The sequence below is a fragment of the Neodiprion lecontei genome, chromosome 2, assembly GCF_021901455.1.
Source record: "Neodiprion lecontei isolate iyNeoLeco1 chromosome 2, iyNeoLeco1.1, whole genome shotgun sequence".
Lineage (NCBI taxonomy): Eukaryota > Metazoa > Arthropoda > Insecta > Hymenoptera > Diprionidae > Neodiprion > Neodiprion lecontei.
The window spans coordinates 36,964,722-37,215,462 of NC_060261.1; the positions used below are offsets into that span (position 1 = coordinate 36,964,722).

Here is a 250,741-nt window from a genome sequence, read left to right on the forward strand (position 1 = left end):
ATTCACTCGACGATGTTTATCGTTGAACCTGAGTGAAAAAAAGTAAAATAAAATAATTGAACGTACACCGTGAATCGAATAAATCGGGTTTCGATTCCAGGCTCTTCCGCCTCGTCCTCGTCGACGGATCGCCGGGTCCCACGAGCCGGGATCGAAATGATGCCTCCTTTTTCGGTTCGCCCAAATTAGAGGGTCGGGAGGCTTAAAACGCAACCCTTTTCCGAAACACACACTGCACCCCCACAATCCCACCCTACAGGTGCGGTTCAAACTAATGGAGGAACGGGCACTGCCCAGTCAGGCCGGAGCTCTCGAGAGTTGTAAAGATACTCTGCGGCATCATTATAAAACGTTTATTTCGGCATGAAAGTCTCAACTTGATACTTCGAAAGGCGGATCAACGATCACTTTGCCGCAGGTAGATCTGCCTCTCTTCGCGGTCCCCGAAGGTCCGTGACCGAAGGAGCATTGCTTTGAGATCTACTCCGGATGAACCGTGTTTTCAGGCGACGTGTGTTCAAGAGAGAAGGCGCGACGTCGAAGCGCGTGAAAATATGCCTGTCGAGCATGAAGCTCAAGAAAAAGTGAAGAATTGCAGGGCAAAGCGGAGCTGAAGGAAAGGGACCACCTGCGGGCAGGCTTCAACGGCACCCTGAAGATACCACCAGCAAACCGCAAGACACGGTAATTACGACCAGAGTCCAAAAGCGAGGATGCGGCGAGATGCCGAAGAGAGGCGTTGTAACCAATAAAAAAAATAATCAGCCAAACTGAAAACGTCGACAGAAAAAAAGAAGAAAGTGAGAAAGTATTGGTAGAGAGCGACAGAGAGAGAGAGAAAAAAAATTGAAATGGAACAAGGTGAAATAAAAAATCGAAACCACATAAAAAAGCACTTAAACGAAGACGACGACGACGACCCGGTTCGAGAAGAAGAGTTGCACTGACACGGGTGCACGGAGCGTGACAGTGAATGCGTGCACACCTGCTCTCCCTGCCGTCGTTTCACCGGTGGGGGGTTCAGGATGTGATTTATGGAAACAAAGGGCAGTCCCCGTGGCTTTGGAAAGGGGTTGGCGAGGCGGGCGAGGCGGGTTCGAGTCTAAGAGGACAGGTCTGAGTCTAGGATCCGAGATCCGAGGAGGTGGGTCCGAGTTATTGAGGATGTGGAAGTCATAACTCAAGATTTGAAAGGGTTGCGACGTCGGTGATGTGCCTTACCTTACCACGGGGATAAACCAGGGCTTGTATCACCTCTTATCTCACTCGCGGCGTAACGTCCAATGTCTGCCCACGTCTGATTTCCGGAGCTGCAGTTACGGTCTCCGCGTTTTCTTTCTCTGTTCTGAAGGGACTGCGCAGTCAAGACCGGCTTACGTCGTCCCGTGGTTTCCGGTGCGACCGTGTTTCCACCGGAGTAACGCGATCTTTGGCAAAGCCTCTCCCTCCCACACTCTCTCTCTCTCTCTCTTTCTTTCTCTCTTTCGCTTTCTGACTTTATGCTGCACTGTGGATGTCACGCCACTTATGGAAGAGGATAAGGAGAGGGACTGACACACATCGTCGAGATTTGTAAGGCGGTGAGAAGCCACCGCAACGGGAAACTTAAGGAATCAAAAGTACAAAGGTATCGCGGTGCAGGGTATCGGATGTCGACACCGTCGCTCACCTTACTGAAATAATCCTCCGCGAAACTAACGCGCAATGAGCACGAGTGCAAGAATCGTCCGGTATCACCATCGAGAACTTTATACACGTCCTTTCTTGGATATTAAAACGTTAATACGATCGTATTTATAGCCTCATCCGATACGGACATCTCGACCTGCCGAGTGCAAAGTGATTCGGAAAGTGGAACGGCAATTGGCGTCTCGCCCTAAAGTCGCCCGAAACTGTTGCTCCAGACACACTCTCGACCGAGATGAACAGATGCAGACGTGAGTCATCGGTAAGGATTCGCGATCCTCGGAGGACATGGTCCCACACCTCTGTACCTGTCCCGTATCACGAATGGGTCTCATCGCAGTTTCGCCTACACGGTGAAACCAACGATCGACTTTCATTGTTCGCCCAGTTAGGTGGGAAGACTGATGTACGAGTTGAATATGAAGGTTCGTGTCCGAGCACCCTGAGTGCTCGTGAAACGATGCGTGAATAACTGCGACGAAATTGCCAACGTGTATAATTTAGGTACTTACAAGTATCTCGGAATGGTCCCGAGTTTTATCTCGCAGCAATGATCCTCGGTAGGATGTTCATATTTCGCGTACTTGTTCCTTCGCGCGTTACCTTCCCGCTGCGTACGTGCTCCCATTTCAACACTGTAGTTTCCCTTAGTGCACCCAGTCAGCGCGGAAGGCTTCACGGACACCCTAGGCGAGCCAGAGCCGTTGAAGATAAGATCCACGGCTCGTAACGCCCGAGGGCCGAGCGCTGAGACGTGTCGGAGCATCATCTCGCCCCCGGGTATCGGAGCTTCACGGAGATACGAAAGTGCCCCGCAAGTACCTACTCGGCTCGCACTTACTACGCCTCTCTTTCGATCCAGTAAGTATGGTTTTATTCTGTCTGCCGAGTTGCGTGGGAGTCTTAAGCACAGCGCGAACCTCCGAGGGTATGAAGCACGGAGCTGCGCTCGTTCGTAAAAAGAAGGCAGATCCTCGACGCCGTTTTTCTACGTTTCATTTTCATTTTCGCTCCATCTTCGCCCTCGGACAAGGAGTTAACGCGGCGAGTAGGGACCGCGGGATAACTCCGAGGTATACGTGTGTTTCCCTTGCCTTTTTCTACTCAGTACTGAACATAAATTCGCCGCGGAGACGCACGCACAATATACGACTTCGTTATTGACCATAAACTACTTACTTACTTCGACAGCTTGAAACGCTCCAGAGACTTCGCACGACTGCCAAGAGACGATGATTATCGGTTTCGCAGACCGTCTTACAGTCCTTAAACTCAAATGTGAGGAGCTGTTTTATTTCTAATGACTTGCCAACAACGGTATACGGATATTCCGTAACACCACCGCACAGACTGTGAATAAGTTGCACAATTACAAAGAGTTTAATACTTTCTCTGGATTCTAACGCCGTGAAACTCACAATGAGTAAACCGCTATCAGCAGGGTGGCAATCGACCAGGTGTCAGCTATAGAAGGTTTAGGAATTTAACGATTTCTGCAACCTGTTATGTGTATAATATGCATTTTCTTTTCGTTTTATTCCCATTTTTTCCCCTCGTACCTCGGTTCGTATAGCTTGCAGACAAAGCCGTGAGTCGTTAGTCCTCACGACGTATGCCTCGAGGGGTTTTTGGGCGCTACGGAGCCCAGGGTAACCGGAGCGCGGTTTAGCGGACCACCACGCCACCTGCGCAACCCATTTTTTATTAACTATTATTACACTCGTGTTTCGAGTGCTTTGTGCGTTCTCCGCCGTTTCACAGCCTTATTTTGCTGTTTAGACATTTTTCTGACCGCACTTCTTGCCCGGCTTAGCTTGCACTCTTTCGAATAGAGTTCGTTCGTACCGCTACGTAGCCTAAACAACCTCCTTAAAACCCGTAGGTACGTCATCCACCGCATAGTCGATACCTCCGCTCGTCGGTGACCAAAAATCTTATTTCAAGTCTCGAGTCAACCGCCTCGTTCAAGACTCACGAGAATGAATTCGTGTCTTTTTCTTCAAGTTCGTTCGCATTTCACAGCACCGATTCATCGTCGGCGACATCGGCGAGCTCGTTCCAAAGCCAACATGACTCCGTATCGATTAAATATCTTGCGGCACAAAGAGAAATAATTTGTTTCCGTTATCGTGAACTGATTCCGAACAAGAATCAATATTGGCGACCCGTGCCGATGATGGAAGACTGACCGTTCTCATTTTCCCTGGTGTTCAACAGACGAGAAAGAATATCTTTCTTGCCTATCTCGGGATGCAAAAAAAAAAGGAAATCCAACGGTTTTTGCATCCTATAACTTGTAACAGACCGTCGAAATAATTAACCGAATGTATAGAGAGCTACCTATTCGATTAAATCGCGTGATCACGCGGCATATATATGTTATACAGTGAGGAACAAGTTTATTTCCTTCCGAAATTTATCACGACAACATATCGTGGATTTTATACGCGTTTATTATCATAATTTAATTAAAAACATTAACGCGCGTATATTATATTATATTATAGGCGATAAAACCGGCTTTGTGTTATAACGAAGATGCCCGTGAAGTTGGCGTTCTCCGCAGGAGCATCATCGCGTGCAGAAAGAGAGAGAGGAGCCACACACGTCTATTGTGCGAGAAAAGTTACACCCGTTCTATACAAAATTCACGACTTGTAATTTAATCGGCGTTTTATTAAAGGTAGGCTATTCGAATGCTTGCGTACTCAAAGGACAACAAACTTACACTCGTTTATGTACGACCATAAAATCGCGCGTTCCCTTTTACCACAAAAGTTGTATTATTATGCATTTACTTGGGAAACAAATACTGCAATCAAGTAGCAAAAAGACGCTAGCGTGACTTTCCTCGCGACAAAACCGGATGTAACGAAATACGAAGTAATAAATCTGGAAAAAAAGGTACCCGTAACAAACGAGGCCCTTTTCTTGAACGGGTAAGTGGCGATAAGGCGGGAGAGATTACCGCACCGGAGAATTTTCCTCGGTCTGGTAAACGCGTCCCCCGGCCAGGTACCGAACGTCAATGTCGAGCGGAAAAAGGAAACGGCAATGCGACCGGACGCGAGGACCGAGATAGAAACATCCTGAAAACACGGCTTACCCATTTACCCCGATTACTCTAATCGGCCCGGGTACTCGTTCGACGGATCCTCGTCCACGTGCAGGCGCTGTGTAATTATGCGATGCAATTATCGCCGGAAATTAAACCAAGGAATCTAAGAGTAATCCAAACCTTGAACGCCAGTGAAATTTTGAAAGCTCAAGGTTTCAATGCTGGGAACGAGTGGATGTAAGACTCGAGCGTAAATACTTATTTGCACAACCGTATCCCGAGATGTGTTTAATTATCGTTTGCATTATTTACCAGTCGAAGGAAGGCTGTTGTTTGGAAATTTTTAAGATGTGTGTAACGCCAAGGCCGTAGATTGGAAGACCCAAACAGGTGGGCGAGCATTCAGCCGGTACCGTTGGAAAAGTTGACAAGGTGAATTCCATTTCTTGTCTATTTCACGCGGCGACGAGACGTTCGACGCCTTCGTGTGCTTGTGCAAATATAGAAATTGTGCTCTCGTGTGTACAACCGAGCCTGTTATTGAAGTCATTTGTAAAAATAAACTTGTTTTGACACTTATCTAGTCGAATTCACGTGCTTGCTTAGCTCTAGCTTTCTTGGCACAACCGATATTCATGCCTCGAGTATTTACCTTGCGTCTGTGTTCCGTGCAAGCGTTAGACGGTGCTACCAACACGCCGGGAACCAGGAGATCAGGCAAGCTCGGTGCTGTTCGAGAAGATATCGGCGCTCGGGTGAGTTCGAACAATAGAACACGTAAACTTGGCCTATCTAAAATTGAATCTTAAATAAATAAGAGTTTTCGGCCAGTCTGTATCGCGGGATCGCCGGGGGAACGTCGTTATGCGTTAAGCGTTAAAATTCAATCGTGAGATTACTATCGGCAGCTCTTTGTGTGTCTTTAGTTTGAATAAAAAATCAATTATCTGTACACCGTGACGCGAGAGACGCGATTAAATTTGCCACTTGTGTATACGTATAAGTTCTCAGCTGCATTGATGGAAATTCACACAGGTGTGGATTTACCTCAATTCAAAAATTGTATTTCAACACTCGTTCCGACTCGATTTCATGATCCATTGATCTCCCAATTGTGTCAGTACCATTTGTCCAAACGTTTCTACCTCTTCTGTGAGACCTTATTATACGAGCAGCTGCTGAAACAATAGCCTTACAGACACGCGGACACACTCTTGAGTCAGGCTTTTTTTTCACCATTAATTATAGCGCTCTCGATAGGTGGTGAAGGTGGATTATAGCGTAGGTTGTACAGAGTTTTTTGTACCTTTAGGTAAGCGGTCACATCTATTGTATCGTAGCCCGTGTAAGTCTACGTGTAGGTAAATGCGTACAACACTGATCGATAAATCATGCCACTCTGAAATTATTTACTAACCTAGGCCAACAAATTAAATTCCTAGGCTCAATAAAATCCTGATATATTATTGCGGTTGTATCTACAGTGTATAGTAGGTTGGGCATAATTACAGGTACAGAGTTGATTAACTAGTCAGCGGTATCGATCTTATCCAACTTTCTATTACTACCATTTACTGCCGAGATTGACCGTAGGCCAAGGGCTCGTATAAAAATTCCCTCGGCTGTTTCATCGTCTCGGCTCGATCCCGAAGCGCGAGGTAGAAATTCCCGCGTTAAAATCACGAACGGAATACAAATGAAACCGAAGCGTGGCGCAGTTTCAGCCGGCACTCGGAGCGCGGAGTGGAGAATCGTTAATTCTCCATACTTGGCGAAGTCCTCGAGGCACGTGGCATTTTCTTTTGGGTTTCTGAGGGATATTTGCGAGCTGACCGAGGGGGAACGAGAGCGTTAACAAGAATCGCGGGGCTTGCGAAAGCGCATTGTAAAGGAGCGCGGAGGACGCGGAGAGAACGACCCCGAAAGGTAAGTAACTTTGGGCTTTGGCCCGCAGACGCTTAATTATACCGGTATTTATTGCCAGGCTGGACATGACTCGCGAAATCCCATTGTGCCCGCCTGCTGCCTGCCTGCCTGGCACGGGCTCTGGCACATTTGCATCTTTTTATGCACGACTGTCGATTGTTTTAATGGGGGAGAACCGCAGGCCTCGAGGGATACTGCGGAACGAGATACCCTCCGACGTAAAATCGGCATTGTTTTAGGCACGCGTTTTAGTGCCGGTGAATTTTTTACTTTCAATTCGACGCTACCCGCGGCCCTTCAGCGGTTGCGGAAAAACTTGACGCTTTGGAACTGCGGAAAAGTTGAGGAAAAAATGAATAAACAAATCGGTGCCTGCGGCCGGACAACCTGCGAATCACCTACTTCCATAAAAATCCCCTTTGCATCTACGCGTACGCGTACCCATGTATTTAAATGTTGTCGAACCGCACGCGGTTGTTCGAACGACTGAAACAAAACAAAATTTACACCCGAAAAAAATTACAAATCATAACTAAATTAACGCAACGTCCAATAACTAGAAACGAATTATACATTTAAAAATCGCAAATAACTCTCAGCCAATAAAGATGTTCGGCCAAACGACACGCTGAAATATTCTTCATGTCACGCGACGCTGAGCGGCGTTCGAATCTCATGTCCTCAAGCGATTGTTCGGTGCCTCGTTGCTGCTCGACCGCGAGACGGTGAATTATCACCTGAACCCTTTCTACCGGAGAATCGAGTGGCACCCAAATCAGCCTCGCCTTACACCCAACCCGCGATGTAGATAGGGCGGTTTTTGTTTTTTAGTCTCATGTAATTTCAAAATAACACCTTTGAAAACCACATCCATAAAAATATATCGTCAATGAAAAATATATTCAGTTTCAACCGTTGCATCGAATGATGAGAGATCGTGGATGACTGAGTATTCGCGAGAACTTCTTTCACCGAGATTTCAAATCGATTATGTAGCTATAGCTTGAGGTCTTCGTTTCAGAATATTGGAATATCGTTTTGCCGATCGTGAACCGGTGTGCACATTAAAAATTGACAAACAGCGATGTTAAAAATGAGAAGCTAATTCGAATAGCGGGGAAAAATGGCGTGAAAAAAATCATCCAACTATTCGATATATCAACTTTATTTTCAAAAGTCAGGAGTCGTTATAAATGTGAGGCATACGTACCTAAGTTTGTTCCGACGTGAGCTTAAACGAGAGTCAAAAGACTGTACGAAGATTGGGATGGTAATTTATTGAGGCAAGTGGGGGATCGTTTACTTGAAGAGAATATCAATGTTTTGAGAATATTGAAATCAATGTAGCGCCCGTACATTGCCATGGACCGCAGAGCACGAGTACCGACGGGTTGGAAAACAATTTATGCGAACCTGAGGAAAGATTCATGGGGATCGTAACTAAATTTACCGATCCCACAATACGTCTCGGTCTCAGATGTAATTATCTCTAAGTTTTAATCAGGCGAACCCGGGCATAATTGAAGTGATTTAGCGTAGAGGTAGCGCGGCGGGAAGCCGGCCCCCCGTCGGGCCGACCTGCGTGTCGAGGGTCCCAAAACGTATGGTGGACCCACTCGCGTCCCGAGCAATTAAGTACGAGCATTGTCTATCAGTTTCCCTGGCAAATCCTGGCCGCGTGATCACGCCGAAGATAATTACACGCATCTTCGAATTCCATTATGTTTAAATAATAATATCTGCCGCAGCGTCACCGTCGATCGGCCAAGGGAAAAAAGGGGCCCGTTTCCGCTCGTTCCTCGCGTCCGTCGCGTCGGTTTTAATCTATCCGGACCCTTCGTCTTCCTTCCTTCGCACGATTCTCTGTAACGAAAACGGAGAACCGGTCACGGATACGGCTCTATTACGGCAATTTCCCGCATTGACAAGCCGGGAGATAAGGCCCCTCTTTTCTTCTTCCGGCCCACCGCCCCCGGGAATCGGGCCCCGAGGTAGAGGCCTGGCACCCCGCCGAGCCCGGGCCTCATTACCGCACCTTTTCTTGATGAAGCATTCAACGCGTATCCCGAACGGCGAACCCGGTGATGCATTGTCTCTAGAATTAGTTACCCCGTTAGTGCGGGGCGAAGGGACGCGTGTGGGAAGCCGATGGGAGAGGGGAGGAAATGGGAGTAAAAAAATAGGGACTGCAAGCATGCGTCGGGTATATTTACGTGCAGGTATAGGCACGTCGGGAAGAATATTCACCCGCGTGATCCCGTTCGATGGGTTTTTTTCAAACGCACTTAGCAGTTCATCATTGTAATCGATTTCGTCGAGCTCGACGAGAACTTTGTATCGTACGTGTATATGTAGATTATGGATGAGCTTAATGAGTGGGTGCATTATCAATCTGTTGGCGGGTCGGAACAGGTGATGAGTGATCGTTCGGGTTATCAGATGACCACGGGCTCGTCGGCTAAACTACATTCTTTAATCCCTAACTAAACGATGTATTGTTCAAGATCAAAAGCGGCGCTGATCCGTCGGTTCGTATCCATGCCTGTATCGTATACCTACAATGTGTATACCTTGAAAACCTTCGGTCTTTATCTCTCTTTGAAACGGTGGAAGACTCCTCCTTGCTTTTTTCAAAACGAAATTTACCCCTCGCCAATCCCAGGGACAAGTAGGTATTAGAAAATTCAATCACGTTGGATTTACTCTTTTATAGATGTTTTTTCCTTCAGAGGAACCAAAAAATCCAACCAACTGGATCAACGTTCGGTCCTTGTAAAAGTAATTATTTATTTTATTTATTTTTTTTTTATCGAGACAAAATAACGAATACCTGACAATTTTTAGTCGATATCTGCACCCGGTACAAAAATTGGAAAATTATTCTGTAATCGAATTTCACGAAGCATCGGGAGTCGCATTATATCGGTCGATTCTCCATTCCCGACAAAGGTGAAACAAGGAAGACCGTGACAGGAGGATAATCGAGTATAAAATCGTTCAGAGGCCCGATAATTGCCCGTGAAAATAAGACAAAGCGAAAGCGGACGAGGCGATGTTGAAATTTTTGCAAGGAATTAAGCCGAGTGATGAAATATTGGAAGGATGGGTCGGTACCTCGTTCGGTGGAGGGAAAACAATGCTGTTCGATTTTGAAAACAAAAAGATCCCGAGAACTAAGACGATGAGTCCAGCAGGGTAAAAGCGCTGCAATGATAAATGAGTAAACTGCGAAGCAGATTGGAAATATTTTGAAAAATCGTGTAAGCGCGGGGCGGTTCCCGGTGGTTAGAAGCCGGATAGATTTGAGGGCCGAAACGATTCCATTACGGGGTAAATTGACCCTCGCCGGTTGAAGCTGCACCTTGCTCTTCCCCCTCTTTACCCCGATGCTCACACCCGTAAGTCCCGCGTCGCGGGTTAATTGCGAGAGCCGCGAAGAGTGCGCAAGAAGCTGGCGTAGGCGCGTTCGAGCGGTTCAGCTGTGGATCGCGTGGCGAAGATCACTCTCGTTTCATTTCGCCGCTTTAGTGGCATGAGAAAAGAGCGATCTAAAAACGTTTTCAATATCACACTCGTTACAGCGTACGCGTCGTGGAAGACACCGGCGGCGCCTTGCCGCAAAGCGATTCTAGATTGGTCCGAAGGGTTCCGCAAGAAAGTGAAAAATTGGATAAAAACAACGAGCGGAAAAAATTGGCCAGAAGCGAACGCCAACGTTATTCCATCGTAATTAGATGTACCGTCGCTACGCGGCGGCTCGAAACGATCACGACTCGAGTTAAAAATGAGGGTAAAACAGGCCTGGATCTCCTTCGCGTCCGGGCATGCTCGTCGTGAAACGGAAGGTGGTGTCCTTCCTTCGGCAGGACCGTGACATACGGCGTTAAGGGCTACCTAACTAGCCGCGTACACCGGGTTTCGTTGCTCGCAACGAAGTGTAAGAAGTGATAAGAAGAGGTCATAAAGCGGTTCGCTGTAATGAGAAAAACGAGGAGCGAGTCGAGGGCCAGCTTACGAAAGTCTCGCGCTCTTCGCTTCGCCGCCACGCCGCTCCAGTCTGCGAGGAGCTTAAGAAAAACCGGGTGCCCTTCCATTAAAAGTTGCAAACGATCGCCCGACTAATGAGATACCGAAAAGTTAATGGCCGGTTTAATTGGGTTGTTAATTCTCGGAGATGAATTCATAGCCCAGAAATGCAAAAGCTATAATAGCGCCGAGGATTCGGGACACTCAGGGAGGGAGGAGCTCGATATATTAAACGTCCCGTTTTGACCCATTTCATCCCCGTTTGGCGATGATACCTATCCGTTGCTCTAGGGTACGGCTGTGTGGTCCTTTAAAATCGTTCTTGCATGGTTGGTGTTTCCAAATTTCGATTTCATTTAGTTACGTAACATTTGGGGACGGTGAAAAATAAATTAAATGTTTAATACCGGTTCGATATCTTGTTTGATAGAATTTCCGGAATAAACAATCTGGTACCGTCAGGTGTGAATGGTGGTAATGTGACGGTACCCGAAGTCTCTGCGTGTAGTTTATCCGGGCGGTTGCATCCAATTCGGAATAGGTAATTCGAAATGACGCAGAACCGCCTCTAGTTGAGAAAAAACAAGCAAGTCACTGTACAGCCCCGTGAAATAATTTACTAAAAGTATGTCTCGATCCTCGGGTGTAGTGAAGGGTGTAATCGTGGTGAGTGGGGTACCTGTTGATCGGTGGCACTGTTTCTCAGGCCCAAGAAAGACCGGATGAAAAAAAAGAAATGACTGGAAGAAGAACGAAATTCCCAAGCCGCGGAAAGGTCGAGTCTTCGGGGAGGTGATTCGTGACTCGTGTTCCGGGGGACTCCCAATCTTGGAGTATAAAATTACAATTACCCCGGTGCGTTTTCAGTGCACCGCCCTGAAAAATTAGGAGAAATAAAAAATTAAGCAGCGTAAGAAAAAATATGAACGGAAAAACAAAATGAGGGTGGAAAACAAAAAGAAAAAATTCACCCGAACAATAGCTCTAAGAATGCTCGCATTGTGAGCGGATCCGCACCGCGGAACAGGCCCATTGCCAGCCCATTCCTGACCCATTGTCAACGATTATATAGACAATCCCCCGTTTTATCCATCCTGAAAAGTTCTGTTCTTTTTCTTCTATTAGTTTTTTATCTTTTCTCAACCCTCCTCTTTTTCAGGACACCGTAGAACTTTCGTTGCCAAGTGATCCTTTATAGCTTAATGGAAGTTCGCCGAAAGCCGATAGATTATTTTAATCGAAATTGAACCGCGACACAACACACCGCTTTTGTCCGCCCCATTCTCACCTTTCTAACTGCTCGAGTTAAGATTTCACACGTTTTGTTTTTATTGTATTCTTTTATCTCGTTTCATCTTGCTTGGTTTTTCGTTACCTGTCGAACAAAGTGATTCTCTTTCTTCTCCTCACACCTCGCCGTGTGTATTATAAAGAGATTATGTTCGCTCTTATGTAGGCAGTTAGCAAAACCGAGTAAATATAATCGAGGCACTAACCGGACGAGAGGCTTGAAAACTTTTGAACGAACGTCGGTACTTGGTACATTATCTTTAGCAGCCACCGCAGTCTTTCCTGTTAAAACAGAGGAACAGGGAAATCAGAAAAAATTGCGGAACGATCGAAAATAGTTAATTCGGTGACGCTACGGTCAACATATATACAGCAAAGACGTCTTTTCCTCGGAACGATGATCTTTCCTTCTCGGTGTTCCAGAAAATTGAAACTAATTAATACGCTACCATGAACCAGTGACGTAGATAGAGACAGAGGAAAAAGAGATCGCGGTTACATCGGATTCCCTGAAAATGAGTTGATAATATTCGAGATGACGGGCTGACCCAGCCTCTGCGAAACGCTTGTTAATTTGCGAACCTATACCATAGATTAATGCGATCGTAAAAGCGGCTGCCGGCAGGAACGAAAACTTTCTCCGTCGTTACCCCGTTATAGCCGCTATAATTCTCCGGGTAGAAAGAAGTTGAGGGATGACGTCAGCCCTTCGAGGCCGGGGATCCAAATGGGACACCACGGTGTGACGCCCGGGATTCCCAAGATGCATCGGAGCTGAAAAGACGGGGATGAGACGAGAGCGGACGCCCTTATATTCGCGAGGCAGAAATTCTTCGCATTAGCGGATTCTCTTTTTACGTAAGTTCTTCTTTTTCGTGCGCCAGAGCGGCGCTCGGGTCGTGGGATAAGCCCCGAGGGCCCAGAGATACGTGATTACCTCGAGCAATCGCAATCTAACGCTCGGGTCGCCACTCGAATTCAATGTGGGAACATACAGTGGCTCTAGCCAACGCCCATCTTTTTGCAGCTCCTCGTTTTCTTTCCTGAAAATTGTGCAAAATGAGCGGCTACCGAGTCGGCGAATCTCGCCCCTGCGATGATGTCCGAGGTCCGAACCCAGGAATGGCATGTGTGCGGATCGAGCATTCGGCATCGCGGTAGCCGCAGCTGTGAAAAGGGTAACGAAAGCTCGGCCGCGCATCGCTGGTGTAAATGTAGGTGCCTACAGCTCGACTCGAGTCTTGATTACCCCGGTAATAACAATAATTAACCTAGGTCGAAACGCAGGAACGTCGGGGGTTTGGTCGAGATTTGTATGCACGGCTCGCGGAGCTTCTAATGAGGGATTATACTCGAAGGATATTCGGCGGTGCGGTGCCGGTCCAACGTGTTATTACTCAGGATGTTTCACGCCTTTTGCGAGAAAAATTATAATTTTAGGGTTAAGCGGTTCTTAATGATTCCCGTTAATTACCACCGGGAGTACGCCCAGTTCTCGTTATGCCATTTTTCCCCCGCGGTTTCAAATCCACCTATACATACCTTGCCACGAACCCGAGCGGCGGCCTCCACCCCTGTTTTTCCGACGCGCGTCAAAATCGGGCATAAAAAGTCCTTCGTTGCAGGTATTACCCGCCATCGACTCTGCAGGATTGCCCAGCATCTGTTGCCGAGGTGCTAACGCGTTGGGTAATCGATACCTTATAGGTATACCTCCACGTCGCACGCGCGACCGACTACCAAGTGGGTTTACACGTACTTGGGTCGATTACGCAAGCTCCGAGCTTGCCGGATGGAAGCTTCGGCTCTGTCGAGGCTGCACCGCGTGTTTGCTCACACCTGTTTACCTCTCGCATATATTTTACCATACGCTGCCGATGGGAGATAGGTACGTAGTTCAGGAAAATTATTACCTGTTCAACGTCGGAATTTCTCGTCGTCAGCTCGGCGCAACCGACTACCAACGCATTACAGACCTATTTGGTTACTTATTTACGGAAAAAACGTTTACAGCTTATGGCTTTCGGACACGACAGCAGCCTATTGTGATGAGATGCTTTGGAGAAAGAAACGTTGGTTTATGACAGATTTTCACATTCTAAAACGTTTGATTCTTCCAATTATTTCAGATGATTTGTTTGATCGTCGCTCAGCGGTCACGGATCATTCCGTGACGCAAATTTGATACTACTCGATCGTCACAATCTTTAACTAATCGTAAGACAACATTTAACCCTCAAAATTAATTAACAAAAAGTCTGTAAAGAATTTCATCGTAAAAAACCATTTAGCAATATAGCGAATGAAACGTGGATTGACGAAAAAAAATTCCGAGGGAAACGGATCTATTCCGATTGTGAGTAGCAGTAGTTCCATGCGGTAAAATAAATATTTTATAAAGATTCTCGTCTTCTTAAATAAATTCATACGATGAAATATCTTTTCCCTAATATACATTCGTCACGATTTTTTCAGTTAATGTCCTAAATGCGGGAAAAAATATGTGCCAATGCCAACGAGGTCCGAGTCGACCTGAAACGGAATGAGACTTATTGAGCACCGCAGAAACGCTGAAACCACCAAACTAATTGAGATGCCTGAGTAACGTTTTTGTGTACCACCGTGTATTGACGGATATGCGGTTCTTCCGCGTGTGTTCTTGACGAGTATAAAGTATAATACGGTTGCCAACACAAGCATCAAGACTTTTCTTCAAACGAAATTCGACTAGTAGGTATTATATTTGACTAGTCGCGCCTTCTTAAACCGCGATACAGCCTTTCAAAGGACCGACCGAGATTTCGAGTCGGTCTTTTTACGAGCCATTTTTGACCACGCGTGACCAATCTGAGATAATATTTCTGGCCACTCCAATATTCGGCAAACAATACGAAACAAAGGGATTGACTCAACCCTTGTGAAAAGACGCCGCACAATGCACCTGGATCGTGCCTATGATCGTAGTTTAGACTCACGGCAATTCTTCTCCTTATAAATGACTCCGTGACGCCACCGACTGAATAACTCGTGCTAGGTATAGGTGTAGGCTTTTGTGTCTCGTGTGTACCCTGAAATTCCACGAGAGACGTTACGCTTTGATATAATCAGACTCGACGACGTATCCATGTTTTATGGCATTCAAAATTTTTTACTACAAGCCGTAACTCTTTCTTTCATCAGTTTACTTCTTTTCTTTTTGCTCGGAAAACAATCCTCCACCTCGTACAGTGATCTGTGAAAATTACAGCCTTAAGGGACAGGAATTCGATGGAAAAAGTCTCTGCTCCAAATTGCAACCGAAGTCGAATTCTGCGCGTGATTCATACGATCCAGACTGCGTCTTTGAGCATTCGCAATTACAATTTTCAATCACAGATTTCAGGAAAAAATGAAATCGACGTGTTCAATTTTTAGAGTTAAATTCTCGAGTCAAGGAGGGTATGAAGTTACAGACGAATGCACGATATCCTCGCAGACGGTATCGCGGTGTGACTGCAGCAGAAAAGCCGTTCTCTGGATCGTTGATCTTGCCGGTGTGCATCGGTTGCAACGCGTTGCGTTCGTAACGCTGGCTGCAATTATTTGCGGCAGATCGCGCGTTCCGGTTTATGTCACAGCGACGCCCGGTTTCGAGCTAAGAACACGCTTGAAATACGCCCTCCAAACGTCCGATGCGCTTAACGCTCGCGCCCCGCGCGCTCGATGGATACGCGGATTGCCTCCGGATGAAAATGGAACGAACCGGGACGTCCTCCTTTGCGCAACTCTCCATATCTCCCTATCTCCAAACGATGGAGGAATCTTAACGTCGGTCATCGTTAATTATTTTCTAAAACAAAACAGTTTTCTTAACTTTCCAGGTCTTAGACTGGCCGAGAGAGTCAGCGTTATCGGTAACATTCTGTAAGCTTTCTTAATGACATTTCAGCTCATTGTTCATTAGCATGATTCCTGAGAACGTATAATGGGTTGTTTTTTTTTCGTATTTTTATTTTTTTTTAACACTTTTGAAATTGTTCGACGAACATTGAAAATATCACTTGACAGAAGCTTTCGTTGGTAAGATTTGAAGCCCAAAGTCGATTTCTGGATACCCCCACGTTCTAGGAGTACGAATGGATGACCTGAAAAAGAGAGCATATATTCCACGCAAAACAGACTTAAAAGTTGGTATATAAAGTATCAATTTCGTCTCGCCAAGTCCCGACATGCGATAGGATTTACACTGAGCGATTCCGCTGATGGATCAGGAGGTAGGAGTCTCCGGTTAATTCGTGTAATCTATGTACCCACGTACAATACTTATACAAACACAAACGAAACGAGGAACCGAGGGAGCGAGCAAACGGACGAGTGGTTGCAATGGCTGCATTATCAATGGTTCCGGCTAGTGGTGCGCGGTTCCCTTCGCACCCACACTTGGTTGCCCCGCGTTTCTTGGTGCCCCCATACCGACTTTGTATTTCGTTAGCCACCACCGCTATGCGATACACGGACACACCGCGTCCTGGCACGGACGGATGGACGCGTATCCACCTATCCTATCCTATCCTATCCTATCCTATCCTATCCTATCCTATCCGGCGTGTAGGTAGAATACCTGCGGACGTAGGATACATGCGTTACACGTATGGAGTAGGTAGTAGGTACCGCGCCGAGAGCGGATGGACTCGGGAGTACAAAGCGTGCCACGTTCCGGCGGGCGTGCTTCCTCCTCCACCGGGTGTTCGCTCCACTGAGCCAAGCCAAGCCGCCATTGAAATTGCGCTTACCGCCGCGCCGCGGCGACTCTCGCTTTTTAATTGTCACGGTTTTTGGCGCTCCTAGCTTGCTCCCCCTGCTCGTCCCGATACCGATCTTTGTTTCGACGAAAATTCACCTCTCGTCAACGCGCGACCATCGAAAGCTCGACGGGTCACGAAAAGCAGCTTCTGTGGTAGACGCTAAACTTTCATCGATTACTGCTTGGTTACCGCGACCGCAATATCTGGTCTTTCAATGATCACCACTGTCATTAATCGATGGTAATCTCTTGTCCGTGAATGATTGGTACCAATGATTCCATCAGTCGATGACGATCTCTATCTATCCGTACAAGCTTTTGCATCGCAGGCGCTTTTCAGATGACGCAAGTCTTACTAGGTTTGCTCTACTCTCCTTCGGCAATTACCGATGGAATTCATGTTACATCACGTCTACTCTGTTTTGCGGCAAATGCTTGGAGCACGGTTCTTTCGTGATCCGTTGAAACATCCGATAGCCTCAACTTTCTTCGCGATCTTTTGACCCGGCGCAAAACCTTGGTAGCGTTATCGCGCTCTACCGCGCTGAGTTTGAAAAACACGAAGAGATACGGGGGCGGGCTGAAGGCGATGCCGCAACTCGACTGCGCGCTGGGGGCATCTTCTATCTACCAGGGGGGTCATCAGCCGATGTCAAACGAGAAATGCGTACCATTTATATCTCCTCCTTCTTCCACTCGAGTCACGACTCGCCGAGTTACGAAACGGCCAAAGTCTCGGCTTGTTACACTCTCCGTCGAATCTGAGTCAGTGACAATCGGCTGATTCTTATCGTGCCTGTTAAACAGCAAGTTTCGAAAAATCGACAGTAATGAATTGATTTTCGTGCGAGCGAAAAAGGTCATCGATCAGACTTGAAGTTTGGAAGAAATTACAAATGCGCAAAACGATCATATCTGCATTCGCTGGCTCGGAAAATTCCCGTTGATTCATTCACCGAGTCATATAACGTTCTAAAAATACGTCGGTAAAAATTTATTTCCGTTCCCTGTTAGCGACGTGCCTGCAAACACGTGCGTTTTAACAAAGTGGGAAAACATCTTTTACACGTTGTTGATTTCGTATTGGGTTATCGATTGAACCAGCTGACCTCAGAAAACTTGAATACATGTGCGTGCGTATAGTGCATTATATATACATCAAGCGCTTGATATTAACCCCGGGAACGGGAAGGGGGAGCGAAGGAATCGTCGAGACGTGAAGCGTGAATCGTGGGCAGGGGAAACAAGATGCGGAGTGATGCTACCCGGAGGTTATCAGCCATAGACGACGACGACGACGACGATCACGGTGGAGGCAATGTAGTTTATCTCTCTCATGGTCGAGCCGCAAGGAGTATGAAAGAGGAAAAGTTAGCGATGCGATAGCGGTATCGAGACCGCCTGCGGTCAACGCTGCTCCAGAGAAAACGAAGCCGCGACGGAAAAGGAGAGATGCTGCTGCGTATTGCGATAACGCGAGATGCGGCTCGTGATGCGGCCGTCGCGTCGCTACATGCCCCGTTTTTATATCAACGAGTCATCTCCTGCTTCGAACGTAGTCTCGTGACATTCGACAAGAAAAATTCAATGCAGTTTCCAACAAGTTCGCCTGCAGCTTTTGCACCTCGCGTATTTCATCACGATAATAGGAGAGGAGAGGGGAGAACGTTGATAAATCGCAGAATTTATCTTCCGTAGCTATTGTTTACACAATATCAGTTTGCATTCGAAATCTGGGTCTTTATACGCGATCGATTACGCTCCGTTTCGCATGTAGGCGCGAGTGTTATATCCTGATACCCTGCAGCTCGTAACTTCGCTAACCAATGTACATGTATAATTCAATTCCGCAGGGGTTATATACACGCTTTGTATAAGGATTTCGGATTAGGCCGGCGTTCGCGTGCCTGATAATCGTTGCTCCGGGTCTCTCGCGTTTACCGGCATTGGCAAACGTGGTTCGGGTAAGAGAAACTGTTTCGAAACACGCGTCGTTTCTTTGCTCGTGGAATTGGATTTCAGATGGAAATTGGATAGATGCGTATCGAGGTCCGGTTTGCCCGGGGTGCGCTGCATCCTTTCGACCTCCGAAAAGAAAGAAAGAAATAAAGAAATTCAAAAACAAGACCACAATACATAAATCAGAAAAAGAAACGGCGAGGAGAAAAAAGGAAACGGACAACACGCTTCGCGCGCATCGCCTCACGCGCTTAACTCGCGACTGAATATCATTCGGCGATGAAAATTTGATACCGATGATGCAAGTGTAAAGTTTAATTATGTAAGTTACAGATATGTGTTTCTCGTTACCGAACCGTTTCGTTATTTATTTTTTTACGCCTAATAATCAGTGTCGTTCCAATCCAAAAAAAAAAAAAAATAACGAGGTGGACGCCCCGAAACCGCAAACGACTACGGCTTGTTGGGAAAAAAGCAAAAATTTGCAAGTATAACGAACGCGCGCGGTCGGTTAATCGATCGGTCAAGTGATCGATTGGAATTTCTCTTCGCCAGAGAAGAAATCGTACTTGCCGTTTTAAAATTCAGTGACCTAGGCATTAATTACCCAGAATCCCCCGGGTAATCTGTAATCGCTCAATGTAGCAGTGGCCTCCGGTACGCCACACGACGTTGCACCTGCCCAGAATGCATTTGACGAACCTGCAGTCGCTATCCTTCAGATATCATTCGAGAACCGAACGACAACCGCCCGTAAGACGCAGTTCGAGTTTTTTGAATTGCAAATCTCGAATATTGGGAATTTAGAGTTCACCTTTAATTAAGAAAGTTTTCAATTTTCAATCAAGATTTTGCGAAGGATTACTAGGAGAACTAGCGCCAATGCCATGAGGTACGAAATAAAAAAAAATCATTTATTCCTGAATAATAAATATTTATTACTCGAGTAGTGAATAATTTGTCACGTATACTCATAGTAACAGCTGTTTGTATAATGCGCTCAAAACTTGTCATCGAAACAAGGTAGCTAAATCCTGTGACATAATTATTGATGAATTTATGTTCCGGAATAAGAATTATGATAGTGATAGGTGCAGCTTTGTTGCAGCGAGATAGGAAAAACGTAGAAATCTTGTATTTTCTCAACGGTTGGTTGTACGATTTTCTGGTCGTTTTTTGCAACTACCTGATGTCCAAAATAGTGGAACTTCAATGGCTCCTTGCTAAAAGCTCACTAGAAGTCACTATAAGCTTGGAATGCGTCTTTAACTGTAATAGCAATGATTCTCGTTGTACTACAAACAACGATGATCGTAATAAAATCAATCCGAGATAAACATGTAAATTTTTATGTATTCCGTTAGTATGACGACATCATTCTTCTGCAACAGAAGAAATTTCCAGACAATCGCAAGAGATATTCCTGTAGTTCACTGTTATAATCTTTCCCCTTCTGGAATTGAGTATAATACTTCGATTTCATCGGTCATTGTTAATAAACGCGTTGATGAGTTTTCAGAAAGAAAAGATTTAACACGACGGATACCTACATTGAACATATCTTTTCCAGAACCAGGCTTGACTGCGTAAGCAACCGTTTTCTTTTACGTCACGCGGCAGATACGCGAGAAAGAAAAAAGCGCGATAAAATCGTGACTTGTAAGATCCAGCGGCCGGTGAAATATGATTTATCACGTCTCGCGTGAACGTTGCGTAATATTGGACGAAGAGAAAGCTTATCAGCATAAAGCTAGGAAACAGTTATTGCATGTGTTGGTAAGCTCTTGGACTTGACGCTGAGACGTGATTTGCAGTCACCAAAGAATCTCATACGCATTATACAAAAAAGAGTCACCTGACAAAGTCGCGTTCCGCCACGGATTTTAAACCGCACGCATGCCTTCAGGTATTCCAAACTAATTAGGCGTCACGCTTATATCAATTAGCGGATCGCGGCTATTCGGCACAGCGTATCGTACGTATATTCAGTATATCCACTCCTGTTATTTGCTCGAAGGCGATCGTTATCTTGACGATTTTTTGAGCGAACCCGCGACAACGGTTTACGAAGCAATAATGTTGAGCCGTATTATTGCTAATTAGCTTAAACGCCTCGGTTAAGTATGAAACCTGAAGTCGTAATCGCCGGTCATGTTATGGCGACTCATCCCGATCGTTTCTCGTTTTTCTTTTTTTCTCGCTTTTTTCTCACAATTTTTTCATTCCTCACTTATGTTATAGGTATTAAACAGAAGGCAGGTATTTCCCCCGTACCATTCGAATCCACCTCATCCTTATTTTTTTTTCGGCGTCAGGGCCAATGAACATCGGATCAAATTGACCGGACATAATAACGCTTCGAGTCGTTTAGCGAGAATATCGGTCAAACCGATTCAGCGGTTTAAGTTACTGTGAAACCGATAGATAAATAACTACGAAGGGAAAAAATTAACAAAAAAAAAAAAATAAAGGAAGCGGACAAAAAATGGGGATTACAAACTTCCGGTGAACCGTTTGTCACGCCTCGATCAACTCACTCTCCTTCACAACTTCTTTCTTACACCCTGAAAACTGTTAATTCAAGGAAACATATCGTATGCGCATACATCGTCCACCCCGACGTTTCTAGCCGCGTGTACACAAGGACAGGAAGCCTCGAGTCGATCGGTTTTTCGGGTGAGGGACTGGAACATCCCTTATAATACGCATACATGCTCGGACACTTCCGGTGGCCCGGTTCGCACGCTCCGTTGATCTGACGAGACCCGGAATTCGGAATCAAGGCGACAAATTTACCGGTCCTGTGAAAAGAGCAATTTTTCCGCATTTCAATACCTGCATCTTGCGTAAAACGCGAGGTTGGAAAGGATTGTTGTTAATAATATCAATAGCTCTGCGTTGGACTGAGTCGGATGACGAGGTATGGGAATGTGGATAATTGACTGGCATGACTCGGGTCAAGCTGTGTTCGAGTTTCCTAATTTCAATGCCGCATCGCGTCGCGTCGCAGTCCGTTGCGTTCGCGTCACACCGGACGTCCGCTTTTGATTTCTGTATCAGCAAACAGGTGGCCTCTAGCCTGTGCTCGGCCACTTGTCATATCCGGCTTCTGGTTTGCTTTGATATTAGCATTTCGGCGGACGCGTCGCAGTTGTTAACCCGACCCGCGGCTGCAACGTACTGGCATAATTAACACTGTTTTAACCTGCGACGCAAATAATGCATCGTGAACGCTTCTCTCTTTTTAACTTTATTTTACAATAGCTACTACGCGTGTTTATTCGTTGCGAGTGAAATCTGCCTACTCAACGAGACAGCGTATTAAAACGCGCAATTGAAAAATGATAAATAAAGGTCAGTCGTATCTGCATTTGAAAAGTTTCAACAATTTGCATGTATAGTTCTTTTTTATTTACGTCGTTTTCTCTTCGCGGAATTTTTATTCGAGGTGAATCGATGTACGGGACGCGGCAATTATCGAGAACTCGTATACGTCCGCCGATAAATTTTAGTCGGGATGCGCCAATTGGATACGCGTCGTGCGCTTTACGTACGCTTTGCCAATTTCTCCGAAAGAAGTTCTTATTACGACATATTTAAAAACGACGGGCTGCAGGAGACGCGCGAGGAACGCACCGCGGGTTCTTAATTATAAAGTTTACTCCGAGCGGAAAGAATAACCCTTGGAAGCCCCATCGAATGTCACAGTGGCATAAGTTTCTTATACCGTTGCACCGTTTATTGAAACAGCGGACAAGTATTCGTGTATAATACGATACAAGCGCCATGTACCTGCGCAATCGCGAAAAATATTAATCAGCGGTAAAACGAACGCGGTGTGAATTGATTCGCCGAGGCGTTCGTAAATAATATGCGTAATTGTCGAAATTATTATTACGCCATGTTTGCGGCAGCTAAGCAATTAAACGCACGCCGAGACCTACGAAGGAAGCGGCAGAACGTTAAACGTTCTCTACACTTCACTGCAGTCTTCGCGTGTAACGATCGTCCACGGGGCATAGAGGCAATTATATTAAAGGTTTTTTCGGCAATCACCATGAATCAAAGGGCCTATAACACTGCCGGGGTGGCGCCGTGAACCCCCGCAGAGATTTTTAGCACGGAAAGCCAAATTGTCGAGCCTTAGAGAGCTATTACAGCTGCGCCTCGCGCTTGTCGATCGTTATCGTCTCGATTGTTCTTTCATCTTATCGCTGCAGGTCGGTTAGTTCCTTTTTATTCCCAGCGTCACTTTCTCCCCTGCGAGTAATTATAATTCGTTAATCCCCGGACTAATACGCCTTCGTCTCGTTAAACTGCCGAGTCTCGGATGGCCGTTGAAGCCGACGTCTGCGGGGCGTATATCTCGCCGTCTGGCGAAAGAGTACGTATGTCGTATTTATATCCTTGGGATCTCAGGTATTGTGTGGATCTTTGAAAGGGAGAACATGCGTTGCCTTTGACGAGATACAATTATCCCGAAAAATTAATTGGATATCATTAGCAATAGTAGTTTTTAAATATTCTCTTATACAATATTATACATGTGCCCCCCCATACGAGATGGTAATCTCAGGCCTAATCACTTTTAATCTTCTAATCTTCTAATCTCTGATCTACCACCGGCCCATCTGTGTACACGCCTGTACGCATAATGCTACGCTGTCTCCTGTCCAACCTCCTCTTCTCCTACGTGTTACAAGCCGAAGCGACGGCGCTCTTGACGAGAATTCGGATCCATTCAAGCCTCGCGGGTAGACGGGCGTTCCGGCATACATTATACAGTCATTCGCTGCCGCGTGCATTGTTTTCACGAAACTGAAATAACACCCAAAGTCTCGTCTCCTCTCGTCAGCTCTCGTCAGCTCTCGTCTCTCCTCGCGCGTTCACCTGCTCGAAAAATAAGGACGAAAAACGCGGCGTTCGCCTCAACCTATGCACTGTAGACAGGTAGGCGGGTAGACGTACACATATAACGCGAGAGATCTTCGCGGGTCGAACTGACAGGGACATTGTGAGATCCGGGCGGACGATAGGAGGGCCGCCCGTAGCCCGCGGCGGGCAATTAAATATGATTATCCTTCATTAAAGACGAATTCAAACGACGGGGTAAGGCCGTTACGTAATTGTGGGAATGCGGGAATGAATTGTTGAGATTTTTCTCGGCCGATCCCTGCAACGATTGCGTGCACCCACGCCACGCCACCGAGAAACCGAGGTGTATCCTACCTCTAACACGTATATAAAGTGTATCTTGTATACCCCGCGCGATTACCCGGCTGCCGGCGGCGTTCCCGCGTCGGAAATCAGCACCGCGAACCTGTGAGAATTCGGTACCGGGTCCGGCCTTCCGATCATGGGAATAACACGCGGCCGCGGAGCGTGCGTCGTCCACGTGGACCAGGGCATCGCATACTTGCACGGAAGGACCGTTTCTCTGCGACGATTAGCCAGTATTACTCTTTCGATGAATTTCTTTCGCCGAGCAGTCGGTCAGGCTCGCCCGATCATTTCCGGAAGGCATTTTCACCGCTGTACCCGCACGTAGGTAACCGTTGACGTAAGCGAGACTGAATTACACCGGGTTTAATGTGTTGGACTGCAGGTGATGCGATGCATCCTCGCAGCAAAGTTTCACACACTCTATCCCACGCCGATTATACGACTACTTCACGGCAGTTACATGGTGTCTAACGGTGCGTGAAGCGCGAAATATTATATTATATTCGCGAAAGCGTTCGCTGGGGTGTACGCTTGTTCTCACTTTCATTTCTGGTACAGCGAACGTTCAATTGTAATCTGCGCAGATATTCTTCAACGCAAGCGTACAGAAGAATGATGTTTTTAGCAACGTTTAACAAGTACATTGCCTTAGAATTATACGGGACGTGTAAATTCTACCAAGAAGAGCGCCAAACTTTGAAAATATGCTCCTTTCCACCGATTACAATTGTTTCCTACGTAGATCTTTCGGAAACGACGTTCGGCATTCACCCAATTCGACCACGAGAATAGTAAAATCTTCACCGGTGATTTAATTTCAGTTACCGCGAGGAGAGCTCGTTATCGTCCTCCGGGATCCGGGCTATCATTATCGCGACAGGTTGTTTGTCTTGGGCTGCTCGCAGTCTTGGCCAGGCAGGCAGCCAGGGTTAAAAGATCCCCGTGCACCATAACGCGGGTACATGCCGGGCACGGCGTTGATGCCCGTGAGTAAACATTTGGTGTTCACCGCATGGTTGTTTGCCTGTTTGACTTTCCCAAGCGACGAGAGCTGGTCCGCACGTCGGAGGCCAAACCGTAAAAGCGACCCGCGCATATATGTACCCACACAGTATATACGCGGGCTGCACTCCCGGCCCACGACAACGATTATCCGTCTACCTGTAGTTCTAGAATCCCTGAAATGTTGTCACAGGCAGGTTAGATACCGGCCTGCAAGGCTAGTTCTAGCCACAGATAACGGGTTCGCTCTTCATTCTCGTACAGGTACAACGGGGTAGATTATGCCTATACGTACGTGTGTGAAAGTTCCTTTATCTTTTGTGCCACGAATTGTAATTATGCATATTTCACGTCGGGGCTTCGGTGATTATTTATTTTATTTTAGTTGAAAATTAATTGCAGCCTCGCCACTCTTGTAGTTAATTTAAATTTCGAGTCAAGTTGAAGGAAAAGAAAACAAGAAATTGGGAATCTCAGATTTCCGAAGGAGAACTGGCATGGGTAAGAGAGTATCGCTGATGAAAATTAAAACAAAATTGATAAGTGTTCCGACTGCACACGGCGGACTTCCCACAAGGTAGATTTTTATCTATGTTTCAGTAAAGATTGAATATTCATGAAATTTTCGGTACGGGAATGCTCAGTTTCAATTTTCTTCACGACAATAATTTATCCGGCATTTTGTTTTTTATTTTCTTTCACCGAAAATTCGTCGTTGCAGCGAATTGTTATTGTACCTCTTGTCGAGAATTTTCACCCGTCAACTTCAATTACCGACCTGACGGACGGCACGCGTGCTCGTTCACCGATTTCCGAAGATTTCTTCATTGCGGAACGGGGAGAACTGAGAAGGGGAAAGGCTACGTGACGGCTGTCGGAGAGACGAGGTTGACCGGAGTTAGCAATGTCATACGTGGCGGATGAGAAAAGCTTGATAACGTCACCGCGTACGCGACCGGATGTCTCTAATTGGCTTTCTCAAGAGGCCCGCTAGCCCGCGAAATAAGGCCACGGCGGTCTCGTTGCGGAAAAAAGATACATCGCGGTGCGATCAATCTGAATCCTGCAACGCAGGACTTGTCCTCCGGCAGTCTCGCGACATGACGCACGGTCATTATGCGAGTCCTGAGCGATTGCTGCTGCAAGAAAGTATCGAGGTATGATAACCCAATGATCCGCAAAAACCGCGCACCTGATGCAGATGGTGCATCTCGCGAAGCTCTGCTCCGAGATCCGAGTCGTGCCACCACCTTGTCGTTATGGCAGCCGAGGAACGGAGCATTATAATTGGAGAAGTCGAACGCCTGCACGCGAGAGCGATGAAAAATACCCCTCCACGGTTTCTAGCCTGCTGGGATTACCGGGGTGAAACCCGTGGCGGAAAACCTCACGGGAAAATTGGGAAACATCCGAGCCTAGACTTGACTCGAACTCAAGCGGCCGTCTCGCAAGCTCTCGTCGGATCGGGTACCTACAATAAAGGGTCGTCTGGCTCACGCGTGCGGGCCATTTTAGTGTGTAAAGGCAAAAGAAACGTCGCCGGACTCGGATGGCCCTCTGACACGAAGACAAGACAAACACGTTTTCTGTTTGCCTAGAATCAGACGCACCTGGTCCTCGGTCGTTCGACGACCTGGAGCTTGCAGGCCACTCGACGATCAGCGTAGTTCCCAAGGCGGCTTGCAGCGTGTTATGCCTCGCAAAGTGATTGCGAAAACCAAACAAGGTTCGGTGCAATTGCCTCGGTGCACCTGTGACGCTTGATTCAATTTGCGAAGAAAGTTGGAATAATTTTTGATACAGGGACAATATCGTTTTCGCAGACCGTTTCTGTATTATAGGCGAGGAGGTTATTGGAAGTGGAACCAAGCGCCAGAATCACCCATCCATAAACGAACGAACGTCGTTTGAAAGTCGTGTGAACGCACAACGAGCTGATAATCGTACGAGTTTGTCTATACGCTCATATAAAACGTTTCGAAATTACTCTGCTGTAGACACTTCGATGCCACGCTGCGTCGAGCAACTTACAATTAGATCTGAACATCAGTTGACACGTACCATCGTTAATAAGGGGAATAAAAGCGCTTCCACGTGCTTCTGGTGAACCCTAAATGAAGTTAGAGCCTTCAGTGGCAACCAACGATTTGAGCTTTTATCTACTTCTAGATTAAGCTTCCACCTGCATGCTATATGACGTTGTTGTACCTGTGGATGTGTACTTTTGAAATTTTGTCGATGTTCAAATCACCCTGATAAATGTCTCCGACATTGTTCATACGGGCGAAAACTTGTGACAAATCACCTTTTCATTGTCTCGAGTATGGAAATAATTTCGAGGACATGTGAAACATGAATGCAGCGGTTTTATCCTCTGAAGGATTTTTGAAGAAACTAAACAAGGCTGTGAGACTGATGAGTCAATACTGCCTAGTCCAACGCTCTCACGACTACGAGTACGTACGATGTACATTTCGGAGTTCGGGCGATTCGTGGATTGAAATAATCTTTAACCACCTTGGCCTACTTTGTATATCATCCGCAATGAACTTCGTATGAAGCATTGAACTTATCGCTACTGCACGGCTTTGAACTCGTGTTTTTTAGCTTCAAGTACATATAATAAATGTCATTGATATTGAGCGAGAGGACGGGATTGATGGCAAATTCTAGAATTTAAAAACTGATCGAAGCTATATCGAGTACCTTGACTCTTCTGTGTCTCAAGCCCTTGGAGGCTTGAGTTCATTTTTTGCGCTCATTTTCGGTACATTTTCTGATTTTTGACTTACACGGTATCATTATGGCTAGCTGGATTCCACATCATGAAAATGGCCCTGAACTGCGGCGACGGTTCAGTGGATCTTATTTTATTTACGTACGCTTTGTCTTTCATAAGTCGAGCAGCGGCGTTCTTGAGCGTAATCAATTATTAAAAAAATTATGAGAGGGTATACAGTTCCACGTTTCAGATATCCTTTTGTACCGACTCTTTTCCGCAGAGATAAGTTTGTTTAAATATTTTTCCGAGCCACGATCTACAGTACACTGTTCTAAGAACCGTACGACACGGAGATGAAAACGAACCTTGAAAACCGGAGAACGAAACTTGTACCTACGTCAATGTATGTGGAGTAAGAAAGAAGTGACGCGACACACAGAGAAAAAACAACCCGGAAACACCTTTATCCTGATAAATGATGAAAACGCTTCCTGTGTCATTAGAATAATTATGATATTTCACAAATACGGAAAACAAGAGGGAGGAAGGAAAAACTTTACGGTAATCGTCCGAAGCCTGAAAAATTAAGCGAGAGTGTGAACTCGACAGTGGTCGTGACGCGGTGGCTTACGGCTCACCCAACGTTCGTCTGATAAATGAATGGATACTGTTTCAACAAAAAAAAGGCACCCAGAAAAACACGGGCAAGGGAATTTACTGACTATATGAAAATACTTGAGGGGTTGAAGAAACGCCTCTAATACCAAGATTTGCGCGAGTACAACCAAAAGTTGGTCAAATTTTACTCTGCAAAATAACAGTTACGAGGGCTTGAAATATTGCTGTAAAATGAAAGAATCGTTCGAAATCTATGGGGTATTTTGACTGATTAGAGTCTGTCTTAAAAAATGGCAATATGGTGAGATTTTGAAGTTTTTCAAAGAAAAATCTGAGCTAATAAATTCGATTACTGGTGTAGAATACCGTGTTCTCAATATTTGTACGTAAGCAACTCAAAACAGCCAACTAGTATAATTTCATTAACGAATACATCGTTTCTTCAACAAGCGCGGACACGACAAATTTTTTACAGCGTATCCTGAGGGCTGAAAGAACGTGGAAGCGAACGAAATAAGTATAGAAATTGAGGGTGCAAAAAACGTGAAGGAATTCGGGCGAAACTCGTAGGAAGTTTGAGTGATCGTTTAAAAACAGGAAATTCGTGAGTGCGTGTGCTAAATGGTAAAACCAGAGCTAGCGAGGGGGGAGGCAAATGGTTGTAAACGGGCGTTGGAGCGTGGCTCGGAGCTGGAGGCGTGTGTGGGATGCGTGGAGGACACAGCGGAGGGTCTGGAGTCGGAAAGCCCGAGGTAATGACTGGGAGCTTCCTGCGAGACGGGTGCGAGGACCCTCCGCAGGATATCCGACATTTAATCTGATTTCTGGATTATACGCCCGTGAGTAACGATAACAATAACGTTCTTTTAACGGATGCACACCGATTGCCGCCTTTTTTTACACACGTTACACCGTCCCTGTTTCCGATTCCGGATTTTCATTATAGGTATATTATCCTTTTGCATACCAACCTGTCGTTTCTGAAACCAGATGCGACCCTGTTATTACACGCAACGTTCAACGCGGCAGCTTCCTCGATTTCAATTCGTTCTTTCTGCAGGCTGTGAAAAAGCGAATATGACGCATTTCGTGTCGAATATTCTCTATTGTTATAGCCATTCGTTTCAATGCGAAAACATTGATGCTTTCACAACTTTGAGTGGATTCAAAGTTTGAGGAACCAAGTATTGATTATTGCAAGCAGCAAACTGCGTTGGTGGATTTGAAAATATCACGTCTTGAGGTTAATGCGGTTTTTCGGTTGAATTGTACGGATAAAATCCAGTTTTTCGCAGGGCTCGCTGTACGATGCTCGGCACACTTGTTCATACACCAGCTTCAGTATCCGTTGATACAAATTTCTTCCGGTGAGACTCTCCGAGATCTCGGGATTCCTTCGACGTCGAGGTAGATACGTGGATACCTACCCATATTGCCGTTGCGAGTACGCCTCGCTCCAGACGTGAGACGAAGACTTGACACATATCCCACACACGTCGCTGCCTCGCAGTGCGAAAACATCCGTTCACGCATACCGCAAAACAACTGTAATCGCGTCTATGTCTATAATATGTGATACAGTGTTTATCTAATACCGCGCCACCGCTTCCCTGCTCACCGTAAAATCACATCCCATTGTTTCACCGTTCAAGTAACGCGTTATTCGTCATTTTTCTCCGTAATACGCGATCCAGTCGCTGCTGTAGGTACGTACATATTTCATTACAACGATCACTATTCGTCGTAAACGGAAAATGAGTGAAAAAAAAAAGCCCAGTAGCTTGATAAAAAAGATGAGCTGTTCGTCCTCGCTGACGCCATGCTGCTAAAGCAGGCCTACATATTGCCGAATCGTGATACGATACGCGCCCTCTTCGCGCATAAAAAGCTTCAGCAACGAAAATGAACATCGTGTAATACGATAACTTCAACGACGCGAACGTCTAGTTCGTAATGATAATGATAGTAAGTCACGTGGTCCGTTGATCGTGGCGCCGCGATCGGGTTAGGGTCAGACATTAATACGCCGAGGAATTCGTGCGGGTATATCTAGATTGAATAATTTAGCTTATAGAAGCGTTATTACCGTCAGCTATCCTCCATTGTCAGGCTAAACAGCTGGTGAATTCAGCGGCTAATTATCCCTCCCTCCCGCCGTTCCCACCCTCCCGACCACCGCCAAGGGCATTGTTTACGGCCGATGTCAATCTCGACCTAGCTCTTGTGGTATGAAACGGGCTTTAACGAGGTGGCTCGGGTCGTTGCTGACGACCGTGATGACCTGCCGGGACGACGAGGGACGAGGAGTGGAGGGAGGGGAGCTGGACGGCGTGCGACAAGACGACGCGGCGGTTTCAGCGACTGCGGCGTCGCGACGCCGGGAACGGGCAACGAGTTCCGGTGGCGTCGTTGCGTTATGTAGCACTTCTGGACTGGATTATGCTCCGTTTAGGAGGCACCTTATCGCCAATTACCGCCGTGCACGCAGATCGCGGTTTTCAACGAACGTGTGTAAGGCACACGTAAGGACGTTTACAAAACCATACGTTTATTATGCGCTGTGTTAGGCGAGCGCTGCTTCTTTCTTCTGGGTTTTTCCAACGCTTATCGCCCATCGTCAGAGAGAAACAAGGAGAGAGAGAGAGAAACCGTTAACGTGGCGTGCGACAACCTCACATTACGTGTGAACTACAATGTAATATACATATGTATGTGCTGTATTTTTCTCGCGGTACACTTCCCACGGACAATCCGTGCGTACCACTCGGGTAGATGTAGGTTTAATGTATGAAAGTCGTGGAGGGTATAAAACGCGGGTGAAGACTCGAGCTAATTCGTGATTGACGTGTCCGTGCAGCATGGCGCTTCGACTTGCGTCTTACTTGTACCTGTAGGAACTACTCGCTCCCGTCATCTCGTAACGGAATCTCACTCCTTACGATTCGGTTACAAGAATTTTTGTGGAAAAATCTTAAGCTCTCGTGAGGATTTAACATTCATTTTGGAGAATGATTGATTACTATTAATTGGCTAAACATACAAGTTTTAAGTCTCATTTCATACTGACATTACGTATATGAAACCGTCTGCTAGATTGAAACCCGAGAGCAGCGTGCGTGGAACCAACTTTGACTCGCGTCTGTGTAATCGACATTGAAATATTCGGCATCAGGTATCAAGTCTGGCCGAAAAGCGCAGCCTTAGCGACAAGACATATTTGCACGAGGCAAAGGTTCAATGTGAAAATATCGGAGCTTCAGCAAATTCCGCGACGTCTGGGTCTTTGCTCGTGCCGAGTTGTTTACTATAGACGCACGCCGCTGTTTATCTATACTTAAATTTAATTTGCTGAAACCCGATCGAGTATATCGCGCGAGTTCCGTGAGAATAACAACAAGCGCATCGCGTTATACCTGTATAACGAAGCCGAGGAATGATAGGCGAGAAATACAATCTGCGACTGAATCGTCGAGGTGTCGGTGTCGGTGTCGGTTTCGGTTTCGGTATCGGCTCGTCGGCGAGAGGCACACGCCATTCTTTTCTCCGCTCCCGCACAGCTCCTGACACTGTGCGTTACGTCCCTGCGAAATACCTTCCTTCGGAAGACTCCCCATAACCTAGCCCAACGCGTAAGAGCAGCGTGTCCTGGAATGCAAGCTGCACCGCGATGTAAGCCGATAGGCGTCGAGCTCATTCCGGCAATAAGTACGAGCTTGAATTACCTTGGCGGAGCCGGAAGTGACCATAGGAGCCGCGTCCTCGAGCTCGGAAGAGGATCGTAAGGAACTATACCGGTGATTGACCCTGTCCCAATTATTGACCTTTTTGGTTGCATCTGTTCGATCCTTAGTTCTAAATTCATCAAAAAACTAATTTGCAGTGTCTGAACCTCTAGAAATTGGCTTTAGTCATCGAGAAATTTGCAATTTGCAAAATAAGAGGGTCAACAATTGGGTCTAAACGTGACAATAACTGGTACACTTACCTTACTCACCCATACGCAGACTTGATCAGTCTCGGCATTAAACGCCTCAAGTTCTGTACTTAATTGAGTATTTGAATGAATTTTTTTTTTCCATTTTTAGGGGTGCGTAATGCAGTGCAAGCCAAAATAATGAGGACGTATTTTTTGTTTTTCGTTAAACATGATAATTTTTCATGTTATAGGTGATTAAATTTCACTGATTTTGATATATATATATAGATATATCTTAACATGGGTGACGTCACAATGTTATAGTTTCCAATCTGTTATATTAATGGCAATTTTGATTCAATCGAAAAAATAAAAAATACGTCCAAAATATTTTTTCCGATCTACAAGAATATGAAATAGAAAAATTTCATTCAAATACTCAATTGGAATCTGTTCGTATTCTAGACCTTTAGGATTATCCGTTACATGCTCCAAGATCATGTTCCAAGGGTTACTGAAGGGTTTATATTATACTCTTTGAAGCAGGTTCAATGTATCACTATTAGGCCGCAGGTAGGATCTCACGAATAAACAGAAGTCACCGATATGCGCTTATGACTTGTTATGACACGGAGCTAGGGAGATTTGATAGTCGACCTAATAGAAAAAGTAAAAGGAATCGGGTGAAAAAAAGTTGTCGACCGATAAACAATTCAAACAAAGTTAACCGCTAGTAACCATTTATCGAACTTCTCATGTATACCCGGGTTATTGACACCTTCGGTAATCAGATTAAAGTGAACCATCGAATTTTTTTTTTTATTGTAATTCCAGAAAATACTGGGCTTTAATCAGTGAACATCACGGCACTTCTAAAGCTCATTTTTTTTATTAGGTTCTACTGCCGACTTGCTTGGCGATTATGAATGAAAAAGCATTGACGTACAGTTTAACCTCTGAGAGGGAAAACATCTTTTTCAAAAAGACGTACTTACGAAATAATTGTTTTATAACCACGTTTCCTCCTTGTAGCTGGTAAATACGTTTTCCTTTTCTTTAAACCTGACCACAAACTAGAAAAACAAGCATTAGTTTTTTTGAAACGACCATTTCGTGGTCTATTTCAAATCGTCTTTTAATACTATTTACTTGTGATTTTCCAACGCCGTGAATGTGCACAAAGCTTGTACATCGAATCGGCCAATTAATGCTCAGAGTACATCATCAGCTAACGCGTCAGCAAAAGCGTTTCTCATCGCGACACGCGAGTCTGATAACGGAAGACCAAACAGTTTGCACAACAGACCTCCGCGGCGGGTCAGAGTTCGTGCTTAATCGTGTCAATTTCGCATTAAATATATCTCGTTTACCATATTAAGCAAAGTGGTAAAGTGATAGAGCGTATAAGAGTGGACGGAAATCACGCGTAATGAAAAAAAAAACGTTGATTCGCTACTTCTTAAGGAACGCAATCTGTCTATGGAAGTAAATACTTTTTATTGATAAAACAGCTATTAAGAAAATACTCATTACTCAAAGCCTTAACGACGGCTTGCGTAATCTACATTCGCACGTGACGTTCCTGCTGCACGATAACAGTCGAGGATTTTGCCTGTAATCGCAACAGTATCACTGTCACAATTATTTTTCCACCATTTCACCCCCTCGAGTGCTCTCGATATGCTTCGTGATTGAGAAAAAACAAATATGTGAATAAAAAGATTGAGAATAAGAGCGGAACGACCGCACGCGAACTAAATGAAACCCGAATGAGAGGTCATTAAAGCTTAAGAGCGTCGGATGCAAATTGCGAAATCCAGTCACGCGCGCCTCCGTTTCGGAGTTTCGCACTCTGTGAGCTGATAAACGTGATTGGACGATCTTTCTTTCCCTACCTTCTCGCTCACTTCGGCATCAAAATTTATTCTTGCCGCTTATACCTAGAGGCAAATCGTTTATCAAGCTCCTGAAATGGGCGAGGATGCCGAATGATCGTGAATCGTGAAATTGGAGAGTAATCGTGCGTTCGGGTTAAGGAGAGAAGGTAAGGCAGGTAGAAGTCGCTGAATTAAAATGAAAGCCGACTGAAACTTTAGTCGAATAAGTTGCGCAACCGCTGCGCTGGTGCAGCTTGGGTACGAGACCCGACTCGATATCTAATAGACTTACGATTATTTAAGGGGAGGGTTGATAGCATTGCGATACGAAACGACATAAATAACTTAACGTTCATCCCAGATATCGTGGGAGTAGGTATAACGCATCATAGCTCCGCGTTATCTATCGCTCTCTTTGCGGACGATGGAACCTCGGTATTCCTCGACGCCCGAGTTACGACTACACATACATACATCCGTAATTCTTCGTAATGTTTGAACAAGAACGAAAATAGATTTCTCACAAAAACAGCGCGGTCAAGTGCCATCCGAACCTCCCACTCCGGTTTTCGTCACGAGTCCCGAACCGGTCCCCGAATCCAAGACTTCCACTTCCATTGCAGCTCGTCGAATAAGCTCTCTGGTTTCGTCATTCGCTGCTTTGACAGAACCTGACGGCAGCCGGATAAGACCGGTACGGTTTTTTATCCGGAACACATCTGACAGGTGAGAATACCAATTATCTCGACTGTCCCTGCGACAAGGCGCGGTTACAAAATGATAAAATGATTTCGCGACGCGTTGATGGGGCGTCGCTCGTGCACATTGATTGCGGCATAAGCTGCCGACCGTAATAATCCTTCGGCATACGTAAGATAAAACGCACGTCTCCGCTGCCGATGCGTGGAACATAATATCTCTCGCTCGTTGTTCTTCACCAATAAATGACAATTCACGACACCCCGACGGCGTACGCGCGACGTCGCTTCGCCGAGATCGGCAACCGGTAATCAACGATTCACATTCGCTGCTGTCGCGTGTCTCATAGCTGGCAAGAAATTGTCTGGAGACCGCAGGGCACTTAATCGTATTTCCGAGCATCGCGCGAGTCACGAACCTCGGGGGACCAGGAGACCTTTTTACACGCACGTAAGAATGTTACCGGACGACGCGTTTTGGACGCCACCGCGGCGCGTTCAACGCGTTTATCTAACCCGATCTAAAATCGCTAACTATTGCGACCGCATGACAACGACGACATTTCCTTCGATCATCTCCTTGATCTGTGCAGAAATTCACTCTCCAACGAATTTGATTCTTTTCTTTACGCATTCACATTTTTTTTTTTTTTTATTGTTTACCTAGAAAAATACCATCAGATGTAGACGAAATGAAACTGGGTCTCAATTTTTCTATAAGTTCTGTGCAGCTCTTGCGCTACTAATTGCTTCTTTCGTTGCATTCTTTCCTACATTCTCTGTTTAAAAGAAAAAATTGTCCGGCATCCTCTCTCTCTCGCTCTCTCTCTCTTTCTCCCTCCTTCTATTCTCGTTCAATTTTTTCGTTTTTCGTACGTTGTCTCCGCGACTGCACGAGCCCACTTTGGAATGAATATATTCTCCTTAAAGAAGGTGCGCGTTGCCCGTTCGCGTACAAACTGCACACACCACGGACGGACAAAAGACGCGACGGTTTAGCGCAGCAGCAGCAGCAGCAGCGGAATTTTTATCAGCAGTGAGAGAGAAAGAGAGGGCGCAGCGGTCCGCATATAGCAGCTATTGTGTGTTACGCTTGCGAATGTTTTTTCTCTCTTTACTCAACCTTTTTTACTCTCCGCTCGTTTTTTCGCTTTTGCTTATACACGTCCATTCTCCTTCGCTCGTATACTTTAGCTACATAATACACCCGACGCGCGTGCTCCTGCATCGCATATCGCGCTCTTTGACGGGATACGTGTAATGCACGTTACACCCATACCTGAGAACCTAAACCCCAATGCAACGCATACGCATTCGTCCCATGCGTTACACTCGCCTACGCTCAAGCGGTAGCGATATGCATATAGGTATGCGAACGGTATTATATACGGTGTCTGTATCTGTAATGTACACGTTGATGAATTTCAACTGCGTTACAACCCCGCGTCATGCACCGGCTAGGTATAACAACAGCCATGTATGTATGAATTTATCCTCGTACTCGCAACGACTCTATGCATGTACCAAATGGACTCTGATACTTCTACGCATTGTTGATTTCTAGCTTTTCCTATTTCGTTTGCTTTCGTTCTTTGTTTTTATCTCCAGTACGCAGGCGCAACGGCTTATATCTCGTGTTCCTTGCACCGTTTCGCGATAATCCCACTTCCTCCAGATGTCTTTGCCCGACTTGACCCAGTACATCAAGACAATTGTTATAAGACTGACCACCGGCACGCGGTTTTGCACCCAAGACCTTGGTTGAAAATGTAAAAAACAATGACAGACCCGCCGAGTCGGCTGCAACTAAGACAGCAGCGATAAGAGAACCGCTTCGATCTGCATCTGGAAACGCGTCAGCTGATTTGATTATGCACGATCTGCATGAGTGTTACAGCTCGTCGCAAGGATACGGGAATTCCCGCGGTCGCCAATGTTACATCATTTTCAGTGACACGTTATACGTATCGAAGCCTGCTTAACAAGAGACCTTTAACGGTATCACGTTGCTGGAGTGAATCACCTCCGAGCGACTGATCGGTGATAAAATCTATGCATTCGTTGCTAAAAAGTCACCCGTACGAGATGGATCCTCTTCGATCCGCGGAAATCGGACGTAGCGAATCGTCTCGTCTGCAGCGGGATGCAGGGGATATCATCGACTCTGATCTGATCGGCAAAAAGAGATCCCCAGGGATTTATTACACCTGATCCCGACGAGGAGTCAGTCCCGGTTGTAAGGAGTACATAAAGGAGGCTCAAACTCGGATGTGTTCTGATTCTCAGATGCCTTATCGCTCGGTCGATTCTCGACGAGGGTTTCAAGTCGTGCCGCGGGAGATCCTCGATTATTCATTCCCGAATCAATTTCGGCCAATCTGATCGAACGATGGCTGCGCAGTTGCGTTTATATATACCAAACGCGTTGAAATGACCGTAATTTTTCAATAAATCGTTCGTCAAAATCCATCGCGTTCATACGAAATGCATTATGTGTATATAAGTTGAGATTTCGAGACCCGACGAGAGATAGCTAAACAATTACGTGTGTAACGATCTACGCATAATGTTTTCAAACTTTCTCGTCTCTGCGCACAAACTGCTGCTGCTTCTGCTGCTGCTGCAGGGGATTGTCTCGGAGACGTGGAAAAAAATAACCGAGGTAAAACGGAAAACCGAGAAACGTCGAGACTGAGAAACGAGGTGCAACGATCGGGAAAAAACGTCGATGTGTCCCAGAATGTAAGCCGTTGTAAATTTTAATGAAAAAAAAATTGAATAAAGACAAAAAAAAAAACAAAGCTGATAAGCCAATCGCGGTTGGAACGCATCGTTGTCATGCTTAAATACATATACGGCACAGCCTACTATATTGCAGATGATTACCTAGTCAGACGGGCCTGTTGCCTTTTTAATACCTTTTTTCCTTCCTTTAATTTTTATTTTTCTCCTCTGAAGCCCCGACAACTCGGATGACCATCGAAATGGCGCAGTTTTGTTTTGCGCATAAAAATCCGACGTATTGGTTTTACGTCCCTTTATTTACGACACCGTAAACTCAGCCGCGCGGTGATTCGCGGTCCCCAGAGTCCAAACGACGACGACGTCCCCGGGGAAAAGACGACGCGGGTCCGCAATTTCGGGCGGGGAATTAATAAATTCTTGCCCGGCTTACGCTCGCCTGACAAAGTCGACAAATAGCTATATTTACGGTATTGGTATAACGACAGATTTTTACGAGCTTGACGATTCCCGTCCAAATTTGGCGCCAGAGCAGCCTAATCATATCACGTGCTTAAATCTCGGGCAAGTGTGGAATTTAGCACGGATTTCGTAAGATTTTATATTCGGGTACACCGGCATACGTCGAATTCGAGAATCATCGTCTTGACTGAATTCCGTGTATTGCAATCAACGAATTGAGCTTGACGTTACATCGCGTGGAAGTCAGCGTCACAGCTAATTTCTCATTGCCAACTCTTACGTTCGAAGATACCACCGCGCCTCTATCAAGTTGTTTGAAAAGTAATTATAATATCATAATCGTGCGTACACGCAAGGCCGAAGGGAGGGAAGGGGCGTGGAAAGATCGAGCCGTCGGAAGATTCGCGGCGTTTGTCAAACGAAAAATAAGATAGAAGCCTAAGCGATCTGCCGCAACTTCTCCGGTCACGAGTCGCGAGTCACGAGTCACGAGTCACGAGTCAGGAATCACGAGTCACGATAGGCAACGGCACTCGGAGCCCGCCTGCAGGGCACGCTTAACAGCTGAAAGCGCATGAGACCTCGAATCGTCGAGGACGAACGCACCGCGTGCGTCTGACGTACTCAACGCGTCAGTCCGATCAGTTCGCGTCGACGCATAAATGTATCGCACGCACGCACTTGCGCTCGCAAAGTTATTCGCGGGGATTGCGATTTCACAGGAACTCGACGTTGTTACAAGGCGGCACTGATATACGGCGACAAATTGACGCTGACGTCACCGTCACGCGGCTCTCTTATCACCGAGGGTTACTTCTTTGCTTTTACAAATTGTCGAAATAACATGGCCCAAGGAAACCGCGAAGGTCTCAGACAAAAAGACGAGTATACGTATAATTTTAATTTGAGTCAAAGAAATTGACAATTCTTGCATAAAATATAATATGCATATATGCATTATTCGAACATTTTCTACCAATTGCGTTGCATTGAAGACAACAAGTTCTTTGCAATTTTCTGTTTTCTCATTACTGATCGTTTTTTTTTCTCCCATTTGTCAAAGTACCGTACCGATGCTGTTTACTGTAAAATCTGCATCAATGGAAAAAAATATGTACTTTCTACACGGTGTACCGTGGATGCCGATAAATCTTTTTGAACAGTAAACCCGTTTCTGTTGAAGCTTTTTTTTTACGGAAGGGGAGGGGGGGATATATTATACAATTTCCGTATCTTTCTGTTAAATTGTGCGAGCCGTGTACGTAGGCCAAATGAAAGAAATAAAAATCACAAGGAAAGGTATCCGCGTGACGCGGTGATTTCTCTTCTGGTCAACTTGACGTTACCGGCGTTTAAGAAAACGGGTGCAGTATTTTCAAGCGGACGTAGGTATATAAAAGCATGGCATCCGACTATTTCTGTATAATCGAATACGCGAAGGATGCTTCGGACGCGTCTACGTGTCATGTAATAAACCGTAGTAATTAGTGCACAGAGACACGTCCAAGGAAGGGAAGGCTTGGTGTTTTCCGTGGAAGTTGAACTGCGGCGGGTAGCGAAGTGGCGAAGCGGACTCGCCACGTGAGCCCGAAACTCTCATACTATTTCGGCGAACCGCACTAAAGCCGACTTCGCAACCGCAGATTTATGCGAAGACTGACTCGGGGTCTCGGACCGAAGGCATTAGTTCGACTTCACCGGTACTTACGGATAGTTACAGAGGAGTCGTAAATTATCCTCCACGCCCCGATGTTTTAGTACTACTTTTCAGTCTTAGACTACATCTCGAGGGGATGCGAAACGCGGTCGGTGGCGCGGAGCTGAAGAAGAAGGGGCTGCGGGCTTCGGTGAAAGCGGTTTATCCGTGATCGAGAAATTGGTTCGAGGTTCCGGGAAACGATCAGGCGAATTTTTCCGAACGATATTCAATTTCGCGTACCTAACGCGCTTGCAAACTTTTATTTTAATTTTATTTCTTTTCTCCCTCATTCTTCACGCCGCGGTTTTAATTAATCAACGGGATCAGGCGGCGGCTCTCGCCATTAATTAAAAACGATTACAGCGGACCTTGGAAATCAATCACCGTTGCCGATCGATCGCCATACCTCGATCATATTATACAGGATCGACCACTGTGTGCACCTGGTGACGCGTCTTACCCAGGAGAAAATTGCCGCTTTGTAGGTAAATCTCCGCACGGCGACAGCGCGGGAGGAAATCGAAGAGGTATTTCAGACGTATAGAAAACGCGGATCGCTGATCTCGGATCCCCGACGCAACGTGAGCTGAACCGGCGTGAGAAGGTTTAAGTTCCCACAGACGCTAGATGGACCACGCGGCATCCTTCGGGCGTCGGAACTTCCTCTCCGAGGAGACCAGGACGAGAACGAAGGTTAAACTACGGAGGGAACGTGGCGGTGCGATTGTCGTTAACTTTTCGTAATCGGTAACGACGCCGAAATCGTGACATAATTAACAGAATTTCGAGTATCGTTAATCACGTTCCAGACGGTCTGTTACTGCGAATTTTTAAACACTGCGCGCAACCGATTGCGAGTAAGCGGATGTCGCAAGAACCGCAAATAAAAAAGTCGAAAGTCCAGATGCTGATACCAATCCGCGGAATGTAAAGTCGAGAATACTTCCGATAAGTGACTCAACCACGTTGATTACCGCACGTATGATCTTTGAGCGACGATGGCGTTTGCTACCGCAGGTCCAAGTTCACCGGAAGAAATGCTCAAAACCCAACGAGCAATGAACACGAATTCCGGGAGTTTGGTTGAGTGCAAACCACATGAGCCGGTAGTCAACGTCGTTTGCGGAAGGGAAATTCTTGACAAGTTTCGCTCGTGAAACAGCTCAGCTATGATTTTACCTACAAATGGGATGTGAACGAGCTTTCTCGTCCGCGCTGTCAGACCTTTGGGAAATAATGTTCAAAGAACATAGCAACGTATCATAACATCCGACTAGTACCCTACTTTCCCCTGCGTCGTCGTATACTCGAAGAAATGTGCGAATCATAACTCCGCGCGGCTAATGGAACAACAATCGAAACGGAAGCTTGTACATATAATGCGAAGAACCATACGCCTGCTGCTCTATTCGTGAGAATTAAGCCCGAGTCGAGAGACTGTGAGTAAAGTTCCTACCTGTACACTTATAAGGAGAGAGAGAGAGAGAGGAGAGACGGGAAGAGGAGTATACTGCACAGACGACTATCTGTAATGCGATCGGTTTGGCACTGCGCGGCGATAGCATCATAACCCCTCCCCCTTCCCTCTTTCCTCGTAGCGAAACACCGACCGAGATCTTGTACAGCGATAAGGAGGCATATATTCCGGAGTGGCGTTCGGTCCCGATGCACAATACTGGCTAATTAAACGAGCGTCGAACGCCACCGTGGGCTGCAGATACCACGTGGTGATAGCTTTGTTTTCGCGTACTCGCAAGGGACATGCGGCGGCCATGATCGAGACGAAATTAATTTAACCCGCTACCAAAAAATCCCGACACGGGACCAAGTTTGTTTCGTAATTCCGCCACGATGCAGTTCAGTCGGGCTTAAGCCGACGTCGTTCCACGTTGTGGAATTCTGAAAACCGTCGAGACGGACGACGTCCGGCGAGTCGTTATCGCCTGGCCATTTTCACCGCTCTGGATGCGGTCACTCGTTTCGCGTTTTGTTCTTTTCGAGCGATGCAAACCGTGCATCGGCCAGCTTCGACGTCGTAGCTACGAATCTAGGAAGCTACGGGACTGATATAATGGTTAAAAATACGCCGGGGCATCGGCTATTTCTATGCTATCGACGCTCAAACCTGTTTAAGAATCTCGTCACAACCGTGGCGCGGGTTTCGAAGGAGCGCGAGCATAGGAAGAAGATGGACACATCGGGACCCCGCGACCGAGATACGAGCGCCCGAAAACAGGTGTCTAATTCAATATACATCATCTCTAATGACTCTCACGCGCTCCTGTCATTAGATCTATTCGAAATAACGCGCGAGCCGTGCCCATGTTTTGGCGCCCGAGCGTCTGGTGCCGGTAAAGGTCATTCGAATACACGGTGTAGAAATATTCTATACGGATTATCTTTTTCCCGCCGATCAGGCGAGTTATGATCGGTCTTTCTCTACACACTGCAGCTTGTTCGATTGGCGCATTAATATTTATACGCATCGGGAGAAATGTAAAAGAAGTTGTTCAAAACAGTCATGTGCAATAGAAATGTCGAAGCTTCGATTACCTCACCGTCTTGGCGACGTGTGGATATTTTTTTTTTTCTTTCTTTTCATTCCGGTTCAAAACGTCTTACTGATTTTTCGAAATACTAAACGTCTATAACGCATACAAACGTGGGCATTATACCGAGTTTTGAGCAACAGCAACATTCATCTCGTCTGCGTTGTAAGATTTTATCACTATCTTCGATGTTTACGTATAAATATTCCCCATTATCGCACGTCTATAATTATACATACGGCCTTGACGTCAGAATTTTAGGCCGTTTATACTCGGTTCGAAAATCGTATACAATACGATTACAGACCGGTTCCTGATCCAGCAGTGACGTCCGTAAACCAAATCGGTGAAACCGAACACAGCCTAGATACGATTCAACAACGGTGAAGAATATTTCTATACTCAGTAACAATCCAACTTTCAAAACAGCTGATCGTGAGTCATAAGCGCGAGTGAAAGACGGGACCGATATTAAGAACAACGTCGAATACATACCGCGGTGTTCGCCACACTTATCGTGTGCCGTATTCGTCGTGCACATCCACATTCGTATGTGCCTCGCGCACGCGTGATCGGAATACCTGTCTAGTCGAGATGCAGGGACCTTTCGCCACGCGCCCGTGTTTCCATCAACGTAGAACGCAGCGTCGAAGGTAAGGAAGAAGAGAAGAAAAAAAAGGAAAGGAAACAAAAGAATTCGCAAGCACACGGAGACAGAGTACAGAATTTCCGCCTGCAGATGCAGCGATGCATTCGCATTCATCCCGCGCGGATGCAGAGCTGATCCCGCAGCACGTCGCCGGATCGCCAAAGAGGGGGACCAGAGATCTGCTAAAGCTGCAGGTTGCGAGTGAGGTCAGCTCGGAGTCAGCGAGGCTTCGAGTGGTGCAGAGCTGTTCCCACACTCCGCTATGGGGCCTCGAGCGGAAGACCCGCGGGTCAGACCACTGTGCGCCTCGAGCACCGATCATCCGCGAATCCGTGTTACCCGACTACGATTTGCTTGTTAAGGATGCGAAATTGCTCGTTTTTTAACGGTTGTATCAGGCATTTTGACGCGAATTTACGACTGTTACGAGGCGTGTACGGATCAAGTATGATTCGGAAAATATGGGGAGGTAATCGTGCCACGATTCGGACCGAATGAATCAGCGAATAAACGAATAGGTTTTGAGATGTTGATTGGAACATCCATCGCCGGAACTTGTTTGTAACTCAGGGATTATTGGGAGATTTTGTAAATGATGAGATTATGTTGGTATAAGTAATTTCCGAAAGAGTTTAGATTTTAGCGAGAAACGATTAACCAATATTTCAATATTACAAGGAAATTGGCTAGCCAATTTCAAACCTTCTTATTCTGGTACACTCGCCAGTGAGGAAGAAAAAGCTGTTCAATTTTCGAATTCGATACCTTTCGTGATTTCACGTGAAAAGTAAAAACTCAGACTACACAGAAACTCACCCAAGCTTATCTAAAATTCGGTATTTGTGAAACTGAATTGATATTTTAAAAGAACTACTTGCGAAAAGAAAACGTTACGATTAAAAAGACAAGACAGTTTTTGCAGTTCGGCTGATATTTGAACCTTCAGGAGGTGACCCAAAATTTTGAGAATAAAATGTTAGAAGTTGGAAAAACAGTCATCGACCGACAAGATATTATAATCTGAGAAAAATTCGCGATCGGTTAACGTGTCTTTTCAATTAATCTGAAAGGGAGGACAAACCGCGCCATCTTCCGCCGGAGTGCAGCGGCCAATAAATAGCGTCTAGAATCCGCCTCGTGTAGCCGAGGCTGAACGTGGCGAAGAACGCGGCGCGTGCAGGACGTGATTGTGTCGTGACCCTTCCTCCGCGTCCCGAAGCCCCCTGGCGCGTTCGCGTTCGCCAGCCTCGGTGAAGACGACGGGCTCCCACCGCCTCCGCGAGTCGCGCTACTTTTGTTGCTCCTAGCTTGCCGGCCTCCCACTGGCGCGGATATCGAACAAATTCACTCAGAATTGTTGTATTTCTTCATTGGCATCCGCATTTTCACCGTAGATAACTCTAATTGGTCGCTGGGGGTCAATTTCGCACCAAACGTCTTTCAAACTTCTCGTAGAGCCACTTACCAACCGATTTTTCCCTAGTGGTGAATTTCACTCCAAACATTTTTCAAAACTACTCGTATAGTCCCTTAGTCGTGGTAATTTTAGGTAGGAAAACTCAGAGAGCTTTTTCTGCGATCCTTAAACAATACCTAGATATTTTTTTTTTAGATTTTTAGAAGTCATCGTTGAAGCAGGATATCACTTTTTTGGAACTCGGGTGAATTTCACCCTGTGTAACCGTTATGCGATTTTACTGTGATGTTACCAATTATAATTAAAAAAGAACAAGATTCGGTTCGAGATTGAGAATCTTGTAAGTACCTACGTATGGTCGAAAAACTGAGAATGCAAAGTTCAACGTAGGTCCAGCTTAAGATCAGAGTTTGGAATTCGAAAGGTGGTTCGATAATTTAGAAAATAACATCAGAAATTTGGTTAAATCTGAAATAAACATAGTTGTGGAGAATGAGATCGTGAATTGTAGAGTTTTCATTCCTTTTCTTTAGTTTTTCCTCTCTTCTCCATTGAAGTTCCGGAAATCCACGCCAATTTGTTTGTTCTAATTCTGATATTGCCACTTTTATACGCCATTGAAAATCTGTGAAAAAAGGCCTGGATTTAACTTGCCTAAAATACTGCGAAAACCTTCTTTCGCGGTGCTATTTAACGGGCTAATCCTATCCCATAAAACACCTCCGGCGACTTTTCTGCGCGACAAAAAGTATAAGGTATACTTAAGAACACGTTTGGAATCGCCGCCTAACTCAAGATTCTATTTTATTACTACAAGTCTCCATATATATAAACAACTATCGCGAATGATGTAGCAGAAGCCAGAATGCTTCTGTATATATTTGCCTGCAGATAACCATCGGTGAATTAAAATATCAGCACATGCGGTATAATTCCTATCTTCACCTATTTGTGTAATTTTTATCTGAAACCGTACAATTTTCGAGTCTCTTAAACTTTCGTGTAACTTTCAGTTGAGCTTTCCGAGTTACTTCTGACAATTAGAATTTTGCTCATCATGCTCATGCGGCAAACTTGTAGTAACTGTTGCAACATTTTTTTATTATCGCGTAACAGGGACTGGTATATACATACATATACATATATGTATATCAAATCGTCAGCGGTTATTAGTTAAAAGTTTTCTTTTACATAACGATAGATAATTACTACACGGGGTTGTAAGCATCGCTGATTCTAACTCCGTCCCCTCGAAATTCTCACCCCTTCACACCGTCCCCATATCCGGCTGACTCTGGTCGCTGAGAATCCGCATAGAAGCAGTGAAACTATTAAAATTCGAAAGAAACCCGCGAAATGGAATATCGCAGATACGCCACTGGGAATAGGCGAGCTAAGGCGCGTGGCTGGAATGCGGTACGAGTTGAAGCGGCCGGTGCAAGGAGGGGGAATCGCAGAGTCGTGCGAATGCGGATAATGCGGGCGGGAGTAAGACGGAGAATTCTAGAGGCTAGGGCCCGCTCTGGGCCCTTCGATCAGGCATCGTCATACACCCTCGTACGGGGAATGAGAAATACGGACTTAATTACCGCGGGTGGGGGGGGAGGGGGTTTATTATTGCTCCGCAGCGAGTGGTGCGGGTACGTTGAACGTGCGAGGCACCCGCACCGAAGGTACCTCTACACATATCGGGTGTAATTTACGGGAACACAAACGTACCGAAGCGGCGTACGTGCCTCGCTGAGAGCGGCAAAGAGATACGCGAGAAGCCGGCAGCGATCCTGATTTGCATCCCAAGTAGGACGCCGGCTTCTTCTTTGCTTCGGTAAATAACTTTTATAAATTGTCGAAAAAAATCACTAGTTCGAAGAGGGTACCTACTCGCGCCAAAATATAAAGGGGGGAATAATAATTTTAATCGGGTGATAAATCGGCACGATGCGTATTTAGGTACGTATCCGTGTCTACGTGTGTATATGCTGAGATGACCGCGACGAAAACGACCGCTGCTGGGATGCCTGATAACAAAAACGAAACTCAAGAGACGGAATCCCATTTCGTTATACCGTGGCCAAGGACTTTTCTTCTTCTTCTTCTTCTTCTTATTCTTATTCCGTCCTCCTGCGCGATTCTCTCACCGCGGTCCGAAGCTGTTTGAAGTTGCAAAAATAATAAAATAAACGTTCGCAAAATTTGTCCATGAATGAGCCTCGTCGGCAACAAACAACCTGAGAAACTTGATAGCCGCATGCCTCGGGGCACCAAATTTCCTGTGCCTTTTTTACTTTTGTCGTCTCCTGCAGCTCCTGCACCGTCCTTTGCTATTAATCTACCTGCATCACCTAATAATCTGGCTAAATACCCGTAAGAATCACGTCAGCCAGCGTTTAGACGACTTGGAACGATCCTTGACCGGGTCTGCTTTTTGCTCAAGTGCGTAAATTGCCACTTCCACATTATAACCGCCGCGATTGTTGACTGTAAATGAGCTCGGACAATCCAGAGCCATCGTTAGTGTGACAAAATTCAGTCCCTCAGAAGACGGCTACGTACAATTAATTTCCCCCCTGTACTCGTTATACAAGTTACCTTATTCTGGTCCCTTTCGCATGAATTCAGTATGATAAATAGAATTCATAATAAATTGTTGTGAAAGCTGCGATGGATTAATTATAGCAACAGGAAAATCCATCCGGATGTTTATCCTGCGCGTTCCGTATATCTTCGTCACGAGAAATGTTCGCCATTCTAATGCTGAATTTCAGAAAAGATTGTTTCACAATAAGCTATACTTAGAACGGTTGACACGTGGCAAATTTTTCCTTGACCGAACCATGCAGCCTTGAATGACGAATCTTCAATTAACACCCGATACCGAAGCAATTCAGTCGCGTGTCGCGTACGTTTAGAAAGCACGCTTACCGACACGTGGTGGATGAAAAGAAGAGGATAAGTAATTCGGAGCGTGCCGCGTGCAACGTCAATCATCCCATTATCCGTGGAAAAGTGCCGTCGCATGTCGGTGGAAAACGGATAATCGCAGTCCGGTTGGGCCTCAAGTCCCAGCGCCGAGGCCCGGAGGCAGGTATCATTGTTGCCCACACAATGGCTCTAAATGCAATACTTGCTCGTATTATCGGGTGCTGCCGCGCTCTCGCATAATGTGTCATAAATAGGCGCGCACACACGCCGCGTGCGCATTCCCCGCGCTGAGACAATAACCATTGTGGCAACGGGCCCAGCTCGGTTTATAAGACCCCGCAGTCGAGTAGGCTTTTATTATAAGTCCGGCCCTCGGAGTCTTAACTACGCGCCTCGTGCCTTCGCCTCGGGCTCTTCGACCTGCAGCCCCATCGTCGCAGGACCAATGCGAGCACCGAGCCGAGCCCGAGATTGCGAAGGGAGATTTTTATCTACCGTATATAGGAGTGGGTACCTTGGATCGCGGTGGAGCGCAGGTGGTCTTATCAGACCCACCCTGTTAGCTTGTCTCGGGATTTACCTTTCTTGTTCGTGTATCGGTGTATGCATTTTTTTATTCCTTTTCTTCTTCTTCTTCCGATCCTGCTCCCAAGTCTTTTTCTTGCTCTTATTCTTCGGCTAGAAATTCGAGAACCAGGACCTTACTCGATTCCCACGTTACAGTTATTCTCCGCCCTGAACCCTTATCTGATTTGTTTCAACATGAAGATGTCACATTTTGCAGCCCAGAAAACAGTCGACTCTTTCACCTTTCATTTCGATAGCGATATTGCTCGGAGCTACGAAATATACTCATTGTTTTTAACAAAAGTTGAGCGGTACTACTCAGATTTAAGTATAATACGATCAAGTCCGTTTTAACCGTAAAGTTAAAAAGGCTGTAGCCTTAGGCCATCGAAATTTTTGGCCGTTCAATTTTCATAATCAAATTTGTGCTCTTAAGCTTTAGCAATAAATATAACTGTACTTTTTGGTTACGATTAAAATTAATAACAGTTAAGGACTGTGCACTAACCTCAAATAAAAATTTATTTCCGTGTGTCATGTGATCGCGTGTTTTATTCGTTTCTTGACCCTGTAAGCCGATAAATTTTACCGGCAATCGAATTTTCCTTGATTCGCACATTCGTTAGAAAACTGATTATCCTTTAAAAACCACCGTTATATTTAACGTATGTCCTGTACTTTTGCGAATTCTATGTCTTCCCGGTGCCTGATAAGGAAAACGTGGGCCATGTAGGTAAACTTAATTTCTGCGTAATAAAACGGTGGTATGTCGTTTGAAAAAAAATGCTACACTATGTAGTTGTTTGTAACTAATTAATGGTTAACCTATGTGGTTACTACAATTTACGCATGTGACTTGTCGGATAAACAGTTGTAAAATCGGTTCGATAAAAAAGCTGTACGTGCAGCGAGCAGCATGCTAGTTTCATCTAGATAAGATATCGCCAACTTCCTTATGAGTTGCCAATAAGATTTACACACGTGCGAGATGACGTGGAAAACAGCAAAAGACGCAAGTTAAGCCAGTGTTGGTCTTACGTATAGGAGGCGGAAAGTTGGGGAATCGCCTGCAGGGCTCGGTTTAAACTCAGAGATTCTGATCTCTGCTACCGCGATTAGTGCGTCTCGATCGTTAGGCACAAGTAATCACCTCCTCGTGAATGCAGCCAGCGGCTTTTCGTATAGCCACGTCCTGCGATTGAGAAGACTTATGAATGAGGAATAGATGGATGTACATTACGCCTATTTTGTAACTGCCTGACGTACGTCGATCACTACGAAAACGTAATTAAGTGGAAACTCTTAATTGCATTTACAAATCCGGCAAACACTGACGCGGCGACGTGTTGTCATTGTTTTCTGATAGAGCCAGGTTTTAGGTGTTGCAACCCATCATCAATTATTGACCATCGCTAAACAGAAAGAATTCAACGAAGCCTGCTGATACTCATTAGTAGATACCACTAATTTTGCGGTTGTACGTTGTGTCGGAATCTTTGTTTTTACCTTTAAGTAAACTCAACTCAAATGAGACGGACAAAATAATGAAATTCACGTTGTCGAGAAGAAACGTGCCTGCGTGAAACACAACTTCGCTAGATTCTCCCATATTCCACTTTCAAATTGAATCCGAAACGAGTCGTCAATTTCAGTACGTAGAATCGTAAAAATAGTTCGTACGGCGGTTTTTTTTCGATACAAAACTTATTCCTTTCTGCTGAATATTTTCGTACAGCTACTGAACGATCGCTTCTTCAAATTCATCGAGTTCGGTATCGCCGAAAGCAAGAAAAAAGAATCATCCACATTTGTCAATAAGTGTCCGAGTAATTTAACCTTGAGAGTACGTAACTGTTTCGAGTAACAAACACAGAATAGGGACGATTCAAGTATTAGCTAAGGCTAAAACATGGGCAGGCTGTTCAGAGAAACGTTGTCAAATGTTACCCTATAGTAGTAGGCATTTCAGGCAATTGATCAGAATCTGATTATTATTGGCATTTCCGCCATTCCTAGGTAATGGAATCGATTTGCCAATAAACTTTTCAAAAATCGTTAGCTAACTTACAAAAAACAGTAGTGGGCTAAGCAAGCAAACGTTACCATTCGTTGTCACTACGGATAAAATTAAAAAAATTTCAAAAAAATCTAACCGTTAACTAACACTTGAATCGCCCCATCAGATATGCATCAGCAGTACATGATTGAAAATAGAATCTGAAAATTTCGTTGAAAAGCAGAGGAATTTTTTTCGTTTGTCAAGGAGCCTCGGACTATCTTGTGGGTGTATCTTGGCGCTGACCGGAAACGGATCCCAAAGCTTCGTGGGCGTCTCGGAGTTTCGCACGAACTTTGAATTCCGAGTATTCCGAGACCCCGTCGTCCCCTGCGCTCCAGGAGTAGGTAGTTAAGTACGTGTGGCTAAAAGTCGAGACTGACGCACTCTCACCTGAATGAAATTAGACGGAAGAAACAAGAAAAGAAAGAATGGGCGCCGCTCTGACTCACTTTGCGTCAATGAAAGTCACGGGAGTCGCAGGTTACTCGCTTGTCTGACTGTGTATGTGTGTGTGTGTGTGTGGGGGGGGGGTTGGGGGGGGGGGGTTACGTGCGATTGGCCGGATTACTATGCGAGCTACGTGGACTCGGCCTCGATCAAGCTTTCCGACAACGTCCGATCCACGTACGTTACACAATTATCGCTGGCAGTGCCTGCCGGGTGATCGTTTGCGGATTTCCGGCAAACAGTACAACCGGATGTTAAATGTCAACCATATCAACAATATTCGACACACGTGCTGACCTACCACAATATCGGAGTATATGGAAAAGATTAATTGTCAATAATTTTTTCCTCGTCTTGCTTACATAGTGACATACTTACAGAAATATATGTAACGTATACATTATACGACCGACGGAGCATTTATGAAATACGTAATAACCACTCCCCTGGATTCCCACGGAAATATCGATTTTCCGATTTCATAAGTCGAATGGCGTGACTCACGGGACGTTGGAATTTTTTTTAAACTTAAGAAAGTATAGAAATATGGGGTAAAGGTAAGTAGGAGCGAAAAGATAATCAAAATGACGGCTTATAATAATATCAAATATCAATAATAAATAATAATAATAAATCAAATATCTTTAAAACACTAAAATGGCAAATTAGATAAAATAGACAGATAAATAAATAAATAAAATGAATAAAATAGTTAGAAACAGATCGAACTAGATAAAATAGATGAAATAGATTTAATGAAATAAATAAATACAATAAAAGTAAAATAAAATAAATAGATTACGTGAATAAATAAATGAGATAGGTAATATACACATTAGACCTGTTCTTAAGGAGAATGAATTCGAACTTCGATGCTCGTACCACTCAAAGTGTTTCGACATGATTCAAAAAAAAAAAATAATATTCCCCTACCCCGGGAAATCCTTACTTTTTCTCATAAGAAAATCATTGATTTTTCAAGATACTATAAGATAAGATGAGATAAGAAGGAAGATGAGATGACTGAAATTTTTAACTTCCTATTTATTACTTTTAGCAAACAATTTCTTTTTTTTTTAAGACCAATCCCATCGAGTTCCTTGACCGCTCAAAAGGTTGGAAATTTCTTACTGCACTAAAAGTTAGATAGCGGAGTCAAGAATAGAGGTAGTCAAATTTCCTAAGCAGTGTTTTAAAGGGGACAAATTCACCTTCATTTTTCTTTTTTAGAAAAATCTTTACGATTTTTATTTCGGACCCGATACGCACTTTAGATTAAAAACCTCGAAAAATCAATGCTTTTATTATGAGAAAAAGTAAGGCTTTCTAGAGGTGAGTAAATATGGAGGCAAAAAAAAAAATGTTATACATTTTCTTAATTATTTCGAACCAATTTAAGGGATGCGACTATCGAAATTCGATTTTACTCTTCGTAAGGTCTAATACACATAGATAAAATAAATAAGACAAACGATGCACTTAAGACGCAACTTTTGTGTAAAATTGTACATTTTACTCAAGCCATACTTCGCCGACCTGCGCTTAAAACTCTGAGAAAATTATCACATTAACCAATATATTGCGTCATACTCGCCACGTTACGTTGGGATTTTACGGCTTACAACATTCATAATATTATTGTGGTATACTCGTTACGCCTAAGGAACGTTGTGCAAATTTTTAACCACCATGCGGCTTCTTTCTCTGATCCAAATCCAGATAATGTGCTTTTAAAACGACCGAGTAGATAGGGAAAAGCAAATTTGATTATTAAATAATACAATTTATCAAAGTTTAATGGCTTTTTTATAGCCGTTTTGAGGACAGCATTGCTGTGGTATCTTCTGTGACAGCCGAATTGTGCCACCGGATTCAGATCCGTCGAAAAAAGGTTGTCGAAATAACTTACCCACTTGTTTAACAATAAAGCATAAGCTATTAAACACTTTTAATTATCTTGCAGGGACGTCCGATTCAATAGTTTTGAACTAGAATATTCCTGACAATTTCCTGCTAATGGCTGAAACTTGTCTGGTCAATATATTGTCTTATCACTGAATCCTGACTCTGTGCAGAATTATCCTATATCTCAACTGGCTGTTTTACGTACACCATAACTAGTTGAGTTATTGTTATTCGACAGGACGAAACAGTCCGATTCCGTAAAATGAAGTAAGAAATCGTAAGTAACGTACCTCCACGAACCTGTTACGTCCGTTACGTATTATTGATCTTATTCGGGTTCTTTCCCGCTTAAAGTAGTCATACTTAAAGAGTTGTTGTAACTCGATATGATCTTGATCCGGATGTTAGTAGGATATTGCTTGATAATTAATGTTCGTTGAAACGTGGTCTGTTTAAGAATGTTTAATTGAACATTATATTGTAAACGAAATTGAACGCAAAATCCGTACGTGTGCCTGGAGAACGAGTTCGTTTAAGGATTGTTTAAAAGTGAGTAGTGTGTCAAAGAAGACATGTTCAGAGAAAGTCTGAACGAAATAGGAGGTCGCACAAAGCTGAGTAGGCACATTTCAGTTATGTGCGAGTTCGACGAGACGTGGAAGATCCAGATGAAGTTACACTTAAAAGATAAAAATAGCAAGTCCGGGACACCGCCGAACGTAACAAACCCTAGCCGGATTTTCTCACCGGCATGCGGCAGGATGGAAACCCTTGGGATCGAGGTGTCCCGTAATCCAGGTAAACCAGTAAAACGCGCCCGTATGCCTGGTCGAGATTCGCGTCACGGTGAGTCACGTCGCGAATTTTACCACCCATATAGATCTCGGAGTGCAACTCAGGCAGGCAGTCGAGCAGTCAGGGAAGGCGTCATCTCGCACTACGCGTGACTCACGAGGAAGCGTGGGCTCGGAATGTCTCGTGCGTGAATGCGTGAGCACCCATATGCGTGCCTGTTCACTTAACCGAGGGACACGTAGAGGCGGCGTTTATCGTGACACTTTTGGCTTCACGTGCCAGGCGCATAAATAAAATAAATCCGAATCATTTACACTCGGTTAGATTACGCTGACGCCGGTTGGGCACGAGGGCACACCGTGACTTCCCGCAGGACCCCCGTTCCGTTATTCCGATCCCCGAGTGCATAGCTTATCGGTCAATTCTTATTTCTCACCTCTTGTTTTGGCTAGGGCAGAATTATTTTGCACGGTAGTGAGGCTGGTAAACTTTCGACAATCAACCGTATAACGGCGCAAGAATCTTGATTGGTAGTCGAATCACGCCTCCGAGCGACGCCGTGGAGAGCCACTTGTTTAAACGCTGATTACGTGCCCCTCGCCGTGTGCTCGAGCGACAAAACACACGTGATTGGCACCGTCTAATCGCAACAAGTACAAATCAGCCAGCTTTTATAACGGCAAACCTGCTTCCATGGCAGCCCAGGGCCAACATAGCCGGTGTTTCTTCACAATTTCACGTGCGTGTCATTGCGGCAATTCCACCCAGAGCTTGGCGGTATAAGGTACACGTGCTGTTAGGGAAGAAAAAAAACATCGCTCAACATGTTTTGTAGGAGCTAATTAAGATTCATCCAGCGGTAATTCAGAGTCGTCTTTTTTTGCACCAGGCGTACACGTGAATGAAGAAAAATAGTTCAAATACTCGGTGTAGATTGAATATGTAACAGCAGCGTTTCCTCAAAAGAGTTACTCAACCTGTAATACTGATATCTGCGAATCTGTTCAAATTTTGCAACGCTTTACAGAAGCTTCTGGGACTACCGCCTGTCTTCGGTTGCGAAGCGGCAGGAGCAGTTGACTGTGCTCGAAACGGGATGATCGGAGTGTTTCTAAATATAAATACAAGCGAAACGATTTGAGTAATCGAATTCCAATGCCTCGTTCAATGCAATTAGCCTCCGAGTGATTTCTCATTTTCCACGAATCCAACGCTCGGCCATTGACGTCATATTTCTCAGATCCATGACCAACAGACCAAGCCCTGAGTAATACTGTGCCGCATATTATTCACCTGACGAGATCACGCTGTTTTGGCGACCTTTCCAATGGGACTGCATGCAATCACGACTCGCTTAAGCACTTGACGTGCGATTGAGTGAACAAACCGCGACATAAGACGCTCGTTTTCTTCAGCTCGGTTTCCACAGAGCAGACTCTGAAGAGTCCAACTTCTATGCGGCTAACGAGACGGGGATGGAATGGGATGGGATGGGATCGGATCGAACCACCCGATGGAATCTGCGTCCAGGATTGGTACCCCGAGCACGTTCCGAGGCCAGCGTGCCAAACGCGAGCCTCCAACGACGGACGTCTCCTCGTGAGTTCTCGTGTCCGAGCAGAGCACGTCCTAGTAATTGCATAACTCGAAAGGTCACCGGGTCGCCTAGGATCAGGAGGTTCGTAATTCTTATCTGATGAGGTTCTCGCCTCGAGCCTCGAGGCCTCGGGGTCGAGTACGTATCCGTCGTACAAATGCGAATCGGAAAATACACCTTTTTCTCACTCGTCCTTTCTGCAGCCCGCGTTGCGATATCGGCACTCGTGTACCACGGGTAGGAATATCGCCGTGTGCCTGGGCTCGATAAGTTTCACACGCCATTCCACACCGTGGCTCTAGGTAACGGGATATAATAACAGAGTGTTAATCATGAGTCATTTCATCCCGACCCGTTAATCTGAACGCGGGGTGAGTTTATTGACGAGTATGGAAATTCCGAGGGTACCAGCTTCTCGCGGCACTGCATAATTGCGGATAATTATCGAACGCGACAAAAATCGCCCAACTTTTATCATTGCTCTGCGCCAAGGAAATTTTACGAAATCATGCGGAAGATTGGTTATAAATCAGACCACGCGGATCGGGCTTATGAAGCTTAAAACTCGCGCTGCAGCTCCTCGTACGCGAAATTACTCGAGCGATCAAGTGCTCAAGCTACAACCGTCATTTGTCATAGGGTGGATACCGCAGGATCGTGTTCCGCGAAGGAGCGAATAATATTTCACGTCCGGGTACCATATTTTTCCAAACGTCCATCTCTATTTGGGACATTGTATTATCGAGGAGTGAATTTCCGTTGATCTATGTGATTGAGAAAATGTTTGGACCACGTAATGAATGCTCACCGTTCGATAATTGAACAGCTGTCCACGCGATTCGTACAATCCAAACAAATGTATCGATTCGAATCAAAGGTTAGATCGCTTGATATTTTTTTTGTTTTGTTCCGCTCGGGGTTACGGAAGGTTTCTAGCGCTCGGGTTGTTAGCCCTTGGTACGGCCCTGGGCTGGTACGTCTGGTTCTGATAATTGTGGGCTGGCCTGTGATTATCCGGTGGTTGAATCTAATTTAGATGCCTGAACGCGTAGTAATCGTTGGAGAGTCTTGATTTACTAAAAAATGATCCCAATTTTACACGTACAACTGAAGCATACATCGCATCGCGTTCGTTCAGTGCCAACTAATTTATTATCCTCCACTTGACGTGGGCACTTTGCGGGTCCGGATTTACTAGCGCTCGAAGAATAATTTCCCCGGGGCGATAAGCGCGAGCAGCCATATCTGAATTTTCTCTCACGCTCGCGGAGACACCGAAAGATATCATAATTGCCCTGGTTCTTTTTCCTCCTTCATCCCGCGTGCGAAGCGTTTCGGATTCGGTCGAAAAAAGATCACCACTCGCCCGGGTTTCCTCTCTTGCTCTCTCTCTCTATAACCGCTCCTAATGACCGAGGACAAAGGGAAAACGGACAAGAGAGGCAAACGAGCGACCCGATGCGAAAGCGATAAGTTGATAAACCAGCGCGTCTGCTCGCTGATGAGGTGCCGAGGAGCTGCCGTTAAGTCGTCTCCGACCCTAATTAGCTTCCGTTCACGGACCGGGCTCCCAGCCATTTTCTTAGTGATAAATAAGACGCGAGGGTGTTCAATTAACAGCACATATGTAGCAGGTACTCCATTCATACCGTGGTAGTCTCAAATGTGATTTCGAAAATCCTGTTTTTCAGCTGTTGGTTCCTCGCCGTATACATCAGGACTTTGTATATTTGCGCCGACAATGCTAATCTCAAACTCAGAACCCCACAGTAATGGCATTTTGGAGATAAACGTTTCGTTCCACTTCCTATCTAATCACTGTACCTTATACCTGTTCGGAAAGAAGAGATCGCTTTTATGCTACTATGCAGATACCGCATCAGCTCACCTTCGGCCGGTTTCCTTTGCGGTCTGTGCCGGTAACTGTTGGAGTCTCAATTATTCGTTCGCCACCCGGTATTTCAGGGACACATTCTTTGGCAGTGATTTCGAAACATTCCGCCATCTAAATTTGTTACCAATTTCGAAGAAAGGTGCGGTAAACCAAAGCTAAGATGATAGCCGTTGGAAGATAAAAACCGTGACAAAATGAATCAAGTTCCATATGAACCTGATGAATCAATCTTGTGCATTCTGTTCGTTACAGACAACATCGAAAATGGACGCAACCAAACCTGATGGTGGGACGAAATTATTGTACCTCAGCGGCTGGAGTTTCGTACCGGATCGAGTGACAATGTCAAACGGTATCGGATGGTCATGGTCAGGTATCTTAATTATACTTGGGGTAATAATTAGGCGAGTTGTATCTTGAAAGTCAGAGATCAGGAACAACGGTCGGTCGCCTTATAGTGGGTATAAATGGTACCCACGGAATTGAGGGGCTTTACTCCAGAAATGTCTTAATTATCGAATTACCATGGAAACGGTCTTCGAGTCGTCGTTCCGTCGCGCAAGCTTCCACATCCAAGCGCTGCGTGCACGCTGAGTATGGTAGGTACAAAAAAAAGTCGAAACTAACCAACGGAGGATCAACAGGCACAAAATAGAACAGGAATTTCCAAAGGATAACGTGTACTCCTGCCTCAATGGTAAATGGAGTGATTTAGTTGATTAAAAGAGAGATTTTACGGGAACCTGCACTGTGTCAGCTGTTCCTCGTGATCGGGGACACCGGAAAACTCTTCGTATTCTATTTCATATCGTGTTGCCCTTGCTACCGTATACACCGTGGTCATCGGATAGCTCTAAAGTGCAGAAATCTCGCCTCGACCGCGATCCCCGTTTCGTCCGCGTCTTTTTTTCCTCCCAGTCTGGGATCAAATTTGACGCTTCTTATAACGCATGACCGACGATTACAAGCCGAAACGTCCATCTTCTCTCGTTCCATTCCCTGTTCTTTTTGTACCGACTATCTCTCGGCTTTCCGCCCTCCCCTCGTCTCGGCCTAGCTCCTTCACCGAACCGCGGCAATAAGCCGGGGATCTTGCCACTAGTTGCCAACCTTTTTTCGTTATCCATCGAGAATCAGGAGCACCCGGGCGGCGGCGATGGGCGCTGACCCCCGTCCATCCGCCCGCCTCACCCCGAGGATAAACTTCATCGGTCGACCAAAAGAAATAAGATACGTGAAGGCAGGAGGAGGAGAGAAGGAAAAAAATCGACCGTGGGGAGGAAAAAAGGATGAAAACAAACTCTCAACTACCGAGCAGCTACCGCGGCGCGATAGTGGGCCAACATGAGGCCCAATTAAGGGGCCCGAGGGGCCCAAGTCCCCCGGGGACCAGTCGAGCCTCTATCCCCTATCTATCCGCACGGGGAACCACCGGCGTCCTGCTCAACGTCGCGTCGTCACCGGCGTCGTTACGTCCCGCAGCCATTACTCGAGCAGCTTTGGAGGAAGAGCAGAGAGCTGCGGCAGGACGAAACTGTCATTGAGACAGACTGCCTCGCTTAGGAGTCACCGATCGTTAAAATGCCGGGAAGATACACGCCAGCGAACGAGATCTCGTAAAAGCAAGTAGCTTAATCTGGCGCGGTTCGGCTAAATATGCTATTAGCTCGGCGGGTCCTCAAACGAACTTCGTCTCGGATATTTTAAGGCTCGGACTTTCAATTGGGACTCGGATCGAATCCGATTTTTCGCCCCGCCTCATCCGTAACGACGATTTAACCCGACCAATTGGACTCTGGCTATCTCTCAGGGCTCATCTAACGCGTCGAGAATTTATAACAGCGCCAACCACTCGCTTATCCCGAATTACACGCCGCTGTTCCGCGACTCGGCGCGCGTAATTCGCGACATTGTGTACGAAAAAAGCCCCGTTTCCCGTGTCCCAGGAGCTATTAGAGGGTAATGAGCCGCGCCATCGGTTCGTATCTACACCCACGGAGTACAGTAGTGTTTCCTTCTTATCTCAACGGGGATCCCTGCCTCGGGCCACTCCTTCACTCAACCAGGACTCGCAGCTCTCGAGGCAACTCTGGGACCTACATGGACCCAGCAGCCGTTGGACGCACCGGGCCAACAAATTAAAGGACTACGGCTCGCTGTTTGGCCTCTGGGTTGGCCCGACATGACGGATTTAAATTTAAATAAGGCAGATGTCGTGTTCCAGGCAACCTCCCGCGGGTGCGACTGACTTCCTTCCACACGTCGTTTCGTCGTGGCGACGTTAGAGTCGGCGATACTTGTGAAAATCGGATTCGAACGGTCACCTGACGCTCCGGCAAGGTGCGCACTCGCCCTTCGAGAAACCGTCAGGATTTCAAGCACGATCGTTCGGAGACTGCAACGAGACACGTGCAAAAAGGCACAGGTGTCCGAGTCAACGTCATCCTTCGAACAAGACGCGAACCGAGCTGGATATAGCAGTATCTGCCAGTTTTTTGACCGACTGTCGATACCAAATCGGTATATGCATGAATTTCCAACTTCTTACCTTCGCCCCGAATGCTCTATATGTATAAGATTGACGAGGACTCCGCCGTCCCTTTCTTCACAGGCGACATATCCTCTTGCGCAAAATACCTAATTCGTTTCCCCTTCTAGCCGTTCGATCAGGATAAAAAAAAGTTTACTACAACTGCCTGCAGTTGGTACTTTGAAAAAAAAATTTCAAAAAGGGGATGGAATCGAACTAGGGGTACCTCTCGAGAAAAAATCGTATTATGAAGGTTTTTCTCAAGGACTGGCGTTTTATTTTATGACACAAGTTTATTACAATCCCTTCAAAGAAATCGTTTCAAATTTGGCATCTGCGGCGGTCGTCGTCCTTCCCAAGTCATTTATGAATTTCAACAGGACCATTTTAGATCACTGCAACATTCTGAAAAGAAACATTCGATTTGTCAGGGCTGTGGCATCACGTGTTTGCAGAATTCATTTTTGCGTGTATTAAAATAATGTAAAACTAAGAACCAAAAACGTAGTTGAACCATCTTAAACGGAATAAGAATAATGGTTTTCGTTGAGCATGTCAACCGTTTCTTTTCGAAATATTCGTACCAAAATACTTCTGAAACAAGTCATAGTTCTCAAGAACATTTCACCTACTAAAAGTAATCAATAGTTCTTGAAATTTCTCAATATTCTGTTATTTGGGAGACCGTAAAGAGAACAGAAAAAACGAAGACCTGAAGTAAAAAAAAAGGCAAGGTTTTGAACCCGCAGGCGATTGTCGATATGCTTGCTGCAGCGGTTTGAGTGGCGTGAAAAAAATTAGTTTCCCTATCTGATTGTTGGTTGCTAGACAATGTGAATTGCCTCTAACGTCTCGCCCTCGACAATAGCGGTTGTTAATTCAAATTCCGTTGGCCTGAACGTAATCAACAGATATCGTCGAGGCGTGGCTTGAAATTACTTTCAAGTGATCAAGACTTGCTACTTTTAACTCCGTCCACCTTCTACTCGGTCTTCAAAACGGTTAGTAAATGGATACGGTAAATTGTATCCAACACCATCGAACCGGGTTAAGGAGCAGTGGTTGTTTGGCTCCATCTCTCTTTCTCTGTGGCAAATACGCATCTAAATTCGAACGAAACTCGAGGCGAGGTCGGTGGATAAAGTTTCGTTGACACTCCGGTCAATTATCGGTCTTTCGTTTCACGTGAAGTAAAACGTTTGGGGGTCCTCGGGGGATCGTAAGGACCTTGGAAGCACCTCCACTCTCCTTCAGTGGCCGGGTAGCACCGTATCGTAAAGATCCTGAGAAGTGGAGCGCACGACGACGTTCTCGACACCTCCAGTTCTCATTAACACCGAAAGTGTTAATTATGTTCCGGTGGGACTGCCTAATTGCCGACGATCCTGCGTGAGCCTCCTGCAAGCCGCGGGAAGCGCCCGACTGGATCTGCGGCAACCAGCCAGAATCCTCGATCTCTACCGAACCGCGTGGTTTTAAATGAGAGCGTTGTACGCATACCAAGTAGATCGACGGAGCCAAAGCCAAAGCCAAAGCCTAACCCAGATGCAGGAGGCAGTTGCCCGCCTTCCATCAAGATCGAACGAAACCAGCTTCTTTTTTCCCCCCTTTCTTTCACGTCTATTTACGTCGATAGGATTCCTTCACTCTTCAAGCTTGCCAGCGTGCACGCTCCTCTGGCCCAGGATTAAGGAGACCAGAATGGATTAACTGTCGAAAATAGGGGGAACAAACAGAGATCAGCGGTGCGAACGGAGACCGAAGCTCTCTATAAATTGTCATAACTTATCCATCATCGGCATAGTAATTCGTGACAGCTGTACAGAAGATTAGAAATTCTCATATTCACTTCAAAATATTCACCAAAATCCGCTTTCTTAGTCGCTGATCAAGAGTAGTAACTCATAGCACTGATCCCATCAACCCGTCGGGCGATCCCGTAGCTCAAAAATGTTCAAGTACTACTTTGTGCGGCAGTAATCGAGGACGGATGAGATTGTGAATTGAAATTCGGGAAGGATCTGCCGCATCTGGGCACGTCCGGCGGTCGCCTGCGAGTGAAATCTTTAATTCATAGGTGTGCGTGATGCGTTGGATGCGCGTGTGCGTGCCTGAAGGTAGAAACAGCGAATGTGTTGCGAATTCGCGTGGCGTACGTCAAATCATCGATAACAATCGCAACAAAAGAATACCCCGTCGAGAATTTAACGACCAGTTGCGCTGAATGTTTTGCGGTTTTTTGCACGCTTGTAATTTGTACTCGTGGATATACGCAAAAAGCACGTGCATGGTTCGGACCTTGATCAATTCATTCCTGCCCCTGCATCGGTCTCAAGTGCGAGGCGTTCTCAGTTTGCCGACAATGGGGTACCAATTTGATGCTCTAAAGTTCCATTTGCGCGAGCCACGCATTCGTACCTGTGCTCAAGTGCAACACTGCAGTACGTTTTGAGCGAATGAATAAACGGTCGTAACAGTTCACACCGCGAGCTCAAATTATCATCATTATGCCCGCGTAAATATAAGCCTTGGTAAATTCATACGACGATAAAAATAGCGATAAACTTTCCCGCTTGATTCACCTCCGCGTTGCATGTCATAATTCTCTTTACCCTTTGGGTTGAAAGACGGCTTTCAAACTGGACTACGCAATATTATTGTAACGCAGGAGCACGTGATCGATCCTCTATAAAGAAAAAAGAGAATTAAAAAAAATAACAGAATAGATGCCAAAGAGGTTAGATGCACCCGTAAGTATCTTTACCCGTTTTTATTAGACTGCCGCTGCTGCTGTTGCTGCTGTTGCTGCTCGCTTCCCTCGGTCGGGTTGGCTGGTAATACGAGCGACCGTCGTAAACTTTGCATAACTGCTTCTAAACGCTTCAACTTTTACGACAATCGGAGAAGACAGCACCTGCACCGAATCCAGCTCTGTGAAACGGGGAACGGGGAGCGAGTTCAGCGATCGGTTGGAGCTGAGCTTCGGCTTGAAAACCACCGACACCTCCGAGATCGCCCCTTTTGCTTACAGACTGCAGGCCCGGTTTCCGGGGATTTCGATTACGGTTTCGATTTGGATGCGCGCCCGGGCCCATGGCTTTGAAAAAGTCACGACGTGCAGCGTACGCGTTATATGACGTCGTAAATTTTACAGTAGTTCAAGTTCGAGGATAAAACGATAGAGCCCCAAACATCTCCTTCGGGCGAGCGGAACGGATGCTGGCGTTGAGAGCAAAGAACTTGTCAGCATTATCGCCTCTTTCGATCTGATTCGAAATATTCCGGCTGACAGAACGACCACTTTACCTACCCGTAATACAGAATGCAATAAAAACCACAAGTGAGGACTGGCGACAAAAGTGTCTACTAATTTTAACTTGTCATCTGCTCTGCGCTCATGTTCAATATACTTGTACTTTCACTTTCACGCAGATGAAAGACTTGTAACATCGTAATTTGTAGTGAAGATGCAGATGCACCGAGACTTTTTCCTTACTTGTACGAACCGATAAAAGGATCCTCGGACTTCTGTCGAGCCTCCAATAAACACGAGGAAGTCGAAGGAATGTGTTTATGTGCCTGCGCAGAATGGCCCGCGTGGCTAGATTAATTAATTGGTTCTCAGAGCGGCCACTTCTTCTCGCGTAGATATGTAATAATACTTTATAGTGATAACGGTGTGACGAAGGATGCTTGATTACCCTATCTCCGAGATTTATTGTCTTCAATTAATTCCACCATAGGCTCGTGATCTCCGAATACTCTGAACGGCACAGAAGCTTCTTTATTCTTCGGTATTTTTTATCCGTAGCTATATATTTCAGACCCGAACGATAGAACAACCCCCAATCGGTGTGATCAACTTTTTAAGCTACCGCATAGGTATCCCCGATCCGTTATCGTTAACCGGAATGAAATATGAATTCGAGACGCTTTAAAATCCCATTAAACTCGTATGACGAACGTTCATTTTGTGAAAAAATTCCGTCTTGACACCTAGAATTTTTGATGGAATAATCGTTATGACAATGCCCGCTCCGTCGAACCGTCTGACTAATTAGTGAAAACTGTCTGCAGTTAATCACACGTAGTAACATAAGTCATGGTCGTACCGGGTTTCGAGTACCGTAGAACGCATAAATAAAGAGACCACGACGTCCAGCTGGCTACCGCGTTTCCGTGCAGCTATGTATAATATTGTATAAACTGCCGTAGCTTGAGAAAGGAAATAAGAAGAAAATCAGATAATTACACGAATTCCAGCGTGATGTCTATCGCGCCTAAACTCCGTAGAAAATATAGACATTCATAACTGGCTGATATAACTCCGCCGATGCAAGGCCGCGTAGCTGTATGTAGGTAGACAATTAAAGGGAACCATTCTCTTTGGGGCAGGGATTATTCGGGGGACCATTACGAATACAGTCCTCGTTTACGGACGATCCTGGGTACCCGGCGTCACGGGGGTATTTTAATTCAGCCCAAATGTCTTCATTTTAGATAAGCGCTTTTCACGGAACCCCTTTAGGGGCCCTTTGAGAGCGGTCCGGTGCTCGATTCCCATTACCGGGTATCGCTGAATCTGTCATTGTAATTCTCGTTGCCGTGAAGGGGCGGCAGCTGAACTTTTTAAATCCTTATTCGGATCTTTGCGTGAGGTAAGAATCCTGTCTACGTATACATCTTGAGGTTATCCGAGATAGACCCGAGCTGGCTTCGTTATAAAATGCGTTAATCTTCTAATTAAAAGACGTCGTAGCGGGTATCGCGGATGTCAAGATGGCAGATACCCCCGAGCTCCGGGGTGCGGTTTATGTACACTTGCCAAGCGGGGAATCTGCAGCCATCGATCGATGAGAGATCGATTCTCATCTAGGCTTAATCACCGGGAGGTGACCACCGAGTTTTAATTAATCATCAGCCGCAAGACGTCGTGAAAATTTTCACCCAATCCCCGGGGAATTTCATTGATAATAACGCGTTCCCCTCGTTCACCGCAACGAACGAACCTCCGTAATACTGCGTAATTTGCTTTTATACCTGAACGACGCCTCGCCCGTTACGTGACTTGAGCACGCGACGCCTGCGGATCGGCGTCATTACGCTCAGGGTACGAGAATAAAAAATAAATAATTCAAACCTCCTCCAGCCCCTTTTTGTGCCGGAAACTACAGACTCCCGAGCCGCATCAGGTGGTTCGGCCGTATTCCTAAATTCGAGCCACGCGACCCAAGGACCAAAATGACGCCCTGACCGCAGGGGAAATTATTTTGTCTGTAATTTGGCCGCGGAATCAGTTTCGTGATCATCGGGTTAAACACGCACGTTTCGGACACCTCGGCAACTATACATGTACAGATATGTGTACAATTTTGTGTTGCACGTTTCATAACAAGCTAAACTCGTGGCTTTCTGTACGATCGCTCCGTCGTTTTTGCCCTCAATCGATCGTCGGATCTCCGATCGCCAACAGCTGCCAATCAATTCGACGCTATCGATTCATCTCTCCAGATCGCAATACCGCAAAATGCCATGCCGTGCCGCATCATCCGACACTCCGCCATATAAGCTTGGGTAGTGGGTACATTGCTGCTGAACGAAGATTTTCCCATGCCGATTAACGGTGATATATTATACATTGGCCGATGCACGGGGGCTGTGATTTATCGATCGTATTCGCGGGCCGATTATTAAAGTAATATCACCAGCACACGTCGCGGATAAACGCAACCGTGATCGGCCCAATTACTCCCCGTGACAACTGCGCGGAAGCCGAAGCCTCGACACTCGTGCGAAAGCCCCGGAGCACCTCGTCTCGATGTTAGTATTCCATTGATTATGCAAATCGCCAAATTAATAACGAACGATGAAGTGCGATAGGTTCGCGAACACGGAATTTCGAATCGAAACTCGGCACTGCGCGCGAAGGGAAAAACACTGTTTTCGCACTTCGCTTCACTTATGCAGCAACGTCGAGACCGGTGAGCAGCTGGTGAAAATTAAATGAGCTTGAACGAAAAGAAAAAAACCAAGGAAAAGACCACATCTGAAGGATCCGTCGCGTTTCTCTCGCGCACCTTCTTCACCGCTTATACTCGCTTTCTACCGATAATCTTTCGCAGATTTTCATACCGTCCAAGAGTTGTAAATCATTCGCGGTGTACGTGCAATCGCAAAGTTATGCTGCTCCTGGATACCAGGATGCCGGTTGCCTCGGTACACTTGCAATTAGACCTTTTGGTGCACAACTGCGGAACACTGTACGCAGACTCTGAACAGCTGGCAAACTCTCCGAATCACCAGCATGACGCAGCCCTGTACTTATACCGGCTTGTGCAGTTTATGCTCCTCATTTCCATTCTGCGTTACACGTTCTATCCGCAGCTCGTCATTCGGCACGGTATTGTAACAACCGTGCTTGGATGTTTAACGACGCGTGGAGGTTGCTCAATCGAAAGATGAAAATGGAACGGAGAAATTGCGAAAACGAGAGAGCTGGTCCTGGGAAATCAACTGTATTCAGAGGACAGTGGGACGGTTCCAGGGTAATAAATTTTACGTCATTGGAGGATCGTTTGGGCTGCAACCCCGTCGGTGAGACGCGATGCGATCATTTCGAGGTGCTAAGGCTGTGTGATTTGCACATTTGTAAGTCCCACTATGGGATAGTGTTAAAATTACAGGGGGGCCATATCCGAGTCGCTCTTGATCTTACATCGCGAAAAGATTGCAGGTGCTAAAATGTAGTCTGGGGTATTCTGAGGTGAGATGTGCCCGCGGAGCGATCTTGGAGGGAACGAAATCGCAAAATTACGCGTCATTAGCTGCTGCCTAGATGCCACTTACCGCCTGATTGTTCCAAATCTCGGACTAGTCAGTGTTTTACGAATCCCAACTTGTTATCAGACTTTCTCTCGGAATTTCGATCGGCGAGTCGATCCCGCGTTCGCCGTCAAACTTATCGATCGGCTCAGCTGCTCTGACGAAACGTTCTCGCGGCTTCTACAGGGATTCTCGAAGGTCATTTTCTAACCCTCCAACGTGTCAAAAATTCACGGAGAAAAATGATTTTCCATTTCGTAAAAGATCGCCTCGCGCATTTTTCGCATCGCTGTCCATCGGCTAATGATCCCATTCATTCCGAGAGACTTTTAGGCTGAAGTAAAATAACAGATCCCATTCAACACTCTTTCAAAATCCTCGGTCCCAGCAGGTTCCATTGTCCTTAAGCACACTTCCACCGCGTCCTCTTTGTCCCTGGACCAACGCGGGAAGAAGAGAAATGAGAAAACCTCCCGAAGTCTCTCTCTTCTCTCTCTCTCTCTCTCTCTCTCTCTTTCATTCTTCCATTCTCTTTCGCAATTTGCACGGATCCCCTAATCTGCACAGTCGTGATTTCTCCGAAAGTTGCTTTCGCGCCTAATTCTGACTCAAAGACTTAAACAAATCACCTCGTCGATTGCCTACAGTTTACAGACTAGATGCGCATAAAATGAAAGTTTCGGCATATTTTCGTGGCTGGAGCGAGATTGGTAAAATGAGATATTCTTCACCGTATAAATAGTGTAAACAGCCGTTCATTAACACCGATTAACGTGCCTCGCGCCTTTCCAGACGTTTGTTGGCATCGCCTGGCCTGCAGCTCTTGGGTCAAAGTGATACAGTGCTGGATAGTTCAGTGGCATTCGGCCCTCGACACACCTGCATCGGTTCGAACTTTCGACTTGGTCAAGGATTTACCGATCCCACCGCGTCAAGATACCGAGATACGTGTTACACCGGAGCTAAGCGCTCCTCCGAATGCGTACACCAACCGGTCAATCTTGATGACCCCATCGGTTACCATCGGAGCTCTTTAATTAACCAAATTTTACGATTTAACGTTGATGGTTTTACGATTAGACGCGGCTGTTAATCAACCGCGACCGATAGATACCCCGTTGCACGCCTCACAGGTCTCAATTTACCGCCTCCCGATCGAATTCCGTAGATGCGGGGAAAAAAATCACGGCCCAATCGGTGGGACCGACGTGTTGTGGATACCTAAAAAATATTCGGACAGCTGTTTTGAACAATTTAACAAGCTGTGTTTATGACCGAGACTCCGAGGAGCGCGGAGCGGCCGTTTCGGAGCATTTATTACACGCGTCGCGGGAGCCGCGCGTTATTTTCGCACCTTGCTCGCTAACCTCGCTTGCGGTGTGATATTTCGGCAACGAGGCCGGCGCTTGCCGGGTCCGCCCGTCCAATAAGTCGATAATAACAGTAATGGCAGCGATAAGCGTCCGCTAAACGGTCTAAACGAGGTGTAATTGTACTCCTTTTGAACGTCCTTCGGTCGCGGTGCGCAAGTCACGCCAGGCGAAGATTGAGCTGCAGCAAGGAGGGAGAAGGCGAGAGGGAAAAAATTAAGTGATAAAAGTAAAAAGGATGATGCGAGCCAAAGCGGGAGAGAACCCGATGCATGCACGGCGAAATTCAAATTTATTTCAGTCTCCCGTCGCCTGAATATTGATCTCCTCGTAAATTTGCCGCCCGGCTGCTGCCCGGAGAAACGAATTTCGAGAATCCAATCTCCTAACCGACCTCCCTGATAGTTTATAACTGCTTTCAATTTTCCCTCCGATAGCCAAACTCGTCTGGTTGACAAAAATTACCGGTGTAGGAATTATTCCAAATTCTGGAGTAATCGTTGCACATCTGAACTATTATATTATTTGACTTCTCTACAGAATCACAAGATACGAGGTTAAGAATTGGGAAGTAAAAACGAATCAAGACTACGGAAAATGTGTCATCGTCTCGAAAATTAAGACGAAACAGTTTTTGCCAAAATTCTAGAAGCCCAGATCGCTGGATCTAGGCAAATTAGAAGCTCGGTTTAACTTTCGGAGTAAACACCTAATTTTGGGTCTGTGGGACCCTGTGCTTTTCCACGGTCTACCATTTCAGAACAACTCATCCCATCAACTTGAAATTTTTCTTATACATTCCTCAAATATTATAGAATCAATCCCCGTAGTTCAAACGCCTCTTTAAAAATATTAAATCATTTAAATTTTTCACATTTCGGGTGAAAATTTGAAAAAATCCGTTTCAAATAGTGGTAAAATCAAAACTTGAGAACAGGGTCTGAGAGCTGTGTCGTCCGAGGGTTAACCGTCCTTTTCAACCCATTGTCAGCAAAATTTGGCGCCACACTCGGCCTCATTATCGCCGATTACTGGGTATTACTCGAATATTTAGGGCTTAAACAGTTTTGTGGCGGTCGGCGTGCGCCGCATGCGAAAAGCGGAGAGCTGAACTGGACGACGGTCACCCTGCCCTTTGGATAATATATTCGGTGTACGTATATCAGCGGCGGACCGCAGCGCGTCCTCGTCGCCACCTTAAATACCGAAAGACCCATGGATTAGAATAACGCTTACGAGGACGGGCAAATTGATTCTGAATTGGCCTTTCTCTCTCCGAAATGAGGTGAGGGCTGGCCGTAATTTGACGCGAGGATCCCATGCGACGCCGGTTAGTTGTCCAGGCGAGGACCTCGAGGGTGCCAATTTCACGCGGCGTAATCTCTTACAACAAATTCATGGCTTCTTTTCATTCCTGCCTTTTTTCGTACACGTTCAACGCGCGTCACGAACCCCGCTTAGCATAATGTAAAATTATTTTTCACCATCGCGTCGCGTCGCCTGCAAGTGACGAGTATTTCCACTCTTGGCGAAAATTGGAGGTTTCTCGGTGTTTCGTTGTTTCTTTTTTTCATTTTCCTTTTCCTTCTTCACTTGTCACTTTTTTCGTAAACTTTCGGACTTCCTGAAACAGCGAAGATGAAAAATTAACCGGTCAATGCAGTGAGTAGCAACAATTTGTCAGGATGATCCCAGCGGGAAAGCTGCATCCGCAAGGATATTTTGAAAAAGAGGATTCGATTTTCTGGGAATTCTCTGCGCGCTTCGGCGCCCTCTTGCATATACCTGTATCCTTCTTACGGCAGCTTCGTCTGTCCCGAGATCCATCAAGTCAAAAACGCGTCATTATAGTTGGCGTCCGTCCCTAAGATTTTCGAGCAGCAGGAATACACGCTTATTTATGACATGTCGACAATATTATCTCCGATATTTTAAAACCTTTCCGATTACAATCTCGTCTCGACTTTACCGACGTTTTTGGGCGTGTCCTTTTCCTCCGAGGTTTTCCGGCTCACGGTCCGTCGACTTCGACCATCCATCCTGCTGGGAGTCCGCGTAAGATCCTTGCAGGCCTCACCTGCCCCATATTGTGAAGCCTTCTCACGGACTCTGATGATAAAAACGAGTTTACAGGGTAAATAAATAAAAATTATACCGAGTAAAATTTAGCTTTACGAGACCGGACTTTCGTGTCCTTTTGTCCAGCTTCAGGGCAATAAACTTGCCGCTCTAGGATACGCTTCGGGTGTGGCAAACCGGCAAGGTGCTATTGTGGCTCCCATTGTCTCACCGAGACCAATGTAGACCTGCGGCACCGTTCGCGTGCAAGGAATGATCCTGGGAACCCTGGAGACCCGATGCAGGTGACAGATTTTAGCGGCAGGATCACCCGAGTCCGATAAGGCGCGTTTCCCGAAAAGGGGGAAGATGACGGAAAATAACGCTGCATCCGATCACGCGTGGCAGGCGTTCATTAATCGAGAATGTTACAGACCTTTGACGCACGTCAGCTCCGGATCTTCTACGTTGCAGCCGCCTGTTCAGCCGTAGGTACTGAACATCAGGACAAGTGGCTATTACCTAGATCCAATTGCGGTGATGCCGACGGCGCGGATTCCGTCACGCGAACCGCCACGGTCACGCGTACGCGGCCACGCCGCCCTCTCCTATCCTTCGGCCTGAAGGAAGACGAGGAAGAAGTAAGAAGAGAACTCGACGCAAACGAGAGCGCGAGGAATGCTCGGAACGATTTGTGAGGTAGGTTCGTCAAAAACGACGCGGCGGTCGCGTTCCGGATTTATTCGTTTAACAAAACGTGTTTCCGATCGCAATGGGTAGGTATCTGACAGTGGGACGGGTACACCGGCGATAAAGCGTTAAGTGGCGTTCTAATTCAAAATGCCGAATGCCGAGACTACCGTACGTACATATATACACCTTATACTGCGGAGGGCTGCCGGTCTTATTTCTCAACGTCGATGCGGCCAATAGTTCGGCGAGATGAAACATTCCGGCACGGGATATGTCAAAGAGGTAATATATACGAGCGTCGGTTGAATGCGATCTCTGTAATTAAACTCTCTAAGGGCTCTAACGACTCTCCGTCCCGTATGCAGCACGAGGCTGGTTATAAGATAGAGCATCGGCAGCATCGTCTGCTCCGTATTAAGCCGGATGACTCGAGGATCTTTGATACAAGGGCCCCCTACGGTAGTCCGGTAATTAATATCTAATTATTTCGGCGATCGGCGAAGCCGCCGAGTTCTTCATCCTCGAAAGCGAAACGGACCGTGCATTCGGCAAGGCGAGGTCCGCGGTGTCTAACTTTTCTTCCCCCTTGTTTCCCGATGATCGTACGGAATTTCCACGCACCTGCACCCCGCGCGAACGATGCATCCTCGATTCTTTATCACCCCCACGATTTAACCGACAATTTCAAACGCACCGCCCTCGAGGGAATCGAGTCAGAGATTCAAGATCAAGGGTGGCCCTTGGACCCCGCCGGTGACGAGTTTGGGTAAATTGTACAGCTCGATCGATTTATCAACATTTAGATTCCACCTGATCCCAAGTCAGGCTCCTCGATGGATCGATTAACAATCAATCAGGTGGTTACGATGCAGATTCCTCGGCAAGCCCTGTAGTATTGTATATATGTATACATAGCCGAGGCATTCTTTTCACGCAGATGTCTGCGGCTTTAAGCTGAACTACAAACGATATCGTGATACGAGACAGAAATCGATTGCGCAATGTAGGGCACGGATCGGTAAAAATTTCCGCCTTGGAAACAAGACTGTCCTAATCTGATCTCGCGATCCTGAAAGAATCTTTCGAATTGTACGTACGAACTTTGTCGCAGAAATAGGGCGTATATATTTTTATTTCATGCGCGGAACAATTCGAGTAATTTTTGAAAAGTTTGGGATTGAATTACACCTTGACCCTAAAATTTTTCTCATGGTAACATAACTTTTTGCTGTCAAAATTATAAAAAAAAATCTGACAACAAGTGTACGGAGGTGTCAACTTGACCGAAGTAACAATGATATGTTCTATCTCTCTCCCGCTTCCTTCCTTTCGTATACACAAGCAGAAGACTTATTGTTAATTTAAGACCTCAGCTGCTCATAATCCTAGAAAGAAGAAGCGACCTCTCGTCGAAAAAGGTCCTTATCCATGGGCGATCTACGATCGTCCGTGCGATATTTCTAACAGGGCCTCAGGACCCGGTCCTGGACCATAGATCTTCTCGGATAAGGTCTGCGGTGTTCGCGAAGCCCACCGAGTCCCACAAGACCCTACGGGGGGCCTCGGCAGAGCCATTGTGCCATCCGTGCCTCTCTTGTTTGCTCTTGATGGCTTTGCGAACCTGCCGAGATCTGGTGTCGAGCTCTCAACGTTTTCCTCAGAGTCGATGACGCTTTTAAACCGATTTCTCCTCGCTGTCACTGACATATTATTCTTGGATTCTTGCTCTGCTCCACTTTTTCACTCCCGTTCCCGGATGACGAATTGCGCAAACCCTGGCATGAGTCGTCCGCCACCATATAGCGGAAAATTTATGCGACACTTGCGCGGTTTTTGCGGATGAAATAAATGTGAAGGAGAGTACACGTGTTATAGGTATGATGCTACCGATCCAGAGCTTTCGCAAATATCACTGAGCACGTCAATATGTTTCCCCGCGTGACGGAGGTGGATGAAGTGCGCGATGTCGAATACGCAAAAACAACTTAACTGCGCACTACTGCGGCCGCGGACAAAATTCCCAAAGTTTCTGTGCCCTCTCTGTGGCATATTGACGCAGGGTTCCGAGAGTTCGCGTCGATATCTCAAATCCTCGAGTAAACTTATCTCGAATGAGCTATCTCGGTGCAAAAATAACGAAATCTCCGGTATACAGCCGGAGTGTCAAGAGCAATGTTTAACGATATATCCTTAAGCTTTGCTGCGGCGTCCTATCCGAGATGTTTATCCCGGCAGGAGCGTGGGCTTTCAATGACACTGCCGGTCGTGTGGACAGACGATCAGATAGCTCATAAGAACCTCGGACAGGCTCTGCGTGACACTTTGTTTGCGAAATTTGTCGCCTGTAAGATCCTCGTGCATCCGGGTATAAGTAAGGTACCTGTGCGAGACAAACGAGCCTTGAAGTGTGGTGGGTATTAGTTTAACGCACTCGATCAAGATATCGAATCTCGATCGGACTGACGAGCCTCCGTCGAGTTGCGTGCACTAAGCTAGCTGGAGATCTCTTTCGTCTGGAGGTTGCGAAAGCTCACCGACTTCGTGGACGCAGACATTATTTTTCTCGGAATTCACAGGCGCCGGGGTCTCACAGACCAGCGAATATTGGTTTTCAATAATTATTCCTTATTTCGTCTTACACTCCGCGCAATGAGTTTCACAGTTGCAATTTTGTCAGATAAGGAACGATCCTGGCTTGATAATTTGCGCTTGATTACTTGCAGAAGCGGATAACTCTCGGGAGCTGCCCTGTCTTATGCAATTACGTTATTTACGAACGACCGCGGACATCGAATTCTCATACAATTGAACCAATCTCAAAACTCGTTCACCCGCGTCCGCGATCCATTCACGGATAATTTGATCCAGTTGACGATAACGCAGCACCGCACGAATACGAGCAATTATAAGCTGGGTTGAATAGGATTTTTTTAAATAGATAAGTAAGTAATGACTACCTTCAATAACTAATTACTGATAATGGAGCGTGTCTAGCGCCGATAAAAGCGACGGGACGGCGCAGACATGATTCTGCGAATCGACTTTGCAAGAGCGAAGATCGAAAGTCTTCTCACCGACGCAGAAGTGAAACGAGCCGAAAGGATGTGAAAACGAATTTATTGTTAGATAACGACTACCGCGCTGTTATTTATAAACTGATTTCCAATCATCAATTTCTTCTAAATAGTCATAAATATCTGCAAATTTCAAATGAAAGGATCCCCGTATACATATTGCCTTCAACTAATATCACTGCCTCCTCGATGGCCATCTAATTAACATCCCAAGCGCTTAGGATAGTCAATTTGCATAAGTTTTCCATGAATAAGTATCCATCTGTTTTGTTCACGCTTCGTTTTAGGCTTAGAATTGAATAGTAATCCACATTGTATTACATTATATTTTCTGAAATTGTAAAATGTCACTTGTTCCGCATGTATCATTGACATCGATCTAACCTCACATGTACCTGAAACGCATGTATCGCACCTCGAAATAACGGTTGCCCAATTCATCAAATTTATGTGTATTTTCGAAATATTTTTATTCTGTTTGTGTCCAGCCGAAACGTCGCAAAACTGCAGTACAATAATGTTTCAAGTTGTCATTCAATGACCTTCCCCGAAGAACTTCTTCCTCATGTGCATATTGTAGCGATAAAATCGTGATTTAGTATCGCTTTCAGGTAACGGCGAATTTCAGAAATATATTTCTACCGGCCGCATCATTCCGCTATCATGTTAGATCGCTCGAAGCATTCCGTCTCATCTTTATCGTGCAATTTCCATGATATACTGTATACCAAAAGTAGAACGTCAAGGAGGTGAAATAGTGATTATTTATTTTGCGAAAGTGGTGAATCGGCTTGACAGGACGAATCTGTCGCTTCTTTCCGAACTTCCAAGTTTCAGGTCATAAATCGACCGAATCCATTTGCGTAAGTATGTAAAAAAAAATTATTACCAGCATGGAAAAAATAAAATAAACACTCGTAGAGAGATCTTTTCTCGCCTCCTCTGATCGTTGCATAAATATTTTAGACACATCGACAGTCAATCTAACGACTTCGCCAAATTTTTCGTCTGCCTCTTCTTGTTAAATCTAAAAAGCTCATCGTATCGATTAAACTTGTCAACGTAAATGATGTGTATGGTGGTTTACCTAACGTTTGCTTTCACATACCTAAACATACAATTCGTGTTAATTGGACAGCTTATATGTCCGCATCAACTTTCATATCTCATGTTATCAATTCATTTGACAGTTTGTCAATGTCCGCGATTTCTCCAACTTTCAGGGTTCGACATGGTCATAATTTATCGAAGCGTCGAGTCAACTTTGTACTACTTTTCAGATGATATTCGCGTTACACTCAAGCTTTCGTGTGCAGTCAAGAGTTCGCGAATCGAATGAGACCGTATAATAACAAATTTCGTTTAATGCTCATAGGAAATTTTGCATGTAATATAATTCCAATTCTCTTTTCCCGTTGGCGATAAGTACAGAAATAGAGATTCTTCTGAGTGACTTCGCTTGTTCGGTTGTGGAAGCCGCACGATATCGGTCTCCACGATCGCGGCGGATTTTAAACATCTGGCCAATTACTCGGGAAGGGTTGAGATTCCAATCTCTAAATACAAAGTCATTTTTTGCCACATCGATCGCAGCGATAAACCCTCGGCAGATCTCGTCTCGATATCATCGTCTCCGAGTAGCGCTGCAGGAAATTCTCTGAGACTCCTCAAACCGACAATTTCCAATTTCCAAATCATTACTCCGTCTCGGCTCTCCGTTCTTCGATCATATCGATTTTATTCTCCGATCAAATCTCTGGCGACCCTGATTATTTTGGAATGAATTCATCAATTCCTATAATATTGTTCAGCGTGATATCAGATTCAATAAACACGGAGCCACTTAGCCGCTTGATACTGAAAAAATTCCGTTTTCGCTCATGGATTTCGGGAGAAGCGTGTGATAGATGCGAAGAACATACTGCCGGGTTCGATAGAGGCACCAATTAGTTCCTTTTCCACAAGCAGGAAGCCTAAATCTTGTATCGGAACGGTCCACGCCCCCCTTTCCGTCGTCTGGCTATCTGGCTCTCTTTTTATTGGCCATAAAAGTTGCCGACATATACGCAGAGACGGAAGTGCCTTGTAGGGTCGTTCGCAGCAAGACCTAAATTTGTAGGCTCGAGCATTGATTGATTCGTCCCATCCGTTCGGGGCTGAAGGGAAGAAACGATCAGCCGGTTCGTGCAATTTGCACTCGTGCACGAGAGCAGGCAAAATTTTGCGTGAAGGAATCAAGCCTTCCTAGAGTCGAAAGCGAAACATCCTTAGGACGAAATGAAAATCCAGCTATAAGACGACAGAAGCGTCCATCGGGTCAAGAGAAGAGGACTGTGAAGTACGGAACCCGCTTTTAGGTTGCCTGTCCTACTTCGTAGCGCAAAAAGAACTCTAACATTCAAGATCTAAATATTTTAGCCTGAACGACATCGTTGACAAGGCCAACAATGCGCGCACCGCTACAATGGTCAACTTTCAACGTGGCCATTCTCTGGTGTTGGCATACAAGCATAATCCATAAGGTACTGATCGTATCTACGAGATCCTAAGGGACCAGATTGCAGATAAGCCCTCCTTACATCTGCCGCCTTGCTGCAGCAAGGCTCCTCGATGCGCTGCAAACTCCGAAAGTTTCCCTCTCTTATTCGCTCCCTTCAGCCTTGTGTCTCGTCTCTTCGAGTCTGGTACTTTTCTTTCATCCTTCAGACTACGACTGGTGAAATTTTCTAACATGGATATTTCAGCCGTTTCTCATTTTAAGTTGGTCTAATACTTATTCCAGCCTTTTTTTTTTATGCTGTTGCAGATAGATTCCTGCAGCCTGTGGACTGATTCCAAGCACGAAGGAACGCAGACTCGTTTTGTCGAGGCCAGTCTTCGCCTTAGCCTCAAATCGCCTTCGCCAACGGCGATTCATTTGGCGAACAAAGCTACGAGTGCCTAACTACGGGGGCAGACGACGACGCGATACAAGAGAGGCAGGACGCGACGAGCGTATGCGTAGCTCATTACTTGAGATTTAAGGTTGCTGTTAGCCATTGACAGCCTTCCAGAACTGAACAATGACTCTCCATTGTTCACCCATCTCGTGTCAGTGTCGTATAAGCTTCGAAGATTTCAGCCTAAACAGTGACGAACTCCGGTGCAGGGCGAATTTTTACCTCGCGGAATTCTCAACATCGAACAATGTACGAGGTAATCTTTCCGTCCGCGGAAAACTGCCTTACGTCCGAATTCTGCGCATCGGGTTACTATTTTTGACAAAATTGGCATATCTTGACCACGTGACGAACGGAGATGAAGCTCTTGGAGACAGAGAAGGTTCCCGTACTCAAATACGGGAACACGTGACCTGACAGGATACAGAAGACCGTGCAGATGATTTTCGGATAAACAAACAGAGCTTTTCTGGGTCACGTTCGAATTTGCATTCAAGTGTCGCGTGCATGCGACGCGTGACGTCTTCTGGCGAACAAAGCGTAGTCGCGATTCGAAGTGAACCTTCTAATTTTAACGCCAAGGTCAGAGTGCGCAGTAAATTTTCCTCGGTTTGTATATCGCGGTCATCCTTTTCTCGAAATACTCGTGTAACCTTCCTCCCGTACGACTGATAAAATAACCGGCAAACTGTGGAGTAGGTAAGCGTGTAACGCGAAAAAATGAGCCTCGAGATTGTTCCGGCGGGAAAACCTTTGGTCTCGACCTGGAAATTCGTCGCGAGTCTCGCTGCAGCCAGGTTATAACGCTTCACGCAAAACCCGCAAAAACTGGATGCGCAGATTAAGATACCCGGCTCTTCGCTCAACCTCCTAACTTTTACCCTCGGCCAAAACCTTTAACCGGCATCGCTGTAAGCTGTTTAGTATTCCATCCCCGACAAAGAAGCCCGGCTATCGCTCGCCATCTCAGTAAAATATTGCGCGTCCTCATCCTGGCTTAGACGACTTAATCCGATGCCGAAACTAATAGCCGAATGTGTCGTTGATTTTCCCATCACGGAGGTTTTTAATGCCCCGCTGCATGCCAGAGACCTATACATTTTATGCTGTTTTAAAACTTTATCCAACTGCTTGGAATTTGCACAGATGCGGATCGTGGGGTGTTGGATAACTTAGACATCAGGCCTTTATCTGTTTTACAAATCAGCAAATCATCACAGAGTTCAGTGATTCGACGATTATTCAATGGGCACGCCAAGATACAGAATTTCCGGATACCGGACTCCATTTTGGAGTCGGCACTTGAAGCAATGCAGATCACACTGGTATATTATTCGTATTTCCATTCTGCAACCCCGCGATATATTACGAGATGCCTATAAAAAGCCTGGCAACTGCAAGCAACGTGAACATATTAACCAAATTCGAAATCACGGTTGTAAATTTTTCTTGTGAAAATTTTGCGGCCTACTTTTCATGACTATAAATTTCGAATTTAATTGGATCGGATTATTATAATACAGCGTTATTTATGAACGATGGTGCTTGGGCTGGGTGCAGAAAGTCCTTCGGAGCTGCAAGAGCTGCCGGATTGACCGCGTGGTCTTCTACCGGAGAAAGGGATTTCTTTTCGTTTTTATTTCGCAGGTGGTTAGTTTACCCACTGTCCGGATCTTACCAATTCAAAATCTCCAAGATTTATCGAGCGCAAAGACCAAAGGTGCGCCCTAATCCAATTTGAGAAATTCCCCGCGGCACGCAGCGAACGCACGGCGTCCTTTTACCCCACCGCAAGTTATTAATCCGTGTAACCCCTTGCAGGATACGAGCAGGGATCCCAATTTGCCTGAACTTTACTGGCCAAACGGCGTCTCTGCGTTTAATTACGCAACGCGCGCGAGTTTCTTTACTATTCACATTCGGTACAACCGGGCGCAATGAACATTACGGGTGCAGGTATACATATAATTCTAAGCCTTTCTACGGGACCCCGCATATTCTGCATGACTAAACAACCGTGGATATAAAATAGACAGCGAATCGGACGAGGTACGGCAGTCGCATCTAGTCTATGGGTACCCCTTTACAAGCCATCAATCAATGCGCGGCATGGGTTGCCGATTTTATAGTAACTAAGTAACGCCGGTCTTGTCGGTTCGATGAATCTCCGATGAGGTTCTTTTTTTCTTCGTTGTTTAGTCCGTTTTTTTTTCTCCACCATTATTTCTCGTATTTCTTCGTGTGTAAATTTTTCTCTTCCTTTTTTTTTTTTTCTTTTTTTTTTTTAACTTTTCCTGCCAACCCTACGTCGTCGTGACTTGCAGCGACGGTCGAGCTCGCGTGAAAAATAGCGAGGAAATTTTAATGACTGTAGGACGTTGCGAACCGTTTAGGCACAATAAACGTCAACAGAATGGGTTGCGCCCTTCTTAATTTTTATTTTTTGCCCTCTCTTTTTTTTATTTACGCAAGTCACTTTCATTCGGTTGCACGCCGTATAGTCGACGGGTTTTAGAAGCATCTACTTATATTTGCAGAGTAATTTCGGGTCCATTACTAATATTCAACGATGCACGCCCGAGGTTATTTTTCAACGCGCATGTTTCTTTTCTCTTTCTTTTTCTTTTATTTGATTTTATTTTTATTTTTATTTATTTATTTATTTTTTTCTTTTCTCGTTGCATGATTATTATTTTGCAACCGCTTTCATATTTTCGTAGGGATATTAAAATGCATGAGGATACATCGGTAACGGTGTATATTATATATTCAAAAAATGACGCTTGCAGTTTCTATTTTTACTCTTTCCCGTTTTCCTCTTTCTTCTCGTGTGAGCGTGATATTCAAATCGCATTGAACCCCGTCCCCCCTCGGTCGTTGAGTAAAGGCCCGCGATATATGGAACGAGCGAACTCGACGCTTTGTGGACAATATTAAAATGCATGAAGCAATGAGAATTAAAATGTTCGAAAACATAACGCGGAGTCATCTTACTTTGAGATTTCATTCAAATCAACCGTTCGTGTTATACGTTGCAAGAGAACGCCGTACGAGGTTCGTAACACGAGTATAATCCGAGAACCCTTTAGAATTCACGAAAAAAACCGTATGCCTTGTTACATACACGCGTGTGACAAACACAAGACGATGAAATCGTACCGATTGTGAAACTTATTCATCGATCAAAATTACGCTATCGATCGACGCGCACGCAGCTGCGGTTTTCCATGTAATACCTACATTTTTCAAACGGAAACTGAAGCGCAACGCTAGCTTCTCGTACTTCATTTTCATCCGAACCAACCTGCAGCCACTCTTCTTCCAAAATTCTAAGCAGAAGAGCGACGCTCATAGCCGATTAATCACGGCTGCCACTGTTCGGTCATAATCTCGGTTATACAGCTCGGCTAGAACTTTCGATGCAGTGGCCACTGGTATCGCAGAGCTCTCTCCCTCTCTCTCCCTCTCTCTCTCTCTCTCCCTCTCTATACATACAACCGAGAGAAATATGCCGCGTGTATGCCGCAGTCAGCATCTGACCAACGACCTGAGCTGACAAAATATTTACCTTCGGTAAGTAGAAACTCCTCATGTTACGAGAGGAAGGTTAACATAATCCGACAGTGGCAACATCGGGTCCCCAAAGCTCGAAACCTGCATCGTATTGCGGCATTATACGCGGACACGAATTCCAGCCGTAAATATAGCCCCTAATTCTAGAAAATATTGACGTCAAGCAATTCCGGATAAAAGTCACAACAGGATCCCCTTCTCGCCGATAAGCCTCCGCGTGAAAAGAAATCCGGTGAAACTCCGATCTCGGTAGCCGCTACGCGTATTCCGTTTACATCGTAACGGCAGCTCCTTCGTATGGTTCGTCGTGTAAACACGCAATCATCGCGGACAATGGGATTACCTAATCGAAACCGACGTTCATTCGGGGGATTAAATCCGGCTAAGTATTCCAATCTGTTGGTTTGTCAACGAGTGATTGAACGGCGGTTCTTCAACCCGATCAAAGCCGACCAACGCCTCCGGACGTTTTACCTGCACCGAGCTTACATTTTTTATTTACATTTTAGTTTTGCTTCCTCGTGCTATTAGTGACTCCGAATCAGACAGCCGCATTTTCACTACCTCAAGTCGTACGTCAATTCTTTTTATAATGTTTAATTTTGAAAATTTCGAGTGCCGTGAAGGTTTGAAAATTTTCGGGCCACAGCTAATTCGTTCAACAATTCCAGAAGTAATTTTTCCTGCAGGATATCGGACCAAACATCGTCAAAAGAGCCTGCCGAGTCTCTTTGTAGAAAAAATCGCAACTATCGAGACCTTAGCGATGCCAAATATGTAAAAATATTCATTTGCACAATATTGCGTGCGTGAATAAAATGGTCGATCGGTAGGTGCGCGCATTGCGATATTGCATAATATCGTTAACTGAGATCCGGGACTCCGAACCGGCTCGGGTTCGAGGCGACGAACTTCTCCGGCATGCATCTAGTCGCGTTCTTATAGCCCTGCAGTATGGTTACGAGCACGTAGAGTACCGCAAACGCTTTACACGGGTCGGTGCATCGATTAACCCGCATTACAAGTATTACTAGATGCGGAGCAGCGCGCAGGCCCGCGCGTTCGTACATGGCTATGAGGCCCCTCGGTGTGGGCCCAACGTCCATGCGCGTGTGAGCATGCGCCCCGTTGCACCGAGTCACGCTTGTTCCATTAGTTACTCGCGTACCCGTTCTCCGCCGCATGTAACCACCTAGCTATACCTACCACGCATACACCTGAGTAGGTATGCGTACCGATACCTAGGGAAGAGTGTAATGATGCGAAGAAAGTACGAGATAGAGACCCACGGTATTTTCGTCGCGGGTATGTTACATGTATTAGGGTGATTCGGGAAAAATAATTTACCATTTCCCATCGTGGCACCACCGAAAAAGTTTGTTTGAGTTGAATGAAAGATTATGTGGAAAATTGTGCTCGTTTGATTTGTCACTTTTTTCACATTTTTTATACATGGATTTTTTTTTTTTTTTGAATTTGTGAACAAACGCGCTGTAGCACTTCAATTATTATTTCTTTCTTGACAATTACATTCATCCCAAACATCACGATCCATAATCCAACGATACATCATCCGGGAATCTTGTTCTCATAAATTAAAAGTTCGTATTGAATTATAACTAATTTATGAGATTGAATTAATAATGTAAAAGTCGTCAGATACACTTCTCAAGCATCAACTGGAGACTTTATATTACGAGTATGAGTCTTCTTTGTGACGCAAAGTGACGTTATGATTGATGTAAGCAAATCAACTGTGTGCGATCTTCCACCTAACGTAGAACGCTCTTCTTTTGACCAACTTTCTGGGGGGTGCCATGATGGAGGATCTCAAATAATTTTCTTCAAAAACACTCTAGTATGTATACTTGATATTATCAACCCGGGCCCCATTTGTGTAAGAAAAAACTCTTAATCCGGATTATTATTTTTCAAATATAAATATTGCTCTAAGGATGAGGTATGCAGTCTCTACTTAATCAGGAGTACTTAATTACGAACGATCTGCAACTGGGATCGCCCAGGTGTTTGACATACATTATAGCATACTAAGCAGCGAGTTGTTTGTTGGAAAAACAATTTTACGACTATTGTGAAGTGGTATTTGTTTTTAAATAAATTGGGTACGATATTGATGTTGAGATTACGTACAGCGTCGATAGTATCCGGTAGCTAATAGAGAATCCGGCAGGTAATAATTGGGATCGATTTGTCGGAACACCCCGTGTGAAGTAATCAGTGCATACCGCGGCTCGCTAGGCGCGTCGTCTAACTACTAGGTACTCATCTAAGTCGGGCCGAAACGCGGCTCCTTATAAATCATAAAAATACCGCCTATATCCCGGACTGATCGGGTGTATAATTATTGGCTGAATATCGGGCGAGGGACGAGGTCGGTATCGAAGCGCCGATTGAAAAGCTCGGGACAATTTCACCGCCACATTTATAATCGACGAGTTTGATCCAACGAGTGAAGTTTCTTGTTCGATTCCTCATCGCGCCCGGTTCCTTGTTCCACCTGTTCTGACTCAGCTGAATCTCTTTCATCTCGATTCTCGGTACGCTTACGCGTATGCCTTCCATCCTCGCGTGCATTGTACGTACCTGAAGCGGTACCCACGTGTAACGCGTTACATAGCTTTCGTAATCTCGACCTCGTTGCGTTTAAATACCCGATGCGGTGTAAAATTCCGGTCAACAGCCCCGACGGCTTGCAGGATTCCTCCGGTAAAGCACGATTCGAAGGAAAAGAAATTATTCTACGCGTGAACGAGGGTAGTAGATTCGTCGAAGAGATGAGCGGACTCCTTCGCCAATTTTTGTACGCAAGGTTCTTAAAAAAACCCGCGGACCTCTTTGGCTCCGACCTTTTCCCGTCCGGGTTCCCGGACCACATACATATTAATTTTCGTGTCGTTTCGTGGTCACGAGACTTCCGAGAAGTCTGATCGGTATAAACGGGTCCGCGGGGAGAGCTTCGAGATTCGCTCCTCCTCGATCAACTATTTGGGTGTTCTAGTCCGCCCGGCTAGACAACCCGCCCGACCTTTTTACATCGTCTCCGATGCTAATAGCCATTCCGCTCCGGAATCACCTTTTGGCGAAGTAAAAAAGCCGAGATAGACGCCCGAATGGTCTCGGATCGTTGTGCTGAAAATACCGGGAAGGCAGATGCCAGATTTAAATTTCTGCTTCGGATCTGCATTTTGTTTATATTTAAGTGCCGGCTGCCTTTTCGAGATTAGACAGAATTGTGCGCGGCTTAACGTCGACGGGATAAAGTATCGGCCGATTTTCAGAATTGGGAACCGCGGTCGGTTTCATAAATGTTGAGAGATGATCGGCTCGTTAAATGTATTCTCAATATTGTGACGTGGCTAAAAATCGGTGTCTGATTTGCCTGCGCATACATAAGCGGTTCCTTGCTCATTTCCATCGCCCCGTCTGCTCGTTGCAGGGATAATTTTAGCACCGGATTGTTGCAGGGCTAACTGACTGTGACGGTATAAGGTATTCTTATTCAAATACGGCTTGATACGTACGAACCGAGAGTGTGTTATAATCGTGCGTATACCTGCCTATACACACACGCGGGATGGTATTAATGGGTGGCAATCAATAATCTATCGATGATCGATCGTGTATTAATGACGGAATGAATATTGATTCAGATCGGATTCTAGATATATACTATATTCATATTTAAATTAATTTGGACCGTGTCGAAGCGCGGCGCGCGGTGCTAACCGATTATAAGGCTGCGGTATTAATTTAGGTTGTGACTGAACAAGCTCCGTCCGAGATAACCATCTCCGTAATCCATATTAATAGTTAATCATCCGTCGGAACTAGGATAAAAATAGAACCAAAATGAAATGAAATTAATCGACGTCCTATTTGTTCTAACAACCTTCGAGCCAACAGCCTTTAATTACTTCACTGTTTCGAACGCCTTCTCCGGCTGCCCTACAATTCGACAAGCAGCGGATTCGTGCCCCAGAGGCAAATCCAGCGGATGATAATTATAAAATGTACCGTAAAACCGAGCAAGTGTTGAAAACAAATATGCGTATCTCTTCACGAGCAAAAAATTTCGTATCCTATGCAGCATATCTATAAAGTTATAAAATGTAAATGAAATCGCGGTGCGCGATATTGGTGTCTCCGTTATGAACCTACCGTTTGCAGGGATGTGCGTGACAATGAGGTTTGCACAATGTCAACATATTAGCCATACAATTAAACAAATTTAATATTCACCTTGGGGGGAATCAGATTATTGAATAGTGGCGTGGCGGAAGGGAGGAAAAAGGTGAGACGAAGGAAAAAAAAACAGGACAGGTGAGCCAACGAATTTGCAGACAAAAAATGCATCCCTTGCTCGTGTGAACGACACGTGTGACGTGACGGGAGATTTTTTTTTACAAACGATGCCAACTTTTTCCCCCTCTTATAAAGCTATGCTGGAAACGTACGAGGAACGATTTGCATACCCACCTTGTCGCTTTGTATAAATCGAAAGTATGATCGTGCAGTTAGCTCTGCTGAAGAAGGACTGAATTTTGACTGATTGAAAAAAAAAATTATCCCGCTCCTTTTCCCAATTTCTCGAGTTAAATGATTTGTTGTTTTTTTAGTTCGTAGCTTGCGAAGCAGTCGACGTGGCTGCTGGAAAAGACGTCGGCTGGGCACCTGACTGAACAGAAACCTGCAGCCCGCTGGTCAGCATGTTTGACTGCTGGCCCGACAACAGGAGCAAACTCTCGTGAGTATCGACTTGAATTTACACATTTTCTACGTAGTCGTGAATAATTTTTTGTCGATGAAAAAGAAAAATCTGCACCTTGCCGAAATATGAATCATTGACATTCTATGGTCTCGGGTAATAATTTCAATGTAAAAAAAGTCCTTCTTTGATTTATTTTCTTTAAAATGATTTACCTAGAGTCACATCTACGAGAGGCCAATTTCATTTACTTTATTTTTCTTATATCTCACCAATATTTCCTGGTGTGCCTCATCGTGATTTTTCGAAGAAGGCCTATAATGTGCTGCTTCTGACAAAATCTGCAAAACGTGACTTTTTTATTGCTAAAACTCTATCGAAATGTTCCGTTCGTCTGTTTAAAATTACCGCTATTGGTCAGAAGACGAAAAAGAACGGACACTGAGACTCTGCCAACCTGACGTATTCGCCGGAACAAATTCAACAGGCTAACGAGAACCAGTCAAATACTCAGAGGTAATTAGCAAGTGGTCCGCAGTCGCGTAATATACCTTTGCTGGCGGTTAAGATTGGCCACCTGCGAGTGACTCCATTTTTGTTAATCCGAAGACGCGGCCAAGAGGATTAAATCCAAACTCTTCGTAGCCAACGATTATATTGCGGGTCATTCAGTTTATGCGGTGGAAGAGGGACGGAGCGATCGGTTAGTAAGATCTGAAAGTAGGTCGTTATCGAAATTGTCGGTTAAAACAGGCTGTTACAAAGAATGATTTTTATTTTTCACGTGGATCACCATCATGGGGTAAAATAATTCTAGGTTTCGGGAATAAATTTGGCTTGTAAAAAGGTTTTTAGCCCGTTAATGAGGCATTGATGTATTCTCATTTTCATAATTTCTTCTTCTTTCTTTGGACCACTTTTTTTCTTTTAATCCTTTTTTCTAATTCCTTCATGAAATTGAGGTTAAAGAGGTTCCAAGAACGTGCCGAATATTACGCCACGTTCCGTAACATCGTGCAGCGACCTTTGAGTCCCAGGTCGCAACGTGCGCCTCGTCTCGATCTAAATTCCTTTTATTTTAATCGAGGGAAAAATTGCAGCAAAATTACTTAGCGAAACTCCTCCGGACCCCGACACTCACAACCGTCTCGTTATTTTTCAATAACATATCATTAGCCAGGTACGCTTTCCCATCCCCTGGCCATCCCTTCGAAAATGTAGTAATTTAACGTTCAGTCAAAATTGTGGCTTCTATCGTAATTTGTAAGCAGACCTGCATTTTTCCCGGCTAATGTCGGTACCAAGACTGACACGGGCGGGCTGGAAGTTTCAAAAATGGAAACTGCACGTTTCTTGCATTTTCTACCCCATTGAATGAAAGGATATTCCGTTTCTTGAGAGATTTCTCTACATATTATACCCAACTTATCGTTCAAAGAGATCGTTATCTCACATGTGCAGAGCTCACCACTTGCTGATTATATGCTAAATCAATCCCTATCAAGTGAATCGCAGATACCAAGGGTCTTATGCACGGGAAATTTGCGGCGACGCTTCACCTCATCGCGGTTATTTTTGCTACCATCGCATCGATCCAAACGCAACCGGGAGAAGTGACGTATTACATCGTCTAACGAGAAGCTCATGGGACAATTATAAACCAGACTTCCTGTCACGGGATTAAGTGTGAAAGAGACCTGTGAGATAGGCAAGACTGATGCAATAAGTACTTTGACACTGCAAGTGTTGCTGCATTGCGGTTGAACGACTCGCCGGTTGATCATAAGCACGTCCTTCTTCAGTGCGAAGAAAAACTTGAGCATTTCCCTTTCTGTGGGCAGGTAATTCCAGAAATTAATTCTCGGTTTCCTCGAGTGATCGACCGACTCCTCGTGCGTGACTAGCTATTTTTGACACACTGCAGCTCAAGCTCAACCACACGAAGCAAAAAAAAACAAAGGTCAAGATGGAATGGAGTTATTTTCATTGCAACAATCAAATATTTTTTTCTTCTTCTTTCTTAGCGCAGCTCTGACAAAGTTGCAATCAGCAGGAAAAATTTGTTAATTGTTTTCGACGTTTAAGTTGTTCGAGCAGTATAATTCGAATCGACATTCCCACGCTAATACAGCTATATTGAAACGGCGAGACATTAATCCGTAAAGTTTCTTCCGCCCCCACAGAGGCGAGACGAAAGCCGCCTCCGTGGAAGCAGACAAACGGCAACATCGTCCCAGATTACAGAGCGTAGAAGCCCGTCCTCCCCTTCTCGGAGTCCCAAAATGGCTGTTGCAGGGCTGTTAGAAACCTTTTTGGTAAACCGTAATTACCAGCAAGGTGCAAACTTTTCGAAATTTTTCTCTGCTTTCGGTGTTTTCGGTTAATTTTAGGGTAGCACTACCTGACCTACACTCGCTTATACAACCTGCCGCGCAGCATCCAGTCTTTCGAGTATGAGAAAATCCGGAGATACGGCTGCGCTGAGCCAGATAAAAATCCAAAACGATTGGCTACCTGTTGATGTCGCAGGCGTTTCCCGGTTGCGCACACGCATCGCCGTCCTTAGGAATTAGACGAGTAGCCGATCGGACCGAGGGACGCGATGACCAGGGACCGTTTACCACGGACAGCGGAGAAAAAGCCGCGGGTAAAACTGAACCCGATACCGGAAAGATATTCATCTGTCTGGTCTGCGGTCATCCGTCCGAGTGACTGACCACTTAAAGAAAGTGTCAATCGACTTTGATGCCGGCCAGAAGGAGGATTTTTTCTTCATTGTTCGTCCACCCGGAAGAAGCGCGATTCACGATTCGCATGCCGCAACAAGTCCAGGGAAATTTTCGTGACTTGGATATTTCCGTCTCGAAAGGGGAAAAGAATCGAGACCCCGGTTGACCGAGCCACGTTCCCGACGCCAGTCGTCAAGGTTATCTAATCGATCCCGCAGCGGGTCAACGCAGCATCATTCCTTAACCCCTGTATCGGTGTGGCGGACTGGCTGCGCCGATAATGGGTTATTTATGCCTAACAAGAGCGGAGCAAATGAGGGCGATTTCTCAGACTCGATAATATGCGCAGGGTATACTCCGTATCACGGAACGTTCAAAAATTCTTGTTACCAGATAGTCGTTATCGGATGGAGATATTTATGCGTATACATAAGAGCCAAGGAAGGAAGGACGGAAGGAAGGAACGAAGCGGAGCCGAGAAGAGAGGAGAGGAGAGGGGACAAAGTGAAGAGAAAAAAACACACTCGAGAAGAAATATTATGGTACACCCATTATACGAAGGTATTTCAATGGCTCGGCTGTTCGTTAAAATTATTATAAATTCCACAACGCTCGGGAATTTTACGCGTGAATGAAAACCCGCCAATTCTTTGTTCGACAAGTATATAGACGTATATGACGATTTCGCGGCTATTCCTTTCAGTTGTACCTTGTATTCCCCAAAAGTGTTTATCGAGGCTCTTAACACCGGTATTAACATGCTGTTTGAAGATGCCTCGTAATTCAGAGGTTATATTTGACTAATCGGAAATTCTAATCTCGCCCCGGAACAAAACGTCCATTCATTCGCTCTCTTCAGAGTTTCATTCACGGCGTGTATTCAAGGATGTGAACAATACCATTTATTCACGACGCGAAGTGACCAACTCGTCGGTATTTTTAAAAACATTATCGTCTTTCAACAGGTATACGTATACGTGGTACAGGCAATCCCCAACTTTGTTTCGTGCTGCATGATTTTATCTCCTTCTTCGTTTTTATCTCTCTTTCTCTTCTCGGGAGTTTATATACCTATACGGGGGAGGACAAATTGGCCAAAGTTTCCTGCTTCGCCAGACGAGTTCCATTTAGAGTGGCGTCTGCGGAGACGCGAACGGGGAAAACTAAGGCTAGACCGTCGGTTTCCCCGCCCTGGTTATTTTTTTAACCTGTAATTTTTTTCCTTCACTGAAAAAGCATTTTTGAAAATAGCACATTTTATATAACCACTGCTTACCGACAGCGGAGTTATAGCTATTACAGCCAGCATTAATACCAAGGACTTTTTAACAGCTGTTGTATAAATTAACGCGAGTTTCGGAAAAGCACTGCGTCGTACGCCTTTTCCTATCGTGTTGAAAGAAAGAAAAAAACAAAAAACCGTTATTCAATCCCCTCCACCGCTTAAGGTCGACCAAAGAAGGAATTTCATCTCCCCTGTCTTCTTTCACTCTCTCTTTCGCCCTCTCCCTCTCTCTTTTCTCTTCTCATTGTCAGTCGTACAGCCACCGCGACGTAGTCGCACGTACGGGGTATATTTCACTCTTTATTAACTCGCTCTCGGGCATAAAGACAGTGAAACTCGCTGCCCGATCGAAGGCTAACTTCTGGGTAGTTGCGCATCGGGACCCGGGACTCGTGGGCGGAGAACTCCAGGAACGCATAAACTTTCCCACCTCTCGAGCCTCGTTGTTCCCCGGAGAACAAGCCGGTCACGGTTCGCCTTTTTCACCCGCAAATCCCATAGTGGGAGGAGCAGCTGCGGTCGTTGCAAGGAGGCCCGAAAAATTGCCGGTAAATTTCGCCTCACGGAGCTTTTCCCGGATTTCCACCGTCTCGCAAACTTCACCCTGTACACGCACACGCGTTTCGTTCGCTAAAATCGAGGCTGATTTTTCTTCTCGCCGAGCTGCAACCGAGACGCGTGTCGTTGGGTTACTCATTCCTTCTTCCTGCCCTAAGCGTGGGCCGCATCGGGCGCCAGGAAGAGGCCGTCACGCGAGGCTCGTGAATCACGGAAACAGGAAACTCTGGCCCTCGTGACGCCAATTGGAATTAGCCAGCTGAGACTCACCGCGACTGGTGATCGAGGCGCACGAGTGCCGTTTCCTCATGTTTACTCAATGAAATTTACCCGCGTGATAAAACTTCCTCCCTGGCTCAAGGCCCCCTGAGATTTCCTTGTGGCCGCGCAGCGGGTTGGTCTCCAATCGGCTGTTCGATTTCCCCGAATAACCGCGACTAGGATGCAGCAATATTATCCAGGGGCCGCTGGTTGCAGGGAATCCGAACCTCGATGAATTCCGCGCTCGATCGAACCCGAAACACGCGTCCTCTGAAAAATCGCTCGAGACCGATGATCGGAGACCCGAAACTTCGACAGACGTGCCCAGCCGAGCTGCAGAAGATCTTAATTAAGGATCTGAAGAAGCTAGTCGAGGGTGCAGCCTCGCTGCTGTTGGTCCACCTCGGATTCCCCGCGGAGCCAACGCGGGAGTCAATCCGGCACACGTCAAAGGATATATTATAGGTACGTGTAACGTTAGAGTTTGGTGTAGAATTCCGACTCGACATCCACTACCGGGTGGCGATGGAAAAATAAGAATCCGAAAAGAAAATAAAAAAGGAAAGAAAAACTACCCACGCTCTCCCTGTCGCCGCTACGCGGACAATGGAAACTGGACCCTTTCTGCTCCGGCTATAACTCGATTCCGCCGACCTTCACCCTCCGCTAATACGAGGTGGCAAGTCTGAGAAACCGGGTGGGCGGCTCTCAAACTGAATTTCACTCTCTCGTGTCATTCAGAATTCCAAAATTTTTTTTCAGACAATTTTCAAGCATTTTCAATCGAGGGAAGACACCGTAGAAGTTTAGAAGTCAGCGTTAGTAATCGTGCAATGAATAATTAGTCTACTTATTCTCGAATTAAATACACTAAAAGGGGAAAGGAATTAAGAAAGTATACCGAGAACTGCCAAGTCTTTTGCCCAACTACGAAACTGCACTTGTAATGAAATAGGAAAAATAGTGTATCCGTAATTGAAGGTACTGTAATATATTTTCCTCTGTGCCGGCACGAATTCCGCCGGAGGATAACAGAGGCGAGTGCACGGTTACACCGCACCGCAGTGCGGAGTTTTTGGGAGGAAGGCAACTCCCTCGATTCCTTGTTCGCGGGCGTTACACGCCATTTACCCGCCGCTTACTCGCTGTAAATTGCCGAGTGCAACGGAGAGGATATGCGGAGGCCGTGCGGAGCCGAGTCGGCGAAAGACCGGGTCGAGCTGCCCGCGGGTGCCGGTGTCATTCTTGATATACAACGCGGTAAGAGCGCGATAAGTAGAGCCCATAAATTGAGCCAATCAGACGCGCCGCTCGAAACGCGCCGTACCGTTCTCCAGCGTACAACGCGGTGCCGTTCTGCCGCATCTCTCTCCCTCTCTCTATCTCTCTCTCTCTCTCTCTCACTCTCTCGCTCTCTCCCTCTCTGGAGAGAGAGCGAGGAAGGAGCGAAGACGAAGTGCCGGAGAGGAGAAGAGTCGAGATCCCGGAGGCTGCGGTCCCCGCTGATCCGTAGGCGGACACCGGGCGTCACGACCGCCAAAGTGTCGCGTGCAGTACGTGAAGACATCTGGGCGTTATTTTCTCCGAGCTCGATTACATCGGAATATTACCAAGCCGTACGGGAATTTACCCAATTAGCGAGTCTCCCGCCTGCCGTGCCTCTTCCCGCATAGCTGTCGATGAGTTATTACCGCTATTTTTCTTAGAACTTCACTTTTATATTTATATTATTTGCATGTATATTTCAAGTACATACACCGCGCCCGTGTTAATGTTCGCGCGCGTTTGCCGATCTCGGTACATTTATTCTACCGGTCGGAATATCATCCTCCGGAATTTACTCTATTTTTATATCCTGCTTCGATGCGTTTTACAATGGTGTGCGTTTAATTCATTAATTTTCGTCCCCGCGGTGCTGCCTGGTTTGTAAATCATCCAGGATGCAATTTCCGAAAGGAGATTGATTAACCCGGAGCGCGTGCAGGAAATGGGTTTTTTTTTTCCTTCGATCGAACTGAAAAATTGTTCCCTGACTCTGTAATCATTTGGTGTAGAATTGACGCGGCGATAGAATTGTCTTTTATTTCTAATTTTCAAAATACTCACGCCGAGGACAGCTGTCGTGAATTTTCGGAACACTTTATAAAATTTCGGATCTAATAACTCCGGAGCTTTTGAAGGTTCAGAAACAATCGACGTTATATAAATTTGTATATTCTTACAATATTCCTAACAGTCCATAATCTCGACGTAATTTCCTAGTGTGTATTCCATTTTTATATCAAATAATTAGGAAAAAATATTCGATGAATTTTCCTGCAGTACGAAGTGCACGATAAAACTGAGAAAAATTCGTTGGAATAAAATATGCCTAATCAGGGTAAATGAACCGCGCAATTAACACCCACGCAACAAATTGAGAATTGTTTTGAAAATGGCAAATCGTGGCTGGAAGAGGTTAATAAAAAAAAAAAAATAGGCTTGTTACTCCCCGATGGCAGATCTGTAAAGGTATCTTCGGTGTGCAGTCGTGCCTAACGAGAACGCGGTGCGGTACAGGCGTTAAACCTGGCCTGATTGGGGGCGAGCATGCCTACATACGCATAGGCAATTACTCTCTGTCGGGGATTACTTAATTGCAATTAATGCGAAAGCCTGTTCGTCGAGTGCTCGTGCTTATACGCGCGTGTGAAATTTCACGGTTCGCCTTCACGAAGACCCGGGAGATTAACGATCCTCGATTACTTCTTTTATCGCCAGCTCGTGTGCGCGAAAGAATTTGCATTCTAGCTTTGTCCTCGTGGAAAAACCTCGTGACTTCCTCTTCGATCCTCGCGTTTCGCAACGACCTTTGTAACCACGCGGGCAATGCGGAAAATGTTTACGCTTGTTTATTCCCTTTTGTTTAACTTGCCGCCCATAAAGAGATTTCATTTCCCGGATACGATTAGCCTATCTCAATTCTTACGAAAAGCCAAGGATAATATCCTGTACTCGTGCACCAGGATATCCTGAGCTAAATAGAGAAAACCGCTAAGCTATTGGTTTATAACCTGCGGTCGGACGGCAGGTTTGCTCAGAATTATCGTCGGCCGCAGATTAGTTACTGGAGAAGTTTATTTGCCGCAGTTTGGTATTAGGCAGAATATTATATGGCCACGGCGGCGGCAGCTGCCGTTATGCGATTCTACCAGAAACGAAATAGAGACGCTGCATCCTGCAGTCGAACAATATTCCGCCAAACCAATCTTGCGGACCGTTTCAAGGGTCTAATAGCCATCCCCGGGGCGATTCTCATCTGGCATCGTCGGCAATCATTTCCAAACATTTACATTACAATATATGTAGGATCAATCATCCTGCGGTAATTGTACGATACATATATATACGTACGGATTGTAAGCTGTACAAAAAGCACTCGGTGCGGTTGTGCAACTCAGCGATAAGATCTGCGTTGTGCAGCTTGAGCGGGAAAAAACGCATTTACTACAATCCTCCAGCTTCCGAGAAATAATTATGTATGTACTGTATACGGACTCTGTATTTATGTCATTTCTATTCTCGCGCCGCACAACCAAACGGAAAGACTAGTAATTTCGAGACGAAACAGCAATTTTCAAGCGAATGATAAAAAAATGCTGAAAACGTGGTTTTTTCTCCAGTCCGCGTGTCACAAACGTCTCATTTCGGGTCCACCGCATCCGTACTGCGGCTACGCGAGGCAGAGGATTACGGGCTGTGAAAACACGCCTCGATAGTCTCCAAGACGAAGAACAGAAGTTCCGTGTGCACGAACAATAAAGCACAAGCCATTAGACGCGTCTTTCGACAGAGCACGCGACCGCGGCTCTCGAGGTGTCCAATGTCTTCGACCCGATCGAGTCACACGAGACACTGCCTTTTTTTTCACACCACCTTTTGCCACGCTCGAGTGCCACGCACTCGTATTGCAGCTGCGACTCCGGCACGTAAGACGCGCACGTGTCCGTATAACCTCGGAAAAAACATGAAATTAAAAATTGAAGAAACGTTAAAACGAGACGACGAAAACGATGAAACCGATCGGCAATTACATGCCGGAAAAATGTACAAGAAACACCCGTTATATTTGCGAAACTCAAAACAGGGGACAATGTTGAGTCCGCCAATTTAGCTGAAAATCTATGATAATCCGTTGCAACTTTCAGTAACGCCGAATCAACGGCACCGGATTTCATCCAGACTTGTCTACGCGAATACGGAGGTTATTAATAATTTTTTTCTCAAGATCTCGAAACGTGAATTATTTTCACTGTCCTTCGAGAAAGGATTCAGAAACGGAAGAGTATGTATGATTAATGCGTAGTGTGACCAATTTTCCAACCAGCTGTCTATAAATTCTGCAACGTGCGGATTTGTGAAGTTGCCTCCGGATACAAACGGTTGGAGAGAATTGAGAGGGGATAGAAAAAAAGGGAAGATTAGAAATAATTTCGAACCGACGATGTGTCGATGAGTTGTATATGTACGGTATTTTTCGCCTTTACGATTTATCGCCGTAAGATTCCACGCTGCCAGGCAGTCATCGATATTCGGTCGTAAATTCGGGTTCGAGCACACGCGTTGGCATAAGTGCGTGGGCGATAGAGATCCGAACGTATATTCATAACATGCGTATAGATGTATTTTTCTCCGGCGCCTTATCTCCGGGATTGCCCGTCGATCAGCTCGGACGTATCAAACGCTATCAGGGGGCGCGTCGATTCGGGTTAATCCACTTTTATTCCCTCCGCCTCGGGATGTCGAAGCACGGTCCTCAGCTGGCGCTGAGAGCTGGCGCTGACAATTACCCCAGGATCGATGCCCGTTGCCGCAGGTCACCGATGATCCCGAAGCGTGGCGAACAAGAGGCGAGGCGAGGCGGCGTGAGGCATCGTCGACGGACCCAAGCGTCGGGCCTTACGCTCTACTCGTATAAGGCAAATTGCTGGTAATTGGCGGGCATTTATTTGCAAGAGCACACACAGTACTGCTCTTCATACGCCCACGAAATTGCGACCCTCCGGGCGTTATCGATCGCACCACGTCTTGTATCCCCGCGGACGCGGTTTAACGCCGCTCAAAAAATATCCGCCGTGTCGTCGAGAGAGCCACAATTTAATAAATAAGCACTCTCGAGAGAGAGCATCTCATACTTCGGTTAGCTCCGGGTCGGAATTGGTTACACATGCAATCCCTGATAGATATTATACCAGAAGTCGACGCACTCCTGCAGTGAACTTATTTCATCACGTTCCAACTTCAAGTTCGTTGGGATATATCGAGTGATTGGAAAATGTGTGGATTGGAATTTTGACAAATTTTTCGCATGGGACCAGGTGTTTCTTCTTATTCGGGAAATTTGGCGTCTTCGTCGCCGCCGAACTGAGCACCACATTTACAATTGATGTTCGAGTTCGGCTGCAAGCTCTGCCAGTATGATGTATACATAAATATTGGATAAATTCCCACTGGCGGTAGTATTGAGATGCCGTCGACGGAGCCCAAGTGAGCCAATTAGGCTGCAACAGAATCAAATTCATAAACATAATACCGTAGCTCGAGGAAAGCCTGTGCAGGCAGAATTCATGGAGCACAAGCCACGGACTCGATTTCCTTTTTTCCTCCAGATAAATTACGCGAAGTGGGAGGTGAATCGGGAATTCCACCCTGATCTCGTATTGCGTGACGCGCGGATTTTCAGAGGCGGGCGATGATCGGAGGCAGCATAAAAGCTCTCACGTTTACAGCGCATAACCCGCGACCATTGACCAGCCCTGACCACTCGAAGCTGGCTATGGCTTTCTTCCTCTGTCGCCTTACTCGGGTCGAGCATGATAAACCGAGCAATGTGCACCGCACCGCCACCCACGTGTCCCTGGACGCGGGGTTGACGGCAAGACAATAACGCCGGGTGCCTCGCAGCTGGTGCGACTCGAGCGTCCCGTATCTCGGCCCGTTTTCTGCGACCAGTTCTTCTCGGCTTCTCTTAAATCTTGGGCAAAACTACGCCCGTGAAGGGAACCCGGTCCCGCAGCAGCGATATTGCTTTATATCACTCGTTACTCGTTTATATTACCGGCACGGGCGGACGCGTATTGCCGAACCCATACCGTAAAGTCGTGAGACGTGTGTATACCATCGGATTTATCGTAAACGCGCCTATCCCACGTATCGCGAATGAGTACGTGTATACGGATACGTAATACCTGCCCATTACCTACCCTCGACACTCCGGATTTATCTCGCCGAACCAAATGACCGATAAAGAGATCAGCTCTTACGAGCATCGATTTCAACTCTCGGACGTTCACATCTCAAGTAATCTTCTTACACGCGGTATCATTTTTACCGAATGAACGTTCGTGGGATATAACCGGGCAACTTTAAGATATTTGCGGATTTCAATTTTCAAACCGACTGCTAGAGTCTGAGAAATGAATGGAAACGACTTTCACTCGAGTGACCCTGCGATCCCTCCGGCTCACAGAAGAACCTGAGGCGCGTCCGATCGGCGATCTGTCCAAAGTAGGTACTCAATGAATCGCTCCCGGGTCAACGAAGTCACTGCAAAGAGACTCCGAGTATACGTTTCATAAAGAGTGGATATAAGGTAGGTAAATGGAGTATCCGAACAAACTTATTTCAAATACCCACCAACACCGTTGACAATGACCCGCAGGCTCGGGATGAATGGGCCTTCCTTCGACTTACCGCTGAAACTTCATCCCCGGTGCCGCAGAAGGCTGCTGGGCTACCAGGCTATTCTACGATATTCAACGCGGTTCAACCACGGTTACGGATTACAATGAGACGGTAAAGTGAGAAATGTTTTTCACGGACGGGTGAAAAAAGCCGCCACCTTCGACGGCTCGTGTACGAAATACGCAAAATCCTGCAGCATGAAACTTTGTAGAGACTTAGTTTCTTTAATGCATTTCGAAACACATCCGTGGTCCGTGACCTGATCCAACATCGAGCTACGAAGATCGAGAGGCGTCTGCCTCGACTGGGCTACGCCGTTGAAACCACATCTATGGCCAGAGTTTCTAGACATCCAACACTCGTGTTCCGAACGACCCTTGAAAGACGAGGACCAGAGAAGAAACGAGGCGAGGTGAGACGCGGGAGGTATGGGAATTTCCTGAAAAAGCCACACCGAGGGCAAAAGGCCAATTTCCCAATTCGGAAACGAACAATTACTTAGCCAATATAATGGTAGTCGAGTCAATTGTAGACGTGGACACCCCGCGCTGTATTTGTCACGGCTACCGCCGTCTTCCCTCTGAGAACTCTTGCTTGTGTAGAAATGAACCGGCTTCTATAAGTGCAGCGTACTTTTAGCCTCACGACAACGGCTTGGCAACAAAGTGGCAGCAGACTGCAGATGGGCGATTCGTCAAACGTCCTGCTCAGCCTCAAGCATCAATGAACTTGAAAACGGAAGGCAGGAATTTCGCGATGAATGACTTTTATTGAGCTCGCTTCCCACTGCACTCGGCACCATCGGTTCTCAATTTGGGATCCAAGGTGAGAAAAACCCGCTCGCTTCTGCTTTTCTTCAAATATCAAGGACGTTTTTGTATAAAATTATTGATGTGAATATTTCAATCGGTGTATTTAATTAGTCAAGTCTCACTTTGATGTCGGTTTACTGTTCCAAGACAAGTAGAAATTGGATGAATGTGGATTGAGCGCCACTGTTTAGGCGCAGAGAGTGAGGTGAGAATCGGTCCAGGCGCATGACGCGCTGGTCTATACTCCAGGCGACAATCCGAATTTGAAAATGGTACACAAAGGTGGGACCGTAACGCCTTCCTGGGTTCGACGAAATTCGAGTGCACTCAAGTTTAAATTTTGTGACAATAATAAGCCAATATGTCCCTGGTAAAATTGTCATTTATTAGCAGCTGAATACCGGTTTTCCGTGCAGCCGGTTGGGCAAAGTACATTGATATAATAACAAACGTTCGGGAAAATGATTCTGGACTTTCGTGAGCAGGAAAATAAGGGAAAATCAAATGAAAGCGATACACAACGTGTAAGCCGGATGTGTTGACACCGAATACCGACACGAAACGTATATAATGTGTAATAAATTGATAATATTATAATTAATTAACTGTAATGAATTAATGTTGAGAATTTTTTTTATCCTCTTTCGTCTCTCGGTTATTTTTTTCCATTCGTTTCCCTTCAAGGTTCATTGCCTCGCGATGTGCGCGTACAGCGTTTGAATTTTCATCGAACTGCAGTTACGCAATTACTGTACCCGCGGAACAAATTGATCTGACAAAAGTAATTAACTCAAGGATATCAGTGAACGTGTTCCGTCTGTACGGGCAAAGATATACCCGTATACCGTACGAATTTTTACACTGATTTCACATTCCAATCGGCTTTATCTCCGAAAGAGAGAACGTTCCTTGTTCCTTGTTGTAATTAAGACGGATCACTTGCAATTATCTGAAATCGCACGGAATATCCACAATTCGCCATTCACCGGCTACAGCCTGTGCGATGTGCATTCGCATTAATCTCTATTAACCAATCGACGAGTAAACAATTCTTGCTCCCAATTCCCCCTTCGCACTTATCGCCAAGCGCTTGGACGGTCGGTGAATCGAAAGTAACCGAAGATGGCGAAGAAACGTAAAACGAGCAAAGAGGAATGCTAAACTGCTGCTTTGGTCGAAGCGAAGGAGGTAGAGACGTAAAAACAAAGACCAAATAAAAGACTGATCAAATTCATCTAGACTTTTACTGTTTTCAGACTTGGGGATGAATCAAGGGGCTGGATGGAAAAGAAAATGCGTCGAAAAATATAGTGTTTTGTTGTGAATACTTGGGGAAAATTTCTGACAGAATTTCCAGAACTAGTAAAAGTCGATAATTTCATTTAAAACCCAGTCAGACGAGGGACAGAGTCATGCAATTTTTTCAGAATAAATCAAGTTTTGGCTCGCAGAGATTATATTGTAGAAATGAGTTTATTCACTATGCTTATTCGCCTAATACATAGAAGCGAAAACGACGAGTTCGTTGCTACGTTAAACTTTTTTTTGTCAATTCAATCACGAGAAACGTAAGTCACGCACGTTAGTATAACATGCTATAAACTAAAGTCATCTTGAAACAGATCTGTGGAACAAGGAACCAAAACAATTTGCTCCCCTTCTTTGAACACGCGAATTCCATATTCATTCGTTTCCATCCCGTCTTAATCTACTTCTGAAAATTCATAAACATCCGACGAACAATGAAATTATTCACAAACGCCACCTCGGTTGCGTTTAAAAGCTCGGGCCTCTTCTTCTGGGAGCGGCAAAAGAGGGCTACCGGGGATATTTCACACATTTGTCACAACCGAGTAATGCCTGGTTTGGCGGCGCGGCAGCCAGCCCTGCAATCCCTTGCAATCCAGCTCGATCCCCCTGCTGGACTCTCTGCACCTGCCGCTCGGCGAACCTGAGGTAGAAAACGCGGAGACCACAGCCATTCTTATTTGTTTGTTTCGGTCGCGTATCTTCCGCTCTAATCGCCTAAGCTAAAAACTCGCCGAATTGCGGAGGAATTTTCAGGCCAGAAGCACGAGAGTGGATCTTGATAAAATCCCGCCGCCCCCCGAGAAGCCTATTTCCTCTCTCCGCTCTCTCTCTCTCTCTCTCTCTCTCCTGTTTCGCTATTATTTTTATCTTCCTCCTCCGAGAAAGAAGGGAAAAGACAGTTAGAGACAGCGGAACGGGCGGAACGCGTCTCAGATGAAAACTCTCGATTGTGGCTTGCAGCGCGTCCAGAGAAAAGCAACCCTCTTGCCATCGCTTAGCTGCATAATGCACCGCTCAGAGTCGACGGTTTCGACTACCGGAATTTCAGGGCGGGTAAAATTCGACCGCAGTTTCAAGCGCGAAGACCCGCTTGTACAACGCTCGAATCGTTCCTGCGATATTTTTCGCGATTCGTAAGCGACTTGGTATAATAAAAGTGCAACCTTCCCAATTCGGCGTACAACAAAGTTGAACGAGGGTTCCTTTTATCCCTGGGAATATCTCGGCGGACATCTCGTAGAGCATCTTCTCGTCTGAAGAATGCCGAATAATTTGCTCCGGTTGTTTCTGTCGTCCGTCCCGCCGTTCGCCCCCTGTGGAAAGATAAGGGGGAACCGCAGCGGGTATTCGGCCTCTGGAATCCGACGGATTTGTTGCGATAAAGACGTGGAATTTCACGAACACATGACGCATCGGTCACACGCTAATTATTTCAGAGTAGGTGCTTGAATCCGCGGTGTTTCATCGAGACGAATTAGATTAATTGGAGGAAGTTTTTTTTTCACTTCTAGATTTTGTTATAAGCACGTTGTTGAGTTGTTCTTTCTTTATTTTTTTTTTTTTTGCCAATTCTCAGTCTCTCGAAACTTGATGAAGTAGAAGAAGAAAGTGAAATAAATTGGTTCGGGGTGAACGGGAAACGTATGCTGCGGTCTGGATACAGCTGATGGAATGTTTTTTTCCACCTATCGACGGACAAAACAGGGTGCGTGATTGAAAACTCTATCTGAATAAAATATCAGCCGCATCACGTCCCGCGAGCTTGTACCAATAAAGAAACGAGGCTAAATGGGAAAATAAACAATGGAACCTCGTTAACCAACTCGGATTTAAACTTTTCGAGGATACGGTAGATTGCCGCGTGAAATCTACTCTAAGAGATGAAAAGGACCCTCAGATTTGGGCCCGTTTACCTTACCGCACCGTGCCCCTTCTAGTTCTTCTCCGCTTTCTTTTTCGCCTGGGCCTTAGTTTCATCATATCCTTGATAAATGGTTGGGCAACTTACGAACCTCTTCGAGAGGAGATGAAGAACCTGGTTTTATGTTTTCACGGTGAAACTATCTTCTTACACCGTCGAGAAAGTGAGAGAGAGAAAAACTCGGTTTGAACAAAGTGTTATAACCTCAGGAATAATCAGGTCTATTTTTGAAGGGCCATCAATGGGTTCGAGCCTCGAATGGATCACGAAAGAAAAAAGCTTTCTTTTTAATTAGCGTCGAGACGTTGAGGCAGCTGCATTTTTCCTGATTCGCGGCCATCATCCCCATCCCGCAAAATCAGTACAGCGTGGAAAACTCGCGGAGACAGTCCGTCTCTTTGCTGGAACACCCCTAACACGACCAACGCTCAATCACAGTCTCGTCATCCGACGGTGTGGACCGCAACCGAGGGGCAAAAGATTCATCAAAGTCTCACTCCCACGCAGAGCTCAGTGTCACGGATCGTCTGCGTAGAAACATTGCGCGAAGCCTAAGGTCGCAGCTGGTTTTTATCCCCAAGATTGATCGGCGCCCCTGATTGTTTCAGACGGCAGACGCTTCGCGGGAAGGAATTGAGAAAGACAAAAATGCGCTGCTGGACACTGCAGGGTGTTTAACCGGCGAGGGGAGGTTGAGGGGGATGGAGAAGGAAGACAGAGAGGAACTTTCTCTGTAAATTTTAATGAATTTTAATGCGCAGGGGGGTTATTCGAAGAACCCTGCAACGGTGGGTTCGTATACCGACTCCATTACTTCCCCACTGTTCTCACCTTGCAGGTTGGTCAGTTTTGTTGTACGGTACGCAATGTATGGACTGTCGCATAACTTGTAATAACAGAGTTGTACAAAAGCTGCGGTGAAATGACGCTGCTGTTCTCGGTGTGAAGTTTTATTATTTACTTTTTCGTCGTACCCCCAGCAGGAGCGCGTGATCGAAAGCGGTCGATCCTGTATTATAAGAGAGCAATTCGTATACAAATGCGATACTCGAGTGACTGCAGTCCATAACAAAGCCATTCCGACCCGGACCAGTTCCTAAATCGTTATACCCACTCGTACCGTCGTCGTTTTTCCCCCCTACGAAGCAATCCCCAACGACGCGAGCCCGCAGGGGTGAAAGTCTCCCCCTGCGATCGGCCTCAGACAAGGTGCTCGACTCCCATTTGGAAATCATCTTTTTCCGACTTGTATGCGCCGCGTCAAGTGTAACGGACTCGAGAGCGGGGGGGGGGGAGAGAGAAGAATGTTTCGATGAGGGAACAATCGGGGGAAAGGCAAATGCAGCCGACAATCGGACGGAGATCTATTTGTCTAGTTCTTTCGCTGTGTTATAACAATTGTCCGGTTGATAATGCCGAGGGAAATATCATAATAATTGATGATTCAGCATGCATGGCGTTTATGCGGCACGCAGACCGGGGAACGAGTTTGGTTCTTTAAGAGCCACAAGACGCAGAACCGTGGGGTAATATCAGCCTGACAAACGAGGTGTTTATTCAAATAATTTCAACCCCAATTGAGCGCGATGTATGCCGACTCCCGGTTACCCACGTCACCCGTTTGCTGTTTGTTTTCTTTTTTCTTTTTTTGTGACAAGTGTAACGAACGCCGAAGCCGCTCCGCGATCCCTGAGTTTCCACGCTTTTAGCCACTTGATGGATGTTCTATTTATGATGATCGAATGAAGCATCTCAACCCCTCGATCGTTTCCGGAGCTAGAACAGATCGGCATTAGCATGTTAAGTTCATTATCGCATACTCCGTTCTCTTTTTTCCTGTAAGTCAAACCTCGGTATGTAAAAAAAATTGCACTACGACGATGTGGGTATCAAGGTATTCATGGTTGTACACACTTCGTATGTAAATTTATAATGGCAAGCCACGCACATGATGAGATCGATGTAAAAAATAACGATCAGTTGGTACACATTTGTGAAAAATTTGTCGACATAAGCAGTCAGCAGTGAAACACGATATTATATCTACCAGGACCGACGTAAAAGCCTCGCCCATGTAGAGTTAAGAGGTAATGACTTTTGGTCGAGAGTTCACCTCATACCGAAGTAATTTATTGAGGTCTGGAGCCATTCTCGAGTCCGGTATATGTATGTATGAGCTTTAGTTATTCAAACAATAGCGCGGCCTGAGCTCGTTTGCGTCACATAAACTTCGGCGTTTGAAGACCGTGCAGCGGGGATTAACTTCGGAATGTCTAATTTTTATTCTGAATTTTTTTGAATTCCTAATCGCGGTGCGGTGACCACCTAGCGAGTGTGCGGAGGTACTCTACTGGTCGTGTATCTTTACATACAATGAAACAATCCTGCATATTTAACCAGAAATCGACGCGTGTTGTATTTCAAATATCCGTTATTACGTGAGTTGGACTCTGAGAAATTGCCTTCCCTAATTGACTGGTTTCGATTCAATTATAATTATTTTTCCCCGTAGTCTTGCACCGCGTACCCTTTACCCGGCATCAACGGCAGCGGTGACAGAAAATTCTCTTATATGCTGCCGGATCGTCACCGATTCTTGCATATTTAATTAGCCGGTAGTATAGTAGCATGTCTTTAAGTACCTTTTTTTCTCACATTTTATAATACCTCGACTCCTGCCTAATTAAGATGCCACTCAATTAAGCCGGGAATCATCCGCGGAGTGTCCGCCAGTCAAATTAACCATAATTAACGATTCAATTATTTCCTAAATGGCTGGATATTATTAATGGCGCGAATATATCACTCGGGACTGCTGCGCAAGTCCGTCTTGTACATACCTATGGGAAAAAGAGAAGAAACTATCAAATTTAATAAAACCACCGCGGTGACTTTGACGCGTAAAGTTGCGTGTCGCAACTAGGCGTTACCGGGGATGCAAAATCGGTGCGCCCATTGCCGTTGGTTGGGAGTTGGGGAAAAAATCCTGGCCCCCCGTCCGCCGTCATTAAGCCTCATTTAGTATCCACACCTCATTACAATATTGCGGCATGCAACCGCGCCGGCACACCGCGGATTCGGATTAATCAACAAAAAGCTGCTAACGACGACGCGTGATACTTACGCGACACGAAAAAACCGCAGCCTCTAACCCGAGGCACTCGTTCATGAACTCAACGCTTTTTGCTCGTCAATTCAAATGCCTTTTCCCCCCGTAGAATCGGCTACCTGTACAAGCCGGAGGTCCACGAAGCACGAGAGAAGAGATGCTCAAACGGAAGCAGCCGTATCGGTCAAAGGGGTCTTTCAGACCTTTTTTTCCGTCCAAGCTTTACGCCGTTTGTTGCTGGCTGCTAGACAAAAGTCCGCGACGTTCTCCTGCGGCACGGAAAAGTTTTAATCCGAGTAAATGAAGATCGCACCTTTACAAGCTCTTTGCTGACGTTTACGAATGACCTCAATTAAACGGGTTTATCCGCGCCACCAGGGGGTCCCCGACGTCGAGAAGGAGCCATTCCTACATGACAACGTAAGATCCCCACGGGGTGACTCCACGCACCTAAACCCGGGGCCCCGTCGGCCAACCGCAGAGAATGCACAAAGCGGTCCTTCGGGCAGGGAAGGGTTGTGGTCAGTTGTTCCAGCCCAGAAACTGGGAACTGGCCGGTACTCTTCTCTCTAACACCGAGCTTAATTTATTCATCAAATAAAACGCAAGTGAACCGTTGGAAACGGTTCAAATTGACGACGGAACTCGGATAATATTTTAAGGTCCACGGTTATTTTTCCCAACAAGTTTACATTGCGATTGACTTTTCTGAGCATCAGACCAACGATGAAAAATTGTCATTTATTCGTTTTCACGCACCTAATATCAAGTGCAGATGGCCTGCAGTAGACCAAAATGTGATTTATTAAGCCTAAAGCTCCTTTCACGTCACTACCGGATAATTATTCTGAACAAACCAATTTTTTCAGAATGTAATTCCAATCTCCATTTGTTCAAGTCGGTTGATACCAGTACCTTTGACCAGCTGAGAAAAAGAGATTGTTTCAAATCCCTCTTCCACGACTGTTGTTGCCTTGTAAGTGGAGGTATGTAGGCTGTACTGTTTAATACAAGCATATCCTGATGGATCTATAATACAGTAACTCTCCATTTGGCTGGCTAGCTTTGGGTTTGTAGCCGGTGGTGAGGAGCGAGAGGCTGCATATGCTATTGATGGAATGGTCACGGTGTTGATAATATGCAACGTTCATCAAGACTGGTATTGATCGAGTGAACCCAGCCCCGACGTAATAAGGCCCTTTGTGATCGACGAACGTATTTTAATAACACCGACAGGGTCGAAGATACTCGGCTTCCTAAGTCTGACGTGAGTATAAACTGATCTGAGTTGGAGTAGGCTAGAAATAAAAAAAATTGTTCTTCGAGCAAATGGTTCAGACTGGTTTTAAATTCGGTGAGGTTGAAATATGTCTCATCATTTTTCTGCAGGTTGTAATAATATTCGAGGTGTTAATATCTAGTGATCTTTGCAGAGGACCGTCTTGTTTTTCCCTTTTATTTTTCATTCTTCTTGTTTTTCTCCTCAAACACCTATTACCTGCTTCAAACGAGAAGGGGGGGGGGGGGGGGGGGGGGATTAAGTGGGAAACGCGGCCCTCTATATAATTCCTCGAATAGCATGTCAAAATGGCGCCCACGCGCCTCCGTATATTGTTAGCTTTTCATTATCGTCTCGTTTTTATTTCAACCGTCTTAGAAGAACCTTATTAAAGCGAGGGACTTGTTTGCATTGTCTAACATTATAACAACCAGCCAGCTGCTACGCGAGGAAATCAGAATTTCACATAGATACAGACATTGGTTGGGTAGAGGTTCTTCGCTTGCTCACAATTTCACTTGGGTGAAATAACCAACGCACACACGTACGCACACATACAATGGTCGATGATACGTAACGGTAAAACGATATCGTGAGCAACTATTTTTTACTTCACTGCACTATTGTTTTTTCTATATACTATATTCGTTTTCATACAGTCGTGGCTCTTTTGGAGATAAAAAATAGGCCGCTACGTGCCGCACAAAGAAGAATATTCCGGTTCATCATTCACGTCATACCTACTCTCCTTACACGTGCTCGATGTTTGCGATAGCGTCGTTAATGCAAACGATGATGGATAAAAGGCCGAGTCGTCTATATCCGTCCTCCGCAATACGTGCACATCCATCGATCCGTGCAACGCGACCCGCGTCTGTATTTCAGACAATTAAGTGTCCAGACACAGGATATCCTCCCACCTCGAACGCGCCCTGCATGTTTTTAGGCACAGAAATAGAATTTCCGCTTCTCCTCCGCCGCGGTCTGCACTTGGCCCAGCGAAAATGCAAGATTCGCGCGCACTTGTCGCAGATTGTATAATTTTTCGTACCCAGAGACAGGCGTTATCAACAACTGCAGATTGAACCCTCCGACTGGAAATCACTTCCTCCTCAGTCGACCCCTGGAATCGAGGTTGACAGGGCGAAGGGGAAATTGGCGCAAATCCTTCCTGTCGCAAACTGATGGGATATAATGCACGTACAGTGGACGGATGGACAAACGGACCGACGTTGATTGGAGGCGTTGCGCGTGTCAGGTTTGTCTAGACGCTGTCTCGTCAATATTATAATAGTAGTTCACAGTCTACGCGTCACTACAGGGACAATAATAATCGTGGTGCGTTTGACGTGATTTTAAGCCGCGATGAAACGATCCTGCGGATGCTGGATGATCGATTAATTTTCCAAAACGATATCGCGGGACGGACGTAATCACAACGAGAAAGAATAGAAGGTCCGAACGATCTCCGGACCGCTGAAGCATATATATACCTATAGGTAGGTAAATTCGAGACCATCAACTCTTTAGTGGTGTTTCAAGGAACTATGAAACGAGTATCTCGAAGGTGCGTTTAGTGTCTATAAAAGCCGCGGAATTCCGTGATCAAATTGAATAACTTGGCCACAAACTTGTCGCCCGGTTTACGGCCCCTCGTTGTATATAACGTCATAACGTTTATGGTAGCCAGTGTGTCAGTCTCCACGCTCGTTGCTCGTGTACGGGTTGTGGGACTCGTCTAATACACTCGGTTTCACACGTGCGGTCAGTCTTCGGCTGCGCAGCTCGGCCGCTAGGTATAGAAACGTCACAATCGCGTATATGGGCACCGAGCAATAAAACTTCTTTCTCGGACCGTTTGCGTACATACCTACTAGCTGTCGCATCGAAGTATCGCTGTTTTTCTCAGCGACCACTATTCCTCGATCCGCGATCCCTGCCGAGATTCCCATGCGCTATCGCTTTGCCTGCACCGGCTCTTGCAGCTTCTACGAAAACGCAAAGCGCAACTCTTCGCTGCTTCGACGGATTCGCCGCACGCTGCACGCGTCCCGGTAGAATAAAAATCTAGGTTCACATTGCTTGCGACAAAAGTGGGAGAGAATCGTCCCAAGTACGTTCAAGGTATCGGACAGCCGTATTCGGCGGTCTTGAAACCCCCCTAAAGCTCCGGGTGTCGACGTTCTCGTGACTCGCCGTTGCCGTCATTTTTTGAACCCCGAGATCGGACGATTGTGAATGTGCAGTGGGAGCACAGAGATTGGAAAACCCGTGCATCAGTGCGAGGCAACTTTTATGAACATAGCATAGCCGCTAAACGAGTCAGGCCCAACAATAGACATGAGCAAAGACTCGGACGTATCGGGCTGCGAGTATAACTTATGAGATCAAACTCACGAGAGGAGAGGAATAAAAAAAAACGTGGCTAGTAGGTAGTACGTGTCCTGTATATTGGTCGTCGCGGTGAGCTGCGGAGAACGCTGCAGAGATCGATTAATCAGAAAAAGATCGATCCACATGGGATCCGTGAAGGCATTTCAACGCTCTCGAGACAAGAACGCGTGCTGCTCTTGGTTCTCTGTTTCGATTGCGCGAGTCGGTACATACGTGAGAGTATAAAAGGAGCGGGAGAGAGAGAGAGACCAAGATGAAAGGGGAAGAGAGAAGGAGAGGGGGAGGAGGATGCATCGAGGGGCAAATAGAAGAGCAATATCTCTTCTGGAGAAGTCGGATGAAAGGCGCTGGCGGAGGAGGCGAAGAAGGCGAAGAAGGCGCAGAAGGCGAAGGAAGCTGCGGAGGCTCGAGAAAGACGGAGACGTGTACACAAGAGGAGAGGAGAGGAGAGGAAGAGAGAGGAGAGAGGATACACGACGGGTAATCTATGCTGCTATCTCGTAGCGCGCGCGTGTCCAGCGAGATTCCCATCCGCCGCGTCGCTCGCGAGTCGAGGCCACCTGCCGTCTCCCATTCGATAGTGGGGGTCGGGATTCAGAATTCAGAATTCGGGGGCCCGCGGGTTCGGGACACCGCATCCTGGATGAAACCACCTTCCATCTCCGCCGACGAGTGCGGATCTTTGAGAATCGCGGGAAGAAACTCGAAGGACCCTTAGGCGGCGCGACGGATCCTGGAATTGCGCGAATCGACCCAGGGTCTGAAAACCATTGTCAGATCTGTAAGGCAAAATTGCGCAGGGGTCTGAACCGATCGTGATGCGAAGTAGTGTAATAAGAACCGACTCGCTCGGACGCGTTTCGTGAAACTATTCGGCTTACTTGCAATAGCGATTTTTTCAGAAAGTCTGCCACGGAGAAGAGCGTAACCATGATTATTCGGCATGTCGTATGTCCTTGAATAATTTATTGAGTAATGGCCTGCGGCTGTTATTCCAATTGAAGAACAGAAGGACGGAGATTTCAGTGGTCCATTCACTGACCGGCTTTGCTATTCAAAGTGGCTCTTATACCACCACGGGACGCTTATTTCTCCCGAGGAGAGATACCTACTCAACTTGCAAATTGGCAGCAAACGCCGCGGGTAAACAGGCGTCCATGAGTGTACACATTTCCGCGGGACAAACTCGATTGAATTGTATAATAACCTATAAAATATACATTGCGAAATAGCGATCGCGCTATATTCGTTCCTTCGTTCCTTCGTTCGCTCAGCAGATTATATTATACCTCCGCGTATACCCGCGACATACGTTTTACGCGATTCAATTCCATTAACCGCCGATTTCTCATGCGGCAAAGACGCATGTATCGCAGATGCGGCACCTCCGCCGCATTCCCGTCCCGTCGGAGACGTGAATGAAGCGCGGATGTAATATTCGTTGTAAATATTTATAAAACGTCGCGACGCAACGGATGCGCTGCGAGGTGGTTGTTTTGCCGGGGACGCAACGTTTATGATCTGATTACGGCATGCGAGTCGTCGAGGCCTTGCCGCTGAGCTTAATATAACTTTTCGCGCTCAGCGACGACGCCGGACGCGTTGAATTTCGGAAAACAACCGGACGTCGCCGGATCGCCGCTCGCCAGTCTGGGCAACTCCCAACTCCTCCGACATCTTTTTTCCCATTTGTAGCACGAGCTCGTGTGACACGGTCGCTTGAGCTCATTACATTTTTCTCCGCGGCTGATCGTCTCGTGCCTCCCCAACGAATCCTCGACGTAACGTCCCTGCAGCCTCGCGACATCGCGATTACACGGACTACTGGCCGAGGAGAGAATCGTCCGGCGATATCTCAGGGCGCGTGCAGGACTCCGCTGGCAAGAACATCGTCGAGGCGGTCGATCTTCCGCCCGGTTCCCACAGGCTCCAGTCGACCGCGTCTTCGTCTCGTCCCCGATCGGATGTGCACTGCGGTTTTGTGGTGCTCCAAATGAGTCGTCGCCGATTCGTGGACGAACGATTCTACCATTTTTCATTCGCACGAACTTTGGTGCTATTTTACTTCTCGTGATTTTCTTGCTCCTCTCTTTTTGCCCCCAGACTTTTTTGGCTTCAGCACCTTCCACTGCCAGATGGCCGAGGCTACGCGGGAAAATGCGATACTCCGTGCCCGTGCAGTGTGTTATGTTAATCTTCAGCCGCATGAAAAAGGAAAGCGTCTCGAACCCTTCAACGCTGACTGATTGGCGTATGTAAATTTTTTAATGACGGATCAGCCCGGGCTGTTGGCAGACGTGTGACGTCATGCTGGGCCCGAATATCGAAGCAGTTTTGATGAATACGAGAAGGTTAGCTCTTCTCCCCGAGGGCATTAGGCCCACTGCAGGTCCCTGCGACGGGGCCCCGAAGCAGTGAAAGAAGCGCTCATCTATCAATATTATACCCACTCGCCGTGAGACGAACAGAGTGCGGAGGGAGCTGTTTTTATTAATAATTTTCATGAATTTCAATGGTATCTAACGCGAAAAAGTCGAGACGATCCCTTCGTGGCCGTTCAAGTTTGGCCAAAGCTGGCACCGATGCTCCGGCCTGTCGGATTCGGCCCTGCGGAGGAAAGAGAAAAGAGCTTCGGATCGTAACACGGGGAATGAAGTAAGATAATAAGATAATTATTATTTTCAGTTTACGAGACAACGAGCCGTGTAGACAACACTACGGTCCCCGTCCGCAGTAACGCGCTATCGCGAGATCAGGGCCATTGTGATGCCCCATGGCCATCTTTTATTCCGAACATGAGAGTTATCAGGTCTCATACAACGGCGCTCCTCCTCTGCCGACTTGTGAATATATATCATCTCCGATAAAATCGAGTTGCGCGGGTCAAGAATCTCATACCCGGATACTCGTGAGCGATCCAACAGAGAGACTTCTTCAACCGACTAGACGAAGTATCCGCCCTGCGCTAATTCGGTCAATTATTCACACCAATTACTCCATACAAGTCTCGATTAAACCGATGTAAGTCGTAAATAGACGCGCCTGTCCTCGTACCGAGTCTGTCAACTCGACGCTGACTGCGGCAGGTGAGATCTGCTCCCCTTATCGTGTCCGTCTTTGTCATTGGGTTATACACACGCGATGATCGTTGCTTCTCGTCGACTCGAACTTTACATAAATACATATTTCTGTGTCACACGCTTCTATCTTATACCTACGCATAATAGGCTAGAATGGGATGAGGATATTTTTACGCAGCAAAATACAAGAATTTTATCCATTCAGATGACAGCGGTCGCATACCTAAAACTCTTACATGCGAAGCGGCTGGTCTCACGCCATACAGCTGGATGCGGCTGATTGTGGTTATTTTGACTCTTGAGTACAAATATTTATCTTCATCCCTCCGCGCATTCACACACCACATGTGGTATTAAAACCCCCCGATCATTTTATTGGTAAAGGCATTAATCTTGATCAGGAAAGTTTGAACGCATAAATTTATTCATGGCGCATACCTACGTACGCCGGCCTGGGGTTGAGTCAATATTTAAATTATTACTATTGACCATTCTTTGATTAATGGCCGGCTTGCGCGAAGCGTCGATATACCTTTCTGCGGCCTACGCCACGTTCCTTTCAATCTTAAGATGTCCTAAAAATAACGAGGCGAGAAAAGAAGCTCGTCGCGAATTTACCCCGTCACGCTCGGCTTGTGTGCAATAAAATTTTTAACGGTGATAAAGATGTGGCTCGGCCGTACGCGCGTATTAGTGATTCCGCAGTCGCGGCTGAACAATGCCGAGTGAATGATACGATGAACTTGGTACGTACATATATACGTATAATGCAGCTGCAGAAGAGTATTTATCGCCGACGGTTAAAGCTCTTGGAGACAAAAACGTATCGACGACGAATCCGGCTCCGAAACTGTCAGCCGTAACAAATTGTGACTCCGGTTGTTGGACGCCCGCCGTTGTTCCGTGATTAATTGTAACGACGTTCGTATGCTAAAAGAGATTTTTCTGTTTTTCTTTTTCCTCGCTTTTTCATTCATTCCTCCTTACCTTTTTTTCCCCACCCCCTCCCGTCGGAATATTTGCATGTCAAGGTGGATTGATGCCCGGGCATTCGGTATATCGAGAAGAAATGCATCTGAATACTCTATCGTGGTCACGAAAACGAGTCCAGAAGCGGACTCGGCGCTACTTTAACTTTCAAATACCGTCTGCCGTGCCGGTCCGATTCCGATTAAACGTCACCTGAATATCGAGTCCGCGGCACGTCGGATGCAGGAATCGATCCTGCGGCGTATAATAAACGTGCATTCATGAAAATCAAACGCGCCCGTGAACAGCGCGAATCCCCCTTTTCCTCCCATTCGTCCTTCTTCTGCTTATATTTTTTTAACCTCGGTCTCTTATCCGATATCGAGAATAGATTGTAATGCATTCGAATTCCGTAGAAAGATATTCCGGAAGTAGATTGCGCCGCGCGTCTCGAAGCTGCTCTCAGATTTTTCCATCGGCGCTCCGTAATGCGGGAGCCGTCGAACGTCGCTGCAGCCATCCTCGGTAGACAAGACAACGATACGGACAATAGTAAGATATAATTTAATCGCTCCTTTTCTTCCTCCTTTTCCCCGCTTCTCGTTCCTTCTGTGAAATGTCAGAGATACATGGCGTGGCGGTCGCGTTTGCCCGCGTCAACGTAACTCGGAAAGAAGAATTGAACGAACGGTTATATGCGGGGAGTCTTCGAGGTCTGGAACGAAGGACGTGCCTGTCCGACTGCCCGACCATGGCACGGTGAGACTGAAGAGGCTGGTATCCACCATGCGGCAAGAACCCGGAGGGATATTTCATCACGACGAACATCTGCATATTGCTATATCAACTCGAAGAAACGTCGAATGGTCCACGGGGGCATAAAGCATCCAAGGAAACATCGTAAACCATGTGATATCATCTTCCAACTTCGGCTTTGTCTCCGTATCCAGCATTCGCTTCCTCGGGCTAGCCGGGTACCTCATACATCGTATCCTATCGTTCCTCACGGCCCTCCCGAATACCTGTAACGAAAATGTTTTTCAGGAGCAGAAACTACGACTCTCCCGATGCGACTCAACCGATTATCAATTGGCCAGACACTCGCGAGGTATTTTCAAAATCGACCGCAAAAACAGCCTCTGTTCTTTTTCACTTCCCTGGATTCGTCTCGCGGATCGAAACGAGGGCGCGCAATCGGCTGTCTCCGCAAGTCAGGTCGCGCAGTGTTTCAGCCTAGCTTCCTGCAGTTAAGAACGAATGTATACGGTGCGCCAGAATTCGAGGGAACGAGCACCGTTTCACAACCATTACACCTACTGGAGCGGAACCGTGATGTTTGCAGAGGGACCTTGTGAAGTCTTCCGGCGTAACTCCATCCAGGCACTCTCTCGATGATGCGTGTACTGGCGGAACCTCGTAAAACACCGTGAGTAATTTTTCAATGAATGCTTCGTTTTCCATGGGCTTAGACGAGAGGGATAGGATGTGTGTATACGGTATACGTACGTGTAGGAAGGTACCTACCGTTTTCGTTGTTAACCCCGCGTCTGCGGAGGCGCCACAATATTCTTACGAACGTTCCTCGGTCCCCTCGAACGAAAGCATCTTTGTCTGCCCCCCAGCAATAACGAGTTTCGTGGCGGCTTGACACGACTGGGTTTCGACTCGGGTTGTGCCGAAGATAGCCGGGCCCATAGTGGTTTTTGGGCGTGTGTACCGTCTACCCACCTACCTATTTTGAGAGAGAGAATGGAAGGGAGAGCGAGAGAGAGAGCAGCGCGTTACACGGCCATACACCTGCCTACGCGCGAGGGGGCAGTTTCGGTAATAACGTATGAAAATAAATACACAAACCCGCGGTGTAACTGCAGAGGTAACATTATACGGACGTAACGTCTAGCTGAAAAGTGACTTTTTGTCGCTGGGTTATTACGCCCCAGGTTAGCCGGTGCCTAGGCAGCCTGCAGCGGGATGCGATCCGGGTAGTAGGCGAGATACCCGGCTCGAGCTATCATCGAAGCGTAACTTTTTAATGCGGGGAAAGATTCTAGAACGTAATACACGCACGCGGCCAGCTATTAACAAATGCCTTGCGTCTAAGTGCGCCGCGCGGTGCCCCGCGGGCGAATCAATTTAGAATCAATCTTGTAACCGCGGTCGAAAACTCTCCGCAGCTCCGAACCATGACTCGGAGAATCCCCTGCCCGCGTATACGATCAAGGATCGAGGATGACCGCTCCGGGCACAACAAATTAGTTTATTCCTATTCTATCCTTTCCCCCGAGTAGCTCGGACTGCTGCCTGCGCTCCGGGCTCGTCATCCTGCAGAATGCTAGATCGTCTCGAGGTTCGCTCTTTTTTCCGAATCTTTGAAAATCCAGGTCGGATTAGAAACTGGAAAAACTCGGACCTTCCCAAATCCAATATTCATTTGAGTCCGATGCGGTTTAACAAATCTAACCATGAACCCACCCCTTTCACATCTCGTTCGCTAAGGAAGGGTGTAAAATACCGCCGCAATGGGGTGGAGGATCGAACGGCGTGCAAGGGGCAGGACGAAAAGGATCGGGACGCAGCGCTTCATTGAATGAATAAAGGGCGATATCTTGGTCCCTTCGGAGTGTTTTACTATACTGGTCCCCGATCCCCGGAGAGTTTAATTATTCCCGGCATATTTACACCTATTTCTCTTTAGCGTTGACACGGGCTTGAATTTTTCCGGCGATTGAATTGCCGATAAGACGTTGTACCGGTCGACACCGCGCGAACTTAAAATTACTTATATTTCTTTGAAGGATTCCGAACGACGTGAGCAGCCCGCTGGTCAAACGGAACATCGGAAACCAATTAAAGAAAACAAATAAGCTTAGGTCTGGACGGCCAAGCTATTCGGTGCCTGCATCGGATGCTCCTTATATGCGCGGAGGATGAGAGGGGGGGGGGGTTGTTAAATTTGGTTCGTGGAACACCACGGTATCCTCTTCGGTCTAACGATATCCAGCTCTTCAATTAAAACTCGGAATTTAAACGCTCTTCTCGGTTCTGGTATTGATTTTCGATGTATCGGATTCAACGCCGACTTCTTTCATCCCAGGATCCAAATCCCGACGACTGAAAAGATCTTTTCCTTCGGCGATGTCGATGCCTTTCCCGATCTCTGGTGGCCTGGAAGTAAGAATACGAGAATGCACTTGACTGCACCGATATCTTACACCGTCCGGTAGACGTAACACGAACTTGAGATGACATTTATATGTCCGTTAAAGATTTCCGTCACACCGCGAAACTGAATGAATAGCGTGAAGAATCGAACGAGAAGCATTGCGGAGAGCCTGAATCATCATCTCCTTGACAATGAAATTCCTGGGTAACATTATCTTGTGGGAAATACGGCGGGTACGTGCATGCAATACGGCAGGAGGATCGCGGAGATGTCGAACGTCCTTTCGAGGCTGTCGGCTATTGTGTGTTGTCCAGACGTTCGCGCGAGACAAAGTGGTGGGAACGGGAATCGTGCTGGAATCCACTGCAACGTCCATTGTTTCAATCGGCTGCATATTACAATACGTATGGGTACGAAGACGGTGATGAGGTGACGAAATATGCCCGAACAATCAACAACCTATACAGTGCTGCACGTCCACCATCGCGAGATTGCCTAAGAGCTTAAGCGGCGTTCATACCGCGTCTCAATATTAAGAATACGTACGAGGAAGGTTGCCGATCAACTGTTAATTCCAAGGTTCGTTCGATCCAATCTTGTCTTAAAAATAAAACAAATTGAAAACTTTCAGGCGTAACGTTATATTCAAGCAATCCGAGTGACGATTGGAGGATTAGACAGGTTGCGGAATGAAGCGTAAAAGATTTTAACACCCGCGGTGCATCGAATATAGAGCTTGTGCTGTTATTTCTTGACACAATGCTTCGAATTATTTTCATTTGCATTCCGCTCAGCACGTAAGCGACACTCCCTGAAACGTGAATTCGATTTCTTTTCCGCCTGAGATATTCCGATCGCTGACTCATTTGATAAGTAACTACTTGTAAGCTCTGAATCGAGTTGACGTAACGGGCCGTAAGATTGACAGAATATCTTATCGTGAGAGTAACTCAAGGTTTGTTACCTGCGCAACAAGCCGTTCGATTGGTATTATATAATCACGCGTTGGCCAGTATTTGTTCATTACGCGGATTAAACCGGTGCGGAAGATCCGAAGGACAAGGGAAGGAAACGGGTCGCTTCGACAAGATTCCGCGGAATATAACCAGGAACGAGGAAATAAAAACAAGTCGCACCACTTTGGCTCTTCAGTTCTCGCGTTGGCTGGAATAGGCGCGTGGTGCGGGCGGCGTTCGTCTTCCGAAAGGATTCTAATTCGAAAGTCACACGTGGCGAGCGGCATGGCACACGTGAACATCCGACCTCGGAGTCGCCCTCCGCCTACATCTTTACCCTAATATTCTCCAAGTTTCTGGGAATCCTACCAGACCCCAAGAACCTCCCACCCAGTATGCGCAGGCCTAACGTTTTCCCGCCGCGGGTTTCCCTCGGGACTTAATTAGCCCTAATTTACAGCGGAACGTTGCCCTCCGGCCCCGGAGACCAGGGCCTCTTCGGCGTGCGTTAACGCGAGTGTCTATCCACGTGGTGAGCTGCGAGGAGGCGAGTGAAGATGTCTAATAATCCCGAACCGGAGCGACGAATAAAAGTCTACGTAGGTGCTTGAAGCGGAGACGGAGAAAACAAGACCGAACGATCGCTACGCGCCGAGACGAGAGACATTCTATCACTTTTCACTCCCTGAAGAACAATCCCCGGCTCGGGCAGGCAAAAGACGAAGGCCGAGTGGCGGACCCGGAGAGAGCACTCAAATGCGAGGACAACAATGGACCCTCAACGTCCTCTCGTGATTCAATATGCATCTGATGGACGTGAAGAGAGATACCCCAAGCCCTTCTACTACGGTAACCTCCGCCGAACTACCGCGAAGACGTGGAAGGTCGGTTTTACGTCTTCTCTCAATAAGCGATCACCTGCCTCGATGTGCTGGCGTATCGTGAGACATTGAGAAATCACTCCCTGCTTTCTCCTTCTCTCTCCCTCTCTTTCTCCCTCTCTATATTTCTTCCTCTTATTCCATCGTGGAAAAGGTCACAGGCTAACCACGTCCGGGCATCACTTCATCGGGAGAAACTCGCGTCTACGGTTTTAGGATGACCATATTTGAACCTCGATATTTAGTCGCCTGACGATATGTCTCAGGTCCACTGCTAACCCTTTAACGGCCAAGCCTCTTTCCCGTTGAAAAAAATCATTTCTCTGAACCGCGTCAAATTTTTCTCAATCAGAAGGTTTGAAAAATTACACCTTTCAAAAATGGTGTTTTCGAAGCGAAGTTATTCAGTGAAAACTTTCTTTAGAATGCGTTACTATTTTTCAAATTATTTCAGAACTTTCAGATCGAAATTAAGGAAGATATTTTAAGAAACAACTGTTTCGCACGTGTAGATGATATGCTACAATAGCCGTTGAAGGGTTAATGTCTAAAACTTTATTTCACGCTCACGGGTTTCAGTTGATCTCGGTGACCTGCTTTTCAATAATGCATGCTTCAAGTCTCGTCGAAACAACCTCATCTCTCAAACTGAAGTCACGTATTTTCGAAACGAAATGTCGTAAGCGTTACGTCGAAATCCATTTTGTTCGCCTATTTCCTGCAGAATGAGGCGATAAGCCAAAAATTGGTGACAACAAAACGACGAATGGCAGTAAGCCAGCACTGCGGTTTATTTCTAATTCTATAAAAGTAGTCGGCTCATAGAGTAAAGATGCAACATCGGACACGAGACAGCGAACGCGGTTATAATTCGCAAGCTAGTTGTGCTGTCTAGTAATGTCAACGACTCCGGACACGCATTCGCCGAGGATACAGGATGCCATGTCGCACCTTGGAGCGCGTGATCCGCTCATTAGAACCGAGGCTTGTCGCAGTTGCCCACGTGTGTTAAGAGTTAATACAGAAGCCGCGAGTAAGCGGAGAGCCGTGATCCGCCCACGCGGATAAAACGCTTACACACGGCTATGCGTGTGCGTGTGTATATTTAATTCAAATCCATCGTAGCGGGTCCGAGGATCCGCTCGAAGGTACGGACACGGACCTGCGCCAGCTTCCCTCCCACAACCCGGCTACCAATAAATTCCTGCCGGCTAGAACTACCAGCCCGCGCCTTTTTCACGGGATCTTAATCCTTATCTACGGTAGCGCGGGGCCCACGGATGCGAGCTTTCGGTTTATAGGACCCAATAAAAGTCCCCGTACCAGTTGCCAGAAACTAATTCCAATCTCACCATTGTACACCGCGGACGGCGGCGCTAAGTACGAAGGGACAACGCGAACGCGGTGGACCTTTGACGGGGGTACGTGAGTTGGCGTAAGGGGGACGGGGGAGGGAAGGAATTATAAATGCACGGTTCGTTGATAGAAAGGTTGATATAACCACAACGCAGCCATTGTCGCTCGGCGTCTCGGTCGCCTGTCCGTCCAGACGTCTCGCTCTCGCGGAGGAGGCAACTGAGATACGAACCCAAAGAACCGTGCTCGATGCATACAGATAAAAGAGCCAGCCGTCAATTGACGCGGAGTGTCCTTTTGTCCGAGAAACGCTGCCGAGCAGACTGGTGCCATCCTCGAAGTCAATGTCAACCGCGCCCGTCCCGGGCGTGTCAGAATGTCAATTATCAGTTTGTGTACCTCGTTCGAGAATGTCCTACCTGTGTAGGATACGTCCGTCTACCTATGTATGTACTCGTATATGCCACTGCACGTAATGCGGTAGCGGCCAAAAATGGAGTCGACGAACGCCGTGAGAGCAATTGTGTAATTTTAACTCGTTTTTTCAACTTACCCAAAGGTTTCTGCACCTCGTTTCTTCGACGAGGCGGACACGTTTTGCGGCATTTCGCTCACGCTGCTGCGAGATCTACACTTGATAAAAGAATACTCTTCAAGTTGAGATGCGTTGGGCCAGAAGATTTAGTGAGTGCAGCCTCAAGAGGGCGATATTCGTGTATACCAAATCCGTAGTTCAGGAAACGCTCTCAAAATATTTGACAAAAAACCCACTCAGCTGCAAGGGTAAATTATAGGTAGGTACTATTGCTGTTTATCCACCCGGTCTGCAGTTAATTATTATTAATAGTAAGCAAACGAAGAGCAGCAGCAGCAGCAGCCACTTGAGTGGGAGCATAATTAGGCGTGTGGTACAGTTCGATAGGTTAAAACAAGCCGGTACAGTCGCCGAAAGAGCATAAATCCCCATTTACAATGCAGTCAGAAGCCCCGGGGGCACACGTGTCCGCGGGTGACTGAAGTTCGCCGCAAGCCTCGTCCCTGCCGATGAATGGAACTCTTTGACTGACGAACGGAGGCCGCGTTATGCTCCGTCTGCCAGGCTGAAGTCTGTTTCCTGTTTTTGGCTGTGCCTCTTTTTTTTTTATCGAGCTGGCACAGAAAGCCAATACGAAGTGTTATTAACGAGGTTCGGTCGTGCCACCAGCAGCGGCCAGAATGCATCGCCGGTCGAGAGTTTATATAACTATATGTATTTTTTCTCCTAGTCCCAGCTCACATCCCTCGACTCGACGTTTTTCTTCTCCTATTTTTTTTTTCTTTTTTTTTTTTGTACTCTTCTTCTTCTTCTTCGTGCCTTTTATTTTCTTCCTCCTCTCCTTTTCTTTACCAGTCGCAACAGTTGATATCCTCGATGACGCGATTCTCACATCCACTGAACTGTACTCGGACATCTTTTATTCATCTCACGAGAGTCTCTCATTGACTTTGGTTTCTCGCTTCCCACTCTGGCTTCTGTTCTACGCCCGCGCTCGCCCACGTTAAACTTCCGGTACTTGGAATCCTCAAAAGTTGCAAGATCCGTTTATTTATCGCAATTTCCTGTCTGCGATCTGCTTCCACTTTTTTCCACCTGCGTGACATCCTCGCGACCAACTCTAAATCTCGCAGCTCGTCGATGTCGAAGTTACGTCAATCAGCATGATGTCCTATGTGGAAGCTCAACTACAGGCACCGAACAAACTGCTCCTGGTTTCAACAAGGATGGAGTAATTGGACGGTCACATTCTCCGCTCATGGTAGTATCCCATAAACAAGAAAAATAGACAAGATCAGAACACTTTTGGCCCTAAATCCGAAGATATTATTTTCACAAGACAGGGAACAACTAGTAATTTTTCGTGCCGTGAACAAAGTGAAGGGGCGATGTCAAAGAGCCAGTCCGTATTGTTCGACTGTCGAGACGTGCAGCGGTAATTACAATCTTCGAAAAAAACGAAAAGCCAACAGGCGATTAAAGAATGGCAAGCAGACTCGGAGCCGCAGTCGCTGGCGTTGACGTACACGCGGCATTTAGTGAAAGAAGCATCTAATCGAAGGGGTGGTCCAATTCTCAAGCGACACGGGGTCGGCACGGTGCGAGGAGAAGCGGCATCATCTGGGATTAACGAGGCGTTGACGAACAAAAGTTAATGGGGGAAGAGTGACAAGGGAAAGCCTCGACAAGTACGAAGACGCGGCATACGGAGAACTCGATCGCGGAGTTTACACGAATGCGTTCCGGTTTCTCTTGCAGAGTATAACAAGGAATGCCGTCGAAGACGTCTCCACGGCGCAGAGGGCGAGATCACCGCCAGGTGCTGCCGCGGCGCTCGCGTCTCGACGGCCGAACGATTTTGGCAAAATCGGTTTCTTTTGCCTCGAGAGCGGCGATCGGATTGATGCGACTGGCCGCCGACTACCGAGGACAAAAACATGGCGGCACGCCGGCAATTAGCACCGGACACGACCCGCGCATTCCATCAGTCTCCGGTGGCCTCAGCGAAGGTCCAGGTCTGGTCAGGAAACCGCGACTTTAATGGCGGCCCGACGACCGGTAGGTGCAACAGATCGACGAATCGCGTTTCTCAATTGACAAACCGAACGCGGGGCTTAAGCGCTTCGACCAAAGCTCCTTCGCTCCGTCGCCGATTTCGTTCCAGTTGACCGCGGAAGCGGAACAGCTGTTGGCAGTTTTTTTTAACATTTACCTTCGTTATTATCCCACGGCTGGAGGACCCAGTTCGCTATTCTCTCGCCGCCCTCGAAGGACTATCGCGTGGGTGAAGCAAAGTACCGAATTTTTCGCGTCCACAAAGAAAGGCTGAAGAATCCTTATTATACTCCGTACGTGAAATCCAAAGCGCAAGAAGCCTTTGTGCACCACGGAAATTTTACCCCATTCCGTTCGTCCGCCAGTTATATAGTCAGGGGGTGATTCTCGAAAGCCCTTATACCGTGTTATACCGATTTTTTCGTCAAACCTCGGAAATCGGAATGAAAAACCCGAACGCACCCATTGTACGGAATGCCTCTCACCGTTGTGCAACCTAGTCTTCCAATCCCACCGTCCCTCCCGAAAAAAAAACATCCCCCTATCCCCCGCAGGTGCTACCTAGCCAACATATCAACAGGTAGATTTCACTCCGAGGTCTAAATTCTCTCAGGTATAGATATATAGATATATTCAACAGATGCTTAGCTTTAATACTTCAGTGAAAGGCTAAAATAATTTCAGAAACGTAGCTCCACCATTATATTCACATTCGCGTTTACGTAATAATTAAGTTGGTCAGAATTGATTTCTGAAAGAAAAACGTGTACATGTCACGAAAGAACATTTCTATATAAAATCGATTAACCGCGCATTCTGCACTTTCATAACTCTACGATTGCACGTTCATTCTATCCTGTATCCGCTTTAAATTGAAGGTAAAATTTCACACCGTCCCCGATTACTTTCACGCGGAGAGAGAGAATTATACGCGAATGCCCGTATCCTGTGTGTTTTGGCTGTCTTGTATACCATTATTATATCCTCTTCCAGTTTCGTCAATATAATACAACGTGAGCAAACAGCACGCGGGTAATGATAAAACGATTACCTAACACTATCGTTTTAATCCCACCGGGCACCTACCAACATATCGGCTTGACTTTGTCCACGTGGAATATGGAGAATGATCCAGGAAACTTGGGCGTCTGGTTCCCACGTAATCAAGTGGGTAAGCTGGACCGTGAAACAATCGTAGAGACGAGTATTGGCTGGTTTGTTTGTGGCATATTGTTTTTGCGTCGGTGGAATGCCTAGGTGGCCGTGGAATCAATGCGCCACAGTGATGGGATTACGAATCGTTTGAAGGGCGGATACGCGTGGCCGGCGACGATCTCAAACGGCGGCATCCACTTAGACAACGCAGCCGTGCATAATTCGGGTAATCGAATATACAGGGTTAGTTGGAATGAATCGGGTTAGACACACTCGATATTATAAAATTAACCATCCTTCGAACGCCTGCGAGCGATATCCATTCGCGGCTTTGCCAGAAGCCGCGCTACAGGGTTGTTTGGTGTATATATGTAATATATAATTCATAAATTCATCCCCACGGATATGTGGTATAATTAATTGAACGGAGCACGCCTTTTTAACCTAGGATAAAAAAGCAAGGTAATAAACAAACAAAACTAAACAAAATTTAGCTGATGTGCACGGTGGATCGTTAACTTCGTTACAGCTCGTCAGGAACCAGGAACGCGCGTCCTGCCATCCGAATTACTCGGTTTTTGGACACCGAAGCGCTAAACTCCGAGCTCTGAAGCACAATTTGAACAATTGTTCCGCGGAAGGAAGTTAACCGTGAATCAATATTTGGACCGAACGAGATCGAAGGGCTGATAAATATTTTCAAACACGTATGCCGGGTGAACAAACGAATGAGTGAAAGTCCCTTTGAAAGGATTCCCCTATCGCGAACGGAGGAAACTCGTTCGGCGCACAACAAAAGCCTTTTTCTGCCTCGTGTCATTGCAGGCACAAGGCCGACAATAATAAGGCCCCGCGTCGATCGACGCCTGCGTCCACGTAGAGGTATATTGAATTTCCAAAAATCTGAAATTCCCTTGGCAGAGATTAAAATCGACAGCCAAGATTCCACAAGGGTTTTATAAGGTTCGTTGCTTTTCTGGGTTATACACCCTGATTCGAAAGGGGCGAAACGCGCCGGACTCCCTCTGTCCCACCTATACAAAATCCTGCCGACGCACATGGCTGTTGTTTTTTTTTTTTATTTTTTTTCCTTTCCATTTTTTCCTCTAATTCTTAACCCAGTGGGATCAGAGAATTCAATCGTGTACCGACTGCACGAGATTCTCACGCTGGCCCATTTCGAGAACGAGAAATTCCGTCCACATTGAAGATTGTGTAGAAAAAGCTGAAGAAAAAGTTGCGAAGTGATTGAGAAATCAAGAAGCGCGGTATGACCTCGAGCTCTGCAGCACGGAGAGTTGTTACAGCTATTGAAGAATTATTCTATTCCAGCAATAAAATCATTAATTCACAGAAATTCCATTTTAGAATGATATTGCAAGGTTCGTGCGCGGTATGTAGTAGACTTAAGGTACCGCTTTATAAAATCATACATAGTATCAAAGTGACAAACCAAAGTTTGGATGTTCGGATGTTCAGAAAGTGACGTCACCCAAATTTTTTTTTTTCTTGACGTCTTCGATCTATATAGACGAAAATCAGCTAGCCGAATTCCTCAGTCTGGAATCAACCGCGCAGTAGAGCGGACGTATGAGAATCGCGCTCCGCAGATTTCGAGTACCGGGTTCTCTATCCCCGTGGTTCCTGCACTCCGGGTCCACTACCTGGTGAAACTCGACTTCCAGGACAAGCGCTCCGTAGTTTCTGCGCTCCAGGTCCGCTACCTGGTGAAACTCGACTTCCAGGACAAGCGCTCCGTAGTTTCTGCGCTCCAGGTCCGCTACCTGGTGAAACTCGACTTCCAGGACAAGCGCTCCGTAGTTTCTGCGCTCCAGGTCCGCTACCTGGTGAAACTCGACTTCCAGGACAAGCGCTCCGTAGTTTCTGCGCTCCAGGTCCGCTACCTGGTGAAACTCGACTTCCAGGACAAGCGCTCCGTAGTTTCTGCGCTCCAGGTCCGCTACCTGGTGAAACTCGACTTCCAGGACAAGCGCTCCGTAGTTTCTGCGCTCCAGGTCCGCTACCTGGTGAAACTCGACTTCCAGGACAAGCGCTCCGTAGTTTCTGCGCTCCAGGTCCGCTACCTGGTGAAACTCGACTTCCAGGACAAGCGCTCCGTAGTTTCTGCGCTCCAGGTCCGCTACCTGGTGAAACTCGACTTCCAGGACAAGCGCTCCGTAGTTTCTGCGCTCCAGGTCCGCTACCTGGTGAAACTCGACTTCCAGGACAAGCGCTCCGTAGTTTCTGCGCTCCAGGTCCGCTACCTGGTGAAACTCGACTTCCAGGACAAGCGCTCCGTGATTTTGGCTGTCCAGGTCCTTGACCTGGTGACTTTTGACCTTGAGGACTAATTTTACGTAGTTCTGGCTGTTCAGGTCCTGCTGTGGCGAGCGAGGATTTTAAAGTTAGTTTGGAATAAAGTGGCAAAACATCGTTGAGGAATTTCACCCCGAGGTACGCAGGAGCGGCAACAGCATCTCGTCTCATTCCGCGACGCCCCATAAAAATTAATCCCGATCGTTAAACTCGCATCGTAACTGTCAAAATATACGGCCCAGATCCTGCGCGAGAAATCTTTCCTAGTACGGTGCGCGTGCACCGCCATAAAATAATTGTTCCTCACGAGCACACAACTGTCAACCGTGCACAGCGATGACGAACCGATCCACCCCTGGAATACCGATTCTAGTTCACTTTTTACAACATTATATAATATGGCGGGTGAAAAGTAGTTTTTTTTCCTTCTACATTGCTGAGTGTTCTCCATTCTCGGCAGCCTCGGATATTTGTAAAGCTTTCAGCGGGACTCGGAGGAGGAATAACTAGCTAATCATTAACGGGGGAAACCGGGATTAATCAATCATTTTGAACTGAAGTTTGGATGGACAGTAGCGAGTCGTTGAAGGGAGAGACACCCCGTATGTGCGTGGAGATACAAGGTATGCAGGGATCCGCCAACCTTCCACGACTTGTCGGGGCTTTGTCTATGGCACAATTTAAAGGTAACATATACGCACCACTATCGTAAAGGGGGATAATGGCCCTGAGGGAGCATTAAACCGAGGTATAAAGGAGCTCTCAGCCATACGCCATAAACTACCCTGCGTGCAACGAATTTGTAACATTTTATTTGCGAGGTACGAAAGAGCTTGAGCCAAGTAGGGAATGAGGTTATAGGCCATAGGGTACCCGGAACACGTGAGAGAGCAGATTTGCTACTTTGTACGTCTGTTTGACGACTGACATTTTTTATACTTATTTTCATTTTTATATTTATTTTTATTCCTTTTCGGACCGCTTCAGCCGAACCCGGGTGCTGTTTGGCAGCGGTGAAAAGCCGGCTGCCACAGCACAGATTTATGCCCGATACCCGTATGAGACACGAGGGCAGTTTTATGATCGGTTCCGTTACAAAGTTTACTCTTTGAAAAGCATCGTACCTGCAACTCGCAAGCCACCGGCTTAAGTCTGACAAAAGCATCGCGAAGTCGTTAAAGGTGCAACTCTCGTGCGATAATACCACCGAAATGCATAACACCTATGCCGTTTAATTTGTCGGCTTCACCAAATCGCCTTTTCTTCTCGGCCGTAAATTCAACTCTTTTCGCGATCAAATTCGAGCCAGCTTCTTCCTGGTGGAAATAAATAAACTTGAACACCCCGTTTCGTCGTGATTGTACCGACGGGCATTCGCACCTTCGTTAACCCGTTTTACACACGGCTGAAGCAGCAGTCCTCCTTAAATGCGCGCCGATTTTTACGGACAACCGTCTCTCCTTCTCTGACAATAAGGGTCTTATCTCATTAACGGTTGGGTCTCATCTAAAGTACCCGCAGACCCTTTTCTTGCCAGCTAAATGGCCATAGAGTCAGAGGGTAAAGGGCTGCAGCCGTAGAGATACGAACAAATTATGCTATCGGCGCGATGCACATGTGCACTTCGAGTCGTTGGAGGAAGAAAGTGGAGATTCGGATTGAGGATTCCCGGTAAGAGGAAACAGATTTAAAGGAATTGATTACTTTACAGACTCGTTTCACAATTTACGGTGCTCCCATTCCTCGAAATTTTTCATTCCTTTCGTTTCAAAAATTCACTTCTTGTTAACTCGTTTTTAATTAGGGTTATCGGAAAATTTTCACAATTACCAGTTAATACGGCGCTGATTTCAATTGATACGCCAATAACAGGTGAAAAAATAAATGACAGAAAATATGTTTTTTTTTTTATCATTCGCTTCGTTCGACGTATTGGATAAGAAGAATGTCAACCTTAACAAAGATCTTGATATTTGTAAATACAAATTAGTCGCGAAGCTGGAGACGACGATTCTTTTTCTCGGTGCATTCCGTAAAGCCGGGTTGGAATATTTTTTCGCTTGGTAAAAATCCAGTAGATAGAATCGACAAAGGCGCGATTGGAAGCCGGACATTATCGTATGCTTATGCGTGTATAAGATACACGTGCGGTGTAAGAGAACGCATCGCGTCGCCAATCGCGATTCGCTAATCGTTAACCCCTGGCCGAAGAGCGAATATATCGAGCCTAAAGATACCGGGGTTTTATTTATGTAGCGTCAGCGTTGGTTGGCCAATTAGGCGAGGGGTTGGAGTAATAATTGGCGTCGCTAATTACGGTTCGGATGCACTCCTCCAGCCGATTTATAATAGAACCCCGGCTGGGTGGAAACCGCAGCGATGATCGGAGCGTTAAGATCTAGGCGAAGAACGTAGCGATCATTTGACTCGGCTGGACCAATAAATACATATAAGGATGGTATGATCAACACCGATGAGCCGGCGCAGCGCGTTTTATGCAGACATTCGCACCTTCCTCTGTAATTATATCAACCTAAAATCAAGGATGAATTAACCGCGAATTAAGGAGCGTATAAACTGCCCTCCGTTATATACCCGCTCCGAACACTAACCTTGTAATCATAATCACGCGATAGGTATATAACAGTTTTACCCGGTGTACATAAGCTTATTGTATATATCCATGCATACCGTATACGTTTCACAAACGCGGCTGGAAAATCTCGTGTATATGCATCAAATTTATTACCCCAATTTACTCACGGGCGTTAGCAGGATACGTGCAGCGAGGCCAGAGAATTACCTTAACTGGCTCCTTATCCGGGCCATTAAGAACCTCGCGTAATATTCGCTCCGAATGGAATATAATATTATCAAACCAAGCACAGTACAGAAGCTCTCCCGCAGATATTATGGGATAAAGCTAAGGTACGCTAATTTCGTAGCAAACTCTACAATCTGATAACTTGATAAGCAAAAACATGAAATATACATCATTCTCAGTCGCTTTTTACTGAGCCGCGTGATCATTGAATTCCAACCCCTTCTCAGAGTGAAGATACGAGGCGAACGAGTGCAAATAGTAATACATGTATACGTGTGTACATGTCAATGGAGAATTTAGGGATCGATTCAGTTTTTTTCGCCCGTATTGCATCAGCGATGAAACTACTTTTTTGAAGATTTATATCCGCTTCTTATTTGGCTCCGTATTGTCTTACCGGGCAGAAAACAGTTTGTTGTTCCCATCGTTTTTTGCGGTGTAATTGCAGATTCTGCGGCCCGCTGATCGCAGTTCGCTCTTTCTTTAACCGGGGGCAAGAAACGCTGCACGCTGCAGGGACCATCGAGTCGTTCGTGTTCGATGTTCCTCCTCTCGATCCTCCGCTGCCTTCTCTTCCTCGCGCCCAGTCGGCTCCCAAACCACCTTAAGATTCTTCCTTTCTTGCCGTATTTTATCGCGTTGGTCTCTGCCGCTTTTTTCGTGGTTACTTACAACGAACCGCTTAAAAATCAGTTAGTTTTTGCCCCAAGAAACCTTCGACTAATACGACAGTCCCGTTCTGTTGTATTTGTGCAGTCGAGTAATTCCTGCACAGCGAAGAATAAGATTATAGGTATTTATAACGTTTTCATTTTTATTATTCATTAATTTTTTTCGGGCTACCTTGTATTATATATATTATATAGGTATACCTATATGCGATGCACCAACCAACTTTCGCGATGCGAAAAAATTATACGATTTTATTGCCGCACTTTTGATTATCTTTTCTTTTTTTTTTTTTTAATCATTAATGGATTTTTTTCAACGCGAAGATTATTCGCGGCGATTTCTTCAAAAGAAATAGAACGACTCAGTGCCGGAACTGGCACACTTTGCCTGTTTTAACGTCCCGATAATTGATACGTGCTTAATGACCCTCGATTTAGGTTTTGCAGATTGAAAATATTCTCGCAAATTTATGGTGGCAGATGTGGTCGCATTATTAAATTCCATCCTTACATTCGACGCGTACGCAGGTATTAGTGCGTTTGTAAAGTGATACCTCGGTACTTTTTACGAACTGTGTACAGGTGGACTGCTAATTATACGCGTTAATTGCCCGACTGTTATATATATTATACACGTTATGTACCTACGACGATAATTATTAATCATAAATTATTACGGACGCATTATTGCGGATTTCTCTATCCGTTTCGATATGCACATCGCGTATGATATTCGAGTCCTCGTTTCAGTCTCAATTTATAAGCTGCAGCTTTGATACTTATATATTTATAGCGACGCTTATAAATAATTGCTCGAATGAAATAAATATCCCGTAATGGCAAAAGTGCATTTCGATGATTTAAACGTTCAATTTGTTTGCCAAGTGCAGCGTGGTCTGTCTGTTCCCCGTTATGCCATAAAAGAGCATGGGCAGAAACTCATTAATAAGCAATAATATCCTGTCAATGCATTTCTGATCGATATGGACATCCCGCTGAGTCCGATCTCGCGACTGCAATTGCAGTCTGCTGGCAAAAAATCGTGCGACGAATAAGATTCGGACCGCATGCATGCGAGTATCCCTGGTGATATCGGATCGGCGGTTTCTCAGGGTGCGCAGAATTGACGAAAAAAAAAAAAAAAGAATCTTTTTACAGAATATAATCGCAACGAGAATTTGTCGCATTATGCAACTTTACATCTGCAAGTAAGTTTGGCGCGAGAGCTGCTGCATCTCGATCGGCTCGCTTATTCCCACGGGATCCTGCGAGATCAGAATCCAGATCTCCAAATAACTGCTACCGCCTCTGGAGGACTGTATGTCCGCAGCTTCAACCATATTCCACAGAATCGAGTGTCCCGCAGTCTCTTCGAAAAAGACGTTCACCCACCGCTGTTTGCAAGCGGAGAGAGCATTTCGCGAGTTCATACTACGGCGCCGATATTTTGCAGTGCAATAAATTCGAGAGTCACGCGACTCCGTCGGATGCTGAGATAGCTCGGCAAAATTTGTACTCTCTAGCAATTTTCTTCTCGCGCTTATGTCTGAAAAGATTGTGATACGTATGTTCGAATCCGTAACTTTGAGCTGCTCGCCAAGCAAAGATAATGCGGATATCCCTTTCTTCGATAGCATGAAACTAGAAATTCATTTTTCTTTTCATCGATCGTTAGACACACGGGACCGAAAATGTCTGTTATCACTCGTTTGTCAAGTTCAACTCATGTTGACTTCGTTAAAACTATTTTATACGGGAATAATTTTCTCTCATAGTTGTGGGACTTGACGGAATTGTGATCTTCTAAGTTGTGGAATAATTATACGCCGCCTACCCGTACTGGATACCCTTCATTACCCGAAACCATACACATAGGAGTCGACCAACTTCCCCTCTATTCATCGACTTTCCCTCAGTAAAGGATCCTTTCATCCAATATTTGGCCAGACATCCCCAAGTGGGACATGTGTTTAGAATCACTCAGCGACAGCAGGTGCGACCTGCCTCCCTCGAGTGTAGTACACACATTATAACACTCCACACGTGAATTTACGGGTGGTCCATCCCCAAAAACGTGCGAGCGTTGTGGCGGCGACGGCGGCGGCATGGCAGCAGCAGCAGCAGCAAGACCGTGTGTTTGTTGTCTCCTACCCCTATATACGGCGCAGCAAAGCGGCGAGCAGGCTTGGTGATTGTTTATTTTGCTTTCCAATATTTTTTAGACAGAGGTCTGGTTTTCAAAAGAGCAACGGAACCATGAAGAATGGCCTGCGATACGTGAGTGCCCTGGATAGAATATGCCTGTAACATACGTATAACGGATATGCGACGACGGAGCTGCTGTCCAACAGACACGAATCCACGCTTATGTACATTTCCCAACAGAGACTGAATGAGGCAAATTATTGGGGTAAATAATATTCACACAGAAACTCCCTTTCAATATTCATTCACTAAGGTCCCTCTAATGATGTACGAAAAAGAAAATTCTTGTCTTCTCTAAAATATTATTTGAATACATACATTTATATATATGTATATATATTTCTTATATATATATATATATATATACATAGGCAGTCACATACAGGAATAAACAGCCTGTTCATTGCTGACGAGTACCCGATTTTCATTGTATTTGTTTCTTTTTTAAGAATTGTTTAAAGAACAATAAGACAGCAGTTCCTAACTGTAATCTTATAAAAAGATGAAATAAAAGTAAAATTTAATTATTTGCAATACCACAAACAGTACCGCGCCGTAACGGTAATGCATATGAAATAAAATATTTCAAATTGATCACTGTTTTGGTACATCTTACAGTTGTAATACAAACATATTGTAGAAACAGCAACGCAACTCAATTTCAGACTCATAAAAATTTACATGGAACGGAAGACGATTCAGCTAATTATTAAAGTATACGATCAAACATTCGAATATTCGAAGACCCATCTTGGCAGGCTTGTTATTTCAAGTGTCATTCGAAAATATCAGTTAAATGGTATGTTATTATAACACGAAACGGATTTCGAAAGGTAGCAGTACCATTCGGTATAACGCTTGAACGCACACGATTTCAAGAGTATTATTTGTAACGAAATTCAAACTGTCACATTTGTAACATTTTCGTACCCAGAATGAACTTGCATAATATTTCAATACCATTAGAAAATGGATTTACTGTTCGATTCAATCTATTAAATTAATACGTATGTGTAAGAAAAGGTAAAATTCTGCATTAAAGTATTAAATAAATAAATTTCTTGTTCAGGCTTTCAATATGCACATTTGAATTAAGTAGAGTCCCAGAGTTGGGAAATTTGGATCAGAAGCAAGCTCTATCTGTACATCAAGACGAATCAACCGGGGATTACAGTTAGTCTCTTGGTAACACAGAATTATCGGTAAGGTAAGGATCTGTTTCACCTTCTACGCTCTGCAGTACCAACAGACGCAGAGTATTTTGTTGGATAATGTTGGGTCAGGTTAAATCACGTAGTTGCACATTCTGCCACACGCAAAGCGAGACTCGAGGTGACATTTACACCATATGCACCCACGTTTAGTTCAGTAGTGAAAATATCGCAATTAAACACGGTCCAGGATGGGGAACAAACGTGGAGAGACGCTGACACTCGAGAACAATGAAAACACACAATTTATTGGAATGCTCGTTGCTGTGTTTACCATATTTATCACGCTAGGTATAATATTACATGAAATAGATTAGTCTTAGGTTATGATTTTCGACAAATTATTGTGTTTCGGTGTGCACCGTTCCCGCTAATGCACCGCATTCAATTTACACAAGTACATAACATTTGAACATGTAAACATGCGCATTTTGTTACTAATATTGAAAAATCTCGTTGCTGCACGAATTTATATAATACGATTCGATCTATATATAGACAATTAATCTCAGAGAGATAAGAGTAACAACAATTTTATGCATAATGTATGTACGTGGCATATGGTAAGATGATATATTGGCATTTCTTCCAACAATGCAGGTTGTATCAAGCTAAATTAATATCGTGCCATTAAAAGCATAGATCTCATATTAAAACAATATCATAGAATTTACAATAGTTATAAAATAGTATTAAAATAGTGAATAAAAAGAAAACAACTCTAGCTTCGTGATTGTGTACATAATAACAAAATAGATACATTATTGGAAATTGAAATATCGATTTCTTCCGTAGAGTCAAAAAAGAAATTAACTGTACACAATTTGTAACAAAATTTCTTGTTTACAAATCCACAGTTTTATAACAACGACATCGACTTGAGCAATAATCATGTAAAAATATATATAGTTACATTGTTTTATTCAACCTAACTAATGATCTACATACTTTTAAAAATATGTGGCATCATTTTATTATTTTAGTTGTATTTGCTGTATGGCGTAGGAGAAGATCCGTTGGCCGAAGCCTGATCTTGGCAGGGCTTAGTAACGCTGGAAAAACATTGCTGTACGCTCGGCTCCTTCATTCCAAATATGTCGCGACACACACCTCTGTTAAAGAAAATATCGGGGACGTTACCATCAATAACGTAAATTTGAAACTAGACTTATTTCATGATTGCAATTTTTTCCAGATTTTTAGACTAATGTGCTATGCTGTAAAACATAAAATACTAGACAGAATAAATCTACTCTTCTCTTCTTTTTTTTTTCAGAGCGCTTTGCGAATTGTTGACATTCCTGGTCACGAGCGACTGAGGCAAAAGTTTTTTGACAATTACAAGTCTTCAATAAGAGGATTAGTCTATGTCATTGATTCAGTGACCATACAAAAAGACGTCAGAGATGTTGCCGAGTAAGTACATAGTGAATTACCGTATTGTTCCGAGTACAAGACGGCCCTCAATTCTGAGACAGTATTTCAAGGTAGTTTTTTAGTTACCCGCACATCAGACAACTCCGCATATAAAACAAGGTCAATTTTGGGCAGGTGCTGTCAACGACAAAAAACCTCCGCTTATATTCGGAACAATACGGCATACCATCATTTCCAATTAATTTCTCACGATTATGAATAGACTCCTCTTCAGCATTAATCAACTGTGATAAAACTTCGCCATTCCTGTACAGTTTAAATTTCTTATCTGTTACAGATATTTATATACGCTCCTGTCTGATCCTACGATTCAAAAAAATGGAACCCCCGTGTTAATTTTGTGCAATAAGCAAGATCAAACAACAGCCAAGGGATGCAGTGTGATTAAATCTTTACTTGAAAAAGAAATTAATTTGCTTAGGGTAACAAAAACTAATCAGTTAGAGACTACGGATGCCTCTTCGTCAAATTTTTATCTTGGCAAACAAGGTAAAGATTTTGAGTTTATTCATCTAGGCTCGAAAGTTGATTTTGCTGAAGCCAGTGCATTCGATAAAGATTCTGAGACTTCTGCTGACATTGAACAATTGGATATCTGGCTACAAAAGATAGCTTAGTACTTGAGATCTCATAAATCATGCTTACACCATATCGTTTCATTGGCTGTATCGAATCTACACGATTATTGACACAATATGCACATGGCCATATACGTATTTTGCAACATGAATAATAATTTTTAACTTTTTTTTCTATTCATTATTATATTGCTTTATTTCAGAATACATATTGCGTTTATTACTTAAATACATCATTACTGCCTTTAATTTGATTTGATATAAGTCGTGCTATCTGTAAGTTACAATTTTTACTCTAAAAATAAAAATTAATTACATTTAAAAAAAAGAAAATCATAAAAGAAATAGCGTTACGTTTTTGCAATGGTAAAAACAATGTTGCAACTTTGATGGGGGGATGAGAATCACTTTGTATACTATGCAGAAGACTTGCCTACCTCAAATTTTTTATAGTTTACATGGAAGTTATTCACCTACCAGAATTTTTAACTACCAAGCTTCAAAGCCTTAGCTTACACCAATAAATTATACAAGTATTAAATCTCTACGAGAAATACATAAAAACTAAAATGTTTATTACTTTAAGGAAACTCATAAAACTTTCACTGAATTTTGAAAATCGAAAATTAGTCATCTAAGATCAATAGGGGAAAATCCGAACATCAATTTCCACGTGGTAAGCCGTCCGTCATATTTACAGATGATATCTACTGTTTACCGACGCATGCTGCGACGTTGCCAGATTTACGAACGTCAAGTTGAAGTTTATATTATTGCTTCAATAGCTAAATTATGACCAATTACTGAGCGGTAAAACTTTATTGATTACGGAATACCTTTGAAGTGATGTAGAAGATTCGTATTTACATGACTCAACCCACGGTCAACTCAGCTTACCGCCGTGTTTATGTTTCACGAATAAATGTTACAGACACTAATAGTAAGCCCACGAATGAACCTGCAGTCAGTATTATACACATGTCACGAGTCGTGAAGAGCCCGAGAAGGCACGACTTAATTTTTCCGAACATCCGTGCGCTTTAATTCTTTTCCGAATTAATGAATCAGCCGAAGTATTAAACATGATATCGCATCTTTCGACAAACGTATCAACGCTTCGGCGCGCGACTGCGATCTTGTCTCAAAGCCGACAGTCAGCTGTTCAATACAGTCCAGCTAGATGACAACACACTTTGCAACGTGAATATGATCGATATTCTCGAAAACTTACCGACACGAAGTAAGGTGATGTTCCCTGACATGTTGACACAAAGATTGTTCGAATACCAACTTGAACATGGTAGACAGTGTATTCCCAGTAGGGTCCGTTTTGTCCACAGTCATGTAAACTGGATAAATCTACGGAGGATCAAAGGTAGTAAAACCAGTTCAGGTTTAACCACGGTCCCGTGACTTAGTAAAAACGTGGTAAAAACATACAGGGCTCTGCCCATTGCATTGCCTAAGCGGTCGCGACTCCCTATCGCCTGCTTGATACAAAAGTATGACTTAACCAATAAACGAGTTATTGAAAATAAAACACTCTGCAAATATATTGAAGTTGAATTTCGTACGTAACTCTAATTAACCGTTATATTTGCCACTTTGACGAATGCATCTCACGCTCTATTGACAATTCTCATGTAGAATTCATGTGAAAATTCATATCAGAACCTTATACGTGAGTTTATAAAGCAACGAATGAAAATCTAGACTTTTTAAGTACAATCAACGAACAATCTTCGCTCGTCGCGGCGATATTAAACACATATCGACGATTATAAACAATGCAAAGCAATCCATTTCATCTATAATAAAAATTCAACGAACAATATGAATTAAGAAACGATCAACAATCGACGTCTGCACGACAATAATGTACTTAATAAAAACAATTAATCGTGTGACGTATGAAAAAATTATTCAAAAAATTACGTATTATTGTTCACCATGTAATAGGTCTGCTGAACATACCGCATTAAAAAAAGCACCGAATGCTCTACTGCTTGCGATTGTGTGGAACACATAATTCATACACTATTCCAAAAATTTGTTTCCATTTCGTTGTAGTTTTACAAATTTTTAGATTAGCTGATACACTTATTTGCCAAACGTACAAATTTAATAAATTAGACCCCCATCTAAGACATTTTCAATCAATATTTCCGACTTCGGAAATACAATACAAAAAAAAAATGGGAGACTATGAAAACTTCAAAAAAGTCGTATAAACTTCAATTATTTCAGATTATTGTAGTCTGTTATTTTCGCAGATTATAATTTGTCTATTTTCAGATGTGTGATGACAGTGTTAAGCAAGTTTTCAAATGTTGTCACATTAAATTTTCGTTATTAGTATTCAAAAGGTAAGTGGGTGAGGAGCCATCTTAGCGATCTGAAAGCTTCTTTATCGGCGGGTGGCATACGCAATCCCACAACGCCCGTTTCCTTCGAAACAGTTTAAACAGCGTTCATTTTTTTGTATATAGTTGGGGATAGGCTGAACTTAGTTTAAACTTCGATTAACGTGGGAGAGATCGGGCCTAAGTCAATGCCATGTCAATGCTACGTCAATGCTGTAAGTCTTTAGTCAACACGGTCAACACGGAAGATAACAGTCCCATCCCCTTTCATAAAAGGTAGTCTTCAGTTAGCGACGCCGTGGGCACGAGAAACGCGAACACGCATCTCTCGATTCTCTTGATTCCAAGACTATTCTAAAAATGGGAAAGTCTACTGTCTAGTGACGAATCAAAGCGCACTCTGGTTTTCGCAGTTTGAACATTTGTACCGCAAACAAAGTCCCCCCAATTTATTTCCTGCTAGTGCGTCTCAAGTTGAGAAGTGAAGGTTATTTTCTGCCTATTTTGATTTTCACGTAGATTTTTATCGGTTTTCAATATACTCTAACTACTGCTATGTTATCCAGTGAAAAAATACCGTCTAATGTAACTAATAACTATTGAAAATACTGAGATATCTTTTTTTCTCCTACGGCTTTCCAGTGTCAACTGAAAACATCCCAAATCAGATATTCTTGCTCTTTATTAACTCAATTATTTTAAAATTTCACGTGGAATATTTTGAGTTAATTATCTCACCCCCCACTTAGGTCTTCCATCATAAATATCCAACCTGTGTTCTGTAATTAAACTGTGCTTAAATTTACTACATCATATTGGTATTGAAAACTTATCGCGTCATTTGTGCTCTTACTCAGCGCAGCCCGAGCAGGCTTGGTGAAAAATAGCATCTCGTGGCTTCTGCCAATCATCACTCAGTTTTCAAGAGTTATGCATTTAAATGAAAGAGAATATCTTGTGTAAAGGTTTTTTTAATTATCATCCATCACTCGATTAGATTTCCTTGTTTCTCTTAATGTACAGGCTTTTTTCAAGCGCAACGTCTAGTATTTAACTGTATGACGTGTATTTAGGGTAATTCTATACTATTGAACTTAATTTTGATTTTACTCATATTCAGATAGCTCGCTTTCAAAATGGCACAGCGTTTTCCTGTGCCAAATACAGGAAATAATGGCCCACCATCACAGCGATACCCTCCTCCTTCCGTACCACCAAATCTGAGACAATATTCTGGCCCCAACTTCCCGGTAGGCAAGGTTAATTTTGATTCTTTATTATTTACTAACTACTAAGTCTCTCTCTCTTTCTCAAACTACAGCGAGCAACTTTAAATTCACTCGAGTTATTATGATCCAATACTTTAATTGAAAAAAAAAATGATTTTTCGTGGCAATTATTATTAGAATATGACGGCTGAGGTTTTCTCTATTTGTAACATTTTTAAATTTGAAAAAACTCCTTTGTATCCAAATTGTCTACTGTTCTTTGGGTGAATGTCTCTTTACGCAGATGCAGCAAAGGTCAGGTTTTACCCCACCTCCACAAATGGGCAGTGGAGGCCCAGGACCTGGAGGAATGATGAGGCCAAACCAGCCATACACTAATATGCGCCAAGGACCTATGCCCACACCTCCAGGAAGCAAAAGATCTACTGAGCAACGGATACCAATATCTCAGCAAAAACCGTGAGTCCATTTTATTTCTATAATCTTAGATGTAATGATTATTATTGCTCATTTTTTGAACATACCATGTAATTTACAACATTTCTTTGTATGCTTGTAACATTATAAAGCAAGTGAATGTTCAATTTGTCAATTTATAAAGTTATATGATGCTTATGGTACTGAAATTCTTTGCTAAGTCTTTTTCGTTACTGTGTTTTTTTGTACGTTTTTCATGGTACAAGCCCTCACTGTTCTGGATTAGAGCTCAAACTAAGGTACAAAGTTTTTACCAGGCGATGCAGCCATCGTCATAACTAATTTTTACAAAAATCTTTTCAAAATTAATTTTGATTTTTGAGCTATGATTTTTCACGCAAACTCACTAGGTATTTTTGGAACAGTGATTTCTCACATTCCACATCGAAGAAGAAGAAGAAACTGGCAGACAAAATTCTACCTCAGAAAGTACGCGATCTTGTACCAGAGTCACAGGCGTACATGGATTTGCTTGCTTTTGAGCGTAAACTTGATGCTACCATTATGCGCAAACGTTTGGACATCCAAGAAGCCCTGAAACGTCCTATGAAACAAAAACGAAAGTTGAGAATCTTTATATCTAATACTTTCTACCCAGCTAAAGAAGCTGGCGAAGGAGAAGAAGGTTCTGTTGCTTCGTGGGAACTTCGGGTAGAAGGAAGACTTCTCGATGATACAAAAAATGACCCCAACAAGGTATCAATGAGCCCAACATTTTCGTATTATACTGGGAAAAGCGGCATACATGTTTTGGGTTGTTTCATAGGTCAAGAGAAAATTTTCATCCTTCTTTAAAAGCTTGGTAATAGAGCTAGACAAAGACTTGTATGGGCCAGATAATCATCTGGTTGAATGGCATCGTACGCTGACAACTCAAGAGACTGATGGTTTTCAAGTTAAAAGACCTGGTGATAAGAATGTTAGATGTACAATTTTGTTGCTGCTTGATTATCAACCACTGCAGGTACATTTTATCATTAAAACATATTCAAATTGTATCAAGGTGGCGACTGACCGAGTAATCCGAGAAAACCAGAAATAGTCGGGGAGTTCCGTCTATCGGGAAAAGTCAGGGAATTATGATGGTCTACAGGAAAGAAACTGTACTTTTTTGATAAATTGTTTTCAAACTTCAACTAGGCTTGGTAAATTAAGTTAAGCTCGCTTTTGGAAATGTTACTGTGCAGTTTTTACACACACACATACACACGCGCGTGTACATAGCTTTTAGTCATAAAAACCACCCAACATTACCTGAGCTTCATGAAAAAAGGTCAGGGAATTTTAGTCGAGCAAAGTTGTCGTCACCCTATGTATGTAAACATCTAATTATGTGTAATAATTGAGACCCTACGTGCAACAGCAACTTAACTCGAGTTAAGATTTGGACAATGAAATATTGAAAATTATGATCTTATGGGTGTGTAGTGATATCAAAGGTTAGGACAATTTCGTCAAAACAAAAAACGATTGATTTTTTTTATTAAAACACCTGTACATCAGTTAACAAATACTTTATTCATATTTCATTGTCCAAAACTTAACTCGAGTCAAGTTCTTGTTGCATGCAGGGGTTCAATTGACTTATTGCCAATTTTGCAGTTCAAGCTCGACCCTCGCTTAGCTCGCCTACTTGGTGTTCATACACAAACTCGACCAGTCATCATCTCCGCTCTCTGGCAGTATATAAAAACACACAAACTTCAAGACGGACATGAACGTGAATTTATAAACTGCGACAAATATCTGGAGCAAATATTTGCTTGTCCTAGAATGAAATTTGCTGAAATACCTCAACGCTTGAACCCATTACTTCATCCGCCAGATCCAATTGTTATTAATCATGTCATTAGTGTAGAAGGTACGTACAATAATAATCATTGAGCATCTTCGTAAATGAATACAGTTTGATTGACAAAATTGTTGTATGGAGTACATCAGCTTTTAATCTGTCAAACTTTTCAATTGATTTCAAATGTGGTTGTTCCTCGATTTGAAGAATATGAATCCAGGTATAATACTAATTCTTGCTCCATTGCCATTAAAACATTTTCATTTAGGTACAGAGACAAAGCAAACCGCGTGTTATGATATCGACGTTGAAGTAGATGATACGCTCAAGACCCAGATGAACAATTTCTTGTTGTCGACTGCAAGTCAGCAAGAAATTCAAAGCCTTGATAATAAAATTCACGAGACAGTGGAAACTATAAACCAGTTGAAAACAAATCGTGAGTTCTTTTTGAGCTTCGCAAAGGACCCTCAGCAGTTTATCAACAAGTGGATTATATCACAGACTAGAGACTTGAAGACAATGACAGATGTTGTTGGCAACCCCGAGGAAGAGCGTAGAGCTGATTTCTACTATCAGCCTTGGGCCCAAGAAGCAGTATGTCGATACTTTTACACTAAAGTTCAACAAAAGCGTGCAGAGTTAGAACAAGCTCTTGGAATTCGCAATTCATAAACCTCAAACTATCCCATAATTGCCAACGGTATCGTCAGTTAGGCATGCAATTGCCAACCAGTACACTTTCCTGAAGGACACGGTTTAATATGATAATTTTTTATGTGCTCATGCATAATTAAGGCGAACGATCCAAATGATTAAAAGAGTTCTGTGAATTTTTTTACATGATTATAACAATTAAATTCAAATCGAATGAATTATAGCCAAAATTACCCAAATATAACTTTTATTGGCACGGCATTACCAATTTATTATACTACGTCAGGTGAATATGACTATTGCCTCAAGTACAAGTCAGGAAGGTAAAAAGCAGTAATACGATTATATAAAAATTGTATTACACTTTATAAATGTAATAAAAACCATACCATAGATAAAGTCGAACTTTTAACTGTGGATTATACTGCGTATTACCACAAATTTCTGATTATTGATGCTATTCAAATTAAGAAATACGTCAACGAGGTCTGCTGATGCAACTTTTTAATCATATTTAATAATCTTTCAGAAATGTATCGTGAACATTTAACAGTATTTATAACATTTAATATTTTTGCTAATTTCAATTTGCCTCCGTGCATTCAATGTCACTAGATTCATCATCAATACAGTCACATTATTGAAACCCATACCTTTGTGGTACATTCACAATATTAATTGAAGTAAAGTATGTGACTCTTTCACCGGGTATACAAAAAATAAGTCATGATTATACACATTATAGCAAATAAATAATATTGAGATACAGCCGATAAATTTTTGTGTTTGATATCGTCCTCTTGACAACATGAACTCATTTTTTAGTTCTTATATCTGATGCTGCTGAAGTTCGTAGTACTCTGTAATTATTGGATGAAAAAGTTGTAATAAAGCGAGCGAATTCTGTTTGGTGTTTCAAACATTAATTATTTGTCATATTTGTATAGTAAATAGTTTTACAGGTTTAATGTAGAGTATCAGAATAATCTACAGATTTCCACGAAATTTTTTCGTACGGAAAGGATGTCTCAAAGTGGACCAATCACACTCACACAGGGGTCAATTTACAGCGGTTATCATGATGCATGGAAGGACCTGTTGTAGCTTGGAAGGCCTGTTTCAAGGTATTCTCTATACACAGTAAAGTGAGGATGACAAATCCTTTGTCGCTCAAAGTGCTTTTAGGAGATCTTGTGTGCATTCCTTCATACAGTGTGTGATATTCCAGAATCTGCTCCAAATTCGGATTTTCTTCCTATAGACTATACGTTTCTCAAAATTAGGTATTTGTGAATGAAAACTTGGATTTAAAACACAAAAAATGCAGAGTTCCAGAGCATAAACATTGTAATTTTATTTATCAGTTTTGATACCTGTCAAATGACAAAAATCACAATGCTTTCTTAATTCTATTTCATATTTCAATACAGATATACAGAATAATATTGAAATAATATATGCAGATAGTCGCATGGATTCATAACTAGTATCCAGGGCTCGTTATTTAGTCATTCAAAAAGTTTATCTTGGCTTCAAAGCATCCATCTAAATTATTATCGTCAAAAGATTAAAAATTTCGGAACCATCGTAGGAATCTTGATTGAATTTACCTGACTACAAACGTGAAACAGGATCAGACTAATTCTACATTTGTCTATTGGAAATATGATTTGTTACATGACTAAAATTCTGTTAAATTTTTATAAAAAATCATCTAGTCATATATATTTCTATTAAAGAATGAGAAAAACTATTTTCTAAGCTTCCTAACTGTGGAAACCTATGACACTGCTTTTTCACCAAACTAGCAATGGGAAATTAATGTAAAGTGAATGATTTCAAAAGTTGAAGCGATAAGATACCGATATTTTTTCGAGCTAGACGTATTCGAAGAAAATTACGAAATCTTACATTGCAAACTTGATGAATAATTTGAAGTGCAGAATACAAGACATTTCATCTCGTGTGAATAAATTGTTCGAAAATAATATTCCAGATTACAATTATTTACTATAAGAAATAAAGTATTATATGGATCCACATAGATCTGCTCCCGGTGCGTATTGTTTTCATGTTACATACGTGAATTTGCTATGTATTTCTAGATGCTGTCGTTATCCAAGTTTAAGCTACAAGTTGATACCAATTTTTCTAATTGCTATCCTATGATACGTTGGTAGGAATCTTCACAGCTAAAAGCTCCTAGCTTATTTATCACAGCAGTAAGTAATTAGTGCAAAATTAGGTATTCGACTTGTGATGAATCTATTGATTGTTATAAAACTGTTATCAGTTAATTACTGTAATATGTGTATAGCCTGTTTTTCTTGTTGCAAGCAAACAGATCATTCACTGCTTCAATCAAACCTATACAGTAACGAATGATTTTCTCAAAATCCTAGTTTTCATATGTATGTGTATGTAACAGTGCTTAACTCGTCATAGATTAAATGCGGATGAACTAATAATTCAACATAATACATTATTTATATGCAGGTTTCGCCAAGACAATAGGTGCCACGATAGGCATGCACATTGCTGTATATTTGACGATCAAGGTCAAAGATGCCATCACGCAGTGTTGGTTTGTTGGCAAGTTGCAAAGTTGTAATCTTATTAAAAATTTAGTAGTTATGACTTAGTTAAAAGTTAACGGCTACAAAGTTAAAAGCTTAGCTGTTATAAATTAACTGAAAACAGAGTTTTGCAAGATAATTCAAAAATCAATATCACAGATTTTCAGTTGAGAATATTTGCTAGCAATATCAAAGATGTGATATAGATTGTAGAATTACTCTTTTCATACGCGAATAATTTCCTAAATCATTATTCTCAAGATTTTCAATCCCATTAAGATCTTTGTAAAAACGGAATCGTAGACTCGAAAGAAAAAAAAAACCTTGAGATTCTATTAGTCTTGCCATATAAATTGCTATATTTGGTACAAAGAAAACCACATGCAGGATATATCTGAATTGTCTGCATTGATATTTTAAAAATCTTTTGCTCAATAACCTAATAATGTAACATTCAAGACTAGACAAGAAGGACAGCTTGGATTAGTTATTGACTAGATAACAGATTTTTTCTGATATTTAACTTAAATAAATAGTTGGTAGTTAATAGTACATTGTGCACCTCGAGCAAAAACGGGCGTTTGCGCACCACATACAAAGCTCAGAGATACTCAACTCTATAATAAGGTACAAAAGCCCGATTTTTCTCGAGGTCCACATACTATTTTCTTTAACAGTGGAGCGAACGCAAGTTTTTGCATGGCGGGTGATTCTCAGGTCGGTGCAAATCACCAGGTTTAGTTTGGCAATGTGGGCAAGGGCTAACGGAGGCAAAAGAGGAGGATCCAGGAGGCGAAGCCCCCCTCACTTGACTATAACCAGGATTTAAAAGTTATACCTACATTTCATTGAAAATTCTTGAGAATACATACTTAAAATGACTCTGGTTTTCGTATTTTTTCGAATTTCTCAATTTTCATTATATTTCTTATTTGAAAGAAACACTATCGAGATAAAGCTTCCTATTTTAAATCTAATCGCTCATATTTAATGTCCTTTTTCTCACATTCTTCACGAAGACCCATAAGTAAGCCCTCCGACATGATTCTGAATTTTTTATAGAATTTTTAACTTATACTGTGTTCAACAAGAAAATGGAAATGTAGATTATTTTACTACTGGAACTGAAAACTTGATTTCAAATCGAATTAAAAATATTATAATCAATAACAAATCATGAAACGTTTTCAATCCTCCGCGTTTCACCGACCCAAAATCGCCCGTTTTCGATCCTCCCGAACGGAGCAAAAACGAGCGTTTCCGCACCGCTATTGAAGAAAAATATATATAATTCAATTTCACTTATATGCAGGTGATTCAATAATATGTTCAATAAGTATGCCCATTTTTTCAGTCTTTGGTACTTTGGTCAATGCGGTAAAAATAAAATCTGAACCCGAAAACAGTAATTCCATCTTTCTTTGTAACAGTGAAAACGGTGGTATTTGGTTAAAATTTTCTTACGTATTTGAACTCCTGTCTAGTCTTTAAAATGCGCCACGTATTACGCCAAAAAATCCTCCCTGTGTTATTTCCTATGTTCATAATTCCGCATAGAAGTCATGTAGCTATGCTGGAGAAAGTGCAAAATCATTCCCACAATATAGGTATAAGAACATTAACTAAATATAAATAATTTGTCTTTTGCACAGCACAATCCATACATTCTTGAAATAAGAGATTTTATCGTGTTCTTACTATAGTGAGACTATAGTTGACTAGAATCAATAAGGTATATCATTATAAAGGCATACATTTTTTCGGTGTTAGGTAGTAACTGTTCATTTACTTGGCAGTGAAATCCGGCCAATAATTTAAGTAATAACGATGCGTTGACCCTTCGAACAACCGATCAAGCCACATTGGTAACCCATCAAGTAGTTTATCTTGATATAAAACATCATTCCTTGCCTGTGAATGCAAACATATTACATAGAAAACAAAGTTATGCATTAGGCCAAGAAGTTGCCATTATATGAACGCGAACCTCCTCATAGGATGCGTCAGAGTCACTGGAACTGTCGAATCCGATAAAAGCGCCAGCTTCTGCATCATCTGATCTCAGACTCAACTGCTTGGTCATTCGTTCCATGCGCTGCAATAATAATAAGAGTAAGTTAAGAGCTGACAAGAATATAAATCAACGAGACATTTAAAATGAAACAATCATTAGGCCTGTATTGTATTTCATTCCAAATTTTGGCAATTATTCTTACCTTAAAGCCTTTTCCTTTACTGCATTCCGGATGCTTTGCATGGTACATACAAAAATATTTCCGATGACCATTTAAAGATAACACGGTTCCGACACAATTCTTAGGATTTATGTTGAGCTCTCTTTGTTCGGGTAAGCTTAGGGATAAAATTTTTTTGTACCACTCTAGTCCACGTTCCAACGATAAGTGTCCAAACATTAAGGTCTTATTTTTTCTAGATAAAAATGTAAAAAGTAAAGTACAGCCATAACAAACTCATGATAAATTAGAACAATGGTGATAATTTATGTTACCTATAAGGCCACACAGCTCTGTGAAAAACTGGTAGGAGTTTCAATCTACTCTGAGCATCAACTAGTAGTATGATAGTTCGACAGCCTGGTTTTAAGAGGCGTACGAGACCATTGTATTTTTCAGCTCTTACTTCATGCAATCTTAGCTGTGGCGGTGTTGGAAGTGGTTTTGTGTTTTGCTTGTACTCAGCACGTCTTGCCTGAACACTAGCCTCTTCCAATGTCCTGTAAATTAATCGAGTTCGTAAATAGGTGAATTACTTCACACTACATAATTCTCTGTTCAATATCAATTTTTGATCTGAAATAAGACAAATTGTAAAATGTATTCTCAATTTGGCTTACAATAAATGAGACATTCCGTAACCAGCAGCTCCAATCAGCAATAACGTAGCCAACACTGACAGTAAGGGCAACAATTGCTCCTTGCTTAAATTATCTGAAAGATAATCCACTGCCAATAATGCTCTACCAATCAGTCTACCAACAGTACCCTGTAATTATAAATACACGTTTAAAGTTGGTATTTGTTGAAAATAATATTTGTTGATACTTGTTAACGTATTTTTTATATACTTTCATAGGTATCGACACTAGAATGACTGACAGCGACAAATTTGTCCCTTTTTTAGGTTCACCACCGTATAAAGATAGCAGAACTTGGTTGATCTACTATAAAATGATTAATGAGTGATTATTTTTTAGGAACCAAATATTAGTCGAATTTTATGATAAGTTTCCATCACAGAAGCAGGTACACTGATCTTTAATATTGCTTTTTCACACATATTTATGGATATTGAGTTAAAAATTAAGGTTTTTCAATCGATAAAGAAAATTTCCAAATATGTCCCAAATGTAAGTCAATCCCGCGTGTAAGTCGAATACGAATTTTTACGGCAGTATTCACGACAAAAAATCTCTACTTATAGTCGAACTATTAGCTATCGGGTATTTTGGTTTTCTTAATCAGTGTTTTGGTAAATACCTGTGCGTGTTCGTCAGTCAATTCTCCTACCTCCGCAGCATATGGCAATGCTTCAGAGGTACGTAGTAATCTTTGTATAGTTTGTTCCAAGCCCTGTCGGGTTTCATTCCACTGTGCATCACCTTGGGTTGTTACGAACCATCCATTTGGTAACCATTCATATTTCAAATGGTTAGTGTCACGCCTCCAAATTATAACAATATGCAAAAGCGGTTCCAGTGGACTGCCTTCACCGCTAGATAGTGCTGAGACAAATTCTGGCTGTGTTTCCTTGTACACGTATGTATATCTTACTCGTTCTATGCTATAATAATAACATGATCAATTTGTGCTATTTCATTATTTGAACTATTTTCAGTATACACAGCTGTAAAATTAAACCATCTGCAAGTGCTCACCTGTAGGGCGATTCTAATGCTGCCTGTCTAAATTTATGCCTAGCTGCATCATGCAGAGGACTGTTTTGAGAAATTAAAATGGCACACAAACGCTTGCGAGGTCTTTGCCATTCTGGAGGACAAACAGAGTTTAGCATAGCCTGATTAGAGAGCCTGGGGAGTGTTAAAAACTTATTATTTGCAATGACGTTATGCATTGTTTCACTGGGTATGTCTTTCATGCTAACACAAGCGACTGGCTTCTCCGAATTTTCATTGAACAGCAACAGTGTGTCAAGATCTCCTGAGACTTTGTATTTCAATGTGATCGAGGTAGTCTCAGATTTCCCCACCTTAAATAATTCAAATAAAACTAAAGATCGTGTACCACTACTAGTAACTCTTAGAGTAGTCTTATTTAAAGAACAAAAAAATTGATATTAAGAATAATAGGTCCAAGTGTACCTGGACAAATCCAAAAGCAACTCTATCTCTGTGATGAAAAGCCATGAGAAGATATCGCAGTCTGACAGATTCTCGCCTCTCAAATACCAGTGCTCGAATCCTATTATCCAACCACCCGGACAGAAAAGTGTCTACGTTATTCTCATTTATATTCTGCACCAACTTGTACGGAAATTTGCTCCTCAGGAATTCTAGGTGAAAATATTGAACAAATCAAAAGTGAGATATAACAGATTTGATAGAATCTTGAATTTCATTTTTATAATTTCTTACCAACAACTTTTTGAACACTAAACAATGACTCTTTGTAAACACTTGCGCGTCCATCAAAAGTAACAGTCAAACATGGCAATGAATGTATGCCAAGTTTTCGAGCTAATGCAGGTTCTTTCTCCGCATGTGCTGTTGCTAATCCAACACCTAATGGTTCTAGTTCATCCATTAATCGACGCCAAGTAGGCTCTACTTGAAGACAGGCAAAACACCAATCGGAGTAAAACAGAATGAACTGCGGGTTTCGATAGCTCTTTGAAACGATTCCATTTTCAAATGCTCTAAAAAGGAACAGATAAATACATTCCAAAGACTTACTGAGGAAGAGATAATGAATTCGAAGTAGAGAATCTTCTAAAAGGTCGAAGTATTTTATCACAGAGTAGAATTTGTTTCGGAGCAAATTGACAGCAGAAAATTCTTGCCCACCGATAACTGATGCTCATTTTATGGAAGAGTGTGATATCTCGATTCTGGAAATGGAATCTAAAATTTCCTCCAAATAAATCTTCCAATGGATCAGGCATGTTGACGTGGCTGGTGTCACGTCTTTGCCGCGGCATACCTTCGTCAGTGATACCGTAATTGTCAAACTTTTTTCTCCTTTCTGGATCAGTTAATAGCTGTAATACATATTGGCAGATATGAAAACTAATTCTTATTGGAGTTTGAGTAATAATTTGAATTATATAAAATGAAATTCGTTTAATTACACACCTCGTAAGCCTTGATAATTTCAACGAATTTATTTTCCGCAGCTGGATGATCTGTTTTATCGGGATGCCTGTAAAAATATTGATCTGGTTAATGAACGGAAACAATGAATCATCGAGATTTCTTACCATTCCTTGACAAGGTGCTTGTAAGCTTTTCGTATGTCCTGTATGGTAGAGTGTCGAGATACTCCCAAAATTTCATACGGATTACCCAGGGGTTCAGCGGCCTCAGTCAAAGGTAGCAATTGGATAACAATAGAGAGCGTGGCTAAGACTAAAGATAGTCTAGCCAAGGATACAATGTTCCTTAAATTATTCTTCATCATTTGTATCTTGTTGTCAAACAAAGTGAAATCCACAAAGAAAAAATTAATGACACGAACCACTTTGGACACATTTAAACACTTCGTTTCGTAATTTTCGTTTTCCTTATTCCTTACATCAATCCTCCCTGCACGTGATCGACGATTAATACTCAATGCAATTATCTTTTCCAATGGGTTTCTTGACGCTGTAGTTGCGGAAGATTTAAACGGACATTTGTCGACAGTTTGAATACGGAAATAATTTTTGTTCGGAGTATTAACCATCAAGGGGGTTGACAGACTCGTAAGACTCGACATTTCATTATTTTTTCGTATACTTTCAGGTTTTGAATCAGCTGCGTGTAACGGGCTGTATTACGAACGAATAAAAAAGTCTATTTATTGCGGGAACTTAAGGGGCGTGTTCACTGCATAGGCAATTATCCGTATATAATTATAAGCTATATGTCTGGATACTTGTGTACACATATATCTAACAGAGATATCGTTCTGCTACCTGTGCTACGTTTGAAACGGAATGACGGGATTATCTACAAGGAAATATTACGCTTCGTTCACTACCCTTGGACAGCGCAACGTCTGATTGTCGTGCACTGCGATTATTTGAGTATTCGAAATATTCTCGTTCGGATTCTACCGCGATTTATTCTTCTAAGATAAGGTTATGTGTCAGTGAAGTATGTTATTACTTTACAATTTAATAGACACGCGTCGCACGACATTGCTCTTTTATCCGTCTGCTTTAGCAGGTTATTCCTGCTCTTATCCGTGCTCTACTAATAATAACTCGACGGTCAACCCTACTTTGATCTTTATGTAGAATTTTCTTCAATATTTTTCACATGCCACTTATTACAGTGACGCCAACACACTGGTCACCGACACCTAAAATATTCCTAGATGGTTATCGACCCTAAAATACCTACCACCGACAAAAATCACACCTTGACAGAGCTTGCAGCAAAATATGCGCATATACATGTATATTCAAATATTGATCCTTGGCATTGGGGGAGTAGGATGAGCAAATTCAAGCTGTGAGAAAATTGAATAGCATCCCAAATATAGTAATGGAGTAAGAATAGACATTTAAAGTCATTTTATTACATTTTTTGAACATAATTTACAATACCATTATCTGGTCATAATAATTATATGTATGTACACTGCAAGATTTTTATTTTCGTATCAACGCGACATTTGCGACATAATGTTATAAATTCAACTAACATGGTGCATGACCACATTACTGGACTTATCGCCTATACTAGTTGACGATTTTCCATGCTTCTTTCCTCTTCTAAATGATAAAACACTCGGTTTGCTACTTTTTCTTCTCCTCGCATTTTCGACCTTGTGGCCTGTTCTGTATTAATGTTGCATTTATATCTTTTTCACAATTAGAGTACGCCATACCTAGGCCAAAACCACCTCCTGTTATTATTGGCCACTTCTTTCCTGTGAGCAAAAGTAAAATGATGATTATATTGTGATGGATTAGATAATTACCAAAAATCATTTTCATGACATTGTGAACTTCACCGTTCATTTGTACTCATCAATACCAAATGGTATCCAATCGAAATGAAAAATTTCATTATAATGTTCGTGCTTGTCAATTGTTTGAAAATCTTGATACAAATCGAACGAATTTGTTCTTGAAGATTTTGTACATATGTAATAAGCCAGTGGTCATAACTCAGCGCTTCTGTAAGGCCGATTGATAAGCAGGTTAGGAAATTGGTGGCTTCAAAATTTATCGATTATCAAATAATGTTATGACGAAAAGCACACGACATCTCAATTAATGTACAACGTTCAAAAAAGTATGACAGAATATGAATTTCGGAAATTATCAACTCACTTCTAAAGAAGAGAAGGGAGAATACGGATCCTAGGAACACACCACCGCCTGAAATCCGTCAAAACATGAATTAATTTCAGCTAAATATTGAGTTGTGTGAAACCTTTCATGGTTTCGTAGTAATATAATATGAAACGACCGTTCGTACCTAGTTTAAGAACAGCGTCCGTAAAGCAGCGATCCCATTTTCGCCCAATTTCGTCCTCAGTCCATGTTCCAGCCATTTTTCCTGCCACCAAAAAAATTGTTACGTCATAAGCATAACCGCTTGGTCAACCACCTAGAAATGATGGAGTGTAAGTACAGAATTTATTAATTACTTATTTATTCTTTAGATCTCTCCGAGTTGCTGTACCGAAACTTCGTTATTACTTTTGACCACGTGCAATAATCAAGTTACTTCCATTCAGACAGATTTGGTCAAAAATCTTTCGGCAAACCAAACGCAGCCGTGCTCGCGGCCACTTGATTTTCGTGTGGTAAATTCGATGAGTTCATTCTTTGTTATTTCATAGATGACGCCACCTCTGAACAGAATATTTATAGCTAGATATTGAGGGGAAGCTGGAGCAGTCTTCGAGTCTAAGGGGGTGGCAAAATGCTCTTGCAGTAGCAGGTTAGGGAAGAATGTAAACGCGGTTACTCCTGGAAAATTTTTTGAGACCAGTACTCTGCAGGTGAGTAGGCCTGGGCGAGCCCGGGGCCATAAGAAGCCGTGTCAATAATCCGATAGCTTCTTAAGGGCCGTGTTCGAAAATTGACTGACAGTACTGTCAGCAATCTTTCATCTCTTTTGCGCTTCCAAGTTCGTGAATAGCTCCGACTCTGTCCTAGGGAATTTTGAGTACTGTCAGTCAATTTACGAACACGGCCAAGGACGTTGCATACTCCCGGCGGAACTGCTGCTTGCAGACGTTCAAGCGATGCAAGTTTTCTCCGTCATTTATAAAGATATCGAACTTCTATTAGAAGCATTTTGTAGGCAAAGGAGCAATCTGTGTCGTGTATTTTTCCGAATTTCAATTTTTTTTTCAGAGTCGTAAAAAACAGCACTGAAAGTGAGCAAAGTTCCCGTTGTAATAAAACAAAAACGAATTTTTTTTCACAATTCTACAAAATACACGACACAGATAGATCCTTCACCTTTGATTTAGGACTAAGAGCAATAAAATCGAACTCAAGAGTTGCGAGAAAACTTGCACGAGCTGAAGCATGAAACAGTGGATTTTCACCGCGAAAAGCGATTGCTTGCGAGCGCCATCTCTGGCTTAAGGCGCCTGTCGTACGAACTAACGGCCGTAGCAGCAGTCTGCATTTAACACGTGCAAACCCGTAATTCAAATCGTGAGCCGTGAGCGTTATTCGGTGTGTTCTTCGTGAATAAATATTAGTAAAGTATCTAAAACTCCTTGATAAGTGTTCATCAGTCATTCACTATGACTAAGATAAGGAAAGTGTTACGGAAAAGTAAGAAAAACGGCCAGGGTTGCAAAAATTTGGCGGCTTATCAGCGGGAGAGGTTGAGGTAAATAGAATGGCATCAAGTTTGCTTACATAGACTTGATTGTTTTCATTTTCAGGCCGACTAACTAACATGCACGTTTTATTAATTCAGAACACCGTATTTTCCTAACAATCTCTTGGAATTATTATTTAACGTCCCTTTCTCAATGTGTGTTTTGTCAACCTATTCTTCCGAAAATCATTTTCCATCTTTCGTCCACTTACGATTACAAACTTACCGATGACTTTTACCGCACACTGATCTACCTAACTGACTATTTGATTGTGATATTTGACATCTACTTGCCAAAGTCAATGCACAATACACTAATGAATTGAAAACCTGACGTGCTATCGAAGACATTGTTGCAGCGTAAAGTTCTGCCTTTTGCCAGCAATAGTAGACTTCAGACGTGCTCGACAACTTCCGATTCGCGACCCTCGTCATATAATTGAAGCTACAAATTCTGCGTTCAAATCAAAACACTCAACGACTGATGTTTCCACCCGTAAGAAAAAGAAAACGACAACCGACAGTACTAACGAGTAACTATACAGACGTTTTTACATATTTCTATATTTTTCCTTTTATTTATAACTATTTCACAATAATTTCACATACAGAAACTATTCTTGATTCAAGAATATTCTATTTCTTGGATCAAGAGTATGTTATTTTTTTAATAAAAATATCACATATTCTGGAATGAAGAATACTCAGCACTTGATTCAAGAATATTTTAATTCTTGATTTAAGGATTGTTTTCTTTGTGTGTAGCCCAATTTTTTATTTTTTGTGTCACAAATCAACCCTCGCATGTATATCCTGCTTGTTAAATTTTCATTTTCCAGTTACAGCCCATTCGAAATTTTGCATGGATACAACGTGTTTTGACATTATGTTTTCAAGTTCAGAAATTAATGAATTTCTGAATAATGATCTTTCATATTCGTTTGCTGAATGTTTGCATCTTTCATTCCATAATATTCATTGAAACAGTTTATTTTGAAGATTCGTTTTATTTCTATAATAATTACTTGTTATACCAAAGAAACGTCATAACGGAAAGCGAAAAGTATGGTATTTCACGCAATCACATTTATACATTTTATTTATTGACGCGTCATTACTTTTGATAATGTTTTGTACCATAGATTTTACTGATTTTTCAATATGCCTTATCTATCAATTTCTAATATACTCCTGCATGTCCAACTCAATTTTTTTGATTTAATAATTTTCTTTTGAATATCTATTGATGTATGTAACACTTTTAATTTTTCCTGACATGGTTGAGAGGTTGAAACGGCATAGGGTGGGTCTCTTCATCACAGCGACCTCCACGTGGTGAGACCTGGGTCATTGATGGCAATGTATTTAGTAGGGATGCGCGATTCTAGATCGATTTGAGTCGAGAAAATAGATATTTTGTATCGATACTTTACTAATCGATTTTTTCTAGAATCGATTTCAAGTCTGCAAGGATCGGATTAGGTTCTTCAATTAAAAAAAGTTTTGAAAATTTATTTTGGCGTTCTGTATTTTCTGAATAACATAGGTTTGAGAATACAAAAGAATCGAACAATTTCTAGCGCTGAATAAATCTAATATCACAACTAATAAAAAAAGCTTCCCACCTAGTCGGCTGGATTTGTGTAATATGTATATGAGAACTATTGCTGTGATAAACAAATATGACCCAAAGCAAACTATTGTTAAATATCAAAACTGTTGAATAAGTACTACATTTTTGTGACACAATTTTTAATCTTCAATATAGCTACTGGTTTCCAGTTAAACTAAAAAGTAAAAATAACGATCAATCTTTTGTATCCGATTTTTTGGATCAATCGATTTTTCCAAAATCAATTTGAATCGATTTTGAGAATCGATCTTTTGCTTGATATCGCCCATCCCTAGTATTAAGTCATGAATTAGCTAACTGCTGTTTCGGGTAATTTCTCTTGTACTATTTTTCACTTTACTGCAACGAGTTATGCAATAGATCTCTTGAAAACTCGAAAATTATTCAATGATTTCTGTAACTTGTTATTATTTGCATAAGCAATAAATATTTGAAATAATATGTATACGTGCCAACCTCTCTTTGGATAAACGTATCCTAATCTCATCAACCACGCGAAACTCATACGGGCTTCCAGTTATATTCCTCGCACGTCAGAACTTCAGAACGTTCAAGCGGCCTGGTCCCAACGGAGTGCAGAGTGGCGGGCCATAACACGCGAGGGGCATAGACTTAAGTCCCGCCAACTCTTCCCCTTGGCCGCCTGGCTTGAGTCGCGCGGGAAGCCGAAGTTCCCGCGCGAGCTCGGTAGGCAACGTCCTTAATCGACGGAAGCTATCCAACACACAATCCCATAAGACCAGTAATCGTGAAATATAATCATTATACGTGATATAATTATTACATTTCAGTGCATAAGACTCATAAAACTCCATTACAGTAACTGTCTTTCAGTCTTCAGTCAACGCCATAGTATTTTACTGCCTAGGTCTTGACGAATAGGAATGCCTATAAAATAGGACATTCGCACTCAGTGCACATCAAGTAGCGCTACTCAGCTTTATTGGCATCCCTATTGCTGTTTACTGAAGATATAATTCAACGCTTAAGAATTTGACTGCAAAATACTGCGGCAGATTTTGCTGCCCGTCAAAATCCAACCTCACATAGAGCTATTTTTCTAATTTTCTGTATCCGATAATAGCAGAGAATACTATATACTTTGATAACAGCCGCGGTCTGCAGTACCGTTACAGCCAGCTAAAGTATGCCAACAGAGAGGGGTATTATCAGTAACATTATTATGAATTTGAATTCTATAATGTATACATTTGAGATAACAGAAAGTTTCTGATTTCTTTGGTTAAAATTTTTTTCTCATACACATTTTATTCGGTCTAAACTCCATAAATCTCATAGGCTTCGGTTCGTGGGTTTCAAATCTACGTCCGTTACCGTAACAACCGCTAGCGTTTTGCGCAGTTCGGTCTGACCAGGCGGGAAGTGCGAGCACCAAACTATAAATCCGAGCAGGTGTCGCGCCGCAGCGTCATTCGTCTCCAGTCAATCGTCGACAGAAGACTGTGCTCGTTACTCGTCGCATTTGAGGAGCTCAAATTGTAGAATCTAGATCGCATAGTTTACTCAATCTCACAAATTAATCAAGTTTTTGCTCGTATGCGCGCTGAGTTGAGACTTTTTAGTTCCGAGCGAAAGCGCGGCATTTGCAAGCTGGCACTCAACGCGCGGAGATAAAAATCGCGTAGTGTTTAGTAATAGTAAAGAATCTTGTTGCAACTATTATGAAATATATCTGAGGTGTACAAAAGTATTTGTTTTACTAATCGTATTATTTTCCGTTTCAGGACAACGAATAAATTTTCTTACGAGTACGCTGATAAATATTGAGTATTCAGTCGAACGGGAAATTCATTTCAACTATTCTTGGTAGAAAATTAATGTAGATAAAAAAAAATATACAATTCTTTTAATTAATAGAAATAATCGAGCTAGAGTATATTGAAGCAAATGTCATATTCGGCTCGACATATTTATTTATCAGTGTATTTATGTTTATAATTTTGTGAAATGCACCTTTATCTGTTTTAGCTAATCAGTTTTTCCACTATTGTCTGTAGTTATAACTTTTTCATATCTAAGCTATTTACTTTTTAGTCTGTGCCAGCTCATAAAGTTTTGTTCACTGCACTGAAAAGAACAAATCTTATTGTTTATTTTTTCTGTCCGATACGGAAAAAAATGTAATTTAGATTTTACATCTGTTGAGATGAATACATGGACAGCACTTGTTTGCAGTCTATAGTCTATAGTCAAATCTACATCAATTGTCGTAGATCTTCCTGAGCATAGTGTAACTCGTATTACCGGATTTGTAAGTCTTGTTGCAATTGCTGTAGATTCAACTCCAAAAAAGTGCTCTCCATATATTCACCTCAGAAGGTGTAAAATCTACAATATTTTTCTTTCCGTGTAATCCTGATTCTCTGTTTCAGGTGTGCTAGTCTTTGCTCCAAGCAAGTAAAACTGGCTGTTGACTAAAATGAGAAAGAAATTTCGATCAGAGACAATTTTGATTTAAATTTATTGAGTCGATCATTTGATTATTTCAAAAATAATAATCATTTTCTTTTTTGGAATTGCCAATTTTTCTCTATACAATGTCGACTGTTAGTTTTTACTTGAACAATACAGTAGGGGGACCGGGGTCGGTAAAACAACACTAATAATTCAAAAATTAACAAATAGAGCAGGGGGGATACGAGGAGAGAATGAAGCAGTTTCCGTGTCGGAACATGGCCGTTTAAGTTCGGCGATGCTCCGAGGTCACCATACGCGAGCAAGTGGAGCCATTGTGTTTTTATGTATAAAAGTAAGTATTATTGTTGCCGTTATTTTGTTTTTTATTAACGAACTATGTTAGTTACGAATATTTTAATTTCTGATGTAAGAATTTCAATTATTGAAGTATAAATTGGCATGATTCTTTTTTATTCAAGTTGTTTGTTTCGAAAGTCAAGTCGACAAAACGTTTAAAAGATGTCCCTGGGATGGTAGCAACAATTTTTTTCAGGGTCGATTGAAACGTTTCATCCCATGTGTTTCAAAACTGTTAAAGATGTGTTTTGTCGTAGAAAAGCTAATTTTATTACTTTCGTCATCTTTCATCAGCTTTCAATTGTATTAAAGGTTTTATCATTAAAATACTGTATACAGGGTGAGTTTTCTCCGGGGTCTGATCCGGGAGGAGCTTGGATGTGCTGAGACTCCGCCTTCTATTCATACTCATCCGCTTCAGAATAGTAGTGTGTAATTATAGAGCAGATACCCTTATCTCCAAATCTGTTTATATCCACACGTATTCTGAAGCGAACGAGTATGAATAGCAGAAGGCGAAGTCTCATTGTCAGCACATCCAAGCTCCTCCCAGATCAGACCCCGGAGAAAACTCACCCTGTATGTCATAAAATTGGCACAAATGTGATGTAACTAATTTTATTACTTTGTTCAAGTTCAGTATTTAATTGAATGAGACTGAATCTTAAGTAAGACGTTAATGTTGCGCATTATTCTGTAATTTTTGTCTCAATAATTAAGTTTATAACAACATTATTCTGCTAAAGTTACAACAGCCCCGAGTATGAAGTCGGTTAAACAGTTTTTCCAATTTTTTAAATAGCCCCCAGATGTTTTTTTGCAATGCAGATGATGCCACTATAGCCTCATACATTAGTAATCAGATAACTAAGATTCAATTACAGCATATTATCAATTGCACTTGGTTGAACTTTGGTTTGACTTTCCGGAAAATATTTCAACCATCCCCGGTCTCCCCTATTTTGCAAATGTTTTATTTCGATTTACAAGTGTTCCTTCTCACTTATGTTTGCAATTATTATAACTAATTATATTTTTCTCTGTTACAGATGACTTAAGTTTTATTGGCTACACTGACAAATCAATATTTCATTCTATTAACTATATTTTTTCTGCATTTTAACAATTTTTTCAGTTTCTCATAATGTGGTTTGGATTTTTCACCTTCTATACTTTATATCGCAGGTCCTGCAAGATGACTAAACATCTGTATTGAAATTATGTATAATATAATGATGCAGATGTATTAATTCAAAATCACTTAAAACATGAAAATTAAATTCCATTGGTTCTCGAACTAATAAACAATCTATTTTTTTTGTCATTATTTATCTCAAATTGAAATCACAAATTTTAGTTTCACATCTAGTTGCTTACCGTATTTTCATAAAGAAACATTATCAATATGAAACGTCTAATCAAGTCCGTAAATTTCGTTAAAATAATTCATGAATCTAATTGAATCTAACTTGAATGTATACTTGTACTTGAATTTCTTTAGAAGACAAATATAAGATAACAACAATATATGCTTAAAGGTAATACCAAAGCTCTATTACGCTTTCGAAACACCTCAGAGTGTATTCACAATGCTTCTCTTTATCAACAACGATTATTGTAGGCTTACCGTTAGACAAGACTAAAAGAGAGAACTGTCGAAATAGCATGAAGAATTGCGTTACTGCTGAGTATACTAAAATGAAGGTACCAGTATTTTGAAATGCAGTGGCTGATAAGCTTCAGATCTTAGTAATTTTTTTAATGCTTGGCGTTTTTGGTACCACTATCAGTTAATTAGATTCCGTAGTAAATTTCAAATTCTTAATCCAGGGAGAGATTTGCGAGATCTGAGGTTTTTTCAAAGAGAGCTGCCAAGAGAGTTTTTGTAAAACAGAATAAAAATGTTTGATAAATAGAATTTATATTTATTGACTCTTTACATGCAGTAAATATAATTATATCTTCAAATTTTTAAATTTATTCATTCACATAAAAATAGAATTTAATCCACTCGAATATATTAATATTACAATTGTGTAAGATGTATTTGGTCTGGGTATCTCCCAGGGTACAATATAAATAATGATAGTTGGAAGAGCGATAAAACACAGCCTAGAAAATTCGGTATTACAATGAAACCATCATTCAATAAGTATCCATACAATAGCCACTGGAACGATACTATTAAAGATGACAATATTATCGGGAATGGTAAAGTTTCGGCACTTTTAACCCTCATAACATGAGCCTGAAAAATATTCACAGTACATTATTATTCAGAAAAAATATGTCAGATAGGCATATATAAATTGGGATTCAATTAAACCGTACAAGCATGGATAATGGTGAAGCAAAAAATGCAATCGCGAGGCCAGAGCTAAGGAATCCAACTATCCGTCTCGCCTGAACTTCGTCAATCTCATACTGACTGTAGAGGTAAACTGATATTACAAATATGACAGCTGCGCTTAGCTGTTTCAACGTCAATGATTTCTTCATACTATATGACATGAATACGAGGACGTATAGCAACTGTAGCGAAATTCCAAAGATATTCACTACAATTATTGTCTGATCACCGATCAGCATGCCATACCTAAGTGCCAAACTGCATCTAAAATTAACGAAAATGATCAGTTTGAAAGTTTATGTAACAGATTTTTTTGTTTACAGCGTATCCATTCACATGAAAGCGAAAACACTAAGGCTAGCTTTGTATCATAATGTTATAGCTACCAAAAATATATAAAAACTGTGAATACAAAGTTACCTGACTTGTGACATAAATTCATTATATATGATACTATAATCTTACGATGTAAAACATGTCACAAACGCGAGTCCAGAGGCCTCACCAGTTGTTCCATTGCGAATGTATTTTCGGCACACCAATCTGCAATGACAACCATCAGTAAATGTTTTCAAAGGTATTTAAACAAGAAACCCATACTTCTGTTTCCAGTTATTTTCAACTAGCAATAACTCAGTTTTTGCAATGTGTTAAACAAAAACACAGATAAAAATAAGCTTATTTACTTGATCCAGCGATAACATCGCCTATTTTGATAGTGCACATTTATGAAACATATTTTTAATAATTTACGTAACTGTTATTTATATTTGGCATAACTAGGTTTTGGCTATCAAGGTTATGTTTATCTTTACCGAAATTAAGGTTAATGTTTCACTTACATGCCCGCTAAAAATTGTAGGATCGTTGAGACTGAAGCTGTCACGGCGATAAATTCTTTGAATTCTAACCCTATCATATTATCGTAGCACACATTTTAAGTATCTATGTACGTTTATGTGTAAGTAGGATTTGCACCTAACTGTTGATCAATCTACCGGGATTCTAATCCGTGACACGATGCTATAAATTTTTATCGACGTGTAACGTGTAACCACGTGTAACAATCAATCCTACATTACTTTGCCGGCGAAGATAGAGTTGTCAGATTCAAGTTGGATAATCCAGAAATGATCTTGAACTTACTTTAATCACAAAAGGTTATAATATAGAAAATTGGATTATAGTTGGTAGGTACATTCGTAAACTGACTTAAACTAATGGCGACTTAAGTCTGCACCGTGATCTGTACAGCTGGCACATCTCGAACGGTACTGTGCCCAGCTATGCGAGTTGACATTAATTTTTATGCAACTTTTACGAGTATTCGTACAAAATTTTAATTGTCATATTATGCTTCAGTAGGTCATTATCCACACAAAAGTGTAATCGTACAATGCTATAATAAGTACAGTCTATGCGTCATAATCTACGAAAATTATTCGTTGCAATAATTATAAGAATCCCGGATATTGCCTTGTTTTCTGTAAGCGAAATTGAAGATGATTGGCACTGCTAGCACATCTCGAACGGTACTATGACTCACTATACGAGTTAAAATTAATTTTGATACAAGTTTTACGAGAATTCTTACAAAATTTGAATTATATTATGCTCGTTCAGGTCATCAACATAAAAGCGTAATCGTACTATGCCATAATTATGTAAGTACATGCTATGCGTCGTCATCTTACGAGATTTATTCAGTGCAATAATTATAAGAATCCCGGATCTTGCCTTGCTTGCTGTAAGCCCTGTAAGCGAAATTGACGACGCTGTTTGCCAATTCAGACTTGCGTGGGTATATTTGACGGAAAATAATCACGATTCGGGTTTCGCAACGCCTGTTTGCTTTCTGTTGAACACAACATTACGATTCGAACAAGGAAGCGTTTGTAAGTCTCTGAATAAATTCTAGAGTCATTTGTACGTCACTTGATGACGCGATTGATTGAATTGGTACTCATCGCGAGAAATTGAGGCAATTACAACTGACGTCAAGTACTCATAGCACGGCACGCCCGAGTTAAACGCTTTGAATCACGAATTACAGAGCGACCACCGCGTAAACATAAATGTGTACACAAACTGCGGTTCTGCTACCAATTAAAATAAATAACAATTCTTGCGTTGTGTACAGCTTTATTTCGATTTGACCTATTAATTGACTCTATATACAGTAATTAGAGGTCAGCCAATGTTCGTCATACAGTTAACTACGTTTCGTAGGAATGAACAGACAGTTGGCATTTTTACAGGGGAAGGATAAAGTCGAGTAGAATGCGGAAAAGTGAAATAAGAGATACGAACCAGCTTTGTCAACAAAATATTTCTTATTATTGTCAGTTGCGGATATTATCTAACATAATATTAGCTGGTTTACAATTAATTTTGTCTGCATAAAATACATTTGTGTCATCAAAAACATACCTGTATACTCTACATATTTACAAATGAAACAGTAACGAGGCTTTTAACGCTTATTATTAAATATCTTGTATATGTATATCTTATATACAATTGGAACAACGATGTGCATTTCAATGCTTGTTATGAAATATCAACAAACTTGTAATAAGATTATTCCTTGGAATGTAGGAAGATATTAGTTTTTCTTCTTTTCTGGTACAGATTCCGATTCCTTGGTCGATTTTGACGGGTATATCACAAATAAGGACAGTTGTGCCGACAAAAGAGTAAAAGCAACTGCATTCTGAAACTAATCACAAGCAGATATTCTAAATGAAATTATTCCACAGATACTAAATAGTTATAATATTTAACAAGATCGATTAATGTAGTCGTTTTTCATTCATCGGAAAATCATCAATTTGTTTATCTATACAATAATGACTATAGTAAGCAGAATGTTATTTCTTTGCAAACTGAAAGCGATCTTTCTTGGTTAATATATTTCATTTTAACTTACTATTAGAAAGCCGTTGTCGATAATAAAGCCGTATAAGAGCCACTGAGAGGTCACCAGAGTACCCGTGAAAATTAGTGGGAATGGCATCCCTTCTGTGCTTTTGGACTTTATGATTGTACCCTGTGAACAGAAAAATTATAATGTGATAAATTAGGATACTGTTGAAATTTGCGAAATTTATTAACGCAGTACTCTGAACTACTCCAGACAACTTTAATTGGAACTACTTCTTCATTTGTACAGGAATTTTTGAAAACGATTAATACTCTAGAGATAAATTTGCTAAATATTTTAATGCTAAATATTAAGTAATTTGATGTGCTATTTTATGCGTATCTTCAATCATTTTTATATTTCGAAATATCAGTGTGCACAATTACACTTACGATATTGAGGAGTGGAGCCGAAAGGAGAAGGAATAACACCGTGGTAAGGATAATTCCAAATCGGTAGGCTATTTTGTCCGGGTGTTCCATCTCCGCATAGCCAAGAATTGCTACTAGCACAGCAATTACTTTACCTGCTAAAGCAAGTGTACCAGTCTATAAAGATATTGAAATAATTTAATAAACTATTGCAGTTAAATGAAGCAAGTACTGTCATTGTTTGCTGATATTACATCTATGTATATGCTTTGGTAAAATATGGAGCACATTTGATACTTCACATAGTTACGAGTGCTTATTCTTATCAACGAACGATTAAATAAAATTTAAATGTTACATAACAATAAGATTACATAGACAGAAGGTACACTATCATATAAGATATGAAGCTTTCGTATAGTCATCATGAACGGTGTGAAGCAAATACGTGTATTGATATGTGTGTGTATATATGTCATACTATTTATATATTGATATACCTTATCAGGGGAATAGGCATAATAGAAGAGGAAGTATCCAACATTCAATAGAATACCACATATATTAACACTTATCGTTGGTGTGTCGCCTAGAATGTAACCATACTTGAGTGTCATGATACCCCTGTTGATAATAAAATACTCAATTAGTTGCCAAGACAGATATCAGAAGAATATTAACAATATCGTCATGTTTGATGATATTACATATCATTATAATACCATAAGCTATATGGATTCACAAGACACCAGCTTCCAAAGTTACATTTTTATGGCATGAAATTTCAGACTTTTGTTTTATTGTTTTATCAAATGTTCTTACATTCCAAATCCACCAATGAATGGCATCGCTGGAAAGCCTTTGGCTGATCCTTTTTTGTATATATCTTTACACACAAATCTGTGAAAAGAAAAAAAAACTTCAGCATAGTCAAAATTGTTAAGTATCATAATGCGCTAACAATATCTTAGTAGCCTCAATAGTTGTGTAATAAATACGAGGAGAATAATACCTAATGTACAGAGGATGTTTTAAATTTTTGCCAAGTTATCTTCCTTTCTTCTAAATTTATTCTAATCGGGAAAGGTGATCATGATTTAGGTATTTTTAATGAATATGATTTTCTTAAATAAAATAACATTTGTTATATCTAAATGTAATGTTGAATCAGTTGCGAGGTATACGGTTTAAAGGATAAACAAATGGTGTCAAAATCTGCAAAATACTTTTGCAAAACCCCTACTGATGAAGTATTTGCAACAATTGATTAATTTAATTACATTAAGAGGACTTACACGCCAGCGAACATTTGTGCCAAGGTTGTAAGAAAAGCACTCGTGGCAACGATTTCCCTGTAATCTTCCAAAGCCATTATGAAGTTTTATCGTTATATTTTCTATTAAACTTTCTGCTTAGACAGGAGTAATCTTCAATCACGACCCAATCTCTTCAGCTGTCGGAACGTAACTGTGCGGGACCGACCTGTATCGTTGCCGTATTGACGGTGAACTTCTGTTTAAAATGAGATCAAATTGATCAAGCGGAACGATAGTAGACACGAGAGATAAAAATCTCCAGATAAACATGGTCGCGAGCCAATCATGTCAGTCTATTAACCTTCGAATTCATTAGGCGTTTTTCACAATCCCTAACAACCTGTACTCTTGCGCAGAAGGTATGTTTTATGTAACATTGCTATATCATAACCATTGTTGATATTTTTTTATGAATTTTTTTACGTCTAGCAGACGATGGTTAAAACGTCACGACCTTTACATGCCCTCCATAAAAGGACTAAACGAAATACCACGAACGAAACTACACGCAATAAAGTCTCAAGGACATGAAACCGCAAGATGAAAGAAAGCCACGTGATTTCTTGCACGTGCATCGAACTCATTGAACTCTAGCCGCTACCTGCTGACTGCTAAAGACAAGTACATAGTCATAACTTTATGGACCAGTAGCAGTGACTGAAGGCTGTTGATAAAGGCGGTTACCCTAATTTATATATTACGAGTCGTACCCAATGGGTGCTTTCCATTTACTGACTCAAATCGACTTGTGTCGATATTTCTGGTGTAACCGGCCAATCTGGATAAAGGAATACACCAGAAATAGCAACACAAGTCGACTTGAGTCAGTAAATGGAAAGCACCCAATATAGCTCAGTCGTTCAGTGTACAAATAAGCTTTCGGTTTCGAAAATACCGCGCAAACCGCCGTTACGATAAAGGCCAGACCAGACACTTGATGAGTAAAGCGTCCATTCAGTAGTCCATAATGACGCGCCAAGTCCTACATCTGTTACTGATTTGTTGTTCATGCCCCAACCAGAGAACTGAGATCAGCGGTCATGGAGACTGTACAAGGAGCACGAACTTCATTTACACATAATGTACCTATATCGTTTCCCAAAGTAAGACGTTGACAAAGGCTCAGTCAACAAATAAGAGAGCATTAATGTTCCATAAGTACCACTGAACACGTACCAATACGGCGGAGCGGGAGAGTATAAGCAGAGATCATCTCTGGCATAAGGCAGTAGAGCATCCCTGCAACCAATGACACTTCGGTGCTAAAGGAACACCAGCGACGCTGGTGATACAAAAAATAAACCTAATGTGTACGATTACTGCGACACCATTTAAGTTCGTGCTCCTTGTCAGCGGTAGTCAAATTGAAAGTTAGATGCATAATGAATCTTGTTAATGAAATTAACCGACGATTTGAAGGGACAAGAGTTTCAATAAATCATAAAAAATAACTGTCATTTAGTAACATGTTATAAATGTTAGTTAAATGAGTAATTGTCGACAACTAGAATTAACAAGAATTGTCGTTATAAAGAAATGTCACTCTATGTATGCTGACAAATTTCTACATTCATAATCTGAAAATATTCAGTACGCATAATATCTTACGTGGTGTACTATAATATCTAAATTTAAAACTCACTTGTCATCATGTTGGAAGGCCTTGTTGCTTGGATACTGAACAATTACTTGGGAAAATATGTGGAAAATTTAAATACGGATCAATTAAGCATCGCTCTACTGTCAGGTAAGGTTACGGTACTCTAAGAGTTAATTTTGTTTTGATATATTGAAATCAATGAATCAATCTTTAAAAGTAAGTTCCTAACATGGGTCATTTGCGAATACTCTAACTCGATTATCCACTAGAAAAAACATTGGCGTTGATAATTCATACTTAATTGTTTTTCCACAGGTGAGGTGGAATTAGAAAATTTGCCTTTAAAACGAGAAGCTCTACGACATATCGGATTCCCAGTTGAGGTCAAAGCAGGATTCGTGGGCAAAGTTCGCCTGCATGTACCAGTAACACAAATTCGTACTGCACCATGGGTGATAGTTATAGAACAATTATATCTAGTGGCAGGGCCAATATGCCTCAACGAGGTTAGTTCACACATACATATGACGTTCTTCCTATAATCAAGTGACCTGTTAAAGCAACAATCATGCCATTAATTTCATAGTATGACAACGAGGCAGAGGAACATGCCGCCCAAGAATACAAACTGGGTAGATTAGATATGCTGGAGGCAAGGTGGCGGGCAGATACAGAACGCGAGCCTGGATATTATGCTACCAGCTACAGTTCGTGGCTAAACTATGGTACATCACTAGTAACAAATATAATCGAAAACCTACAACTCAATATAAAGGATGTACACTTTAGGTACGAAGATGATGTTACGCTGTCCTCGCATGATGGTGAGTAGTGCCCAAGACGTAAATGACCTCAATTGTCTTCATAATTTTGCTATGCATTACAGGAACGGGAATTGCATTTGGCGTCACGATAGGGGCATTAACGACGCAGAGCTGTGACGCTAGCTGGATACCAGGCTCGACATCTTGGAATCTCGGGGATGCTTCATTTAAATTAATGGAACTTGGGGGCCTGTCTGTCTATTGGGATCATGTGAAAAAAGAAGAACTCCTTGGTAACTTAAATCTTGGTGACTTAGCTGTGAGTACCTGGATGCAGATCAACATCCTTGACCAAACCATTAAGACTTAGTAACACAAACACTTCACATATACATAATTACAAATAAATTTTGCCAACTTCCTTATTAAGCAAATTTTTTTTTAACATTTTGGCCACAGGTTGAACAGATTTATTCACCTAAAATCGTTCTGACAAATATCTCGCATATAGTATTATTGAATAATTATTGTGCTTCTGTTTATTCATTTTCAGTAGACATATGAGGAATAATTAAACTTTCGTCTGTCCCAAAGTGAGTAATCGTCTCCAAGTTCATTTGCATTATTTTCAGATTGCAATGAGTGAGTCCAAAAAAGGAAAGCATAAACATATTTTATCTCCTGTAAGTGCACAGGCACATATCAAGCGAGACAGATCAGAGAGACCTTTACGGTCCGTAAATAAACCAAGACTGATAGTCGATTTGCTATTGGATCAGGTTCCACTATCTGTTATTGACGTGAGTATGAAAACTTCCACAAATGTGTTTATGTTACTGTTATCAACTACTGTAATTATTTACAGTGGCAGTACGAACAAATTGTTATGTGTATTAAGAAATTAGAATATATTGACCGTCAAAAGCAACAAAGACGTTGCCGGCCCAATGTGTCGATTAGTAATGCTCCCAAAGAATGGTGGAGATATGCTGCTCGCTGTCACATAGGCAGGGAAGCCCTCAAAGTGAAGATGTCTTGGGGGGATATCATTGAAAGAGGCAAAGAGAATGTCCTATACGTTGAGGTGTGCACAAAGCTATTAGGTCAGTTTTAGTAAATATTATTTCAATTAAACTTTGAGCATGACGAACATTAGCGGTATGCTAAATCAGGGTATCTTGATGTCAGGGAAATCTGGAAAACTGGGAACTGTTAGAGAATTTGCATCCGTCTGGAATAACCGGGAAATGTCAGGGAATGATTTGTTAATGACACTAGACACCCTGTCAATAGATACCAAGATATAGCAAATGTCAAACACAGTATTGTTTCAGTACACTGACTGCTATTGAAGATGGTAGCCACACAAATGTGAGGTGAATGTGTTGTATATAGATAATAGCAAAATTGGCAAAATTTCAAATTCAAATTTTTCGTTTTCTAAATTTAATACTTATTTATTTGATATAATTATTACTTGGTGAATTTTTGCTTTATATAATATAAACAAAGAATGTGGTTTTCATTTTCAGGTACTCCTACAACAATTCTTACTGCAGAAACTAAGCAATTTAAAGATACTGTTGAAACGGAGCGCAGCTTTGATGAGTTAAGGATTTTGCGAGAGTTGGCAATGGCAAGAGTAAGACCACCGAAAATACCACAGGCTAATACACCTGCGTCACCACAAGGTCGAGGCATGCTTGTGCAGTGGTTTCCCCAGTGGTGGGGCTGGTATTCAAAAACATCCAACAATAATATTCAAAGTTCATCCACATTCGAAGGAGAACTTTTAGATGCACTAGCTGATACTATGGACGATGATACTTTGATACGAAGAGATACTATTTTTGGGCAATTCAATTTCACATTGTCAAAGGGCGCGGTACGGCTTTGTACATGTAAATGTAACACAGAGGATACTCAAACTGTTATGGAACTACAATTCGAAAAAGTTAATCTGAATTATGAGTCCCGACCGAGATATGGGTCACACAAATTTTCCATAAGCTTAGGAGCTTTGTTTTTACATGATTATTTGACGGAAAGTTCTACTTTTCCAGTATTGGTACAACCGCAGACTGCATCTGTTGCCACTAATAGATTACGAGGCTCCTCAGATAAGTTACCAATGCAGCCCCTTTTCGAACTCATTTACGAGAAAAAACCATTTCATACAAACACAGATCATTCTCTGCAAGTCAATTCCAAGTCACTCGATGTTGTATATAACCCAGTCGCAATGCGTTGGCTAATTGACTTCACTTGTAAACCATACAGACATGCATCAAACCAAAAATTACAAGCTATGAAACGCAGAACACGTAAACAGCTTATGAAGAATTGGGAACAAATTTTGGAGGGTGATCTAGTTCATCGTACCACGTGGGATTTACAGTTTGATATCTCAGCACCACAAATTTTGTTAGTCGAGAGATTTACAGACTCGAATGCTGCGGTCATTGTTGTTGATTTTGGAAGGTTGCATTTGACTAATGGCGCAGAAAAAGATGAAGTTATAATCAGACCTGGGTCATCAAACAGTGATGATGACGAGAAATATGCAACACCTTGCTCTACTCCACCTGGAAGCAAAGAGAATGGCTCATTGCAAGATCTTCAAGGTTTATCAGATGCAGTATTGCATCAGAAGCTCTATGATCAATATGTTGTAGAATTATCAGACTTACAAGTTTTGGTTGGCAAAGTACGAGATCATTGGAAGCACGCACGTACCAGGGGAATGTCTAGTTTACACGTGTTGGAACGATTCAATATTTCACTTCAGATTGAGAGACGTGTGGTAACAACTACAGATCCCCAGTTTCCTTCGATCACAGTGTCCGGCAATTTACCCAGATTGGTTGTACATGTGAATGAGCAAAAAGTTGAAGCCATACGTTCAATGTATAATTTATTATTGCAGTTATCTAATGTATCTGAAAATGAGAAGGGGAACACAGAAAGCCTGGAACCCGGAAGTCCGAAAAAAGAGGAAAGTCCCGACAGAACATTATCCCGGTTAATGATGATTCAGTTTATAATTGATCAAATGACATTTGAACTACAATCACGGGGACGCAGCGTTGCAGAACTCCAAGTCTCTGGAGTCAGAATTGCATTGAGCAAAAGGCCAGCTGATCTGAGTGCATCACTGTCGGTTCACAGCCTGCTCCTTGTTGATGCCCTACAAGAATTTGGACCAGATTTTGAACTTTTGGTTGCTAGTCACAAGCATGTGGGAATGGATAGTGTATCAGGTAGTCTGCGAGACTCTGAACCGGTTTCTCCAACATCACCAGTGTCTCCAGGATCCCCAGATCCAACTTTACCTAGAAGATTAACATCTCCCGTTGCTCTAACTCGAGCTTTGTCCACACTAGTTAGGGACTCCAAGACGTCTAGTCCTCCAAAAACCAATTCCTTTATAGGACTAGATCAGTTAGATTCTGAGGCTTTAATTACCATCGAACTGGTCCTAGTAGATGATATCTCGGAAAATATTCGCGTTGCTAACATACAATTCAATAACTTGGATATAATTGCCAATCAAGAGACCATAGTAGAGCTGATAGGCTTTGTGAGAAGAGTGTTTCCTACGCATAAATCAATTTCGAAACGTGTAGAAAGACTCGGTTCCTTAACAAGTCAAACTCCCGAAACGAAAACATTGACAAGAACAGAAATCACGTTCGATTTTCACAGATTAAACGTTCTACTTCTACGAGCTGTTATGCAAGACAGTCAACTGATTGGTCAGAAGATAGCTACCGCAACTATGTCGGATGCTAGAATACAAGCAACTCTAGACAGTAATGCTCAAGTTTCGGGATCATTAGGAGGCTTACAAGTACTGGATCAGACTCTGACAGGGAAAATGCATCAAAGAATCTTGAGCGTTGGCAGGGATCCGATCGCCGATCCACCCCACCACCCGTTGGAGCATTTTGCAAGTTTATCCAGCCAGCCAGAAGCCTTTCGATTTTCCGTGAATAGATGTTATAAACAACTATCTCAGTCAGATAGTTTTGTAACATTAGCTGAAGTAACTATCCGCATTGGAAGTGTCTGGTACACGCATGCTCCTCATCTAATATCTGAGCTACGGTCATGTGCAGATGAATTCAAGCAATATTTGAGTAACTTCGCTCGCCAAATCGGAGCGGCTGCTACAGACATGGCAATTGGATTAGTCCATGCAGAGGAATGGGCAGCACCACCTCGAAAACGTTTACCAAGCTTATCTTTAGATGGCACAGACAATTGTGGATCATTGTGTTTAAAACTCGATGCTGTCTTAGACAGTCCAGTTCTAGTACTGCCGCGATCTTCTCATAGCACTCAAGTTTTCGTCGCCCATCTAGGTACAATGGCTCTGCAACATGATCCGCCAATTGATCAGACTGCGAATCAAAAATTAACTTTGGAAGTGCGTGATATGAATTTATACTCTTTGGATACTTCATTGAAAGGTAATTTGGTTACTGGAACTTCTCCGATGAGAGCTGAAGAAATGTATTGCTGCAAGGAATATGGGAAACCCATTTTACATGATACTGGATTGAGAATAGCTTTAGAGAAGGAACATGCGAGTTTAGTCATGACTCCAAGTTTTCCACTAGAATGTGAGCATCCAAATAATCCTGTCATTCAAGTTCGTGGCACTGTAGTAACTCCTTTAAAAGTATCACTATCCCGAGGACAGTATGAGCAACTTTTAGACACAGTTCATAGATTGGTGAATAGTTCCAATATAGAATTAGTTCCAACAGAGCAAAAAAGTACAAGCGCCAAAGTATCTAACTATTCTGAGAGATTTGACCTTTCAATAAAGGTTTTGTTTGAACTGCCCGTGCTGAGTGTAGAATTAAAGCAAGATCACCTAGAACAACCTCTAGTGGATTTGTCAATGCAAGACTTTGTTGTCAAGTACGAAAAGCTAACAAAATGTGAATCTACAATAGAAGTAGCACTCAAATCCTTACTTATGGAAGACCTTTTGTGTCCAGTTGGATCTAGGCATAGATACATGATGCAATCTTCAGCACCTATTCGAGCAAAACTACCAGCTGGTGTTTCAAAGTCATGCCCTGATTTGCCGTTTGTGCAAAGGTGGAAACGCGATTTTGGCAGGGGTAGTTTACCCGATAGACTTGAAACAGATACTTTATATGGAGCTGTACCTGCACATTGGCGGAGACAACCTATTTCGCAGCTAGATACACCAAATACTCCACCGCCTTCACCTGGAGCAATAGTTAGTGAAGAAAATTTGGTATTGATCAGCATAACCATGACACAAGTAGATCCGATGATCACAGACAACGAAATACAACGGAAATCTATCTGTGTCGATTTTAACTGTCTGGATCTAGTGGTTAGTGTTGAATCTTGGATGGTTGTACTTGATTTTCTAGGAATTGGATCTCCAGTTAATTCAGATCCCCATGTAACTTTGCATGAAGAGTTTTTAGATGTTGATCAAGTTGATGGAACTGAAGAGTTTCCATTATACTCTGAAATAGAAGTTGAAATAAGGTCTCTGACTCTAGTTTTAACACAATTGGAAAGGGAAATTGCAAAAGCAAATATATCAAATGCAAGTGTACATATTCTAAAATCAAGCCACAGAACTAAAACATCCGGATCTCTTGGATCCATGTCTTTATTGGATTTGACTCCTCATGGCAGACTTTATCGTGAAAGATTTTTATCATCTGGTAGGGAAGCGCTTAATTTTCAATATTTGAGTTACCTGGATGCTCAAGACAGACCTTATGACGCACAACTAAAGTTAAAAATGTCAGCAGTACATTATGTCCACACACAAAGATTTCTAGCAGAGTTGCAGGCCTTTTTTGGACACTTTTCTCAACTAAGAACTGTTATGGTAAATCTTCGAAATGACGGAGGAACTGTACTAGATGTGAACAAAAGAGATATGCGCTTGTCCTTTGAACTTCATGCTGGTGCACCAGTTATATTACTTCCTGTGAGCTCACGATCAGAGGAATTGATTCTTTTAAACCTTGGAGAATTGAGTGCTCACAATTCTTTCAAATTCGCCGATAAAGTGAAAACTTGTCTTATAGATGTAATGCTACTGGAATTAGTTAACATGGATGTTTATACAGCAAAAAGACTTAAGTCTGACGATCATTGTCATACCATAGACGTTTTAACCATAGGTAGTTTCTTAGTAGAAAAGCTAGGTCCATCCTTATTAACAGAAAAGTGCCACTTGAAGCTTGAAGTAGAGAGAAATTTAGACACATACATCAGCAGGGATTTTCCAGACTGGAGCATTCACGGAATTTTGTCTACAATGGATTGTGCACTAGATCCAGCGCAGTATATGTTGATTCGTGGATTACTTTCTTATAACATTGGCGAAAGTTTGGATGACTTACGTCTGTTGATGGAAGATCTGAATAACGACGAATATTTCAATAATGTGGAAGATACGTCTGAGAAAGTATGGACTAAGTCATGTATTAGCCTAGAATTGGTTAATGTTACCGTTGCATTGCATCCAAACCATGGCTTAGCCGCTCTGGCATGTGTTAACTTTATAAAATCACGGCTTACTTTGGATTCATTGAGTGATGGCTCGCAAGATATAGATTTGGTTTCTCAAGAAATTTTGGTAACTGATACCCGATTCCAAGATGAACCTGTCAACCACCGATCAAATGTTTTCACGAGTATTCTACAGCCCTTAAGAAATTCAGGGAGTATTGAGAATCACGTTCAAGCCGAAGTACATCATAGAAGACGAAGACATAACGTAGCTACTACAATCATATTACATAGTATGCGACTTACTGCAATACTGGATTGGTGGGAAGCAGTTAAAGACTTCATAATTTTGAACGCACCCGAACCTGATCCAATAATTGGAATTGTTCCAATGGTTGTTCTACAAGACAACGATGAGACCAATGTAACGAATAACATACCATTTGAACTGAAACTCAATATTACAGATTCTGAGTTAGTCATTGTTGAGAATACTGCACTCTGGGATACCAATGCGGTCATATTAAAATCTACTACAGTGTTGGCATACAGATCGGCACCCCAATTTGGGGAAAAACCACTATCTTGCAATTTATCGCGTTGCGAATTATTTTCCTGCATTTTAGGACTTGAAGATGAAACAGCATTGTCTATCATTGATCCAGTTGGGGCGAGCTTTGACTTAACACAAGAGAAGTGTCTAGAGATACAACTGCAACCGTTGAGTGTGAGATTAAGCTACCACGACATTACAATGTTCACTAGAATGCTCCATTCACTTCCTAAACAAACTTTGTGGGCTAAGCAACGGTCTAATGGACCACCAGCGAATGCGAAGAGCCATGTTATGAAACTTTCTGCTCTTGGATTTGCAGAAACTGATTGTGAAGCAGCTCTAGATCGCTGTAATGGTCAACTTGACGATGCTGCTTTATGGCTAACACAAAATGCTGTTCCGAATACTCAAGCCAGTGCGAGTAACGTACTTTTTGTTCAAGATATGGAGCTACAAACTCCATGTTTAAGAATTTGCATTATAGATGATTGTAGAGATGCCGATGTACCTCTGTTAGAAATGACAATGTCAGAACTATCACTGAAACAGTCATTACCAGGACCTGGGACAGCATCAGCGAATTTCAGCGTAGACTATTACAACAGAGTCTTGAGTGGCTGGGAACCATTTATAGAACCGTGGAGAGCTACATTTCAGTGGGAACAAACTCTCACAAATTCATTAGCTTTGAAAAGATTCCAAGTTTCAATTAATTCTGAGGACTCAGTTAATGTTAATATAACATCGACCTTGGTAGAACTTGTAAAATTGGTTAAAGACAATTGGATGCAAGATTATTACTTGTCTAATAAAGATTCAGCACTGAGCAAGTCATTTGGAAGTCCTCCAGGATATCGTAGACGATCACCGTTTGTTCCCTTTGCATTAAAAAATGAAACTGGATCTAAATTGTGGTTTAAAACCATTATTGCAACAGCAGATACCGTCAGCGATTTTAGTGGTAGTTCAAAGGCGAATAATACGTTGGAACTAGACATGACTTGGATCGAAGTTTCTCCAGGAGAAACAATTCCCTTCACATTTGAAGGTAGAGGAAAGTTGAGGCACCATTCTACACATATTGTCAGAAGACATCAAGTATCTGTTTTAGTAGATGGCTGGAGAGCAGTGGAACCTGTCACTGTTGACAGAGTTGGAGTTTACTTTCGTCATGCAAATGCAGATATCATTGGTAGTTCACAGGTAACACAATGAAATTTTACTACATAGCTAGAATTAAGACAAGTCTGCATATTCTATCGATTTAAATGAGTTTTGTTAAAAAAACTGTATGCTGTTTTTATTATAATATGAATTTATCGCAATATGCAATTTCTTTTTATTGTTCCCAGTCGCAATTAATGCTTCCAAAGGCTAGAGTCGTTTTTGCTGTTGAACTCGAAGGATCAGCACGGAAACTTGTGACTGTTAGATCTGCTCTACAAGTTATCAATAAACTGGACTATGCTGTGGAAATTAAACTGGAAAAACCAGTTAATCGCCATGGAAGTTAGTATATGATTACTTTTATAATTTTATTGATATCAGAACTGATACAGAATGATTTAGTATTCTCTTCAAACTGAAGTGTATATGAGACAAAATTAACCTCATGACGTTTTTTACAGTTCCTTTGGTGGGTCCAACTGTAAATGGAAAAATATTGCAAGTAGCTGCGAAAACAGTGGTATCAGTACCGTTGATGCATACGGGAGCACATATGTGGCTGAGGCCAATATATCCAAACCGCTTGTTTCAGTTTTGCGTAGAACCTATTGATTGGTCAATTGTGAGGAAACCATCAGAAGTAACTGAAATTCATACCACTTGTAAAACTAATCAAAATCATGTATTCAGGTATATTGAAAGATTTGGAGTTAATTGTAAAATTGTACTGTCTGGCGGAATGTGTAATATGTCTCTGTAAATGTATATTCATTGCAGAATGTGTGTTGCCATAAAACGGGATAACTACCCGCCTGATGCCAGTCAAACAGCTCCAACAATTCCAGCACATACCATCCTATTCCTGGCTCCTATCACCTTAACTAATTTGCTTCCACATGAGATAGCATACACTGCTGGATCTGAAAGTAGCAGAATTCCTCCAGGCAGGAATGCTGATCTACATATTTCAAATAACGATGGACCATTAGAAATAAACATTCAATTGGAAGGATATCCAGGTGTTGGAACGGTGAGAGATTAATTGCTGAGGGACTATCGTGAAAAAAAATAAATAAATAATGGCCCACTGATTCAAATGCTTATTTTGGTATGTGAAAATACATTTTCTTACAGCTATTGTTGCCTCAAAACAGTACCTCTTTTACGGGTCGAATGAGGCTGACGGATTCTTCTGGCAGAATACTATTTTTGAATGCTGCAGTTGTTGTGGAAAAAGGCTCAGCATTGCGAATTAATATAACTGCGCCGTATTGGATCATAAATAAAACAGGATTGCCATTGGTATTTAGACAAGAAGGTGTAGGTGTAGAAACGGCTGGTCAGTTTGAAGAACATGAAAGAGCTCGAATGGTGGCTCCATTATTATTTTCATTTAGTGATGACGAGGCAAGCAGAACATTAGTTGTCAGAGTCGGGACTGGTGTACATCCATATGGATCTCCACAATGGTGTCAACAATTCCACCTGCAACTTGGTGTTCAAGTCAGTCCCATATTGATTTCTAGGCATATTAGATACATACATAATACTATAATAGGTGGTAATGACGCTAAAACTAAAAAGTACATATACATTTTAAAACACTGAATTACCTCAACTTTTTAGGTACACCGTCTACGGGTTAGCTTACGTGATGGAAGACCAGATATTGTATACTTAATTGGTGTGGCGACTAGAGCTGCACGAGGCAGATATAGTGCTACTACCGTTGTCACACTGTCGCCCAGATATCAGTTGCACAATAGATCATCCTGTACCTTGGAATTGGCTCAAAAGTGCTTCACTACTACAGTGGTAAGAAAATCATGCTTAATAGCTTTACTGCTGCTGGCTCCAATGGGATCCACTCGGCAGTGTCAGCGACTCTGATAGTTATTATTTTCTGTTTTTTTTGTAATACCAGTTGTAAGTTGCCTATCGAGGTAGGTCATACCTAAACGTCATACCTAAAAAAGTCTTAATAAAAAATGACAACTTTGGAATATAGCCAAAGAAGATATTTTCAAGCTAATTATGTATGTTGCAGACTTCAATTCGCATCGATTTCTATAGTTCTAAATTTTTCGCCCATATTTTTTAAATATTAATTCATTTTTAAAATTTGCAGAGCCACCCAGACGCACAAGCAACATATATAACAGCAATGCCAGACTGTTATATGCCATTCCACTGGCCTAGATTGGATAAAGACCAACTTTTGTGTGTCAGAGTGATTGATGTAACCAACTGTATGTGGTCTGGAGGGATTAGATTAGATGGTAATCATTCACTGACAATTAACATCAGAGATGCTGCAGGAAAAATGCATTTCTTACGAGTTGATGTAGTTCTGCAAGAGAGTACGTATTTCGTTGTATTCACGGATGCCGACACCATGCCGCCACCAATAAGAGTTGATAATTTTTCTGAAGTACCGCTGGTCATTAACCAAGTAAGTAACGTTCCTCATAAGCAATTTTGCAATTGGCCTTGAACTTATATTCTATTTCCTATTGAATTTGTTGACAGGGTTATGATGTCAGTATGCAATGTCCTTGTATGTTTCTTTACAGACAGGAATAGCAGAGAGCCAACAGTGGACTGTCAGGCCACATTCTTCCGTGCCTTATGCATTAGACGAGCCAATCCACTCAGCTAGTTTAACAGTAACTGCCCCTGGAGGTGTTGCAGCATCATATGATCTAAATATTCTTGGAGAAACTGGAGGATTGACATACGAAAACTTTATCTATATTGCCTTCACAGGTAATTGATTAGCTTGTATCTGGAATTTTAACAGTAGGTTTCATGAGCAACTTTAAATAATATCTTGCAATCGGACAGGGACTTTCAAAGCTGATGGTGATATAAGTTCGAGAGAAAATGGTGTGGATCCTTTGGACGTAGAAACGCAGAGTCTTGTATTAGAAGCTGGCCCTGGGGGTTGGGTAGCTCTACGGCGAAAGCAATATGGAGCAAGATCCCAACTTTGGAGAATGACTAGCGACGGCCAGCTGCAGCATGAGGGTAAACAAAGCAATGTTTCGATAAATTTCTGACTCCTTAGGAGCTTTTTATTCAGATGAAATTTGCTTTTCATAATTTCGAACAGGCTCTAGTCCACCCAGAGATAAACATTCTAGAGCACCAGACACAGTACTGGTTTTGGACATAGCTGGGACTGCACCTCAACCATTTTCGTATTGTGCTCTCGCATTGCGGAGGCCAGATCCACGCAGAAGATCCACCCAAACTTGGCAGTTCACAGATGACGGAAGATTATGTTGCGCTCATCAAAACATGTGTGTTCAATCTAAAGATGGGTTTATGGGCCTGCATGAAGGTGCGACTAGAAAAATTTCTCCCGATTATAAGTTGAGCGTATTTTTTATAAGGAATAAATTTTTCAATCCAATGAATTATTTAGGAAGTATTATGCTATCGATATACCATGAATTAGTTGAAAAAATGAACAACAACGTAGAAACCTTGTGTATTACATTGAAATGTCAAGTATTTCTTTCAACCATGAAAAATTTTCATTGCAAGCTTGCTTTATTTCTCACATTACTCACTTTAGCAATAAAATGTTGCAGGGTGCGGCGTTGCCCGCTGGCAAATGTGTACGTATAGTTTTAGTATATCACACAGGTGCTGATTTTTTTCTCTAAAATCTTTATGAATATATTTGCACAGAGATTTGTTCCTATTGCAAAACTCCACATTAAAAGAAACAACATTTGCTATATTTTCTTAGATTATCTGTAAATTATATTTGTACGCTGAGTATCTCCGAGTAAAGAAGAAAGAGTTGGCACTTTTGGTTTTTTTAGTATCCCTTATTTTTGCATTTGCAGAAATTTTTTTTCAATACCTTTTTTTTTTAGACATATAATTCAATTGAGATCATTTTTTTTCGAAAGTTCATTTTTTAGACAATTATAAAAATTATTGATATGTATAACAAATCCACCTGTGTGTTGAAAAAAATTTTCTTGGTTACCTTAATGCTGCTGTTTTAAGTCTAGTTTAGTAAAACATTGTGTCAACTCCAGAATTTTATCACTCCAGGATAACTCAATCTGTATATATTCTAATTTATCCACAATTCAAAAATTGTCTTGTATGTAGTATGCAAACTAATTTTTTTTGCAGGGAGTGAAGCTGTTCTTGGTCCGCAAATGCATGTTAGCCCACCCCCGATTGAACAATGCGTTGGTAGGCAAAGATTGCGCCCTGGTTCGGGCTTTTTGTCAGTTAGAGTTTCAACTGATGGACCGACAAGAGTATTACAAGTCTTGGACATCAAAGAAAGAGTGAGCAATTTATCAGAATGGATTCCAAGTTTTAGAAATCCCAATAGTACCAATGGCGATTGAGAAATTCCAATAATTGAATGAAACTGAAAAATATTTTAAGCATTGTAACTTGTGACAAAATTTCTTTATTATAACATTTTATTTACAGAAAAAAACTTTTGCGCTACTCGAAGAACGCGATTGGTCGCACATTGCAGTAACTCAACGACCTACACATATTGGTCAAAGTGCTCCAAATGCAGATACTTGGGAATTACAGCTAAGTGTAAGATTACCAGCTGGATTAGGTCTGTCCATAGTATCACGCAGACCAGCGGAGGAATTGTTATTTGCTAGATTGGCTGGTATTGCATTGGAACTTATGCAGACGCCTACAAGTACTGCATTGGAACTAAGTGTGGAAGATGTTCAGGTCGACAATCAATTATTCGAAGCCCAATGTTCCACTGTATTATACATCACAAGATCATCTCGCGCTGATATCGATAGTCGACCAGCGATTCATGTAGCATCTGAAAAATTACCTTCAAAAAATCAAAATGCTGAGATTTATAAACATCTAATAGTTAGCATCAAGCCGCTTTGTATGCATTTAGAAGAAAGATTACTGCTAAGGCTCGCCGCATTTGTGGGGGCTAGCAAATCTGACTTAGACGCACCAATGGATGAAAATGATTTCAAAGCACAAAGATTTATTTCAGAAGTTTCTGCTGCCCATGCCACAAGATATTATTTTGGAACGTTGAAGCTCGTGCCCAGTCAAGTAAGTAAACCGTGTATTAAAAATTGACAGTTAATTCGTGGCAACAATGTAGAATAATATACTATATAAAAACTCAATTGTATACATGTTTATGAAGATGAGCTAAATTGAACTGAAACTGTACTGAAACTTTTGGGTCTATTTTTTATATTTCTAGGTGAGATTAAGCGTTTTGACGACAACTAAACTACCTGCACAACTTCAAGCTATTAAAAAGAAATTGGGATTGACGTTAATTAAATTTGAGGATGCCACAATCGAACTAGAACCATTTATTAAAAAACATCCCTTTGAAAGTAGCCAGTTTCTTATGCATTCCATACTAAAACATTACAAAGATGTAAGTTCTAATAGTAATGATGCAAATATAAACTTAAGTCACTGTAAGCATTTATTTACTACGCTTAGGTGAAAGAGAGGAACAGTGTCAATTACTATAAAAATAATCAATAAGTCAAAATGTAATGCAAATTCATCAACATCAAGTAATTTCTAGTTTTGTTCCAGGAGTTGAAATGGCAAGCCGCTGTTATTTTAGGATCCGTGGACTTTTTGGGGAACCCATTGGGTTTTGTAAATGATGTGTCTGAAGGAGTATCAGGACTTATATACGAGGGCAGTGTGAAAACATTAGTCAAAAATGTCACTCATGGTATCTCAAACTCAGCAGCCAAAGTTACGGAATCTTTGTCTGATGGGTTAGGTCGGGTTATACTGGATGAGAGACATGAAGAAGCCAGACAAAGAATTCGTGCTAATACTACTGGGAGTAGTGATCATATAGTAGCCGGCTTAAAAGGTCTTGGATTTGGTTTGCTGGGTGGTATGACCAGCATTTTCAAACAAACATATGACGGCGCTTCTACTGAAGGTTTCCCTGTAAGTTTATTAGTGAATGATAAAGTTTTTCTGACTTGTTACCGTAGTTATAGGAAAATAAGATGCCCCTAAGTGCAAGATGTATTTCTATCATTTTCACTAAATTATCGCTATTCTTAAACACACCTGATCCAAATCATCCCTAGCCATTCCGAGCAGTATTAAACGTACGTGAAAGCGTGCTTTCTAACAATTTGTTAGGGTTTTCCGGATCTGTGTCCCCATATGAGACACACCCAGATTAGAAAGGTAATTCATTTATTAATGCTAATTTGTATTTTAGGGATTCTTCACTGGTTTTGGGAAGGGTGTTGTTGGAACAATCACAAAACCAGTTGTAGGAGTGTTGGATCTGGCAACGGAAACAGCTAGTGCTGTTCGGGAGACTAGTAGGAGGTATGTATTTAACGTATTTAAATTTTTCATTAATTATAACTGATCAGTGAGGCGTATTGTGAAAACATGAATATGTTGACATGTCTTATAATACATGTGTATTATGTTTTAGTGCACATCGTGCAATACCAAAGCGAGACAGACCTCCACGGGTGGCTTCTGGTCCTGCTGGCCTTCTTCCTCCATACAATAGTCATCAAGCAGAAGGACAGGAGTTTCTTTACAGTATAAATAACCACAATTATTCAGAGATATTTGTAGCCTACGAATGTTTACGTAGTGGTACTGAAGACTTGCGGGTTTTGGTATCGAATGAAAGAATCCGAGTTATATCTGGTGGTACCAAAGGTATTGTTACTGAAGTGAGTCTAGCAGAATTAGTTCATTGTCAACCGACTCATAAAATCGAAAGTAATGGGACAACACTGTACTATATTGAGTTGACATCACGGACTGAATCTGGAGCACTTAATAATATGGATGGGCCTGAATTACTGAGAAGACCGAAAGTTCGATGTGACAGTGAAGAAGTTGCGAAATGGGTGAGTTGTATTTTATTTTAAATCAGTTTCTTAGGACACAAATCATTACATGCAATGCATATCTAAAATTGCATATAAAATTGCAGGTCGCACAATTATATTGTTGCTCCACTAATTCAATTACAATTTCAGATCAATCATCAGTATTGCCATAAACATTCTGATTTTCAGGTGTCTCAGCAGATAAACTATGCCAAAGGAATGCACGAGGAACGAAGCTTGACTTTAACTTCCTCAGACAATATGCTAGATGACATGAGAAGTTATAAGTGATTTCATATGGCAATAAGTTTTTTGTACAGTTAGAGTTTTTGAGTAATTCTTTCTATTCTGCTATTGTAAATTATTTCTTAATTTATTAAAATTATAATATATAAGAGACTGATCTAAAACTGGAATAGTATTGTGTGAAGTAATAAATTTTTATTAGAATAATGTGTTAAACTCTACTATGTCAAATTTACTAATTATTAATATCATGAGTACATTAAAAGCATAGAGAAAAATAGGTCGTACTTTATCAAGATCATGGCTGCAAGTAAAATTCATATTTTTTTATTCCGTCTTATTTACAATATAAGCCTATCAATGGCACTAAATTTTTCACTATTATACAGTTTACTTAAAGTAAACTAGTTTCAACCGTGGTTTCGATATTATCGAGGCGTAATCAGATAGTAGATATGTATTATTTCATTCATTTACGAATTACATTCATGAAACTTTTTTTACAGCTTTATATTACTCGCCAACGAGCTTATCAAATTCATTGACCAGCAAATCTCGTACCTGATTGTATTTGCACAGTTTTCGGCAGTTAATTCTCATTCAGTCAAATAAATTGTTAGAGATTATAATTCTCATGGTGAACAGTAAACCTGACATCTGGCGATATCAGATCATATCACAAGAAGGTGTTTTCCGTATTTTCAATTGATGTGCGGGATTATCGTAATCGTATCGTGAGTTGGGATCATTCGGAAGATGATTATTACAAGTTACAGTCCATAATAGTAAAAGATATTTCTCTAGAACTGTTTATAATATACACATCATCAGGTTTGGTCTCTTGCCCCTATAAGCTTAATTTTTCTCAATTTGTACGAACCTAACCTCAAAATGGATGACAGCTCGCTAGATGAAGGCCCATCAGTAGATTTTGGTCGTGCGACTTTAGAAATTGCCAAAGAAAATGAAGCTTCTCACCAAAGTCAAGGAGAGACTTCCTCCAGAAATACTGGTATTAAAGTACTTACTGATTAATCAGTCTTACGTCGTTAATACTTTGATGGACAGATGAACAATTATACATATATTTACTACAAGACAATTTATTCAGAGCTTGCTAATTTTTTATACTGCACTTTCATTACACAAATAAATTGCATTCTTTGAGAGAAAGAAATCAATTTGTCTGTGAGTTCAAAGTATTTACCTTAATTTCTGTGTAAATTTACAATCTCAATGTGAAATAGATCAATGAGCTGATTGTGAACCAAAGTATCCTTCAATTGTGTATATTCTTTTATAATATGCAATGGAACACAAATGTTGACATTGAAGAGGAATCTACATTGTAACTCTTGAATAAGTCGATTTACGCATTAAATTGACAGTTTTAGTGCTTGCCAACAAATTTTACAGCATTGATTTACATCTGTTCTTCACCGTTGCTTTCAGTTCCAGAAATTACAAGTGCCAATAATGTGCCCGGAGTAGCGCAGACACCAAAAAATGTCACCACTCTACCATTCAAACGTCTTGATGCCCACACTTTTTTCTCAGATAGGAATGATGTTGTGGAAAGAGCTATTAAAGATTGTACTGATACTTTGACCAAAGATGTAGATGGAGAAATCATTGGCTGCTGGCTTTTGACACAGTTTGTAGTATTTACATTGCAATTTTAAACGGTTTTCCAAAATTAAAATATATTTTTGAACTACGAGCAAGTTTAAATAGAAATGGAATTACTCATTGAATGTCACTATTAGAAAATTTACGTGACAGTAATGAAATGTGATTTATATTATTTTATCTAGGATCAGTCTCTGGGATACAGAAAAAGAAAGGCTTGTCTTATTGACACAAAATGCACTCTTCTCGGTTAAATATGACTTCATATCACTCAAGGCATTGGAATTTAGTAGAGTACCTTTGTCAGAGATCGATACAGTTGTAAATGGAGAACTTGTTTACCCACCAACATCACTTGTACCGTAAGGGCTTCTATATCATACTCATTATGGTCACATAGAATTTTATAACTTAATCATTTGCAAGTAACATTTACAGAAAGTAAGAGGAAAGCGTAATGTAATTTTATTTGTACTCTATTTTACGAAGAATGTTAAATTGCTTTTAACAACATTCACATGTCTGGGAAACATTCTTTCGTACATATATTATTGAATCTCGTTTTTTATTAATCTCATGCAGATTGTTTTACACATTGCATCTAGCAGTCCTTTTAATTATTTCTAGGCGATTAAATGGCTTAGCAGAGGGTGTATCGTCTATCTTTCATAACGCTGTTCGCCAACAGTGGTCATCCTTCACTGCACGCTCCAGTTTTGGGGAATTTGAGTCTAGGTACATCCATGGGTCGGATGTTACATAAATTTTTCCGTAGTTAGAGTACTCCCTTACGAATTGCTTTCACTTTTCTTAACTCATCTATCTCGATATTTTTTATATTTTTTCTCTATAATTTGTGCAGTTATAGAATTTTTCTAACGGCTAAGTAACTTTGATCCTTTGTTCAATTTCCTGAATGCACAATCCTAGCTTTCAGACACACGTTTTCTAAATAATTTATTACGTAGCATGACAGATACTATCTCAATGATAATGTATTAAATATAATGAAGACAATTTTGTCTTGACCTTGGTGATTTGTTGACTAATGTTATTCTTGGATATGAAGGTCAGAACTCAAAACACTTTTTAAAATTTTTTTTAAATAAAAAAAAAAAAAGAAGTGTTTTGAGTTCTGACCTTCATATCCAAGAATAACATTAGTCATCTATTAAATATAATATTGCATGTTTCATTTATGTTTACTAATGATTCGTTTTAAATTGTATCTAGTAGTGTGCGTATGTTATTATCGTACCTTTTCAAAATGATATTTCAGATTGCAACATCACGTATCTAGGTAGAGTCTCGCACCCAGTAGACATCAGTTGATTTTTAGTTTATTTTATTTCATACTATTTGCATTGATATAATAATGCCCTATAGAAAAAAATTGTGAAAGCTCTAAGCTGAAATACTCTTCACAGAGGACGAAATATGGTTGGGTTACAACTTATGTGGAACAAAGGAAAGCCTTTACCTTTAGAAAAGAAATGGAACCCATTCGTTAAAAATATTCCGTGGCTTACATTTGCCAGCCATCCGTTATTCTGGCATAAGGGTAAGTAAGCATGATATTAAATTGCGTTCATGAATTTTTTTTAGTTATATGATATAATCATGCATTTCTTTTTACAGGTACAGATCTGGAAAAAATGAAGTTTGACGTGGAGGGATTGCATGTGGCGCTAGTCAGTTTAATAGGAGAAAATTGTCATGTCGTTTCTAATTCAATCGTACTAGAAAATTATTTAGGTCTAGGAGCCCTGTTGCATAATAGAAATGCTCTAGGATTTTTTAAAATTCGTGGCAAAGTTAGTTTTTAAATCTATCCAAGTTTTTAGGCACGTAAAAAATGTATTTTTTTGCTGTTCAATATATCGATTAAGTTTTCGGCAGATATTCAAATGCATAACGTTAATACAGAAAAAGATTCCAGTAATTTATTATGAAAATTTTCTATTTATCAATATAAATTTATCATGTGTTATAAGTATATGGATGTAATGATATCAGTGAAGTATTACAAATGCAAAAAAATTCAATAGCATACATGATCGACTTTTAGTATGTAACGTAGCCAAATAAAATGGTAGGGAAATTTTAATGTGCTGTACGATTATGTTTTTCTTCTAATTCTATATCATCACAATGACTGTTGTAACTGATACATATTCAATATATTTGAAAAATGTTTATTAGACTGGGCCAAAAAAAATGAAGAATTGGCCCAGTCTAACGTTTATATTAATAATTGATATAATGCACACGTTTGCTTGTGTACTGTGGCAATGCTTGTTGGCATACTATTTTTTAATCATGTAATATCACACAATGTGGTGCAAGTTTACATATAATATGAATAAAAATCAACTCTGAAATGTAAATAATTATTTAGATGTGCAAAGTTATCATTTAAATGTACACCAATTTACATGGTAAATACTACAGAAGTAATACGAGGCAATGATACTCTGTGAGATACTTTGTTGATATTGAGGTGCGATTTGATAAAGTGAGTTCGTAAAAAAAAGAATGCAAAAATTCATTGTCAGAAATATTTTCATCACGTCGAGAAATTAAAGAATTACGCAAACCAGGTGAGTTGGGTGATTGTTCTCGAATTTAATAAACTCGGTTTGCACCGTGCAGGTATTTTCGAATAGTAAAAGTGCGCGCAGTAAGAATTTCGAGCTCCGTGAAGAATAGATTTGCAAGAAGATTTAAGAGCTACCGGTGGCTACCGCGACTTCATCGGTAGTGGGGTTAAGGACCTCCATTGAGATTGATCCGTCTACACATAGATCTTCGAATTTGTGTGGTGAAGCAATTTTATGGCGATTACTTTTAGTTTGATCCGTGACAATGGTATCATTGGAAGATATTCAACGCTTATTGTTGTATTTACAATTTTAATAGGATAATCTAATTGTATTTATTCTCGTCTTCTTATCGTCGTTACCTTAAGGTTAGTCAAGATCATTTCCTTCAACAGGTGTTGTTGCGCACATGCTATATCGTCATAATAGAAGCATTCTTGCATGATTTAAATATCCTTCATTGAATACCAGGCAAGGATAAGCTACGTAAAAACAATGATTCAGGGAATTGAAAAATCGAAATATAACGGCAAGCTATATGAAAATATTAGTATTAGTCTAGAGTTTTATATATAATCTAAATAATTAATGGATTTTTTTACTCATGCTTCCTAGTACTGTTATTTCTTCTGTTTTCAGAGAGAAACCTTGAACATTGTACATTGTCGACATTCATTAACTCGCTGACCGGATGTCGTCTGGAGGTTTCGCAAGTAGGTCAATCAGATAAAGCCACGTATCCGGCAAAATGGTTTTTCTGCTGGTAAAAACTAAAGCCGTATTCTTCATCGGCTTTACAATTGGTGGGATTCTCGCACTGATCTTAATGTTAGCTGAAGATTTAATTAGTACCAAACCTGTTTGCAATGTGAGACCATCAAGATTGTGCAGAAATCTGGAGGAAAAGGAGAGCGAGGTAGAGGGAGAGAGCTACCGAAAGTGGCTACGCCTTCAAAATGTAAAAATCTCTAAAGCTGACATGGATGAATTGATGTATGCCAAAAAATACCATACAGCAGCAACAAATAGTCCAATCTTAGAGTCAGATTGGCTGAAATCAAAAATTCATATTACATGTGTAGTATTCGTCGAAAAGATCAAGCTTGCCAATGCCATAAAAAATACTTGGGCACCACATTGCAACAGGATATATTACTTCGGAGCTGAAAAGGATAAACGAATTCCTATAATCAAATTCGACATAAAACTTACATCTTCTTGGCAACTTCTCTGTGAATCAATAAGATATATCTGGCAGGACGTATCAAATTATAAAATATCCTTAGACACCCAAGCCAAAGACAAAATAGAATGGTTGATTTTTGTGAAAGATGACACAATGGTTATACCAGAAAATTTAAGGTACTTTGTAGCTCCGATGGATTTTGACAAAGGCTACTATTTGGGTCACCCCATCACTCTATGGCAACAAGCGTACAATGTAGCACAGGCAGGCTATGTCCTTAGCAAGGGCTCGTTTCTGAAAATTGTATCCAACTTCAATACCACAGAAAAGTGTGCCACTGGTGGTAAATATTGGAAGAAAGAAGATTATGATCTTGGTTAGTAGGAGGAACAGATTATATTTAATCATACAGTACGCTCAGTAAAGTTTAATATCCCCATGTCTGATTTCAATATTGTAGATAGATTTAGAACTTATGTTTTAGCCTACAGTCCGCAGTAAAATTAATTATTTGAATTTCTTTATATGCAGGAAAACACTTGGGTTCTATGGGTATTTATCCATTGGATACTAGAAATGAAGATTTGAGTGGGATCTTCCATGGCTATTCGCTACAAAGTCTTTTATGGGGTGTAGCCAAATCTGGTAGCTATTGGACCCATTCCCTATATCCTATAGGGCCTGATTGCTGCTCGCCTAGATCGATAACGTTCAGTGCAGGAGTGCCGGATGAAATGTACAACACATATTATATGCTTTACCGCCTTAATGTTTACAAAGGGAATGGTACTTACGGTAATCAACCAGCGGCTACGGATATTCCGGACCAAGAGGTGAGATATTAATTTTTTTTTCCATCAGTAATATTCAAAAATACAACAGTGTAAAAATTCTGTTTCTACTTAGTTTTGTTGAACTACACAGTACAAATGTTAGCTAATATCAAATATTATTTATGACAATTATTTTTACTAACTGAGTGCTTTAAATATGTTTTTTTAGATGTGGAAGATTATACTTGAGGAAGAATTCAACATCACTAATATAAATCAAATATCCAGCCAGCAATATTACAAAATTTGGCGCGATAGATACTCGGAACCAGAACAATTCATTAAGAATAATTACAAAAATATGCCTGATGTATTGAGCTCACTACTCACAGCTTATGAAGCTGAAAAAAAATTAGATCAAAATAATACATTAATATAGTGACGTGTTCTCATGTTATGGATTTGATGTATTAAATTCTCAGATGCGTGAGGTAAGAAACATTGTTCCTAGTCAATGGAATCTGAGGTGCTTACAATTCCTTTGCAAACGTATGTACAATTGAATTTATTTATTTGAAGGGAAGATCCTAATACATATATTCATATAAAACTTAAAGATATAATGTAAAATGTATCAAGACTCTTAATGCTTATTAATACCATTTAAATAATTCCATATTGTATATGATGCCTTGGGCTTGAGTTTTAATTATTATGCCTCCTAAAATCATACATAGTATTAAAGTTCGAAACCAAAGTGTGGATGACGGATGTTCGAATGTTCAGAAAGTGACGTCACTCAAAATTTTTTTTTTCTTGACGTCATCGATCTATAGTAATCGTCGATGACGAAAATCAGTTAGCCGAATTCGTCATTCTGGAAACAACCGCGCAGTAGAGAGGATGTATGAGAATCCCGCTTCGCAGATTTCGAGTACCGGGTTCTCTATCCCCGTGGTTCCTGCACTCCGGCTCCGCTACCTGGTGAAACTCGACTTACAGGACAAGCGCTCCGTGGTTCCTGCGCTCCAGGTCCACTACCTGGTGAAACTCGACTTCAGGGACAAGCGCTCCGTAGTTTCTATACTCCAGGTCTGCTACCTGGTGAAACTCGACTTCAGGGACAAGCACTCCGTAGTTTCTACACTCAAGGTCCACTATCTGCAGGAACTCGACTTTCAGGACAAGTGCTCCGTAGTTCTGGCTGTCCAGGTCCTTGACTTGGTGACTTTTGACTTTCAGGACTAATTTTCAAGTGTACAAGTTTGATTATTGAAAACGTTATGTCTTGTACTATCAAATCAATATGCATGCTTCAGATAACATTTTGAATCCGAAAAAAAACCGAACGACCAGGATCAACAAATTAAAATTGGTGAGTAATTGGCATAGTATACATAGGAATAGGAATACTTATAAAATATTTACAAATTTAGATAGCTATGAAGAATGAACAGCTTTGTGAAAGGTAAGTTTTATTTTTATCAATGAGCATTTTTCTGTTAATGAGCTACTATTTATTTAATAAATGGGCATCGATAACATCCTTTTTAATCATATAACATTTCCGGTGGTGTTTCCACGAAATAGAAATATTTTTCAACCTTGGACATAGGTCGTGTAACTTCACCACAAAATGTTTTTATCTCTACAGAAAGCCCGAATGCTTGATAACTCCTTTCCTTTACAGTTATAAGTTTTCTCATTACTTGGATGTTGATTGGGCTCTACAAAAATTCTGCTATTTTGATCAGGATAAAACTGGTAACTGGAATGAGTGGCTGAAGATACTAACACTGATTAAAATGGGGCAATTAGAACTAAGAATCAATTTTATATAAACTTTTGGGTAGAGCCAATATTATTACAAAAGTGTAGCGTGAAATTAAACTGTATATTACATATGAAAGCAATTCTGAAAAACAGTTGAAAAACAGTTGAAAATTTTGGTGAAACATTTTGCAATTTATTGACAAGAAATATACACAAGTGTAATAATGGCTCAGCCATACAGAATGTGTAGTTCTTTTCGGAGTCATCATTGCAGAAAAAGCGAATATTTCACTTGATCAAGCATGACGTGCCATAGAAACAAATATTTAAGCTTTAATAAATTTAAAAATTTATGTAAAATTAGTGTTACTAATTTTTTCGACATGACGAATAAGTCAATGTCTAACAATCAATTAATTTTAATCTTTCATAAAGCAGCATTACTCGTATCAAAGATAGTTCGAATGTATAATAACTGTTATTAAACTGTTAGAATACATTACACTGTGCGTAACTTCGATTATTGAGAGTATATTAATATATTAATATCACGCAGAGGCTAGTATATGTACTGCTAATTGACTTTTGTTGTCAATTGAGCCTTGCTTCAAATTGCTGATTGTGTATCAAATAATCGAAACATTGTTGATTTATATGGAAAAAATTTAATCGCTGTAGATTTGCATTTTGTAGTAAGTGACCTATTTTTCTAATCTCTCGGAGCCGTCTGTCGCCCTTACCATTTATCAAAGGTCTCTTAGTTTTATCAGCTTACCATTTCCTGTCATGGAAAGGTATAAAAAACCTCCGCAGGATGAATTCCCACACTCTGCTCTTGCTTGTGAGAATGGAGTAGGGCTCGTATGGGTGTTGACTTGTGTTACTTAGAGAAGAGCATATCTTCTGAATGATAAAAATACTTGTGAAAATAACATAATATAATGTTTTCGGTGAGATTATGTCTCATCGTTATTACGTTGTCTATAATAGGCATAGTTTTGGCAGATGAAGACTTAAACCCTGCCAGTGCGGATGTTGCGGATGAAGAACCGTTAGTATGATGTTATTATATCTTTTCTAGTTTGACATTATCTCCGATTGTTAGAATAAACTTGCATATAGAAACTTACGCCAGTTTGATGACACAGTTATTAATTTTTGCACTCTTCCTATTCTGTTTTTGCAACAGTTTAGCAGACAGTGGCTACTCTTCTGGATCCTCCCATTCACACAGTGTACAAGGTCGCCCAAGAGTAAAGTAAGTAGACTTTTCTAAGTTTTTCACCTGTAGCTACTAGTTGTCGCGTTAAAACGTTCGTTACTTTAATATTCGGACCCAATTTTACAACTAGTAGAAATTTATTTTTCTGGTTCTATTTTTTAGCATCAAATCACTGTCAGTAGTTATTTAATTGGGAAATATATTTTAACCGAAAGCGAAAACTCAGCATTGCACATTATTAATACAGTTGCACCTGCTATGACGGGAAAAAGATGAAAAATGTTCCTATAAGTGAACTAAGATTCTATGGAAATTATTATAACTTAGTATTATAACTTAGTATTAGTATAACTGTTAGATATTCCCTGGTAAGTTTCAGAAGATAAAAGAAAAACTTAGACACTGAACTTGCATAAATTCTGAGACTCTGATATGTACTTCTATTACGACGTGATAAATATTTCTCTTAGAATTGGTTAAAATTCTCTGTAAGTCTTTATGAATGTTTCACATCTGAAAAAATGAACTTATTCTCAAACGAAATTTGAATTATTTTGAGAATACTCACGATGAATTTTGAAAAATTGGCATATGTGTTGTAATAATAATATCAAAGCATAGTAAAAATAACTGATGACCCACTATATAATACTTTCAGAGGAGGCCGTTTCCGAAAAATATCTCAAAAATCTACTACCTATTTGGGTCGTGAGAAGAGTGGCAGAGTAACAGCTAAGAATGGAGCCAAAGCTGAATGCAGTCCTCTACCTGCCTATCTTATGAATGGATTACTGGAATATTCCCTATACAAGTAAGACATTGATTATAAAACTTGTCACTAAAAATATTGTAACATGTAAATCGTTTATTTTAGTAGCGGGAATTGGGCATCATGTAACCCAGGCTACACGTTTCCAAATGGTAAAAGGCGAGTGTTTATCACCTGCCGAGAAAGTCAATGGATGGCCAACGATATAGAATGGGACAGTATTTCCAGTTGTACACGTAAGCTTGATTTTCTTACATTTGATTCTCAATAATAAGCACAATCCTTCGAAGTATTCCAGCCTTATAGGTTTTTCTGATTGCAATCCATTTTCACATAAATATCATCATTCTTTAAATAAGCTATTATGTTTTCTCTTCCAGCCAAATGTCTACCCGAGTGCCAAAACAATGGTATTTGCGTTGCACCAAATCAATGTGACTGTCCAGATAATTATTCTGGGGCACAATGCCAGTTTAAAGACACACCATGTTATAATCTGCCTCGTCCGCCATTGAATTCAATGATAAAGTGCAGTTCAAAGTAAGTACTTAAAAAAAAGAATAAATAATCATTGTGCTGCGAAATAGCTCTTAATACTTTGTTGCGTATCTAAAATGACTTTAGGATCCAAACCACAATATAATTTAATAAGCCTTCAATTACCATAATTTCTAAGCGTTAATCACACACAACCACATACTTTGAGATTTAATAGTTCTACCACTGTAAACAAGTTTAAACCACATCCTGAATCAGAGCATTTACACTACTTGCTGCGTCAGTATATAACCACAGAAAACTTCCTGTCATGAGCAATTCCAACATTCTTAAAAGTATAATAGGGGCCATTCAAGTATTACCTAACGTAGTTTTGAAAACTTTTGCATTTCATCCATAGTGATAACGATTGATAACGTTTGCGTGTTTTGCCCACTACTGTTTTGTAACGTTAACTAACGCTGTTTCAAAAGTTTATCGGAATGTCGGTGCTTCACCTGGAAATAACAGAAATGCCATTTAAAGTCACATCCTAATCAATTTATTCGAACTTTATCAAATATTAATCATTATTAATTATTAATACATATTAACATGTTCCGTAAAACGTGAATTCATCATTTATTGAGTATTACTACATTACATATTGTCGTCTTTCTTAAATGCGTGCAATAAACATTACATTTCTTAAGATTAGTATTGAATAATTCATGCATTATTAACACCCCCTTTTAAAGAAAATTTTTTTTTATTCTCAAGTAGGTGGCATGTTGGCTTTGAGCACGCACTTCAAATTTCCTATGGTATCTAACGCTTGCCTGGAATACCTACTATTACAGGTTTCTCTAGACGCCAGGTTCGATTCCTGGCTCCGTCGTTGATTTCTCGAAATCACCAAATTTTCGAATTTTACATTCTTTCAACAATATTCTTCTCGTAAAAAAATGATTTGCACATCCGCATATCATTCATTAGATGGCTTTGCTTGTCTTACGTGGCTTCCCATCAAGAAGCAAGAATTTCAGATGTAAACATTTCACCTACACATTACATTCTTACTGGTGCTTGAAGAGACGAAAATTTCTTAACATATACATACCCGGGCACATGAAAACAAAATTCGAAACTCACTGGTGATGAGAGAAATTAACGACAACAGAGTCAGGGCGGCTCGGTGGTCTAGTGGAGTAAGTCTCCGGTAAAGCATCTCTAGACGCCAGATTCGATTCCTGGCTCCGTCGTTGATTTTTCGAAATCACCAAATTTTCGAATTTTACATTCTTTCATTACAGGGTAACATTTGATAATGTTTCTCTGAATGGTCTACCCCTGTTTTAGCCTTAGTTAATACTTGAACCGCCCCATATTTATGTGATATTAGTACAAAATTACCTACTATATGTATTTTGATTCGTTTTGGTATCGTATTTCAGATCGTGTACTATAACATGTGTGCCAAATCATGCATTTCCAGATGGTTCAGGTATCACAAATCTTATTTGTAAAGATGGAAATTGGTTACCAACCAGAACTGATTGGGTCTCCGTACCAGATTGTGAAGGTGAATATTAACGACCTTACTAATTTAGGAGTGGTGCATATGATGTATTAAATTATAAATAATGTTACATTATAGTAAAATTTAGAATGATTTGAACTTTTTATTGAATAATTAATGTTTTTTTAGCTGTTTGTTCTCCACCATGCCAAAATGGTGGTAATTGTCTCAGTCTTAATCAGTGTCAATGCTTGGAACAATTTCGAGGCCCACAGTGTCAATACTGTAAGTTGAAATATTGTATGGTTTTTCTTTTCTCCTTAGTTTCAAATTAATAGTTAAAACCTGTTGAGAATATTGGTCAAAAATTTGAACAACGAAATTGATGTAACTCTGATTCCAACTGTGCTTATAAGAATATCATTTTTAGCTATGGATGCATGCAACATTGGAAAACTGGGTTTCAATGGCGGCTACAATTGTTCTGGCGATGCACTTCATTTTTCTTGTACCTTGAACTGTCCTGATGGAATAGAATTCGAATCTTCACCAGCAGCGGTTTATACTTGTCTTTACAGCGAAGGGATTTATAAACCACAACCGATTCCACAATGCAAATATGCAAACAATATGATAATTATACCCCTCGGTAATTCTCGGAATTCATTCTTCCAAACCAGCAATCAATCTGCATGGTCAACGCAAGATATGTTTGGAGCGATTTCGGGTAGCAAGAATCGAAATGGATCTGAATTCAGGTGGAATGCAGTCGATGAATTAGGCACCTACAACAACGTCGAGTTGAATCAAGTAAGCAATTGATATAATTTAGAAAATTATGTATACAGCATTTCTTTTAGATTCAACTATTTTTTTTTTCAAGAGTATTTTTGTACTTCTCAGTCTCGTACCTAGCTATATTGGCAATTAAGCCTTATTCGTTTGTATTACTTCATATCATTGTAATATTACGAAATCGTAATACGTCATATGAAAATTTGAATCCTTCCTAACAGCAGAACCGAAAAGATCAGTATCACATCATCGAAACAAAAAACACTGGTCAGAATTTAAACAGCGTATTTGGAGAGAATGCAAAAGAAATTGTTATTGTTGAGCAGAAACGCCCTGAACCTGGAGTCTGCTTTACATGGGGAGGAGTGCATTACAAAACTTTTGACGGAAAAATATTCAGCTTTGAAAGTGAATGTACCCATACATTAGTCCGGGACGCACAAAACAATTTATTTGCCATTACAACAACAAATAGTCCTGGATGTAGAAATGGTGAAGCATGCTTCAGAATTGTCAAGATATTTATTTATGGAAAGGAGTATACTCTTTCGCAAAACGAAGAAGGAATACTGGAATTCAGGACCATCAAAAAGGTTGATCTATTTTCCTTTGCACACTATTTCTTTTGTTACTTTAACTATATAGACGGGTTTGCTCCCATTGATCTGAAAAACCAGTACCCTTATTTTACCTCAGGTTTATTTTTAATATTCTTTTTCTATATTATCGTCATAGGCCTTGACTATACCAGCTCAACTGTCAGGTTTGCGTGTAGAAATGTCTGCACAGTTTATGATTGTAACATTGGATTCGATTGGTACTACCGTAAAATGGGATGGTGCTCTATTGGTTGAGGTGAAAGTGACCGAGAGTCTTTGGAATAACACGGTGGGTTTATGTGGTAACATTGATGGAGATACGAATGATGATTTGACAGCCAAAGATGGAAGTCATCCTAAAAGTATTGCCACTTTAGCCAGCAGTTGGCAATCACAAAACCTTGGTGGTACGTTAATCACTTCAGAAAAAAATTTACATTATGATACAGTAATTTTATTCTTTAAAAACTTTCAGGTATAAATTATTTACAAATAAAATTTTTTTTTCAGAAACTTGTGACGAATACCCCAATATACAACATTCCTGTCTGAACAAAAATGAGTTAAACAACGAAGCTTCAGAATTCTGTTCAAAACTGCTATCTGATCACAGGTTTGAAGTTTGTGCTAGGGTGATTGATTTGAGTATTTTGCAATCCACTTGTAGATGGGATTACTGCGCTTGCAAATATGAAGACAAGAAAAAATGTGCATGTGACACAATGAATGTTTACATCAGACAATGTGCACACAAAAATCTCATTACAATGTTGGGCTGGAGGGACAACAATACTTGTCGTGAGTAATCTGTACTGAAAATATTACAAAACCAACTTCCGTATTATGTCACGTTCTTTCATGAATAATTATACCATTTTCACCAATTTTGATTTCCCTGGAATAGCTATGAAATGCACGGGAGGTCGAATTTATATGTCTTGCGGTCCAAAGACACAGGCATCTTGTGGTGTTGCTAGTGAAGTGAAGAATGAACGAGGAATTGCTTGCGAAGAAGGTTGTTTCTGTCCAGAAGGTGCTGTCTTACACCATGGACAGTGTATTTCGCCTGAAGAATGCCCTTGTAAATTACGTGGCAAGGTGTTTCAACCAGGTGGTGTTGTAAAGAAAGGTTGTAATACTTGTACCTGTTCATCTGGAAAGTGGATTTGTACCCAGACGAAATGCAGTGCACGATGCGCAGCCATTGGGGATCCACATTATATAACTTTTGATGGCAAACACTACGACTTCATGGGGAAGTGTACCTATTATTTACTGAAAGGTGACAATTACAGTATCCAAGGAGAAAACGTTGCTTGTCCTGGCGCTCTGTCTGAGGTGAATATAAATTATTTATTGTTGGAAATGGTTTCCTCTCATTATTTCATATTCCAAGCTTCTTACATATATTTTCAGTACATAGTCTTTCATATGTTTGCGATAATATATATGGCCTTCATTTTCAAAATGTAATATTGCACCATCATTTTTTTCATGCTTCTTTTGATAGTACAATCAATATTCGTAATGTGTAATATTTGTAATTTAATAGAATATGGGTTACACGTCATCATTGTCATCTGAGGCTCCATCGTGCACTAAAACTGTAATAATTCAAGTAAAAGATGTTACAATCAAACTAAAACAAAATCGTCAATTGTCGGTTAATGGTGAGGAAGTAACAAACTTACCTGTCACATTGGGAGGAATAAAACTTCGAGTAGCCAGCAGCATTTTTCTGATCGCCGAGCTGTCGAATGGCATAGACGTATGGTGGGATGGAATATCTCGTGTATACGTTAACGCACCACCTGAATTCCATGGTATATTGCTTTACAATATTTACTCATTGAACTTGACAATGCTGTATGATTTATTTAATTGCTGTTATAATTTTTTAATTGTATCAAGGATATTCGTACCAATTTCACATCTTTATCTTTCGATTGATGCTTTTAGGCAAGACAGAAGGCCTGTGTGGAACATTTACATTGAACCAGAAAGATGATTTTGTCACACCTGATGGTGACATTGAACAGTCTGTAGTTCCTTTTGCTAATAAGTGGAAAACAACGGAGTTGTGTCCAGATACTATTAAAGAGCCAAATCATCCTTGTGATGCAAACCCTCAAAAAAAAATTCAAGCTGAAAAGTACTGCACCAGATTAAAGTCACAGTTATTTTCTGGCACGTATTTTTATAGCTTTCATATCCTCTTGAAAATTGATGATCCATTTTCTACATTTTCTTTACTTTCAGGCATTTGAAATAATCCGATATATTATTTTTCAGACTGTCATTGGCACGTTGATCCAGAACCATACTACAAAGACTGTTTGTATGATATGTGTGCTTGTGAAATCGATATTAGCTTATGTCTTTGTCCAATATTAGCAGCATATGCTAAAGAATGTGCACATGAGGGCTTAAGGTTATCATGGCGGCAGGATATTGATCAATGTAAAATTCATTGCCATGCAGGACAAACTTACCAAGTTTGTGGCAACAGTTGTACGAGGTAAAAATTGAAATACTTTCATGAAGAAGTACAAAATTTTGTATGAATTAGTACTCTAGAACTTCAATAAATCTTGCAGGTCCTGCAGTGACATATCATTTAATCCATACTGTAAACAAGATTGCGTTGAAGGTTGCAACTGCCCTGAAGGTCAAACACTCGACGAGAAGAATGAATGCGTACCTATAGGCCAATGTCCATGTCAACACGCAGGTTTAGAGTTTAAAGCTGGTTATCGTGAAGTTCGACCTGGAACAAAGAGCCAGGAGCTGTGCACATGTGCAGGTACTCTTGGAATTTCAAGTCAAATAATATTTTGAATTGTAGTGATAAACGTAATACTGATTTTCTCAAAGCTAGTAGTCTTTCTGATGGCTTTTTATCATATTTATATATCACCATGATAAACTATGCGACGAATTATATGTATCTGATTAAATTGTGGCAGGAGGTATTTGGAGCTGTAATCCTGCTAGTCTGGATGAAATACGTAATTACCCTGCTGCGGCTGATTTAAAATCAATATGTAGTACAGCTGCAAACCAAGAACTCTCAACTTGCATGCCAATTGAGCCAAAAACTTGTCGAAATATGCGTAATCCTGTTTCCGAAAGCCAATCGATTTGTAAACCAGGTTGTATTTGCAAGAAAAATCACGTTTTGGATGTACCAAGTGGTAAATGTGTCAAAGAAACAGAGTGTCCATGTTATCATGGCGGGAATAGTTACAAAGAAGGCTCCTCTATGCAAGAAGAATGTAACACATGCACATGTAACAATGGCAAATGGAAATGTACCGATAGAATATGCGATGGTAATTGATCATACAGCAAACTATTTTTAATGCAGTTATGTTGACTCGAAAAAAGATTAAATAAATGATTACAATTTTCTACACAATTTATTTCATTTCGTTTTCTTACAGGTGTTTGCTCAGCATGGGGAGATTCACATTACACAACATTTGATGGGAAAGCTTACGAGTTTCAGGGTGTTTGCGATTATGTTTTATCTAAAGGAAGTTTGAGTCCAGAAGAGGCTTTTGAGATTTCCACACTAAATGTCCCATGTGGAACAACCGGTGTTACGTGTTCCAAATCAATCAGCTTACTAGTTGGCACTGGAGTAGATCAGGAAACTGTCACTTTAACGAAGGGTAAAGAACTACCAAAAGAAAGTTATAAAAGGATTGCAATTCGACGAGCTGGATTATTTATATTCCTCGACGTACCTGATTTGGGTTTGGTATTACAGTGGGACGAAGGTAGATAAGTTTAAATAATTTTAAATATTTAAATTTTCTTTTAATATTGCTCAGAAGTTGACTCAAATTCAATTCTCTACATTTATCTATTTTTTAGGGACAAGAGTTTACCTAAGATTAAACCCGAAATGGAGAAGTCGTACAAAAGGTCTCTGTGGCGATTATAACAACAACGCAGAGGATGATTTTAAAACTCCGTCTGATGGTGTATCCGAGGTATCTGCTACTCTTTTTGGAGATTCATGGAAGAAACAAAGTCATTGTCCAGAATCCATTGAAATCGCAGATACTTGTGCATCTAATCCAGATCGCAGGGTCTGGGCTACTCAGAAATGTAACATACTCAAATCTGCAGTATTCCAAGACTGTCATTCAGAAGTAGAAGTGGAACCCTACTTGGAAAGGTGTATCTTCGACACATGCGGCTGTGATGTAGGTGAGTAATTAAAAAAAAAAACATGTATCTGGATAACAGATTTTCAGAGCTTTTTTTTTACTTGTATTTGTTTAAATACTTTAATTTGTTTGTATTCATAGGTGGGGATTGTGAATGCTTGTGTACAGCGCTGGCTGCGTATGCTCAAGAATGTAATGTGAGAGGTGTACCAGTCAAGTGGCGTACCCAAAAACTTTGTCCGATGCAGTGCGATGAAGATTGTAGTACCTATTCTCCATGTGTCTCAACTTGTCCTCGTGAAACGTGCGATAATATATTTATTCTGGGAGATAATTCACATTTGTGTTCTCTGGATTCATGTGTAGAAGGATGTTTGCCCAAGCCATGCCCGGAAGGAAAAATATATCAAAATTCTAGTTACAGTGAGTGCGTTCCAAAGGCATCTTGCAAACCTGTATGCATGGTCGCCGATGGGGTAATAAATTTTCCACGTTCAAAATTGATGTAGGAATTATAGCCAAATTTAATTTTAGAAGTGCCTGCAATGAATTCTTTTAGTGGCCAGGAATTCAGTACACTTTGTCCAAATTGTATCATGACGAACTTATGCCTGAAAATATTTAAATTTAATTTCTTTCATAGGTAACATATTATGAAGGAGACCAAATAGAGAGTGATGATTGTCACAGTTGTTACTGTAGCCGTTCAAAGAAAACCTGTCAAGGGCAACCTTGTCCAACTACTCCTGAATCTATTCCAACTATTCCCATGGAAGAGAAACATGAGTGTATTTCTGGGTGGACTACTTGGATAAATAGAGATTTGCCTGTTAAAGGAAAGAAAGTGTCTGATGTTGAGCCACTGCCTTCAACTTTAGACCTAGTGAGTTTCTGTTCTGATATCATTTGAGTAAGTAAGGAAAGTATATCGTTATTTTAACTCTTATTTTCATTTTCTGTTTTAGCTTGGTATCAAAGGATCGGCAGTTTGTACAAAAGATCAAATGGTTGACATTAAATGTCGATCCGTACAGAATCATATTACACCAAAAGAAAGTGGACTTGACAATGTAGAGTGTAGTTTGGAACGAGGCCTTTATTGTCAAGCGCTACCTGATCAAAAACCGTGTATAGATTTTGAAATAAGCGTCCTTTGTCAGTGTACTCACACTACTGGAACCACAGAAACTACACCCCGTAAGTTTCAAGAAGTTTCATTCCATCAGATCTAAAACATATTTTGTTTAAGTCGTGTTCGTTCTATAACCATTTTAAAACTATGGCAGAGACAACAACATACGAAAGTACAAATATCACCAAATATTTACCTTGTGACCTGGCAAAGCCTTATCAAGCACATCCAAGGGATTGTCGTGCATTTTTCCAATGTGCACCTGGGTCAGATGGACCTGAGTTGGTTGAAAAATGGTGCGGCCCAGGCACACTCTATAACCCAATAAGTCAAGTTTGTGACTGGCCGTCAGTTGTGATTTTACAGAAACCAGAATGTGCTATTGAGACCACGACAACTATAGTACCACCAACAATGGGTATAAGACCCACTGCAGGTTGAAAATTATTTGTTGTTAATCAACAGGACACTTTTCCATCACTCGATGCAATATTTGTCGTAAAAAAATTACCTGTCGCTGTTTTTTAGCCCAATGTAAGGATGGCGAAGTTTGGAGTGAATGTGCAGTACAATGTAGCCGAGCCTGTCAGTACTACAAATACATGCTAGTGAAGACTGGTGTATGCAATGAAAGTACCGATTGTGTTCCAGGTAACTTCCTGTAATATATTGCGAACTTTTTCACAAGACCAATTGATGGGAAATTTAAGAATAGTTGAACTTGATTTTTGTAACGCATGTTTGGGCAGTCACCTGCTGAAAAGCTCATTTTGTCTCATGTGTCTCTATAGTTGTATTATCAGTTTAGTTAAAAATATAATAGAGTGAAATGCTTTAGTAAAGGTGTCATAGCAATCTCATTCGTAGAACTGCTACCATTAAGCTAATAACATGTTGTGAAAAAAACCTGAGTTTCATATGAGCAGCATTTATGGGCTTCTCAAATTTCTAACTTATTATTGTTTCATAACTTTTCAATTCATAGGATGTGTGCCCGCCGATAGAATAGAATGTGCGTCGCATAGGCTTTACAGAGACTTTCATACTTGTGTTGACATTCGTGACTGTACATGCAAAACACACGATAATAAAGCCATCAAACCAGGATTCCCTGTAAAAGAATCTGAATGTGAATTGTGTCTATGCCTAAGAAACGTTTACACCTGTGACTATTCTGCATGTACAACTAGTCCATCACCAACAACATCAATAACAGTAACAACTACACAGACTGAAGTCTCCATAATTGCGGAAAAAACAGAACGGTGCAAAGAATCTGATTATATTTACTTAATAAATGGAGAAGAAGAGCCCCTGTCAGATCAAGCATTTGAAGCGAGCAGTTATTCCACTCATTTATCTAAAGCACCAAATGCCAGATTGAATAATGAACCGTCAAAAGGTTCCGCAGGTAATACTTCTCCTTTTAGCAGTAAACCATGTGTATATATTTTGTTAAGGGTTCACCGTAAAAATCCTTCTATTTCTATTTTAAATCATGATTACGGTAATTGAATTAACATTTTCTAAATAGGAAGCTGGATACCGGCAAAGATGGATAAGAAACAGTGGATTTCTGTGGACCTAGGCCAACCGAAAACAGTTTATGGTGTAGTTTTGCAAGGCAGTCCATCAACTGATAATTATGTTGAAACGTATAATGTGTATTATTCTCCTGATTCAAATGATGAACTGTATGAGCCAGTTACTACATTAGGGTCTGAACTACCAAAGACATTCCATGGACCTTGGGATAACAACACCACAAATCGAGCGGTATTTGATGAGCCATTGGTAGCTCAAAAAATTAAAATTGTTCCACAAACCTGGCATAATGGTATTGCAGTGAGGTTTGAAATCATTGGATGTGATAATCTAACTGATGATGCTGCACGAATGATTCTCCTTACTCAAAAACCAAGCACAGTTATAGTTGGACAACCTGTTTCTACCAGGTAATTGTTCACTTTTGCTTCGTCTCACATTTGAGAATATTTTGACAACTGGTCTGTTTTGAACCTATACCTACTGTTCTTCCATTTCAGTACCTCAACTGCAACAACTCATTCAATCCCAGATTACACTTTCATTGTAACCAGTGAGATGCCAATGCTTGAAGAATGTGCTCTAGATAATTACATTTTATTAATGATGAATTCTGAACCAGGTAGCATTACTTTAGATGCAAGCAGTGAGTTACATCCTAAGGTTTCTGTAGAACACGCATTCTTAGATAATGAAATACCTAGTAGTGGTTGGGTACCAGCAACTACGGATAAAGAACAATGGTATGTTATTAAATTATAATGTAAGCCTAACTCTTACAACTTTCTTTTGTATAAGTCCCATTCCATTTTAAATACTAAGGTATAGGAAAACAATTTCTCTTTGGAACTGTCCACTTGCAACCAGTTATTATTTCTAAAATCTGTTGCAGGTTGGGTATAAAGCTTCTGGAACCAGAACCGATTTACGGTGTCATTCTGCAAGGAAGTCCATTAGATAAAAAATTTGTGACGAGTTACAAAGTTTTGTATTCCGAAGATGGTGTAAAGTTTTCATATATTATGGACAAAGATGGGACAGATCAAATATTCATTGGACCTGTTGATGAAAATGAGCCAGTTGCACAAATGTTCGACTACCCAGTTGAGGCAAAGGTTATTAGAATCAATCCACAGACTTGGCATAATGGCATTGCAGCCAAAGTAGAACTCATTGGATGCCAAGCAGGTGAAGAAGCTTGGGGATCATTAATAGGCCGTAACGATACACAGAAATCCGGTATAAGGAAAGGACAGCATGCAGTAGAAATTGCCGACGCGTATCAACGTAGAGTGACAGTTATGAGATCCAGTAAGTATTTGATCTATGCCCTCAACAGAATGTGAATTCTTCGTAACCATCAATCAATACAGAAATAAACCATGTTTCCACACAATTCATTTCAGTCTGTAACGATCCGTTGGGATTGGATGACAGTACGATGTCTGATCAACAAATTGCTGCATCCTCTTCATATGACAGATTGTTACCAAATCTTCGATTATCATCTGATGGCATATGGCGTGCAAAGAAGGATAATCCTCATCAATATGTTGAGTTCGACTTTTACGAACCACGCAATTTAACTGGAGTAGAAACTAAAGGCTACAATAATATTTGGACCATTACCTACAAGATATTATATAGTCACGACGGGCGGCAGTGGAACCCTGTAACTACTACTGATGGCACTGAGAAAAGATTCTTGGCCAATTTTGATGATAAAACGACACGAATCAATTATTTTGAACGTCCAATTCAGGCGAGATATTTGAGAATTCAACCAATCACTTGGCACGAGCATGTTGGACTAAAGGCTGAGATTCGTGGATGCTATTTGCCATACCGTAAGTAAATTACCTGTGAAATTAAAACATTTCACTTTATTTGCTCATTTGATTTCAGCTGTTACTACAATATCCTCTAGCACAGTAGCAGTTCCACATCGCGGAGATATCGAACATCCTATATTCCAATCATATTGTAATGTTTGCGATGGAATCTCTGAACCATTACAGGAAAACTGCAACTGCGATTTCGGTTGGTGGGATGGTGAATCCTGTGTAATGAAACAGGAATGTCCTTGCGTCGTTGGACACATAACGTGAGTAATCAAGTGAAATGAAACTGCATTCTACTGATCATTAATTTCTATGTGCCCTGGGCCAAAAACTTTTCCTAAATTATTATCCTAAACTAAAGTCTTCTGTGATTACTTATTTTAGAGATATCAAAATTTCAAGTCTGAAATCAATCTAATATTCGTCATTTGATACTCATTTTATATTATCGGAATTACAGGTATGCAGTAGGAGCCATTTATGATACGGAAGATTGCCAACAATGTACTTGTACACCTGGTGGTGTATCAGCCTGTCATAGAAAAGAATGTGAACCCTGCAAGACATTTGGCTTACAACCAGTCTTGACTGAATTATGTTCATGCATTTGCAAACCATGTCAAGATGGAACTAGGCTATGTCCAACCAGCGACATTTGTATAAATGAAACATCTTGGTGTGATGGTATCGAGGATTGTCCAGACGATGAAACGAACTGTACCACAGCTACATCGATTATAAAATCCACAACACCATTGGAACCTCAATACTACAAATCTACAACACCTGTCTATCAAAATCAAGAATCTACAACAGTAGAAACTGAAATACTCGAACATGGGACACCGGTAACTACAAGCGTTATTTGGTCTGAAACACCAGAACCTCTAACATCAACATTATCTGTGGCAATTACTACAGAAAAAATTATGAATTCGAGCTACGCAGAAGGTTAGTCATCAAGTGTGTCAATTTTCATTAATGCATGTAATATGACTTGCCCGTTTCTAAAAATCCATGTCTTCATTTCAAATTATTTAATATTTTTTCTCTGTCACAGTTGCTCGAGATCATTGCCTGAAACCGACTTGTCCTCCGGGTTATAAAGTAGTTTTGAAACAGAGAAGATATTCAGAAACATATAGCATGTTAAAAGCAGCTCTAAACCGTGGTATTAAAGGAGGTACCAAAGGTGGCATTAAAGGAGGGGTCAAAGGCCGCGTTAAAGGCAGTCCGTATAATGGTGGTTCATCTGTTACAGACGAGTTCAAGTAAAACTTTTTGATGTGCTTATAAATTATACACATGTTGAGTTAGGATGGTTGAAGATAAATAACTATCCATTGTCAAGTTCTGTGACGTTTAAATGAAAATTTTATACCCCTGGGAAACATTGAAAAAATGTCATAGATTTCCGGCGTTTAAGTGATAAAATTAAATTGATAATATTTCTGACAGATTACCTGACACACTGGCTCCAACGGAAATCGAATGTCCCCAGTTTTCATGCATATCAGCAAAGCCTCCACCTCCACTGTGGGGTGTAAAAGAACCAGTGGTAACATCATGTCCTAAAGAGCAATGTCCACCAAACTACAGATTGATATTTGAAAAAATGAGCTTTGCTCGGCCAGAAGCCTGCCCTAGATACCTCTGTAAACCTCCCCCTCCCAATGAAGCTGTGTGTAAGGTTACTGGAAGAACATTCAACACCTTTGACAACTTAGAATACAAATATGATATCTGTAATCATATTTTGGCAAGAGATTTGCATCAAAATAATTGGTATATTACATGTAAGTTTACTGGAAGCTGCACCTAACTTTATAGACTTTATTGAATACAACAACGACATGTATTGAAATTACTGTTGCGGTTACTTACACTTGATATTCACAAGGTTTATATTTTTTTTTTCAGTGGTAAGACAGTGTAATGAAATCGGTATGTTTTGTGAAAAGGTCCTTACCATCACATTTGACAATCACGTGATATTCTTATATCCTGACATGCATATTGACTTTGATGACTACACATTTTTACCACATCAAGTGAACCGCCTCTCAGATAAGAACAAGGCATTCAAAATAACGCGAGTCGGTGATGCCCTGCACTTTGTGTCATATCGTTATGGATTTTGGATAATCTGGGATATAAACTCAAACACTAAAGTTGGTGTGACAACTAAATTATCAGGTCATGTCGATGGGCTCTGTGGATATTTCGACGGCCACATTAGTAATGACAAACGACTACCAAATGGTCAACAAGCCAGAAAGACAGTAGATTTTGGTAATAGCTGGGCTGTAGATGATACCCCCGAATGTGAACCACAGGTGATTATTATTTAAGAGTGTATTCCCATGCTAATTATACAGAGCTTATTTCAATAATATAATTGCGACTCTTTATTGAAATCATTCGATTTTGTGTATGTATTTCACAGGTTTGCCCACAACATGTTCAACAAAAAGCTTGGGACATGTGCAACACCGTCAAACAGCGATCGTTTTCAATATGCTCAAGTGTTGTGAATTTGGACAAGTTCATATCTCGTTGCTTGGAAACTATGTGTAGTTGCTTGCGCGGAAATTTGTCAGACGCCGATTGCCGATGCCGTGAATTAACTGCATTTGTATCAGAGTGCCAAGCTGCAGACCCAAATATTGACTTATCCTCTTGGCGTGCAGTGCATGATTGTCCAGTGTTTTGTCCAGCACCGTTTGTTCATAAAGACTGCTTCAAGTAATCTTTTAAAAAATTTAATACATTCCTCAAAAATATCTTGAATAGTCACGTATGACAAACACTTTATTTACTGGATAACATATTTTTCTTTTCACAGGTATAAATGCGAATCGACATGTAATAATCTACAAGAAACTGATCCTTGCCCTGTCATGCCAGGTATTTGTTTCTCTGGTTGCTTCTGTCCAGACGGAACGGTTCGTAGAGGGGATGAGTGTATCTTGCCCACTGAATGTAGAGACTGTCTTTGTGATGGATTTGGCAATTCAAAATTCGTCAGTTTTGATAGGAAAAACTTCACCTTCAATGGCAACTGCACCTACATCTTATCCAGAGATATAGCCAAGGATATAAAAAGTGGAAAAGGCGAACATACTTATCAAGTACAACATACAACATTTTTCACATTTTGAAGACTATGAGATATATAAATTGTTCTCTTACTACTTACGTATTTTTTAAAATCTTTTTTAGATTCTAGTAACTAATACAGCATGCCCTGAAGGGGTGTGTACTAAAGCAATTATAGTTCTCTACAAAAATCACTCCATACAAGTAAAACGAGGACAGCAATTGAAAGAGGTATTTAAAGTTAGCATTAAATTCAACTCCAACAAACGACGTACAACACACAACATATTACTTAAATCTTAACATAAACTTGATAACTGAATTTATTTGCTCTATTTTAGGTAGTAGTCTTTGTTGATGGGCAGTTGATAGATAGGTTCCCATATAAGACTGAATGGGTAATGCTTGAAGGAACATCAGGGAGAGATGTTTCACTTCTCATTCCTGCAATTCAATTAGAAGTAGCCAGTTATCAACATAATTTTGCATTCACGGTAAGATTACCATCTCATACTTTTGCCGGAGCTATGGAAGGCCTTTGTGGAGATTGTAATGCAGATTCTTCTGACGACATGAGAAAAATGGATGGCGAGGTACGTTTTAAAATATTGCAATTCAAGTAGTCGGTAATAAATGTGACAGATATAAGAATCTGATAGGTGAAACTTTTTTGACAATACAGTTTATGTAATGGTATTGTAACATTTTCTTCTAGCTTGTCAATGATGCAAATGATTTTGGCAATAGTTGGCTTGCAACAAACGTCCCAACTGAACTAGACATTAACAATGATAAATGCGCTTCTGAACCAGAAAAAGAATGTCTGATCCCATTACCCAGTGTAAATCCATGCAACAGGCTCTTAGATCAAAAACTATTTGGTCAATGTCATGAATTAGTCGATCCAGAACCATATTTGGCTACATGTCAGCAGGGCTTGTGTGACGGCATTGATATTTGTAATGATTTGGAAGCGTATGCAAGAAGTTGCTTACGAGCTGGATTATGTCTGAATTGGAGGACTGATGATGTCTGTCCTTACAAATGCTCTTCACGTTAGTATACTTTTAAATTGTTTTATGAATCCAACAATTCAAGATTCTTCATGAATTAATTCTCGAATCTTAATCTTTCTCATTTAAAGTGAGTGATTAATAAGAAATGTTTAACTCTGCTTTTATGAGTAGTATCAGTTATTTTTGCATTTTATAGCTTTTACATATCAGTCGTGTGGTCCAAGTTGCCAAGAAACGTGCAATGATGTTGAAGCAGTTCAGAAAGTGAAGTGTCCCTCAGGCCCAATTGAAGGTTGTTTCTGCCCAGAAGATCATATTCTTATGAATGGAACGTGCATTTCGAAAAACAAATGTTTGGTTTGCGATAGAGATGGACATATAGAGGGTGAAATCTGGCATCCCGATAAATGTACAACATGTCATTGTGAGAAGAAGATAATTACTTGTTCAAAGACGGAGTGTCCTGCTTTGGGAAATATTTGTTCTGCAGGCCACACTCCGATTGAAATCTCTGAATCTGAGAATGAATGTTGTCGTAAATATCTTTGTAGTGAGTATCATTTGTTAATACAATAGGCAATATAAATTTTATGCAAATAATACCACTTCAAAGCATGTTACATGGTTCTAGTAATATATGGACGTTTTTTTAATTTTATATGCATTTTACACCTATTCAATATCTTGATGAATGTTTAATGTAGCTCCAGTTACCACTACGACTCCAACTTGTGTGGATCAGCAAAAACCGTCATGTGGGTATGGACAAGTTCCAAAATCGATTACAGGATCAGACGGATGTTTGAAATTTGTTTGTGGTGAGTATATTATCTCTGGGTATGAATAATGAGTATATTATATTTGGTCCTGTACCATACGAAATCGTTCAAAATTTGTTAATTAACAAACTTGTATTTATTTCTAGAATGTATTCCACCAGAAGAATGTGAATTGTTAACATCAGAAGAACGAGTTATTGAACCTGGAATGGTTGAAGTAGAGGCAAACACATCTGATTGTTGTCCACGGCCAATTCTCGTTTGTAAAACTGAAACATGTCCGTTGCCTACAAAATGTCCAGCATTTCATAATGCTAAATCTGTTGAAGAAACAGGAAGGTGTTGCCCTAAGTATGAATGTAGTGAGTATTGACGTCCACATTACATACGAAATATTTGAAAACAATTTTACGTTAACTGTACTGTATTTTACTTTATCTTGCCCAAATAACAAAATGGTTGACATTTCATGCAAATTCGTTAATTTTACTTTCATATATGTGGTTCGTTTTGCAATCATAAGATGATCGCAGTAACGAAACACAAATGTGCTGCAATTATGCAGCAAGTTATGCAATTGGAGTAGTGTGTAGGAAGACTAGCGCTTAATATACCGCTAATTTCTGTATTTCTTCTGCACAATAATCTTAGTCGAAGTGTGATATCATATATTGTAATTTACTTGTTGCTTATTTGTGCTCCGTTTATGAAAATCAGATCATTATTGGTAATGTAATAGTGATTTTCACACAATCTTTGTTGATCAAAATACTCCAAGTCGTGAGGTTACGTCAATTATAATTAGGTTACTTAATAAGAATTCTATCATATTTCTGATTACTTTCACCTTATTTTCATTTGGTAGAACTTCAAGAGGATATTTGTTTATACACTCCTAAATTTTATGGCAATGCTGATACTGTTCAAATTGTATCACCAAAACGTCTTGGGGAAAAATGGCAAGATGGTCCATGTACAACATGTACATGTGAAAAAGAAGCTGATGAAAACAAGTCAAAATGTGTTACAACTGAATGCACATCTATTGACATACATCCAGATGTAAACGATTTTGTGCTCGAAGTAGTGCAACCCGAGAACCAATGTTGTCCAAATTTCAAACGTATAGCATGCAAAGACCAGAATGATACATATTCCGTAAGTAATATTTTAGTTAATAGGATTCTCTTTCCTAAATTCAAAACTAACTGAATGGAATAGAATGTTGTATTAAATTCCGTAGCATTGATATAAATAATAAGTAAATTAAAATCCATTCAATATTCAGTATGAATTTCGTATTTCTACAAATGCATAGATTGGCGATGTATGGCGGCCTAACTCAGCAGATGCTTGTGCAACGATCGAATGCATTAACAATACGAATGGAGTTCAAAAGCAACTCAAACTTAACAAATGCGTTACTGATTGTGAAAAAGGCTACGAATATAGAGAACAAGAAAATAAGGGTGTGAAGTGTTGTGGACAATGCGTTCCTGTTGCTTGTGTGGTTAATGGAGAAGTTAAGAATATTGGAGAAAAGTGGCAGTCTGATGATCATTGTACAAACTATTCTTGCCTGGCAATCGATGGTTCAGTAAGTCAATGATTCGAACTTTTTTCCCTTCACCAGTTCTTATATATTCGATATTACTCCAATTTTTTGCACATATATTGATTGGGTTTCTCCTAATTTGTAGCTTCAGGTTGAAGGTTTCACAGAAACATGTAAACAAATTGATGCGTCCGAATTACAAGAATTTGAAATAGAGATTCGTCCAGTCAGTGGCAAGTGTTGCTCAGAATTTATCAAAACAGGTTGCCGTTACAATGGCACAGTACACAAGCCAGGAGAAAAATGGATATCATCAAATGATGTCTGCCTGACTGAGATGTGTATTTCAACTGTGGAAGGAATTGTTAAAAAACGAGAAAGAACAACTTGCAACAAACAGTGTACTCTGGTAAGTAATTCACGGCACTTTACCGTATTCTTCAGTACTGTGACATGTAAACATACAGATTTGCAAGTTACAACAAAAACTGCAAGATGTTCACAATAATAAAGTTCAGTGGTCACTTCCGAGTTTCCTGAGACCTGATTAAGCAAAGAACGTTCCCCATTAAATGCACCTTTCCAGCATTTCTCTTCCTTGAGAGTAGGCGTCAATAGTCTGGTACAAAACAGTAATTTGAAACCTTGTTTGTCCACGTAGTAGGGGAATTCCTCTGTTCTTTTACTTTTACTTATGTGAGTCCCTATGACGCATGAGGTATAGGGCTCGGGCTGCCTCATTACGTAGTAAGCAATATGCATATAGTATCAAAAGTTTTCATAAGACACTGAAAAGTCCATGAGAAAGTTGGCCCCAAAAGAAAACCCCTGTACAGGTTTCCATGATATTTTTCATTTTTTCAGGGCTGGGAATACCGAGAACCACAGCATGACGAATGCTGTGGAGAGTGTAAGCAAGCTTACTGCATTGTTGGGGAAACCTTGTATAAACCTAATACAATTTGGAGTTCCAGTGACAATTGTACAATATTTGAGTGCAGACATGAAAGCGATCAGGTACGATATAGCATGAATTCATACCAATCGCTGTTCTACACCTATCAGAACGTCTGTTGATTTTCAAATACGTGTAATACATGTGTGAAGTAATATATACGTTGTTTCAGTTTGTAATAAGCAGTTCCTCGGAGACTTGTCCTGATGTAGCAGATTGTGCACCAGAATCAGTTTATAATGATGGTTGCTGCAACCGTTGTAATATAACAGCACTCAATAAAAAGCGTAAGTTTGCTCATTTTGTAACTTGGTGTTCTTATTCGTTCATGGATGACAATATAAAAACTTTTATTTTTCAATTTTTCTACAGAAGATTGCGTTGCTGCAAATATTTCATTGAGTGATACTGCTGGAATTCTGAAGTTGCGTCGAGGTAAGCATGGGCTTTGCCAAAATATCGGTCCGATTGAAGGTCTCACCGAATGCCGTGGCAACTGTGATTCGTCAACGTTTTTCAATACCTGTAAGTTATTCACTATACTTAGTTTGGTCTGTAAAATCTAAGCGTGTAATTACTTATGTATAAGTTAAAATAATAGCATAGTATATGCTAAATGATTTCTGATGTTTTCAGTAACCTTGCAACAAGAAAGCAACTGCCATTGCTGTTCGCCGAAAGAATACAAAGGACTAATCGTTGAACTCTTTTGTGAAGATGGAAAAACTATAACGACGCAATTAGCCATACCTAAATCATGTACATGTGAATCCTGTGCATCTGCCAAGCAGTCAGTAAAAGGACGAAAGACTTCGAAGGCATAATATTTTAATCAGCCGGAGAACGGATTTGAAATTTTTTTTGTAAATTTAGGAAAACTTTGTTTGTTTCAAGATGGACGAATAATGGTCAAAAAACCCATTAAGATGTAACGTAAAAAAGCTTCGTGTACCAAAGAAGCATAAGAATTAGTGTAAGTATTGATTTTAAAATGAATTATTTTAAATTAATAACTAAAGTACAAATAACGTCAATCTCTTAGCATTTTTAAGTCTTAGCAGTGTAAGGATTATGAATATTGTAACAAACAGGATTGAAAATTAAGCTCAAGTCATTATTTTGAGCTGGAATAGTTTTAATCACCTTGTAACCACATGCGATTCACTTTAAAGAGCATGCGACGGGCCCAATGTTTTGTTAACAAGAGTTATGAGACATGAAACATGAGGTATGACACAGTAATAATGGTAATAATAAAAACAAGGAACTTAACAATATGGATAAACCCCTTTGAAGTGTTAACCAAATTTGGCCGATTTTGAATGATGCTGAGATTCTAATTCTTTGGTGTACTGTACCGACGTAATTTTGCGTAGAGAAATCGATTGGACGCAGTCCGAATACGCTGCGAGCAAGTGATCGAAAGTAAGAAGCAAAATACCAAAAATTTCTTTCGTGACTTTGCTGCAGTTGGTCTTACACTCTTTTTGACGTGTACTCTGGTGTCTGAGGGTACAATGAGCTTGCAGAGCGTTATTCGAATCAATTGGCAGACAAAAAAGTTCTTGCCTAAAAAAAAAATAAGGCCAACCCCTTTGTATTTCAGCTGAAAATCTATCAAAAAACATCCGAAACTTGGCCCATTCCCAAAAACGCTGGAATCAACTCAGCAAGACGCTATTCAGGCGCATTTTCGCGACAGAAAACGATAGGGCATAGGCTTACAATGTTTTTATTTTTGAATCAGCCCGTCTCAGTTAAAGAGCTTTTCACAGCTGTTTTCTGTTAAGCACAATCGTACAGTGCTAGTTTGTTTGAATATAGCAGTCATAAATCAGCTATGTTCTTGATTTTGATTTACGTTGCCTCCATCAACTGTTCATGTTTATTTTACAGTTCAAACTAATTTTTTTTTATGAACGCTCGTAATGCTCACATAAAACTTGGGTGCCAAAATTTGTGGAAAAAAATCCTGATATACTTTCAATACTTACATTCCATGCTAAGAAATTGCAATTCACAGCCCGTGGTTGTCTCTCCAGATGATTGTGTTAGCAACTGCAGCTTTTCAACCCAAAGTAGGACTGGGTGGAAACTTTACTTACACATCTCTTGGGTAGAAACAGTATCCTGCGCAAATTTTATGGAAATTGATTCGGCGGTTTGACTTATATACAAAAAATTGGGGGTCCTGAAAGTCCTCGAAAACCACTTCTCAGGTGCTAATACGTATTTCATATATAGTTTAGAAATTTTTTCTCGTTCCAAAGTTTTTAGCGATGGCAAATTTACGAGACACTTTGTTTGCAATGATCGTCCATAAAAAGCATGCGTAGAGCCCAGTATTGTAGTAACAAAAGTAGACAAAGTGACATGGAAATATAGATAAGTCTCACAAGATTCAATGATGAACAAGTGATAATTCAAACTAGTGTCTCGCTTCGTAGAATCCTTTCTGTATTTTCACAGTAAGAAACAACCACAGAGGCAATTATGTGAAAATAGATTTGAGCCCATGTATTTAGTTCGATTGTGATCAAACAAGTCGTAATATTAGTTACAAACACTATTTTTCCAGCTTGATAATAAAAATAGATGAAGTAGATTGATTCTAAGGATATACACATGCATGTAATTCACAAACATACATAAATATCTATTTACAATACTGTACATGCACGTTTTTCCACGTCTGTTCGCATCACTCGATGTATTAAATAATAGTGGCATTTTTATTGAATAAATAAATTCCTGAAAGGTATGAAAAACTAAACAATTCTCAACACATATCTTCCACTTCACTATTGCTGTTGTTTTTTCTTGATGAGCTCTACTAACTGCCGATAGCGTATCTGACACTCTTCCTACACAACAAAGAATAAAATATATGTATTGACCATAATTATATGCCATGAATATTACTGGATAGTAAAAAATATTCAGAAATACCTTAGATTTTCCGTCGACACAAGTTGCGATCTTCTCCCAACGATCCTGTGACATGCCCTTGGGGTATTTACTTAATGCAGCTTCAAGTGCTCTTTGTTGTTCCTGACTCCATTCACCAACTGAATCTGTTACTTCTGCACGAGTTTTGATCTTCTTTGGCAATTCTTCTAAAGGAGTTTCTTCAACAACTTGATTTGGTTTCAACCCCTCATCTTTGACCTTTTAGAATCATAAATCATATCTCACTTTTACAACGATCTTAACAAAAACCAAACTTATGTCCACAAAACTGAGAAAGTTATTAAACTATAATTACTTTTTTGGCCATGTGTGTGACTTCAGTAACAGTTCTGTTCATGGCATCTGCGATCTTCTCCCATCGATCTGAAGTACCGCCAGGATATTTTTTAACAAGTTTAATTAATTCTGATATATCGTCATCAGTCCAAAGGCCTCCTCCAGTCGGTTTTGGCTTTTCAATCACATGGGTTTTCTGATAATTCTCTTGTTTATAATTATGAACTTCACTAAAATTACTTCCACTACGTTCTTGTAGAGTAAAACCAGCTCTGCGTCGTCTTGGACCCCGTGGTATGGGCTCAGGCTCGGGTTCTTCATTCATTTGAGCCCTGAGGATATGAAAAGCAATATTTGGACACATAGCCAATAATCTTTGTTCACCTCCACACAGAGAATCATACAAGAGATTAGTATGAGTTGTAGACAATGATCGTTACTTCAAGAATTATGAATCTCCACTCACAAAGCCAATTCTTCTTCTTCCTTCTTTCTACGTCTTCTTTCCGCTAGTACTTCCTTGATAGCTCGGATGCCTGATGGAATGCCAACAATGGAAAAGAATGTCCACCGAGGTAGTTGAAAAGGCAAAGTATTCCATACGCTTGGTGTTGGAATTTTCTCCAAGATGTCAGCCAAATCTGGTACATCCATCCTACCTTTACGATTTTTCTTCTGCATTTTCTGCAGCTTGCTCCCTAATACTTGTTCCTGTGAAAGGTGTATTACTGTTAGCAAGGTAACAAAGTATAGCATAATAAATCAATTGAATTGTGTAATAATAGAAAGTGATTATAAGACTGGTGCAGTATATATGTTTGAAGTTGCAAAAAAGCATCTCTATTTCATTACTCAGCAGCATTATTACTCTTGCATAGTCATCTGGTACTTACATAAGTATATCTTTTTTCAAAATACGCCGCCCATCCAACAATATACTGGCCAATTGTAATAACTATAAATAATATAATGCTCATTTCTAATAGTCCCATTTTTCGTACATGACGATAGTAGTATACAGCCGATCGCCAGTTAGGCAGTCCATTAACAAGAACATCATTATATCGTTCCCGTTTTCCAGGGTCCCTCAGGACATCATACACTGCGACTAGCTGTGAGTTAGAAGAATGAAAATAACAGCAATTATTATGGTCAACACAGAGCAGAGTTTAAATACAATAAACGGTGCACGACTTTCGAAGAACAATAATATCTAAGAATCAGTTAACATCTTCAGAAATACTTACATGCCTAAATTTTTCGTCAGCATCTGGAGCGCTGTTTTTGTCTGGATGCAGCTGAAGTGATAACCGCCTAAAAGCTTTCTTAATATCTGTAGAATTGGCATCCTTGAAACGAATATGATGATTAGTAATGACACGAAACTAAAGGAAAACCATGTTGGAGAGTAAAAAAAATTGGTGAATCATTTGAAAACACCGATTTGTGTAGGGAAAATTTGATACACTTCTTAGATGTGATGCAAACCACAGATTGGTATTAGATTCAATAAATGAAAATTATAATGATTATTAACGGGATGTTCTAGTTACCTGGGGAACACCTAAGAGAGCATAGAAGTTCTGATTAACTTCTTCGACGACGTCGAAAACTTCCAGTTCATCGTTGTCCCATGCTAATGAGAATCTGCATATGTCCAAAAATTGCAAGACACCGAAAATCACTAGCGACACCCTCATTTTTAAATTTTAAATATGTACATAACACATGTAGATTACTATCAAATCATTTACTACTCTTTTTGCCGGGCTATTTCGGAAACTGCAACATTTTCTGAATAAAACGAGGAAAATTTTGGTATAGGTTAACAATGCATATGCCACATCCCTGTCTGCTGCTAATGCTGCCACTGACTAGTGCTGACTATTCATTGGCGTGAGTTGAAAGTCGGAACCAAAGAGGATGGAGTTTTTGCGGTTGACGTGCTACAACACCCAAACACCTGATTACAGGCAACCCATCGTGCACTAAACGCTTGATGTTGAAACTTCTCTGGAGCGCCTTGGGTTGGTCAATGATGTAGCTTTCGGTTTTCCACAAAATCATATAAGTTGGAAGAGTATTACAATCAGCTTTAAATTACTTCTAAGAAAAATTATGAAAGGTGAATCCACGAACGATTATAGTTACGTGCTAAATTACTTCTTCTGTATTCAGAATCAATAACATCGGTTCAGATCATACATTTAAAAGTTACAGCTAAAACTTATTGGTCTTTTAATTTTGCAAGATAATTTTGAGACTGAAAAAACTCGGCTAAATTTGAGTATTTTATAAGCTGGTCTTAATTTATATCAGCTATACAATATAGCCAGAGATGCTGTAGAGCTATAAAAACCGGCCAAGAATAAAATGAGCAAATCGGAATCACAGCATTTCGATCGTGCTGCTACGTCGAATCGGTCTTGCGATTTTCCGTTTGCGAATATAGGTTTGTCACGAATTATTTTTATGAACGAACATAATTTTTCATTGACAACGAAACACAACAATATTTATGGAATTGCAAAAAACAATTGTACAAAAATACTGGCAATTTCCGCTTCATAAATCAAAGTTTCATTCCAAGGTATACTCGGTTATTCTAAAGGTTTCTAGCCTTACAGTCACATGAATTGGCTGTATGTACTTGATATTCGAATTTAAAGAAATCTTATTTAAATTGACAAGATTTATAGTGTACACTTAAAATTAGACCAGCGCGTTCATCCAAATGCCACATAATAGGCATGCATTACGTGTATGCGAATAGCGCAGAATCCTGTTGTGACTCTTCGACAGTGTTCTATATCGTTCAAACATCCCTCAAAATTATATCGAACCTTAGAGAGGAATTACATAATTTGATTTTCTGATACAACTTTTTCTTTTGAATAAAAGTGGAAATAAAATTAGATATCTCAATTATATTCGAATATAAATAATTGCATCCCTCCTTAAAAAATCGCGCCTTTCCGTTAAAGCAACGCGTGTCTGTCAGAGCTTGGATGAAGCCGATCAATACGAGGCCTGCCGCGCTCATCTGTGCTGGAAAATGTGCTGATAGTCAGTAAATTCCTCCCTACTTGTAGTCGTAAGAATTTTTTAAATATTTAGCTGAGTGTAACATTACGTGGTTGTGACTGATTGGAGTGCGCCTAAAAGTAATTTTTTCAATAAAATATTTTTGTACGTGTAGTATGGTTACTATTTGACACAATACCTAAGAACAGTGAAGATCAGGAACATCGAACGAAATTATGTAAGAACATGGTACGATCGAAAGTGCTACATTTTTTTTCAACAATCAATTTTAAAGACAGTCACGATTTAAGGTTTAACATCATTTTTGATACACGGAATTTTTAAATAACCCACACATATCTGGTTCTTTTGAAGAAAATTATAGTGAATCATTTACACTTCTAAAATGAACTTTTATTTGCAACTGATATTAAATAATTTCATTTGTTTGTTCGAGATAAATATAACGCGCGTTAATAAATAAAATTAAATAATGAATGTATACACTCGTGATTACTTAATACTGCAAATAGTATAATTTTTGCTTGTCGTTATAATGTGAGTGCTCAAAGACTGTTTTCTTCGTAAACGTAGTTAACACAATTTTCGCGAGAGCGTTATTTTCGCAATAAGTGATGTATTACGCAATTCCTCGCGTATTTCCAAACTCCTAATCATGAACATTTAAAGGAAACGGGAATTATTTTATTATGTATCATAAATTACTAACAATTGTTGAGCGATTTATGTACGACTATTCCGTCATCCATGGGAAATATACCAGTACAACCTGAAAATCACACAACGATTTACACTAAACTTGAGTCTAATAAGTGCAATAACAAAACTTGCTTGTAACTAATATAGTGAATTTAGAAACATTTCCTTTTCAATACCTGTGCCCGAAAAGGGGGCCAACTGCTGAAAGGGATGTTCACAATTCTGATTTCGACCTATTGGTACTTATGGTATGTGTGATGTGATTAGCAACTGGTATATGTATAATTGTGATTCACCGTAACGACTATGTCTACTGTTTCTTTGATATTATTATTCCTTGTAGTCAGAAACATGAACTATTTTTATCCTTCAAACTTCCCTTAAATTCCTTTCGATCACCCCTTATACATTATATATTCTCTATAGGGCGGCTGTATTAGCAGGACTTGCAATAACAGCTGTGTGCGCTTGTTGGTTCTGGAAACATTATGCAACTGGCTCAATTGAAGATGGGTCTTCATCAGACAGAACGTCAGCAGCTTCCTGTTACTTACCTCCGCATTACAGCCGATGCAGTTCGTTTTTTCAAGCTCTACCACCTCCTTACAATGAGGTAAATATCCCCTATTCACAAACCTTAATAGTAGCAAAAATCTGTCTGATACATTGAATAATGCCACCTAGGTGACATCAAAGCCGGACCTGTATCCGTTGGTGATTGGCTATGACGAAGGCATAGGCAAAAGTACTTCCGGCTTGGTGATGCGCTACTTTCGATCTTTGTCTCACGCGAGTACGTTGGATTCTCTGAGCTCAAGTTTTATGTGCAATGTGGTTAACGAGGCTAACACTATTATCCCACCACCATACTCCTGTAATAATAGCATAGATGAATTGTCAACCGTTGAATGCAGCCGAGGTCCAAACTTGAATGGCGGATCTATCATTTCATTAGCAAACCACAGGACAACTTCTGATATCTCTAGTCTGGCAGCTCAATCCCCTTGCTCACCTCCCAGAGCGACTACTCCCACTATAGAGGTAGGGTTCATTTAGTATGGTTGATTGATATAACAATAACCCATTTCCGATTTTTTGTCTCAACTTTTGATTATAGGTGAGGGAATTATTGGATAAGATCCACCAGCTCCCTGCACAGTTTCCACACGAGCCAAACGTCAACGTTCTAACGACGCAAAATCGACCACAAATGCTTGATAGTTTGAGTTCGTTCGGGGCCTTGACACGGCCTCTAAGTCCTGGAGAATTAGTGGCATTTAGGCCCAGAAGAGCTCGAGGGAAGATGTATATGCCTCTTGGCCTACCGAGTTCAAGAAGTAAGTCAAAAAGGTGGCTTTCTCGATCAGCGCCCACAACACCATGCGGGACCGCACCTCCGCCGCTATTACCTGGGCAGAATAGGAGACCATCCCAAGTCGAGAATAAGAGTATAGACTATCAGGGCGTTCCCTTGCTTTCTGAACAGGATGAAGAACCACAGCAAGTTTGACAGGATGAGAATTTGGTGCCTGAGAATAAGTAAAATAACGTTTTTATGAAACAAAATCTTGATAAAACAGGTTCTCATTGAACAATAAGAGCTTTCGATCCCTGATTGAAAAGTGGGTATATGTGACACATTTTAGTACACTAATAAGTAAGTTTCAAATTATACATTACATTCCGCAGCAGCAAAAGTATACCAATATGTATGCATTATCTCTTCAAATAAATCTTCAAAGCTTCAAATGTTAATGCTCAAGATAGCTTTGAATATTATAGAACCTGCTGCGTTAACTTTCATAAACCTTCTATAGGTAGATATACAAACAAGGGAAATAATTTAAGCAATCTTCTCAACTAGATCAATTCTAATAGATGTATATTTATAACAAAACTATTTCATGTTGTAAAACATTAAGTTTTCAGATTACCGGAAAGCTGTTCGCAGTTATATTACTTGAATAATTACACCTTGTGATAGAATATTATTACGAAAAAAGACGTAAAATGAAACTTCACACACCGATAGATCACGTGATATAAAGATTTGAGAGATTTATTAATACACACAATTTACCTAAGCAACGATTACAGAAACCTTTTACCTGACCTATATCTCATAGGTAGGTACATGCAATAATATATTCAAACATTACGTACATGATTACTCATTGTTAAACAGGATGGGTGAAATAATCGATAAATAATGATATTGCAAAGTACTACATGCTGAACTAATTTAGAGAAATAATACGTCCATTCTGGCCTTCCATTGTAGGGAATTAATATTCATACAAGAGACAAAAGAGAAATAAAACTAACAATTCCAAGACAATATGCAGAAAATTTATACAAGAAGGATAGTAGTACACGAACATTGCATGTATAGGATGTGCCTACAACGTAATCCTTACATAATAGAATAATGTCAGCTGAAATTTCAGGCCTGACAATAACGCCCTGCGTGTTGAATTGAAAGTGTCCCGATATTTGTTGAGTAAAGCGATTACGTGATTTACAGCCAGTTCTGAACTCATTATTATGCAACAGTAAATCTTCAACCAAATTAATCTGAAATATACCTAGGAAAGCTAAAAAAAAATATTTAAAGAAATATTAACGAGGCCTGACAATGTCATATAAAAATTGTAAGTAATTTATGTATGCACTGTGTAGTTACATGTATTTTTTTATGGAGTCTAATGTGAATAAAAATGAGCTGTTGTGGCAGGAGAAAATCACTTATTGTATGCGTGCTTTCCTCGCCAGTGTTACTATCATTCTGTCTAATACTAATACTCTAAAAACTATTGTTAACCCTGATGGTTTACAACCCATATTCACTGATAGATGTGTACCATAATTTCTAAAAGTCAATGGTATAATTCCGAAGCACAGATGTGTAGGCTGATAAAAAATCGTGCATACATATATGCATACACTGTAGCAGTGTGATATTAATTAAAGGTCGTCCATTCCATTTCCCCATATACGGGATGATGAAATTCACAGTACAGTTCAACTCATTCTCACAGCAAAGAGTTAATTTTCAAGTAGTTTGGAGGTACACGTTTTTGGGACGAATGTGGTGCTCAGGAGTAGTAATCATTCCAATTGGGTATTGATAACACGAAATAGCTTGTGTCTTTACACCTTACGTAATTGCAATATCCGTCTAGGCGCACGCGTGCGCACTCGCCTACAAATAATTTAATTAAAGTATAGGTACCCGAGAGAAGAATGTATATATAGATCATAAATAATAATAGATCAGATGTAATAATGATGCAGTGACAAAGAAGTATGTACCGGAAACAAACTAGATTATCTACAATAATACGGCTATGATATGAAAACCGAAGAATTATTCATTTCGAAATGGGATTCTATTCGACACGTGCTCGATCTATTCCATAACATTAATATTCATAATTATTCCAACAACTTTTCATTTGCTCTCTCGATCTTGAATTTTCGTAGGCATGGAATCGAAACGCTGTTTTAGCTAGTCGCAAGTGAAGTATCTACGTTGGGTAGAGAGGCAGAATTGTTTTTCGAAAGGTGTTCAAATGGAAAAAAATTCGAAGTAACTGTAATACATCACGGATGCGCTAAGTTTGATTGAGATGGAATGGGATGCTCCGTATATGAGACAGTATTTAACGCAATGTCGTGATTTAAAGACCTAAAAGGGTGATTGTCGGCGATTTTTTTTTTTTTTTATGGGGAGAGATGCAACGAAGCTTCTTAAAACTTCGAATGTATTTCAACACACATTTGAAAGGTAGGACCAAAGATTTTTATCATCTAACTGTCGCAGAACGGCAGCGTTATTAGCTGACCCGAAATGAAGAATATATCTTTAGTCAACGGCTGACCATCGAAGAGTCTAGTCGCTTGAGTCTGGATTCGGCAGAAAAGATAAAGTGCGTAGGTATGTCTTGACTGAAAAACTAAACTCATTATACATCATATCATATCATCATACATCATCATACATCATACATAGTATTAAAGTTCGAAACCAAAGTTTCGATGTGCGGATCTTCGAATGTTCAATAAGTGACGTCACCCAAAATTTTTTTTCTCCTGACGTCATCGATCTATGTACACGAAAATCAGCTCGCCGAATTCCTCAGTCTGGGAACAACCGCGCAGTAGAGAAGACGAATGAGAATCGCGCTCTGCAGATTTCGAGTACCGAGTTCTCTACTTCCGTGGGTCCCGCACTCCGGGTCCGCTTCATGGTCCAACTCGAGTTCCAGGACAAGCGCTCCGTGGTTTCTATGCTCCAGGTTCGCTACCTGGTGAAACTCGACTTCCAGGTCAAGCGCTCCGTAGTTTCTATGCTCCAGGTCCGCTACCTGGTGAAACTCGACTTCCAGGACAAGCGCTCCGTAGTTCTGGCTATCCTGGTCCTTGACCTGGTGACTTTTGACCTTCAGGACTACTTTTCCGTAGTTCTGGCTGTCCAGGTCCTCCACCTGGTGGATTTTGACATCCAGGAAAAGCGCTCCGTGGTCCAGGTTCTTGAACTGGTGACTTTTACCCAGCGCTGCGTAGTTTCTTCACTCCAGGTTCGGTTCCTGTTGAAACTAGACTTCTAGGGCAAGCGCTCCGTAGTTTCTGCGGTCCAGGTCCACCACCCGGCGACACTCGACTTCAAGAAGAGGACGAGGAGGACGAGGCGATGGAGGAAGACATGGAGATCAAAGAGGACGAGGTGGACGAGGAGGATTTTTCGCGCGAGCCCAAATTTAATAGCTATCAATCTGCTAATGAAATTTTTATAATTTTTTATAATTTTCTCATATTCTCCTTGGTCAAATCTGTCGATAAAAAAATTATACTGATCCTTACACAATATTTTTGATGTGTTCTAATACTTAAAATATTTATCAGTATTCAAGGTGTAACCCGAGGTGGTTGGCGTTGGTCGTCGGAGGTGGTTGGCGGTGGTTGAAGGTGATCGAGGTGGACGGGGATTTTGAGGATTTGTGCACTGTGAGTATAACATTTGTATAATATTTAAGGGGAGAAATCCCTTTAGAATTGTCAAAAAATCGATTTTTTTTTTACATATTTCGAAAGTATAATACCCAAAGAATATACTGACCAAAGGAAAACCCGAAATAATCAATATTTGCGGAGTTATCGCATATAGTGTAGAGCGGAGCGACAGCGTGCGGTCAGGTAGCGAGTCGGGCGCTCGGACCGTTAGAGGCGGAGCAACCTTCACATCACAATGCTCCCTTATCTACCTTTTTTTTTGACCAGGCGGATGTTTCGAGAAATTTTATAAAGGGGACATTATAGATATATCCATATAGCGTGAAACGGTAGGTATACGGAACGAAACGTCGCCCGAAAAACAGATTCAGTTTCGTTTGAAATTTTGTCACGAACGGCCGAGTTTACCAAAGTAAAATGCCAAACTATCCGAAAGGAACGCGAGGCTATATAGCCCGAAAATGTGCTTTTTGAGGAAGAAGAAGGTCTGCTGTACGCGCCTGGCATCGCTGATTAATCGGTAAGTCACTACAATCACTAGTTTTCACATGTTGAAACTTTGAACGCGATTATCTCGAAACAACATTTTAAAAAACTACTCGTGTTGTAGCTCCAAAAGTTATCGACCGATTTCGATGAAGTTTTGGGAGATCACACTCAGTGATATTATCGGAAGGATGTACCTAAAGTTCGAAAGGTAGCGCGTAAATAAATACCTTTTTAGGGGTCGAGTATGTCGAAAAAAAGGTCGAAAATTCGACCCTTAGAATAAAAAGGCTCCCAAATTTTCAATTTTGCACTTTGTCATCATTTTTTAGGTACATCCTTCCCCTTAATATGTCAATAAACGAATAACACTGGTTAAATCTTTTTCAGATCAACAGCAAGAGAGTGACAACTGCAGCACTTTTCGATGTCACGGAAAATAGGCGTCCCAAGACCCTTCATAACGCCGCCATTTTGTGTATGATCGCAACAAAAAAAATTGTTTCTCACCTTGAATGCCTCAATAAAATTATGTTGAAATTTGAAAATTATAAGATAATTTTTTCCCCTCTAAAAAAATCACCGAAAAATACCTATTTTTCACGCGTCCAAAGGGATGTCTCCCCTTAAATCGAATCTGAAACCAAAAATTTTCGGCTGCAAAGATGAAAAAAGTGAGGCTGACCCATTTGCATTTCTGGCGAAAATCTTGGCGATTTTGAAAAGTGCTGGAATCAATTCTTTCGGGCGCTATTCCGACGTAATTTTGCGAGAAAAATCGATTGGGCACAGTCCCAATACGCTGCGATCAACGCATCGAAAGTTACGGCCAAAAAACGAAAACCTGAATTTTCGACATTTTTCAGCAGGTGCTATTTCCTTCGTCATTTCTCTGCTGTTGATCCCACGCTCTTTTCGCTGCGTTTTCTGAGTTCGTTGGGGTCCAATTGGTCGAGCAAGAGTCATACGAATCAATTCTGAGACGAAAAATTTTTTGGTCAAAAAAAAAGGAAGGTTAACCCCTTTGTATTTTTGGCGAAAATTTTCGCGATTTTGAAAAGTGCTGGAATCAATTCTTTCAGGCACTACTCCGACGTAATTTTGCGAGAAAAATCGATTGGGCACAGTCCCAATACGCTGCGATCAACGCATCGGAAGTTACAGCCAAAAAACGAAAACCTGAATTTTCGACATTTTTCAGCAGGTGCTATTTCCTTCGTCATTTCTCTGCTGTTGATCCCACGCTCTTTTCGCTGCGTTTTCTGAGTTCGTTGGGGTCCAATTGGTCGAGCAAGAGTCATACGAATCAATTCTGAGACGAAAAATTTTTTGGTCAAAAAAAAAGGAAGGTTAACCCCTTTGTATTTTTGGCGAAAATTTTCGCGATTTTGAAAAGTGCTGGAATCAATTCTTTCAGGCACTACTCCGACGTAATTTTGCGAGAAAAATCGATTGGGCACAGTCCCAATACGCTGCGATCAACGCATCGGAAGTTACAGCCAAAAAACGAAAACCTGAATTTTCGACATTTTTCAGCAGGTGCTATTTCCTTCGTCATTTCTCTGCTGTTGATCCCACGCTCTTTTCGCTGCGTTTTCTGAGTTCGTTGGGGTCCAATTGGTCGAGCAAGAGTCATACGAATCAATTCTGAGACGAAAAATTTTTTGGTCAAAAAAAAAGGAAGGTTAACCCCTTTGTATTTTTGGCGAAAATTTTCGCGATTTTGAAAAGTGCTGGAATCAATTCTTTCAGGCACTACTCCGACGTAATTTTGCGAGAAAAATCGATTGGGCACAGTCCCAATACGCTGCGATCAACGCATCGGAAGTTACAGCCAAAAAACGAAAACCTGAATTTTCGACATTTTTCAGCAGGTGCTTTTTTCTTCGTCATTTTTCTGCTGTTGATCCCACGCTCTTTTCGCTGCGTTTTCTGAGTTCCTTGGGGTCCAATTGGTCGGGCAAGAGTCAGACGAATCAATTCTGAGACGAAAAATTTTTTGGTAAAAAAAAAGGAAGGTTAACCCCTTTGTATTTTTAGCGAAAATTTTCGCGATTTTGAAAAGTGCTGGAATCAATTCTTTCAGGCACTATTCCAACGTAATTTTGCGAGAAAAATCGATTGGGCACAGTCCCAATACGCTGCGATCAACGCATCGGAAGTTACAGCTAAAAAACGAAAACCTGAATTTTCGACATTTTTCAGCAGGTGCTTTTTTCTTCGTCATTTCTCTGCTGTTGATCCCACGCTCTTTTCGCTGCGTTTTCTGAGTTCCTTAGGGTCCAATTGGTCGGGCGAGAGTCATACGAATCAATTCTGAGACGAAAAATTTTTTGGTCAAAAAAAAAGGAAGGTTAACCCCTTTGTATTTTTGGCGAAAATTTTCGCGATTCTGAAAAGTGCTGGAATCAATTCTTTCAGGCACTATTCCAACGTAACTTTGCGAGAAAAATCGAGTGGGCACAGTCCCAATACGCTGCGATCAACGCATCGAAAGTTACGGCCAAAAAACGAAAACCTGAATATTCGACATTTTTCAGCAGGTGCTATTTCCTTCGTCATTTCTCTGCTGTTGATCCCACGCTCTTTTCGCTGCGTTTTCTGAGTTCGTTGGGGTCCAATTGGTCGAGCAAGAGTCATACGAATCAATTCTGAGACGAAAAATTTTTTGGTCAAAAAAAAAGGAAGGTTAACCCCTTTGTATTTTTGGCGAAAATTTTCGCGATTTTGAAAAGTGCTGGAATCAATTCTTTCAGGCACTACTCCGACGTAATTTTGCGAGAAAAATCGATTGTGCACAGTCCCAATACGCTGCGATCAACGCATCGGAAGTTACAGCCAAAAAACGAAAACCTGAATTTTCGACATTTTTCAGCAGGTGCTATTTCCTTCGTCATTTCTCTGCTGTTGATTCCACGCTCTTTTCGCGGCGTTTTCTGAGTTCCTTAGGGTCCAATTGGTCGGGCAAGAGTCATACGAATCAATTCTGAGACGAAAAATTTTTTGGTAAAAAAAAAAGGAAGGTTAACCCCTTTGTATTTTTGGCGAAAATTTTCGCGATTTTGAAAAGTGCTGGAATCAATTCTTTCGGGCACTATTCCAACGTAATTTTGCGAGAAAAATCGATTGGGCACAGTCCCAATACGCTGCGATCAACGCATCGGAAGTTACAGCTAAAAAACGAAAACCTGAATTTTCGACATTTTTCAGCAGGTGCTTTTTTCTTCGTCATTTCTCTGCTGTTGATCCCACGCTCTTTTCGCTGCGTTTTCTGAGTTCCTTAGGGTCCAATTGGTCGGGCGGGAGTCATACGAATCAATTCTGAGACGAAAAATTTTTTGGTCAAAAAAAAAGGAAGGTTAACCCCTTTGTATTTTTGGCGAAAATTTTCGCGATTCTGAAAAGTGCTGGAATCAATTCTTTCAGGCACTATTCCAACGTAATTTTGCGAGAAAAATCGAGTGGGCACAGTCCCAATACGCTGCGATCAACGCATCGAAAGTTACGGCCAAAAAACGAAAACCTGAATATTCGACATTTTTCAGCAGGTGCTATTTCCTTCGTCATTTCTCTGCTGTTGATTCCACGCTCTTTTCGCTGCGTTTTCTGAGTTCCTTAGGGTCCAATTGGTCGGGCGAGAGTCATACGAATCAATTCTGAGACGAAAAATTTTTTGGTCAAAAAAAAAGGAAGGTTAACCCCTTTGTATTTTTGGCGAAAATTTTCGCGATTCTGAAAAGTGCTGGAATCAATTCTTTCAGGCACTATTCCAACGTAATTTTGCGAGAAAAATCGAGTGGGCACAGTCCCAATACGCTGCGATCAACGCATCGAAAGTTACGGCCAAAAAACGAAAACCTGAATATTCGACATTTTTCAGCAGGTGCTATTTCCTTCGTCATTTCTCTGCTGTTGATTCCACGCTCTTTTCGCTGCGTTTTCTGAGTTCCTTGGGGTCCAATTGGTCGGGCAAGAGTCATACGAATCAATTCTGAGACGAAAAATTTTTTGGTCAAAAAAAAAGGAAGGTTAACCCCTTTGTATTTTTGGCGAAAATTTTCGCGATTTTGAAAAGCGCTGGAATCAATTCTTTTAGGCACTATTCCAACGTAATTTTGCGAGAAAAATCGATTGGGCACAGTCCCAATACGCTGCGATCAACGCATCGGAAGTTACAGCTAAAAAACGAAAACCTGAATTTTCGACATTTTTCAGCAGGTGCTTTTTTCTTCGTCATTTCTCTGCTGTTGATCCCACGCTCTTTTCGCTGCGTTTTCTGAGTTCCTTGGGGTCCAATTAGTCGGGCAAGAGTCATACGAATCAATTCTGAGACGAAAAATTTTTTGGTCAAAAAAAAAGGAAGGTTAACCCCTTTGTATTTTTTGCGAAAATTTTCGCGATTTTGAAAAGTGCTGGAATCAATTCTTTCAGGCACTATTCCAACGTAATTTTGCGAGAAAAATCGATTGGGCACAGTCCCAATACGCTGCGATCAACGCATCGGAAGTTACAGCCAAAAAACGAAAACCTGAATTTTCGACATTTTTCAGCAGGTGCTTTTTTCTTCGTCATTTCTCTGCTGTTGATCCCACGCTCTTTTCGCTGCGTTTTCTAAGTTCCTTGGGGTCCAATTGGTCGGGCAAGAGTCATACGAATCAATTCTGAGACGAAAAATTTTTTGGTCAAAAAAAAAGGAAGGTTAACCCTTTGTATTTTTGGCGAAAATTTTCGCGATTCTGAAAAGTGCTGGAATCAATTCTTTCAGGCACTATTCCAACGTAATTTTGCGAGAAAAATCGAGTGGGCACAGTCCCAATACGCTGCGATCAACGCATCGAAAGTTACGGCCAAAAAACGAAAACCTGAATATTCGACATTTTTCAGCAGGTGCTATTTCCTCCGTCATTTCTCTGCTGTTGATTCCACGCTCTTTTCGCGGCGTTTTCTGAGTTCCTTAGGGTCCAATTGGTCGGGCAAGAGTCATACGAATCAATTCTGAGACGAAAAATTTTTTGGTAAAAAAAAAAGGAAGGTTAACCCCTTTGTATTTTTGGCGAAAATTTTCGCGATTTTGAAAAGTGCTGGAATCAATTCTTTCGGGCACTATTCCGACGTAATTTTGCGAGAAGAATCGATTGGGCACAGTCCTAATACGCTGCGATCAACGCATCGGAAGTTACGGCCAAAAAACGAAAACCTGAATTTTCGACATTTTTCAGCAGGTGCTTTTTTCTTCGTCATTTTTCTGCTGTTGATCCCACGCTCTTTTCGCTGCGTTTTCTGAGTTCCTTGGGGTCCAATTGGTCGGGCAAGAGTCATACGAATCAATTCTGAGACGAAAAATTTTTTGGTAAAAAAAAAAGGAAGGTTAACCCCTTTGTATTTTTGGCGAAAATTTTCGCGATTTTGAAAAGTGCTGGAATCAATTCTTTCAGGCACTATTCCAACGTAATTTTGCGAGAAAAATCGATTGGGCACAGTCCCAATACGCTGCGATCAACGCATCGGAAGTTACAGCTAAAAAACGAAAACCTGAATTTTCGACATTTTTCAGCAGGTGCTTTTTTCTTCGTCATTTCTCTGCTGTTGATCCCACGCTCTTTTCGCTGCATTTTCTGAGTTCCTTAGGGTCCAATTGGTCGGGCGAAAGTCATACGAATCAATTCTGAGACGAAAAATTTTTTGGTCAAAAAAAAAGGAAGGTTAACCCCTTTGTATTTTTGGCGAAAATTTTCGCGATTCTGAAAAGTGCTGGAATCAATTCTTTCAGGCACTATTCCAACGTAATTTTGCGAGAAAAATCGAGTGGGCACAGTCCCAATACGCTGCGATCAACGCATCGAAAGTTACGGCCAAAAAACGAAAACCTGAATATTCGACATTTTTCAGCAGGTGCTATTTCCTTCGTCATTTCTCTGCTGTTGATTCCACGCTCTTTTCGCTGCGTTTTCTGAGTTCCTTGGGGTCCAATTGGTCGGGCAAGAGTCATACGAATCAATTCTGAGACGAAAAATTTTTTGGTCAAAAAAAAAGGAAGGTTAACCCCTTTGTATTTTTGGCGAAAATTTTCGCGATTTTGAAAAGTGCTGGAATCAATTCTTTTAGGCACTATTCCAACGTAATTTTGCGAGAAAAATCGATTGGGCACAGTCCCAATACGCTGCGATCAACGCATCGGAAGTTACAGCTAAAAAACGAAAACCTGAATTTTCGACATTTTTCAGCAGGTGCTTTTTTCTTCGTCATTTCTCTGCTGTTGATCCCACGCTCTTTTCGCTGCGTTTTCTGAGTTCCTTGGGGTCCAATTAGTCGGGCAAGAGTCATACGAATCAATTCTGAGACGAAAAATTTTTTGGTCAAAAAAAAAGGAAGGTTAACCCCTTTGTATTTTTTGCGAAAATTTTCGCGATTTTGAAAAGTGCTGGAATCAATTCTTTCAGGCACAATTCCAACGTAATTTTGCGAGAAAAATCGATTGGGCACAGTCCCAATACGCTGCGATCAACGCATCGGAAGTTACAGCCAAAAAACGAAAACCTGAATTTTCGACATTTTTCAGCAGGTGCTTTTTTCTTCGTCATTTCTCTGCTGTTGATCCCACGCTCTTTTCGCTGCGTTTTCTAAGTTCCTTGGGGTCCAATTGGTCGGGCAAGAGTCATACGAATCAATTCTGAGACGAAAAATTTTTTGGTCAAAAAAAAAGGAAGGTTAACCCCTTTGTATTTTTGGCGAAAATTTTCGCGATTCTGAAAAGTGCTGGAATCAATTCTTTCAGGCACTATTCCAACGTAATTTTGCGAGAAAAATCGAGTGGGCACAGTCCCAATACGCTGCGATCAACGCATCGAAAGTTACGGCCAAAAAACGAAAACCTGAATATTCGACATTTTTCAGCAGGTGCTATTTCCTCCGTCATTTCTCTGCTGTTGATTCCACGCTCTTTTCGCGGCGTTTTCTGAGTTCCTTAGGGTCCAATTGGTCGGGCAAGAGTCATACGAATCAATTCTGAGACGAAAAATTTTTTGGTAAAAAAAAAAGGAAGGTTAACCCCTTTGTATTTTTGGCGAAAATTTTCGCGATTTTGAAAAGTGCTGGAATCAATTCTTTCGGGCACTATTCCGACGTAATTTTGCGAGAAGAATCGATTGGGCACAGTCCTAATACGCTGCGATCAACGCATCGGAAGTTACGGCCAAAAAACGAAAACCTGAATTTTCGACATTTTTCAGCAGGTGCTTTTTTCTTCGTCATTTTTCTGCTGTTGATCCCACGCTCTTTTCGCTGCGTTTTCTGAGTTCCTTGGGGTCCAATTGGTCGGGCAAGAGTCATACGAATCAATTCTGAGACGAAAAATTTTTTGGTAAAAAAAAAAGGAAGGTTAACCCCTTTGTATTTTTGGCGAAAATTTTCGCGATTTTGAAAAGTGCTGGAATCAATTCTTTCAGGCACTATTCCAACGTAATTTTGCGAGAAAAATCGATTGGGCACAGTCCCAATACGCTGCGATCAACGCATCGGAAGTTACAGCTAAAAAACGAAAACCTGAATTTTCGACATTTTTCAGCAGGTGCTTTTTTCTTCGTCATTTCTCTGCTGTTGATCCCACGCTCTTTTCGCTGCATTTTCTGAGTTCCTTAGGGTCCAATTGGTCGGGCGAGAGTCATACGAATCAATTCTGAGACGAAAAATTTTTTGGTCAAAAAAAAAGGAAGGTTAACCCCTTTGTATTTTTGGCGAAAATTTTCGCGATTCTGAAAAGTGCTGGAATCAATTCTTTCAGGCACTATTCCAACGTAATTTTGCGAGAAAAATCGAGTGGGCACAGTCCCAATACGCTGCGATCAACGCATCGAAAGTTGCGGCCAAAAAACGAAAACCTGAATATTCGACATTTTTCAGCAGGTGCTATTTCCTTCGTCATTTCTCTGCTGTTGATTCCACGCTCTTTTCGCTGCGTTTTCTGAGTTCCTTGGGGTCCAATTGGTCGGGCAAGAGTCATACGAATCAATTCTGAGACGAAAAATTTTTTGGTCAAAAAAAAAGGAAGGTTAACCCCTTTGTATTTTTGGCGAAAATTTTCGCGATTTTGAAAAGTGCTGGAATCAATTCTTTTAGGCACTATTCCAACGTAATTTTGCGAGAAAAATCGATTGGGCACAGTCCCAATACGCTGCGATCAACGCATCGGAAGTTACAGCTAAAAAACGAAAACCTGAATTTTCGACATTTTTCAGCAGGTGCTTTTTTCTTCGTCATTTCTCTGCTGTTGATCCCACGCTCTTTTCGCTGCGTTTTCTGAGTTCCTTGGGGTCCAATTAGTCGGGCAAGAGTCATACGAATCAATTCTGAGACGAAAAATTTTTTGGTCAAAAAAAAAGGAAGGTTAACCCCTTTGTATTTTTTGCGAAAATTTTCGCGATTTTGAAAAGTGCTGGAATCAATTCTTTCAGGCACAATTCCAACGTAATTTTGCGAGAAAAATCGATTGGGCACAGTCCCAATACGCTGCGATCAACGCATCGGAAGTTACAGCCAAAAAACGAAAACCTGAATTTTCGACATTTTTCAGCAGGTGCTTTTTTCTTCGTCATTTCTCTGCTGTTGATCCCACGCTCTTTTCGCTGCGTTTTCTAAGTTCCTTGGGGTCCAATTGGTCGGGCAAGAGTCATACGAATCAATTCTGAGACGAAAAATTTTTTGGTCAAAAAAAAAGGAAGGTTAACCCCTTTGTATTTTTGGCGAAAATTTTCGCGATTCTGAAAAGTGCTGGAATCAATTCTTTCAGGCACTATTCCAACGTAATTTTGCGAGAAAAATCGAGTGGGCACAGTCCCAATACGCTGCGATCAACGCATCGAAAGTTACGGCCAAAAAACGAAAACCTGAATATTCGACATTTTTCAGCAGGTGCTATTTCCTCCGTCATTTCTCTGCTGTTGATTCCACGCTCTTTTCGCGGCGTTTTCTGAGTTCCTTAGGGTCCAATTGGTCGGGCAAGAGTCATACGAATCAATTCTGAGACGAAAAATTTTTTGGTAAAAAAAAAAGGAAGGTTAACCCCTTTGTATTTTTGGCGAAAATTTTCGCGATTTTGAAAAGTGCTGGAATCAATTCTTTCGGGCACTATTCCGACGTAATTTTGCGAGAAGAATCGATTGGGCACAGTCCTAATACGCTGCGATCAACGCATCGGAAGTTACGGCCAAAAAACGAAAACCTGAATTTTCGACATTTTTCAGCAGGTGCTTTTTTCTTCGTCATTTTTCTGCTGTTGATCCCACGCTCTTTTCGCTGCGTTTTCTGAGTTCCTTGGGGTCCAATTGGTCGGGCAAGAGTCATACGAATCAATTCTGAGACGAAAAATTTTTTGGTAAAAAAAAAAGGAAGGTTAACCCCTTTGTATTTTTGGCGAAAATTTTCGCGATTTTGAAAAGTGCTGGAATCAATTCTTTCAGGCACTATTCCAACGTAATTTTGCGAGAAAAATCGATTGGGCACAGTCCCAATACGCTGCGATCAACGCATCGGAAGTTACAGCTAAAAAACGAAAACCTGAATTTTCGACATTTTTCAGCAGGTGCTTTTTTCTTCGTCATTTCTCTGCTGTTGATCCCACGCTCTTTTCGCTGCATTTTCTGAGTTCCTTAGGGTCCAATTGGTCGGGCGAGAGTCATACGAATCAATTCTGAGACGAAAAATTTTTTGGTCAAAAAAAAAGGAAGGTTAACCCCTTTGTATTTTTGGCGAAAATTTTCGCGATTCTGAAAAGTGCTGGAATCAATTCTTTCAGGCACTATTCCAACGTAATTTTGCGAGAAAAATCGAGTGGGCACAGTCCCAATACGCTGCGATCAACGCATCGAAAGTTACGGCCAAAAAACGAAAACCTGAATATTCGACATTTTTCAGCAGGTGCTATTTCCTTCGTCATTTCTCTGCTGTTGATTCCACGCTCTTTTCGCTGCGTTTTCTGAGTTCCTTGGGGTCCAATTGGTCGGGCAAGAGTCATACGAATCAATTCTGAGACGAAAAATTTTTTGGTCAAAAAAAAAGGAAGGTTAACCCCTTTGTATTTTTGGCGAAAATTTTCGCGATTTTGAAAAGTGCTGGAATCAATTCTTTTAGGCACTATTCCAACGTAATTTTGCGAGAAAAATCGATTGGGCACAGTCCCAATACGCTGCGATCAACGCATCGGAAGTTACAGCTAAAAAACGAAAACCTGAATTTTCGACATTTTTCAGCAGGTGCTTTTTTCTTCGTCATTTCTCTGCTGTTGATCCCACGCTCTTTTCGCTGCGTTTTCTGAGTTCCTTGGGGTCCAATTAGTCGGGCAAGAGTCATACGAATCAATTCTGAGACGAAAAATTTTTTGGTCAAAAAAAAAGGAAGGTTAACCCCTTTGTATTTTTTGCGAAAATTTTCGCGATTTTGAAAAGTGCTGGAATCAATTCTTTCAGGCACTATTCCAACGTAATTTTGCGAGAAAAATCGATTGGGCACAGTCCCAATACGCTGCGATCAACGCATCGGAAGTTACAGCCAAAAAACGAAAACCTGAATTTTCGACATTTTTCAGCAGGTGCTTTTTTCTTCGTCATTTCTCTGCTGTTGATCCCACGCTCTTTTCGCTGCGTTTTCTAAGTTCCTTGGGGTCCAATTGGTCGGGCAAGAGTCATACGAATCAATTCTGAGACGAAAAATTTTTTGGTAAAAAAAAAAGGAAGGTTAACCCCTTTGTATTTTTGGCGAAAATTTTCGCGATTTTGAAAAGTGCTGGAATCAATTCTTTCAGGCACTATTCCAACGTAATTTTGCGAGAAAAATCGATTGGGCACAGTCCCAATACGCTGCGATCAACGCATCGGAAGTTACAGCCAAAAAACGAAAACCTGAATTTTCGACATTTTTCAGCAGGTGCTTTTTTCTTCGTCATTTCTCTGCTGTTGATCCCACGCTCTTTTCGCTGCGTTTTCTGAGTTCCTTGGGGTCCAATTGGTCGGGCAAGAGTCATACGAATCAATTCTAAGACGAAAAATTTTTTGGTAAAAAAAAAAGGAAGGTTAACCCCTTTGTATTTTTGGCGAAAATTTTCGCGATTTTGAAAAGTGCTGGAATCAATTCTTTCAGGCACTATTCCAACGTAATTTTGCGAGAAAAATCGATTGGGCACAGTCCCAATACGCTGCGATCAACGCATCGGAAGTTACAGCCGAAAAACGAAAACCTGAATTTTCGACATTTTTCAGCAGGTGCTTTTTTCTTCGTCATTTCTCTGCTGTTGATCCCACGCTCTTTTCGCTGCGTTTTCTGAGTTCCTTGGGGTCCAATTGGTCGGGCAAGAGTCATACGAATCAATTCTGAGACGAAAAATTTTTTGGTCAAAAAAAAAGGAAGGTTAACCCCTTTGTATTTTTGGCGAAAATTTTCGCGATTCTGAAAAGTGCTGGAATCAATTCTTTCAGGCACTATTCCAACGTAATTTTGCGAGAAAAATCGATTGGGCACAGTCCCAATACGCTGCGATCAACGCATCGGAAGTTACAGCCAAAAAACTAAAACCTGAATTTTCGACATTTTTCAGCAGGTGCTTTTTTCTTCGTCATTTTTCTGCTGTTGATCCCACGCTCTTTTCGCTGCGTTTTCTGAGTTCCTTGGGGTCCAATTGGTCGGGCAAGAGTCATACGAATCAATTCTGACACAAAAAATTTTTTGATCAAAAAAAAAGGAAGGTTAACCCCTTTGTATTTTCGGCGAAAATTTTCGCGATTCTGGAAAGTGCTGGAATCAATTCTTTCAGGCACTATTCCAATGTAATTTTGCGAGAAAAATCGAGTGGGCACAGTCCCAATACGCTGCGATCAACGCATCGAAAGTTACGGCCAAAAAACGAAAACCTGAATATTCGACATTTTTCAGCAGGTGCTATTTCCTTCGTCATTTCTCTGCTGTTGATCCCACGCTCTTTTCGCTGCGTTTTCTGAGTTCCTTGGGGTCCAATTGGTCGGGCAAGAGTCATACGAATCAATTCTGACACGAAAAATTTTTTGATCAAAAAAAAAGGAAGGTTAACCCCTTTGTATTTTCGGCGAAAATTTTCGCGATTCTGAAAAGTGCTGGAATCAATTCTTTCAGGCACTATTCCAATGTAATTTTGCGAGAAAAATCGAGTGGGCACAGTCCCAATACGCTGCGATCAACGCATCGAAAGTTACGGCCAAAAAACGAAAACCTGAATATTCGACATTTTTCAGCAGGTGCTTTTTTCTTCGTCATTTCTCTGCTGTTGATCCCACGCTCTTTTCGCTGCGTTTTCTGAGTTCCTTGGGGTCCAATTGGTCGGGCAAGAGTCATACGAATCAATTCTGACACGAAAAATTTTTTGATCAAAAAAAAAGGAAGGTTAACCCCTTTGTATTTTTGGCGAAAATTTTCGCGATTCTGAAAAGTGCTGGAATCAATTCTTTCAGGCACTATTCCAATGTAATTTTGCGAGAAAAATCGAGTGGGCACAGTCCCAATACGCTGCGATCAACGCATCGAAAGTTACGGCCAAAAAACGAAAACCTGAATATTCGACATTTTTCAGCAGGTGCTTTTTTCTTCGTCATTTCTCTGCTGTTGATCCCACGCTCTTTTCGCTGCGTTTTCTGAGTTCCTTGGGGTCCAATTGGTCGGGCAAGAGTCATACGAATCAATTCTGAGACGAAAAATTTTTTGGTCAAAAAAAAAGGAAGGTTAACCCCTTTGTATTTTTGGCGAAAATTTTCGCGATTCTGAAAAGTGCTGGAATCAATTCTTTCAGGCACTATTCCAACGTAATTTTGCGAGAAAAATCGATTGGGCACAGTCCCAATACGCTGCGATCAACGCATCGGAAGTTACAGCCAAAAAACGAAAACCTGAATTTTCGACATTTTTCAGCAGGTGCTTTTTTCTTCGTCATTTCTCTGCTGTTGATCCCACGCTCTTTTCGCTGCGTTTTCTGAGTTCCTTGGGGTCCAATTGGTCGGGCAAGAGTCATACGAATCAATTCTGACACGAAAAATTTTTTGGTAAAAAAAAAAGGAAGGTTAACCCCTTTGTATTTTTGGCGAAAATTTTCGCGATTTTGAAAAGTGCTGGAATCAATTCTTTCAGGCACTATTCCAACGTAATTTTGCGAGAAAAATCGATTGGGCACAGTCCCAATACGCTGCGATCAACGCATCGGAAGTTACAGCCAAAAAACGAAAACCTGAATTTTCGACATTTTTCAGCAGGTGCTTTTTTCTTCGTCATTTCTCTGCTGTTGATCCCACGCTCTTTTCGCTGCGTTTTCTGAGTTCCTTGGGGTCCAATTGGTCGAGCAAGAGTCATACGAATCAATTCTGAGACGAAAAATTTTTTGGTCAAAAAAAAAGGAAGGTTAACCCCTTTGTATTTTCGGCGAAAATTTTCGCGATTCTGAAAAGTGCTGGAATCAATTCTTTCAGGCACTATTCCAACGTAATTTTGCGAGAAAAATCGAGTGGGCACAGTCCCAATACGCTGCGATCAACGCATCGAAAGTTACGGCCAAAAAACGAAAACCTGAATATTCGACATTTCTCAGCAGGTGCTTTTTTCTTCGTCATTTTTCTGCTGTTGATCCCACGCTCTTTTCGCTGCGTTTTCTGAGTTCCTTGGGGTCCAATTGGTCGGGCAAGAGTCATACGAATCAATTCTGAGACGAAAAATTTTTTGGTAAAAAAAAAAGGAAGGTTAACCCCTTTGTATTTTTGGCGAAAATTTTCGCGATTTTGAAAAGTGCTGGAATCAATTCTTTCAGGCACTATTCCAACGTAATTTTGCGAGAAAAATCGATTGGGCACAGTCCCAATACGCTGCGATCAACGCATCGGAAGTTACGGCCAAAAAACGAAAACCTGAATATTCGACATTTTTCAGCAGGTGCTATTTCCTTCGTCATTTCTCTGCTGTTGATCCCACGCTCTTTTCGCTGCGTTTTCTGAGTTCCTTGGGGTCCAATTGGTCGGGCAAGAGTCATACGAATCAATTCTGACACGAAAAATTTTTTGATCAAAAAAAAAGGAAGGTTAACCCCTTTGTATTTTCGGCGAAAATTTTCGCGATTCTGAAAAGTGCTGGAATCAATTCTTTCAGGCACTATTCCAATGTAATTTTGCGAGAAAAATCGAGTGGGCACAGTCCCAATACGCTGCGATCAACGCATCGAAAGTTACGGCCAAAAAACGAAAACCTGAATATTCGACATTTTTCAGCAGGTGCTTTTTTCTTCGTCATTTCTCTGCTGTTGATCCCACGCTCTTTTCGCTGCGTTTTCTGAGTTCCTTGGGGTCCAATTGGTCGAGCAAGAGTCATACGAATCAATTCTGAGACGAAAAATTTTTTGGTCAAAAAAAAAGGAAGGTTAACCCCTTTGTATTTTCGGCGAAAATTTTCGCGATTCTGAAAAGTGCTGGAATCAATTCTTTCAGGCACTATTCCAACGTAATTTTGCGAGAAAAATCGAGTGGGCACAGTCCCAATACGCTGCGATCAACGCATCGAAAGTTACGGCCAAAAAACGAAAACCTGAATATTCGACATTTTTCAGCAGGTGCTTTTTTCTTCGTCATTTTTCTGCTGTTGATCCCACGCTCTTTTCGCTGCGTTTTCTGAGTTCCTTGGGGTCCAATTGGTCGGGCAAGAGTCATACGAATCAATTCTGAGACGAAAAATTTTTTGGTAAAAAAAAAAGGAAGGTTAACCCCTTTGTATTTTTGGCGAAAATTTTCGCGATTTTGAAAAGTGCTGGAATCAATTCTTTCAGGCACTATTCCAACGTAATTTTGCGAGAAAAATCGATTGGGCACAGTCCCAATACGCTGCGATCAACGCATCGGAAGTTACAGCCAAAAAACGAAAACCTGAATTTTCGACATTTTTCAGCAGGTGCTTTTTTCTTCGTCATTTCTCTGCTGTTGATCCCACGCTCTTTTCGCTGCGTTTTCTGAGTTCCTTGGGGTCCAATTGGTCGAGCAAGAGTCATACGAATCAATTCTGAGACGAAAAATTTTTTGGTCAAAAAAAAAGGAAGGTTAGCCCCTTTGTATTTTCGGCGAAAATTTTCGCGATTTTGAAAAGTGCTGGAATCAATTCTTTCAGGCACTATTCCAACGTAATTTTGCGAGAAAAATCGATTGGGCACAGTCCCAATACGCTGCGATCAACGCATCGGAAGTTACAGCCAAAAAACGAAAACCTGAATTTTCGACATTTTTCAGCAGGTGCTTTTTTCTTCGTCATTTCTCTGCTGTTGATCCCACGCTCTTTTCGCTGCGTTTTCTGAGTTCCTTGGGGTCCAATTGGTCGAGCAAGAGTCATACGAATCAATTCTGAGACGAAAAATTTTTTGGTCAAAAAAAAAGGAAGGTTAACCCCTTTGTATTTTCGGCGAAAATTTTCGCGATTCTGAAAAGTGCTGGAATCAATTCTTTCAGGCACTATTCCAACGTAATTTTGCGAGAAAAATCGAGTGGGCACAGTCCCAATACGCTGCGATCAACGCATCGAAAGTTACGGCCAAAAAACGAAAACCTGAATATTCGACATTTTTCAGCAGGTGCTTTTTTCTTCGTCATTTTTCTGCTGTTGATCCCACGCTCTTTTCGCTGCGTTTTCTGAGTTCCTTGGGGTCCAATTGGTCGGGCAAGAGTCATACGAATCAATTCTGAGACGAAAAATTTTTTGGTAAAAAAAAAAGGAAGGTTAACCCCTTTGTATTTTTGGCGAAAATTTTCGCGATTTTGAAAAGTGCTGGAATCAATTCTTTCAGGCACTATTCCAACGTAATTTTGCGAGAAAAATCGATTGGGCACAGTCCCAATACGCTGCGATCAACGCATCGGAAGTTACGGCCAAAAAACGAAAACCTGAATATTCGACATTTTTCAGCAGGTGCTATTTCCTTCGTCATTTCTCTGCTGTTGATCCCACGCTCTTTTCGCTGCGTTTTCTGAGTTCCTTGGGGTCCAATTGGTCGGGCAAGAGTCATACGAATCAATTCTGACACGAAAAATTTTTTGATCAAAAAAAAAGGAAGGTTAACCCCTTTGTATTTTCGGCGAAAATTTTCGCGATTCTGAAAAGTGCTGGAATCAATTCTTTCAGGCACTATTCCAATGTAATTTTGCGAGAAAAATCGAGTGGGCACAGTCCCAATACGCTGCGATCAACGCATCGAAAGTTACGGCCAAAAAACGAAAACCTGAATATTCGACATTTTTCAGCAGGTGCTTTTTTCTTCGTCATTTCTCTGCTGTTGATCCCACGCTCTTTTCGCTGCGTTTTCTGAGTTCCTTGGGGTCCAATTGGTCGAGCAAGAGTCATACGAATCAATTCTGAGACGAAAAATTTTTTGGTCAAAAAAAAAGGAAGGTTAACCCCTTTGTATTTTCGGCGAAAATTTTCGCGATTCTGAAAAGTGCTGGAATCAATTCTTTCAGGCACTATTCCAACGTAATTTTGCGAGAAAAATCGAGTGGGCACAGTCCCAATACGCTGCGATCAACGCATCGAAAGTTACGGCCAAAAAACGAAAACCTGAATATTCGACATTTTTCAGCAGGTGCTTTTTTCTTCGTCATTTTTCTGCTGTTGATCCCACGCTCTTTTCGCTGCGTTTTCTGAGTTCCTTGGGGTCCAATTGGTCGGGCAAGAGTCATACGAATCAATTCTGAGACGAAAAATTTTTTGGTAAAAAAAAAAGGAAGGTTAACCCCTTTGTATTTTTGGCGAAAATTTTCGCGATTTTGAAAAGTGCTGGAATCAATTCTTTCAGGCACTATTCCAACGTAATTTTGCGAGAAAAATCGATTGGGCACAGTCCCAATACGCTGCGATCAACGCATCGGAAGTTACAGCCAAAAAACGAAAACCTGAATTTTCGACATTTTTCAGCAGGTGCTTTTTTCTTCGTCATTTCTCTGCTGTTGATCCCACGCTCTTTTCGCTGCGTTTTCTGAGTTCCTTGGGGTCCAATTGGTCGAGCAAGAGTCATACGAATCAATTCTGAGACGAAAAATTTTTTGGTCAAAAAAAAAGGAAGGTTAGCCCCTTTGTATTTTCGGCGAAAATTTTCGCGATTCTGAAAAGTGCTGGAATCAATTCTTTCAGGCACTATTCCAACGTAATTTTGCGAGAAAAATCGAGTGGGCACAGTCCCAATACGCTGCGATCAACGCATCGAAAGTTACGGCCAAAAAACGAAAACCTGAATATTCGACATTTTTCAGCAGGTGCTTTTTTCTTCGTCATTTTTCTGCTGTTGATCCCACGCTCTTTTCGCTGCGTTTTCTGAGTTCCTTGGGGTCCAATTGGTCGGGCAAGAGTCATACGAATCAATTCTGAGACGAAAAATTTTTTGGTAAAAAAAAAAGGAAGGTTAACCCCTTTGTATTTTTGGCGAAAATTTTCGCGATTTTGAAAAGTGCTGGAATCAATTCTTTCAGGCACTATTCCAACGTAATTTTGCGAGAAAAATCGATTGGGCACAGTCCCAATACGCTGCGATCAACGCATCGGAAGTTACAGCCAAAAAACGAAAACCTGAATTTTTTGACATTTTTCAGCAGGTGCTTTTTTCTTCGTCATTTCTCTGCTGTTGATCCCACGCTCTTTTCGCTGCGTTTTCTGAGTTCCTTGGGGTCCAATTGGTCGGGCAAGAGTCATACGAATCAATTCTGAGACGGAAAATTTTTTGGTCAAAAAAAAAGGAAGGTTAACCCCTTTGTATTTTTGGCGAAAATTTTCGCGATTCTGAAAAGTGCTGGAATCAATTCTTTCAGGCACTATTCCAACGTAATTTTGCGAGAAAAATCGATTGGGCACAGTCCCAATACGCTGCGATCAACGCATCGGAAGTTACAGCCAAAAAACTAAAACCTGAATTTTCGACATTTTTCAGCAGGTGCTTTTTTCTTCGTCATTTTTCTGCTGTTGATCCCACGCTCTTTTCGCTGCGTTTTCTGAGTTCCTTGGGGTCCAATTGGTCGGGCAAGAGTCATACGAATCAATTCTGACACAAAAAATTTTTTGATCAAAAAAAAAGGAAGGTTAACCCCTTTGTATTTTCGGCGAAAATTTTCGCGATTCTGAAAAGTGCTGGAATCAATTCTTTCAGGCACTATTCCAATGTAATTTTGCGAGAAAAATCGAGTGGGCACAGTCCCAATACGCTGCGATCAACGCATCGAAAGTTACGGCCAAAAAACGAAAACCTGAATATTCGACATTTTTCAGCAGGTGCTATTTCCTTCGTCATTTCTCTGCTGTTGATCCCACGCTCTTTTCGCTGCGTTTTCTGAGTTCCTTGGGGTCCAATTGGTCGGGCAAGAGTCATACGAATCAATTCTGACACGAAAAATTTTTTGATCAAAAAAAAAGGAAGGTTAACCCCTTTGTATTTTCGGCGAAAATTTTCGCGATTCTGAAAAGTGCTGGAATCAATTCTTTCAGGCACTATTCCAATGTAATTTTGCGAGAAAAATCGAGTGGGCACAGTCCCAATACGCTGCGATCAACGCATCGAAAGTTACGGCCAAAAAACGAAAACCTGAATATTCGACATTTTTCAGCAGGTGCTTTTTTCTTCGTCATTTCTCTACTGTTGATCCCACGCTCTTTTCGCTGCGTTTTCTGAGTTCCTTGGGGTCCAATTGGTCGGGCAAGAGTCATACGAATCAATTCTGACACGAAAAATTTTTTGATCAAAAAAAAAGGAAGGTTAACCCCTTTGTATTTTTGGCGAAAATTTTCGCGATTCTGAAAAGTGCTGGAATCAATTCTTTCAGGCACTATTCCAATGTAATTTTGCGAGAAAAATCGAGTGGGCACAGTCCCAATACGCTGCGATCAACGCATCGAAAGTTACGGCCAAAAAACGAAAACCTGAATATTCGACATTTTTCAGCAGGTGCTTTTTTCTTCGTCATTTCTCTGCTGTTGATCCCACGCTCTTTTCGCTGCGTTTTCTGAGTTCCTTGGGGTCCAATTGGTCGGGCAAGAGTCATACGAATCAATTCTGAGACGAAAAATTTTTTGGTCAAAAAAAAAGGAAGGTTAACCCCTTTGTATTTTTGGCGAAAATTTTCGCGATTCTGAAAAGTGCTGGAATCAATTCTTTCAGGCACTATTCCAACGTAATTTTGCGAGAAAAATCGAGTGGGCACAGTCCCAATACGCTGCGATCAACGCATCGGAAGTTACAGCCAAAAAACTAAAACCTGAATTTTCGACATTTTTCAGCAGGTGCTTTTTTCTTCGTCATTTTTCTGCTGTTGATCCCACGCTCTTTTCGCTGCGTTTTCTGAGTTCCTTGGGGTCCAATTGGTCGGGCAAGAGTCATACGAATCAATTCTGACACGAAAAATTTTTTGGTAAAAAAAAAAGGAAGGTTAACCCCTTTGTATTTTTGGCGAAAATTTTCGCGATTTTGAAAAGTGCTGGAATCAATTCTTTCAGGCACTATTCCAACGTAATTTTGCGAGAAAAATCGATTGGGCACAGTCCCAATACGCTGCGATCAACGCATCGGAAGTTACAGCCAAAAAACGAAAACCTGAATTTTTTGACATTTTTCAGCAGGTGCTTTTTTCTTCGTCATTTCTCTGCTGTTGATCCCACGCTCTTTTCGCTGCGTTTTCTGAGTTCCTTGGGGTCCAATTGGTCGGGCAAGAGTCATACGAATCAATTCTGAGACGAAAAATTTTTTGGTCAAAAAAAAAGGAAGGTTAACCCCTTTGTATTTTTGGCGAAAATTTTCGCGATTCTGAAAAGTGCTGGAATCAATTCTTTCAGGCACTATTCCAACGTAATTTTGCGAGAAAAATCGATTGGGCACAGTCCCAATACGCTGCGATCAACGCATCGGAAGTTACAGCCAAAAAACTAAAACCTGAATTTTCGACATTTTTCAGCAGGTGCTTTTTTCTTCGTCATTTTTCTGCTGTTGATCCCACGCTCTTTTCGCTGCGTTTTCTGAGTTCCTTGGGGTCCAATTGGTCGGGCAAGAGTCATACGAATCAATTCTGACACAAAAAATTTTTTGATCAAAAAAAAAGGAAGGTTAACCCCTTTGTATTTTCGGCGAAAATTTTCGCGATTCTGAAAAGTGCTGGAATCAATTCTTTCAGGCACTATTCCAATGTAATTTTGCGAGAAAAATCGAGTGGGCACAGTCCCAATACGCTGCGATCAACGCATCGAAAGTTACGGCCAAAAAACGAAAACCTGAATATTCGACATTTTTCAGCAGGTGCTATTTCCTTCGTCATTTCTCTGCTGTTGATCCCACGCTCTTTTCGCTGCGTTTTCTGAGTTCCTTGGGGTCCAATTGGTCGGGCAAGAGTCATACGAATCAATTCTGACACGAAAAATTTTTTGATCAAAAAAAAAGGAAGGTTAACCCCTTTGTATTTTCGGCGAAAATTTTCGCGATTCTGAAAAGTGCTGGAATCAATTCTTTCAGGCACTATTCCAATGTAATTTTGCGAGAAAAATCGAGTGGGCACAGTCCCAATACGCTGCGATCAACGCATCGAAAGTTACGGCCAAAAAACGAAAACCTGAATATTCGACATTTTTCAGCAGGTGCTTTTTTCTTCGTCATTTCTCTGCTGTTGATCCCACGCTCTTTTCGCTGCGTTTTCTGAGTTCCTTGGGGTCCAATTGGTCGGGCAAGAGTCATACGAATCAATTCTGACACGAAAAATTTTTTGATCAAAAAAAAAGGAAGGTTAACCCCTTTGTATTTTTGGCGAAAATTTTCGCGATTCTGAAAAGTGCTGGAATCAATTCTTTCAGGCACTATTCCAATGTAATTTTGCGAGAAAAATCGAGTGGGCACAGTCCCAATACGCTGCGATCAACGCATCGAAAGTTACGGCCAAAAAACGAAAACCTGAATATTCGACATTTTTCAGCAGGTGCTTTTTTCTTCGTCATTTCTCTGCTGTTGATCCCACGCTCTTTTCGCTGCGTTTTCTGAGTTCCTTGGGGTCCAATTGGTCGGGCAAGAGTCATACGAATCAATTCTGAGACGAAAAATTTTTTGGTCAAAAAAAAAGGAAGGTTAACCCCTTTGTATTTTTGGCGAAAATTTTCGCGATTCTGAAAAGTGCTGGAATCAATTCTTTCAGGCACTATTCCAACGTAATTTTGCGAGAAAAATCGAGTGGGCACAGTCCCAATACGCTGCGATCAACGCATCGGAAGTTACAGCCAAAAGACTAAAACCTGAATTTTCGACATTTTTCAGCAGGTGCTTTTTTCTTCGTCATTTTTCTGCTGTTGATCCCACGCTCTTTTCGCTGCGTTTTCTGAGTTCCTTGGGGTCCAATTGGTCGGGCAAGAGTCATACGAATCAATTCTGACACGAAAAATTTTTTGGTAAAAAAAAAAGGAAGGTTAACCCCTTTGTATTTTTGGCGAAAATTTTCGCGATTTTGAAAAGTGCTGGAATCAATTCTTTCAGGCACTATTCCAACGTAATTTTGCGAGAAAAATCGATTGGGCACAGTCCCAATACGCTGCGATCAACGCATCGGAAGTTACAGCCAAAAAACGAAAACCTGAATTTTCGACATTTTTCAGCAGGTGCTTTTTTCTTCGTCATTTCTCTGCTGTTGATCCCACGCTCTTTTCGCTGCGTTTTCTGAGTTCCTTGGGGTCCAATTGGTCGAGCAAGAGTCATACGAATCAATTCTGAGACGAAAAATTTTTTGGTCAAAAAAAAAGGAAGGTTAACCCCTTTGTATTTTCGGCGAAAATTTTCGCGATTCTGAAAAGTGCTGGAATCAATTCTTTCAGGCACTATTCCAATGTAATTTTGCGAGAAAAATCGAGTGGGCACAGTCCCAATACGCTGCGATCAACGCATCGAAAGTTACGGCCAAAAAACGAAAACCTGAATATTCGACATTTTTCAGCAGGTGCTTTTTTCTTCGTCATTTCTCTGCTGTTGATCCCACGCTCTTTTCGCTGCGTTTTCTGAGTTCCTTGGGGTCCAATTGGTCGAGCAAGAGTCATACGAATCAATTCTGAGACGAAAAATTTTTTGGTCAAAAAAAAAAGGAAGGTTAACCCCTTTGTATTTTTGGCGAAAATTTTCGCGATTCTGAAAAGTGCCGGAATCAATTCTTTCAGGCACTATTCCGACGTAATTTTGCGAGATAAATCGATTGGGCACAGTCCCAATACGCTGCGATCAACGCATCGGAAGTTACAGCCAAAAAACGAAAACCAGAATTTTCGACATTTTTCAGCAGGTGCTTTTTTCTTCGTCATTTCTCTGCTGTTGATCCCACGCTCTTTTCGCTGCGTTTTCTGAGTTCCTTGGGGTCCAATTGGTCGAGCAAGAGTCATACGAATCAATTCTGAGACGAAAAATTTTTTGGTCAAAAAAAAAGGAAGGTTAACCCCTTTGTATTTTCGGCGAAAATTTTCGCGATTCTGAAAAGTGCTGGAATCAATTCTTTCAGGCACTATTCCAACGTAATTTTGCGAGAAAAATCGAGTGGGCACAGTCCCAATACGCTGCGATCAACGCATCGAAAGTTACGGCCAAAAAACGAAAACCTGAATATTCGACATTTTTCAGCGGGTGCTTTTTTCTTCGTCATTTTTCTGCTGTTGATCCCACGCTCTTTTCGCTGCGTTTTCTGAGTTCCTTGGGGTCCAATTGGTCGGGCAAGAGTCATACGAATCAATTCTGAGACGAAAAATTTTTTGGTAAAAAAAAAAGGAAGGTTAACCCCTTTGTATTTTTGGCGAAAATTTTCGCGATTTTGAAAAGTGCTGGAATCAATTCTTTCAGGCACTATTCCAACGTAATTTTGCGAGAAAAATCGATTGGGCACAGTCCCAATACGCTGCGATCAACGCATCGGAAGTTACAGCCAAAAAACGAAAACCTGAATTTTCGACATTTTTCAGCAGGTGCTTTTTTCTTCGTCATTTCTCTGCTGTTGATCCCACGCTCTTTTCGCTGCGTTTTCTGAGTTCCTTGGGGTCCAATTGGTCGAGCAAGAGTCATACGAATCAATTCTGAGACGAAAAATTTTTTGGTCAAAAAAAAAGGAAGGTTAACCCCTTTGTATTTTCGGCGAAAATTTTCGCGATTCTGAAAAGTGCTGGAATCAATTCTTTCAGGCACTATTCCAACGTAATTTTGCGAGAAAAATCGAGTGGGCACAGTCCCAATACGCTGCGATCAACGCATCGAAAGTTACGGCCAAAAAACGAAAACCTGAATATTCGACATTTTTCAGCAGGTGCTTTTTTCTTCGTCATTTTTCTGCTGTTGATCCCACGCTCTTTTCGCTGCGTTTTCTGAGTTCCTTGGGGTCCAATTGGTCGGGCAAGAGTCATACGAATCAATTCTGAGACGAAAAATTTTTTGGTAAAAAAAAAAGGAAGGTTAACCCCTTTGTATTTTTGGCGAAAATTTTCGCGATTTTGAAAAGTGCTGGAATCAATTCTTTCAGGCACTATTCCAACGTAATTTTGCGAGAAAAATCGATTGGGCACAGTCCCAATACGCTGCGATCAACGCATCGGAAGTTACGGCCAAAAAACGAAAACCTGAATATTCGACATTTTTCAGCAGGTGCTATTTCCTTCGTCATTTCTCTGCTGTTGATCCCACGCTCTTTTCGCTGCGTTTTCTGAGTTCCTTGGGGTCCAATTGGTCGGGCAAGAGTCATACGAATCAATTCTGACACGAAAAATTTTTTGATCAAAAAAAAAGGAAGGTTAACCCCTTTGTATTTTCGGCGAAAATTTTCGCGATTCTGAAAAGTGCTGGAATCAATTCTTTCAGGCACTATTCCAATGTAATTTTGCGAGAAAAATCGAGTGGGCACAGTCCCAATACGCTGCGATCAACGCATCGAAAGTTACGGCCAAAAAACGAAAACCTGAATATTCGACATTTTTCAGCAGGTGCTTTTTTCTTCGTCATTTCTCTGCTGTTGATCCCACGCTCTTTTCGCTGCGTTTTCTGAGTTCCTTGGGGTCCAATTGGTCGGGCAAGAGTCATACGAATCAATTCTGACACGAAAAATTTTTTGATCAAAAAAAAAGGAAGGTTAACCCCTTTGTATTTTTGGCGAAAATTTTCGCGATTCTGAAAAGTGCTGGAATCAATTCTTTCAGGCACTATTCCAATGTAATTTTGCGAGAAAAATCGAGTGGGCACAGTCCCAATACGCTGCGATCAACGCATCGAAAGTTACGGCCAAAAAACGAAAACCTGAATATTCGACATTTTTCAGCAGGTGCTTTTTTCTTCGTCATTTCTCTGCTGTTGATCCCACGCTCTTTTCGCTGCGTTTTCTGAGTTCCTTGGGGTCCAATTGGTCGGGCAAGAGTCATACGAATCAATTCTGAGACGAAAAATTTTTTGGTCAAAAAAAAAGGAAGGTTAACCCCTTTGTATTTTTGGCGAAAATTTTCGCGATTCTGAAAAGTGCTGGAATCAATTCTTTCAGGCACTATTCCAACGTAATTTTGCGAGAAAAATCGATTGGGCACAGTCCCAATACGCTGCGATCAACGCATCGGAAGTTACAGCCAAAAAACGAAAACCTGAATTTTCGACATTTTTCAGCAGGTGCTTTTTTCTTCGTCATTTCTCTGCTGTTGATCCCACGCTCTTTTCGCTGCGTTTTCTGAGTTCCTTGGGGTCCAATTGGTCGGGCAAGAGTCATACGAATCAATTCTGACACGAAAAATTTTTTGGTAAAAAAAAAAGGAAGGTTAACCCCTTTGTATTTTTGGCGAAAATTTTCGCGATTTTGAAAAGTGCTGGAATCAATTCTTTCAGGCACTATTCCAACGTAATTTTGCGAGAAAAATCGATTGGGCACAGTCCCAATACGCTGCGATCAACGCATCGGAAGTTACAGCCAAAAAACGAAAACCTGAATTTTCGACATTTTTCAGCAGGTGCTTTTTTCTTCGTCATTTTTCTGCTGTTGATCCCACGCTCTTTTCGCTGCGTTTTCTGAGTTCCTTGGGGTCCAATTGGTCGGGCAAGAGTCATACGAATCAATTCTGAGACGAAAAATTTTTTGGTAAAAAAAAAAGGAAGGTTAACCCCTTTGTATTTTTGGCGAAAATTTTCGCGATTTTGAAAAGTGCTGGAATCAATTCTTTCAGGCACTATTCCAACGTAATTTTGCGAGAAAAATCGATTGGGCACAGTCCCAATACGCTGCGATCAACGCATCGGAAGTTACGGCCAAAAAACGAAAACCTGAATTTTCGACATTTTTCAGCAGGTGCTTTTTTCTTCGTCATTTCTCTGCTGTTGATCCCACGCTCTTTTCGCTGCGTTTTCTGAGTTCCTTGGGGTCCAATTGGTCGGGCAAGAGTCATACGAATCAATTCTGAGACGAAAAATTTTTTGGTCAAAAAAAAAGGAAGGTTAACCCGTTTGTATTTTTGGCGAAAATTTTCGCGATTTTGAAAAGTGCTGGAATCAATTCTTTCAGGCACTATTCCGACGTAATTTAGCGAAAAAAATCGATTGGGCACAGTCCTAATACGCTGCGATCAACGCATCGGAAGTTACGGCCAAAAAACGAAAACCTGAATTTTCGACATTTTTCAGCAGGTGCTTTTTTCTTTGTCATTTTTCTGCTGTTGATCCCACGCTCTTTTCGCTGCGTTTTCTGAGTTCCTTGGGGTCCAATTGGTCGGGCAAGAGTCATACGAATCAATTCTGAGACGAAAAATTTTTTGGTAAAAAAAAAAGGAAGGTTAACCCCTTTGTATTTTTGGCGAAAATTTTCGCGATTTTGAAAAGTGCTGGAATCAATTCTTTCAGGCACTATTCCAACGTAATTTTGCGAGAAAAATCGATTGGGCACAGTCCCAATACGCTGCGATCAACGCATCGGAAGTTACAGCCAAAAAACGAAAACCTGAATTTTTTGACATTTTTCAGCAGGTGCTTTTTTCTTCGTCATTTCTCTGCTGTTGATCCCACGCTCTTTTCGCTGCGTTTTCTGAGTTCCTTGGGGTCCAATTGGTCGGGCAAGAGTCATACGAATCAATTCTGAGACGAAAAATTTTTTGGTCAAAAAAAAAGGAAGGTTAACCCCTTTGTATTTTTGGCGAAAATTTTCGCGATTCTGAAAAGTGCTGGAATCAATTCTTTCAGGCACTATTCCAACGTAATTTTGCGAGAAAAATCGATTGGGCACAGTCCCAATACGCTGCGATCAACGCATCGGAAGTTACAGCCAAAAAACTAAAACCTGAATTTTCGACATTTTTCAGCAGGTGCTTTTTTCTTCGTCATTTTTCTGCTGTTGATCCCACGCTCTTTTCGCTGCGTTTTCTGAGTTCCTTGGGGTCCAATTGGTCGGGCAAGAGTCATACGAATCAATTCTGACACAAAAAATTTTTTGATCAAAAAAAAAGGAAGGTTAACCCCTTTGTATTTTCGGCGAAAATTTTCGCGATTCTGAAAAGTGCTGGAATCAATTCTTTCAGGCACTATTCCAATGTAATTTTGCGAGAAAAATCGAGTGGGCACAGTCCCAATACGCTGCGATCAACGCATCGAAAGTTACGGCCAAAAAACGAAAACCTGAATATTCGACATTTTTCAGCAGGTGCTATTTCCTTCGTCATTTCTCTGCTGTTGATCCCACGCTCTTTTCGCTGCGTTTTCTGAGTTCCTTGGGGTCCAATTGGTCGGGCAAGAGTCATACGAATCAATTCTGACACGAAAAATTTTTTGATCAAAAAAAAAGGAAGGTTAACCCCTTTGTATTTTCGGCGAAAATTTTCGCGATTCTGAAAAGTGCTGGAATCAATTCTTTCAGGCACTATTCCAATGTAATTTTGCGAGAAAAATCGAGTGGGCACAGTCCCAATACGCTGCGATCAACGCATCGAAAGTTACGGCCAAAAAACGAAAACCTGAATATTCGACATTTTTCAGCAGGTGCTTTTTTCTTCGTCATTTCTCTGCTGTTGATCCCACGCTCTTTTCGCTGCGTTTTCTGAGTTCCTTGGGGTCCAATTGGTCGGGCAAGAGTCATACGAATCAATTCTGACACGAAAAATTTTTTGATCAAAAAAAAAGGAAGGTTAACCCCTTTGTATTTTTGGCGAAAATTTTCGCGATTCTGAAAAGTGCTGGAATCAATTCTTTCAGGCACTATTCCAATGTAATTTTGCGAGAAAAATCGAGTGGGCACAGTCCCAATACGCTGCGATCAACGCATCGAAAGTTACGGCCAAAAAACGAAAACCTGAATATTCGACATTTTTCAGCAGGTGCTTTTTTCTTCGTCATTTCTCTGCTGTTGATCCCACGCTCTTTTCGCTGCGTTTTCTGAGTTCCTTGGGGTCCAATTGGTCGGGCAAGAGTCATACGAATCAATTCTGAGACGAAAAATTTTTTGGTCAAAAAAAAAGGAAGGTTAACCCCTTTGTATTTTTGGCGAAAATTTTCGCGATTCTGAAAAGTGCTGGAATCAATTCTTTCAGGCACTATTCCAACGTAATTTTGCGAGAAAAATCGAGTGGGCACAGTCCCAATACGCTGCGATCAACGCATCGGAAGTTACAGCCAAAAAACTAAAACCTGAATTTTCGACATTTTTCAGCAGGTGCTTTTTTCTTCGTCATTTTTCTGCTGTTGATCCCACGCTCTTTTCGCTGCGTTTTCTGAGTTCCTTGGGGTCCAATTGGTCGGGCAAGAGTCATACGAATCAATTCTGACACGAAAAATTTTTTGGTAAAAAAAAAAGGAAGGTTAACCCCTTTGTATTTTTGGCGAAAATTTTCGCGATTTTGAAAAGTGCTGGAATCAATTCTTTCAGGCACTATTCCAACGTAATTTTGCGAGAAAAATCGATTGGGCACAGTCCCAATACGCTGCGATCAACGCATCGGAAGTTACAGCCAAAAAACGAAAACCTGAATTTTCGACATTTTTCAGCAGGTGCTTTTTTCTTCGTCATTTCTCTGCTGTTGATCCCACGCTCTTTTCGCTGCGTTTTCTGAGTTCCTTGGGGTCCAATTGGTCGAGCAAGAGTCATACGAATCAATTCTGAGACGAAAAATTTTTTGGTCAAAAAAAAAGGAAGGTTAACCCCTTTGTATTTTCGGCGAAAATTTTCGCGATTCTGAAAAGTGCTGGAATCAATTCTTTCAGGCACTATTCCAATGTAATTTTGCGAGAAAAATCGAGTGGGCACAGTCCCAATACGCTGCGATCAACGCATCGAAAGTTACGGCCAAAAAACGAAAACCTGAATATTCGACATTTTTCAGCAGGTGCTTTTTTCTTCGTCATTTCTCTGCTGTTGATCCCACGCTCTTTTCGCTGCGTTTTCTGAGTTCCTTGGGGTCCAATTGGTCGAGCAAGAGTCATACGAATCAATTCTGAGACGAAAAATTTTTTGGTCAAAAAAAAAAGGAAGGTTAACCCCTTTGTATTTTTGGCGAAAATTTTCGCGATTCTGAAAAGTGCCGGAATCAATTCTTTCAGGCACTATTCCGACGTAATTTTGCGAGATAAATCGATTGGGCACAGTCCCAATACGCTGCGATCAACGCATCGGAAGTTACAGCCAAAAAACGAAAACCAGAATTTTCGACATTTTTCAGCAGGTGCTTTTTTCTTCGTCATTTCTCTGCTGTTGATCCCACGCTCTTTTCGCTGCGTTTTCTGAGTTCCTTGGGGTCCAATTGGTCGAGCAAGAGTCATACGAATCAATTCTGAGACGAAAAATTTTTTGGTCAAAAAAAAAGGAAGGTTAACCCCTTTGTATTTCTGGCGAAAATCTTGGCGATTTTGAAAAGTGCTGGAATCAATTCTTTCGGGCACTATTCCGACGTAATTTTGCGAGAAAAATCGATTGGGCACAGTCCTAATACGCTGCGATCAACGCATCGGAAGTTACGGCCAAAAAACGAAAACCTGAATTTTCGACATTTTTCAGCAGGTGCTTTTTTCTTCGTCATTTTTCTGCTGTTGAGCCCGCGCTCTTTTCGCTGCGTTTTCTGAGTTCCTTGGGGTCCAATTGGTCGAGCAAGAGTCATACGAATCAATTCTGAGACGAAAAATTTTTTGGTCAAAAAAAAAGGAAGGTTAACCCCTTTGTATTTTTGGCGAAAATTTTCGCGATTCTGAAAAGTGCTGGAATCAATTCTTTAAGGCACTATTCCAATGTAATTTTACGAGAAAAATCGAGTGGGCACAGTCCCAATACGCTGCGATCAACGCATCGAAAGTTACGGCCAAAAAACGAAAACCTGAATATTCGACATTTTTCAGCAGGTGCTATTTCCTTCGTCATTTCTCTGCTGTTGATTCCACGCTCTTTTCGCTGCGTTTTTTGAGTTCCTTGGGGTCCGATTGGTCGGGCAAGCGTCATACGAATCAATTCTGAGTCGAAAAATTTTTTGGTAAAAAAAAAGGAAGGTTAACCCCTTTGAATTTTTGGCGAAAATTTTCGCGATTATGA

The 250,741-nt window shown here is 41.8% G+C and overlaps 12 protein-coding genes and 3 long non-coding RNA genes across 35 annotated transcripts; 8 read left to right on the forward strand and 7 right to left on the reverse strand.

The window, feature by feature from the left end:
• Positions 1-111,154: 111,154 nt before the first annotated feature.
• Positions 111,155-113,582, forward strand: LOC124292882. Its single transcript, XR_006902832.1, has 3 exons — positions 111,155-111,678; positions 111,749-112,130; positions 113,500-113,582. It is a non-coding gene; the product is annotated as an uncharacterized LOC124292882 (long non-coding RNA).
• A 16,544-nt stretch (positions 113,583-130,126) lies between these two features.
• LOC107218084 (signal recognition particle receptor subunit beta) lies at positions 130,127-132,280 on the forward strand. The gene is made up of 4 exons (XM_015655833.2): positions 130,127-130,323; positions 131,016-131,182; positions 131,309-131,448; positions 131,747-132,280. Exons 1-4 carry the CDS (start codon positions 130,224-130,226, stop codon positions 132,084-132,086), a joined length of 747 nt encoding a protein of 248 aa, XP_015511319.1. The 5' UTR covers positions 130,127-130,223; the 3' UTR covers positions 132,087-132,280.
• Positions 130,260-133,259, reverse strand: LOC124292880. Its single transcript, XR_006902829.1, has 2 exons — positions 132,884-133,259; positions 130,260-131,144 (listed from the first exon to the last, which is right to left on the reverse strand). It is a non-coding gene; the product is annotated as an uncharacterized LOC124292880 (long non-coding RNA).
• Positions 133,260-134,603: 1,344 nt separating this feature from the next.
• LOC107218096 (brahma-associated protein of 60 kDa) lies at positions 134,604-139,342 on the forward strand. Of its 8 annotated transcripts, none has more exons than XM_046731358.1 (8): positions 134,604-134,625; positions 135,531-135,669; positions 135,923-136,098; positions 136,323-136,355; positions 136,467-136,812; positions 136,883-137,080; positions 137,719-137,977; positions 138,177-139,342. In XM_046731358.1, exons 2-8 carry the CDS (start codon positions 135,547-135,549, stop codon positions 138,581-138,583), a joined length of 1,542 nt encoding a protein of 513 aa, XP_046587314.1. In that variant the 5' UTR covers positions 134,604-134,625; positions 135,531-135,546; the 3' UTR covers positions 138,584-139,342. The 8 variants fall into 8 exon arrangements, with proteins under 8 accessions (XP_046587314.1, XP_046587313.1, XP_046587311.1 ...); XM_046731357.1 differs by lacking the exon at positions 134,604-134,625 and adding an exon at positions 134,665-134,686; XM_046731355.1 differs by lacking the exon at positions 134,604-134,625 and adding an exon at positions 134,762-134,897.
• On the reverse strand, positions 138,531-147,662 carry LOC107218091 (dnaJ homolog subfamily C member 16). Its single transcript, XM_015655842.2, has 12 exons — positions 146,596-147,662; positions 146,471-146,537; positions 146,183-146,376; positions 145,754-146,034; positions 145,481-145,671; positions 145,037-145,368; positions 144,639-144,942; positions 143,996-144,144; positions 143,651-143,875; positions 143,358-143,571; positions 143,129-143,236; positions 138,531-143,052 (listed from the first exon to the last, which is right to left on the reverse strand). The coding sequence occupies exons 1-12, from the start codon at positions 147,090-147,092 to the stop codon at positions 142,927-142,929; spliced, it is 2,688 nt and encodes an 895-aa protein (XP_015511328.2). The 5' UTR covers positions 147,093-147,662; the 3' UTR covers positions 138,531-142,926.
• Positions 147,663-147,866: 204 nt separating this feature from the next.
• LOC107218086 (MICOS complex subunit Mic10) lies at positions 147,867-149,162 on the reverse strand. Of its 3 annotated transcripts, none has more exons than XM_046731367.1 (4): positions 149,032-149,162; positions 148,808-148,939; positions 148,660-148,707; positions 147,867-148,253 (listed from the first exon to the last, which is right to left on the reverse strand). In XM_046731367.1, exons 2-4 carry the CDS (start codon positions 148,881-148,883, stop codon positions 148,120-148,122), a joined length of 258 nt encoding a protein of 85 aa, XP_046587323.1. In that variant the 5' UTR covers positions 148,884-148,939; positions 149,032-149,162; the 3' UTR covers positions 147,867-148,119. The 3 variants fall into 3 exon arrangements, with proteins under 3 accessions (XP_046587323.1, XP_015511321.1, XP_046587321.1); XM_015655835.2 differs by having other exon boundaries at positions 149,015-149,155; XM_046731365.1 differs by having other exon boundaries at positions 148,808-148,888; positions 148,980-149,145.
• A 7,344-nt stretch (positions 149,163-156,506) lies between these two features.
• On the reverse strand, positions 156,507-158,973 carry LOC107218095 (sugar transporter SWEET1). The gene is made up of 4 exons (XM_015655844.2): positions 157,776-158,973; positions 157,399-157,476; positions 156,915-157,197; positions 156,507-156,831 (listed from the first exon to the last, which is right to left on the reverse strand). Exons 1-4 carry the CDS (start codon positions 157,850-157,852, stop codon positions 156,610-156,612), a joined length of 660 nt encoding a protein of 219 aa, XP_015511330.1. The 5' UTR covers positions 157,853-158,973; the 3' UTR covers positions 156,507-156,609.
• A 274-nt stretch (positions 158,974-159,247) lies between these two features.
• Positions 159,248-162,081, reverse strand: LOC107218092 (sugar transporter SWEET1). 2 transcript variants are annotated; one of them, XM_015655843.2, is made up of 7 exons: positions 161,845-162,081; positions 161,523-161,739; positions 161,050-161,127; positions 160,728-160,851; positions 160,249-160,404; positions 159,863-159,982; positions 159,248-159,652 (listed from the first exon to the last, which is right to left on the reverse strand). In XM_015655843.2, the coding sequence occupies exons 2-7, from the start codon at positions 161,597-161,599 to the stop codon at positions 159,539-159,541; spliced, it is 669 nt and encodes a 222-aa protein (XP_015511329.1). In that variant the 5' UTR covers positions 161,600-161,739; positions 161,845-162,081; the 3' UTR covers positions 159,248-159,538. The 2 variants fall into 2 exon arrangements, with proteins under 2 accessions (XP_015511329.1, XP_046587320.1); XM_046731364.1 differs by having other exon boundaries at positions 161,523-162,081.
• Positions 162,082-162,587: 506 nt separating this feature from the next.
• LOC107218090 (vacuolar protein sorting-associated protein 13D) lies at positions 162,588-179,483 on the forward strand. 3 transcript variants are annotated; one of them, XM_015655841.2, is made up of 24 exons: positions 162,801-163,290; positions 163,459-163,649; positions 163,730-163,967; positions 164,030-164,226; positions 164,540-164,707; positions 164,773-165,010; positions 165,440-172,185; positions 172,335-172,491; positions 172,611-172,839; positions 172,927-173,179; positions 173,284-173,652; positions 173,776-173,964; positions 174,278-174,601; positions 174,723-174,915; positions 174,994-175,176; positions 175,262-175,492; positions 175,746-175,772; positions 176,305-176,465; positions 176,617-177,231; positions 177,389-177,571; positions 177,739-178,110; positions 178,394-178,506; positions 178,619-179,048; positions 179,220-179,483. In XM_015655841.2, exons 1-24 carry the CDS (start codon positions 163,194-163,196, stop codon positions 179,319-179,321), a joined length of 12,006 nt encoding a protein of 4,001 aa, XP_015511327.2. In that variant the 5' UTR covers positions 162,801-163,193; the 3' UTR covers positions 179,322-179,483. The 3 variants fall into 3 exon arrangements, with proteins under 3 accessions (XP_046587310.1, XP_015511327.2, XP_046587308.1); XM_046731352.1 differs by lacking the exon at positions 175,746-175,772; XM_046731354.1 differs by lacking the exons at positions 178,394-178,506; positions 178,619-179,048; positions 179,220-179,483 and having other exon boundaries at positions 162,588-163,290; positions 177,728-177,865.
• Positions 179,484-179,937: 454 nt separating this feature from the next.
• LOC107218081 (tumor protein p63-regulated gene 1-like protein) lies at positions 179,938-183,292 on the forward strand. 3 transcript variants are annotated; one of them, XM_046731362.1, is made up of 7 exons: positions 179,970-180,010; positions 180,179-180,288; positions 180,729-180,930; positions 181,091-181,267; positions 181,533-181,640; positions 182,333-182,466; positions 182,544-183,292. In XM_046731362.1, the coding sequence occupies exons 1-7, from the start codon at positions 179,985-179,987 to the stop codon at positions 182,729-182,731; spliced, it is 945 nt and encodes a 314-aa protein (XP_046587318.1). In that variant the 5' UTR covers positions 179,970-179,984; the 3' UTR covers positions 182,732-183,292. The 3 variants fall into 3 exon arrangements, with proteins under 3 accessions (XP_015511316.1, XP_046587318.1, XP_046587319.1); XM_015655830.2 differs by having other exon boundaries at positions 179,938-180,288; positions 182,544-183,291; XM_046731363.1 differs by lacking the exon at positions 181,533-181,640 and having other exon boundaries at positions 182,544-183,291.
• A 360-nt stretch (positions 183,293-183,652) lies between these two features.
• Positions 183,653-186,147, forward strand: LOC107218085 (C1GALT1-specific chaperone 1). 2 transcript variants are annotated; one of them, XM_015655834.2, is made up of 4 exons: positions 183,653-183,873; positions 184,145-185,067; positions 185,223-185,524; positions 185,694-186,147. In XM_015655834.2, the coding sequence occupies exons 2-4, from the start codon at positions 184,254-184,256 to the stop codon at positions 185,901-185,903; spliced, it is 1,326 nt and encodes a 441-aa protein (XP_015511320.1). In that variant the 5' UTR covers positions 183,653-183,873; positions 184,145-184,253; the 3' UTR covers positions 185,904-186,147. The 2 variants fall into 2 exon arrangements, with proteins under 2 accessions (XP_015511320.1, XP_046587316.1); XM_046731360.1 differs by lacking the exon at positions 183,653-183,873 and adding an exon at positions 183,900-184,034.
• Positions 186,148-188,149: 2,002 nt separating this feature from the next.
• Positions 188,150-209,990, forward strand: LOC107218080 (hemocytin). 4 transcript variants are annotated; one of them, XM_015655829.2, is made up of 49 exons: positions 188,150-188,288; positions 188,427-188,495; positions 189,118-189,270; positions 189,334-189,464; positions 189,609-189,768; positions 191,160-191,287; positions 191,414-191,509; positions 191,655-192,034; positions 192,241-192,612; positions 192,755-193,025; positions 193,129-193,416; positions 193,523-193,956; positions 194,171-194,441; positions 194,578-194,805; positions 194,911-195,136; positions 195,216-195,421; positions 195,585-195,950; positions 196,062-196,400; positions 196,498-196,836; positions 196,938-197,272; positions 197,440-197,679; positions 197,762-197,993; positions 198,083-198,364; positions 198,457-198,579; positions 198,914-199,339; positions 199,463-199,883; positions 199,974-200,216; positions 200,366-200,784; positions 200,880-201,320; positions 201,379-201,577; positions 201,775-202,265; positions 202,375-202,585; positions 202,773-203,110; positions 203,235-203,650; positions 203,761-204,059; positions 204,160-204,445; positions 204,537-204,644; positions 204,755-205,006; positions 205,129-205,468; positions 205,626-205,979; positions 206,134-206,247; positions 206,355-206,570; positions 207,074-207,366; positions 207,527-207,805; positions 207,909-208,172; positions 208,628-208,780; positions 208,891-209,005; positions 209,091-209,243; positions 209,355-209,990. In XM_015655829.2, the coding sequence occupies exons 1-49, from the start codon at positions 188,179-188,181 to the stop codon at positions 209,540-209,542; spliced, it is 12,798 nt and encodes a 4,265-aa protein (XP_015511315.2). In that variant the 5' UTR covers positions 188,150-188,178; the 3' UTR covers positions 209,543-209,990. The 4 variants fall into 4 exon arrangements, with proteins under 4 accessions (XP_015511315.2, XP_046587305.1, XP_046587306.1 ...); XM_046731349.1 differs by having other exon boundaries at positions 192,244-192,612; XM_046731350.1 differs by having other exon boundaries at positions 192,346-192,612.
• On the reverse strand, positions 193,953-195,233 carry LOC124292881. Of its 2 annotated transcripts, none has more exons than XR_006902830.1 (4): positions 195,111-195,233; positions 194,541-195,021; positions 194,310-194,429; positions 193,953-194,222 (listed from the first exon to the last, which is right to left on the reverse strand). It is a non-coding gene; the product is annotated as an uncharacterized LOC124292881 (long non-coding RNA). The 2 variants fall into 2 exon arrangements; XR_006902831.1 differs by having other exon boundaries at positions 194,541-194,745; positions 195,111-195,220.
• Positions 209,991-210,641: 651 nt separating the features above from the next.
• On the reverse strand, positions 210,642-213,853 carry LOC107218088 (dnaJ homolog subfamily C member 1). Of its 2 annotated transcripts, none has more exons than XM_046731361.1 (7): positions 213,518-213,853; positions 213,212-213,313; positions 212,966-213,076; positions 212,431-212,675; positions 211,984-212,296; positions 211,668-211,886; positions 210,642-211,582 (listed from the first exon to the last, which is right to left on the reverse strand). In XM_046731361.1, the coding sequence occupies exons 1-7, from the start codon at positions 213,662-213,664 to the stop codon at positions 211,520-211,522; spliced, it is 1,200 nt and encodes a 399-aa protein (XP_046587317.1). In that variant the 5' UTR covers positions 213,665-213,853; the 3' UTR covers positions 210,642-211,519. The 2 variants fall into 2 exon arrangements, with proteins under 2 accessions (XP_046587317.1, XP_015511324.1); XM_015655838.2 differs by having other exon boundaries at positions 212,858-213,076.
• Positions 213,854-215,004: 1,151 nt separating this feature from the next.
• LOC107218089 lies at positions 215,005-218,452 on the forward strand. The gene is made up of 5 exons (XM_015655839.2): positions 215,005-215,030; positions 215,899-215,956; positions 216,135-216,321; positions 216,393-216,749; positions 216,826-218,452. The coding sequence occupies exons 2-5, from the start codon at positions 215,919-215,921 to the stop codon at positions 217,216-217,218; spliced, it is 975 nt and encodes a 324-aa protein (XP_015511325.2). The 5' UTR covers positions 215,005-215,030; positions 215,899-215,918; the 3' UTR covers positions 217,219-218,452.
• Positions 218,453-250,741: the final 32,289 nt, after the last annotated feature.

What these genes read in the sequence shown, in the direction of transcription:
- LOC107218084 (XM_015655833.2), top strand. Translation starts at nt 130,224, where the DNA reads ATGGGGAACAAACGTGGAGAGACGCTGACACTCGAGAACAATGAAAAC. An exon ending in GGGACGTTACCATCAATAAC is followed by an intron (nt 131,183 to 131,308) that starts GTAAATTTGAAA and finishes TTTTTTTTTCAG; the next exon opens with AGCGCTTTGCGAATTGTTGA. An exon ending in GACGTCAGAGATGTTGCCGA is followed by an intron (nt 131,449 to 131,746) that starts GTAAGTACATAG and finishes TATCTGTTACAG; the next exon opens with ATATTTATATACGCTCCTGT.
- LOC107218096 (XM_046731358.1), top strand. Translation starts at nt 135,547, where the DNA reads ATGGCACAGCGTTTTCCTGTGCCAAATACAGGAAATAATGGCCCACCA. An exon ending in CCAACTTCCCGGTAGGCAAG is followed by an intron (nt 135,670 to 135,922) that starts GTTAATTTTGAT and finishes CTCTTTACGCAG; the next exon opens with ATGCAGCAAAGGTCAGGTTT. An exon ending in TTGATTATCAACCACTGCAG is followed by an intron (nt 137,081 to 137,718) that starts GTACATTTTATC and finishes CCAATTTTGCAG; the next exon opens with TTCAAGCTCGACCCTCGCTT.
- LOC107218091 (XM_015655842.2), bottom strand. Translation starts at nt 147,092, where the DNA reads ATGTCGAGTCTTACGAGTCTGTCAACCCCCTTGATGGTTAATACTCCG. An exon ending in AGAGCTGTGTGGCCTTATAG is followed by an intron (nt 143,572 to 143,650) that starts GTAACATAAATT and finishes ATTTTTATCTAG; the next exon opens with AAAAAATAAGACCTTAATGT. An exon ending in GTAAAGGAAAAGGCTTTAAG is followed by an intron (nt 143,237 to 143,357) that starts GTAAGAATAATT and finishes TTATTATTGCAG; the next exon opens with CGCATGGAACGAATGACCAA.
- LOC107218086 (XM_046731367.1), bottom strand. Translation starts at nt 148,883, where the DNA reads ATGGCTGGAACATGGACTGAGGACGAAATTGGGCGAAAATGGGATCGC. An exon ending in GGACGCTGTTCTTAAACTAG is followed by an intron (nt 148,708 to 148,807) that starts GTACGAACGGTC and finishes GACGGATTTCAG; the next exon opens with GCGGTGGTGTGTTCCTAGGA. An exon ending in CTCCCTTCTCTTCTTTAGAA is followed by an intron (nt 148,254 to 148,659) that starts GTGAGTTGATAA and finishes TTTTGCTCACAG; the next exon opens with GAAAGAAGTGGCCAATAATA.
- LOC107218095 (XM_015655844.2), bottom strand. Translation starts at nt 157,852, where the DNA reads ATGATAGGGTTAGAATTCAAAGAATTTATCGCCGTGACAGCTTCAGTC. An exon ending in TTTGTGACATGTTTTACATC is followed by an intron (nt 157,198 to 157,398) that starts GTAAGATTATAG and finishes CGTTAATTTTAG; the next exon opens with ATGCAGTTTGGCACTTAGGT. An exon ending in CTTCACCATTATCCATGCTT is followed by an intron (nt 156,832 to 156,914) that starts GTACGGTTTAAT and finishes AATATTTTTCAG; the next exon opens with GCTCATGTTATGAGGGTTAA.
- LOC107218092 (XM_015655843.2), bottom strand. Translation starts at nt 161,599, where the DNA reads ATGGCTTTGGAAGATTACAGGGAAATCGTTGCCACGAGTGCTTTTCTT. An exon ending in GCACAAATGTTCGCTGGCGT is followed by an intron (nt 161,128 to 161,522) that starts GTAAGTCCTCTT and finishes TTCTTTTCACAG; the next exon opens with ATTTGTGTGTAAAGATATAT. An exon ending in TTCATTGGTGGATTTGGAAT is followed by an intron (nt 160,852 to 161,049) that starts GTAAGAACATTT and finishes TATTATCAACAG; the next exon opens with GGGTATCATGACACTCAAGT.
- LOC107218090 (XM_015655841.2), top strand. Translation starts at nt 163,194, where the DNA reads ATGTTGGAAGGCCTTGTTGCTTGGATACTGAACAATTACTTGGGAAAA. An exon ending in TACGCTGTCCTCGCATGATG is followed by an intron (nt 163,968 to 164,029) that starts GTGAGTAGTGCC and finishes TATGCATTACAG; the next exon opens with GAACGGGAATTGCATTTGGC. An exon ending in AGTGCTTCACTACTACAGTG is followed by an intron (nt 173,965 to 174,277) that starts GTAAGAAAATCA and finishes TAAAATTTGCAG; the next exon opens with AGCCACCCAGACGCACAAGC.
- LOC107218081 (XM_046731362.1), top strand. Translation starts at nt 179,985, where the DNA reads ATGTGCGGGATTATCGTAATCGTATC. An exon ending in TTTGGGGAATTTGAGTCTAG is followed by an intron (nt 181,641 to 182,332) that starts GTACATCCATGG and finishes TACTCTTCACAG; the next exon opens with AGGACGAAATATGGTTGGGT. An exon ending in TCCGTTATTCTGGCATAAGG is followed by an intron (nt 182,467 to 182,543) that starts GTAAGTAAGCAT and finishes TTCTTTTTACAG; the next exon opens with GTACAGATCTGGAAAAAATG.
- LOC107218085 (XM_015655834.2), top strand. Translation starts at nt 184,254, where the DNA reads ATGGTTTTTCTGCTGGTAAAAACTAAAGCCGTATTCTTCATCGGCTTT. An exon ending in GAAAGAAGATTATGATCTTG is followed by an intron (nt 185,068 to 185,222) that starts GTTAGTAGGAGG and finishes CTTTATATGCAG; the next exon opens with GAAAACACTTGGGTTCTATG. An exon ending in CGGATATTCCGGACCAAGAG is followed by an intron (nt 185,525 to 185,693) that starts GTGAGATATTAA and finishes ATGTTTTTTTAG; the next exon opens with ATGTGGAAGATTATACTTGA.
- LOC107218080 (XM_015655829.2), top strand. Translation starts at nt 188,179, where the DNA reads ATGTTTTCGGTGAGATTATGTCTCATCGTTATTACGTTGTCTATAATA. An exon ending in GCAATCACAAAACCTTGGTG is followed by an intron (nt 193,026 to 193,128) that starts GTACGTTAATCA and finishes TTTTTTTTTCAG; the next exon opens with AAACTTGTGACGAATACCCC. An exon ending in TACCGATAGAATATGCGATG is followed by an intron (nt 195,951 to 196,061) that starts GTAATTGATCAT and finishes GTTTTCTTACAG; the next exon opens with GTGTTTGCTCAGCATGGGGA.
- LOC107218088 (XM_015655838.2), bottom strand. Translation starts at nt 213,664, where the DNA reads ATGAGGGTGTCGCTAGTGATTTTCGGTGTCTTGCAATTTTTGGACATA. An exon ending in CTGACGAAAAATTTAGGCAT is followed by an intron (nt 213,077 to 213,211) that starts GTAAGTATTTCT and finishes TCTAACTCACAG; the next exon opens with CTAGTCGCAGTGTATGATGT. An exon ending in TTGAAAAAAGATATACTTAT is followed by an intron (nt 212,676 to 212,857) that starts GTAAGTACCAGA and finishes CACCTTTCACAG; the next exon opens with GAACAAGTATTAGGGAGCAA.
- LOC107218089 (XM_015655839.2), top strand. Translation starts at nt 215,919, where the DNA reads ATGTTCACAATTCTGATTTCGACCTATTGGTACTTATG. An exon ending in TCGACCTATTGGTACTTATG is followed by an intron (nt 215,957 to 216,134) that starts GTATGTGTGATG and finishes TATTCTCTATAG; the next exon opens with GGCGGCTGTATTAGCAGGAC. An exon ending in TACCACCTCCTTACAATGAG is followed by an intron (nt 216,322 to 216,392) that starts GTAAATATCCCC and finishes AATGCCACCTAG; the next exon opens with GTGACATCAAAGCCGGACCT.